The 288,358-nt window shown below is 42.7% G+C and overlaps 2 protein-coding genes across 34 annotated transcripts; both read right to left on the bottom strand.

Moving 5' to 3' along the window:
* Positions 1–87,587: 87,587 nt before the first annotated feature.
* On the bottom strand, positions 87,588–113,553 carry Bbs10 (Bardet-Biedl syndrome 10). Of its 23 annotated transcripts, none has more exons than XM_052753342.1 (7): positions 113,277–113,553; positions 106,812–112,917; positions 90,180–98,473; positions 89,973–90,082; positions 89,480–89,617; positions 89,147–89,212; positions 87,588–89,050 (listed from the first exon to the last, which is right to left on the bottom strand). In XM_052753342.1, exons 1-2 carry the CDS (start codon positions 113,459–113,461, stop codon positions 110,973–110,975), a joined length of 2,130 nt encoding a protein of 709 aa, XP_052609302.1. In that variant the 5' UTR covers positions 113,462–113,553; the 3' UTR covers positions 87,588–89,050; positions 89,147–89,212; positions 89,480–89,617; positions 89,973–90,082; positions 90,180–98,473; positions 106,812–110,972. The 23 variants fall into 23 exon arrangements, with proteins under 23 accessions (XP_052609302.1, XP_052609304.1, XP_052609295.1 ...); XM_052753344.1 differs by having other exon boundaries at positions 87,588–88,409; XM_052753335.1 differs by having other exon boundaries at positions 87,588–89,617; positions 90,180–90,258; positions 90,460–90,545; positions 91,014–98,473.
* A 1,379-nt stretch (positions 113,554–114,932) lies between these two features.
* Osbpl8 (oxysterol binding protein like 8) lies at positions 114,933–266,541 on the bottom strand. 11 transcript variants are annotated; one of them, XM_052753322.1, is made up of 25 exons: positions 265,769–266,143; positions 242,446–242,612; positions 225,634–225,739; positions 204,146–204,182; positions 196,143–196,280; positions 176,097–176,167; positions 167,820–167,897; positions 165,408–165,509; positions 162,856–163,059; positions 160,991–161,075; positions 159,332–159,503; positions 157,469–157,706; positions 156,602–156,786; positions 152,561–152,642; positions 150,555–150,653; positions 149,806–149,902; positions 136,479–136,577; positions 132,703–132,800; positions 130,966–131,055; positions 128,897–129,033; positions 127,104–127,289; positions 126,327–126,429; positions 122,654–122,759; positions 120,882–120,984; positions 114,933–119,003 (listed from the first exon to the last, which is right to left on the bottom strand). In XM_052753322.1, the coding sequence occupies exons 3-25, from the start codon at positions 225,673–225,675 to the stop codon at positions 118,871–118,873; spliced, it is 2,685 nt and encodes an 894-aa protein (XP_052609282.1). In that variant the 5' UTR covers positions 225,676–225,739; positions 242,446–242,612; positions 265,769–266,143; the 3' UTR covers positions 114,933–118,870. The 11 variants fall into 11 exon arrangements, with proteins under 11 accessions (XP_052609282.1, XP_052609284.1, XP_052609277.1 ...); XM_052753324.1 differs by lacking the exon at positions 242,446–242,612 and adding an exon at positions 239,836–239,940; XM_052753317.1 differs by lacking the exons at positions 242,446–242,612; positions 265,769–266,143 and adding an exon at positions 266,519–266,541.
* Between the last annotated feature and the right edge of the window lie 21,817 nt (positions 266,542–288,358).

Below are 288,358 nucleotides of genomic sequence, written 5' to 3'. Positions count from 1 at the left end.
ACAATCACAATTCTTCATTAATTAATCAATGGAGCTAGCTACTCACCTATTAGATATGTGTTGGTATCTTCTATGTGCATGGCCCTGTTAAGCAGTGACTAAACCAGAAAGTCTGTGCCGGTACACAGCTTAATGATGCATGCAAAGAAAGCCACGAAACATAACAATTCACTGGTTGTTATGGTGTACACTCGGAATCCCAGCACTTGGGAGGTAGAGACAGGAGGATCTGGAGTTTGAGGCTAGATTTGACTTCATAGCGTGTCTGAGGCAGCCTGTGCTACAGGCCGCACCTCAAATTAAATAAATATTACACAAATCTATTATTTAATTACAGTGGTGATAAATACCTAACACAAAATATTACGTGGCATAATAAGGTATTGTGAATGGAAAAGCATTTCCAAAATCAATAGGACTTTCTAGTTTGTAAAAGTTAAAAATTCACCAAAAAGATCTTCAATGTTTTAACCCCCAGAAAAGGACTTTCTAGTTTGTAAAAGTTAAAAATTCACCAAAAAGACAATGTTTTAACCCCCGGAATAGTCCTTATGATCCCCCCCCCCCCCCCCCCAGACAGGGTTTCTCTGTGTCACTTTGTTCCTGGAACTCACTCTCTAGCCCAGGCTGGCTTCAAACTCACAGAGATTCGTCTGCCTCTGCCTCCAAAGTGCTGGGATTAAAGGTGTGCGCCACCACCCGCCCAGCTCCTTATGATATTTTTAGTGACATAGACTCTCCCTGTTTAATGAAAACACGGACTCCTCTGCTTTCTAGATGTGCACTGGACCCTTCCCATGCAGCAGCCGGTTGGTGTTCGGTATTTGCTTGCTACTGCGCATGCCCCTCCCTCCTACCCAGTGGCTAACAATGTGGTTCTAGAAGAGGATGGGGTTGCAGAGACCTGTGGGACTGTTCCAAGAGTTTAGAGTCATGGCTGACAGCTCCCAAATGGTGGTCAGTTCCCTTAACTGAGTGAAGATCTTGGGCAAGTAGAGTCACAATTCAAAAATCAAGTCTGTAGGCTTTAACTAGGGGTATGGAGCCACATTTAAGCTGAGACCTGAGGCAGAGGGTTTTTTGTTTTGGTTTTGGTTTTTTTTGCATTTTTTCTTTATTAAGTAATTTTCTACTCACTCCACATGCTATCCACAGACCCCCTCTCCTCCCTCCTCCCACCCCCCCAGCCCTCTTTCACAAGCCACCCCACATCCCCACATCCCCCAAATCGAGGTCTCCCATGGGGAGTCAGCAGAGCCCAGCACATTGAGCCTCGGCAGGTCCAAGTCCCTTCCCACTGCACCAAGGCTGTGCAAGGTGTCACACCCCAGGCATCGGATTCCAGAAGCCTGCCCATAGACCAGGGACAGATCCCGATCCCCCTGCCTGGGTGTCCCCCAAACAGTGAGGCATAGGTTTTGACAAACTGGAAGATATGAGCTTTCCAAGAGTGGGAAGGCCTATTAGATACACATTAGTATACACACACACACACACACACACACACACACACACACACACTCACACACACACACACCCCCTTAAAGCTCTGTGGGTGGTAAACTCTTGGGCTCGAAGCTTCATAAGCTGAGGCAGGAAATCATGAACTTGTGGCCAGCCTGATCTACGTAGCTGGTTTCAGGCCAGCTTGGGCTGCTCAGTCAATCAATTAATCAATCAATCAACCCTTAGATACGGAAGTGCTTACTACAGTTTCCCACTCCTTCTTTTGGGGAGAATGGGGCATAGAACATTTATTCTTTTATACTTGAATGTTTTAGCCCTACTTAGAAAAGAGACAGCAACAGATTTACTTTAGTGATTCACTGAACCCTAAACTCCAACTGGCCATGCTGCGTTTTTTTTGATTAAATATTTATGATATCCGTGTGAGTGTGCGTGTGTGTGTGTGTGTATGTGTGTGTGTAAGAGAGAGAGAGAAGACAGAGACAGAGACAGAGACACAGACACAGAGAGATAGAGTGTGTGGGTATGATGTACACATGTCTACGATGTATGTGCATGTATGTGTGCGCGTGTATACCATGTGTAGAGTTCAGAGGACAACCGCTATTGTGCTGAAGGAGATTTTCTCTTGTTTCTGGCAGGATTACAGGTACTTAGTTAACAGAGTTCCGGGGGATGGAACCCCGGGCTTCACCTATGCTGCTGGGCAAACACTGCCACCTCCACATCCCCAGCCCAGAAAACAATGCTTTAAAGTTAAGTGTATACACACACACACACACAGAGTGACAGCAAGAACAGGCTCTCAAGGCACTTAAGCATGGCTCTCTTCCTGATAATCCCCGAGCCTGTAGCCACCCACTGTCCTTTCCTTAATAAGCCTCGGCTTCACTTGACTCTGACTCCTTTGGAACTCTTTCTGTAGCTGAAGCCAAGATCCTGGCTGTGTCTTGTGAATAGAGGTCTCTGGACTCCTCAGGCAGCTGGCAGCAAGGGCTATGTCCCTCTGGCAGTGACTTTTCTCCTTTGAAGGGGCTTCTCTCCCCGGTCACTTTATTCTTGGCTGTAGTGGGGTCTGTTTAGCACATTGTAAGCTGCAGCCATGGACTTTACCGATTTGCTGCTTGTAACACCACCCTCCCTCTGTTGAGACAATTTAATGTCTCCAGCTAGTATTGCTGTGTCCTGGCGGGAGGATGGGGGTTGGCAAAAGACACACGCTGGTCACCCCCTTCCTCCCTCCCTCCCCCTTCTCTCTCTTGAGGCACAGGCTTGTTCTGCAGCCCAAGCTGGCTTCCCTCTTGCCTCAGCCTCCCGGAGTGCGGGGATTATACACGTGTGCCACCATGCCTGGGGGAAGAGCTATTTCTAAATCTGGGACAAGAGTCCCCTGGCAGAATGAGAAGGAAGAAAGCCAACACACAGTCAAATGCCCTAAAATCTTTCCACCGGAGGCAATCCTCGCCTATGGATTTCCCCCTCCACATAACTGTCAAGAACCTCTGCTTGAGAAGTCCTTGACTTTGCTGTTTTAAGTATTTCTTAGTTCCTTACTAGAAGTACTTGAAAAGCTCCTACTTTACTGAAGTAGAAAGAGGAAGAATGTTATATTTTTGGAATTCAGCAGGACCGTTATCTGAGATAGAGACAGATGGGAACCTAGGGGAGGTTACGGGATAGGGCAGTGGGACCGTGGCCCTGACCACTCCACACCGAGTGCTCAGTGTAGGCTCCGATGGCCTACTTCAGACCAGCAGCTGCTGAGAGTCTGGCTAGAAACTGCTTAGTAATACGCCTGGATTTTCTGTTTTCTCAGATCGCAGTCTTTAAAACAAAACATGTATTTAGTGCGTGCGTGTGTGTGTGCTCACATGTCACAGTGTGCATTCGGTAGTCAGAAGACAACTAACTTATGGCCGGGCGGTGGTGGCACATGCCTTTAATCCCAGCACTCAGGAGGCAGAGGCAGGCGGATCTCTGTGAGTTCGAGGCCAGCCTGGGCTACAGAGTGAGTTCCAGGAAAGGCGCAAAGCTACACAGAGAAACCCTGTCTCGAAAAACCAAAAAACAAACAAGCAAACAAACAAACAAAAAGACAACTTATGGAATCAGCTCTCTCCATCTATCTCGGGTTCCAGGTATTGAACTCAAGTTGTCAGGCTTGGCAGCAAGCCCCTTTTCCACTGAGCCATCTTGCCAGCCCATTTCTGGGCTTTTCTAAATAAAGCAAAGAGAACAGGGACATTTAGAAGGAATAACTGGATTTAAAAAAAAAACAAAACTTAATTACATTCTTCTGCACCTTGGAGGAGCTGCATTCTTCTTCTCCCTAGGAAACCAATTCTTTTTTTTTCTTTTTTCTTTTTCCTTTTGAGAAATGTGTGAGGAAATTGAACAATAGCTTAACAATTGAACATAAGCTTTAAACATTTACAGAGAAAGGGACTTTTCTCTCTCTTTTTCAATAACACGCTTGTCCCCCATAAACTCCCACAGCAGCCAATTTGAGGGGAGAGGAGAAAACGTATTCTTTTATAATCAATGCTTAAAGTATTTGGGTTGAAGTACTTGGTGGCAACTAACGATTCTCCTTTAAAAGTTGACTCCCCAGGGGAGCTGGGTTTCTCTTCCTTCTCTCCCCACCTGGGGTCTAAGCATGGGAAGGCTGTGTCTCAGTGGGACTGGGAAGGTGTGGGTCCTGTGTCCCTCATGACAGCTGTCCACTCTGTCCTTCGGTGTGGCAGTTTGGTACCCACTGTGGTGCGTGAGGATGCTGTGTCTGCTCATCTACGCATCCTGCAGGCGGCAGCTGGAAAGTCTATAACTATATCCTCTCGGCTGGATGAGCATGGCCTCCCTGAGCCTGTGACCTGGCTCAGGCTCACCTCCTTTGCCGGTTGTGACACATCCTGGAGGGAAACTTGGTCACTAATTCCACGTGTTCTCTATCTTACCTTGAGCTCCCCTGTGACAGGGTTTCTTTGCCCCCCCACCATACAGTGACGTCATGCAGGAAAGTTTCACCCCGAATTTCTTCCCCTTTCAGCGCTCCCTGGGGACATTTTGGGACTGTGAAACCCATCACGTGATTTACAGTCGCCAGGAGGGTAAGAGGTACTTTCTGGTTTTCTTTGGGTTATGTTGAGTTGATTGTTCTGGGGAATCGTTAACACAGGGGAAACTTCTAAAGGAAAGGTAGCAGGTTCTTCTTGTCAGGAAAATGTATTTCTACGAAGGAAACCTCTACCTGTAAATGTCTCTTTCTCTGTTCTACTCAGTTCTAGACCACTGCAATAAAGTAAGTGTGCTGGTTTCCAAGTGCCTGGTAAAGTTATGTTTGTAATATGGAAAGAGTATAATGTGTAAAGTAATACATAGCCCTCAATCAAAAATATTTTATCACTTAAAAAATGCTAAGGATCAGGCTGGTGGGATGGCTCAGTGGGTAGAGGCATTTGCCACCAAGCCAAAGACACTTGAGTTTACCCCCTAGGACAGAAGAGGACCAACACCCACAAGTTGTCCTCTGACCTCTATGCCTTCACATGTGCTTGCAAACACACAAAATAAATAAAGGAATGTAGTTTTAAAAGATTAAAGAAAAGAATCTACAAAGACAATTGCTAAGGATCGTTCGGGCCTCTGGTGTCTTTGGGTTGTTTGTTGGTGGTTGAGGGCTTTGCCTTGATGTTGAGGGCCGATGACTGCGTCACGTGACAGGTGGCAAAGGTTGGAACTCCCGCAACCATTTCTTTGAGTAAGATAGCAAAGTAGTTTACCTGGTTGGCTGGATCTTGGATGACAGGTTCCTCCGTGGAACACTACATGGTTGGTGGCATTTTACTCACACCAGGAATTCCAAGGTTAGAGTCAGCTCTATTAAACCCTCCTTCTACTTTTTTTTTTCCTGGAGACAGGGTTTCTCTGTGTAGCTTTGGAGCCTTTCCTGGAACTCCCTCTGTAGACCAGGCTGGCCTCGAACTCATAGAGATCCACCTGCCTCTGCCTCCCGAGTGCTGGGATTAAAGGTGTGTGCCACCACCGCCCAGCACTCTGCTTCTATTTTATTTACCATGTTTATAGAATGCTCTGGATCACTGTTATCATTCCAACAGTGCTCACAACCTTTCAACCAAGAGCAGCCATCCTAAGAAACTATTTCCTTATCCCCCTGTAAGAGACAACGCCTCGTTCACTGATGTTTTACCGCGAGACTGCGCAGTTTGACCACATCTTCAGGCTGGACATCTCCGCCTGGTTCTTCCGATAGCTTGTCTTTTCTCATCTTCAGATACTTCTTCTGCTGGAGTCTCAAACCCCTGAAAGTCATGAATGATGGCCGAAGTCGACTTCTTCCAAACTCCTGTCGATGCTGACATCCTACGTCCCCCCCACGAATTATGGATGTTTTTATGGACATCTAGACTGGTAAGTCCTTCTCTGAAGATTTCCTATTGAGTTTCCCCAGATTCACCAGAAGAATCCCTTCCACGGCTGCAACCCTCTACAGAATATAGTCCTTAAATAGTAGGGCTGAAACGCTGGAATCACTCCTCCATCTGTGGACCGCAGGATGGATGTTGTATTTCCAGACAAAGAAACATTAATCTCACCATGCAGCTCTGCTAAATGACCAGGAAGATTACCAATGAGTAATATATCTATCTATCTATAGATAGATAGATAGATAGATAGATAGATATATTTTAATCATTCTTTCCAATTGATTTGTAGATCTCAAAAAAAATGGGTTTGAAATACCCAGTAAGCCAGGCTGTATCCAGACAGGCTGTCACCACACCCGGTCACTCTGTTCAGAAAGCACAGGCAGAGCAAGGATAACAACATTCTTAAGGGTTCCAGAACTTTCGGTATAGCCACTAGTGATCATTGGCTTCAACTTCAGGTGACCAGCAGCACTGCCCTGAGCAAGGGTCAGCCCTGGCGTTTTGCCTTCTCTCCGGTCACCACAGTGTCAGTTATATAAGGCTGTTTTTCTGGACAGGGCCGACCATTCGAGCTGACTGGCTCTTCTGAAGTCTGTGCTGCAGCCCTTATGACACCACCTCCTGCCTGACCTTTCACCTCCAGGTTTCTGCTTTCTTACTTGTTCACTTTCAGTTTCCTCCCACAGCTTTTCCTTGAGCAGCTCGGCTGTGACCAAAGACATCGAGCTTCCAGCCCTGTTCAGTTTGCCTTTCACACTGAGCATGGCCGTTTCTAGCTTCGGATGTACAATGAGAAATGCGTGATTCCGCCTTCGACCTGAAACTTAGAACGCACGCACTGTAGGGTGGTTCACCGGCCTGATTTCAGAACGGCGCGTCTCGGAGAACAGAGAGACCTGAGGAGGGGAAGAGAGAGGTGGATGGGTCGACGGTGGAAGAGTCAGAGCACACACGGTACTCAAGGTTACGTTGTTACATCCTGCTATGGCTTGGATGTGTCCCCTCTGAAATTCAAGTGGCCAGTGAGATGGTAGCAAGTGAGGCCTTAAAAAGGCCCTTAGGTCTTGAGGGTTCCTCCCTTTATGAATGAGGCTGAGCCCTTTAAAGGATCCTTCTCATAGCACCCAGTTCTTCCGCCCTACTTTGGTCACACAAGCATACAGAATTCCTCCCCTCCTAAGAATGTGTAGTCGGGCACCATCCTGGCAGCAGAAATGGAGCCTGCACCAGACACCGCTTGATCTTAAACATCCTTGCCTCTAAACCTCTGAGAAAAGAAATTCTCCATGCAGTATCTAGTCCAGTATTTTGTAATGGTACAGACAGACTCAAACCACGGTCTGATCACACCTCCATGAGAGAATCCCACCCCCCAAGAGATCGTCAGAAGACCTCCCTATTAAGTCCCACTAACACAGAACCGTGAGACAGTGGCCATGTTAGCCACTAAATGTTAGTTATGCACTATTAACAACCAGAAATGGGATAAGGGCGGAGTTATTCTGCTTGGGAAAAGGAAGGAGAGCCTAGAAGGGAGAAAGGACTGATTTTTTAAAACAGTTTTTAAATTTTTTATTTATTTTTTATTTTATGTGCATTGGTGTTTTGCCTGCATGTATGTCTGTATGAGGGTGTCAGATCTTGGCATTACAGACAGTTGTGAGCTGCCATGTGGGTGCTGGGGATTGAACCCAGGGCCTCTGGAAGAACAGTCAGTGCTCTTAACCGCTGAGCCATCTCTCCAGTCCCCAGAAAGGACTAATTTTTGCATGCCTCTATTAAAGAAAAAATAACAGATGGAGGGCTGGAGAAATGGCTCAGCAGTTGAGAGAATTGACTGCTCTTCCAGAGGTCCTGAGTTCAATTCCCAGCCACCATATGGTGGCTCACAACCATCTGTAATGAGATCTCCTGCCCTCTTCTGGCCTGTAGGCATGCATGCAGACAGAACACTGTGTACATAATAAATAAATGAATCTTAAAAAAAAAAAAGAAAGAAAGAAAATAACAGACAGAAATCAGCTCATATTTCATTAGCCAAAGCAAATTGCATCGTCATATTTAACTTCCATGATGGGCCCATGTGATGTCTACCACCTCATCTCTAGCAGAGAGGCTGGGGTACGGGGCAGGTTTATAATGATTTGATGTGTCTGACCATTACCTAGAGCTGGGCACACGGCAGCCTGGGACACAAGTGGGATTCTGCATTAGCAACAGAGTCAAAAGCAGATACTGGGTTTGTCCCAAGTGAGCGTACAGAAGGGGGTGGCAGAGAGATTGCGTGGACTCGTGACCTTTCAATTTTGTTTGGAATGAGTGTGCATGAGGAAAAGAAAGAGAAAGAAAGTCAAGAAGAGGAAGAGGAGGGGTGGAGACGGAGAGGCACAGCTGTGGGCTTGGCAGCAGAGTAAGGGAACGGAAGGGCTCTCGAGTCTGACTTTGAGCCCTTCCAGACCTGCTCAGAGGGAAGCAGAGTTAGGGCTCAGTGAATGTTTGCACAGAGACGTCAGAGGGACAGAAGGGAAGGAATGTTTAAAGAGGTGTGAAAAGCACCGCTTTCTGGGTGGTCTGGTTAAAAGCGGGATGACAATGTTCTTGTCAAATTGTGCTTGGGGGGGGGGGGATTCTTCAAGCATGGACTAGGACATTCTGATCCAGCCTTCACACCTTGCACACAGCCAAGTAGTTGTTTCTTTGTTCCCCTCTGCTTTCTTCTGAACCTCTCAGCTCCGTTCACGAGTCCTTCCTTTTTAGTTAAGGTTAAATCCCAAACAACAGCCTCCCTTGTCGCTGCTACTGCGGTGGAAGGTGACATCCTAGAAAAAAATGCTTAATGGCTTTCAGGAGCCTTCTTCGGGGCTGGGGATGCAGTGCTGTTGAGAAAGCACCCACTCGGCCCGTGTGAAGCCTGGGACTCAGACCCCAGCACCGCATGAGCCAGTCCTCATGGAGGTGCATACACATAATCCTAGCCCTTGGGAGATGGAGTCAGAGTCAGGAAGATCAAGAGTTTGAAGTTATCTTCAGTATACATTGAGTTTGAGGCTAGCCTGGGCTACATAAAACCATGGCTCAAAAGTCAGAGAAAGAGAGAGAGGGAGAGAGAGAGATTAATCTATTAATTAATCCATTTGTCCTTTCGGGAAATGTATTTATCATCCTTATTTTACTTGCAAGGAAATCACTAAGGCTTACTAAGGCTGATTTACCCAAGGTTGCACACCACCTCTGAACCACAGCTGTTTACTATGACAGTCACACCACGATTGCCTGAATTTTATTCCCCACTCCATTTACCTGACAGAGATTCACTAGCCCATGCTGGTCTTGAACTGCTGATCCTCTTGGCGCCAGCCTCCCTAGTGCTGAGGTTTTAGGGGTGAACTACCAGGCCTAGAAAACTGGTTCTCAACCTGTGGGTCATGACCCCTTCACAGGGGCCGCCTAAGACCATCAGAAAACACAGATTTTTACATCATGATTCATAACAGTAGCAAAATTACAGTTACGAAGTAGCAACAAAATGATTTAATGGTTGGGGGTCACCACAACATGAGGAACTGTATTAAAGGGTCACAGCATTAGGACAGTTGAGAACCATTGGGCCTAGAAGATACTCTTGACTTCCAAGGATTGAGCTGATGCCTGGCTCTTAGTTAAACATGGAATTTAGAAATGTTCTAGGTAGCTTGGTCAGCATTTGTTGTCTGGTTCAGGAACAGCTGCTATTTATTGCTTCAGATGTAACTGCCTTTGCTACCCTCCCTCCAAAATGTCATTTTTGAATTCTCTCCACTTTCGCTCCTGTGAAAATGGTCTCCACTGTACTCCCAACTAACAGTTACAAGTTTTCACATATATGCATATTTCCTTGACATAAAAAATTAATCTCTCTCTCTCCCTCTCCCCTGCCTCTCGCCTCCATTCTAGCCTGAGAAGTCATGCCCATCGGTGGCCCAGTCAACTACGATTCCATTTGCTCAGCTTTGTGATATCCACCAGGTACATTTTCTCCCTTCCGTTGAAGCCTCGAGTTCACCTCATTTTCCCCCTTCCCTGCGGTCCCTTCCATTCCAACACCTCCAGGTAAGTCAGATGGTTCACCAAGACTCCCTGGCCTTGAGTAAACCTCGAGGGGACTGACCTTCCCTTCTCTCTAATTGTCAGGTCCCCATTCCTACGCCTTGGCTCTTTGGGACATAGCAGTCAGCTGCTATTTTTCCTTTAGCCCTCTTTATGGATGACTCAGAGCTTCTCTCCCAGTCTCACCTATACCTACACTCATGAACTCATCATCCAGGAATCTGGAGATAATGAGAAGGACCTTGGTCATGGGTCTACCTTGTGTGACCCTCTGAGCTAAGTGCTTCCTGTAGAAGAGTATATTTATTCTTCCCAAGAAACCCGCACTGCAGGAACCTGTAGGAAGAAGGTGTAGAGTTGGGGGTAATGCTGGAGTACATCCTTCATGCTTTGGGAAATCTCAAGCCTGTGCCACGTTCCTTACCTTCTATTTCACTTTACCGTCCCGATCCCACAAGTTATCCGGGTGATCTCATCTCTACCCTTGGAGAGGAGAGGGCTGGCCTGAAGGGAGCTAGGAAGTTCATGACACAGATCATCTCTTCTTCAGCCACATGGGCCTGCTTGCTATTCTACTCCGAGACCTTTGTCCCGGTTGCTTCCTTGATTTGAGGACTCTTCTTCCATATCCTCACAACACCTTCCTCAACAGCCCACACACTTGCTTAAATGTCCCCCTCTCCTCAGGTAGAAGTGTACCGCGCTCACCTTTCATCCCTGTCCCTTCCCTGCCTTATTTTTCTCTATGCTAGCTGACATGCCACCCATTTTATTTAGTAGGATGGATGCTCATTTTCTTGTTCTTTTGCTGAACGGGAGACTGAACCCAAGGCTTCCTTCATACTAAGCGATTGCTCTACCCCTGAGCTACATTGGGAACGCACATTTGGATCCGGCAGAGCTATTAGACTGGTTTGCTGGGGAGTATACAGTCTCCATGAAAAAAAGCCCCTATTCACTACAAATACTCAGATAATTTGTGCCCATATCTCCCCCCTTGTACCTTGAATCCATTAATTCAGGGTCAACTAGGGAAAGAGAAGGCAAACCCAATCTATGCTGACAGCAGAGATGTTTGCTATAATCAATGAGGTGACCTCCTGTGTGTGATGTTCTGCTACACACTACACAGAAAAAAAAAATAATAAACCAGAATTCGTATCCTCAGTTCCATCCCTCTACCCCAACTGGCTGTTCACCAAGAGAGCCAGTATTGGTGCAGAGGAACGAATGGGGTGTACACTCTGCATGCCACACCGACCCAAATCCTGGGTGGTTAGGAACTACTGTTTCAGGACAGTCAGAGAGAAAAACCACGATCGTTTCATTAGTAGACAGGGTGACATTTGCAAAAGTCATCCAGAGAGAACTTTTCCATCCCAAATGCAATAGGCATCTTGTTTTTTTAAAGATGGGTTCTCCAGCCTAGAGTGGCCTCAGACTCCCCAGGTAGCTGAGGATGACACTGAACCCTTGACCTTCCCACCTCCACCAGGTGTTACAGGTGGACACCACTACACTTGGTTTACTGGATATTAGGAAACAGATCTAAGGCTTCATGTAAAAACTCTGCCAGCTGAGCCACATCACCACCACTTAATTTTTTTTAATTTATTTAATTTTATTTTATGTGCATTGGTGTGAAGGTGTCAGATCCCCTAGAACTAGAGATATAGACAGTGGTGAGCTGCTGTGTTGGTGCTGGGAATGAACCCACATTCTCTGGAAGAGCAGCCAGTGCTCTTAACCACTGAGCCATCTCTCCAGCTCCTGAATTTTTTTTTAGTCTTGGAAAAAAAAAAACAAGTCTTAAAAAAAAAAAAAAAAAAGAGGCATATTGCAGGGTTTTTCTATTAATCCCATCTCTGTTTCAGCATTGTGTCCCCCTTTGTTACTGCCCTCCCCCCCCTTTCATGGATGCCCATTTGCTGACTGTCCTGCTTTCCAGCCTGGTTATCTTGTCACGCAGTGGAGGGACAGACAGGAACCATGGTGTTGGCTCCTCTTTCAGAAGGTCACACATTTGTTCTTAACTTTATGACAATGTGACTTCTGAAGAACTTTAAGTAGTAAGTTATTAAGCCTTTATTTGAATTCAAAAAATAAAATGAAGAAGTCATAGGTTTCAGATGCTTTGTTTCCCACTTGAGGAGGTAATGCAGATAAAGGTCTTGGAATGGTAAGTATTCAATAAATTATTATTTATTTGAACATATAGACTACCTATTAAGCAGTACGTAAATATCTAATGTGACTGGGGAACTGGAGAAGAAGTTACCACAATACAGTGAGACTCAGGGCAAGTTTCAAGTTCACAATAGCTACAATAATTTCCAGGGGCTCTCTCATAGCACTTCTCTCTAAATAGAGCAGAATCAGAAATGAAGTCCAGCCTGGGCTACCTTAGACCTTGTCTCAAAAGATGTTCAGAAACTTTCATCTCTTTGAAAAGCTTTTCTAAAAGCTGTGCCTTGTGGTACAAGCCTGCAATCCCAGCTACTCAGGAGCCTGAGGCAGGAGAATTGTGGAATTCAGGACCAGCCTGAGCAATTGACAAGACCCTGTCTCCAAAAACTAGCCTCCTGATGCACCAGAGGAAAGTCACCGAATGATGACACAGTAAGAAGTGACTCAAAAACACAGAACAGAAGCAGTTTTTGCCTCGTCACTGTGGCTTTGGGTTGAAACGCATTAGATTGAAACTTACAGCCTACTGCCCTGGCTTGAAGAAAACCACGAACACAGCCTGTGAAGGTACAGGCCTCAGATAGTGTGCTAGATTTTCTTCATGTCAAGGGTACAAGAAGACTGGCTTTCCAGGCTGGTCAATAATACAAATTCTGATAAAACTAGAAATTACTAGATTTACACAACAGAAAACATCTGCAAGAACTTAGTGATTTCTGATTCATTATGGGAGTTTTGAGAACCGCCTGGGAGGAGAGAAGGGATTTTACAAGGGCCATATGTACTTGAAACAAACCACAATAGAGGCAAAGGAACAAGAAGGCAAAGCTGCCCATGCCTAAAACCTTGCTACGAGGAAGGTTCCAGAAAGAGTTTTTGCTTCGAATGCCCCTAACATTTTGATCTCTTGAATCTAGACCCTCTGAGAAAAGGAATAGGTTCATCTAGAAGAAATGTATGTCTAGATGCCGCTTCTAGATTCTGCACACATTTAGCCCAAAGCTGATGAATTTGTGGCCCATGCATTCTTTTCCCTTGAGCCAGAGTGATAACACTCCAAACGCGAGTCTTTCGTATGTATGATGCAAGGAAGACTTCAGAAAAGGGTGTCTTCAAGTGAAAACACATTTGGGCTGTAAACTACTCCCTCAACTTTTTACAAGAGAAATGCAGACAAGCTGTAAAAAGACAAGTTAAATTCCAGCACATTCCTGGGGCAACAGAAAGCATTGTCTGGACAAGCATTCATCAGGCAATGGTGACGATGTTTCTGCTCATTTTGCACCTAGAAAGACATTTTTGTCACATTTTCATGTGACAAAAGAGTCATTGAAGGTGACTACATTTGTACCTTTGTTCCAGAGGAAGGATAAGTAGAAATTGAGCATAAGGCATACATTATTGTTCGAGAGCACAAAACGTCTCAGAACCTCATGATAAAGCCAGTAAAGACTCCTGCACCTCAAACTGGTTGATTGTGATCCTGTGCATACACGGTCACTTGTGCCCAAAACATGTGTGATCACTTTGACCCTGTATCAGAGCGATGGAGCCCTTACTAGTTTTTGGATAAGCTTGGCTCAGAAGCAAGAGTGCCAGACATCCACAGTTACTGGAATCTTTCACTGAGTTGGTGGTCTTTTGGGTTCTTTTCTTCTGAACTGGAAGAGTGAAATCCACACACCACAGAGGGTGAGTTTTAGAAATAAGCCTTTTCTAACAAGGAACTTGGAAAGAAAGAAGGCGGGCTCCTTTGCAGCTAGAGTGGTCCCAGGAGACAGACACAACTGAGCATCACGACCTTGGAGTCAATCAGGCTTTAATGGATGGAGGAAGGGGCTGTCCAGTCCCGTTCCCAGGTGTCAAGGTGTCTCACAATTTCAGTCACGTCCTTCAGTGAAGTTTCCAGGAAACTGTTACTCCTTCGGGAGGAAGGAGCTCAGGAAAAACCAGACCCCCTTTCTGGAATTCCCCAGCCCCTGGCCACGGTGGAACCAGAGACGTTTAGTTTAAACACTTCTGGCAGCTCTGGCCTCCAGGGAGTAAGTCTGCTGAACAGACCCACGGACATTTCTAACTTTTGGTCAAGAATGAAACTGGGTCAAAAGGTAAGTATGAAGTCCCACCCTTGGTCAAGAAGCTAGTCTCAATGGTTAGCTGCCGGAACAGGGAAAATCAGTGTTCTTCAATGGAGTAACAATGGATATATCAACCACACTCCGGAGCAGACCCCATGCTTAGGAGTGGTTGGCCAAACCTACTCCATGTTTTTTTAAGAGAGAGAAAGAACATGAAGTTGGATGGGTTGGGAGGTAGAGAAGACTCTAGAAGGAGTTGGGGGAAGGAATTAGAATATGATCAAAATATATTGTATGAAATCCTCAAAGAATAAATAAAAATAGAGGGAAAATATAGTCATTCCCGTCCCCAATATAGTTCACGACCCCTTCTGCTCTGAGTTTTTTATTTCTCAGGCCTTACCTGCTCTTTAGAAGCTGTTTCCAACCCAGAACTCTGACCCCCACACTGAACCGGGCCAGGACCCCTGTATATGTCGTGGAAGCCCCACTTCTCCATGAGGAAAGCTCATCACATCATGTCACTGTTTCTCATTCAGCTTGCTTCCAAGCAGAACAAGGTTTTATAATCCTGTTCACTCCTGTGCCCTGGAGACTTACCCAAGCTTCGTACAGAAAAGCCCCCTCAGTAAATATGTACTATTTGAAAAAAAAAAAAGAGTAAATTAAGATTTATTGGCTCATGAGATGAGGATATGTCCATAATCCCAGCACTAGGGAGGCAAAGAAAGACAAGGAAATTGGTGGTTATCCCCCACCCTCAGCCCCCCCAAAACAACCTCATCAGTTTCAGTGCGCCCATATGTTCTCAGTCTGGTTTACGAGTGGTAACTTTTACATGTAAGAATGTTATCATCCTGTTGCTAGTGGGTGGTGCTGACTGGGTGGTGGTGTCTACATTCACAAAACAGATGCAGCAGAATCTGCCCTCTGCATTTCCCCTCACAACAGAGCTCAATGCTGTGTGGTAAAATGGAGTCAACCCAGGACAAGATCTAGCCTGGAAGCCTCTGTTACATACAACAGAGGAGGCCAGCTACCTGATCCACACCGTCATTTACTTTTTCCTTAAACGTAATTATTCATGACATTAGTAGCTTCAAACAAAAACATCTGTACCGGGAACAATGCTGTATGTCTACAATTGCAGCATTCAGAAGCCGTGGCAGGAGGGACCATCAGTTTGGGGCTAGCCTGGGCTGCTCAGCAAGACCCTGGGTCAAACAACAAAACCCATAATAACCAATGCTGAAGCTCACAATCCACCGTCTCACAACTGAGTTGGGCTCAGCTGGGCGGTTCTCTGAGGTTTTCTTGGGCTCACTCCTAAGTACAGTTAGCGCCCATCTTGCCTCAAGTGCGAGTTGACTTGTGTAGAAGCCATTCACCCGGGGGATGTTGTGACTGCTTCACATTGTCACATGACCCTGAACATTACCTGTCACATTACCCTGTTACCTATCTGCTCTGGTCCCCTCTACTAAATCTTCCTTGTTTCTCTCGCTCACTCCCAAGAAGCCCACATTTACCTTCAGCCACAGCTCTACCTTTCCATTGATTTTTACCTTGAATTTCTTTTTATAAAGGTATCTGTATTACTTTTTCCCCCCCATTCTTTCTAGGACATACTATTCAAACTTTCAGCCCTCATAACTCTCCCGAACTGTCCAGGTCAAGACCACCAGTTTCCAGTCATCTTCCCTAACCTCTGGACATGTGGCACCGGTCACTATCCATTTTGTTTGTTTGTTTTTGTTTTTTGAGACAGGGTTTCTCTGTGTAGTTTTGGTGCCTGTCCTGGATCTCGCTCTGTAGACCAGGCTGGCCTCAAGCTCACAGAGATCCACCTGCCTCTGCCTCCTGAGTGCTGGGATTAAAGGCATGCGCCACCACCACCCGGCTTACTATCCCTTTAAAGCACCCCCTTTACTTGGCTTCCTGGCTTCCCCTGGTCCTACTAGACTCTCCCTCTAGGTCTTTAGGGGTACCTTCTCTCTTAAGGTCAAAGTCTCCCCAGAATTGACCTGTCTTTTCTCTCCTCTCCCTCCCTGGCTCTCTTCCCTTTGTATCGACTTTCTTGGCAATGTCACCAGGCAATTGATTTCAATTATCATTAATATCCTAATAATTAATGGGTTTATACCTAGCCTGGACCTCTACCCAAATCCAGACCCACTTCTTTTGCAGCCTACTAGATATTTCGCTTGGCTATTTATCTGTTTAATGCAACAAATTGTTGCAAAAATCATGGCTTCTGACAAGTTTATTCTACTGTAGCTGTGGAGCTCAGACGTCCAAAGGATTGTCGTTGGGATGACTGGCCTGAGAGGTATGAGCAGGACTGTGCTCCTTCCCTGAAGTTCAAGAGGAAACGCCGTGTTTTTCCTCATCCGGCTTGTGGAGGCAGCCTGCATTCATCCCGACATGGTCCCTTCCACCTTAAAGCCAGCACTGGCTGGCTGAGTCTTGTGTCACTGACACTGGCTCCTCTGTATCCTTCTCCTCCTCCTAAAAGCTTATGAATGACCACACAGGAAAAGATCTGGATTGTAAGCTAAGCTCATTAGCCGCCTTGTTTCCACTTTGCCGTGTGACAAAAATGGCCGTATAGGTTCCCAGGACTGGGCCGTGGGAGAGCCCCTTGGAGGAGCCGCTCACCTATCAGGTGTCATCGCATGTCAAACAAACATTATTAGAGATGAATTCCCAAGCTAACTGGGCCCTCTCACTCCTCCCCAGGTCTTCCCTAATCTCTGGGACGCTGACTTCACCCTGCTTAGTCCATGGAGATTGGAATCATCCACACTCTCATCTTCCTATCTCACGGCTAACTGACCGGAAAGTCCCGTGGTCCTGTCTCCGGGACAGAATCAGGCTCTGGTGAACCTCATCACTCCCACATGCTGCTGTCACGGTTCTGGCTTCCCTGACCTGTGCCTCTTGGCTGTGTACTTTGGTTGGCATGGTCGTTTGCCAGGCATTTGCTTGGGTTGTGAGGCTTTCCCTGTCAATCACCCTTCAGCTCAGATTAACATAAAAGCACCCCCCCCCGAACCACCCACCTTCCCCTCTTGCTTCACTTTCTAACATTATGTAATTTACATATTGATTGTTTATTTACTTTTTTTGTCTCTACGAAAACAGAATATGCTATCCCAAAATATTCCTCTTTGGCATATGGATTTTTTTTTTTTTGAGAAACTGCAGACACAGGACTCTGAAAATGGAGCAGAATTTTTCATTTCCTAAGAGAGATTGACATCTAGGAAGGAAACTTCTGTTTATGAAGTTATCTCTGTAGAAGGAAGGGGAAAAAAAATGCCTGTCTGTCACAAGAGAGCCTTGTCAATGGGGAAATCATACCAACAGAAACCACAGCTGGGTTATTTATAAAGAGAAAGGGTAGGGGTTGCTCACAGTTTTGGAGGCTGGCAAGTCTGTATGAACACACTAGCCTCTGGTCTTCTAGCATCATAACATGGCAGAGGGGATCTGTTGAGTGGTATCCCTCCAGCTTGAAGACATTCCATCCTGGAGAGAGGAAAGAGGTTCACAGCATTCAGAAAGTTTACAAAACTTGGAAGACTGTGGAAATTCACCAAAATTACGAGACCTACAGAGCTCTCTCCCCAAGATTACATAAGCAGTGAGCAATGGCTAGAAAGAGGATACTCTTGGGCAGAGTTGCCGGCAAGATGCGGGGAACCCCAGCGACACAGCTTCTGTGGCGTCCTCACCCGTGCTGGTGGGGTAGAGGGCGTTTTTCAACTACACAACTGCTCGAGTCCCTCATGCTCCTGTAAGTGACTCCTCCTTACCCATATTCCTGTAAGCAACCTCCATAAGCCCACGGGTTCACTCAGCGCTTGCGTGTGTGTGTGTGTGTGTGTGTGTGTGTGTGTGTGTGTGCATGTGGTGTGTTGTCAATGACCCGTTTAGGGTGAAAGGATATTTATTCATGTCTCCCTAGGAAAAGTCCCACAACGATGTCACAGAATGGGACGCCAAGAAGGCTAACTCTAGTCTCTCTTCCTCTTTTTAGAAAGTCGCCAATGTCGCCACAGGGGCTCCGTCCTCAGAACCTGTCTGTGCAGGCTCCTTAACTAGCACTTCACTCTTACCTCCTCCACCAACACTGCCACAGTTCCCGTCATGCTCGTGTTACTGATAAAGAACGTGGGGTCAAGTGCTGTTATGAGCCAAGTTGTGGCCCCTCAAAATTCGTGGGCTGAAACCTTCAGCAGCAGCAGCTCTAAATGTGACTATGGCTGGTGGCGGTGGCGCATGCCTTTGATCCCAGCACTAGGGAGGCAGAGCCAGGCGGATCTCTGTGAGTTCGAGGCCAGCCTGGGCTACAGAGTGAGATCCAGGACAGGCTCCAAAGCTACATAGAGAAAGCCTGTCTCAAAAAACAAAAACAAAAACAAAACAAAACAAAACAAAAAAAAGTGATTATGTTTGAAGAAAGGATCTTTAACCCCTGCCGAGACAAAACACTGGATGTGTGTTTACTATGAGTATCTCTGACCATATTGCTGGTTCTTCTTGTAAGGTCGGTGAGAAGAAAGAGAAGAAAGGAAACAAGAGAATGAACCACACAACCGCAGAAGCTTTATTTGGTGTGCTGACTAGTTTTGTGTCAACCTGACACAAACCGGAGTGATCAGAGAGGATGGAGCCTCAACTGAGAAAATGCCTCCAATGTAGGCAATCATGTAGAGCGTTTTAAAAAGCAGTGATCAATGGAGGAGGGCCCAGTCACTGTGGGCAGTGCCATCCCTGGGCTGGTGGTCCAGGGTTCTATAAGAGAGCAGGCTGAGCAAGCCATGAGGAGCAAGCCAGTAAGCAGCACTCCTCCATGGCCTCTGCATCAGCTCCTGCCTCCAGGTTCCTGTCCTGTTTGAGTTCCTGTCTTGACTTCATTTGGTGATGAACAGTGATGTGGAAGTATAAGCCAAATAAACCCTTTTCTCCCCAACTTGCTTTTCAGTCACAGTGTTTTGTCACAGCTATAGAAATCCCAACTAAGACACCTCCCCAAGTTGCTTTTGGTCACAGTGTTTCACACAGCAATAGCAACCCCAACGAAGACATTTCGGAAAGACACGTGGAAGGGCTTACCTCTAGTGTAAGGCCAGAGCTCAGAGTTCTTTTGCAGGCTATGGCAGTAATAGGGGAAGAGAGGAGAGGGGGATGGGAGCTGAATTTTTTTTCTATTTTGACCCATGGTAGGCTGTTGCTAGGGGTAGCCAGGGAAATGAAATGAGTGATGTTAAGAAAGTCAGATGATCTCATGGCCAGCCATAACTGGGAACTGAAAGGTGGGGAGGGTAGCAATCTACAAAACACAGTAAGGACCTACATCCGGGAACTGTCATTGCCTAACCAAAATGGAGGGGCTTTACAAAATGGAGGGACCGTGGCTAACACTTCTTTTTTGTTACCCTATCACCAGATGTCACCTCCTTGAGGTAGGAATAAATTGTTAGGAACCTCATAATAAAAAAATAGTATACGAGATTTAAAACTAAAAAGCTAAAATAGAATGCATTGAGGCTATACAGGTCTAGCAATGAAAACATGCAAATGCTTGCTGCTTTTGTATTTGGATTAGGACCGTGCATTGGTTACCACTGGGCTCCGGGTATACACTGAAGTCCAGTACAACAGAATTGGTCTCCTTCATTACGCTTATTTTCCTTTTGTATGCACTGATTTCTTTTTCTTTTCTTTCCATGTTGCTGAGGACTGAACCCTGGGTCGCAGGCAAGCACTCTACCACTGAGTAATGTCCTTAGCCCCCGGATGCGCAGATCTTATCCGGGACACAGAGCCCAGCGGACTCTTGTCTAGTCAGAACTAACACAAAGGGCAGGAGAGATTAACTAAATCCTCACGGCTGCCCTGTTTCCACACGGCTTTGTCATTAGTCCTGGGATTTGAGTGCTGACTGCTGAGTCCAGAAATGCCCTATTCTTTACCAGTTCAAATACTGGCCAACCACACTGACCCTATTTCCAAGTGTCAAGTTCCAATGTCAAGCTGTACCAACATCCTGCCTGAGCAGAGAAAAACTGAGTGGTAGCACTGGTCTTATGCTGTCAACTCCTTCAAAGCGGAGGGCAAAGCGAAGCCCACAAATTCCAGGAATTTTCACCAGTGAGGACAAAGGAAAATGGGAATTGTTACCTGGGAGCTCAGGGTCAGGGGGAGCAAACTTGGGACTTACATGTTAGGAAACATCAGTATCGCCTCACAGGATAGGTGACACACCCCACTCTGTGGCTGTGCGCTCACCCTCGATTCCTCTCTACGGCATGGAAAGCATCCAGGAAGTCAGGTTCGTAATGAACGGGGACAAAGGGGGCTGCTGGCCGCTGATTAAAAATCCAGTTCCTTCAGAAGTAATTCTATCACATGTGACTCTGGAGCACACACTTTCTCCCCCATTTCTGACGGTTACTTGTGCCGAGTTACACAGATAATTCACAAGAACATGGATATCTAGCCGGGGTGTGTGTGTGTGTGTGTGTGTGTGTGTGTGTGTGTGTGTGTGTGTGTGTGTGTGTGTGTGTGAATGAGACTGGACGAGTGTTTATTGAGACAAGAGACAAGTCTCATTAGGTAGCCCAAGCTAGCCTTAAACTTAAGTACTTGGAATACAGGTTAAGTCCCACCTCGCCTGGCTTGTTTATTTATTTACCTACTGTTTTTTTTTTTCTTTTTTTAGACAAGGTCTCACTATGTAGTTCTGGCTAGCCTGGAACTTGTCACATAGACCAGGCTGGCCTTGAACTCAGAGATCCACCTGCCTCTGCCTCCCAAGTGCCAGGCCATTAAATTCATTTCTTAACTCCTCTTCCTCCTGCTGCTGTACAGACAAGGTTTTATTGTACAGTCCAGGCTGGCCTCAAGTTCACAATCCCCCTGCCTCAGCCTCCTTTCTCCTGGGATTATAAGTGTGGATCACCACACACAGCTCTTAAGCATTTGGGGGAAGATGACCATATGAACTAACCAGTTCTGAGTTTATAAAAATTATACCCAGGCTACTAACGTTTACCAAACTTCCTTAGCCTTCCACATTTCCTCATTGAGATATTCCAGAGGAATAAGTAGTTAGAGAGACTGGATGAATATTTTTGACTTGTCTATTCACTCTGGTTTGGGCCAAGGGACATTAACTGATGAACTGTTTGGGCCAGGGGACATTAACTGATGAACCACAGCAACCGGCCACACTGTCCCATTTCTTGTTGGGTTTGGTCAATGGATAGGCTGATGGAGAGAGAGGCTAAACAGTGTGTTTTCCTGATACCCTGTCCTATTTACATGAAATGTGTTTGTTCCCCTGGTGAAGGTCCAGCTCCTAGGGAACGCTAGATTTCAAGTCTCTCAGTCGTGAGCATCACTTCCTTCCACAGACCCTTTAGACACAGGGCGAGGTAGAGGTCCCTTATAGTGCTTGTCTCAGAGTACTGCTTTTTTTTTTTTTTTTTTTTAAACCGGTTTCCACAAAACTCAAGTACAGTTTTGCAAGTAGTGCCTCTTCTGTTACCCAGTTAGAATGTACAGTTTCCTTTTACGATGCTTGCTATACACAAGTTCAGGAGCAGAGGTAAAATAACAGTGTCGCATAGTCAGGCATGGTGGTGTACGCCTCTAATCCCAGTACTCAGGAGGTAGAGGCAAGTGAATCTCTAAGTTGGAGGCCAGCCTGGCCTACTAAGCAGGTTCCAAGATAGCCAGGGCTACAGAAATCCTCTCTCAAAAATAACAAAACAACAAACAACCCTCTACACACACACACACCGAAAACAAACAGACAAACAAAAAACACCCCCAAACCAAAAAAGAATAACATGGTCTCAGAGGCAACTCACTCATATTTGGTCTCAAATAGATTTCACACCCCTCTGTACCTGGAGAGTTCTCTGTGTTGTTTATGCTCACACTAACACAGACCTCCATCACATCTTGCTCTGTTCTCGTTCGGAATGGCAAAGTGTTTCTTTGAAGACTCCACTGTGAGGGGCCCAGGCTCAGGTCAGGGCGTCTCTGAAGACTATAGGGCACTCTGTTGAGCAACACCCCTTCTGTTTATCCTCTCAGAATCTGCTATCTTGTGATTGTTTCAATTTAAAAGAAACAGGAAGAGAGGAAACCAATTGGCAGGCCAGTGGCAGAGCAGGAGGGCAGGTACCCTTAATCCTTGGGGACCGAAACCTTGGCTCTGCAGAGAACAGGAGGCCTCTTTGCCCGCCCAGGCCAGTCTTCTAATTAGAGATGGGGTCAGCCCCTGAGCGCGCTGCTCAGCAGGTTGAGAATGGATTCCTATCAGCGAACTCAGCAGTTCCTCTCCGACAATAATAATACAGACTCCAGAGAGACTGCACAGAGCAAGGGGTCCCAGCCAGAGAGGGGCGCATCGGGAGAGCAGTCACAAACTGTGGCATACAGCTCAAATCACACCAAATGCAGCTACGTGTTGCCATCATCCAGTAAACGATTTGAACGATAAGAGATGATCATAAGGAAGGCTGGCAGAGAAAGCAGTGTTTCAGGATGGCTGCTGGAGGCAGGAGAAGCAGAGAGACCGGAAGGAGGGGAGGAGGGAGGGGCTGGAGACACAGATCCATGGGAGTGGGAGGTAAGAGAGGCAGTTGGCTCCCACTCATCCCGGTGAAAGGCTGGGGAGGAAGTGAGGCCCATGTGGATCCTTAGCCCTGATTAGTAACGTGAGATGCCATTCATGAATAATGTGGGCACTGGAAGGGAACAGGAGCGAAGCGGAAGAAAAGAAGCCAAAGGGGGAAGAATTCTGCAGGAAACGTCAGGTGCTGTGACCTGGCCTGGGCATCTTCATCACTTGGTTCATTTCCTTGAACATGTTTCCACATATTAGATCAGCCAACTAGTTTGTTGGTTTGTGGGCCTGTTCGCACCATACGGGGAATCAGTCAGAGCAATGGTTAACATACACACTGCCATTGAGTATTAAAAGTAGCCCAAGTGATACTTTATTTGCTGTTGTAATTCTCTGCTTCCTCCCTCTTTATCTGCACACACACACACACACACACACACACACACACACACACACCCGACTCCTGCCAAACACGATTTTTAGGGCGCTGCCTTGGAAACCACCTGAGGTCAAGAACTGTTTTCTTCCTCTAACCTGTCATGAACACATGCTTTGTCACATTCAACAAATATGCAGTTCTAGAAAAATGGGAAGAAAGGAAAGATTCAGGCCAAGCTCTCTGTTCTTAGATTTGACACAAAACAATGTTGGCATGGTGCTTTAAGGCCTTTTGCAGCTCATGCTCCAATTTTTATTTCCACGTATACCGGTAATAAGTAGGTGTTTGGCACAATCTCCTCCCCTCCCCTCCCCTCTCCTCTCTGTTCTCCTCACCTCTCCTCTCCTGCTTCTCTTCTCCTTTCCTCCCCTCCCCTCCTCTCCTCTCCTGAAGATTGGACCCTAGGCCTCAGCAGGCCTGCTGGGGAAGCATTCCCCCATTGAGCACTATAAAGCAGTATCTGTTGGACTCTGAGTAGCATTGCTCAGGTGCATGAAGAGTCTACCAAATGGTGTATTGCATGTGTGTGGACATATATGTGTTATTTTATCCTCTCTGGCCACTCACTTATAGCTTTAAAATAAACCTAATCATTTTGTATTAATAATCTTTCAGGGAACAAGATTTTGTTTGGAAAGGCGTTTGATTTTTTTTTCTTGTATATTCATGTGGAGAGGTTTCCAGTGGACAAATGCATGCAAATCAAAATACGTTTGAGATCCCCACCCCCATGAAGTCCTAACAGTATTAATCTCTCATACTTAATGTGCACCTAAGGAGTCCCAGCCCGGGAGGGGCACCATCGGAAGGGCAATCATAAACCGTGGCGTACAGCTAAATTCACACCAAATGCATCTACATCCAGTGAACATTCCGAGTCATGGGAGATTATAGAAAGGAAGGCTTGCAGAGAAGCAGCATTTCAGGATGGCTGCTGGAGGCAGGAGAAGCAGCAAGACATGAAAGAGAAGAGCACCCTTGATGGGTTTTCTATCAAGAACATCCTATTTGTTCTTGAATGAAATCTTGCAAGACACACACAGCCCCGTGCTTACATTCTAGCTTGCTGTCAAATCAAAGACTGAGTGATCAATAGGTGAGCAAGCTTTCACAAATACTTGTGTTCACTGCTCTGTGAGGACACTGAGCATCAACGCTGGCCAAGAGACAGGCAAAGGAATCATTTCTTAACACTGTGAGGATCTATAAATGTGTAAAAGTTCAGTGTTTTTAAAATTAAAACCCCATAAAGGCAACCTCTTTAAAGTTGTATTTACTTCCAACTTTTCCTTATTTGAGATTCTCCTTCTTGCTGTAAATTTGAGGAGGAAGGTAAAGTCATAGCGGATGCTTACAGGAGAAAGGGTAGATGTGTGCCATTTCGGAGCGGCTTAGGAAAATGCTGTGAACCAAAGCTCGGACGCTGTTGGCATTTACTCGCTCTCCATCTCCCTAAAACTCGGAGGAAATCGCATTCTGGTTGGTGGAATGCCTCAGAGTTTTAACATTTCCATTTTACACAGGGAAATCGGATTTGACCTTCAAAATACTTAAGAGAAAGGCTTTCTGAATTTCACTACTTCACAACATGAAAAACCCCGACTGTGGGCATTTTTAAGGCAATGGGGAAAATTTGTTAGATCGATTTATTCTGCCACACGATCTTTTGGGGGTGAAATGTTAGCAGGGTTTTAGTAGGATGCCCTTGCTTTTAGGAAATGTGGGGTGTGATGCTTGTCAGGGGAGTCCCACGGGGTCTGCAACACACATTTAAGTAGCTCAGCCCTAAAAAGATTCACATTGACAGAAAAGTCATTGTGGAAAATGTTGACAATTGGCAGAGCTAAAAGGGGTTCCTCTAAGCACACACAGGGGCGTAGGACAAATGTGCATGTGGAGGTTCATAAGCCATAGACCTGATATTTTAAATTACAAGACAAGCGTAATGATAGTTGGATATCCTTACATTCTTTTTTTTTTTTTTATTTATTCACCAATATATCTCTGCACCAATCTAGACGCTGGATTTAAGTTTACAATTTACAAATCCCTGCAGGTTTTGCACTAAACACGGCAAGGCAGGGACAGCCAGTGTCTTGTCATCTGACCGGAACTCAGCTCCCCTCCCCTTACCAACCCCTGTACCCATCGCCAATCCGTGAGAGCACCCTCACCCACACCACAGACCTCCTCTCCCATTCTCTCATCTCATCCTTGGCCACACCAGGATCTGGGTGGTCTGCCCTCAGGAACAGACTCCAGAATAGGAAAGGAGCGGTAACTTCATAATTAAGATACCCAGAGCATGAACTCAAAACAAAGGATTCAGAACGGGAGACGGGGACCAGCAAGATGGATCAGTAGATGAGGGCGCTTGTCACCAAGCCTGATGACCTCAGTTTGAGTCAGAAAGGACAGACGGATTCCTGCGAGCTGTCCTCTGACCTTTATCCATGTGTTGTCACATGTACATGCCCACACATACATATCACACTCACACACATATAAATAAATAAATATATAGATATACACATACATAAGTAAATAATAGATTAAAAAAAATTTTTTTTTGAAATGTGGAAGATCCATCCTAAGATGGGCATACGCCTTGATGCTCATAATTCTTCTCATTCTTTTGTGGGAGCCAAGACAGGGGAGGGATTGGAGAAAGAGGGGTCAATGGTGGAGTGGGGAGGAGTGATATGAACAGTATATACATGCAAAGGAACCTTCTAATGGAACCCATTATTCTGTAGGCTAACAAAAAAGATTTTTTTTTAAGACTAGAGGAAAGCAACCAGACCTTCTTAAAGCATGATTTAGGCAAAGAGATAAAGATTTCCATTGTACCACTCAGTCTTTCAAAAAGCAAAATGTATTTTTAAAAATGACTAAGTTGGGCTTGGTGTCGCATGCTTGGAGCCCCAGTACTCAAGAGAGCAAGGTTAAAGGATTGCCATACTCTCGAGTCCAGCCTGGACCACATAACAAGAGCATCACAAAGAAACAAAACAAAGTGGGTAGGTGTGCTTGCTGACAAGCACAAGGACCTGAGTTCCAATCCCCAACAACGACATAAAAATCCGGGAATGGCCAAACAAGCCTACCACCCCAGTGTTGTGAGGGCCAGAAACAGGAGGTTGCTGGAGCTTGCTGGCTGGTGCCGGAGCTCCAGGTTCAGTGAGAGACCCTGCTTCAAAGGAATAAAATGGAGAGTGATAGAGCCGGACAGGCAGCATCCTCTTCTGGCCTCCACAAGCGTACACAGGCACACATACCCATCACACATACCTGCCCATACACCGCAAACAGACACCTTCCCACATACACACAAATAGAGAATAAACATGAAGCCAGATATCTTAAATTACATAAAAATTCACACTGCATCTGTGCCATTTCTACGCATGCCAGCAGTCACTGCTCGTCACGTGATTAAAAGCTCTTTGCAAACATTGCTTTTTAATATTTATAACCCCTAATCCAATCATTGTTCCAGCACACTATTTTTAATTTCTGTCAGGATATTGATTTTAATTTTGTTTTTTTGTATGTTTGTTTGTTTTTCAAGACAGGGTTTCTCTGTGTAGTTTTGGTGCCTGTCCTGGATCTCGCTCTATAGACCAGGCTGGCTTCGAACTCACAGAGATCCACCTGGTTCTGCCTCCCGAGTGCTGGGATTAAAGGAGTGCGCCACCACTGCCCGGCTCTTTTTTTTTTTTTTTTAAATGAAGTTTGTCCATTCACTTGGGAAAGGGTATTATTTGCTTAATACCCATTCCAAGCACACGGTAGGACGCTGGCTTCTTTCCTCTCCCTCAATAACCCCCTCCCCCCCACCCACCCCTGTACCTTCGGCAGTATCAGTGGTAGGTAGACATACTCCCACCGCAGCTGATGCCAGGCTACTAAAGGGACAGTGAGCATGGACTTGGGATTGGAGGCTAACCCTTGGCTTCCTGAGTTGCCTGCAGCTGGCCCCAGCACACAAGTGCGTTTCCCTTGCTAAAACTTCCCAATCTGCGCACTGCTGAAGCTAGAACTTCGCCCGTTATCTGCGCATAAGTGAGACTGAAGGCATCTCCTTGCTAACATAGGTGGCCAGTGAACAGGGCGGGTCTGAAGCCAGCAGGCTCCCGAGCTGACCTCTCGCTGGAGCAGGAATGACAGTTCTGGCAGCAAGGACATTCTGCAGCCAGCAGCACGATCTGCAGCTTCTTTCTTTGGCATCTGTGGAGGCTGCGCAGTAGAGGCTGCGCAGTGGCTTTCCTTACTTGAGTCAAGGGCTTCCTGAGAGCTCAACCTTGGAAACCGAGAGCCTTCTCAGGCTCCCAATCCTACTCCAGCACCAAATTCTTCCATTTGGGTGGATTTCGTTGTCTGCAGCTGAATACCATTCACCACAATCCTGGTTTCTTACCGTATCCCAAGGTCTCAAATGATAACCGGGTTAAAACGGCCCGGAAAACTTTTTATAGAAGAAAGTTTATGGTTTCTTTCTAACAGCATGTATTTTTTCAAGTAACACATCGAATGAACGTAAGATTTTTTTTTTTTTTGCCTCCTGCTTAAATTTTGTTGTAACAGGATATAGCCTATACATTAAAATTTGAAATTTAAAAAGAATAATACAGGGCCAGTGAGATTGCTCTATGGGTAAAGACATTTCTGGCAAGTCTAATGACCTGAGTTTGATTCCCAAGACCCACAAAGTAGAAGAGAACTCACTGCCACAGGTCGTACTCTGACTCCCCCACACACATCATGGTGCCCATGCACAAACATACACACGAGTTGTTTGTTTTTTAAGTTAAAAAATAAAAATGTGACAAATAAAGTACTATGAAATATACATGGTAATAAAGGTAAAGTTTTATGTAGAAAAAGTCTTTAGAGATAATAGTCCAACGTATTGCAAAAACGTAATCTTTACTTCTTTTATAATCACTGTGGTTTGTGTAAGTCTAAATCTTTATAGATAGAGCTGGGAATCTCAACTGTATTCACACTCTCCAGATGAGCATCTAAAAATTAGAGAGTCACTAACAACAGTATATTCAGAAAGTTTATCTGCCATATTCTTTAATGTATATCCCAAGCAAGTTGACCCAGCATCTTCAAGCAGGCTGGGGACTGCTTGGGTACTTGAATACAATAGAGCATGAAGGAATACTTGTTCTATATTCAAGTGGCTTTAAATTCTACAGTCATTTTTGTTAGGTTATAATTAGCATAAAAATGATAAGTTTTACTATGATGTTTTGATGCATATATAGAAAATTGTTTCTGAACATCCAGTGGAATCCTGAGTCTGTGGGATAATGCTCTTGAACACTGTAAAGACTTGTCACTAGAATTGATTTAATAGAATGCTGATTGGCCAGTAGCCAGGCAGGAAGTATAGGTGGGGCGAGCAGCCTAGGAGAATTCTGGGAAGAGGAAGGGTGGACAGAGTCAGGAGCCACCAGCCAGACGCAGAGGAAGCAAGATGAGAATACTGTACTGAGAAAAGGTACCAAGCCACGTGGCTAAACATAGATACGAATTATGGATTAATTTAAGTGAAAAAGCTAGTTAGTAATAAGCCTGAGCTACTGGCCAAGCATTTATAAGTAATATCAAGACTCCAAGTCAATTACTTGGGAAGCAGCTGCTGGGTATTTGGGAACAGGCAGGTCGGAGAGAAGGTTTTGCCTACACCAGCTAAATGCCATCTCTCAGTTTGTCATATGCAAAAATACAACAATAGTCCCTGAACAACTGTCACAGAACTGGGCAATGCCTTTGTCTTCTGACACACCAGGACCTGCAAATCTCCTATCAATGTAAAATAGAAACTCTGTTTTAAGAATGCAAGACAAATAGGTTATGCTGGGCAAATAAGGAAATGGAGTTGACTCTGAGCCAGGGACACAGATTCAAGTAACCCTGAATGATGTGCTGTATCATAAAAAGGGTTACAGGAGTCTTCAAAGGTTTTATTTATTTATTTATTTATTTATTGATATTTTATGTATATGAGTGTTTTGCCTGCTTGTCTGTATGTGTACAACATGCAGTCTGGTGCTCTCAGAAGTCAGAGGAGGGCACTGAATCCCCCTGGTCCTGGAGTTACAGATGTTTGTCAGCCACCTTGTGGGTGGTACCAATAAACAGAAAAAATTAAAGACAGAAATATGAACTACATTTTTAAAAAATCAGAATAAAGTGGAAGGATTAAATCTAGTAGATCTTTTATGCAAACTATGACTAGCCTGGATTTATCTCTTAAAATTGGAAACTGGGTAAAACCCACCCAAATGCTATTTACAAGAATTCTTTGAAAAACGGTTCCACAAAGGAAATAGGATTACACTTGGAATTCACATTATTTAAAAAGCCACATTTGTTCATGGTTTTAGTTCCCTTCCTTCCCAAAACTCCTTGACACCAGAGGAAGCAGTTCTAAAATTCAGACTGGCAGCTGCTGATGTTACTGAGAGTTACCTCTGATGCAGTTTTCTGATAAAAATACAAACGAGTATGCCTTAAAGTAAGTTGTGGCTGCCAAGGTCCAAGTAGAGATATGGGAACTGTGCTCAGAACCTGAATAAAGAACCTAATGCAGGACACTGGCTACAGAGCTGTCGGAGGGATGGAAGACAAGAGGAGTCCAGAGATGGAAATGGGGTTTCAGGAATCCGTCTCCGATCCTGTGCTTGAGGCTACAGGGAAGCTGGACTCTCACTTTAGAAGCTTGGAGAAGCGGCCATGGCTGTTGAGCTTGGACTGACTCTGAGGAAGCAGAGCTGACTGCTGGTGCGGGGAGTCAGCAGCACTGAATGATGGTTCTAGGGGTGCCATTAGGAAGCTGGGGTTCGTAACTGTCCTGCTGGGAAGGGAGGCTGTTACCAGGTGAAGCTGGCGGAAGCAGACATGTGACAGGAGGAAGCAGGCATCTCTCCCTCGTCTTAGTGGCGAATTCCAGGGTTAGGGCTCCGAACTGACATCCCCAAACAGGGCACTACAGGATACTACAACAGAAAAGAGGCTGATTTCCAGAATCTGTAAGGGACTCCAGAAACTCAATAGCCAAAATCAACATGATTCACAAGCAGGATATAGAAGCCACACGTTTTTGTCAAAAGAAGACGGATATGCCAGGCCGGGAGGTGCATGCCTACAGTCTCAGCACTCCAGAGGCTGATGCAGGAGGATTCAGTTTGACCAGCACAGACTAAACATCGAGACACTTTCTCAAAAACTGTAAAACACAAAACAAAACAAAAACCCAGAAAGACAAGTAAGTGGCTAACAGGTATTCAGGTATTCAGCATCCTAAATCAACAGGGAAACGTAAATCAGAACTAAAATGGGGTGTCACCCCAGCAAGATGGCTGTTTTAAAAAAAGCCAGAGGGTAAATTCCAGGGACAGGATTGGGAGCACACAAGTATAATCCCAGCATTTGGAAGGCTGAGGCAGGAGAATTGCAGTAAACTGGAGACCAGCCAGGGCTACACATGGAGACACCATCCCAGAGAAGAAACAAACAAACAAACAAAAAACCAAAATAAACAGGTTGGTGGCAAGATGGCTCACAGGGCAAGGGCTCTTGCCACGAAGCCTGATGATCGAAGTTCACTTCACATGGTGGAAGGTGAGAAATAATCCCTGTGCAGTGACCTCTGACCCCCACGTATACTCTGTGGCTCTTGCTGGTAGAAAAGTAATTCATAAGAGGAGAGAGATGGCTCAGTGGTTAAGAGCACTGACTGATGTTCCAGAGGAACCAGGTTCAATTCCCAGGTTGTCCGGAGTCCGATCACACCAGGATAAAAAAAAATAAATAAAAAGGAGAAGGTAGAAATATAATTCAGTATACCTATTATGGAAACCGTATGGAGGGTCCTCAAAAACTTAAAAGCAGATCTACCATATGGTCCAGCAATTCCACTATTGGGTATCTATATTTTAAAGATGTCAAGTGCAGTGCTAATTCATGATAGCCAAGATATGGAATAAAACTAAATGGACAGAGAAAAATGTGTCCATACATATCATAGCATATCATGGAATACGCTATTAGAAACATGAAATTGGGGCTGGAGAGATGGCTCAGAGGTTAAGAGCACTGGCTGCTCTTCCAGAGGACCCGGGTTCAATTCCCAGCACCCACATGGCAGCTCACAACTGTCTGTAACTCCAGTTCCAGGGGACCTGGCATCCTCACACAGACATACAGGAAGGCAAAACACCAATGCACATAAAATAAAAAATTCTTAAAAAAAGAAACATGAAATTCTGTCATTCGTGACAAATTGGATGGACCTGGAGGTCATTACATTAAATGACCTACGCCAGACCCAGAAAGACAAGCATCGGATATTGTCACTCACATGTACTTGCAGGGGCTGTGGAGGGCAGAGGAGAGGCATGAGGAAACGCTGCTCAAGGGCTACTGAGTGACAGCTGAAAGTCACAAACCATAGTGCTTCTTACAGAGCGGACAATAAAACTGGTATTTAGATATGCCAGAAGAAAGGAGTTTGAGTATTTTCACTGTAAACGGCAACGCATGAGGAGGACAGACATACTTCACTTGATTTAAGCATTAGAAACACACGCTCATGAAAACATCCTGTGCACCCTGTTGATACTGGTAATGTCTATGTGTTTTAATATCAGTTAAATAGAGATTAAAAAAGATGACCCTGGATCCCAAACAGAGAGTATCCCAGAGCAGCAGATGCTTTCTGGAAAGTTCCGTCTCTGCAGACCGGACCGACATGCCACCATGAAGCCTGCTTTGGATATCCACAGAGAACACTGCAGGGAGATTAGGATGGACACCAGTGCCCTCTTATGCGCTTACCATCTCAGACAGGGATTTAACTCATTGTCCCAAGCGCCCGCTGGGAGCTGAATGCTGCGCTCGGTCATGATACGGTTATCCGACTTCCCCCAGTGCAGAGGTTACCAGTCCACTCTGGTTCCTGAAGTTACAGGGAAGAATCAGTGTAGCCTCAAACGCCAGGACGACCATCACAGGAAAAGGCACAAAAGAAAACAGCTTGGCACAGGCTAACCCCCTGTTTGAGAATGAAAGTTATCGAGGTGGTAAGCCCAGGGCATTGTGGGTCATGATCAGGATTTACAATTTATATGCTACCAGACAAATTGGAGAGAATCCTTGGGATTTAAAGTTCCCTTAAACATTGTTAGTTGTAGGGATTACAAACTGACTTTGGACCAAATGTACTGCACAGGTAGGTATGTGTGGCCTGGAGCGATTGTTTGGTTTTTTTGTTTGTTTGTTTGCTTTTTGCTTTTTGTAGTTTTAAATGTGATTTGGTCAGGTGTGATGGTGCATTCATCCCAATACTTAGGGAGGACAGAAACAGGTGTATCTCTGTGAGTTCTAGGCCATCCTGGAGTTCACATAGCTAGTTCCAGAGCAGCCAAGGCTGCATAATAAGCCCCTGTGGTGGTTTCAATGGGAATGTTTCCCATAGGTTCATGTATGTGAACCCTGGGTTCCCCCAGTGGATGGTGTTCGTTTGGGGAGATTTAGTAGGTGTGACCTTGCTGGAGAAAGGTCACTTTGAGGTTTAAAGACGAGAGTATCATTTTCAGTTTCTTCCTTGTGCCTTTGGTTCAAGATAGGCGCTCTCAGCTTCCAGCTCCAGTTCCCACACTTCCCTGCCATGACAGGCACTTATCCTCTGGAACCCCAAGTCCAAATAAACATTTCCTCCTAGGAGGTGCCTTGGTCCTGGCTTTGTTGGTCATTTCCTCACAGCAATAGAGAAGTTACTAAGATAAACTTTACTGGGGGTTGGGGAGCAGGTTTGATGTGATTTGGTAGCATATTTAAGAATCAAAACGTTTTATATCAAAATGAGGATTCCTAACTTTTCTTAGAAAATAGACTTCTCAACACAGGTCCCACGCTATTCCTTCATGAAATCCATCTACTGGTTCTGAATAACAGTTGTGCTCCCCAGAAGGAATCTGCACGGCCCTAGTATCTGATCCGAAGGAAACTCCATCTCCCCAAATTCCAAAAGGCAGAAGGGACAAATGGCTATCTGTGTGGTGTCCATTAGCATGCTGGCCTCCAGGCTCCCTCAGGATCACAAGTACCTGCTACACATTTCAAAACCCATGCTAGCATCCTAGCTCTTCTTAGACTTTGGTTGTGAGCCTTGCCTTTAACGGCCCAGCCATCTCTCCAGCTCCATCCTAGCTCTTCTAACCTCCTTCCCTACCCTAACTTCCCCAGCTCACCACCATCCCTCCCCCAAGCTACTCATTCTCCTTACAACCCTGCTATTTCAGTTATGTGCTCTCTCACTCTCTTCCCCTCCCCCTCCCTCTCTGCTCTCCAGCACACACACACACACCCCTACTCTGCTCCTGCCTCTCTCTCATGGCCAGGTCCAGTCTGCTAGTCATATTCTGTTGTTTTTCTCTCTCTGCTCTGGACTCTTCCAGACACCTCTGACTGCTCTCTCTCTCTCTCTCTCTCTCTCTCTCTCTCTCTCTCTCTCATCAAAACCTTTCCCTTTAACCATACTATGGAGCAGTCATGTTATCAGTTCATACAACTAGGACTCACTTTGTGTCTAAAGAAAAGGCTGAACACCAGCCACTTTATCATGACTGTTTTATTTAGAGTTAAGTGAGGTGTGAGGGATTCTTATCCATTATCTCTCCTCTCTCTTGAATTATATTTTATTTTATTTTACCTGTGCTATGTGGGGATCTGCCTGTAACATCAGATCTGGCCGACAACCCTCCTATCTTGTGTGTGTACACATGGACATGGGGTTGCTCAAGCTGGCCCTGATCTCATCATCCTCAGCCTCTTAAAATGCTGGGATTATAGACCTGTGCCACCATGTTCTGCTTAGGCAGCCATAGGGGAACATCACAGTGAACAATCACATGCACACACCTTTAATCCTAGCACTCAGGAGGCAGAGGCTGGTGGATCTCTGTGAGTTCAAGGCCAGTCTGGTTTACAAAGCAAGTTCCAGGACAGCAGGACTACACAGAGGGATCCTATCTAGGAAAAAAAAGTCTTTATTAGGCAGTCATAGGGGACATCACTATGTATATAGTCCATCACTAATCAAAAACATTATTTTTAAAACATGATTATTAACGTACAACCTGAGATCCCTTGTAAAGCACATTTGATTCATGATGTCATGAAATCAATGTACTAGTGAGCTTGAGATCCTCATTAAAACAAGAATAAGGAGACAAAGAATAATTGCCTCTGGGCAGCTTTCAAGAAGTGAATTGGGTTTTTGACACACTTATTATATTCTGTGTCCATAGTCTCCCCATCCCACAATCCTCAATGTCCACTGTATTCCTGTAGCCTAATGAAAGTGCACATTGTTGTGGGGTACCCACCAGAGAAGACTGCTCAGGCGTGGGTTTAAGCCAATAGAAAGTCTTTATTAGCCAGCTGGCGACTACACTGGGTGTTTGGGATCCCAGTGCAGCCCTAGCCTTTCTCAGGGTGAGCTTTTAAGCACAAAGACCGTGTTCTGGGTTGACATTCCTCAGTTACAAGAACAGTTAGCCAGAAGCAGAGCTACAGAAGCCAAAAGGCAAGGTTAATGCATTGAGAGCCTTTCCCAAAACTATGGACTTGGATGGATTAGGTCTTTGTTTTCATGTTGGCTGATGGTACTGTCTACATGCTGAATTTTGTGGCCTGAATGGCACTTTCACCATGGAGTCAGTTTACTAAGGTCTGGCACCTTGTTACACATTGGCCAGCTCTGGACACTAGGAATTTTATCATTTTGAACTTAAGTGCACTCTCCCACAGTCGACTACAGAATACTAACAAATACTGCACTAAAATCTGTCGATGCCGTAACCCAGGGCCAGGCACAGAGTGTGTGCTAGATGATGAACATGGATTCCTTCCTGGATTCTTTTTTTTGTTCTTTTCCCGCATCACACTTTTTTTTTTTTTTTAAGCAAACATTTGAGTGACTTCTATATGGAAGGCTTGCAAACAAGAAATAAAAAGATGAATACTACACAGACTCCAAAGCCTAAAAACTGAGACATTTATAGCTGAGACTGACTAGGATGGCTTCTGTCACATCATTGGGCCAGAAAAGTGTATCAGACTCACAAAGTAAAGTGGGTCAGCCGACTTGTTAAAACAAACAAAACAACAAGAAAACCCCCTTATTTAGTCACAATTGTGGGGCGCGAGGAGAGCAGGCACATGGTTTGGAGATTGTCTAGGATCTAAAGGTGGTAGATCCTAAGGAGCTGGATGCTGATTCAGTGAGGGTCTGTGGGGGATTTGCCTTCGTATTAGGGGCAAAGACCTCAATTGTCTTTAGCCCAGATGAATTATGGCGTTGAGAGCCTGGGGGCATGGTTCAGTTGGGAAAGCGCTTGCTGAATGTGCACAAAGCCCTGGGTTTGAATCTCAGCAGCACATAGACAGGGTGCGGTGGTACATGCCTGTAATCCCAGCACTTGGTGGTGATGCTGGAGGATCGAGAGTTCAAGGCCAGCCTTGGTTACTTGAGACCCAGGAAAAACAACAGGAGCAAAAAAAAAAAAAAAAAAAAAGCCATGAATCCAATTTTGAATTTTCTTTTTCTGGAATGTAATTTCATCCTAAATTTTATTGAGAGAGGGGAGCGAGAGAGAGAAAGAGAGAGAAGAGAGAGAGAGAGAGAGAGAGAGAGAGAGAGAGAGAGAGAGAGAGAGAAGGAGGGGGTCGAGTTTTAGCACAGGCACACCTGTGGCACGTGAGGGTTGGTTGGTTCTTGTCTTCCACCATATTTGGTCCTCCTGTTCTTGCCATGTCCCATCATAAGAGTCCTGGGGTTACAGTTCACACCACCTCGTCCTGGTTTATATGGAGGTTAAGGAGAATGGAACTTAGGCCATCAGACTTCCACAGCAAGGGCTTTTATCTGCTGAAGCATCTTCCTGGCACTCATTCTGAAATCGTTTGTTTTAGTTTGTTCCTTTGCTTTTTTGAGACAGAGTCTGGCTTTGTAGTCCAGACTGGCTTTAAACTTGTCATTCTCCTGCCTCGGCATCCCATGTGCTGGGATTATAGGCATGAGCTGTGCTTGTCAGTTCGTGGATAACCTGGCAGACAGTGTTAAGGGTGGAGTGGCACAGGGAGCAGAGACTGGGCAGATTTTCCCCTGGCACTAGAACCCGAGGACTCACTCAAAGGTTTGCTCTACCCTCACTGGACCCACCTTCGCTGAGCAGACAAGGAGGGCCAACTTCAGACTGTGAGCTCTGCAGCTAGACGATGCTGCAGGTCGGATAACTCACCTCAGGAGGGCGTCCCCACAAGTGCTTGGGCTAAGAAGAGGAGGTTCGGTGTTTACACAGCTCTCTGCTCCACTTTAAAGAAGGAAAGGAGGGAGGTCCCTGTCTCTCTTTGCCTGCTGGTCCATGTCAAAAACCCCAGTCAAGATGCAAGAAAACTCCCAACTCAGTCGCTCTGCAGAGCAATGCCAGGCAAATGAACCTCTTGGAGCTGCAGGAGATGCCAAACCAGGCCAGGTACCACAGCCACAAACCATGCCCAAGGCTGTTCCCACAGTGTCTGCCTGCACAGCCACAGCCCTGCCTGTGCTGGGCTGCCATGCTTGGCGCATGGTTGGAGCCAGACACAGAGGCAGGGTGGATCCGAACCCAAGTCATCACTCTGGGTTCCACATTTCTACCATGGATAGCTGAACCTCATAGAATTTAATATTCAAAGTCACAGACGAGCCTAGTCCGGGTTAATTCATTCAGTCTATCTGTGCAGGAAAACTACCCAAGCTTTTTATAGGAAGTCAAAAGTTTGTCCAGCCCAGACCCTTTCTGCAATATTTATAATCTCAAGTGTTGAGATTAAATTATGAATAAGACTTATACCCACAGAGTAAAATCAATCCTTACCTTAACCATCCTGAAATAAAAATATAGACTATGACAGGAAACGTAAGTCAGTTGTTCACTGTGTCCTCTTCAAATCCCGCCCGACCCCTTCCCCAAATCTTATGTCCAGTTTAGTGCTATACCTGATGGAGAGAATTTTTAATCACTGTTTTCTTCTATCTGTCCCTTTTCAGATGGGATGTAAGTTAACAGAATAGTACACATTCCCGTACTATTTAATATGAAAGGGAACAGAAGTAGGCTGGTCCTTGCCCTGGCTGGCAGACCTGCACACCCTTGTTACAGAAATGGAAGCAACAGCATTTGTAAATGCGCCGGCTAAGATAGTTTTGAGGCATTATTATTTTGTCTTTTTTTTTTTTTTCCAGAGCTGAGGACCGAACCCAGGGCCTTGCGCTTGCTAGGCAAGCGCTCTACCACTGAGCTAAATCCCCAACCCCGAGGCATTATTATTTTAACCTGAAAGCTTTATTATGTCTGTGTGTCTCCACAATCAATAGAGTCTTCATTTTGTATTTCTTATGTCTTATGTAACAGACTACGGATGGATTCCCATATTAGGAAGCATGATCTTGCCTTGAAAATAACTGGAGATTTATAAAAGTCCGCCTGCAAACAGAGAAGTGGTTGAATAAGTAATAAGGCATGCACATCAGAACAGATAAGGCTGTAAGGAAGAGTAAGGGAAGGGCATTCACTTGGGAAGATGTACGTGATAAATTATTAAACATAGAAAATAATCTTGCCCTTGTTTAGAGTATCTGAGACGTTAGATACGGGTGTATATACTAGCTATATACATGGAAGATTACCTACACATGGCAAACACAACCAGTAACTCAACAGAAAGCCAATACACAAAAGGTTGATTGAGAGGACACCGGGACTGGGCAGGAATGGAAGAGACGGCCGAGTTTTAAAGCGTAATGCCTCTGTGGTATTTGATTTAGTAAGCGTTGCGATTATAAAATAGCAATAATTGCCGGGCGGTGGTGGCGCACGCCTTTAATCCCAGCACTCGGGAGGCAGAGCCAGGCGGATCTCTGTGAGTTCGAGGCCAGCCTGGTCCCCAAAGCGAGTTCCAGGAAAGGCGCAAAGCTACACAGAGAAACCCTGTCTCGAAAAACCAAAAAAAAAAAAAAAAAAAAAAAAAAAATAGCAATAATTACAAAACGTTAGAGTGAAAAGAGAAAGTGACACAAGTTTTGCTTCAGACCTGTCTTTCGAGATGATGTGTGAGAACAGCACCCTCCAAACACCCTTCTCTTTTCTCCCTCAACACCGCTGAGCCCCAAGTTCCAAGCTAATTCCTCACCCTTGTGGTAGACGACGAACTTGTTCACGCCGCCGTGTGAATAATCGGTGTCGGCCCCGCTGTTGCTCTTCCCAGGGATGTGAGAGCACTTTGGAGGGTTATGGACTGGAAGTTAGCTGTAACTGCCCCTGCTACCTTCCTAATTAAACATGACCGCCCCCACCCGCCATGGGAACCTTTCCCAGTAGAGCTGGAAAGAAGGTTCTCTGGTGGCCATCACTCCCAGACTGTCTTAGTGCCCACTACAAGTACTAACAGGCTGGGTCAGGGAAGAGCACACCACCCACCACCCACTCCCGCTCCTCACACCCTCACATCGGTCCTTTCACTCTCCGTTAAGAACTGGATGAGGGGCTGCTGGAAAGGTGGCTGGAAAGAGACTGTACTGCTTGCTATTGCAGGGGCCAGGAGTTCAGAGGCCAGCCAGCTCACATCTGCCAACAACTTCAGCTCCAAGGAATCGGATGCCCACTTCTGGCCTCCTCAGGCACCTGCACTCTCATATACATGCCCACACACACAAGGCACACATACTTAAAAATAAAATTAAAGCAGAAACTTTTTTTTCCCATTTTCTCCCTACCTGCTACACATAAATTTCCTGGATCTGCCTAGAAAGCTATGACTAGTTACAAATCTTTCTCCATGTTGACTGGCTACCAGGATTGATTCTGCAGAGATAGAAGGGTTTGGACCGGTGTGTTCTGTTAATAAACCCAAGGTTGTTTATTAATGCCTGCGATATACCTTGGCCAACAGCTTGTCACATCAGTTCCCTCGGAGCCTCTGAACTCCTGGTCCCCTGCTTCTGGCACTAACAATAGTCACTAACCTGTGGCCCACATTCCCAACACCAACACCTTCCTAGAAATGTCTTTGTAGTTCACTACCATCATATCAGAGATCTAATTGGGGGAATTTCCATTGTGGTCCAAATATGAAAAGATTCCACCTGCATTTTGAAGAGAGATACAAAAAAATGTTTCCATCTTCCCCAAACATTCCAGGGTGTTCCACATATATGAACTCAATCTATAGGCTCCCTAAGGAAGAGTCCTTGGATAAAGAGCAAAATCAGTTCCCAGGGAAAGTCATTGGCACCCGCCCCAGAAGATTAACTCTGCAGTAACAAACGGCACATTTCAATGACTTTATTTTATTTTTCCTTTTCCTTTTTATCTGTTTCGTTCTGCCTAACAAGAACTCACTCTGTAGCCTGGACTGGCCTTGAAGTCATGGGTTCAAACCCAAGCCTCCAGAGTGCTGAACAAACATAAGCCACCACACCCCCACAGATGTTTACATGTGCTTATCTGCTCCTTGTCCCGAAGGCCACTAACTTCCCAGCCCCAACACTCCTGCCCTCCCAATAGACAGGGACGGCTACGTTAGAATTTACAAGTGACTTGTCTTCTGCCTGTCACATGCCAGCGTGTAAGTACCAGTTGTTCACCTCACTTGCCATCATACAGCAAAGACCCTGCAGGAAATGCCTCCTTTCTCGGCCCCTCTTTTATTCCCTCTAAGTCTCAAAATTCTGGAGGTTTTGGTCTTCAGTAGAAGAAGATGCTTCCAAGAGAGAAATGAAGGCCTAAGAGAAGGATGTGGTTTGCTGGCAATGTCCCTGAAGCTGAAATGTTTTTAAATCATATTTATGTCCTTCATCTAAACAGCAGCTAGAGTTCTCTAAGGCCACTCTGTACAGAAGATGTATAGTATAATCCATATCTAATTTAAATAATAATTACTATAATTATTATAGCGGTCTGCCTGCTTCTACCTCCCGAGTGCTGAGATTAAAGACATGGGCCACCACGCCCTGCCCTTAGCAATGTTTTAGTACATATTAAAACAAGTAAAAAGGAGCTGAGCACGATGATGTATTCCAACAATCCCATAATTTAGGAAGCTGCGGCAGGAGGATTGTGAAGATGGCCACCCTGGACACAGTAAGACTCCCTACTTCAAAACCCCTGGAAAATAACAACAACAAAAATACAGTAGAAAGCTAGTGGAACTAATTTTGAATTGTATTGTGTTGTGCTGTCCCTTCTCATTGCCCCAGTTTGAAATTCCACGTTCTCTTCACAAATGAGTAGGAAAGACATCAGCAGTAATGTTATAATAGCGCAGCCATCCATTGAAGCTGGAGCAGAGCCTGACACAGTGGGGTACAGGAAGTGACCACCCAGGGCCTCAGGCAGTCCTCAGCTGTTCCACTCACAGCCAACTCAGAGGATCTGTGTGGTGGTTTGAAAAGAAATGGCCCCCATAAACTCCGGTGTTTGAATGCTTTGCCCATAGGGAGGGGCACTATTAGGAGGTGTGCTCTTGTTGGAGTGGGTGTGGCATTGTTGGAGGAAGTGTGTCACTGTGGAGGCGGGCTTTGAGGTCTCCTATGCTCAAGCTAAGCTCAAGCTAAGCCAAGTGGGGAAGCCTCCTTCTGCTGCCTGTGGATCAAGACATAGAAATCTCAGATCCTTCTCCAGCACAGTGTCTGCTTGCATGCCGCCATGCTTCTCATCATGACGATAACGGACTAAACCTCTGAAACTGTAACCCAGCCCCAATTAGATGTTTTCTGTGTCATGGTGTCACTTCACAGTAATAGAAAACCTAACTAAGACATTCTGTGACATAGAATGGAAGGCAGTTGTAACTGTGTGTCACCTCGACTGTAACTGTATCCATCTGTATAATAAGCAATAAGAGAGAAGCCCAGAATCCTAAGGAAATGATAGATGAAAATTCTTAATCCTCACCCTGAGAAATGCTGCTCTCAAGGTAATCATCCTTAGCCATCAAGGGAAAACAAATAAGAACTCCACTGAAACTAGACGTGGTGGGACAAGCCTGTGATCCAAGCCTCGGAGGCCGAGGCAGGAAGGTCTCAAGTTCAAGGCCAGCTGGAGATGCGGCTCAGTAGTAGAATGCTTGCCTGACATACATGAGGTGCTGGACTCATCCCCAGGACCATAAGAAACAAAACAATAGGAATAAGAGCTGCATTGGGAGTCCACCTTGCAGTCAGAACGGTTATCGCCAAGTAAGCAAACAACACAAACACTGATGAGGACGTGTGCAAAGAGGAACTCGGATTTACTAGTGGTTACCGTCAAGTAAACAAAGGGCCCCAAATGCTGGAAAAGAGGAACCCTAATTTACTGCTGGGGTGGGGCGGGGGTGGACGCGGACATATAAACCCAATGTGGCCAGTATGGAAATCAGTGTGGAGGTGCCTCTACCACTCCTGGGAATACACCTAGACTAGAGGAATCTGTTGCACGTCCATGTTTACAGCTGTGTTATTCATTGCAGCCAAGATACAGAACCAACCCTATGTTTATCAACAGATGCAAAGGTAAAGATCATGTGACATCTATGTAGAGTATTTATATATTATATACATATGCATTTTAAATAGAGTTTTATTCAGCCACGAGAAGAATGAATTGTGTTGTTTGCAGGAAAACGGATGGAATCAAGTACAGTAAAATAAGCCAAACTCAGAAAGACAAACAGCACATCTTCTCTCCTGTGGGGAATTTAGATTCAAGTGTAAACCTGCGTGAATGCATGGAAGACGTGAAAATAGAAGGTAGCTATGGGTTGGGAAGGACCGATCTAAAGGATGGAAGAGTGGGGAACCAGAGATGGTATTGGGGACATAAAGTCAAAATATTGCACGTTTTCTCTCACATGCAAAGTCTAGGTCTACACATACACATACACACACACACACACACACACACACACACACACACACACACACACATATATATATAAATGTGTGTGTGTGTGTGTGTATGTATGTATGTATGTATATGTGACAAAAATAGACAGGAGAAGAAGGGAGCCAGTTGGGTGGGAGGCGGTATGAGAAAGTGAGGTGGGGCTGAAAATGAACAGTGTTGGAATGACACACGTGTGTGAAAGATTTACAATGAAATCCATTATCTTGTAGGCTGTCTAAGGAAATCAGTGAGGAAGAAAATACACCCTAAGAGGAGGGACCTTGTGAGGGAGAGCTCACAGCAGGTAATGTTTACGCAGATCAGATGTCTTAGCAGCAGAGCAGAGCACACTTCCCATCTCCCTGCTGGCCTGAGCGGAGGCCACATTGTCCCAACCACAAGATCACACAACTCGGGTTTATGTAACTCCTTTAGATTCAGAAAAATAATAAAAGGGCACGGGAGAGGGTTGGGTGGCTAGGCACAGGGGATGGATGGGGAGATGGTGTAGACTAAAGCCATAACGAACTGGGTGTAAAGATCTTGTTGGCTACAGTCGGTGACTATGAGGTGTGTATCGTCCCAGCCACAGTGCAGGAGGGTGCTATCTGGTCACTGCAGGATAGTTGGGTTCTGTGAGCTGCTTGTACAAGAACAAGGAAACTACAGTGTAGAAAGAGGAACGGTCAACATTGGGTTGCTTCAGGTCAAACTGGAACAAAAGGCATTTCCTTACGCTGGCCCAGACGGACTGAATCTCTTGCGATTGACTGTGAGGCATCTTCTGTTTATGAGAACACTGGTTGTGAGGATTAATCTTGACTGTCAGTTGGGCAGGATCTGGAATCATTGAGGAGATAGACTTCTGGGTATGGAGTGAGGGATCATCTAAATTAGGTTAAAATAGGAAGTTCCACCCTAAATGTTGGTGGTACTATACCACGAGATCTCAGGCAGCATAAAAGGGGGCCAAATGCCAGCAATCATCTCTCTCCTGAGTGCTGATACTGTTATGCCCAGATTGGGACCCCAAAGACAAACCACCACAGACCTTAGGTTCAGAATGCAATTAGCATGGTTTATTTCTGTTTACAAGCCGCGGACAGGGAAGCTCGATCCAAAGCACTCACTTGTAGTCGTGAGGCCAGGAGGAACTTGCTTTTTCTTTGTGTGGCTGGCTTTTTAAAGGCAAAATCCACAAGCCCTTCAGGGGGGTTGGGGGAGTTTTGCTCGGGTGCAACTCGGATTGGTTTATCTTTATCTCTGTTCTCTTTTAATTGGGTGAGGGTATGTAACCTTTGAATTTACTGGTTGGTGGTTACAATTTATTACTTTGGGGGCAGTCCAGCACAAGTCCCAGGCTTTGTCCTTGAGCCACCATGGGGGCTGGCTGTTCAAGCACGTACTGCACATAACTCTAAGTTGGTGAGGGGCCCCAGAAAGTAAACATCTGGCTAAACTTTGAGCAGTCTTTTGCTCATGGCCCTCCCAGAAACTGCTTGCTCAAGTCTCAGGAAACTGAAACTGAGGCCTGATCTCTGAGAGAAGACTGAGCAGCCTGTTATGGCATCTGCTTGGTCCTTTCAATACAATGTGACCAGCAGCCAGCTCAGGCTCAGTCACTTCCCACCACAATAGACTGTGCCTGCAGGCTGTTAGATAAAGTCAACCCTTCCTTCATTAAGCTGCTGGTCTAGTTTGGTTTCTGTTGCTGTGATAAAATGCCAGCCGAAGGCAGCTCGGGGAGGGAAGGGCTGGCTTATTTGGCTTACACTGCTGTGTCGTGGTCCATCATGGCAGGGAGTGGACAGGGGCTCAGGCGGGGACGGGAGCAGGAATCATGAATGAACACTGCTTACTGGTTTGCCTTCTGCTGTTGCTCAGCTTGCTTCCGTTTACAACCCCAAACCACCAAGCCAGGGATGGCTCCGCTTCCTTTCCTCACTCCGCCCCTGCCTCTCTCACATCTGTGAAGACGAGAGGAGAAAGTAGCCATCTATAAGCCTGGTTGAATCTTCTCTAGAAACAGGGTCAGTTGACACCCTCATCTGGCGCTTCCTAGACTGTGAGGACAAATGCTTGTTACTTCAGCCAGCTGGTCTGTGGCATTTGGTGATGGCATCCTGGGCCAACAAACTCACAAGCCAAATATATCACCATTTCTGCAGGGAAATAATGTTCAAACTAAGTGTGCTAAAGACAGCAAATACTATTTTTTTTTTTTTTTTGGTTTTTTTCGAGACAGGGTTTCTCTGTGTAGCTTTGGAGCCTATCCTGGAACTCACTCTGTAGCTTAGGCTGGCCTTGAACTCACAGAGATCCGCTTGCCTCTGCCTCCCAGTGCTGGGATTAAAGGAGTGTGCCACCACCGCCCAGCTACTATTCTTATTTATAATAGATCACAAAACAAAGTAGTTAAATAAATATAGATTGAAAAAATACCCTTGTAAGTTTGACTCTAATTATGTACTAAGATTGATCTTTCTACTCAACTGTTCTGCATGCAAATCCATTTAATAAATTTCCTCCTAGAGTAGGATTTGTCTGTTGCGTTAGTTATCAATTACAGATGGATAGCCTGGTATACACCGGGAACTACATTTGAGATATTTAGGTCCCTGACAAACCGTCCCTTTGAAGATCTCAAAGCTAGTCATGGAGAATCCACCTACCATGTTAAATCTCTTACTAGACGGATGTTCTTCTTTTCATATGCTCACATGACGAGATCGGGTGACCAGAAATGATCTCTGTTTCTTAGAGAGAACTGCATCACAGACTGTAATCTAATTCCAGGCGTGCTTGGAACATTACATTCACAGTTTATGCCTCAGTGGGGCAGTATACAAAGGTCTACATGCCAGGAAGTATTTATAACGTCAGGCTTTGCCACTGACGTTATAAATACTTCCACGGCTAATATCTACCTAAGAGAGCACCTAACAAATTTATCAAAATGTTAGTTGCTTCCCCGTTAGCAGGAATGCTGTTATTACAGGTTTCAGATCCATGATGATCTTAAATTCAGTGGGTAGCTGTGATAAGTTAAATTTTATATGGTGATATGTTAGAGCATGGCTACCCGCTTGGCCAAACACTACTCTCCCTGATGTTGTGAAGGTGTCTTGTAAATGTGATTGACACTCTATAAGCAGTTGACTCTAAGTAAAGGAGATTAGCTTGTCAAAGTACTATGGAGTGATCATGCATATATATATCAAAACATCCTTCTAATTCTGTTTTTATGAGAAAAATCCAACCTAACACATTAACTTTCCAAATGCTCACATTGCTCTCATGATTTAGACCTTGTTATATTTTATAAGTTGCTTCTGACCAATGATTGGTGCACACTTCCTTATTGTGACTGCATTTAATTAACGTGTGGCTAGGATCTTGCATTATTCGACCTTAACAGTGTTTTCCCATTTCCACTAGTTCTTGATTCTCATTTTACAGAGCATCTCCTGTGACTCGCCACTCGGTTTTGAAGTTTCTCATCCTGTTTTGACTTCTGATGGTCTACTTTTCGTTACAACAGATGTCACGGTCCGTGACCCGTGGTCTGTAATAACTCCACTCAATGCATTATTGATTGTAACAGATACTCCCTCTCCCTCTAACTTCACTGTTACCTACAGGTTCAGCACTAACACATTTTAAAATGCATTTAACTCCAAATTTCAAAAGAGCACACACACACACACACACACACACACACACACACACACACACACACAGTGGGTACAACAGCAACAGACAAGAACGCTGAGTCACAAATGAGGTTTGTCCTCATTGTAACCAGAAGGCTTCTCCGGTCAGCACTTTGGGGATTCTGTAATTGCAGGGAATGGATGGTGGACCTGTACCTGCCTCCTGACGAAATGTCACATGTTTCGAAATGTGCTTGTCCTTGTTTGAATAAGTATCAAGACAGAGTGTTCTCTGCAGAGAGAGCTCTTCCTGCCGCCCACTTTGGTTGCATGTGGGACATTAATAAAGTGACAGTGATGTCACCCTCCTGGCTTGACTTCCGTGGCTGAGGCTCCAGATGCACTCGGCAGAGCTGGCTGATGAGCTTGCCCAGGCCCTCCCAGCTCTCAGGTCTCTCAGCATTTTAAGTCCTGAACAACCTTCATACTCAGATGGAATCCTATATATACTAATGCCACACTCCACGAGAGCTTTCTTCTCCCACTGAGGGCCTCTGCCCTCCAGATTCCGGCCCCTACTTAGCTTAATTACCTTTCTCATCAGTGTGACCAAAGACCCAACAGAAATACATGAAGTAGGGCTGGAGAGATGGCTCAGTGGTTAAGAGCACTAGCTGTTCTTCCAGAGGTCCTGAGTTCAATTCCCAGCAACCACATGGTGGCTCACAACAATCTCTAATGAGATCTGGCGCCCTCTTCTGGCATGCAGACAGAACACTCTGTACATACCCCAAGGATACATTTTGAGTGACCTATTCCTCTGTCCAGGACCCACCTTCTAGAGTTGTCAGAACCTCCTAAAACAGTTCAACTAGCTGGGAGCAAACATTCAGCTTATGAACCTGGGGAGACATTAACCCTGGTGAATATGCTTTCTTAGTCTACTGAATCTATTTCATCTGTCAGGACTACAAGGACATGGACAGGCTGATAGACAAGAGACTCTGAATACCCAAGTTCTGTTCTAAAACAAAACATGTATGGAAAACCATGGGGGCGGGGGTGAGGAAGCATGTTCTCTTTAGATGGGTTCTGATACACCCGAGAGTGGGCCACATAGACTTGAGTGTATGTTGCCCAGACGAGGCTTAGCTCCTAGGTCTTCATCCCTAGCTCTGGCCCTGTGAAGGAAAGGCATTGAGAAGCCTATAGCCTAGCCGTACTCTTCCCTGTTCGGGGTGAAATGAGGAGATGCAGGAGGAAGAGGAAGACGCTGAGACTGTCCGCCTGGCCAACAGCATCTCTTGAGTTTTGTCCTACTTGTTATTCAGCCCTAGTATGCAATAGGTTTCACGTCCATCTCATCTAATCTGGCTTCTGGGGGATGAAGAGTACCCAAAGAGTCAGGTTCAGTGGAACACCTCCCCTCGGACACACTGTTAATCATGCACAAAGAGTGGACTCCCCAGAAACCTGCCTGAGCGCGTCCCCCTGCTTTTGACAGAGAGGCAAACAATGCAATGTGGGAGGGTGGAACTCTGAGCCGCTCCTGGCTGCCCCAGTGGGTGCTTTATGGAGTGAGACTGAGTACACGAAAACAGCCCATCTTCTTTCCAATCAGGAGCATCCCCCAGCACAGAATACAAAGTACACAGTACAAAGAATACTGCTCAAGGCACCGGGGACACAGCTTCCTGGTGGAACTCTTGCCTGGCGTGTGCCAAGCCCCGGATTCGTTCCCCAGCATTGTAAGAACCATGACCACAGGCACCACCAACAGAAACAGTTACTCCAGCCCCTTGTTTATCTACCACCTCAGAGGAGGTCAATCTCTTCAGCCTGGGAAGCGAATTAAGGCCACTGACAATATAGGTACCAGCAGACCTGAACAGGCCCTCTGCGGTAGAGGTCACCCCAAGAACAAAGCCCGACCCACAAAGTACTTTCTCGCATCCTATTTTCTCATTTATAATCTTGGCCTGATGCACTCGCCTGTTTGTGTCCCTTCCAGAAGTGTCTAGACCTTAGATCTCATTAAGCTGCGTGTGAGAACACCCGCGCTGAGGGCGTTCCATCAGGCCCTGTCATCCTTGACAAGCTGTATCCTTTAAAGGACCTGGATTCGTCTTCCGTCATTTCACGCGTGCCTGGATCTGCCTGGGGGGGAAAGTTTGTTTTGATATCTGGCAAGATCTGGGCTTACTCTCAAGTCTCACTGGAAACTCACTGTTAACATAAAAATTCATTTGTTAATTAATTGGAATTCTATCTCCGATGAGCTAATGGCACTCTCTTATTAATTATCATATGCTAAGTGGTCTGAAACAGCACCCCCCAGTGTGGTTAATACAAAAGCCACTTTGGGTACTAATGTAAGTAAAGGCTTAATACTTTTCGTGGATTACAAGTTCATGTGAGGAACACTTTTTTCATCTCTATCTAGAAGCCAAGAAATCACTAGAACTTGCCCAAGCCTAATTCGATTATTTCTAATTTGATTAATTAACCATTAACTCTATTTGGCTGATAAGGAAACAGATTTGATTATTTCTAATATGATTAATTAATTAATCATTAATTCTATTTTGCTGATAAGGAAACTGAGGCACAAAGAGGTACAATAAAATGCTCAATATTATATAACCAGTAAAGCTAGAATTTGAACTACAGAGAACTTGCTGATAGACACTGTATTTATAAATACTGTACCCAACTGCACCTCCCCATCGGCCCATCTTAGCAAGGCCATGAGGCCTTCTGTGACCAAGCCGCACACCCCTCAGAGGGATCATTCTTAGACAGGGTTATTCCACACCTACCAGACAAGCCTCCCTGCAGATCCTTGAAGATTTTCAACACACCCTCACTTTAGGGCACCTGAACCCCATGCTTCCCATACCCACAAGGCTGTGTCTCTGGATAGCCCCACAGTTCCCCCCCACACCCCCCCCGCAACACTTCTGTTAGAATCTAATCAAATATCACCTTTATAAAGCAGCCTCTTGATTTCTCTGTGCATGAAGGGCCCCACCTCCTCATCTTCAATCTTTTCATCTGGATTACGTCTCTTTGTGGCACACACATGAGCACACATACATGCACACACACAGAATAAATTGATGTAAAAAAAATGAAAAACAACAACAAACAAACAAAACAAGCTAGTATCCAGGCCCTGAGCTACATGCTTCCTGTGGTTTATCTCATTTTATTGCTACAATGTTCTTTAAGAGAAAGTGTACACAGTGTTTACATGTGTGAGCCTTGGGTTACCTCGCCTAGATCTCACCGGGATGGACTCCTCCGTCCTCTCCGCTGTCTGTAAAGCGATCATGCTGCTTCGTATTCATAGGTAACTGAGCAGCTGTGAGGGTTATATGGGTTTATGCAGGTGCAGTGCTTACACAGAGTTTGGAGTGTAGCAGACATTCAAAGTACTAGCTACAATCATGCTTAACTTCCAGAAAACCAAGGTGGAACGCTGTTAAACTCCTTGTCGAAGGTCTCAGACTGAGGCCTAGGGCTGGGGTTCAAGGCCTGGTACTGTTTAGCACCATATTTCAGCTAAGCAGTATCTTCTGCTCATCTAGCTCTGTGCAGAGAGCCTTCAGGGAAGTAAGGAGAGTCCAGAACGACCCCAGGATCTGGACCAGTGTTCTTTTTAGACATAGTACACAAAGGGTTGAATATTGATTACAGAATCACTGGGAAGCATCACTAGGGAATTGTTATGGGCTTGTAAGTAAAACCAGGCTTGATAATGGTGACTGTGAGAGGCACTGATTTTATATTCTGTCTTGAAAAAAAAAAAATAGTTCCATTGTTCCTATGATGGGTTGATAAAACTGAAAGGGAAAGTAATTGTTCTAGAAGTAACTTTAAGAGTGGGCCTTCTGTCTTGATGCTGTGCAAATATTTCTTAGGACACACAGAACATTAGCCAGGAAAAAATAAATAAATTGAACTTTAGGAAATTAGGGTTTTTGTTTTGTTTTTTGTTGCTATTGTTTTTCATCAAGACACATCAAAATAATGAGAATGAAAGCCACAGAGTGGGGGAAAGGTATTTACAATACTTATAACCAACAAGGGATTTATATTCAAGTTATATACACAGACAGACAGACAGACAGACAGACACACACACACACACACACACACACACACATTCACCAATGACAAAAATACCAGGTGACTCCATAGAAAAGTCAGCAAGAGGGGCCTCCCTCCTTGACTCCATTCCCTGGGGACTCCTCCAAACCTCGGCACACCCAGCTTTCCTCCTTTCGGGGGACCCTCTCAGCCCTCCATTCTAGCCTGTTTCCATTCCTCTGGCACTCTACCCAGGAACCCAGCAGCTAGGCAGGCTGGAATCAGGCCGTCTTCACTGTCCTTCCTGTTCTCCAATACAAATCCCCCAGTCTCATCCCCAGCCCTAGCAGACCCCGGTAAAGTACTTCTTTACTCCCTTTCTGTTTCCGTGCTGGGGAACTCCACTGAACATCAAAGCAGATCCAGCTTTCTTCCTCCCTGCGGCCCTCTGAGCACCCGGTTCTAGTCTACTCCCTTTCCTCCGAGTCAGCCACCAGTACCTGGAGGGACTCATCTGGAAACTCAGCGGCCAGGCTGCCCAGGAATCTGCAGGCTGTCTGCACATTCCTTCCTCTGCTCCATTGCAAATGCCCCAGTCTCGACCCCAGCCCTGTAGCAGACCACATGCAGGGGGCCTCTCTTCCCTCTTTACCTCCGTTCCCTGGAGACTCTACCAAACGTTGTAGTAGACCCAGCTTTCCTCCTTCCTGGAGATGTTTCCCTTTCTAGCCCACTCCCATTTCTTCATGTCACCCCCTGTGGTGGTCTGAATGAGAATTCCCCGCCCCCCCACCCCCACCCCCGGTAGCTTCACAGATTTGAATTCTTGGTCACTAGGGAGTGGTACTATTTGAAAGGATTAGGAGATGTGGCCTTGTGGGAGGAAGTGTGTCACTGGGGGTGGGCTTTGAGGTTTCAAGAGCCCAAGCCAGGCCCACTGTCACTCTCTCTTCCTACTACCTGTGATCCAGATGTAGAACTCTCAGCTACCTCTCCAGCACCATGTCTGGCTGTGTACCGCCAGGCTCTCCACCATGACGATGATGGACTAAACATTTGAAACTGTAAGCCAGCCCCAATTAAATGTTTTCCTTTATAAGAGTTGCTGTGATCATGGTGTCTCTTCATAACAATAGAACACTAAGACAGCCACAATACCTAGAAACATGTTCTACCCGGGACCCCCAGTCGCCACACCTGGCAGGAACTCAGAAGTACTACCTACTAGGCCACCCACGGCCATCACACACTCTCAATATCCAACAACAGAAAACAAGGAGCAGAATATCCATCCAACAAAGACAAAACCAGACATTAATCTAGATCTAGAATCACAATCGTCCCAAGTGTAGAAACATAATCATTAACACTGAAGATAATAAGTCTCCACCAGAACCCAGCAACCCTACTACAGTAGCCCTGAGAAATACAATATAGTTGAAACACAAGACAGGGACTTCAGAGATAGCTATTACATCTATGTTCAGGGACCTTAAAGAGAATATGAATAAATCCATTAATCAAGTCAATGAAACCACAAACTAGGATGAAATGAAGAAAACTGTTCAAGGCAGGAAAGTAGAAACAGACCCACTCACTACAGAAAACCCAAACTGCAATAAAATTAGAGATGAAAAATTTAGGAAGTCAAACATACCACTACAGAGGTACTTGCTCATCCACACTCTATTCACAATCTCCAGAAAATTGAAACAAGCTACATGTCTAACAATGGTGAATAAATTAAAAAATGTGGTACATTTATACAGTGGAATATCACTCAGCTATTAAAAAAATAAAACCATAAAATTCACAGGCAAATGGATGAAGCTAGGAAAAAAAAATCATCCTAAGTGAGGTAACACAGACATAAAATTATAAATATGGTATGAATTCTCTGATATGTGGAATGTTAGCTTTTAAGTCTTTGATAAGCAGGCTATACTCCATATAATGACGGAGGTTAGGTATAGAGTAAGGGACTAGGGCAGAGGGAAGGATCTCCTGAGGATGGGGAAATAGAATACAGAATTATAGATGGTTGGGGGCAGGGAGACTGGAATGGGAGAGTTAATCAGAGAGAGGGGAAGAAGGAATATAGGAAAGAGCAGCAAAAACTAGAGGCCATCTGAGGGTTCATATGGAAGCCCACTACAGTATTTCTTCTTCTTCTTCTTCTTCTTTTTTTTTTTTTTTTTTTTTGGTTTTTCGAGACAGGGTTTCTCTGTGTAGCTTTGCGCCTTTCCTGGAACTCCCTCTGTAGTCCAGGCTGGCCTTGAACTCATAGAGATCCGCCTGGCTCTGCCTCCCGAGTACTGGGATTAAAGGCGTGCACCACCACCGCCCAGCAGGAACTTCTTAAACTATATACACAGATGAAAGAAATCTAAGAAGAATCACCAAGTACTAAGGGAGACAAAGCCCCATGAGACACCTCTCACCACCAAGTAAAATCTCAAGTGCCAGGAATGGCTTATTTCTAATTGCTTTGTGGGCCAAGGGAATCCCACGGAAACCCCCAAACAACTCAAGCTATTGCCAATGCTATTGGTTGCTCCCCTCAAACTCTGGTAAGGGCCTATTGCTGAAGACAACACCCATATAACTCATTGAACAAGGAGGGGTCGAGCTAGTGCCTACCTAGAGCCTTCCTCCCTACTGACCAGTGTTCATGGTACTAGAAGGTCCTCTTCATGCCACTAGAGGAGAGAGGTGAACCCAACCCAGCCACATACCCTTCGATCTACAGTGGTGACCTGACTACATGATATGCTGGGGTAATAGTAGCACAAAGCTCCCCGGAGTAACCAACCACTGATTGGATTTAAGGAGCTGGAACCCATGTCTGACATTGCTTGGGTGGCCAAGAACCTGAGACTTGATAGGCCATGGACCTAGTGGAAAACCAAACACTACTGTTCTGTATCTATAAAATGACTCCTAATAATATTCTGCTATACTCGTAGGTCTCCATCAGTCATCATTGGAGAAGCTTCCTCCTGCATTAGATGGGAACAAACACAGAGATTCTCAATCGGACAACGAACAGAAAATGAGAGACCCTGGAACACCCAGCCCCAAATGGATGTCTTTATCAAACCCTCCCCTCAGGGCTGACATAGCTGTGGACGAGGAGGCAGGAGGATTATAAGAGCCAGTGGGGATGAAAGCTATGAAGGAAGCTAACTGACTGACACACATATGAACTCACACAGACTGTGGCAGCATGTGCAGGGCCTACACAGGCCCAAGCCACATAGGCCCAGCGCTGAGACAGGGAAGTAGACGTGAGCGCCTATCCCTAACCAAGATGCCATCCCCAACTGACGACCCCTTGCAAAGGAAAAATTAGTTTCTCCAAGGGCGTCTCACTGGGTACACAAACCACACTTAAGGTCAGGCCCCATGCCCAGCAGGAGACAGCCAACACAAAATGAACTCAATGGTATTGTTGGAAGGTTTTTGTCTGATAATGTTTTGTCTGAACATTTTTTTTAAACCTAACAGGTCTTTTGTTTGTATAGTATGTTTTCTAATGGTGTGTTTTTATGGGATTTCTGTGTGTGCGAGTATGTGTTTCTCTGCGTCGGTATATGTTTCTTGTGCTTTTTCTTTGGCTTTTTTTTTCTGTTTGTTTTGTCTGATTCCATTTTGTTGTTGTTGTTGTTTCCTGTTTTCTAATGAGAGAGAGAGGAAGAAAAAAGTATGGATTTAGGTGAGTAGAGAGGTGAGAAGGATCTGGAAAGAATTAGGGGAGAGGGAAGAGTGATCACAATATATTGTACAAAAAAAATCGATTTTCAATAAAATTAAAGTCATTAAAACAAGAAAAGTCAGCAAAAGGCATTAACATGAATTTCACAAGAGGTCCCTAAAATGGCCAATGAAATTTGCATATGTTTTTAAGTCCAGAAAGCGTGACGAGTTCTCAATTAATATTCAAGATAAGAAAACCCAGAAAAGTCAAACAGTATTCCAGCAGGATGAAGTGTGTATAAGGCCGAAATCTATCCAAGAGTTATCCTGCTGAAATACCGGACATGGTCAAGCTCCAGTTCACAAATGTGGAGCTAAAGTTTAAAGCATATGGCACTAACACAGCTTGAGTTTACATAAAAGGAACAAGAAGACTTGGGCGGAGGTGACAGTGAACTGTCCAAAGGCTGCCTCTCTTTAACTAGCAGCTTGGTCGGTGGCGCTCTTGACAGTAGATGGGACTGAGATCAATAGGGAGAAGTCTCAGCGAGTCTCCCAAAGTGACTCCTTAGTGATGGGTAAGGCACGTCAGTAAAAAGCTCAAGGTTGTACTGTGAGCACTCAACGAAATTGATCAAAAGGAACCGCCTCTGTGGGTCATTGTCGCTCCATCCCCTTGTGGGGCAGCCCCACTCCCGCTGGGGGGCTTATCCGCTGTGGTCTATTCCAACTTCCAGCCAGGCCTTTTCATTTCAGGCTACCGAAATAGTGGCTTCTCTCCAGCCTGATTTGTTCCATGTTTTCTTCAGGGGGTCGAGGCTGAGTCCAGACCGCTACAACTCATTCAGGGTTTCCTTTGTACATTTTCAAGGAACTCACTCCCAGAGGTCTTCGACCTGCAGAGGCTCCTGCACGGTTTCTGCTCATTTGTGTGAGACACAAAGAAGTTTCCTTAAGCAGCTTCAGCCTTCACAGAAAGGAGGAAAACAATGACTACCAGGTGGCTGACTTCCAGAGCTGCCCTTTATCTCTTCAGCGGAGGGTACCCGGGGTCAGCCTCCTTTCTGCCAGTCATTCTAGTCCAAGGCACAATAGCATCACTGTTGACCTGGTGTCATTCCGTGAAGAGGTTTTTAAAAAGCCAAACCACAGCGTCTCTGCTATAAGAGCACTTTCCCGAGAAAATAATCTCCAAGTGATTTTGCTGTTTTAGACAGGGTCTCACTATGGAGGACAGTGGTTCTCACCCTTCCTAACGCTGTGACCCCTTAATAAAGTTCCTCATGGCGTGGTGACCCCCAACTATAAAATCATTTTCGCTGCTACTTCACAACTGTCAGTTGGCTACTGTTATGAATTGGAATGTAAACAGCTGTGGTTTTTTGATGGTCTTCCAATCTGGTGCTAAAAGCTTGATGGATTCTTAGGGGGTCGCTGGTGTACACTCCACAGTGGAAGACCAAACACCCAGTTCCGGTGTTGGTGAAGGAGGAGAGTAGCAGTAGCAGCAGCAGAGTAGATGTGCTCACCAGCTGGTAGCTAAGCAGGGCAGGCAATAGCAGTGTGGTTTTCCCTGGGGCCTTTATATTTAGGTTTCCTTGGGACAAGGTGCTGTCTGTCCACTCTGGGGTTGGGTTTTCCCCACATCAGTTAATCCTTCCAGGAAACCCCCAAGTTGTCAAGGTGCAAATCCGATCAAGTTTTTCCTTCTTAAAGTCTCTTCAGTATATAGGAAAGCAAATAAAAATTCCTTAGCTTGGGATATAATTTCTTTCATGGTCTGGCCTCCCCTTTTATAAAACCTCACTCTATGTTGGAACCATACTATTAGCCGTTTCAAAATCCTCAGTGCTCTGTGTATTCTCCCCACTCTCCCTATGACAGTCAGCTCTGTATGACTTTTAAAAATAACTTACAAAGAAAAAGGGGTTGCTGCTTCGATCATAGTCACCCCCATGCCTTTTTCTAGTCCCCTTCATTGTTCCAGACATCTCTCATGTCATATATGATATCTGTGTACAGTCTATGATCTCATAAACGAGGAAAACACGTGCTGCCTGTCTCTTTGTCTCTAAAGCCACTATAAATCACAATGCGTTAGTCAGAGTTCTAAGTCGCCGGAGGTTTCAGTCTGTGACAAGTAGGCTTTATTGTTCCGGGCACCATCATAGCTGGTGTGTCTGGGTAATAAAACCACTCCTCTCACAGTCTAGGAAGCAGGAGGGAGGGTTCTGGGGAGCAGACAGACATAGACTAGGGTCCTACTCTTCCCTTCAAGGCTGCATCAGTAATCTGAAAGCCTCATGCTAGACCCCGCCTCCTAAAGGCTTTACCACCTCCCATTGGTCACCTGTGGAGCAAGAGTCTTTTTTTTCTTTTTTGGATTTTCAAGGCAGGGTTTCTCTGTGTAGCTTTGCGCCTTTCCTGGAACTCACTCTGTAGCCCAGGCTGGCCTCGAACTCACAGAGATCCGCCTGGCTCTGCCTCCCGAGTGCTGGGATTAAAGGCGTGTGCCACCACCGCCCGGCGAAGAGTCTTAACCATCCATACCATCCTTGGTGACCTTGGCAGTGGTCACTGCCATTCCCTTAGCACTGCTTGACTTTGTGTGAATGTGCCATTCCCTTAGCACTGCACGTCCATCAAGCAAGGCTCACTTAGTTCCCCACGTCCATACCCACATCCACTCCACTCTCCCAGGAAGAAGAAAAGGAAGAACCACCAATGCAGCATGAAAGCAACGACGATAATAGTTAAGGTCTGAGGAGGTGGGGTACCTAGAAGGCCTCAGGACCTTCTATTCTGAAAGCACTAGGAAGCCATCCTCCATGAATTATGCTCCCCCAACTCTTACAAATTATATAGTCGCTTCCCGATGCTCAGCTGAGCTGTCTGTCTCTATGGCAACGTTCTGGATCCGAGTCACAGAAGGTAAGGCAGCTTCTGCTTTTGTGCTTTGGACATTCCTGAGTTACCTACAGGATGCTCAGCTACCCTGTGGAAGAGGTCATGGGAAGGGAGAGACAGAGCGAGAGAACCCACAGACCACACGGTAATGGGAAGAGATCAAGTCATCAGAAGCATCTATCTGTCCTTGGCATAGGGCCAGGCATGAGAAGGAACCAGCTTGGTTGTTTCCACCCCATCCCTAGCTGCCTGAGAGTTCCATGAGAATTCCACCCGAGGGACGGGAGAGGTCACTCAGTGCTGAGTAGTGCGTACTGCTCTCACCGAGACCCTGATTTGGCTCCCAGCACCCACATCAGATAGATCACAACTGCAATTCCAGATCCAGGAAGACCTGACACCTCGGGCCTCTGAGGGCACCTGCACTTTCGTGTGCATACCCAGACACGGACACATAATTAAGAAATAAAAAGAGAGGGAGAATCTACCTGAGCCCAGGGAACCCAAGGAATCATGGGAAATGATGTTTGTGCCAAGCTACTCAGTGAATTAATTGCTAAGTAAACCAAGCCCCCCTAGGCAAGAGTGATCCTTAGCATCAGGCTTCTGGGAGAGTGTGTCAGGGAGAGGATGTGCAGCAACTTTTAATGAGATTCATATTTGGTGGAATGAAGCAGGACTCTGCCCGGACAGGTGGCCCGAGGGAGACACCACACATCCAGCAAAGCGTTACACCCACACTTGTTGACCCAGGCAAACCTTCTTATTCCCATCATCCAATCAGTAAAAACGAACAACTTCAGTGTGACCTCTACCCAGGGAGCTGGGACAGGCAGGAAGGGAAGGCAGCCATCCAGCTGGCAAGGAGAGGGAAGACAGGAAGCCGATATCTGATTAGATGCTGCGGCAGAAATGGCTGGGGCTGATTACCCGCTAGCCCTGTGAACTTCTGGTCAAGGGCACAGCTTTCATCCCGGCTCATTTGGCCATAGTCCACAGCCACAGACCAAACCTTTAGCCCCAGCCAGCTGTCCAAATTGGATGTCCTCTGCTAGCCTTGAAAACGCTAGAACAAGACACAGTGTTCAACGCACAGCTTCCCCCCCCCCCCCCCCAGGAAAACGCTCTATAGGATGAGCCATCTGTATCAGGGGCAGCATCCGCATCCGGACAATAGGATTCTGACATTCGTCTCCTCATCTCCTCTCTCTCTTTTACACCATCCTAAATTTGGTCCTCTACTTCAATTCCCTATTTTTTTTAATGGGAACAGTTGCTTCTTCCTCATCCTTCAGGGTTAAAGCTTTGACAAAATTTCATCCTTTTTTTATGATTCCTTTACCCATCTATATACCTAAGCTAAGTCTTGATCTTATTTGGGGTGTGTGTGTGTGTGTGTGTGCGCGCGCGCGCGCGTGCATGCATGCATGCATGCATGAGCCTCGTGAGTGTTAGGAGTATAACTGTGTACCACCAGATGTGGCTTGATCTCCCCGTTTACATTGCTATTAATTTTTTAGTTAGCATCCAAAATTTTGTTTTCATCCTGAGGACTTCACACATGCGTATCATGGCACCTTGCCCGTATTCCCCATAGACTTCACTGCTGGACTACTTCTTGGTGTGTCCCCTAATTCCCATTTCCATAGCTCTGGCTTGGCTATGCGTAACTCTTACACGGAGTTCCCATGCTTCTTAATAGCTATCGCAGCTTCCAGGTTTTTTTGTGTTTTGTTTTTGTTTTTTTTTGCTTCCCTCCAGTCTAAGCTTTCAGACTCCCTGCAAGAGCAATTTTTGAAAAGAAAAAAAAAAAGTCCTGATCATGTTATTTTCCAGCTCACAATCTGCCCGTATTTCTCTAACACCTGCAAGATGCTTGCAATCTCAAGAATGCTCAGGCCATTGAAGCATGAGACCTGGCTGAACATAAGAAAACTGGAAGTTTCATGGCTTCTCTGGCAAGCAGAGAACATAAATCCTGCAAATGGTATTTAATACTGTCTTAACTACATCACAAAATTCCACAAGACTAGAGTCAGTCTTCAGCCTAAAGGCTTTAAGATTTCCATGATCGAGTCACAACCCAGAGCTTTCAATGGCACTGTGTAGTATGCATGATGTGTGATGGCATTGGTACCGCCACTCTTCCACCCCTGGTTGTAGTGGGTGCCTGTTGTATCTATGACCTTAAGGTACCAGCCCCTAGGGTGTGGCCTTGGGGCTAGCGTAAGACCTGAGGGGCATGTAGGCCTCGTTCTCTTCTCTCCCTCATGGGCTTTCTGGTGTGGATTGACTCAGACAGCAGAAGCAGCGTGGGACCGGCCATTGGTCTTCCAGGACTCTGTGACAATTTTGCCTTATCCAGTTTAGTGAGTGTTCTCCCAAATTTATATCCTAATAAACTCCCTAATACTCCTTAAGCAGACTCCCTTGGATTTCTTAATATACTTGGTCAAAGAAATGCCATCATGACTCACAGTGCTCTTTCCCCTCAGTACATCCTCAGGATCCTCCTCATCACAGCTTCTCAGAGAGCAACGACAGACTGTAATTTTAACACACTTATTAACACCAGTTTGCCCCCCTGTGCCAGTTTGTTGTCTGGGGGAAGACCAGCGCTGTGCGGGCTTGCCGTGCTGACCAAAGTACTTGGGCATTGTGAGTAAACACCCAGGTCATGGCTTTCCTCTGGCACTCAATCAGCCACTTCACAAGCTGCTGGGGTAGACTAGGCTCAGTCATGACAGGTGAGCAGCTCCATCTCCAGGGTCATGGTAAGGGGCTGATTCAGATCCTGGTAGGTTGTCCAGAGATGGCCTGAAAGAAAACCTCATCTCAGCTAACGCATATTTCATGGAAAATCCCTATGGTGATTTGAATGAGAACCATCTCCCCTAGGTCAGGTATTTTAACGCTTGGTCCCTGGTGGTTTAGATAGGTTTGGTTTAGATAGTGCTGTTTAGATAGGTTTAGGTTGTACGGCCTTACTGGAGGACGCAGATCATTGGGGGAGAGCTTTGAAATTTTATAGCCTTGCTCTACCCCCAGGTCTCTCTCTCTCTCTCTCTCTCTCTCTCTCTCTCTCTCTCTCTCTCTCTCTCTCTCTCTCTCTCTCTGCCTCACGTTTTTATTTATATAAACTCTCAGCTTCCTACTCCAGCCACCATACCTGACTGCTGCCATGCCTCCCCGCCATGATGGACCCTTATCCCTCTGGACCTGTAAGCCAAAACAGACTCTTCCTTCCATAAGTCACTTTTGGTCATGGTGTCTTACACAGGGTGTTTATAGTGGCAGAAAGTAACTAATACAGTTCCCTATCCCCACATGCCAGTGTGGAAAGTGCAGGGTCAAATGCTGACTTCTGGTCCACCCCTGCCCCTCCATGCTGATGGGTTAGGTTAACTCACTGGCGGCCTAGCTAGTCCCCAGCATCCTGGAACTTGTGGGCCATTTGCCAATATCTATTAATGGGCTCAGCAGTCTGAGGAGCGTGTGGGAGATGCAGCTGTGGTATATGGCATCGCGGCCATAACAGACACAGCGAGCGGAAGATTTCTCCTTGAGGACCCTTTCCACTCTGAAGACTTCAATGACTTGGCATGAGCTTCACTCTCCCTCACTGAATCAGAGCCAAAGATACAGCTTTCGTTCTTGTTTGGCAAGACTTCTGTTCTTTTTTTTTTTTTTTTTTTAATCTTATAGGAGAAAGTAAGACAGATCTTAAAAGTATCTCACGCACTAACTCAGAACCTCCAGGGAAAGATCCACTTATTTTATGAGGTATTCAGTGGAGTCAGTTCATTCTCATTTTTGATCCCTTTAAGAGGTCTTCAGCCTGGAGCCTTCAACAGTGGACATCACACCCGTTTGATAGGGATATGATATCCTAACAGAGGCTTGACTATAGCAACATTGAATATGACAAAGGAGGGGTGTTTCATATGTCATTCTAAATGCTACTCTGATTTTTTTTTTATCCAGGTTAACTTGCTGCTTGCAAAACTGTAGAATGATGATGGGTTACTAGGGCAACCATAGCTACGGATGAAACAGGTATGAGGGTTACAGCATGGCACTCCACATTGATGTGCTAGAGCTGGGAGCATAGACCTCACAGATACCCACAGTCTTCAACCACTGAGCATCATTTGTCTGTTAATAAGTCCTAGAAGTTTGGGCCAGTGAGAAGGAGTAAAGGCTCTTGATGCATGAGTCTTATGATTCAAGTGTGATCCCTGGAATCCCATGGTAGGGGTGAATTAGCTCCTGAAAGTTGTCCTCTGACCTCATATGTGCCCACTTCACCATCAAAAATAATGATAATAAATAAATTAAAAGGAATCCCTTTTACTTTATGTATTTGTTTTTATTCAGGAGTAAACTCTGCTGAGGACTGAATATTTATGTCCCTTTCATATCTATGTGCTAAAATCAGTGTGGTATGATGATATTTGGAGGAGGGATCTCTGGCACATAGCTAAGTCATGAGGTTAAAGCCCTTATGAATGAAGGGAATCACACCCTTATAAGAAGTGAAGTGATATCATTTGAAAGAAATGTAGTCTCCATCAGGGAAGACAACAGTGCAAGGGTAGCCACCTATCAATCAGAAGATCCATCAGATACTAAGTCTGCCAGCATTTGATCTTGAAGCATAGAACTGTGAAAGAGAAATATCATTTCTGAGACATCTAGTCTATCATGATTTGTTATATCAGGCAAATGAAAACAAACTCCCAAAGAATTAGCTACATGTTAAGACAGGAAGGAGATAAGACCCATGAAAAGGACCATTTACAAAGGCTCTTTTTAGGGAGAGCAGTTACTGCCATCTGCACAAAAGGCCAAGGGAACAGTTCACTCACAGAAGTACCTCCAGCAAAAAATGAATGTGTTTGCGTCTGCTTCCATCTCTACTAAAGACAAAGATACCAATGTGAGTGTGGGCAACGGGGGTGGCTTTGTGAAAAAGGCAGAACATGGTGGGAAAGAACCCCCAGAACCTATAATCCAACTCTGTATGTTCATCATCAAGAATTCTTATCTGTGACTGTAGCGTTGCCCTCCTTGTGCCTGCCTACTCAAGGTCTGCTTGCAACCTTAACTTCCCCACCCTGACTCTATGCAGATATCCAAGTACAGGATGCTTCTAAGCCTCAAGGATTACCAAGCACATGGGGCTGTCATTTATGAAAACTCATGAAGGACTTTTAAAATAATTTCAGCTTTTAGTGACCATCTTTTTTCCTGTTTGACTGAAACGAACACTTTCAGTGAAGACTAGTCCATGTCTGTTCCCACCATGACACCATCATAAGTCCTTGTTTCATTAGCCACAGGGTAACTCTATTAATGTACAACACCATGGTGATGAGTCATGTCTGAAGCAACCTCCCCTCCAAGCTGAGGAGCTGTAGACTAAGGATGAAGACAACAGTTGGGTAAGAGAGCCGGAGATGTGTGGTGGTATTTAACACAAGGTCTACAAATGATGTTCTGGAGAAATGGTTCTCAACCTGTGAGTCGTGACTCCTAAACACCATCGGAAAACCTAGATATTTACATTATGATTCACGACAGTAGCAAAATCACAGTTATGAAGTAGCAACAGAAATCATTTTAAGATTGGGGGGTCACCACACCATGAGGAACTGCATTAAAGGGTCACAGCATTAGGAAGGTTGAGAACCACTGCTCTATATAGTATAGTGGAAAGCTGACAAAATGATATCTCTCCTGATCACTGTACCGATTTCAGCCTCTGTCATTAAGATATCATGAAATGAGGAGGATCTGGGAGGCATTGGGGGGGAAAGGAAAGAATATGATCAAAATATTTTGTATAAAAAAATCACAAAAAATCAGATCTTATTAAGAAATAAATACAAATAAATACCCAGTAAAAGCTTTTTTAAAAAAAAATCACAAAATGCCATAAAGAAATAATTAGGAAAAAAGTCCTGAAAGTAGTAACCTGTGTTATCACGGGGTGGGGGGTAGCAGGCTGTTCTGTCAAGGCATTAGTAGTCAAGCTCTATACCATCATGAGGTTTCTTGCAAGGCATTAGTAGTCGATTGTTTGATACCTCTAATTTTTTTAAAGTCACCTTTTATGATCCTCAATATTCAGTTTACTTCTCAGCAGACACTTCTTTCCTGCTGTATGTAAAGTTATAATAAATCTCCTATGATCTGTCTTCGTCTTCTCCCCACTGTAAATGGCAGGCCAGGCGACGGGCCCTGTGATGCTCTGAGTTACTTTGAATGTGGGGCTGTAAATAAATCATAAATGGCCCACATGGTTCATGAATTATTCATTTTGCTTGTGCTTTCTCTATAACACGGCACATCAAAAGCAGATCCACACTACCGTTAGCTTAGGGGGAGGTGATCAGATCACTCCGACAACTGGTTATTCAGGCCCGGAGAAGAATTTTTTAAAAAATCCATGTCCACATAAGTAAGTAGCAGTCTTTCCTACCCCTACCAGGGACACAGAGAACAGTAGGAGCTAAAGGAAACAATCATAGGTCATGGGGGAGGGCTGTTCCAATAGAACTAGAGAGCATTGCTTTCTGGTCATGTGAATTCTCTGTCTTTAGCCTCGCAGACCAATACCCGGCTGTCTACTAGGGTTTATCCTCTTTCATAAAGAAAGGCAAGGCTGGACTCCACTCACTAGAAACCTCGAATCTCCAAAGTTTCAGAACTTGGTTCTTTGGAGCAGATTCACCATTTTCCCCCAAGGAAATAGGTAAGTGATTCTATCCCCAGGTTAGCCACAGACTACCAACTCACAGAGGATCCTAAATTGGGGCCAAATGACAACCTGGAAAGTGGCCGAAGCGTGACACATATTTCCCAGGAACGCTCAGGCCGGCTTCAGAGTGGAGCAGGATGAGCTGCTGTGTGTTTCTGACTTCCTCACTTATGCCCCAGCTTCTTGCCAGCTGGTCCAGGGGTTGGAAGGGTGGGAAACAAGATGTTTGCCCATCCAGAGCTGGGATGTGTGCCCATGTGGGGAGGCGGTCATCTATTCCAGAGGCCTGTGAATTCAGACCCATGTTTTGGGTCTGCTTTCTGTGTGCCTGTTTTGTAGCAAGGTAGTGTATTCCATCCCTGAAAGCAGTGGTTCTCAACCTTCCTAATACTATGACCCTTTAATCCACAGTTCCCCATGTTGTCGTGACCCCCAAACCATAAAGTTATTACATTGCTACGTCATAACTATAATTTTGCTACTGTTATGAATGGTAATGTAAAGATCTGATACATGGGATATCTGATATGTGACCCCCAAAGGGGTCATGACCCACAGGTTGAGAATGACTGCTTTAGGTCTCAGATATCTACACTGGAATAAAAATTGAGAATCAGCACTGTGCTATGTACAAAGAAGGCTCAGGTGAGAATTCTCAGCACACCCTCACACCATTTCCCCCTCCTGGCAAGCCCCTGAGACATTTAGAACAAGTGTGCCTGTTATCAGAGCTCCAGTGATTTTTACATCCAAGTTCATCTCCTCACTGGTGCCCTGGAAATAGTACCTGTACTGGCTGGGTTTGTGTGTCAACTTGACACAAGCTAGAGTCACCAGGGAGGAAGGCGCCTCAGTTGAGGAAATGCTTCCAGGAGATCCAGCTGTAAGGCATTTTCTCAATTAGTGATCAATGGGGGAGGGCCCAGCCCGTGGTGGATGGTGCCATCCCTGGGCTGCTGGTCCTGCATTCAATAACAAAGCAGGCTGAGCAAGCCATGAGGAACAAGCCAATAAGCAGCTCTCCTCCATGGCCTCTGCATCAGCTCCTGGCTCCCAGGTTCCTGTCCTGACTGCTTCAATGATGAATAGCAATGTGGAAGTGTAAGCCGAATAAACCCTTTACACACACACACATACACACACACACACACACACACACGCGCTCCCTGGTCTCTTTTGCAAATCATGCTGAGAACACACACCTGCCTCCTGGACACTTACCTCAGGAGGCTCCAAGGTCCGGTGTGTCTTTTTTGAACCTGCTTCCCTCCGGTGACCGGCCAGCTGGGAGTGACATCTGCAAAGGTGAAGCAGGAGAGGATTTGCTGAGGGAAAGGACCATGTCCAACAGAGAAAATCACAGAACTTCTCCAGTTGGGGCCCAAAGGAGCTCTTGAGTTTTATAGTGAACACATCTGAGTTAGAGAATGCAAAAGCCCCATTTATCTGGAGCTTCTCTTTCCAGTTTCAGCTTCCCATGGTCGACTATAATCCAAAACTATTAAGTGGAAAACTCTAGAAATAAAAATGTGCGGGTTTAAAATCGCATATATTCTGAGTAGCACTCGTGAAATCTCACATTGCCCTGCTCTGTCCACCCAGACACAGATCATTTCTTTGTCCAGCAAATCCAAGTGACATACGCTACGTCCCCACTGGTCACTTGGTAGCCATCTTGCTTGTCATGGCATCATCTGGCAAAAGTCTCACGATGCCTGTGTTTGAGAGACCCTGATTTTATATGGCAATGACCTCAAAGTTTAATCATCCTGACACTGGCAATTTAGACACAAGAGGCTGGAAAGTGCTTCCTTTAAGCAAAATAAAGGAAAAATATTAATAAAGGGGAAAAAAACCCTCAATCTGATACTGCTAAACTCTACAGTAAAAATAAATCTATCTTGGACACTGTGGGAAAGGAAAAAGAAATTTGTGCTAGTTTGTGCACACCTCAAACTGTAACAGCGACAGTCACAGAATGTGAAAACAGTTACCGTGGAAGGGAAGTGGAATTTGTGTGCGTGTTGTGTTAGCCAGCGGCACAATGCCTGGCATTCCTTAAGACAGGAAAGACGGCTGGGCGGTGGTGGCATACGCCTTTAATCCCAGCACTGGGAGGCAGAGGCAGGCGGATCTCTGTGAGTTCGAGGCCAGCCTGGTCTACCGAGTGAGTTCCAGGACAGGCACCAAAACTACACAGAGAAACCCTGTCTTGAAAAACAAAAACAAAACAAAACAAAACAAAAACAAACAAACAAAAAAGACAGGAAAGACTTACTTTGTTCTTGGTTTCAAAAGTTTCAGTCCTTCATGGTGAAGACGGTACCATGGAGCTGCTCACCACTGGGCAGACAGGAAGTGCAGCAGTGCCGTAACAGGAAGTAGAGCAGTGCAGTAACAGGAAGTGCTGAGACAGTAACAGGAAGCAGCCGGTGAGGCAGGATAAACTGCAGGTAAGGAGACATCAAGAATTCTAGCATGTGTAATAGTATTTGCTGGGATGTTGCAGACATGGAGACAATATTCCTTTTATATACAGATGTCCAAATAAGAATGTCAACATAGCAGCCGGGCGGTGGTGGCGCACGCCTTTAATCCCAGCACTCGGGAGGCAGAGCCAGGCGGATCTCTGTGAGTTCGAGGCCAGCCTGGGCTACAATGTGAGTTCCAGGAAAGGCGCAAAGCTACACAGAGAAACCCTGTCTCGAAAAAACAGAAAAAAAAAAAAAAAGAATGTCAGCATAGCAATGGATCATGCTCAGTGCCTAAGTATGATGGCCTTTCTCCTTTCCCACTCATAAATCTCTAATTTCCCAGGAATCCTCTTTACAGTAAAGGTCGTGTCTTAACCACCTTGTGTAACCTGTGACCCAAGGTTTTTTCTTCTCAGATTATAATCCGGAGGGTCCTCACTAGCCACTTTATAATCTCATTTATCGAACGAGAGGAAAGAGCTCTTAGCAACCCTTTGAGATATAACTCGACAGCCACTAAAATCATTTCTCTGCCTGTCACTGAGCTGCTTAAGCACAGCGGCTCTTTGAGAAGCCCGCCCTTTCTTTGAGAGCTTCTCTTGTTATTGACCCCTGAACTTAAGTCTATGCTCAAATCTTCCTTTTAACAAACCCAACTCTGCTTCATGCTGGCTTCTCCAGAAATTCTTCTCTGCAGCGTAATCAAGGATTTGCTTTACCTGAGTGGAGGGTCCTAAAGCACAGGGGGCCTCCCCAGGTTGCTGGTGACACTTCTGGGCTGAGTTCCGCTATACCACCAACACCAGGACAAAATATTCCCCCAGGATGTGGACCCGGGGGCTTTTGTCCTCCAGTCAGTTTTTCCTTCCTTGATGTTTACAGTTTTACCACCTCCCATTAGCCTGTTCAAACTTTAAATCTGTCAATGGATCGAACCGTTCATCAGGTCAGAGCCTCAACCGAGTCCTTTCTAGAAACATCCTCACAGGAACACCCAGAGTGAACTGAGAACCTTCTAGGTGTTTTCAATCCAATCAAGATTAACCTGGGGTGTGTGTGTGTGTGTGTGTGTGTGTGTGTGTGTGTGTAGCAACATAGGGCTTGGAGTTCTCCACAGTTGGGATTCTCAGCATGCATTACTTGTGAATAAGGAGAATTGAATCTGGCCAGAGAGTGACTGATTTGGAGATAGACTTGAGAGACAGATGGCAAAATTTTCCTGAAAATGGAAATTTAAGTTCTCTGGTTGACTGAGCAAAACTGTGGTCTCAATGAGTAGGAAGTGGAATTACCCAATGTGTGCATTACACACGTCACAGACAATAGTGAAGAGGTCTTCAAGAGGACAGGAACGTGTCCTCCGGGGATCCACAAACATTCCTCATGAGAAAAGTGGGCCAGCTCCTGGTCTTTTTCCCTGAGAGAAGATATTCTGCAGCCAAGAGAGATGTTGAAACGGCACGGGCCAAATAACATTTCCTCCAAGTTCCATCCCCCCTCTTCCCCTCTACCCTTTGCTCCAAACGTGCAGGAATCAGTGGAATCCTGGGGGATGGAAAAGGAGGGGCAGGCTGCAACCCCCCACCCCCCAACCCCCGCCCCGTTTCCTGAATGCAGGTTCTGAACAGGAGACACTCTTAATTAAGAGCCTGAAGGCTTGATGTTTCATCTGTCTGGATTTCCCAATAACTATAACTCGAATTGTTTGACTAGCCAGGGGTGGCGAGTGAGGCAGAGGATCTGCCCAAGACAATTCAAAAGTCGGGGGAAATGAGAAGCGGCAGAGGTCTGATGCCATAGAGGGAGAAAACCAAGGAATCCTCCCGAGTGCCGCCGTTTTTAAGCCGGTTACCCTGGTACTGTACACACTGCACAGGATGGGGACGTGTGTAAGGCCACGGCTGTCATGGGCTAACTTAGAAACTAAGTGGGTCTCAGAATAAGGGCACCCGTGTGCTGTGCACTAGATCTCTAGATTTCTCCATCCTACAAAATTCCCGTTGCTCTCTCCCTGGCTCCTGCCTCGCCATCCACCCAAGCGTGCTCTACTCCATTTCTATGTATTTATTTACTTTATATTTCTTTAGATTCCACAGGTAACTGGTAGATGTTACCAGTGAAGGTTTCTCCTCAGTTCTTCTCAAAATAACTAAGTCAGCCAAGAGACACAGGTGAAGCCGAAATTAATTTAACCAAGCAAAGGGATATAGTACATTCCAGAGAAAGCAAAGGGGTGGGCTGAATGGAAGGAGAAGGTAGGGTAGATGCTCTCCGAGTTCTGTATGTTGGTTTTGTTTTTAGTTTATGGATATTTATGAAGCACATGGAATATTCATGGGAGTAAGGTGGCCCTTCCTCCCCCGCTGCCCAAAATCATGATGGATCAAATCTCCCTCTCGGATCAAACACCAAAAGAGGGGGGCAAAATTACATTGGAAATGACATTATAATGAACCCAGGGTCTCGTGGGGGTACAGACCCTTCGTTAGTGCAAACGTGGTAACTGAGAAAGCCTCTGGGGCCTGCGTTTCATTCATAGCAGGAGGATCCTAAACACAGCGGCAGGAATGTTTAACCACAGGACCATTCTTGGCATCAGGGGGCGGTGCCCACAGCCCAGCTGCGGTTCCCTTGGTTACCTGTTATGTAACCACTTACCTAACAGGCCGAGATGGTGCAGTGTCTCCCTTGGCTCAATGCCTTCCACTCTGAACCAAAGCAGCACAATCATTTTCTTCCTAATGACTGAATAGTATTCAGTTGTGTATACACGGAACAATTTCTCGGTCCGCTTGCCTGTCACTGACACACAGATGCTGTGAATAACACCGCGTGTGGGTCAGTTTAGGAGGTGTGATTTCATTTCTTTCAGTCACATGCCCAGAACAGGAATGCTGGACCCATGGCTGCTTTACGTCTAGCTTTGTGGGAACCATCCACACTATTTTTCAGAGTAGATACAGTAATTTCCTAATTTCAAAGTGTACAGATACATGGAGGTTCCTTTCTTTTTAATGGAGACAGTCTGTCTCGCCATGAAGGCCAGGCTTCCTTTAACTCGAACCCTCTCACCTCAGCCTCCTAAGTGTTCCAGGTGTCTTCACACCTGACCAGAGGCTCCCTTCCTCCTTGTCCTCACCAAAACTTACTGAACCATCTAGGTTAAGGCTGTGACGAAACACTATGACCCAAAGCAAATTGGGGTGTGGTGGGGAGGGGTCGATTTGGCTTACAATTCCATATCACTGTTCATTGTTGAAGGAAGTCAGGACAGGAACTCATACAGGGCAGGAACCTGGAGGCAGGAGCTGATGCAGAAGCCATGGAGGGGTGCTGTTTACTGGCTTGCTCCTCACGGCTCACTCAGCTTATAGAACCCAGCAGCACCAGCCCAGGGACGGTACCACTCTCAATGGACTGGGCCCTCCCCCATCAATCACTAATTAAGAAAATGCCCTACAGGATTGCCTACAGCCCGATCTTATGGAGGCCTTTTCTTAATTGAGGCTCCCTCCCCTTAGATGACTTCAGCTTATGTCAAGTTGACATAAAAACTAGCCAGCACACGTACCACATTGGCGTGCTTGCTGCCAGCGACAGATCCTGTGGTTCTGATGTGCATTTGCAGGATCATGACTGATGTTCTCACTAAGGGAAGTTCTAACCTTTATTCATGCCTTCTATCTTCTGAAAATTTAAACTTTAACCAATCATCAGTTAAGATGCAAAACTCATCTCCTATAACCCCCTGGTGTTACTAACTGGTACTGATAATGTTTAAAGCAGTTTGGACATATTTAATGTAGACAATATGCTATAGATATTAGGGTCTTTGATTAAGGAAAACATTATGTGGATACTATTAAAACAATCATCCTTGTTGGGTCCACTGAGAAGCTGGTCAATAAGGTCTCTGCTAGCACACTGGGCTCATAAGCAGTTTCTCTTATGTTGCTCGCTCTAAAGTTTAGTGTAGTGAAGAAGATAAAACTAAGACGGGCCGGGCGGTGGTGGCGCACGCCTTTAATCCCAGCACTCGGGAGGCAGAGCCAGGCGGATCTCTGTGAGTTCGAGGCCAGCCTGGGCTACCAAGTGAGTTCCAGGAAAGGCACAAAGCTACACAGAGAAACCCTGTCTCGAAAAACCAAAAAAAAAAAAAAAAAAAAAAAAAAAAAAAACTAAGACGGGACGCAGTTAGAGACCCATTAAGCCCTAGACTGAATCCTCAACACTGTGTGAAATCAGGAGAGGCTTCTGTGGGCAGGTGCAATCAAACTCTATAGAAGTTTAGAGGCGCTTTAGCCACCCGAAGGGAGAGTGTGGGCCTTCAAGGGCTGAGTGAGAAAGAACATCACAGGATGGGAAGAAAGGACACAAATGAGCCAGCAAATGCTCTCATCGCCCCAGTTACTTTTCCTTAAAGAAAGAAAAGCTACCTACATCTGTGCCTTTAATTATGGACCTAGAGGATAAAACCCAAACTGTCATGTGATTTAAGATGTTTTTTCTTCTCCAGCTTCATGTCTAGTCATCTCCACCTCCAAACTCCATTATCAGAGCTACCAAGGGAAGGAAATATCTCAGATGGTACCCCATCCACCAAGTTTCTTGAGACCAAACCCTAAAACTCATCTTGGTTCCACACCTCCATTTTCCTGGCTTGTCACCCAAAGAGACCCAGACACCAAGTCTAGAATTTCCACATTCTCTTTATAAATGCAAATCAGATTATTGTCACTCCTCTGCTTAAATTATAAATAGATAGATGATACATGCATACATACAAACATGATAGATGATAGATGATATATATATAATTGATTGATAGATGATAGATACCTGATAGATAAATAGATAGATAGATAGATAGATAGATAGATAGATAGTTGATACATAGATGATATATGTCCTCCCTTTTCTCTCTGTGAAAAATTTCTATCCTTTTCTTTGAATGGATTTTCTTTAGGAAGTATACCATGTTATCACTTTGGAGAGGTTTTCTTTCTCTCTCTCTCTCTCTCTCTCTCTCTCTCTCTCTCTCTCTCTCACACACACACACACACACACACACACACACACACACACACACAGAGGCAGAGACAGAAACACACACAGAGAATGATTTGCCCCTATTCTGTTTCACTAATAAGCAACCTGTAGAGTTATACACAGGACTTTTTAAAACATTTATTTATTTATTTAGGTGGGGTGTGTGTGTGTGTGTGTGTGTGTGTGTGTGTGTGTGTGTGTACACGAACATGGAGATCAGAGGGCAACTTCAGGGAGTAGGCTGTTTCCCCCCACCAAGCAGCTCCCAAGAATTGAACTCAGGTTGCCAAGCTTGCGGACAGACATGTTGACCTGCTAAGCCATCTCACTAGCAGTATATGGAGTTCTCCTGATGAACATATTACATTGTGTGCCAATTACTTGTTACTCTCCCCAACCAGACTTTGAACTCCACAGTGACAGGGTCCATGTCACACTTATCTCTAACGCCCACAATGTAGCACACTTGCTCAACTATATTGGGTGCTCAGTGTTTGTGAAACTAGTGAATGAGTTAGAGAATAGATGAATTAAAATGTGGAGGTGGGAATTCTCCACTATGCCAACCTATTGCACCATGCTGTTGCGAGCTGTGCACGTATGGCAGAAGCAGAACATTGGTGCTCGGGTCAGAATACAGTGGAGAGTTCAGAGATGAACTTTGTCCCGTCGCTCTCCAAAGTTGGTTATGAAACCCATTTGGAATTCTCTTCTGTTGGAATTCCAAGAACTTGCCTACATACACATTGCTCAACCCCGGTGGCCCCAAACAACATGCATTTCTGTGTTACAGACTTAGAAGCAAACTGTAAATTACTTCTCAGGGGTAGGATAGGTTTGTTTTCAAAAGTTTCTCTCTCAGGTATATCAGAGTCCACTGTCTTAAATAATACATCTTGGTATCTGATACCATGAACTCATATACTCATTGATCCAGCACTCAGAGGATTATAGCTGTTTTTGTGTGTATGTGTAGTGCTAGGAATCAAACTCATAGCTTCACATACATACTAGGTGTATTAGTAAGTGTTATTTAAAAGAACAGAACTGATAGAATGTGTGTGTGTATATATATATATATATATATATATATATATAATGGTATGGGAAATATTTGATTGGCTTATAGATTGTGGTCTGGATAATCCAACAATGCCTGTCTCCTGACAGAAAGGCTAAGAACCCGTTGTTGTTTACTAACAAGACTGATGTCTGAGAAGTCCCAGTCTGGTTCTGGAGTCCTGGAGGATTTCTAAAGAGTCTTCAGTCTACATCGCAGTCCCTAAGAAGTAGGTTCTATTACCAGTGAAAGAATGCCTCAGCAGCAACGGTTAGATGAACTTGCCAGTGAGAATGAGGGTGAGCAGGTAAAAGGCAAAAGCTTCATTCTTCCATGTCCTTTTAAGTTACTGCCACTGGAAAATGTGGCCCAGGTTTGGGGTGGGTCTCCCCACCTCAAATGATCAAATCAAGAGACTCCTTCTTAAGGCATTTGTCCAGCTACATGAATTTTAGTTGATTATAGATATAGTCGGGTTGACAACCAAGATCAGCCATTATGCCAGCCAAGTGCTGTTCCCCTGGAGCATTCTTGAGATGGACATCCAAAATGGATACTGGCCTGGTATACAGGCAGAGGTTAAATTTTGCCATAACTTCACAGAGATTGTTGATTTTGTTTTGTTTTGTTTAAAGGCACTTCATCTCCCTGAGTACAACTCTAGGTGCCCTGAGACTTCCTGAGGTACCTCTTGACCTCAAATAAGCCAACAACTAAAGGTTAGGTCCCAGCTTAGGAGACCCGCTGAACCTAGTCATAGCTTATCTGTATTATCTGTCAAGTCCCTGTCATACCAAGTGTCAGGGTTTTGAGTGATGCTCTTGAAACTGAGGTGTTTGAGGGGGAAAGGCTCTGACAGTAGCGTATAGAGGTTTGGAGCAGATAGACCCTAGAGCCAAGGAATTCAGCAAGCCTGGTGCCCTTAGGGAGGTCATGCTGTAAGTTAGCTTTCTACCCTATACCAAAACATCATAAGCGTATAAAGAGACATACCAATACAGACATAAGTGTATAAAGAGAAAAAAATGGCTTGGTGCTCAGTCTTGGGAATTCTACTCTACAACTGAGTTTAGATCCATAGGGAAGAAGCAAATCATGGCAAAAGCATGCATTTCTGGGAAGAAAAAGGCAGGAGTGAGGTCCAGGTCAGGGAACAACCTCAGTCACCTGAAGATCTTCCACGTGGACCTAACTATTAGGTAGATCCTAAGATTTCACCACCTCTCAAAAGTGCCTCCTGATACATGAGATTTGGAAAATACTTAAGATCTAAGCTATGGAACCAGACTAAGGAGTCAGAGGAGTGAGAGCTGATCTGAGTGGCCTGTCGGCACAAGAGGAGCAAGGGCTCTTTCAGTGGCTGCATGTTGAGGGCCATATCTCTGGGGAACAATGACAAGTCAGAACTCAATCCTGTTTCCAAGCTAATAACGTCAGAACAGGACCACCAGTCACTTCTGCCTAGTTTAGGTTATTACTGTATCTGGAAGATTAAGATTAGGAAACATGGCAAATTCCTAGTTCAGTCCAGTGTGCCTTTCTAGGGCTAATGAGGCATCTGAGCAATGATCATTCTATCTCAGAGTTAAGGATGCAGAAGTAAAGGGCTCTGTTACAGGATATTTGATCACACTGTGAACCCTGACATTTCACTATTTAAATAAAATCAACCATAGGTCAAGAGGAGGAGCAAGTAGCCAGTTGACTGGAAGTAAACATAGAGCATGAGGGTAAGTCTAGAGGTGGGGGAGGGAGGGAGGGAGAGAAGGGGGGAGGCGCAGGAAGTAGAAGGGAGGGACATCCGGTTGGAGGATTTTTTCTTCAGACAGCATAGGAGAGAGCCCTCTTTCAGGGACCACAGCAGAGGAGGAAGGTCAGTTGGCTGCTTCCTCTGCCTCTCTGAGCTAGCAGGTTTTCACCCCAGCATCTGGTTCCTGGATCTTTATTGCTAAAATAAAAAGATAAGGGGTGTAGTTAAAACAGCATTTGCCTCCTTACTTGGAGGCTGTGGTGGGACACAAAGGCTCTCCTGGCCGTGGCCTCAGCAGCAAGGTGGTGGCAGCTGCAGAAGTTGCAGTCAGCAGCTGAGGCAGAGATAGGATCAGATGCAATTGCTGCGCCTCAGATTAAGAGCAAGTGGGTGGTCACCAGTCAAACCAGAAGAGCATGTCATCAATACAAGTGAAGATGGAAAACCGACGCAAACTCTCCAATCCTGAGAGACAAGAAGTGAGGTTACCATGGGAATGAAGAAGAAAACTGGGGTAACATGCCCTAGGAACTGTTGAATCTCCACGTACCAGGACTCACCACAAAGAGGCGCAGAAACACCAGAAGCCCACGCTGTCGCCAAGTGGTTATATGATCCATCAATGAAACCTCAGAGAGAATGTGCACAGAGTGGCTTCATGTTTATGTCTTCCTTCTTGATCATCTTTAGAAATCCAATACTGAGAACTGGAGGGGGAGGGGGAGAACAGTCTTGCTTTTGTTTTGGATGACATTTAAATATTGGGCTGGGAGCAACAGCTCGGCCGGACAGACAGCAACAACAAGGCTGAATTCTGCTCCCGCGCCAGATGTAGATCCCAGACTCCTCTGGAATAAGAGAGGAGATGGAAAATTTTGGCCCATTAAGCAGACATTCTGTCATGCCAGGTGTCAACAGCAGGACATATCCACAGGGTCAGAATCCCACTTCCTCTCAGAGGAACCACGAAAAGTGTGAATTAATTATCGGAGACCTTGAGCTACCCTCTTACAGTCCCGGAAACTTTTAGGTCCCGTGTTTTCCAACTCTTGTCTCCATGACTCTTTCATGATTCTTAAATATACAAGAAGATGATCTTCCTGGTAGCATGGCTTTTACGTTTCATCAGTGTCTCCGCTTCCAGTGACCTTGTCTCTCACCCCCATACAAGTGTAAGTTTTCCTAGGAATACTCGTGGACTCCTGGTACCATTGGTGGGAAGAGGGAGGAAGAACTTAGGGGAGGAGGGATAGAATACAGGTGATAGGAAGAGGAAAAAAGAATAACAGGGAGGTTTAGGTAAGGACATAGGAGCAGAGGACAGTACAGGGACAGGGATGGCACTAAAGGTGTTTGGAAAGCCATACCGAAACCTACTAATTGATATATGTGTATATATATACACATATATTATATATATAATAGTTACATAAAATAGTTTATACTACATAGTCACATAAGAGTTCTGTGTGTGTGTGTGTGTGTGTGTGTGTGCATGAACTTAACTGGAGTTACCCTACACAGGGGGTAATGCTCCTCCCAGAAGCCATTGGTTGCCAACTTCAAAGCCCAGTGCCATGTGTAAGACACCTCCTTGTGATTTGCTGGTTAGGGATATTGCAGAGACCCCACCCCCACCCCGATACAGGATATTGTTGTTGCTCTTGGTTGCCCACCAGAGCCTCAGGATAAGACCCTGCTACTGAAAATGCCCCATACTTTGGTCACAGGACTTGGAGAGGTCAAGTTGGCACTAAACAGGATGCTTTCTTCCCACTGGCTAGTGTTCATAGTCCTGCAAGGTGCTAAGTAGGCTTCTGGGTGACGAAGTCATCAACAATCTTACCCACCTGTGACCCCCGTGTTCACAGTAATGGCTGCAGTAGCAAGATGTGCCCATGATGTAGCATGAATGTTATTGGGGCAACCAAACTCTGTCTAATTGGATTTAAGACCCAGTGTACAAGAGGAAACTCATGCCTGATACTATAAATCCCATGGTTGGGGAGCTAATGGTCCCTAAGGGCGAACCTCATACTGCTTTTCTGCTAAATGGACACAATGTCAAACTTTCTAAACTTGTTTCCCTATGAATCTCTCAGACCTCATCAGAGGAGTTTCTTTGTGCATCGGATGGCAGTTAATTAAAAAACAACTCACAACTGATCAATGTGCAGAGGATAAGTGTCAGGAGAGGACTCAGTGGGGAGCATTTCAGTCAAGGGGTAGGGGGAGATTGTGAGAGGCAAAGGTTGTGAATAACTAGAAGGAAACTGAAGACTCAGACATCACAGGACTGTGGCTCTCATGACCACAGCACTGTGAGTGCCTGTGTGAGACCTGTGTAAGATCAGGCCAACCAACACCCTATCATGGAAGGAGGAGGGACTCACAAGTTCCTGTCCCTAACTGAGGAGATACTGACACTGAAGGTTTCTATAGGAGAGTCGGTTTTCTTTAAGGGTATGCCTGGTAGGCCAATCTGGGCTCTAGTGGGTAACTATGTGGTCAACACGAGTTTAGTTCAGTGAGTTGTCACAAAGGAAAGAAAGAGGACACAAGATTGGGTGAGGTTGGGGAGGTGGCAGTGGACCTGGGAGAAACTGGGGTGAAAGACTGGGAGGTAAATTTGATGGAATGATGTGTGTTAAACATAAACCATCACATTGCTCTTCTGCCCCAAACTCTACAGGGATATGTCATCTCCACGAAAATCAAATCCAACTACTTGGCCATGGTTGGCATGGACACATTTCTCGTCCTTTCTGACACCACTGTCTTCTATGTCCCAGGCCTCTGACTCTTGTAACTGGCAGGACAGGGTTGGCCATTGCTGTTCCTGCACCTCAGATATTCTTCCTCAAAATTCCCTGTCAGTTTTTGCTCAAATCTCATTTCTTAGAAAATGTTTTCTCTCTTCTCAGTAGACAAAATGGCAGCCTTACCCAAGGGAGGAAGGCCAGGTGTCCTGCAGAAGGAGAGCAGAGTAGCACCAAAGCCATTCTTATGTAGGAACACTGTGTAGCTGGGCCTATCAGTGTCTAGGTAGAAGCTGTATTTCCTGGTCATGCTTCTGGCAAAGCGTGTCCAAGTGATTGTAGCATGTATAGAGAGTGATTTAGGGAGCAAGCATGATTTTGGAGGCGGTTGGAAGGAAATTTCTCTGTGTCTACTATGCCATTTTTGGTTTTGAGTTATTTGAATATAACTGACCCAGAAACAAAATAAAACTTGCAAGCACAGACCTACCCCGCACAGGGAGAAAGCTCTTGAAATAGTAACAAGGACCTTGATGTAAGAAATACAAACTGCGTGTGAGAGAAAAGCCCTGAGAGGCACAGTGGCAAGTCAGCAGGATGCTACAGGACAAAAGGATGCAGCCAAAAAAGAGAATGCTCGATTCGTTCTACCTGGCTTGACATTTTTCACCGTTTGTGGACGTGAGGGAACATCCTTGCCTGGCAGGCTACAAAGAGAAGAGCGTGAGGAGGTGGGGCAGCCAGCTCTGTTCATTTCCTTGGGGAATTTCCACAGCCCTGTGCCTGGCTCCTCCTCAGCCGACTCACCAACAGATTTCTGTCAGCATACTGGATGACTGTCTCAGGAGCTCACTGAACCAAGCTTGTGGGTGTGGTCAAGTTATTATAAGAACTGTCCCAGGAACTAGACTGTGGCAGACCTACATGAGTACCTTTTCCTTTATGGGTAAAGCAATATGGCAAGTCAAGTCATATGCTTCGTCAGGAAGCAGGAGATCAGGCCAGAAGGAATCAACACACTGTACTTCTTTCCAGGCTGATCATGCCCCAGTTCCCCAAGAACAGACTGGGCCTCCTCTCTAATCGCACCCATGTCCTAGGAGATCCTAGTTAACTGCAGAGTTTAGACATCATGAGATGCTCACAATTCAAAATTTCATCATTTTATCCCAGACTTCTTTTCTGGATTTACAACACCTATATCTATATGTATCAAATGCACAGAGGATTCTCCTGAAATAGCACTAAGGACCTTGATCTAAAGACATCTAATCTATGCATAGAAGAATGGACAGCAGCCCTCTGGGAAATAAAGCCTTTCTCCCTCAAACTGTTTTTGCCTAGGTGTCATAGCAAGAAAAAGTAACTAGGACACCCACAAAAAGCTGGAAAAGTACAGTGAACATGAAATACTGCCAATTAGCATTAACCGAGTTTATTCATGTATATACACACAAACATAAACACACAGATTGGTAAGCCATTTCAAAGCACGCTGTAGACATTTTCCCCCAAACTGCAGTGTATATGTCTCATAAGCAAGGATCTTACCCTATATCACTAGGTGGTTCTTAGGAAATGCAAATCAAATTATGTAATTCCTTTGCTAAAAATTCTCCAAAGGTTTCCCTCCACGGGGAGTTAAGGAAGAGAGGGATTTGGGTAAGAACAGGTGTTAGGCTTGTGGGAGTGCAGGGAAAGAACAAGGTGTTGAAGAGTGGTGGGAGCAGGGCACAGCAGGGAGCGAATGCAGGGAGACAGGCATGCACTGCACATCTATCCCCAGCAAAGCATGCTGTGTCCACTAACAGGAAATCAGCAGCCGGCAGGACAGGAGAAAGGTCATGAGGAAACTTTGGGGAATGATGGATTTTTGTGTATCTTGATTATGATGGTTACGAAACTGAATGTGCCTGTTTAAACTTAGCACCATAAAATGCGGGAGCTGTGCTTTGTTACTATGTGAAAATTAAATCTCAATAAACTGGACGTTTAAAAATATTCTTTTTGTGTTAGCCAGCTTGTCTTGGTTTCGTTTCTGTTTTCATGATAAAATACCCTGACAAAAAGTAATGTAATGGGAGGAAGGGTTTGTTGGGCTTACAACTCTACGTGACAACCTATCATTTTGGGGAAGCCAAGCAGGAACTCAGCAGCACATCACATCACATTCACACCCTAGATCAGAGGGAAATGAAAGCACTCCCACTCCCTGCTTGCTGCTCATCCAGTTTTCTACTGTCCCACATAATCCAGCGCCTCCTGCCTAGGGAATAGTGCCGCCCACAATAGGCTGTTCTGCCTACATGCATGAACAGTCAAGACCCATCCCCTACAGACAACCCCACAGACCAACCTGATGATAAAAGTACTCTGTGGAGACTCTTCCCAGGTGATTCTGAGTTGAGGCAAGTTAACATTTAAAACTATCAAGGCAGCTTTCTGTTACTGTAACAAAACGCCTGAGACAACCTGCTGTGGGATGTTCTGTATGGCAAATGTGTTGCTGATTGGTCAATAAATAAATCACTGATTGGCCAGTGGCCAGGCAGGAAGTATAGGCGGGACAAGGAGGAGAATAAAGCTGGGAAGTGGAAGGCTGAGTCAGAGAGACACTGCCAGCCGCCACGATGACAAACAGCATGTGAAGATGCCGGTAAGCCACGAGCCATGTGGCAAGGTATAGATTAATAGAAATGGATTAATTTAAGCTGTAAGAACAGTTAGCAAGAAGCCTGCCACGGCCATACAGTTTGTAACCAATATAAGTCTCTGTGTTTACTTGGTTGGGTCTGAGCGGATGTGGGACTGGCAGGTGAGAGAGATTTGTCCTGACTGTGGGCCAGGCAGGAAAACTCTAGCAACAACAACCGACTTTAAAAGTGGAGAAGTTCACTCTGGCCCACAGTGGTGGAGGTTTCTGTCTGAAGTCGGTAGCTGGGGAGAAAACAAAAGAGAAGGAAGGAGCTAGAGTTGGTCCCAGTCTCCCCTTGAGGACATAACAACTGCCACCTAGACCCCATGTAACAGCTCCACAACCTCCCTATAGTGTCAAGTTGGAGACTAATTCTGATCCAAACATTAGCATTTTTCATATAGAAATTTTAGTGTCAGTGCATTGTAACTGAATTTTTCTATAATGTGTTTTTCAATTCAAACAGTATCGATTCCTAACGTATCAAAAAGACTGCAGCAATGAAGTTTAATGCATATAGTGATTTATCTACGGTTAGGCTCTAAGTTAGTGTGAGGGGTGTGTATATGTGTGTGTGCTTGTATATGTGTTTGTGTGTAGGTGTGTGTATGTATGTTTGTGTGTGTGTGTGTGTGTGTGTGTGTGTGTGTGTGTGTGTGTGTGTGTGTATGTTGGTGTGAAATCAACATCTATCAAAGCAAACTAAATACAATAGTTTTGGCATCAAAAGTAACAAGCTCTTACAACTATGTAAAAATCACAAAGAAGCAATATTTTAGAGGTAATAAATTTAGAGGAATTTAATGTGAAAGCTGTGTTTGTGTCCTACTTTATTCTGAGAAGATGTTATAATGGGATAAGAGGTCTAGGATCAAAAATCAGATCTAGGAGACTGCTGCTTTGTTTCAGACTTCTTACCCATGTGAAGTTGCCTGACTCGGAAACTGATACAGTTGTGGAGATACCATCCTCGGTGAAGAGCTGATACCTTGAGCTTTTATTTCAAGAATAATGTGGCTAGTGGCTGCACCAGACTTAATTTTTTTTAAGATTTATTTATGTATTATGTATACAGTGTTCTGTCTGCATGTATGCCTGCAGGCCAGAAGAGGACGCCAGATCTCATTACAGATGGCTGTGAGCCACCATGTGGTTGGTTGCTGGGAATTGAACTCAGGACATCTGGAAAAGCAGCCACTGCTCTTAACCATCTCTCCAGCCCCCAGATTTAATTTTCAACAGCTGAGCTCTTCAGAATTTCAAGATATGATGCTGTTTATGAAAATACAAATATGGAGGGAGGCCAGTGAGGTGCCTTTGTGAGTAAAGACATCTGCAACCAAACCGGAGGACCTGAGTTCAATCCCCAAGCCCCTCATGCTGGAAGAAGAGAACTGATTCCCCTAAGTTGCCCCTTTGACCTCCACAGGTGTGCTGTGGCACATGCGTACATGCAGGTGCACACACACACACAATTAATAAATGAAATGTAAAGATGTGAAAAGATAAAATTGAGAGCATTCCATTGTGCAAACGTACACAGTCCATCTGTTGGTTACAAAGCAATGAGGAGGAACAGCCTTCAACAGCAGCTCCGCACAAAACCAATGGTTCTGACAAACAGAAAGACCAGATGCAGAGGAGCATTCACCTAACAGATGTGTAAAACCTGGGGAAACTACTTAATGTTACAATGTGTCTGCTGCAGAGGGGCTAGGTGGTGTTGGTTTTTTGTTTTGTTTTGTTTTTTTGTTTGGCTCTTTTTCAGGGGCCTGCCACCCAGCTCCCAAATAAATCACACTCAGAATCTTATTATTACTTATGAATGCCCAGCTTAGCTTAGTTTCTAGCCAGCTGTCCTTAAATTAGCCTGTCTATCTTTTGCCTCTGGGCTTTTCCCGTCTCTAACTTCTGTAAATCTTACTCTGTGGCTTGCTGGTTGTGTAGCTGGGTGGCTGGCCCGATGTCCTCCCCCTCTCTGACTCTTAACTCTTCCTTCCTCCCCCAGAGTTCTCCCTCTATATATTCTCTCTGCCTGCCAGCCCCGGGATTTAAGCTACATGTCTGTGAACAGGCGATCGTGGTTCTCAGAATCAGAGCAGAGTGCCTAAGAGCAGAGGTGGGTTCCAGCCAAGACTGCTTATATGGAGTGAGGTGGGCACCTAGTGATACGCACGACTGTAATTGTGTGGCACGGTGATTAAGAGTAAGTGGTGAGGGGCAGGTGCAAACGAGTGTAATCACTACACTATTTCACAGCTAGTTTTTATTTCCCCTCGCAATAATGCCAACTCACTATTATCTATGATCATAGGCACTGTTAATAATTTCCTGATGTCACATCCTGTTTAAGCACCATATCCCATGAACATACTCAGATGCAGGCACACACCACACACCACACACACACACACACACACACACACACACACACACACACACACACACATATACAATGTAACATACACACTCACATGGGCATCCATATGGGTGACAGCTTGTAATGCCTACAAACCACAACAATCACCAACACAGCGAGCTATTCCTAAAGGCGCAACAGCGGCACTCACATCCTTGGAGTAACCAACCACCACCTCATTGGACTTAAGGCCTGCTCAATGGGGGGAAGTCACGCGTGGCCCCGTGAACTTAGCCAACACCATGGCTGGGGTGGTCATGGACCCCGAGAAGAGAATGCTACCGCAGCTTCCCTACACCAGTGTGATTTCTAAGTACATTATGGATCCTCGCCCCTGCACCCACAGCGTGGCTCTCAGCCTTCATCAAAGATGCTTCTTGTTGTGGCAGATGGAGACCACTAGAGAAAGCCACAGCTGGTCAAGATGCAGAGAGCTACTGACGGTGAGGTGCCTGGCCTGAATTAATACATTCACAATACAGCTCCTACAGTTAAGGCTCAGGGAGCAGGACAGAACAGGGGCAGGAAGACTGTCGGAACCCAAGGCCAGGACATAAGCATGAGATGCTTTCTTCTGAAAGAGAGGGGAGGGCAAGAAAGAGGGAGAGGGACACCAAGTTGTTGGGGTAGAGAGAACGGGGTGGGCCAGGGAAGAGCTGTGAGGATGAGTTGGGGGGATTTGATCAAGACTGTATGAATGGAGGCATCCAGGCAGTGGGACCGGGTCCTGTGCTCATTGCATGAGTTGGCTGTTTGAAACCTGGGGCTTATGCAGGATCGCTTGGCTCGGCCTGGGAAGAGGGGACTGGACCTGCCTGGACTGAGTCTACCAGGTTGATCTCAGTCCTCAGGGGAGGCTTTGCCCTGGAGGAGGTGGGAATGGGGGGTGGACTGGGGGGAAGAGGAGGGGGCCGGAGGGGGGAGAACAAGGGAATCCGTGGCTGATATGTAGAACTGAATTGTATTGCAAAATAAAAATAAAAATAAAATAAAAAATAAAAAAAAAGACTGTATGAAATTCTCAAATTTTAATTCTCAAAAATTAATGATATTGTATACACATACGTGTGTGTGTGTGTGTGTGAGAGAGAGAGAGAGAGAGAGAGAGAGAGAGAGAGAGAGAGAGAGAGAGAGAGAGAGAGAGGAGAGAGAGAGGGAGTTTTCTGAGCTCCTTCTTATCCCCAAATTTCTTTGTGGTGAGGGCTGCTTCCTTTCCGGTGGACAGGGTGGCTAGGAGGAAAAGGCCCTACTAAGGGCCAATCCCGGGCTCATTTCTCATGGGGGAAGAAAGGAGGGAGGAGGCCGTGAGGAACAGGATCAGGATCCGCATCACCTCCCCAATCCACACTCTGATCAGAACAAGAAGCCCCCACAGATGTCTCTACTGGAAAAAGGCAAAACGAAGATGCTAGGATTAGAAAAAGCACACATTCCTTGGTTCCCTAAGGGTATCCATCCCTCCAGGGAGTACGAAACTCAAAATGGTTCAACACTTGCTAAGGAGCCAGGCCAGGCGCTAAAGGGATGGCTCACTAATTAAAGGTAAACTGCTCTTGTAGAGGACCTGAGTTCAAATTCAGTCTCCAGCACCCACATCAGTCATTGTCATCGAGTGTTGACAATCTACAACCCCATCTCCAAGGGAATCTGATGTCTCTGGTTTCCACAGGAACCGCCCCCCCCCCCCCCCCCCCCCCCCCGCCACACACACACACGGGGAGGGTGCCCCTGGAGCTGCCACAAAACTTTCAATAGAGGAGAATATGTTTTTGCTGCCTCCAAAGCATGTCTAGAAAGTGGCAGCATCACGGCATCTGAAGTGTGTGGAGCAGGCACAAGCTCGATACCACAGCAGCTTCTGATCAAAACCTGTAAGCCATTTTAACTTGAAGTGTTTTCATTAAAATGTATTTTACAACCCGGTCCCCCAAACCCCCAAAGCAAAGCATCTTGGAAAAAACTAAGTATTGAAAAAAGTTCACACAGTCTGAAGCTAGATGGATAGTTGTTTTGCTCTTTCAAAAATGCAGAGTTATTCATGCAGCCACGGCGGAGTCTTTTGCTGGCATAAATGTGGAACTGCTGTAACAAAGAGGCTCCGGGAGGCAGGGATAAATAATGGCAGTCAACGTCACCCTCACGAAAGTCTGGAGTGTAGAGTCCAGGGGGTTGGAATGACTCTGCTCGGTCATGCAGGGATCCAAGTTCCTTCCCTCATTCCTGGACTTTGCATTCCCCAAGGCACTGTTGTTAACTGTGGTCAAAGCTCAGCTACAGACAAGTCCATATTCCCATTCACAGGCAAGACTGAATGCAAACCTTATTTTCTCTGATGCCAGCAAACAGAAGTTGCATATATCCCTTTTTGGGGAGAATGAGCAAATTCTGATCATGCTTAAATTGCATTCGTTAGACCCAGTCCTTTCCGTTTGAAACATGGATATGGTGACATCTCTTTCCTGTGTCCTGTGAGTAAATAGCTCTTTGGGCTGCAGCAGTTCAAGGATGCTCAATTATTGAATGCCTACTGCTTTGAAGACAAAAATGGCTCACGCAAGCTCGAGAAAAATAAGGTTGATAAGGTTCCCGAGGGCGTGTGCTTGTGGGAGGCAGGTTTACAGGAAACTTTACAAAAACCCAGCCGAGGAGGGGGCACATTTGTTTTCTTGTCCTCCTTGTGGGGTAGCAGACTATATTTCCAAAGACGGCTGCCTCTACATATCCACTCCACACACTGTTCTTACAATGTGACATCAACACTCTTCCCATTGAGCAGTGAGGCCTGAGTTCTCTTCTTGCACCTTGGCTCACCCTCTGACTGCATAGATGAGGTCCAGGTGAGCTCAGCCAACCCCGGAGCCCTGGGAGGAACATGGGGGGCGGGGGCTATTTATCATGCAGCACTAGAAAACGAGAAAATGATCTTGATTTCAAATTGTCTCCACATCCCTTTGTCCCTGTTCTTTATTTCAGATTCTTACCATAGCTTGCTTCTTATTACAGGTCCCTTCAAATTTCTTGCAGGATTTAATTTAGTTACATTAAAAAAAAAATCCGGATGGGAACATGGGCAATCAGGTTGGTTGGTGGAGGAGGGAGTGGCAGAGGATGAGAGTACTGATAGACTACTGGGAAGGGGTGGCATTTCAGGGTCAGGTAAAAACCTAGTTCCAGGGAATCCCCAGGAATCTACAAGGAAGACCCCACCTTCAACTCCTAGCGATAGCAGATACACAGCCTCAACTGGCCATCTCCTGTGACCAGACTGGTGCCCAGTCCAATTGTCACGAGAGAGGCATCATCCAGCAACTGACAGACAGATGCAGACCTTCAGCCAGACAGTAGGTAGAGTTTGGGAATCCTGTAGAGGAGGGAGGAGGAGGAGGAGGAGGAGGAGGAGGAGGAGGAGAAAGGATTGTAGGAGCCAGAGGGGTCAAGGACACTACAAGAAAACTCACAGAATCAACTAGCCTGGGCTCATAGGGGCTCAGAGACTGAATGTGGACAACCAGGGAGCCTGCATGAGACTGACCTAGAAACTCTGCAAAGATGTTAGGTGTGGAGCTTGGTCCTTTTGTGGGACTCCTAACAGTGGGAGCAGGGGCTGTCTCCAACTCTTTTTCTGGCTTTTGGAACCCTACTCCTCACACTGGGTCGCCTTGTCCAGCCTAAATACATGGGGAGGTGCTTAGTCTTACTGCAACTTGATATGCCATATTTTGTTGATACTCATAGGAGACCTGCCCTTTCCTAAATAGAAACAGAGGAGGGGATTAGGGATGGGAACAAAAAGGGAAAGGAGGGAGGGACTGGGAGGAGAGAAGGGAGGGGAAACTGTAGCCAGAATGTAAAATTAAAAAAAAATATTTTCTTTTTTTAAAAAAAGGATTTAAGCCAAATATGTAAACACCCTAGTTTTTTTGGGTTTTGGGTTTTTGTTTTTTTGTTTGTTTGTTTTTTCGAGACAGGGTTTCTCTGTGTAGCTTTGTGCCTTTCCTGGATCTCGCTCTGTAGCCCAAGCTGGCCTCAAACTCACAAAGATCCACCTGGCTCTGCCTCCCAAGTGCTAGGATTAAAGGCGTGAGCCATCACCGCCCGGCTAACGTAAAAATTACTCATCGGTTTCAGCAATCAATGAGGAATATATTTTCATTTTGTATAGAGCAGTTCTACATTTCTTTCCCTTTTCCTTCCTCCCTCCCTCCCCATGCCTGATTTCTGAGATGGTCTCATGTAGCCCAGGCTAGCCTTGACTCCTGACCCTTTAGCCTCTAACCTTCCAGGGCTAGAGTTACAGGCACATGCACAGTGAGTGCTCTGTTCTACGTTTTCTGTCCTCCACAAATAGATCTGTTGCAGATTATTTTAAGATGTGTTACATTTGTTTAAGCTGTGGAACATTTGTTTAATGATGCAAAGATGTGTTGCATTCCTTTATGTTGCATTTGTTTAACTCTGTCAAGCTGTGTTACTGTGCCTGTCTAAAATACCTGATTGGTCTAATAAAGAGCTGAACATCCAATAGCAAGGCAGGAGAAAGGACAGGCAGGGCTGGCAGGCAGAAAGAATAAATAGGAGAAAAAGAGAGGAGTGAGAAAAGGGGCCAGCCACCCAGTCAGCCACAGAGTAAGAATGATAGTAAGATATACAGGAGTAAGAAAAGGAAAAAGCACAGAGGCAAAAGGTAGATGGGATAATTTAAGGAAAGCTGGCTAGAAACAAGCCAAGCTAAGGCTGGGCATTTATAAGTAAGAATTAAGCCTCCCTGTGTATGATTTATTTGGTAGCTGGGTGGTGGACCCCTAAAAGAGCTAAAGGACCCAAAGAGTAAAATAACAACCAACAACTTGGTCTTTTGCCTCTGTACATTTCTAAGAAAATTATGGCACCATGTGACTAATTCATTCAATAAATATGCCATGAACACACTTTATGCAGACTGGAACACCAGGTAGCAACCTTTCAAAGATAAACTTTCAGTTTACAGAAGTCTAACTACTGACCTTTAACTCAGATTAAAAGATAACCAATACAAACCAATGGCACATCTGCAAGTCTTTCAGCGCTTTCAAAGACTGAAGAATATTTGAGGCAACAAAAGACAAAATGAAGCAAATAACCTGACAGGCAATTTCAGTTTAAATACAACTGAACAGAAAATTTGTGTAGCAGTTTAATGTAGGTTCATTACATTAAGGTAGGTAGAGGTCATTCAAGGAGAAGTCACTCCTTTTGGAGAAATGGCCGCTGGTAGGCTGTGCATGCTCCAGTAGGTGGACTCACAAACATGGGCACATGGGCACCACTAAGTGGACTCCGAGGATTAGTAATAACAAAAACAGAATGCATGAAGTTGAGAAGATGGCACTGGGGACCTCTAAAGGGAGTTGAAGGGATGAACCGGTCAATGGATGTAATCAAAATATATTGTCTAAATGTATAAGCTCTTCAAGAATAAAAAATATTTTAAAAGGTACTCGTTAAGATAATGTGGTGGTTTCAGTAAGAATATCCCCCATAGGCTCATAGGCTCATATACTTGAATGCTTAGTTATCAAGGAGTGGCATTATTGAGAGGATTATAAGGAGTAGGCAGCAGGGCCTTGCAGGAGGAAATGCGTCACTGGGGGTTTTCAAAAGTCCATGCCAAGTCCAAAGTCTTTTCTCTCTCTGCCTATGTATGGGTTAGCATGTAGTTTCAACTACTGTTCCAGAGTCTGCCGGCATGCCACCATGCTTTGTGCCACGATGATGATGGGCTAAACCTCTGACACTGAAAACAAGCCCCTGATTAAATGCTTTCTCTTGTGATGGCTTCCCTGATCATGGTGTCTCTTTACAGCACTAGAACAATGGCTAGACAGTTAGGCTGTGGTTCAAGTCACATAGTTCACGTCAGGAATCAGCTGTAGGCCAAATTTAACATACATACTATTTGATGCATTTTTTTATTTTCCCAAAATATTATTATTAATTATTTGAAAATTTCATACAATATACCTTGATCACACTTGCTTCATATTCCTCCCTGGTCCACCCACACCCTTGTGCCATTCTCCCCCAGAACAGAAAAAATACACTACAAGTCAAATATGTGTTGCCCATATACTCATTGGAGCATGGTCAAACTTGCAGTGGCCAGCCACTTAAAAAAGGAGTCCTTCCCCAAACCTGCACCTGAAGCCATGAAATGTGAAGAGCTACAGTTAAGCATCTTTATTACAATTTTCAAGGACACTCTTCAGAAAGGTCCTGTCTAGAGTGTTTCTTTTGGAGATGGTGGCACAGAAGCCTTCGATGTCTGTCATTTCCAGTTAAGATTCTGCAGTCATGGATACTACTACAAAAGAAGCTTCTTTGACAAGAATATCAGTGGCAGTACAGATCACGGACTTCCACATGGTTTCCAGCAGCAGAATGGATCATAGACTTCCACATGCTTTCCAGCAGCAGCATAGATCAAGGTCCTCAAGATTTCTGGTGACAGCTTGGATAACTGACATCCATCTGGTCTCTAACTTCAACACAGATCACCAACATAACGTGTTTGCAGGTGGCATCACTGATCACTAACACCAGGATGCCTTCTTGTGGCAGTACTGACCACAGATGACAACACAGTCTCCATCAGAATCTGAGTCATGGATATCCAACTGGTCTTCACCATGCAGCCCAGACCATGAACATCAGCATGGTTTTTTGGTGGCAGCACAGAACACAGATGTCAACATTGTCTCCAGCACCAGGATGGCTTAACGACATCAAAATGATTTCTGTTGGCAGCTTTGATCATGCATATCGACCTAGTCCCAGCAGCAGCACAGATCACAGACATCAACATGATGGCTGGCAGCAGCACAGACTACAGTCATCATTGTCATCATTATGGATTCAGGTGGCCACGTGGACCATGGACATCCACAAGGTCTAAGATTCCAATACAGACTATGACCATAAACATGGTTACAAACGGCAGCATGGATGAGTGACATCAACGTAATTTCAGATGTTAAGTCAGATAATGAACATCAACATCGTTAACACAGGCAACAGGGATCAGTGACATCAACATGGTTGGTAGACTGTGGCAGATCATGTACATCAACTTAGTTTCCGGTGGCAGACTGATCACAGAAATCAACATCGTACGCATTGTCAGCACAGGACTCTTATGTGAACTGGGTCTCAGGTGGTAGCATGCACCACTGATTTCAGCATTGTCTCAGATGATTACAGACTACAGACAGCAGTATGGCTACAAGTGGTAGCAAGGTTCAGTAACATCCAACACACAGATCAGTGACATCAACAAAGTTTCAGATGGTAGTTCGAATCATGGATACCAGCAAGGTTAAGAGAGACAGTGAGAATCAGTCACATCAACATGGTTGCCTATGTCAGTACAAATCAGGGATATCAACTTAGTTTCAGGTGGCAGATAGATCATGGAAATCAATATTGTACACATGGGTGACACAGGAAACTTACTTGAACTGGGTCTCAGGTAGTAGTATGGATGAATGACTTCAACATTGTTTCTGATAGCACTGTACACTGCAGACATCAACATGGTTACAGGTGGTAGCAAAGTTCAGTAACCTCAACATAGTTGACAGCTACAACATAGATCAGTAACATCAACAAAGTTTTGGACGGTAGGTTGGATGATGAACATCAACATGGTTAGAAGATGAGGCAAGGAACAGTGACATCAACATGATTTCCTGCAGCGGCATGCATCAAGAGTATTAAATTAGTTGTGGGTGGCATGTGGGATCAAGGAAATCAACATTATTCATGTTGGCAGCACAGAATACTTACCTCGATGTGGTCTCAGGTGGAAGGACAGAACATGGACATCAAAATCATATCTAGGGGCAACAAGGACCACAGGCATCACCATGGCTTCAGGAAACAGCAGGGATTGAGTGGTAGGGCAGATCATGGGCAGCAACATAGCTAACAGGCAGCAAGGTTCAAAGACATCAAAATGTTTGCCAGTGGCAGTACAAATCAGTGATATCAACATAGCTTTGGGGGGTAGGGCAGATCAAATCCCAGACAACAACATGGTTAACAGAGGCAGCACAGATCAGGGACAGCAGCATGGTCACTGGTATCGGTATGGAACAAGGACAACCACATGGTCTCTAGTGGCAGCAAAGACAAAGAGTATCAATGTAACTTACAGAATGAGGAGGAGCATGGAAATGACATGGTGTCCAGCACAAAGAGAGACTAGATGTATCAACATGGTCACCAGTGACAGCGTAGCCTCTGGTGGCACATTTTACAGGGACATCAACATGCTTACCAGAAATGGAAGGATCCATGACATCACCAAAGTTTTGAATGGAGGGTTGGATCATGGATATCACCATAGTTAAAACATGCAGCAAGGATCAGTGACATCAATATGGTGGCCTGCAGAAGCATGGGTGATGAAGTACAACTTAGTTTTGGATAGTAGGTTAGATCAAGGAGAAGAACATACTGTACATCGGCAACAAAAAACATTTACCTCAGCATGGATTCAGGAGTCAGAACATCGACATCAACATCATATCCAGGGATACCAAGGACCACAGGCATCAACACAGCTTCCAGAAGCAGTAGGGACAGCATGGGAGGTCAGATCATGATAATCATCATGATAATCAACATGATAAACCAAGGAGCAAGGATCAGTGATATCAACATGGTTCAGGGACAGAATGAATTACAGATATCAACTTAGGTTCAGACCGTAGGTCAACTCATGGAAATCAGTACTCTTCATGTTGGCAACACAGAAAACTTACCTCAGTATGGTCTCAGGTGGCAGGACAGACCATCAACATCAGCATCTTATCCAGGAGCAAAACGTACCACAAGGCATCAACATGGCCTTCAAACCAACAGGAATAGCATGGTAAGGCTCATGATAGACATCAACATGGTAAAGGAGGCAGCAGGCAGCAGTGATATCAACGAGGTTACAGGTGGCAGCATGCACTATAGATACCAACATAGTTTCAGATGGTAGCTGAGATCACGGAAATTAACATTCTTCACAATGGCAACACAGAACTGTTGCATCAACATGGTCTCAGGGACAGAAGAGATGATGGACATCAATGTCATATCCACGGGTAAGAAAGACCACAAGGACCAACAAGGCTTCCAGAAATAGTAGGAATGGCATAGTCGGTCCGTCCCATAATGGACATCAATTTGATTAACAGAGGCACTTGGAATCAAAGACATCAACATGGTTTCAGGAGGCATCATGAATTATGGATTTCATCTTACTTTTGGATGGTGGGTTAAATCTTGGAAATTAACAATTTGCATATTGGCAACACAGAACACTTACTTTAATGTGGTCACAAGGGGCAGGAGAGATCTTGGAAATCAACAATGTATGCAGTGATAGGAAGGACCACAGGCATCAACATTGCTTCCAGAAATAGTAGAAATAGCATGGTAGGTCCTATGTTGGACATCAGTTTGGTTAACAGAGGCATGTGGGATCAATGACATCAATGTGGTTGCGGGTAGCAGCATGAATCATGGATATCAACTTATTTTCAGATTGTAGATTAAATTTTGAAAATTGACATTTTTCTCATTGGCAATAAAATGGCAGGAAAGATGGGCATAAACTTCCTATTGAGGAGTAAGAAGGACCACAGGCATTGACACGGATCCCAGAAATAGTAGGAACACCATGGACTATCCAATCATGGATATCAAAATGCTTAACAGAGGCCACAGGGAACAATGGCATCAATTTGTCTGCAGGCAGCAGCATGAACTATGGGTATTAACTTAGTTTCAGATGGTAGTTTAATTCTTGCAAATTTACATTGTTCACATTGTTAACACAGAACATTTACCTTAATGTAGTCATAAATGTCCAGACAGGTCATCCATATCAAGATGTTACACAGTGGTAACAAGTGGTATGATGGGCACCAACATGGTTTCCAGAATCAATAGGAATAGCATGGAAGTCCTGATCATAGACATCAACATGGTTAACAGAGGCAGCAGGAATCAATAGAATGACAATGGATGCAGGTGACACCAGGAATTATGGATATAAAATTAGTTTTTAAGATTGATGAAATCTTGGAAATTAACATTTCAATGGTTAAATCTTGGAACTTAACATTCTTCATGTTGGCAGCACAGAATACATAATTTAACAAGGTCAAAGACAAGAGGAGAGATCATAGGAATCAAAATGGTATCTACTGGTACAAAAACAATGGGCATCATCGTGGATTCCAAATGTGATAGGAATATCATTATAATTCCAATCATAAACATCAATGTGTCTAACAGAGGCAGGAGGGATCAATGACTTCAACATGTTTGGAGGTGGCACCATGCATTCTGGATATCAACTTAGTTTCGGTTGGATGTTGAGTTCTTGGAAATTTATGTTCTTCACATTGACAGCACAGAACACTTAATTAACATTGTCAAAGTTGGCAAGAGATATCAAGGAAATCTTTATGGAATATAGGGGCCAGAAGGACCACAGTCATCGACATGGCTTCCAGAAATACTAGAAATAACATGGGAGGTCTGATCCTGGACATCAAAATGGTTACCAGAGGAAGCAGGGATCAATGACATCAACATGTTTGGAGGTGACAGCATGCATTCTGGATATCAACTTAGTTTTGGTTTGTATTTCTGTTCTTGGAAATTTACATTCCTCATGTTGGCAACACAGAACACTCACATTAATATGGTCATAAGGGGCCAGAGAGGCCAAGGCAATCAAAATAATATCCCGTGGAAACAAGGACTACATACATCAACATGGCTTTAGAACCAATAGGAATGCATGAGAGCTCCATTCATAGACATTAACAGGGTTAACAGAGGCAGCAGGGATCAATGGCATCAGCATGGGTGCAGGTGGCAGCATGAATTATGAATATCTGCTAAGTTACCAAAGGTTCGTTAAATCTTGGGAATTACCATTCTACACACTGGCAACAAGGAACACTTACCTTGACTTGGTAGCAGGAGAGATCATGGAAATCAACCTGGTGTCCAGTGGTAAGAAGATCATGAGTATCAACATTGCTTCTAGAAGTAGTAGGAATAGCATTATAATCTGATCATGAACATTCATATGGTGAACAAAGGCAGCAGGGATCAATGATATCAACTTATTTGGAGGTAGCAGCATGCGTTTAGGATATTAACTTAGTTTCTGTTGGTATTTCAATTCTTGGAAATTTACATTGTTCACATTGGCAACACAGAAAACTTACTATGGTCATACGAGGCAAAAGAGTTCATGGAAATCATGATGTTATCCCATGGTGACAAGGACCGCATATATCAACATGGATTACAGAACCATTAGGAATGCATGGGAGGTGCAGTCATAGACATCAACAGGGTTAACAGAGGCAGCAGGGATCAATGGCATCAGCATGGTAGCAGGTGGCAGCATGAACTATGGATATCAACTTAGTTACCAACGATTGGTTACATCTTGGAAATTGACATTCTACATATTCGGAACAAGAAACATGGTCACCGGTAGCAGGAGAGATCACAGAAATCCACCTGGTGTCCAGTGGTAAGATCATGAGCATCAACATTGCTTCCAGTAGTAGTAGGAATAGCTTTGTAGTTCCGATCACGGGACATCCATATGGTTAACTGAGGCAGCAGGGCAAATTCACCTGGTTTCAGGTAGCAGCATGTAGAATGGATAGCCACATAGATTCTAATGGTAGTTTAGATCAAGGAAATTAACATTCTTCATGTTGGAAAGACAGAACTCTTGTACCAACATGTTCTCAGGTAGCAGGACAGATGATGGACTTCAACATCAGATCCATGGGTAAGAACAACCCTGGCATCAACATGGCTTCCAAAAATAGTAGGAATAGCATGGTAAGTCCACTCATGGACATTCACATGATTAACAGAGGCAGCAGAGATCAATGACAGCAACTTGTTTGGAGGTGGCAGCAAGTATTCCGGATATCAACTGAGTTTCAGCTGATATTTCAATTCTTGGAATTCTTCACATTGGCAACACAGAACACTTACCTTAATATGATCATAAGGGGCCAGAGAGGTCATGGCCATCAAGATATTTCTCATGGTAACAAAGACCACATGCATCAACATGGCTTACAGAACCAATAGGAATGCATTGGAGGTGCATTCATAGACATCAACAGGGTTAACAGAGGCACAAGGATCAATGGCATTAGCATGGTAGCAGGTAGCAGCATGAATTATGGATATCTGCTTAGTTACCAATGCTTGTTAAATCTTGAAAACTACCATTCTACACATTGCCAAGAACACTTACCTTACCTTAACATGGTCACTCATAGCAGGAGAGATCATGGAAATCAACCTGGTATCCAGTGGTAAGAAGATCATGAGCATCAACACTGCTTCCAGAAGCAGTAGGAATAGCTTTGTAGTTCCAATCATGGACATCCACATGATTAACAGAGTCAGCAGGGATCAATGACATCAACTTGTGTGGAGGTAGCAGCATGTATTCAGGATATCACACTAGTTTCAGTTGGTATTTCAATTCTTGGAAATTACATTCTTCACATTGGCAACAGAGAACACTTACCTTAATACGGTCATAGGGGTGGAGAATTCATGACAATCAAGGTGTTATCCCATCGCAAAAAGGACCACATACATCAAAATGGCTTGCAGAAGCAATAAGAATGCATGGGAGGTCCCTTCATTAATATCAACAGGGTTTGCATAGGCAGCACTAATCAATGACATCAGCATGGGGGCAGGTGGCAGCATGAATTATGCATATCAACTTAGTTACCAACAGCTGGTTATTCTTGGAAATTACCATTCTACACATTGGTAACAAGGAACCTTAAGGTGGTGACTAGTAGCAGGAGTGATCATAAAAATCAACCTGGTTGAAGATCATGAGTATCGCAATGCTTCCAGAAGTAGTAGGAATAACATTCTAGTTCTGACCATAGACATCCATATGGTTAACAGAGGCAGCAGGGATCGATTAAATCCTCATGGTTGCAGGTGCCAGTATGTAGAATGGACAGTAACATAGTTTAGATGGTAGCTGAGATCAGGGAAATTAACATTCTTCACGTTGGCAACACAGAACTCTTGCATCAACATGGTCTCAGGTAATAGGACAGATGATGGACATCAACATCAGATCCATGGGCAAGAATGAATCCTGGAATTAACATGGCTTCCAGAAATAATAGGAATAGCATGATAGGTCTGCTCATGGTCATCCAAATGTTTAGCAGACACAGCAAGGATAGAAGACATCAACTTGTTTGAGATGGCAGCATGCATTCCATTATCAACTTAGTTTCAGCTGATATTTCAATTCTTGGAAACTTAAACTCTTCACATTGAAAACAAACAATACTTACCTTAAGATGGTCCTAAGGAAAAGGAGAGGTCATGGCCATCAAGATGTTATCCCGTGGAAACAAGGAGCACATGCATCAACATGGCTTTAGAACCAATAAGAATGCATGGGAGGTCCATTGATAGACATCAGCAGGGTTAACAGAGGCAGCAGGGATCAATGGCAGCAGCATGGTAGGAAGTGGCAGCATGAATTATGGATATCAGTTTGGTTACCACTGCTTGTTAAATCTTGGAAATTAACATTCTATACATTGGCAACAAGGAACACTTACCTTAACATGGTCACTCATAGCAGGAAAGATCATGGAAATCCACCTGGTATTCAGTAGTTTAGAAAATCGTGAGTATCACATTGCTTCCTGAAATAGTAGGAATAGCACTCTAGTTCCAGTCATGGACATCCATATGGTTTACAGAGGCAGGAGGGATCAATTAAACCACATGGTTTCAGGTGATAGCATGTAGAATGGATAGCAACATAGTTTAAGATGCTAGGAGCTGTCAGCAGGGAAATCAACACTCTTCACATTGGCAAGATAGAACTCTTGAATCAACATGGTCTCAGATAGCAGGACAGATGATAAAAATCAACATCAGACCCATGGGCAAAAAAGAACCCTGGCATGAACATGGCTTCCAGAAATAGTAGGAATAGCATCGTAGGATAGCTCCTGGACATCCAAGTGTTTCACAGCAGGGATCAATGACATCAATTTGTTCAGAGGTGACAGCATGCATTCCGGATATCATACTAGTTTCAGTTGGTAGATCTATTCTTAGAAATTTACATTCTTGACATTTGTAACATAGAACACTTACCCAAATATGGTCATATGGGGACAGAGAGTTTTTAGCAATCAGGATACTATCCAGTGGTAAAATGGACCATATGCATCAACATGGATTACTGAACCAATAGGAATGCATGGGAGGTCCATTCATAGACATCAATAGGGTTAAAAGAGGCAGCAGGGATCAATGGCATCAGTGTGGGTACAGGTGGCAGCATGAATTATGGATATCTGCTTAGTTATCAACATGTGGTTAAATCTTGGGAATTACCACTCTACACATTGCCAAAAGGGAACACTTACCTTAACATGATCACACATAACAGGAGAGATCATGGAAATCAACCTGGTGTCCATGGTAAGAAGAACATGAGCATCAACATTGCTTCCAGAAGTAGTAGCTTTGTAGTTCTGATCATGGACATCCATATGGTTAACAGACAGCAAGGATCAATTAAATCCACATGGTTTCAGGCAGCATCATGTAGAATGGATAGTAACATGGTTTCTGCTGGTAGTTATGATCATAAAATTAACATTCTTCATGTTGGCAACACAGAACTCTTGCATCTACGTGGTCTCAGCTGACAGGGTGAATGACAGACTTCAACATCAGATCCATGAGCAACAAAGAACCCTCATCAACATGACTTCCAAAATAGTAGAAATAGCATGGTAGGTCCACTCATGGACATCCATATGTTTAACAAAGGCAGCAGGGATCAATGGCATCAACTTGTCAGGAGGGGGCAGGATGCATTCTGGATTTCAACTTAGTTTCAGTTGGTATTTCAGTTCTTAGAAATTTACATTCTTTACGATGGCAACACAGAACACTTACCTTACTATGGTCATAAAGGGCAGGAGAGGTCATGGCCATCAAGATGTTATCCCCTGGTAACAAGGACCACTTGCATCAACATGGTTTACAGAACCAATAGGAATGCACAGGAGGTCCATTCATAGACATCAACAGGGTTAACAGAGGCAGCAGCATGGTTGCAGGTGGCAGCATGAATTATGTATATCAGCTTACTTACCAATGCTTGGTTAAATCTTGGGAATTAACATTCTACACATTGGCAATAAGGAACACTTACCTTGACTTGGTCACAGATAGCAGAAGAGATCATAGAATCAACCTGCTATCCAGTGATAAGAAGATCATGAGCATCAACATTGCTTCCAGAAGTCGTAGGAATAGCGTTATAATCTGATCATGGACATCCATATGGTGAACAGAGGCAGCAGGGATCAATTAAATCCACGTGGTTGCAGGTGGCAGCATGTAGAATGGACAGCAGCATAGCTTCATACAGTAGTTGAGATCAGGGAAATTAACATTCATTATGTTGGCAACACAGAACTCTTGCATCAACATGGTCTCAGGTGGCAGGACAGATGATGGACTTCAACATCAGATCAATGGGCAAGAAAAACCCTGGCTCAACATGGCTTCCAGAAATAATAGGATAGCATGTAGGTCTGCTCATGTACATCCACATGTTTAACAGACAAAGCAGGGATCAATGACATCAACTTGGTTGAGGTGGCAGTATGCTTTCTGGATAACAACATAGTTTCACTTGGTATTTCATTTCTTGGAAATTTACATTCTTCATGATGGCAATAGAGAACCATTATCTTAATATGAATATAAGGGCTGGAGAGGTTATTGCAATAAACACATTATCCTATGGTAATGAGGACCAGTTGATCAACATGGCTTCCTGAAGTATTAGGAACAGTAAGGTATGTCCATTCATAGACATCACACAAGGTAAACAGAGGTAGCAGAGCTGAATGATATCAACATGGTTGCAGATGGCAACATATAGTTTGGATATCAACTTACTTTTGGATGGTGGGTTAAATATCAGAAAGTAATATTCTTCACATTCAACACAAAAACTTCCTTTATATGGTCACAATGGCAAGAGGAGATCATGGAAATTTAAGTCAGTGGTAACTTGGTCCAAGGTCATCATCATGGCTTCCAGAAGCAATAGCAATAGCATTATGTGTCCATTTGTGGACAACAACATGGTTAGCATAGGCAGCAATGGTTACTGAAATCAACATGGTTGCAGGTGGCAGTATGAAATAAGGATATATACATAGTTTAGATTATAGGTGAAATCACAGAAATGAGCATTCTTCATGTTGCCGATGCACAACACTTACCTTACCATAGTCACAGGTAGCAGGAGAGATCCAGAAAATTAACATGGTATTCAGTTTTAAGGAGGACCACAGGCATCAGCATGGATTCTAGAAGCAACAGGAAGAGCATGGTATGTCTTCTGATCATGGACATCATCATGTTATACATAGGCAGCAGGGATCAATGACATCATCTCGGTTGTAGTAGACAGCATGAAATACGGATATCCACTTAGTTTGTGATGGTAGGTTAAATCATGAAAATTAACACTCTTCAGGTTGGCATCAATGAACACTTCCATCAACATGGTCTCACATGGCAGCAAAGATCTTGGTTATCAACATCATTTCCAGGAGCAACAAGGACCACAGGCATCCACATGGCTTCCAGAATCAGTAAGGATAGCATGGTAGGTTGGATCATGAACATCAGCATGGTTAACTGAGGAAGCAAAAATTTGGGACATCTACATGGTTGCCATTGACAGAATGGATCCTAGATATCAACTTAATTTCAGATGACAGTTCGGATAAAATAAATCAACATTCTTCATATTGGCAACAAAGAACTCCTGCATCAGTTTGGTCTCAGCTGGCAGAACAGAGCTTAGACCTCAACATCATATCCAGGGGCAACAAGGACCACAGGCATCAACATGGATTCCAGAAACATTAGGGACAGCATGGCAGGTTGGATCACGGACATCAGCATTGTTAACAGAGGCAACAGGGACCAGTGACATCAACATAGTTTTGTGTGACATCTTGAATCCTAGATAGCAACATCATTATAGAAGTAGCAAGGATCAGTCAGATCAACATAGTTACTGGTAGAAGCGTGGACCAGGAAAATCAACCTCCTCTGCATTGGTAGCAAGGACCAAGGGTATCAACATGGCTTAGAGAATCAGTATGTACCCTGGACATTACATGGTCTCTGGTGGCAACAGGAACTGTGGGCATCAACATGCAGCAGCAGCAAAGATCAGTGACATCAACATAGTTTGGATGGTAGTTAGGATAATGGACATCAACATGGTCTTTGGGAGGGGCCCTGATCAAGGACATAAACATGGTGTCTAGCAGCAGCATAGACCATGGACATCTCTGTGTTTTTTGGTGGAAGCTTGGATCATGGACATCACCCTGGTGCCCAGTGGCACCATGGAACAGGATAACAACAAGGTTGCTGGTGGCAGCTGGCATCATGGACATTCTTTAGCGATGTTATTGTTAACATCATCAGTGCTTTTCAAAAGGATAAATATAACAGAGCAAAATGTGATATGAACATACAATGTCATATTTTATGATTTTATATACAATATCAATTTTGTTATTTGAAAATTTTTTCTGACATCAAAAATCTAGATTTTTAAATAATCTCTTCCAAGTAAAAGTGCTATACACAGCTTCCCATGAGCTTACAGTCAATGTTCATATCTGTATGTTTTTCTTGTTCTATGTCTCTTACTCTTCCTAGAAATTAAAATGTAATAAAATACAAAATGTGTAAATTTAATGTTTTGCTTCTCTAAAGTTTTCTAACCTTAGAAAAATTAACTAGCTGGATATAAATGCTAAATTTTCTTCTATACAGGTAATCTATTTAATATTTGTATTTTCCAAATATTTGTGTTTCCCTTGTATTATCTTAGCTGTTCCCTTATATATGACCCTTCTTCATGCTTTATATTTATTTGTTTCACTTCCTCTCCTTTCCTTTTGTTGCTTCATATGGTCTTGTATTTTATGTTCATTCTGGTAGTCTTCCAGTTTTTCTCTTTTTATCATTTGTCAAATGATATACTACTTCAAACATCTTCCCCTTTACTTCAAACACTTAACTTTATGTTGAGAAAATGCTAGTAGAGAGGTAGTAGGTGAGAGCTCTTGTTTTAGAGAAAGGGCAAAGAATTCAGAGAGTGCTAACAATGATTAACAGTGAGGGTCTACCAAATGTCCCTTAATTATAATGTATCCCCTTGAGAATGAGAAGATGTTTATCTCTATGGGTAAATTTCAGTACAAATTTGAGGAATATTCAGGTAACTCTGGCAAGCACAACAAGCATCTTACTTATGCAATGTTTTCAAACTTCATGTCTCATTCAAAAATTACAATACAATGAGAAAAGTAAATTAAGGGTTTATGTTGAATAACTGAAATATTCCAGAAGCCAAATAACCTGGTGTTCTTGCCTTACTAATATATGCAAGAAATTACTTGTATGAAAGTTCACTGCTTTCATTATAGTTCACAATTTTTAACATTGTTATTTTATTACATTTCAGGTACTGTGATAAATATTTAATGACACAAAATTTTAATTCTCAACTAGTTTAAACAAGGTAACTATTGGAAAGATGTGAATCTTGAGTTATTCAATGTTAGGGAAATTTTCTCAAATGTTTATTGTGATTCCTTTATACGACTATTTCTATGGTCTTTGGGCAACCACAGAAACTGGGTATCCATATATGCGTTTTAAAACAATAGAAATACTGTCCCTACTACAGAGAATTGTTCTGAAAATTAACTAAAATGTAAACACAAGGCATGCTTTATAATACCTAGTATGATGGTCAGTATTAATTAATCAACACTTAGGAGGCAAGCCACTAAGCACACCTCTGAGGAATTGTATAAATTAAGATTTATCTGAGATCGTCTTTGAGGGAATAACTTGATTATGTTATTTGATACAGGACAAACCAACTTAATTTTGCTGAGAACCAAGAAACCAGTGAGATGAAAGGGACCACGGCACGGTTAGTGGTGAGATAGAAGTAAGAGGGCTGTACCAGGTTACAGTGATCTGAAGGAGGCCATGGAATAGACAGACAGCGAGGGAGAGAAATACAAACGGAGGGTAAAGTAACAGTAAGGATGTCTGAAAGAGTCGTAAGAAATCATGTGTTAAATGACTACATAAATACCTCTAATATACTTAAGTTGGTAAGTGAATGAATGCACATGGTTTAAGTAAAATGTTCTAATTTTAATTTACATATTAAAGCCAATGTATACAATTATGCCTTTTAATTGTACCTTATGTAACAAATTCTAATCATGTCCATTTTGCTTATGATAGGATTACAATTTTTATCACAACTGAATATTGACCAAACATGTATGCTGTGGTTTGTGCAGGAGTTGTTTAATACTATATCCATTTAGCTAAAAAATAATAGTACTATGTTCTCCCCTGGGGCCTATGACACCCCAAGATATGGGTTCATGGGTCTTGAATCCAATCAGAAGCCTAACTTCCGATGACTAAAGTTACCTAGTTTCTTAATTCTTAACTGATGGGTGAGTTTAAGTTTAAAAAAAAGCCAAAAATCGGAGAATAAGAAGTGCAAATTGTATTATCTGTAATGGTAGGTAATTTTTTTGTTGATTGAGATTTTCATACATGCATATAATGTGTTTTGAACAAGTCCAATCCTCATTTTCTCCCTTCTAATTACTTCTCTATCCCTCTACCACTGTCACCCCTATATTTTATGTGTTCCTTTTGTTAAATCCATGAAATCCACTGTATTAGCTACTTTCCTGTTGCTATGATAAAAACCATGGTCAAGGCATTTTATACAAGGAATAGTTTATTTAGGCATATGCTTTTAAATGAAAGAGAGTCCTTCAAGGTAGGCGGTATGGCAGCAAGTGTCAGGAACGGTAGAAGTAGGAAGCTGAGAGCTCACATCTTTTACTATAAGCACCAAGAAGGGGACCATTTTGGAAGTAGAGCAGTTACATATTCTCAAAGCCTGCCTCCAGTAACATTCTTCTTCCAGGATGGCCATAACCTACTACACCTTCCCAAACACCAACACAAAAGGGGGATCGAGTATTCAAATGCCCGAGCTTATAGGAGACATTTCTCATTTAAACCAGCATATTCAGTTACTGCTGCCATTATGTGCATGGCCACATGCCTAAAGGAAAGAATTTCCATCTCCAAATAGCCACCAGAAACTTGTTAAATTTCGATACCTAGCAGTGGGATTTCCTGATTATCTCTCCCCTCCGAGCTGGGATTTTGTCTGACTTGATCTTGTGCTGGTCTTGTGCATGGAGTTAGAATGACTACCTTTTCACATGTTCAACTGCCTTGTTGTGTCTGGAGAAGAGCTTCTCTGTAATTATCCACTACCTTTGGTTCTTGTAATGTCCCCACTGTCTCCTCTCTGATGATCTCTGAACCTTGGGAGGATGAGTGTCGTTGTGATTTAAGGAAGAAATACCCCCCATAATCTCTGGCATTTGAGATTAGTCCCAAACTGGTAGTTTTGCTTGGGGAGGATTAGGAAGAAGTAGTTTATTAGAGATGGAAATTCAGAGCTAGTATCTTCACACATCTTCTAGTTCATTCTCTTGGCTTCCTGCTGCTCCAGAGGTGAGCCCTCAGTATCCTGGTCTAGCTTCCATCTTTCCTGCCTCCACTTTTCCTGTCCCTCCACTGTGATCAACTCTTAACCTTCTGGACTCATAAACCCAAAGAAACTTTTTCTTCTGTAAGTTTCCTTGCTAATAGTGTTTTATCACAGCAAAAGAAAAGTAACTAAGAAGGGTGCAAGATGGATGTCTGTTGTGGAATATTTTAAGATGTGTTCCATTTGTTCATGCTGTGGAATATTTGTTTAACGATGCAAAGATGTGTTGCATTCTTTTATGTTGCATTTGTTGAACTCTGTGAAGCTGTGTTACTTTGCCTGCCTAAAACATCTGATCGGTCTAATAAAGAGCTGAACAGCCAATAGCAAGGCAGGAGAAAGGACAGGCAGGGCTGTCAGGCAGGGAATAAATAGGAGAAATGTGGGAATGGAAAATGAAGGAGTGAGAAAAGAAGGAGGTAGGCACACAGCGAGAAACTGAGTAAGAAGGAAAGAAAAGGTATGCAGAAATTGCGATAAGTAAAAGGCCAGAGACAGCCGGGCAGTGGTGGCGCACGCCTTTAATCCCAGCACTCGGGAGGCAGAGCCAGGAGGATCTCTGTGAGTTTGAGGCCAGCCTGGGCTACCAAGCGAGTCCCAGGAAAGGCGCAAAGCTACACAGAGAAACCCTGTCTCGAAAAACCAAAAAAAAAAAAAAAAAAAAAAAAAAAAAGGCCAGAGACAAAAGGCAGCTGGGATAAATTAAGAAGCTGGCAAGAAACAAGCCAAGATAAGGCCGGGCATTCATAAGAAAGAATAAGTCTCTGTGGGATTTATTTGAGAGCTGGGTAGTGGGCCCAAAAAGAGTGAAGAGCAAAAATAGCAAATATATATATTTGGCATATCAGTGTTAGGCTCTTGAATTTCCATAGGGCCTGATAAAGCTTTAAAAAAGGATATGGCTCCTTTAAGAAGTTCTGCTAGAAGAGGCGAGTGACTCTTCTCCACCCAGAGAGTCCTGTCTCTGGGACCCAGGTCCGGGGGCATAATCCATGGCCCGCCACCCCACCCAGTGCTGCCCCAGCTGCAGGCCAGCAGGGAAGACTCCTGCAGAAGGCTTCCCCACCAACACCCGCCCCCCCCCCCCGTGGGACCCTGCAATCTACAAGATCCACTCCTTACCCCAAAGCCACCCATCCTCCTGCAACTTCAGTGGCTCCCTGAGACACAGAATCTGCCAGCTCTGACTGGACCAAGAGGTGAGTGACTCTTCTACCACACAGACCGTCCTGCCTTTATGACCTAGGCCCTGAGGCACAATCTGTGCTCCCCACTCCCACCCATTGCTGCCCCAGTTGCAAGCCAGCAGAAAAGACTCCTGCAGGCAGGCAGCCCCACCAACACCCCCACTGGTCCCTGCAATCGACAAGACCCACTCCCTACCACAAACCCACCCAACCCCCTACAACCTCAGCTACTCCCTGAGACACAGAATCCCACCAGCTCCAATTAGACCAAGAGCTCTGACTGGACGAAGAGTGGTCCCCTCAGACACAGACACAGCAAGTACAGATTGGATCAAGAGCAGCTCCCTCAGACACCTCTTGCACCTAATGGAGAAGAGATAGATAGACACCAGTGAATAAATACATACAACAACATAAAGAGCAATATGGTACCACCAGAACCTAAAAGTTCTACAACAGAAAGACCTGAACATCACAACATAGAAGAAGCAGAAGAAAGCAACCTTAAAAATAATTTTATGAAGATTGATAGAGGCCTTTGAAGAGGAAACGAAAAATTCCCTTAAAGAAATTGAGGAAAAGACAGATTAAAAAAAAATCGCAAGAAATCAATAAATCCACTAAAGCAAGCCAAGAAAACCAAGAAAAAGCAATTAAACAGGTGAAGGAAACAGTTCAAGTCCTGAAAATTGAAATAGAAAAATGAAGACACAAACCAAGGGAATGCTCAAAATAGAAAATCTGAGTAACTAGAAAATCTGAGTAACTGAAAAGGAACTACAGACACAAGTATAATCAACAGAATACAAGAGATGGAAGAGAGAATCTCTGGTGTGGAGGATACAATAGAGGAAACTGATTTGTCAGTCAAAGAAAACACTAAAGCCAAAAATGTCATAACACAAAACATCCAGGAAATCTGGGACACCACGAAAAGGCCAAACCAAAGAATAATAGAAACAGAAGAAGGAGAATACGAACTCAAAGGCACAGAAAATATATTCAAGAAAATCATACAAGAAAACTTTAGCAACTAAAAGAAGGAAATGCCTATGAAGATACAAGAAGCTTACCAAACACAAAATAGACTAGAACCACCCCCAAAAAAGTCCCCTTGCCATATAATGATGAAATCACTAAACATACAGAATAAAGAAAGAATATTAAGAGCAGCAAAGGAAAAAGGCCAAGTGACTTATAAAGGCAGACCCATCAGAATAACACCTAAATTCTCAATGGAGATTCTGAAAGCCAGCTTATGGAATTCAATTCCAAATTGTATTTCATAGTTTTAATTCCAATGTCTTTGGTTACTAATGAGCATTTTGTAATTTTACATTTATTGGTATCACTCACATTTGCCAGTTCTTTGATACCTTTGAAATACTTATTTTTATTGCATTTCTGTTCAATTATTCATATGTTTTTTTGCTGATACCTAGTGAAAGCCAAAAGGAGGCATTTAGGAGGGTACATTAAGTGAGGGAGTATGGGAAATTCTAGGAAAAATTAGAGTGTCAGACTTTGGTGATTGGAAAGACTTAGGTAGGTAGGAACATGGAAATAACTAAATTGGGGGTATGGAGAGATCTCAAAGAAAGGGTGGATAAAACCTATATCAAAGCCTATGATCCCATAATCCAATCAAAATATAATTGGAGGGAAAGTAAAATTCATGGGATATGAAACTAAAAAGACATACAAGGGAGTTAAAAGATTAATGAGGGCCAAGGAAATGAGGGAGAAGAGCGAATATTGTGATGGATTTAAAAAACTATGGATGCACTAAAAATATTTTATGGGAACTCACATCTTAGGTGATTTCCAAATACAACTTAAAACAAAGAGTTCAAACATAATTATCTTGCATGAATCAACAATTTCACTCCCACAAAACACGGGTTATTAAATGAAAACCACAATGTAAGAAATAAGACACCTCACCTTGAAGGACTGGTCAAGGAGGCCTCAACACCAGGCCTTTAACCCCAGCACTTGGGAAGCAGAGCCAGGCGGATCTCTGTTGAGTTTGGGGCCAGCCTGGTCTACAAAGTGAGTTCCAGGACAGGCTCCAAAGCTACACAGAGAAACCCCATCTCAAACACCCCCCTCCCAACAAAACAAAACAAATAACAAATATTTTTCCCACTGTCCTTGGTTACCCACCACAACTTGATGATAAACTCCTAATGATAAAGGTGCCACACACTTTAGTTAAAGACACAGAGAAATCCATTTCAAAATTACTGGAAAACTACCTTCCTGCTGGCTAGTAGTGCACTTTCATAGTGCCAGAATGGGATTGGGGATCAAAGGCTCCCATGTACTTACCCAGTGCTGGGGACTGCATGCTCTAACACTGACTTGCCAGACAACCTTTGCCCACTGTTGCTATGGTTGCATCACTATTATGATGTAACCACCTGCTTTCCTAGTGCCTTGGACCTGCCCAACATAAGGGGATTTCATGCTTGGTACTGGAACCATAGTCAAAGGCTCGTGGCTGGGGAGTTTATAGGTCATAGGACAGAACCTGCTATTGGAATTTTTCTCAGAAGTGATGCTATAAAATCGCCTTCTAAATATTTCTGTTTATACCCACAGATTGCTCTCTACCTTGGTAAAAACAAAACAAAACAAACAAAAAACAACCTTTTTGAAGTGGGCAACAATCATTACACAGACCAACCATTTGCCAATGGGCAGAGAATTGAGTGACAGCAAAAGCAAAATCCCCAATGGACAATGATGCCACTTCCCACACCCTCCAAGTCTCAGGGAACACCACACAAAGAGGAAGTAACAAGAATGTAAGAGACAGAAAATGAGGAGTGTCCTAACATGCTCTCTTCTGGACAGGCTATGGGTATTGGGCTTATGAACCCACGGTAACTGTGATTACTTAGATACCCATATAAGAACAAGCCATCCAGAAGTTTGGCATTGATAGGGGAGTGTGTTCTCATGCTTTGCCTCTTATGAAGAGCACTCAGCAGTTGGTAGCAGTTGGAGGAAGATGTTCTGTTAAGATTTTCAAGGCTCTAGTGGCTATCCTCACATGGAAGCTCAGATGAGCAGTACTCGTACAACTTAGTTTTGGATAGTAGGTTAGATCAAGGAGAACATACTGTACATCGGCAACAAAAACACTTACCTCAGCATGAATTCAGGAGTCAGAACATCGACATCAACATCATATCCAGGGGTACCAAGGACCACAGGCATCAACACGGCTTCCAGAAGCAGTAGGGACAGCATGGGAGGTCAGATCATGATAATCATCATGATAATCAACATGATAAACCAAGGAGCAAGGATCAGTGATATCAACATGGTTCAGGGACAGAATGAATTACAGATATCAACTTAGGTTCAGACCGTAGGTCAACTCATGGAAATCAGTACTCTTCATGTTGGCAACACAGAAAACTTACCTCAGTATGGTCTCAGGTGGCAGGACAGACCATCAACATCAGCATCTTATCCAGGAACAAAACGTACCACAAGGCATCAACATGGCCTTCAAACCAACAGGAATAGCATGGTAAGGCTCATGATAGACATCAACATGGTAAAGGAGGCAGCAGGCAGCAGTGATATCAACGAGGTTACAGGTGGCAGCATGCACTATAGATACCAACATAGTTTCAGATGGTAGCTGAGATCACGGAAATTAACATTCTTCACAATGGCAACACAGAACTGTTGCATCAACATGGTCTCAGGGACAGAAGAGATGATGGACATCAATGTCATATCCACGGGTAAGAAAGACCACAAGGACCAACAAGGCTTCCAGAAATAGTAGGAATGGCATAGTCGGTCCGTCCCATAATGGACATCAATTTGATTAACAGAGGCACTTGGAATCAAAGACATCAACATGGTTTCAGGAGGCATCATGAATTATGGATTTCATCTTACTTTTGGATGGTGGGTTAAATCTTGGAAATTAACAATTTGCATATTGGCAACACAGAACACTTACTTTAATGTGGTCACAAGGGGCAGGAGAGATCTTGGAAATCAACAATGTATGCAGTGATAGGAAGGACCACAGGCATCAACATTGCTTCCAGAAATAGTAGAAATAGCATGGTAGGTCCTATGTTGGACATCAGTTTGGTTAACAGAGGCATGTGGGATCAATGACATCAATGTGGTTGCGGGTGGCAGCATGAATCATGGATATCAACTTATTTTCAGATTGTAGATTAAATTTTGAAAATTGACATTTTTCTCATTGGCAATAAAATGGCAGGAAAGATGGGCATAAACTTCCTATTGAGGAGTAAGAAGGACCACAGGCATTGACACGGATTCCAGAAATAGTAGGAACACCATGGACTATCCAATCATGGATATCAAAATGCTTAACAGAGGCCGCAGGGAACAATGGCATCAACTTGTCTGCAGGCAGCAGCATGAACTATGGATATTAACTTAGTTTCAGATGGTAGTTTAATTCTTACAAATCTACATTGTTCACACTGGTAACACAGAACATTTACCTTAATGTAGTCATAAATGTCCAGACAGGTCATCCATAACAAGATGTTTTCCAGTAGTAACAAGTGGCATGATGGGCATCAACATGGCTTCCAGAACCAATAGGAATAGCATGGAAGTTCTGATCATAGACATCAACATGGTTAACAGAGGCAGCAGGGATCAATGACATTAACTTGTTTGAGATGGCAGCATACATTCCGGGTGTCAACTTAGTTTTAGCTGATATTTCAATTCCGGGAAACTTACATTCTTCACATTGGAAACAAACAATATTTACCTTAACATGGTCCTAAGGAGATGGAGAGGTCATGGCCATCAAGATGTTATCCCATGGAAACAAGTACCACATGCATCAACATGGCTTTAGAACCAATAGGAATGCATTAGAGGTCCACTGATAGACATCTACAGGGTTAACAGAGGCAGCACCATGGTTGCAGGTGGTAGCATGAATTATGTATATCAGCTTCCTTACCAATGCTTGGTTAAATCTTGGGAATTAACATTCTACACACTGGCAACAAGCAACACTTACATTAACATTTGCCCAGGTAGCAGGAGAGATCATGTAATAAACCTGGTACCCAGTGGTAAGAAGATCATGAGCATCAACACTGTTTCCAGAAATAGTAGGAAGAGCGTTATAATCTGATCATGGACATCCATACGGTTTACAGAGGCAGCAGGGATCAATTAAATTCACATGGTTTCAGGTGGCAGCATGTAGAATGGACAGCAACATGGTTTTCAATGATAGTTTAGATCAGGGAAAGGAACATTTTTCATGTTGGCAACACAGAACTCTCGCATCAAGTTTGTCACAGATAGCAGGACAGATGATAGACATCAACATCAGATCCATGGGCAAGAAAGAACCCCGGCATCAACATGGCTTCCAGCAGTAATAGTAATAGCATGATAGGTCTGCTCATGGTCATTCAAATGTTTAACAGACACAACAGGATCAAAGACATCAACTTGTTTGAGATGGCAGCATTCTGGATGTCAACTTAGTTTCAGTTGATATTTCAATTCTTGGAAATTTACATTCTTCACATTGGAAACCAACAATACATACCTTAACATGGTCCTAAGGAGACAAAGAGGTCATGGCCATCAAGATGTTATCCCGTGGAAACAAGGACCACATGCATCAACATGGTGTACATAACCAGTTATTTTGAGGGAGTCTCACTGAATCTAGAGCTTGTCAATTGGCTGGACTGGCTGGCAGGCAAGATCCAGGGATCTGCCTGTCTACTCCCGGCAATCCCCCAGTTGTGGGGTTATAGAGGCATGCTGCCAATCCTGGCTGTTAGGTAGGTATTGGGGATTCAGAGGCTGGTTCCTCAATTCTGTGCAGCAGGACAGTTTCCCAGTCATCTTCCCAGCCTACTAACTTACAAACACATTACTAGTCAGAAACATTTCAAATACAAAGGTGTTTTTGTTCTACTTTTTCTAAATTCAATTACAAGCCAATGTTTATCTATCTATTAATCTCTGAAGGCACTGCTTGACAGCACAGCAGAGTCAGCATCTAACTGAGTATTTGCATAGTAAGGATTTACTGAATGAATGAACGAGAAATATGTATTTAGGGGAACCGATGTGATAACAGTTACTTAACAAGCACATTTAAACACTTGGCATAAAGAAAACATTGTTTGGGGTGTTACAGAGAATCACTAAAAGAAGAAGACACTGTTCTTATTCATGACTTGACACACAGTGTGCTGTTTGCACTCAGAAGCTCTTAAAGTGACATGCAAACACTTGTCAATGTACAATACACAATGGTCAGTTTGTTGCTATAGAATTTCGGCCGTGCACCCAAACTAAGAAATACTAGCAACTGCATTAAATCCTTCCAGGGCTTTCAGAGCCAGGAGAAAATGAAAAGCATAATTTCCCATCTTTTCTGGCATTAACTTCTAATTATAAAAGGTGAATTTGCAGCGCAAAGTCATTTTTGAACAGGTATTCAAAGGTGCAGATGTTGAAACTTTACCCTTTTTGTGTGCATGCAAGTGCCACAGTGTACACACGGAGCCCTGAGGACAGCTTTGTGGAATTGGTTCTCCCCTTTAAATTCAGGGTGGCAGGCTTGGGTGGCAAATGCTGTCCAGCTGAACCATCGCCCCAGCCCCCAACCAGCTGTTTTCAATAGAAATAAACAAACCAAATGACACACAAATTAATTTATATGCTTTTACAGAGAAAATTTGACTTTATTTACTGCTTTACAAATTTTTCTCATAGAAAAACTATTTTAAATAAAACATAACAATTTCATATTCATGTTTATAAACAACAGGGGATAGCATCGGAAGGCCTCTTTCAGGTTGGGAGATCACATGACTATGAAATACAGAACGTTCAAGGAAATGGAGTGGAAAAAATTACAGAAAAGGGAAATATAGCGACATGCTCCCTTAGACACAGACAACACAGACCTGAGCCTGGTAATATAACGCAGGAAAGAGACGTATTTAGCCAAGTCTTTGTTCCCTAGAGCTGATATTTGTGTCTGAATGGTCTGGGACTCAATGCACTTAAGGTAAATACTGGATTGCCTTCAAAGTTAGCAAGAAGCTCGTTTTGATTTTTAGCTTGAGTTGAATAAAGCTTTTTCCTAACATGTAGTGTGTGCATCTGACATGTGTGTGTAGGACACAGGACAAGCCTCAGGACTCCATCCTCTCCTTCCAGCCAGTAACCTCTGGGCATTGACCACAGGTCCTCTGGATTGCCTTCTCCCTGGCCCCGGACTCAGAGTTTGAGCAACGAAAAACCGACAGTGTTAAAGTTCATCTTCTGAATCTTGGTCACCAATCTTCTGAGGTTGTCTCTTAACATTGATTATTAAATCAATGGTTAGTATTTTCGTCAAACACTGAAGAACTGAAGTTAGTAACTGGTACTTACCAGCTACTGGCTCCAAGCCTGACTGACCACTTACCATGGGTTGATTGGTTTGCAGTGCATGCAGAGATCGCATATACAGGTGTGGAAAGCTGTCCTTTCCTTTCTTAGACTTGTAAAGGATTTTCGGGATGCCTAAAAGTGCATTAGCTATTAACACACTGACCAGGGCTTCATCTGACTGCCGGCATTGTTTGGCATAGTTGAGAAGATAGTAATGCAGCAAGATCTCAAAATTACCACCCACTGGCAGAACACAGCCTGCTGGGATAGTTGATGAACAATAACCCTGGGAGGTACAAGTGTCAAGTGACTTGTATATCACTGGCAACGTGTACCCTTTTCCAGGATTATTTGTGACCTGTACATTTTCAGAAGAAGTTTCGGTTCTAGTGTCTTCTGCTGTAGGATTTCCAGTGGAATTATTCTCAGTTAACAGTTCAGAATCATCAAGTACCCCGTTATTTTCTGGAGACAAGCACTTCAGTACTTCATCTCTTTGAGATGTATCTACTGGCGTCTCCTTGTGTGCCGACCACGGCATATGTGTTTTTAATTCTGTATCCGAAGCCACCAAATTTGAATATACTTTTAAATATGTCTGAGTGTTTTCCAATTTATTCTGGCTTTTTACTCTTGTGTCCTGATACTTACCATTACTTTCTCTGCTACTGCTATAAGTAAGAGGACTTGGGTCACTCTGGTCTTGGGTTTGTATAATGTAATTTAGATCAAGGTCAGAAAACAACTGCCGAAGCATCTTAAATGCTCCATGAAAAGCACTCTCGTGTTGTTGAACAAGACCCAAAACCGGACCACAAAAGATCATACAGTGAGGTATAAACTCACATGTGCTAACCAAGCCAAGATGAACATACCTTTTGGATCTAAGGATAAGGGGCTTACAAAATTTCACCAAAGTAGTATCAAAAATTTCACACTGTGAGGTGACCTGTGATAGAGCACATGGAAGGAGACCAGTGATCCTCTGGACAAGAGAAACCTCTTCAGATGACAAGCACTCCACCACCGATATGCTATTTAATCTTGCACAGTAAATAACCAGGTCTGGTTGCTTCACACTGGACAGGAGCAGTTTTATATTCTGACTATGCAAATGTCTCATTACTGCTTTTGTCCTTTCCATGATCCAACACTGAGATGCCTGAAACTGCACTTCTGAATTTAGAATAAACTCTGATCCAGATGATGAGAACAGAGGCTGGAGGATTTCCGTTACCAACACCATCCTCATATCACCATCTGCTGGGCAATACACAGAAAAGTCCCGGTGCAGCACGAGGCCATCCACAATTCTAGAATCTGAAACAGGAAGGTCTGTCACACCAACATTCAACTCGACAAAACAGTTGTCCACCAACTCAAATACTTCAGTCCCCCTTTTACAAGCCATACACTTGAAAACGTAGTCACACATCAACTGTGAAATAAATCTGCGATTGTTTCTTCCCACTCTTCCACAAAAGTATGCCTCCAGGAGTGACTCTAAAGAGTGTCTGCACAGTGTTCTTCCTTTAGCAGAGGAAGAAAAGACAGACAAATAGTGCCTGCTTAAGTACTGGTCCACAATACAATCTAGTATTTGTGTCTGAAACGTCAATAGAGCCTGAGAAACAGATTTCCACTGACAACAGTTTCTCCAGTGCCTTTCATGGGTCTGAATATTTGCAGAAGTGAGTGAATCTTTTTCTTTTCCTCTGGTTGCATGAAGTCCTCTGAGTAAATGGCAAAGAAAAATAATAAATGTTTTAGCACCATCTCCTGTTTTTTTAAGGTGACTGGAAACACACGCCACTATCATCCTGTATAGGAAGGGGGGAAAAAAAAGTAACTCAGATTTTCTACATTGGCGCCATGTTAAACTCATGCTTTCATTGCTACAGACATAAAGACTATCGTCTTTTTGACACACAGACTTATCTTTACTTTTTACTTTTCTAAACTACTTTGTTCTATTCTGAGATCCCGGGGGTGGAAAAAGAGAACTGTTCTAGGTAGTTGACGAGGTTTGGGACCCAGGACTAGTCGTTTGGGCGGCGCTCTAACCTGATGTCTACACTGGTCTTAACAAGATGTTTTTACTCCAGGTCCACGGCCTCAGGACCGGATGGGAGGTGGAGGGAGCCTGCGGGCCTGGCGGACGGCAGGTGGCGCGAGGTACCTGGCTAAGGGATGCTCTAAGTGCAGCGCCTCCAGGAGGCGGCCTCCATCCCGGCTGAGCAGCACCTCGCCGGTGGCCTTCGTACACAACACTTGCCCGCCCTCGGGCCCCACGCAGCGGCTGGCGATGGTTTCCAGCGCCTCAGCCACCCGCAGCGCCGCGGTCACGGACCCCAGGGACGCCATGGACCCGGGAGCCTGGCAACCGCTTCTGCCACACCGAGGGCAGGAGGCCAGGACCGCCGGAGGACGGAAACGGAAGAGGCGGGGAAGGGGCCGGAAGTGCAGCAGGACGGCTGGCGTGGATTGGCCATTGCCTCGCGCGGCGGGCGAGCCCCGGGGCTCTGCAGTGGGGTGGAGCCCGCGGGGCGGGGGCGGAGACTGCAGGCGTCCCTGGCCACGCCCCCTAGGTCTGGCAAGGGAAAGGCTGGGACCAAGGGACTTGCATGCTTTCCAGTCCTACTCCTGCAGGGCCCAGCTCAATTGCTCTCCTTAACTTCATGCAAATGGTTTTAGGATGCAGGACGGACGCGGAGAGCGTGGCCACCGCCATTTTAGGCTGACTTTCCTGCGTTCTGGTATCTGAGAGACCCAACTAGTTTGACCACTCCAGCAGAAATGGATGTTTGCCCTTTATTCACATCGATGATTAATAATACGATCCAACACACATTAACCTCGCGTATTGGATACAACCCCCAAACAGAAATGTTCCCTATTAAAACACAGGCTTCAGGGAAAGCATGGGCTCTGAATTCATAGCTGAGGTGGTCCTTCCAGTCAATCATCCATGACATTCAGCAAATAACTTACGTGGTCCTTGCTTTCCTCATTAAAAAAAAAAAAAAATGGAGATCATACACTGAAAAAAAAAGTTCCGAGGTATATACACTAGAAAGTACTTTGTACAGTTTCTAACACGGAGCAAGTAGAGTCAAGTATTTGTCATTTACTCACAACATTCTTATGGCGGATCATAACTCTTGGGCTGTTATATCCGTAAGAATGCAGATCAAACACGTCAGTATTAGCAAAAAAGTGATCTTGTAGATACACACTGATGTTTAACACTGAGGATTTTTCCTAATCCATATTCCCATGCAAGACAGACCATTGTAGGTTCTCCTGTTATTTCTAGAAGTAGCAAATGGATTCTGAGGGGTAAGCTAGGATGGGGAGAAAGGAGGAGGAAATCAGGAGTAAAACTGTCCTGGAGCTTATTTGAGGTTTACTCAGTATGGACTCCTCACTAACAGGTAACTAGAGGGTACAACATTTAAATGTTCAATGGTACTGCTTTTTTTCCAGGTTGTATTCATCACTTGTCATTATCGTAATATAGACTTAAGTAGTGGGTTATTTCAAACATTTAAATACACAGTGCACAGTGCACTGTGTAGACATGATTCAAAACGTTTTTAGCTTTTCAGAAAGATTGTGCTTTCACTCTTACTGTTTAGTTCTTGAGGTCATCTAGAAACTCTGAGCCTCATTTTTAATGTATGAAATATGTATAATTTCCACTTATCTAGAAAAACATACATTAGGGATTAGGTTAAATCCCTGTCAAGCCTGTCCCTTTTGCATACACACCCCCAAACAAAGCAAAATGAGAGAAGATTAATTTAGTTACTACATTATATCAGGAGTCATTGGATCAGATTGCTTTTAAAAAAAGTTTATTTAGAATACCTACTTGTAGAAGTTAACATAATTTTACAGATCATTAGAAAAATTCTTTTCTCTCTGCAAACATGACAGGTTAGGAATAATAGATTAGAAATGTATACATTACAAAACCGCCTGTGACTATCTATACATTTACTGTGCACCTTAAGAGAATTTAACTGAAACTGCGGGTAACAACACACTCATAGCCTATCATAGAAAACTGACCAGTGGTAGTGCTTGACTTTATAAACAGCCATTAACTGATGTATTTAAAATTAAATGTGTATTTAACATGCCAAAAGGTGAATATAAACCCAACTGAAGGTCTGTGGCTCATCATTCAAATGTTTCATGGCAATTTTTTTCAAATAAAGAATTTCAATATTATGGTAGTAAAATAACTTTCATGATAAATGAAGAGGCTAATTTTTCTAAATACTTCATAAAGTATAAACACATTCATTTTTGTCAAGGTTTTCCTGTGGCTCTCACTAAGTATGTTAATCTTATTAATAGACCCTGGTCCTGTACAATTTTAACAGTCCATCTTCAATTAAAAATTGTAACAAAATAGTATTGTAATTGTAACAAAAAGTGGATATACTAAACCCACAAAGTACGTAATAAAATGAAACCAACTTATGCAGCGGTGGCAGGTTTACATTTTAAAGAATCTCTTTATACAGGTAGTCAAATAACAAAGAGGTTGAAATGTAAACTCATTGAATTATGGGAGGTTCCCCCCTATAGGTCAAATTGGAAAGTTTGATATAAACATGAATATTTTATTTATATTTAACATAATTCAAAGTAACCTGTAGGCTCATGTATGGCTCATCTTATGCCATCATCCCTGTACATAAGACAAAAACGCAAAACAAAACTATTTACTGCTGACTAGAAATGCTAAACACCGGAAAAAGATGGAATTTTATACATTTGTTTTTTAAAATTTTGATGAAGATATTCTTCAAAAAGTTAAAACTGCCTTCCACAAAGTTCTGTGAATATGGCACGCATTGACACCCAAAACAGTGTGAATTCCATCAAAAAGGCACTGTTTACAATACTCAGAATTAAGTTTACATCGATGATGTCTGAGTAAGAATATATTTGAAATCGGTAACTAGACAAACCCTTATAAAAGTACAGCATGACTGTTTACATCATCTTCTGCTATAGAAAAGGAAATAAAGTGACACAGAGAAATGACCTTTTGTGACAAATAAGCCCACGAATACTTGGAACACACTATAGTTCTGTAACACAAAATAATAAAAGTATCTCCTTAAAGGCACAAAAGCATGAAATAGGAAATGAGGACTGTATCTTACGAGGCCAACTGCTCAATGGAATGCAGCTGTCAACTGAGCTGTGACAGAGATGACCACTGTACCTTTCTAAGTCCTACACACACCAAAACAAGCATCAATAAGAACTACGGGTTAAACGTCTCCTGCTGCAGCACACTAACATCTCATATGCCTATGACTGTATTTCCTAACCAGCAACATCTCTCTAAACGGGGGACAACTAAAGACATTTAACAACTGAAAGATGAAAATGTCAATAATTATTACTACTCATCTAAATTTTCATGTGAGAAAACAAGGTTTTAGATAAATGAAGAAAACTGGTCACAGCGTCACAAACTGCGTGGAGTTTTCAGACAGTTTGCAAGAGTGACTCACACACATTATGAAACCATTTCTGAAGAAAGATAACCCTCAGATCAGAATGTTCAAAAGTCAGGTCACACAGTCTGGCTAGACTCAAGGTCAACTCTACACTGTTCAAAGGACTTCTAGAAGAATCCACCAGTTCCTGAGTTTTGTATTCAGTTCACAGAAAGAAACTCCTACAACTAAAAGCGTCAGAGAAACATCTGATTGAACATTAGCTTTCAGTGTGTAAGAAACAGTCACCCTGTTCATTAGCTTCTGACTCCTTGGGCAAGGACCCATTAACATCAGCTCTGAAGTGAAATTAAAAAACAAAATAACTACCTTTCCAGTCTCAGATACCAATACAAATAAAGCACTGTTCAGACCACATGTGACAACACAAAGGAGTAAGACAGAGCCCTAAGGAAGGTCACCAACAATTGAATATTTCAGGGTTTAATGATGAAACAACTTTTAGTGATCAACCAATTAAGTTATATATAATATAAATTAATACTAATTTAAAATCATATAAAGATCAAGTTGTACAATATTTACAAAATATCACATCAATGAATAGGCAGTTGAGCAAAATATTGGTAGTAGAATATGAAATACAAAAAATATATTGACAAATATGAAATATAACCCCAAACTCCATAATAATGAAATACTGGAGACAGGTACACCTTGCTTACGCTGTTTAAAAGTTTAAAATATTTTCCTATGAAGTACAGCCCTATTTTGCAAACACCGACCGTGTGGGAAATGGCTTTTTGTGGGACCCGAAGGTACTGGAGATAGTTACAAGCAGCTGCAGCAATGAAGCTGTCATCTCTTGGCTTTGCAGTCCTCACACAGAGCTGACTGCCGCTCCATCTCAGCTGACTGACTTGCACCTCAGCCTCTCCCTAGCTGAGGGCAGGTGGAGCCAGACCAACAGCTCTTTCTGAATTTTTTACTGTATAAACTTTCTGTAACCTGTAGTTTGGAGGAATCTAAATTTTATGACATGTTCCAAAACTTAATTAACCTTTTAAAGAAGTGTTTTTTGACAATAATAAAAAGTCAAAATATTAAACTGAAGAAATAGGCAAAAACCTTTAGTAACAAAACCTGCCTGAGCCTGGACAAAAGGACTTGTACAGAACTGTGGCTGGAAACAGGACGATGGAAAGAGATGATAAACTTCCTAACTTCATATTCTCAAATGCTCAACTTATTGCACATTTAAGCAAGTTGATTTTAATGTTCTTAAAATAAAGGCCACTGCAGTCTTTTCTTACTGCCTTTTTTTTTTTTTTGCTTCTAAAGTAAAATATTAGAATTTTTCTCTATTTACTCACTGAGCACTCCAGTGTCAAAATGAATGTTAAAATGTTTTCCATAAAGAAACACCAAATGATCAGGATTTCACATACCCTATAAACACTAACATCTGGACGACATCTGGACGATGTCCTAGACTAGCTGACTTAACAAAACCAGGAAAGGATGGCAAACAAACTTGACCATTTGTCAGCAAGTGCTTAAGGTGGGACTGTAACACACAGATCCATGTAGCTAGAGACCAGTCTTTAATATTGATATATATATAACTACGGATATACCTACATCTGTAACATTAAGTTCTAGGGGTTAGAAAATCTTCCGTGTAAACTATTAAAAACTTTCTACTTGTTCCTCACAATATATTAATTCTGACCACTCACACTTTTTTCTTGGTGTTTCTAAGACAACTGAGCTAGATACCTTGGAGATCGTTTTAACAGTATGTATTGACTTAGTCATAATATATCTATTATCTATCATTTCTCCACTGTAATTCCTTAATAAAGGTTGTATGCCAGTCTTCTGAAGAAAATAGTTGACTATACATATATTTATAAGATTGATGGCATTTCTGTTATGAACAATGGTATCAGAATATTTCCTAACATACGGCAGAACACAGAAACTACTGTCAGGTAAGAGTTCTTGTGTACACATGTGGATTTATTATACTCACATGTAGGCACAGTCTCACACAAGTGTTCTGGCACTTAACACATAGCCAATTTTAACAACCAAACAGAACAGCTCTTGTTTCTGCTTAAGGATAGAGACGTGAAAAGTAGCAGACACTTCTACATTTATCTCCTAGTTTTGTTTGTTGGATTTAGAAAGATTGTGATGCTTTAATAAAGAGCAAACCAATTTGAACACTGGTCCCAAGCCAAATCTGATCTTTCCAGTTCAGTGATTCAACTGTTGAGAACTTCTACTTAAACATGAAGTTTATTATGACTTGAAGCAAAATCAGAAGGAAAATGACGAAGTAGTCTTTCTGTTGCAGAAAATAATCTGTAGCCGGTGTACTCGAAAGTAAATGATTTCGAAGAGCCATAATGTTTCTACAAAATAAACAATAAACTTGATAATTATTTTTCAGAAATGTTAGTACAAAACATCATTATTATAATTATTATATTGTCACAAAGTGTCTAATTATATTACCTCAAGTAACTAGTTCAATCAATTACTACTCTAACCAAGATCTGAGATGCCAAAATTCAGGCTAATGTGCTTTTAAGTACACTGTATTTACTTTGTGGCATATTAAAGAGAATCATCACAGTTTAATAATACAAAAATATATTATCATCTCTGTTACCACAGTAGTTTTAAGAAAGGTATTTGCTCTTTAGTTGACTAAGTTTCTTTTATCTTTAATTGAGAGACAGGAGTGGAGTAAAAATTCCAAAAGGAAAAAATGCAACAGAATTCCTAACAACCTCAAATTGAAGAATACTCAATAGCCTTCTTATGCTACAAAAAAAATGTGAATTTAGTCAAGAAATATAGTCTCTTCATGACATCTTAAATGTTTTTGGCTAAAAGCGACTCATGAGTCAATCACCGTTACTTTTTTTTTTGGAATTGTGCTATGAAAAACAGGCGGCAAACACAACCAAGGAGGTTTACACATATACTGAAATTATATAATGTGGACACCAATTTAAGGCCTGATTAAGGTCTGATGATACCCAAGAGGTCATGCTGTCTGCTCTGAAGGAGCTCACAGTCCAGAGGCGCCAACAGCACACCTAAGAGCAACTCTGCAGGATGCTCCAAAGGAGGCTGGAGGGAATGTCAGGCCAGCTCCTGCAGAGGGCAGGCAGGGTAAACGGCCACACGGCTGCAAGAAGGTGACATGTGAAAGCAACCTAAGGGATATGCAGAAATGTTCTTTTCTGTCTCTCTTTTTGAGACAGTGTGTCTCCCTCCCATCAATCCCCTGCAATACTCTACCTAGAGCAGGCTAGAGATTTGCCTGTCTCTACCTCCTGAGTGCTGTGACTGAGGGTGTGCACCTTCACCCCTGGCCTGTCTCTGCCCCCTGAGTGCTGTGACTAAGGGTGTGCACCTTCACCCCTGGCCTGTCTCTGCCCCCTGAGTGCTGTGACTAAGGGTGTGCACCTTCACCCCTGGTCTGTCTCTGCCCCCTGAGTGCTGTGACTGAGGGTGTGCACATCAGGGGTGCTGGCCAGAGCTTTTCTTGATGAATAAAGGAAAGAAGGGCAATCTGAGAAGCCAACTGCAGTATGGGCAATGGTCCAAACATGAGCATGCACACACGGCATGGTAGACATGAGAAGCTTCATACGACAGAAGCACGGGACAGGACAGGTCCAGGGAACAGCAAAGAGGCTGAAGATAAAACTGCAGCTCCAAGAACAGAGAAAGACTGTTCGTATTTAATTACCCTGAACTTACATCCAGCACTGAGTGATGCATGCATAAAAAGCAGGAAGGCTTAATAGTAAACATTTTTAAAGCTCATGTAGCTAGTCTCAGTAATGAAACAGGAAAGGAAACACCTTTCCTCTAGGACCCTCTGTTAAGTGTTAATAACTGTTAGGTGCTAGATCATCAAGTGGTGTGTGTGTGTGTGTGTGAGAGAGAGTCCTGGTCTCAGAGCAGTGACTATTTACCCACTGCTAAGCAAGTATTTCAGTTATGTTAAGAAGTGATACATTACAATTACATCTTAGCCATACACAAAGGGGACCGCGGGAACAAGCAAGTCTGTCAGCTTTCTCAGAAACAACCCTACCTCCTAGTAGTTCAGTGTGGGAGGAATTTGTAAGCTTCAGACTTCAGGCACCAGAGGCCAGGGCTCTGTTTTTAAACCTTAGCCGGGTCATAGAATGGAAAGTTTGCATGATTTCCCTTAACAGTGTCTTTACCCCTCTGGACACAAACAACTGGTCTCTGTCAGAATATATTACCTTTTAATCTCTTCCTGGGTTTGTTTTATAGATTCAATGGAACTCTGAATGTCTCCCAGGTCTATCCCCTTCTTTCTTCGTGTACTCGGTTTTACAGATTGAGCTAAAAGACATTTAGAATGAAGTTATAGTCACAATCTATAGTTGAATTTATTGACTTGTATAATAAAAATTTTTCTACACATTGGTTTGAATGGCCTACAGATTAACAAAATAAATATTCTGCACTTTTAAAGTCTCAAAAATATCAAACCAAAACTGGAACACTGCATAGAGTAGTTACAAATTACTTGTGGAATCAGTTTTTTTTTTTAAGATTTATTTATTGTATTATTATTGTGTATACAGTGTTCCGTCTGCATGTATGTCTTCAAACCAGCAGAGGGCACCAGATCTCATTAGAGATTGTTGTGAGCCACCATGTGGTTGCTGGGAATTGAACTCAGGACCTCTGGAAGAGTACCCAGTGCTCTTAACCTCTGAAGCACCTCTCCAGCCCGAATCAGTTTTTTTTTTTTAATTCATTAAAACAAGCAAAAAGAATTCATTTAAAATCTGTATTAATTTTGGGAAAATAAAAGTCTCTTCTCCCCCTAGCCGCTGGCACAGATCTGAAGAACTCAGCTCTGCGAGCACCTTTAACTCGTGCTACTGTTAACTTCATTCCCTTTCCAACTGTGCTCACATTTCTCTCTCCAGGTTTCTCTTCTTCAACTAAGGTTAATAGGATTGCCCCAAGTCCACACAACTGTTAGGCATCAAGTGGTCAATAAACAGCAGCAGACACATTACAGGAAATACAGGGTATTGAAAAGAAAGCCAATGAAAGAACTAAAAATATCTCTACATCAGGTACCACTCCACATACCTATCCTACGAGCTCTGTGACCTTGTGCAGGCTAATGAGTTCCAAGGTTCAGAGTTCCTGTTGGGTCTCCTCTGTTGTAAAATAACAGTAACACTGTAGCATTCTCTTTCTGCTATCACCCACATCCCTGTACTGCCAGCTTAGTTCAGGATGCTATCCCAGGTATGTCCCAGGCCTGGGGTAGCAAGTCACTGGACAGTCTAGTAACTCATCAGGGATCGTCCAAGAACCTTCCCCAACCCACACTGAGCCCCTTTCTTTTAAGTCCGTCATCACTTATCATCTATGTCCTTATATTTACTATTTATTACTCTAGTGTTGCCTCTGTAGGTAAATTAGGCTCCCTAGTTTAGTATAAACTCATAGACTGAGTTTAAGGAGATTTTTAAAAATTACTTTTTCAGTTTCCTACAGTGTCTAAGATGTTACCTTAATCCCTTCTTAATTGTATCTCAATATAGTTTGAGACAGTTCACACAGTATCTGACTTGGTCAAGACACTATTTAATCTAGTAGTTCATGAGTTTACATATTTATATTCTCACTTGTCTGCATCTTCCAAACACTACTAGTTAATTTAGGAATGAGAAACTCTTTTGAAACACGAACTGACTCAAAACTTCAAATCTGCTTCTTGAATTTAATCAACAGGTTTTCACGGAAAAGCCAAAGGGTTGCTACTGTGGCGTTTTTTTCTCTGCATCCCACCCTTCTTCATTCCCATGCCTTTATCTCAGGGTCAGCTCATCTAGGGTCCGAAACAGCATCACACCCACCTCCTGTCTCCATACAAACGCTCACATTCTTGAGTTAATCTGAAAACCACTTACACATACCTAACAGCACAGTAAAAGATTTCTTTAAAATGTGTTCACAGTCAACGGTCTGTGATAAATATCTTTACCTTCACTTCCAGATGAGTCCTGGAGGTCGGGCTCTGGGGAAGAATAGCCTTTCGTCACTTTCTTCTGTTGCCTTGTTGGTTTATGCTTCATTTTTGGAACACTAACCTGAAATAAATCTTATTGCTATTAGGTGAGTTTGCATTATATCCTGTAACTAAACCACCTGTACAACTGTCAAAACCACTGATGGATGTGATGTTTGGGAATCAAAGCACAATCTGACAAAATTTAACAAGTAAGACACACTGCACTTAGCATTCCACTGTCTTAGTGGATTTCAACTGGACACAAAGACTAAAAAGAAGAAATGTATGAAGTAATTTCCTTCCCATTCCTGACTGGTATACAGACTTCATACATACAGAAGTATGAAGACTCACTGTGATCTGTAGTCTATTTAGAAGGAAGTGCACGTCTCATGTGTCTCCACCTTATCAGTGGGACATGATCTAAAAACATTTTACACCCCAATCTCAGGAGAGGCAGAGGCAGGTAAGTTTCTGCGTTTGAGAACAGCATGGTCTACACAGTGAAATCCAGGCTAACCAGGACTACATAGTGAGACCCTGTCTGAAAAAATAAATCCAAACCAAGTTTGCAATTTAAAATTGTGATAGCACGTATATATGATAGAGTTCTGCCATTTTAAAACTACTACATACAACCTGCTAGCAGTAATCATCTCAATGTTGACTATAGCCATCTTCAAGATTCTGTAACTGTCCACCCTCTTCTTCCTCAGGTCACTGGGAGCCTGTAATCTACTTTCTGACTCTGGGAATTTGCCTGCTTGGAAACTGTAGAACATTTGTCCTTCAGAGTTTGTCCGTGTGGAAGCATGGAGTGGAGTATTTCATAACATGTTTATTTTATTAACATCCCCTTCTATGGACAGACTGCTTTGTTTACGCACCTATCCGCCAAAGGATCCTGCCCTGCTGCTCTCCCCCGGCCACTGTGAATATCCTGCAATGAATACTGTCACATCATATTTCCACTTCTGATTTTCACCTCTTTTGGAACAGAAGAGCTGGGTCACGTGGTCATTTTGTGTTCGATACTCTCTTAGGACCGTCTAAACTGTGATTCCCCCTGGCTGCAGTTTTACATCCCATCAACAACGCACTGGGCTCTGGTTTCCCCGATCTTCACCAACACTTTATTTCCTATTTTAATTTTTTATCACAAATTAAGTGGGAAGAGACAAACTAATTGTGATTTTGAGTTGCAGTTCATATACTAATATTAACATTTTTATGTGGTTTTGGCCATTTGTGTATCTTCTTTGGAGAAATGTTTAATCTAGTCATTTGCCTTTTTTTTTTTTTTAAACCAGGATGTCTTTCATTAAGTCAGGGATTCTTTAAATATTTTGGATATTTAAACGTTGTTAGATAAATGATTAGCAAATAGTTTCTTTCATTCTGTAACTTGTCTTTTTGCCTTCTTCATGGCATCATCTGATGTTTAAAAATGTTTAAGTAAGATTTACTTATTTGTTTGTTTACTTGTGTGTGGGTGCTTTCCTGAAACTATATATGGACCACACGTGTGCCTGGTGCTGGTAGAGGCCACATGGGGGCATGAGAGCCCCTGAAGTGGGAGTTATGGACAATTGAGAGTTGGTCCTCTACAAGAGCAGCAAGTGTTTTTAACTGCTGGGCCAGCTCTCGATCGCCCATAGTTTAACTTTCTGGTTGCTATTGCTATTAGTGCTTTTAGTGTCTTATTAAGAATCTATTTCCAAAGACAAGGTCATGATGACTTACACTGTTTTCTAAGAATTTTACAGTCTTACCTCTCATTTTATACATAGATCCATTCTAAGTTACTTTCTGTACAGTAGAAGTCAGGTGGCTATGGCTCGGTACCATTTGTTCAAGAGACTAATATTTTTCCAAGGAGTGGGAGAAATAATTGTCTACAATAATTTTCAAACTTTTTTTGAAAACTTATTTTATGTGTATGAGTGTTTACTTGAGGGTGTCTCCACACATACATGCAATACCTGAGGCAGCCAGAACAGAGTGCAGAGCCCTGGAACTAGAATTGTAGATGGTTGGAGCAGCCATGTGGGTGCTTGGAATGGAACCCAGGTCTTCCGGGAAAATACTAAATGTTCTTCACTACTGAGCCATTTGTCCAGCCCCTCACACATAACTTTTATGGGCTTAAACTGGACTCATTTTATGCCACTGGCCTATATACGAAGCCTGTCTTTATATCAAAATGACTGCTTTGATTACGGTGGCTTTGGGATAAACTTTGATGTGGAAAATATGTCTTACAACTTTGCTGTAAAACAAACAAACAAACAAAGAGATTGTTTTATCTATGCAGGGACCCTCACAATTCCATATGTATTTGGGGATCAGCTCTTCCACTTCTACAGATGGTTTTGGGGTAGCACTATTTTGGGGCACCAACATGAACTCTTCTAGCCTAAGAAAACAGGCAATCTTTTCACTTATTCCTGTCTTACTGAAGTTCTTTAGCAATGCTTTACAGTGTTCACTGCACAAGCCTTCCACATCTTAGTTTCATTTACTGTCGGGATTTTACTCTTCTGAATGCTACTATAAACTGAACTGCTTTCTTAATTTCCTTTTGCAATTCCTCACTATATAGACACACAAATGTTATATGTGTGTCCATTTTATACCCTGCAATGCTGCCAGAGTCATTCATCAGTGTTGTCTGGCATCTGGAGCCTTTAATTAAGCATGTTTCATCCATTTCTGTCCCTGATCTTGTAGACTCCATAATTCACACAACCCACCAGAGGGTGCTCCTGCGGGTCTCTCAGGGTCTGTTTACTTTTCTTCCATTTGTTCCCTCTCTTTCTCATACTGGATAATTTGAATAGTTTTATCTCTTACGTAACTGATTCTCTCTTGTACCTACTTAAATCTGTTGTTAGACTCTCTAGCACAGTCTTCCCATTTCTGTACTTTTCAGCTCTCATATTTTGTATAATTTCTTGTTGCTGACACTCTCAGAAATGACTGCCTCCACATTTGCCCTCTAGGTACTCCGAGAGGTGGGGGGATGTGCACGTGCCTGTGTGTGTGCCCTCGAATGTGCATGCATGTGAGCGCGTGTGAGGTCTGCTGTTCCTTCTGGCATCAGGGACTTACACTGGAACACAGACCTCACAAGACTGCAGCTGTGCCGAGGAAGAGGCGAGGCAAGGACTTCTACAATACCATAATGATGTCTTCCTGCTGCTTGGAAGCCCCTTCTGGTCAGTCCTTCACTTCCTTAATTGCTGCAAATGTTTCAATATTTGGAGAGTTCTGGTAGATTCTGCTTTTTTTTTTTTTTTTGGTGTTTGGGGTGTCAAGAGCTTGAAGTTACCTGTGATGTCACTTTACTAACCTAAATTTTTAAATTTCAGATGTAACTGTCATGATACTAAAGATTTAGCAGATTTGATTCAGGTGGTGGTGGTGCACGCCTTTAATCCCAGCACTTAGGAGGCAGAGGCAGGTGGATCTCTGTGAGTTTGAGGCCAGGTTGGTCTACAGAGTGAGTTCTAGGACAGGCTCCAAAGCTACACAGAGAAACCCTGTCTCGAAAAACAAAAACAAAAACGAAACAAAACAAAACAAAAAAGGAAAAAAGAAAGACGAAAAAGACAAAGGAAATTCATAGCCCATCAGACCTACCTACTTTTGTGTTACATACCATTGGAGTGCGATGTTTCACTTTGGTCTGGATAACACCATCCTTTTCAAATTGTATCATATCATTAAGTGGGTCCCATGGTCGGGTACTAAATAGAAAAAAGATATTGAAATAGCTACAGAACTTAATTTCATTAAGTAATTATAAAGGCTCTTCTAATCTTAAGATTTGTCTATATCTAGTCTTGTGATTCTTAGCTTATTTGGAAAACTAACTACTATGACAGAATGTAAAGTAGTTTAAAATTCCACACTATGAAGCCAGGCATAATGGTGCACGCCTTTAATCTCAGCACTGGGCAGAGGTGGGTGGAACTCTAAGTTCGAGGCCAGCCTGGTCTCTATATAGCAAGTTCCAGGACAGCTAGAGCTACATAGTGAGACCCTGTCTCAAATAAATAAATAAAAGAATAAATAAAAATAAAAATTTACACTATGGGCTGAAGAGGTAGCTTAGTGGTTAAGAGCACCTACTGCTCTTGCAGAGAACCAGAGTTCGGGTCCCAACACCCACACAGTGGATCACAACCATCCATTTCTCCAGTTCCAGGGCCTGATACCCTTTTCTGACTTTCATGGGTTCCTACACGCACATGGTATTCATAAACTCAAAAAAGCTGGCATACACACACACACATAAACTTTAAAAGTCTGTAAAATAAAAGTTCACCCTAATTCCTATGTTGATAATAAATATACTCGAAATATAAAGGCAATAAATTATGCTAATATATTTTTTGAAATAAACGTTTACATTACTTACTCTGAAAACTTATAGTGCCATTCTCCTGTGAGTGGATCAAGTTCAAATAACTTACAAGCCCACTCTTCATTTTTTGTTTTCCGATCTCTGGCAGCTTGTCTTTGAGCTTCTTCCAAAACATACTTTTCTTGAGTAGCTTCTGTTTGGTCTTTGGCATTTATGGCTCTTGTTACCCGCTGCCAGAGTCTAATAGACATGTAAAAATAATATTTCAGAAAATCATATCTCTACAGATTTTAGTCTCTGTTGGGAGCAAACACTGCTCACGTGGATGTCTACCTTTGACCACGCTTATGCTCATATGCTTAGAAATGAGTCAAGAAACCAAGCCCAATGCCTCGAACCGGCAACCATCACTAAGTGAGGGCTAATTTCTTCTTGGCAAGAGAAATCAATCCTATGGATTCTTAAACAGTGAAAACTGCTGACTGAGGCTGACAGGACTGTAGTGAAGAAGTCCTCAAAGTACTCTACATTTTTAAATGGCTCTTTAGATGATTCTGACGCACACTACTTAGGAGTCACAGGCCAGAGAGCTTGGCTGCATGAATTATCAGAGAACTTTGAAATTCAGTCTCTAGGAATAGGAACAGACTCTAAATGCTTCCTAGATTTCAATACACTAATACTGCTAAGAACCACTGATGTACCAAAAAACAGCATAAGAAAAATTATTTCCCCTTTAAAATTTAGCTTTTTCACCAGCTAAATGAGAGTACAACATCTGTATCTCATCCATCTGAGAGGGCAACATGTCAGAACTGAAACAGGCCTTGAAATTTGTTATACATAGGTTAATTTTCTATGTCTTCCACTTAGCTGATGAAAAAGTTTCCTTTTCTAAGTCTTATTACCTCGTCCTTAAAATATGTAGAGCTGGACTGGGTAGAGGACGCCTATGGTCCCAGTACTGGGAAGTAGGGGCAAGAGGATCAGTAATAATAGTTTAAGGTCAATCTCAGCTATACAGCAAATTCAAGGCCACTTTTCTCTGCATGAAATTCCATTTTAAAAAAACAAAAAGTGTTCAATTATATACATACATCAAAAATGGCTGCATATCCCTTTGGACAGGGAGCATCGTATGGTTACATCTGAAACAGGACTTGAAAAATTGATGCATACATATTTTCCAATGCTGACAACCTGTATTTTATGTAGAAAATAGTCATGTAGACTTGATTCACAGAAGCAGGACCACAGAGTAAGGACTCCCAGGTATCAAGTGGGTAGTAAGCAATGTTTATACAGGACTCTTTGACACAAAGAGATACAAACAGCAAGTTTATCCAAAAGTGTTAGGAGTTCTAGAAAGAGTTTCATGACTTAAAAACAGAAGCAATGGCATTAACCATGGCACTGCCTACTAATTTAAGTCCTTGGAAACCAGGGCATCAAGTCGCACTATTCTTGTCTCAGAGGACAGAACAAGAGTAGCTGTTTTCTCTCCATGTCACTTTCCACAGTGTACACCAGACCAGAAAGCAGATGCCAGGGAGAAACTGAGAACATGAATTGTTCTATAACTTTATGCAAACAGAAATCTAGAGCACTGGAGTAGAAGAGAGAAAAACAGGACATTTTAGTTTTGAGCTGCAGAGAAACAAGATGATTCGTGAAGTCTTTATGTCACCTACACCAATGCTACAGAATGCTCTCAATCTCACAAATGACAAACTCTCTCGCTGAATTAACTCAACAGCAGATAGAGAATAGTGTGACTACACTATTATGCAATTTGAAATACTCCTTAATGTTCATAAGGTTAGCTAAAAAAAAGAAGGCAGACTTACTTCTCTGATTCAAAATCATCCTGTTCTTCAAATTTTACCGTGTGCCTTATTAATCGCCACTGCTTAATGTCAGGTGTTGGATTCCAGAAAATCTCTGAGTTATCAGTCTTTTTGTCATTAATGAAAACTTCACTATCCTATATCGAAAGGAATTAAACATCAATATAGTTATTTCTATTTAGAAGAGGACTACAAAGTACAGCAATACACTAATAAATTCTTTCTGCTGTTAAATTTGAAAAATATTTTAAAACAAATGTAACTAGTGCGCTTCTCAAAGTCCCAAATTCTTTCCATTTGTATGAAAACAGTAGTTTAAATATGTCATTCCAATCAATTGAAAAACCAGCTGACTACATAGAAAGCTCCTGAGGTTTTAGAAGTTTCATTTAACAAATTTCAAACATGACGGGCAAAGTCTCAAGCTTCCTGTCTGAACTGTCACAGAAGATCATGGTGTGATGCTGTGGACAAGGCAGAAAAATCAAATCATTGAAAAACTTTGGAGACTTAGCATTAAAAATTGAACTCAATCTTAGACATTTGATGTTTTTAGAACATCTGTTTTTCCAGGTATGGTGGCACATGCCTTTTATCCCAGCACCCAGGAGGCAGAGGCAGATAGATCTCTGTGAGTTTGAGGCCAGCCAGGGCTGCAACATAAGAGACCCTGTCTCAAAATAAAATAAAATGACAAAGATGGCTTTTTCATTGTTCCAAATAATATTCAGATAGGAAGTCAACATCTTTCAGGGACCAGGGAGAGGACTCTATGGGTAAAGCAATTGCAACCATACTGATGACCTATTCCTGAGACCCACACAGTGAAAGGAGAGAACACACACATACACACACACACACACACACACACACACACACACACACACACACACACACACACCACACACTCTCTCTCTCACACACACATACACAACACTCTCTCACACATACACACTCACACACAATATTCTCACTCACCCCCCCCCCCAAACAACACACTCACACAAATTTAAAAAACATTTTGCGGAAGCTATGTAGCCACTGGCTGAGTCTCTAAACCTGGCTTCCTTTTCTTCCTGTATTTGATTACTGTATGCAGAACAGCATATACTCAGTGTTTATAGTGAAAATGCATAAGAAATATACCATGATCCGTCTCAGTCACGTAAGCTCCTTGTAAGAACGTACACAGATGTGAACCCAGGTTGGCAGAGATGAGGTCAAAGCCATTGCTGTTATACACCACTGCACCTTCCCACCTTCCTCCAACAGAAACCCGACTCTAACTGGACCAGCAGAGCTCTGCGCAGCCGGAGGCCTAGGGCTCACTGCCAACTACCCAGATACTCTGGCTGTTAGCTTCCTTCCTTTTCAAATGGGCACATCTTACGTATGTGTCAGCACGACAGTACAGCTAGCGAAGGTACCTGCTACCAGCTCTGATGGCCTGCACCTGACTCCTGGAACCCTCACGGTAGAACGGGAGCACTGGCTCCAGTAAGCTGTCCTCTGTCTTCCACATGTGTGTCATGGCACATGCACACACACACAGATTAAAAAAACATATAAGATAAAAAACAGGTATCTATGTACCGATTTCATCAAGTCCAACTAAGTAGTAAATGATAAATATGAGCTATACTCTTAATAATGTAACAGCAAGTACCATACGATTGTGACTTCTACTCATTTAAAAGTCTTAGAAACATAAAACGTTTATAAAACAAAGTGTCATTGGCAGCAGAGCAATACCAAAATATCTGCTTTTTAAAAAACATATTTATTTATTTATTATGTGTACAGTGTTCTGTCTGCATGTCTGCCTGCATGCCAGAAGAGGGCACCACATCTCATTACGGATGGTTGTGAGCCACCATGTGGTTGCTGGGAATTGAACTCAGGACCTCTGGAAGAGCAGCCAGTGCTCTTAACCGCTGACCCATCTCTCTAGCCCCCAAAATATCTGTTTTTAAGATGGAGTCTATTTAGTGATACTTTTACAATAAAATTGTCCATTTTCTCCATCAGATAAAATTATTTTTGTAATACTAATATATAAAAGTACTTACCCAATGGCCTTCCAAAGTAGCTAGGACTTCTTTTCCCAATTTAAGTTTCCCTGATATTTGGTTAACATAATCACTACTTCCTAGAAATGGCTTTAAAACAGAAAATATTGAGCATTTTAGCTTATATTTGCATATATTATAGATAACCAAACATCAAAGAAAAAAGAATTAAATAGTTACCATATTCTTGAAAGTAAAAACAGTGAAATCCTGACTCAAATTTAAATTAGAGACTTTTTAAAAAATTAATTTGAATTCTGACTATGAAAAATATAGCTAAAACAGACTATGAAATCTAAATAATTCAGAAAGATGACCCAGGTATAAAGACCTATGACCTGTGCAATCTGAGTGCTGTTCTTCAGGACTGAGCCCCATCAATGTGGCGACACACCAAGAAAAAGAACTCAGAAAACAGAGGGGATTTAAAAATTTGAAAACAATCCTTCAAAAACTAAAATCACAAGGAACACACTTTGTGTCCCTACACTGTCATACTAATGTCTTTCCTTAGAGACACAGTTTTGATGCTTTGGTACTTAATGACATGAGTAACTGTTTAAGACCACTTTTATCAAGCAAAGGGCACGGCATCAGATAATACTTAAGAACGCCTTTTCACTAGAAAAGAGATTCTGGTCAGTGGGATATCAACAAGGAAGTAATTAGCAACACCTATCATTTATAGTCCCTATTTTTATCTGAACACAACGCACTAAATGATAACTGACTGGTGACGAGGCTTCAGATTTCCCTTTTGTTGAAGCAGACAGAATTTTCCAAAGATGGCTTCTCTTGAAACCTACTCACTTCCTCTCCAGCCCCCATGCTCTTCTTCAAGGAGACCTTGGCCAGCCTCCCACCGAGAAGTGCGTCACCATCCCTCCTCCCAAGCCTGAGTGGGGGTGTGTAGCTCTTCAATGAAGACATAGGATGTGCTGTAATTTGGCTTCTAGGCTAGTGTTGATGGGAGACAACTGAATCCTCAGCGTGCTGCCGAGATGGTGCTGCTAAAGAAGACCTCCAGCTGCCTTAGAGCTGCCATGCCATCGAGAAGCCAAGTCACATGGAAAGGCCACATCAACAGGTCCTCACAGGAGCAACAGTCCTGGCCTTTCAGGCAGCAGACTCATAAGTGGGCAAGTCTTTAGTGGATTCTGGTCTCAACTAAATCACTCATATTTTTCAGGAGAAAAATTGTCCAACCTTTTTCAAGAGAAAAACCATCTCCAATATTTCCATACATTTTTTTGCATTAACATCTGATGAGGAGTTATTCTTAAGCATGTGAGTTAAAATAATTTTTATACAGAAATAATTTTTTATACATAAATAGTAACTAATTACTTACTAATTAAAATAGTAACTAATTATGAAATTGTCTTACTGTATGCAACCAGAGTCTCTCAATTCATATCTACCTTCTGGGGCTTTCTAAAGCACTGTTTTAATTCACAGAGATACTTCAATCATTTCTTAAGTCTTATTTCCTCTATAGCACCAAGTTTTAGCATTAACATTTTAAAAAAGGAATGGTGGCTTTCATGCTAATTTGTGTCTTCTAAGGCTGTCTCAGGCTGCACCAAGACACCGAGAATGTCTCTGGACCCGTTTCTCTTTGACCTGGCAAAAGCCATGTTTTTATATTTAGTTCTTACTCCACAACTAATCTGTATTTTTTCTTCAGTATTTACAACACAGCTTCCCCTTAGTTAGGTGACACCATCATTTACCAACCTTTAGCTTAAATTCAAGTACTGCACTGTATCCAGTCTTCTGACAGGTGATGTTGACAGTTCCCCCAAGCTCCAGCGTCATTGTGCCATAGAGAATACCTAAATTTGAAAAGAGAAACTTGACGAAAGCTGAGGACAGGGGGCCGGTGACAGAAATAAGCAGCGCTCTGCAATTTGATATACCAGGAGAAATCTGTGATCTGAGGCCTCCTGCCTTATCAACAAAACACGTGTAATATAGACAAAGTGTTATAGGACCCACAAGAGCATATTCACATCATGCATGTTGGCAAGTTTACACTCTATTTAAAGTGCAGAGGCGGGCCAATGAGATGAGTCAGCACGCAAAAGCATTTCCTGCCATACCTTAGGATTTGAGCTGGACTCTTGGGATCTACCTGGTGGAAGGGAAGATCCTACCCCCACAGGTTACACTCTGACCCACATAAACACAGTAAGTAAATGTAATAAACACTCTAACTACACAGGTAATCCTCAAACCGATGCCCACTGTGCTCTGTGGCAATTCATGGACATGCTTGGGAGTAAGCAGATGCTGAGAGAGAACTAGGCCCACCGTGTTGCTTCAATGCCTGTACTGGGGGGAAAACCAAACCACCAACTGTCCTGGGGTCGGTCCTCAGCTCCGGGGACGGGGGTGGGGGGAGAACAGACCTTCTTTGGCAGGATATTTTGTTCATGTGTTTTGTACCTGTGTGCTTTTTTGTTGATGCTTTTGCTGTTGGAAGCTGACCCAGGGCACACTGAAGTGCTGTGGCACAGTGTTCTAAAGCTATGCTGGACCTTCCACGGGAACCCATGCTAACGCTTCATTCAGCTGAGGGACAGTGTTTGCCGAGAGTTGAACGGCAGTAAGTCAGTAACACACAACGACTATTCAATGTCTTTCCATGTGAGCACACACAATACAAGGTTATGTGCCCATTAGTTGGTGGGAACACTGTAGTAAGAGACTCAAAATAATGTAGCCTCATTATCTTCCCTTGAAAGTACGGTTTTGTATGAGCCAACTCAGCATCTGTTGTCACTTTATACAACATAATTACTACAAATAACACGGCCCAACTCCAGGTAAGCAAACAAACAAACAAAAAACAACCTCAAAAACAGGTTCTGTGTTCAAAACACATTCTAAGTTAAAGAGACTTGAACAGGTTTGTTCAAGTGCATGTTTTATTGAATTAGACAACCGAGTTGGCCTTTAATAGATAAACACACAATGTTAACTTCTGCGAGGAAACAGACTATGAAGTGTTTCTCATAATTATTTGGCTATGGAACTCCTACTTTATAAAATAATTCATAGAACTTAGCAATATAGAAAACACATAGGAACTCTTACTTTAAAAAATTCCCTATTCTTTAATCTCATTTTTTTCAACACTCTGGGAAATACACTACTGTGGAAAAAAAATTCCTCATTGCTAGTTGGGCACGGATGTAATAAATGACATAAAATTTAAAAATGCTGCCCATCACCACCTGCACCACTCTGGGGAGCAGGCCCTATACCTCCCCAGGCAGCAGAGCAGAGCTGTCCCTAATGGTAGCACTGTGAGTGAGCCGACCTGAAGACAAAAGAGTGGGAGAGCTAGCCCCACGGCCTGTCATGGGGTGGTGTGGGCAAGGGAGAGACACTCCCCCACCCCTCACACCTCACACCTACTGCAGGCAGAAAAAGCTGGTCCCTAGAGCACAAGAGTGGGAGAGCTGGCCCTGCCCCTCACCATCTGCAGCACACGGGAGAGTGGGCATGGCACGTCACCTGGGCAGCACACCAGAGCTGACCCTGTTGGCAGGGGCGCAGGAGAGCTGCCCCCGTCCTCTCCCTCATATGCCCTGGGATGGCAAGGTGTGACAGGAGGTAGAGCTGACCTCACGGGCATGAAAACAGAAGAGCGGGCCTGTAGTGGGTAGCCGGTCCAGCTTTGACCTGGAAGTACAACCCCCACTGAGGCTCCAGTAACCGTCATGCCTACAAGGCAGGGCTGAGAGAGGACCCTGAAGACCCAAGATCTGGATGTGCCAGTTCTCTTGGTTCCTGGATCCTGGATGCTGGAGGTAGACCAAGCAGAGTTCTCCAGAGAACACTGCTGGACTGCACCTCACCTTTCCCAGACCCTGTAAACTATCCCTTTACTTGTAAGTTACCCCACAAAATAAACCTCCCTTTTAACTACGTGGAGTGGCCTTAATACTATAATACTTAACACTGGCCTGCCCCTCACCAAGTGAAGCAATCCGGAGAGCGGGCCCTGCACCTAGTCCCGGCAAAACAGAACTGGCCTTGGTGGTGTGCGTGCAGGTGAGCTGGACCTGAGGGGGTGAGCAGGAGAACTGCCCCACTCCTTGCTGGCTGCTATATTGGGTGAGCTAGCCAGGGCAGTGCTGGTGGTGATGATGAGGGAAAGCCAGCGGGCTAACCAGTCCAGCTACCACCCAGGCCCAGAGCCAGGGTTATGAGATAGCCCACCCCAACCCCCACCTCGTCTATGAGCTGCTGAAGCATGTGAAGGTGTTGGTCCTGCAGATCCAAAGCCATAGGATCTCCATGACACAGCAACAACAGGATGTCCCAGAGGATTCCCAGTGAGGGCCCAGGATCAAGGGTGCGACAGATCCAGAGGCCTCAAAGCAGACCACTGACTCATAGCAACAACACAAGTAAAGACGGATGGACTAAGGGTGAACTGTGTGACTCACTGGGCCACACTGCAGCTTCTAGAACGAGAGTCTTTATTTGGTTTTGGTGTTGTTTTTTTGTTTTTACTTTTAAATTTTGTTTGGGGGGTGTTGCAAGGGCAGAGGATGGAAGCAAGGGGACAGGGAAGTGAGTGGGGTCAGGATGTATGACGTGAAATCCACAAAGAATCAATAAAAACATTAAAAACTGATTCTTATTCACTTAAAATTGTAGATATTGCACTTTATTCCTGTTTTAAGAACTACATACAAAGCTCAGAGCACTATCTAGCTTTTTGCCAAATATAAGCTAGGTGTTCCAATACATATCAGTGATCTCAACACTAGGGAGACTGAGGCAGGAGGATCTTGAGTTCAAGGGCAGCCTGAGCTATACTGCAAGGTTATAGATCAACGAAACCAAAACCTAAATGGAGAGACTGTCAAATGAGAGTGAAGGAAAACACTGAAAGGACTTGATGCACTGAAAAATAGCAGATGGAGCTGGAGAGATGGCTCAGCGGTGAAGAGCACTGACTGCTCTTCTAGAGGACCTGGGTTCAATTCCCAGCAACCACATGGCAGCTCACACTTGTCTGTAACTCCAATTTCAGGGCTTCTGACACAGGCATACACACAGTCAAAACACCAATGAACATAAAATAAAAATAAATTATTAAAAAAGAGAAAAAGAGCAGATTAAACATTATAGAGGGTATAATGCAAGAGTATGTAAAATTATCTTTTAAGGATTCTGAAATAAGTAGTTTCATTTAATTTCAAAACTTTCACACAAGATAAACGCAAGGAAATTCCATTATTATAACTAAATTTCTTACAAGGTATATATCACAAAAATAGGTGTGACTATTATGTGTGAATTAATTCACCATAGAAATAGTCAGCAAACAGCAATACTCTGAAGTAACTATGGGCCAACCAAGGTTTTCAAAAAATTTGTCTGACTATCTCAAACAAAACAAATTCTATTCACATACATTTACTTACAAACCAAAACAAAACAAAACAAACCCAAAAACCCAGAAAGAGCTGCTGTAAGTGGAAAAGACTCACCTTTACAATGAGCATAGGGCATTGTCATCACATAATCTTCACCTCGATTCAAGAAGGTTAACCGGGCTTCTCCCTCTAATATTGCGGAGAGTGAGTTTCCTAAAAAAAAAAAAAAAAAAAAAAGTATTATTAAATTTCACAAAACCAATACGACCAATTCAAAACAAAGTATATTTGGGAAATTCACATTTCTCCAGGAGAAATATTTAAAATACTTCAGTCGTAATTCATGTGTGATAACACGTATTCATCACCTCATAACTAAAACATTACTTCATTCATATTCCCAATCTTATGAGTCTTTTCAAAAGGCATACATAGGTATTTGTTTAGGAAAGTCAAATGAAAAATATCCCAACATGTCTGATAGCCAAGAAAATACTGCTTTGTTGGAGCCCACTAGGTTTCCTAGTGGCTGTACCCAGCAGGACTGCATGAGAGGTTGATTGGACCATGGGCCTGGGTACCAGGTGACTGTATCTAGCAAGGGGGAGGTCTTTTGCTCCACCCCTTGGCATTGCTATAAATAGACCTTTGGAATAAAGTTCGGGGCCGGTGGATAAGGATCCAGGCCCTCCAAAGTCTATCCTGTGTTTTCTGTTTGTCTCTCCTTTATTTATAACTAAGTCCCTTATCTCTCATTCCTCAAGAGTCCCTGGGGTAAATAAATGTGGGGGCTGGTCCCCCACACTGCTTCATTATTCAATCTAGTTTGACTCTTATGAATCAAGATATTAATTCTAGGTCACATATAGGTAAGTCTCAAGTTTTAAATATTTATAATTGATTCAATAATCCTAGTAGTGATTTAAAAATCTGCACAATCCAGGTGATAAAATGCCAGTGACTTCTTTTAGCTTGTCTCTATGTTTTTCTTTCCTTAACATCTGCATTTTTAATGGAGTATAATTAACATACACCGAACAGCCTATTTCCAGCATTAAGTGTGATAGTTATGTGGTACCACATAGAGGACTCCTAATTACACCACAGAACTGGCTTGGTAGCGCATACCTATATCAACATTGGGGAAGTGGGCACAGGAGGGCTGGGGCTTCTGCACCAGCCTGAACTGCACAGAAAGACCATCTCAAATGACTGAGGGGTGGGAATGTAGTTCAGTAACGCAGCACCTGTCTGCCACGCACAAGGCCGGGGTTTGATCCTCTGTTCACTTGTCTGTCTATCTCCCTGCTTATCTACCTCCCTACCTACCTAAACCGTCATCCTAAAAGGCCCCCATTATCCCTAGGGAAACACTGACATTTCCTATCATTGTATTTTTACCAATTCTAGCAAGCATTATAAAATACGCCATTTATATGTGGCTTATTTTCACCTAGCACATATTTTTCAGATTTGCCTATGCTATTGCACAAGCATACTTTTTTTTATTGACAATCAGTATTCTATAGCTATAAGAGGTCTATAGGAGTTGATGTTAAGTTCTGTTTATCAGTGAATCATTATGAGTTAGTATGAACCATTAGAAATAATGTCGTGATATTTATATAAAAGTCTGCAAACATTTATGCACAACCATGACTTTCCCCTGCCTCTACATCAATATGTATAGATTCCAACATGAGAGATACCACGAAATATATGCCTAACAGGCTACTTCATAAATTATACATCATCTCCTCAGATGTCTTTACTCAAAGAAAAACTAAGAATTTTCTTTTTGTGAACTCTGGATTCTTTCACATTATAAAGAGCTAGCCCTGGTGCACATAAGTCATATTAACACATAAGAAAAAAGAAAGCAGAGTGCAGAAGCTGCACCTGAACATAAACCACACATCTGGTGCTCAGTAAAAATGTCTACAGTCTATAGGAATGAACAGACACCCACTAAAGTCACCTACGCTGTAGCTGGGGTGGGGGAGGGACTGAAGCCAGAGGGAGAAGGGGTGTTATCAATATAAAATATGTGGAGCTTCTGAAGAAAAAAACATCCAACCCAAATCAAAAGAAAAGTAAGTAGGGGAGCATCTCTAAAAACCTAAAGGCGGAGCTAGAGAGATGGCTCAGTGGTTAAGAGCACTGACTGCTCTTCCAGAGGACCTGGGTTCAATTCCCAGCACCCACATGGCAGCTCACAACTGTCTGTAACGCCAAGATCTGACACCCTCACACAGATATGCAGGCAAACACCAATACACATAAAATAAAAATAAATAACTTAAAAAAAACAACAACATTAAATTAGGGCTGGAGAGATGGCTCAGAGGTTGAGAGCACTGACTGCTCTTCCAGAGGACCCGGGTTCGATTCCCAACACCTACATGGCAGCTCACAACTGTCTGACACCCTCTAAGATCTGACACCCTCTAAGATCTGACACCCTCACACAGACACACACACGGGCAGAGCACCAATGCACATAGAATAAAAATAAAAAACAACAAAACAAACCAACAAAAACCGTAAAGGCATGTGCCATGCTCCTGATGGAAAGCGGTTACACTTTACATTTCCTGTCACAGACTAGTTTCTGACTCTGCCCTCTCATGGAATTAAAATTTAGACTTCTGTGTACATATTTTATCTTTTCTATTTTACCTTCATGTTTGTTTTCTCTCCAGTTTAAAATTCTTTAGTTGAATTTAATTCTCTGAGTTTTTAAATATCTTTAAAATTGGAAAGCCAAATAACAGCATTTAAAGATAAATTCTACCACTATACAGTTTTGACTGTTTTCTTTCAATTGTCAAAGGCATTGTTTCCTACTAACAGCACATTTTTCTACATTCCTTTCCTGTACTCACAAACATTTTCAATAGTATGTTATTTGGCCCGAGGTTAAAGACCATTATTGAATGACCCAGGGCCAAACTGGATTCTTTCGATACTCAAAGACTCAAAGAGAAAGATCATTTCCTTCAGGTACACTGCGACAACACTAAACAACTGATGAGGGTGAAGACAAAAGAGACCAGCATGCACGAGAGAGATGGAGGCCCTACTGCGTCGTCCGCAAGTGATGCTCTCCATGTGTGCGATGAGGTCAGATAAAGAGAGAGATGGAGGCCCTACTGCGTCGTCCGCAAGTGAGGCTCTCCATGTGTGCGATGAGGTCAGATAGAGAGAGATGGAGGCCCTACTGCATCATCCGCAAGTGAGGCTCTCCATGTGTGCGATGAGGTCAGATAGAGAGAGATGGAGGCCCTACTGCGTCGTCTGTAAGTGATGCTCTCCATGTGTGCGATGAGGTCAGATAGAGAGAGATGGAGGCCCTACTGCGTCGTCCGTAAGTGAGGCTTTCCATGTATGTGATGAGGTCAGATAAAGAGGAGATGGAGGCCCTACTGCGTCGTCTGTAAGTGAGGCTCTCCATGTGTGCGATGAGGTCAGATAAAATGTGCAAGGATTAAACAGCAATCAGGAGTAAAGTTGATGCCTAAATGACATCAATTCCTTGCCGAAATGACAAATAAGAACTCACCAGAAAACACCGCGTTGGAAAGCACACTTTAGAACAAGGGAAATGACAAATAAGAACTCACCAGAAAACGCCGCGTTTGGAAAGCACACTTTAGAGCAAGGGAAATGACAAATAAGAACCCACCAGAAAACACCGCGTTTGGAAAGCACACTTTAGAACAAGGGAAATGACAAATAAGAACCCACCAGAAAACACCGCGTTTGGAAAGCACACTTTAGAACAAGGGAAATGACAAATAAGAACTCACCAGAAAACACCGCGTTTGGAAAGCACACTTTAGAGCAAGGGAAATGACAAATAAGAACCCACCAGAAAACACCGCGTTTGGAAAGCACACTTTAGAACAAGGGAAATGACAAATAAGAACCCACCAGAAAACACCGCGTTTGGAAAGCACACTTTAGAACAAGGGAAATGACAAATAAGAACCCACCAGAAAACACCGCGTTTGGAAAGCACACTTTAGAGCAAGGGAAATGACAAATAAGAACCCACCAGAAAACACCGCGTTTGGAAAGCACACTTTAGAACAAGGGAAATGACAAATAAGAACCCACCAGAAAACACCGCGTTTGGAAAGCACACTTTAGAACAAGGGAAATGACAAATAAGAACCCACCAGAAAACACCGCGTTTGGAAAGCACACTTTAGAACAAGGGAAATGACAAATAAGAACCCACCAGAAAACACCGCGTTTGGAAAGCACACTTTAGAACAAGGGAAATGACAAATAAGAACTCACCAGAAAACGCCGCGTTGGAAAGCACACTTTAGAACAAGGGAAATGACAAATAAGAACCCACCAGAAAACACCGCGTTGGAAAGCACACTTTAGAACAAGGGAAATGACAAATAAGAACTCACCAGAAAACACCGCGTTGGAAAGCACACTTTAGAACAAGGGAAATGACAAATAAGAACCCACCAGAAAACACCGCGTTTGGAAAGCACACTTTAGAACAAGGGAAATGACAAATAAGAACCCACCAGAAAACACCGCGTTTGGAAAGCACACTTTAGAACAAGGGAAATGACAAATAAGAACTCACCAGAAAACGCCGCGTTGGAAAGCACACTTTAGAACAAGGGAAATGACAAATAAGAACCCACCAGAAAACACCGCGTTGGAAAGCACACTTTAGAACAAGGGAAATGACAAATAAGAACTCACCAGAAAACACCGCGTTGGAAAGCACACTTTAGAACAAGGGAAATGACAAATAAGAACCCACCAGAAAACACCGCGTTGGAAAGCACACTTTAGAACAAGGGAAATGACAAATAAGAACTCACCAGAAAACACCGCGTTGGAAAGCACACTTTAGAACAAGGGAAATGACAAATAAGAACCCACCAGAAAACACCGCGTTTGGAAAGCACACTTTAGAACAAGGGAAATGACAAATAAGAACTCACCAGAAAACACCGCGTTGGAAAGCACACTTTAGAACAAGGGAAATGACAAATAAGAACCCACCAGAAAACACCGCGTTGGAAAGCACACTTTAGAACAAGGGAAATGACAAATAAGAACCCACCAGAAAACACCGCGTTTGGAAAGCACACTTTAGAACAAGGGAAATGACAAATAAGAACCCACCAGAAAACACCGCGTTTGGAAAGCACACTTTAGAACAAGGGAAATGACAAATAAGAACCCACCAGAAAACACCGCGTTTGGAAAGCACACTTTAGAACAAGGGAAATGACAAATAAGAACTCACCAGAAAACACCGCGTTGGAAAGCACACTTTAGAACAAGGGAAATGACAAATAAGAACTCACCAGAAAACACCGCGTTGGAAAGCACACTTTAGAACAAGGGAAATGACAAATAAGAACCCACCAGAAAACACCGCGTTGGAAAGCACACTTTAGAACAAGGGAAATGACAAATAAGAACTCACCAGAAAACACCGCGTTGGAAAGCACACTTTAGAACAAGGGAAATGACAAATAAGAACCCACCAGAAAACACCGCGTTTGGAAAGCACACTTTAGAACAAGGGAAATGACAAATAAGAACTCACCAGAAAACACCGCGTTGGAAAGCACACTTTAGAACAAGGGAAATGACAAATAAGAACTCACCAGAAAACGCCGCGTTGGAAAGCACACTTTAGAGCAAGGGAAATGACAAATAAGAACTCACCAGAAAACACCGCGTTTGGAAAGCACACTTTAGAACAAGGGAAATGACAAATAAGAACTCACCAGAAAACGCCGCGTTTGGAAAGCACACTTTAGAACAAGGGAAATGACAAATAAGAACTCACCAGAAAACGCCGCGTTTGGAAAGCACACTTTAGAACAAGGGAAATGACAAATAAGAACTCACCAGAAAACGCCGCGTTTGGAAAGCACACTTTAGAACAAGGGAAATGACAAATAAGAACTCACCAGAAAACGCCGCGTTGGAAAGCACACTTTAGAACAAGGGAAATGACAAATAAGAACCCACCAGAAAACACCGCGTTGGAAAGCACACTTTAGAACAAGGGAAATGACAAATAAGAACTCACCAGAAAACACCGCGTTGGAAAGCACACTTTAGAACAAGGGAAATGACAAATAAGAACCCACCAGAAAACACCGCGTTGGAAAGCACACTTTAGAACAAGGGAAATGACAAATAAGAACTCACCAGAAAACACCGCGTTGGAAAGCACACTTTAGAACAAGGGAAATGACAAATAAGAACCCACCAGAAAACACCGCGTTTGGAAAGCACACTTTAGAACAAGGGAAATGACAAATAAGAACTCACCAGAAAACACCGCGTTGGAAAGCACACTTTAGAACAAGGGAAATGACAAATAAGAACCCACCAGAAAACACCGCGTTGGAAAGCACACTTTAGAACAAGGGAAATGACAAATAAGAACCCACCAGAAAACACCGCGTTTGGAAAGCACACTTTAGAACAAGGGAAATGACAAATAAGAACCCACCAGAAAACACCGCGTTTGGAAAGCACACTTTAGAACAAGGGAAATGACAAATAAGAACCCACCAGAAAACACCGCGTTTGGAAAGCACACTTTAGAACAAGGGAAATGACAAATAAGAACTCACCAGAAAACACCGCGTTGGAAAGCACACTTTAGAACAAGGGAAATGACAAATAAGAACTCACCAGAAAACACCGCGTTGGAAAGCACACTTTAGAACAAGGGAAATGACAAATAAGAACTCACCAGAAAACACCGCGTTGGAAAGCACACTTTAGAACAAGGGAAATGACAAATAAGAACCCACCAGAAAACACCGCGTTTGGAAAGCACACTTTAGAACAAGGGAAATGACAAATAAGAACTCACCAGAAAACACCGCGTTGGAAAGCACACTTTAGAACAAGGGAAATGACAAATAAGAACTCACCAGAAAACGCCGCGTTTGGAAAGCACACTTTAGAACAAGGGAAATGACAAATAAGAACTCACCAGAAAACACCGCGTTGGAAAGCACACTTCAGAACAAGGGAAATGACAAATAAGAACTCACCAGAAAACACCGCGTTGGAAAGCACACTTCAGAACAAGGGAAATGACAAATAAGAACTCACCAGAAAACACCGCGTTGGAAAGCACACTTTAGAACAAGGGAAATGACAAATAAGAACTCACCAGAAAACGCCGCGTTTGGAAAGCACACTTTAGAACAAGGGAAATGACAAATAAGAACTCACCAGAAAACGCCGCGTTGGAAAGCACACTTTAGAGCAAGGGAAATGACAAATAAGAACTCACCAGAAAACACCGCGTTTGGAAAGCACACTTTAGAACAAGGGAAATGACAAATAAGAACTCACCAGAAAACGCCGCGTTGGAAAGCACACTTTAGAACAAGGGAAATGACAAATAAGAACTCACCAGAAAACACCGCGTTGGAAAGCACACTTTAGAACAAGGGAAATGACAAATAAGAACTCACCAGAAAACGCCGCGTTGGAAAGCACACTTTAGAACAAGGGAAATGACAAATAAGAACTCACCAGAAAACGCCGCGTTTGGAAAGCACACTTTAGAACAAGGGAAATGACAAATAAGAACTCACCAGAAAACGCCGCGTTTGGAAAGCACACTTTAGAACAAGGGAAATGACAAATAAGAACTCACCAGAAAACGCCGCGTTGGAAAGCACACTTTAGAGCAAGGGAAATGACAAATAAGAACTCACCAGAAAACACCGCGTTTGGAAAGCACACTTTAGAACAAGGGAAATGACAAATAAGAACTCACCAGAAAACGCCGCGTTGGAAAGCACACTTTAGAACAAGGGAAATGACAAATAAGAACTCACCAGAAAACACCGCGTTGGAAAGCACACTTTAGAACAAGGGAAATGACAAATAAGAACCCACCAGAAAACACCGCGTTTGGAAAGCACACTTTAGAACAAGGGAAATGACAAATAAGAACTCACCAGAAAACACCGCGTTGGAAAGCACACTTTAGAACAAGGGAAATGACAAATAAGAACTCACCAGAAAACGCCGCGTTTGGAAAGCACACTTTAGAACAAGGGAAATGACAAATAAGAACTCACCAGAAAACACCGCGTTGGAAAGCACACTTCAGAACAAGGGAAATGACAAATAAGAACTCACCAGAAAACACCGCGTTGGAAAGCACACTTCAGAACAAGGGAAATGACAAATAAGAACTCACCAGAAAACACCGCGTTGGAAAGCACACTTTAGAACAAGGGAAATGACAAATAAGAACTCACCAGAAAACGCCGCGTTTGGAAAGCACACTTTAGAACAAGGGAAATGACAAATAAGAACTCACCAGAAAACGCCGCGTTGGAAAGCACACTTTAGAGCAAGGGAAATGACAAATAAGAACTCACCAGAAAACACCGCGTTTGGAAAGCACACTTTAGAACAAGGGAAATGACAAATAAGAACTCACCAGAAAACGCCGCGTTGGAAAGCACACTTTAGAACAAGGGAAATGACAAATAAGAACTCACCAGAAAACACCGCGTTGGAAAGCACACTTTAGAACAAGGGAAATGACAAATAAGAACTCACCAGAAAACGCCGCGTTGGAAAGCACACTTTAGAACAAGGGAAATGACAAATAAGAACTCACCAGAAAACGCCGCGTTTGGAAAGCACACTTTAGAACAAGGGAAATGACAAATAAGAACTCACCAGAAAACGCCGCGTTTGGAAAGCACACTTTAGAACAAGGGAAATGACAAATAAGAACTCACCAGAAAACGCCGCGTTGGAAAGCACACTTTAGAGCAAGGGAAATGACAAATAAGAACTCACCAGAAAACACCGCGTTTGGAAAGCACACTTTAGAGCAAGGGAAATGACAAATAAGAACTCACCAGAAAACGCCGCGTTGGAAAGCACACTTTAGAACAAGGGAAATGACAAATAAGAACTCACCAGAAAACACCGCGTTGGAAAGCACACTTTAGAACAAGGGAAATGACAAATAAGAACTCACCAGAAAACGCCGCGTTGGAAAGCACACTTTAGAACAAGGGAAATGACAAATAAGAACCCACCAGAAAACGCCGCGTTGGAAAGCACACTTTAGAACAAGGGAAATGACAAATAAGAACCCACCAGAAAACACCGCGTTGGAAAGCACACTTTAGAACAAGGGAAATGACAAATAAGAACTCACCAGAAAACGCCGCGTTGGAAAGCACACTTTAGAACAAGGGAAATGACAAATAAGAACTCACCAGAAAACGCCGCGTTGGAAAGCACACTTTAGAACAAGGGAAATGACAAATAAGAACTCACCAGAAAACACCGCGTTGGAAAGCACACTTTAGAACAAGGGAAATGACAAATAAGAACCCACCAGAAAACGCCGCGTTGGAAAGCACACTTTAGAACAAGGGAAATGACAAATAAGAACTCACCAGAAAACACCGCGTTGGAAAGCACACTTTAGAACAAGGGAAATGACAAATAAGAACTCACCAGAAAACGCCGCGTTGGAAAGCACACTTTAGAACAAGGGAAATGACAAATAAGAACTCACCAGAAAACGCCGCGTTGGAAAGCACACTTTAGAACAAGGGAAATGACAAATAAGAACCCACCAGAAAACACCGCGTTGGAAAGCACACTTTAGAACAAGGGAAATGACAAATAAGAACCCACCAGAAAACGCCGCGTTGGAAAGCACACTTTAGAACAAGGGAAATGACAAATAAGAACCCACCAGAAAACGCCGCGTTGGAAAGCACACTTTAGAACAAGGGAAATGACAAATAAGAACCCACCAGAAAACGCCGCGTTGGAAAGCACACTTTAGAACAAGGGAAATGACAAATAAGAACTCACCAGAAAACACCGCGTTGGAAAGCACACTTTAGAACAAGGGAAATGACAAATAAGAACTCACCAGAAAACACCGCGTTTGGAAAGCACACTTTAGAACAAGGGAAATGACAAATAAGAACTCACCAGAAAACGCCGCGTTTGGAAAGCACACTTTAGAACAAGGGAAATGACAAATAAGAACTCACCAGAAAACACCGCGTTTGGAAAGCACACTTTAGAACAAGGGAAATGACAAATAAGAACTCACCAGAAAACACCGCGTTTGGAAAGCACACTTTAGAACAAGGGAAATGACAAATAAGAACTCACCAGAAAACACCGCGTTTGGAAAGCACACTTCAGAACAAGGGAAATGACAAATAAGAACTCACCAGAAAACACCGCGTTTGGAAAGCACACTTTAGAACAAGGGAAATGACAAATAAGAACTCACCAGAAAACACCGCGTTTGGAAAGCACACTTTAGAACAAGGGAAATGACAAATAAGAACTCACCAGAAAACACCGCGTTTGGAAAGCACACTTTAGAACAAGGGAAATGACAAATAAGAACTCACCAGAAAACACCGCGTTTGGAAAGCACACTTTAGAACAAGGGAAATGACAAATAAGAACTCACCAGAAAACACCGCGTTTGGAAAGCACACTTTAGAACAAGGGAAATGACAAATAAGAACTCACCAGAAAACACCGCGTTGGAAAGCACACTTTAGAACAAGGGAAATGACAAATAAGAACTCACCAGAAAACACCGCGTTTGGAAAGCACACTTCAGAACAAGGGAAATGACAAATAAGAACTCACCAGAAAACACCGCGTTTGGAAAGCACACTTTAGAACAAGGGAAATGACAAATAAGAACTCACCAGAAAACACCGCGTTTGGAAAGCACACTTTAGAACAAGGGAAATGACAAATAAGAACCCACCAGAAAGCACCGCGTTTGGAAAGCACACTTTAGAACAAGGGAAATGACAAATAAGAACTCACCAGAAAACACCGCGTTTGGAAAGCACACTTTAGAACAAGGGAAATGACAAATAAGAACTCACCAGAAAACACCGCGTTGGAAAGCACACTTTAGAACAAGGGAAATGACAAATAAGAACCCACCAGAAAGCACCGCGTTTGGAAAGCACACTTTAGAGCAAGGGAAATGACAAATAAGAACCCACCAGAAAACACCGCGTTTGGAAAGCACACTTTAGAACAAGGGAAATGACAAATAAGAACTCACCAGAAAGCACCGCGTTTGGAAAGCACGCTTTAGAACAAGGGAAATGACAAATAAGAACTCACCAGAAAGCACCGCGTTTGGAAAGCACACTTTAGAACAAGGGAAATGACAAATAAGAACTCACCAGAAAACACCGCGTTGGAAAGCACACTTTAGAACAAGGGAAATGACAAATAAGAACTCACCAGAAAGCACCGCGTTTGGAAAGCACACTTTAGAACAAGGGAAATGACAAATAAGAACTCACCAGAAAACACCGCGTTTGGAAAGCACACTTTAGAACAAGGGAAATGACAAATAAGAACTCACCAGAAAACACCGCGTTGGAAAGCACACTTTAGAACAAGGGAAATGACAAATAAGAACTCACCAGAAAGCACCGCGTTGGAAAGCACACTTTAGAACAAGGGAAATGACAAATAAGAACTCACCAGAAAACACCGCGTTTGGAAAGCACACTTTAGAACAAGGGAAATGACAAATAAGAACCCACCAGAAAACACCGCATTGGAAAGCACACTTTAGAACAAGGGAAATGACAAATAAGAACTCACCAGAAAACACCGCGTTGGAAAGCACACTTTAGAACAAGGGAAATGACAAATAAGAACTCACCAGAAAACACCGCGTTGGAAAGCACACTTCAGAACAAGGGAAATGACAAATAAGAACTCACCAGAAAACACCGCGTTGGAAAGCACACTTCAGAACAAGGGAAATGACAAATAAGAACTCACCAGAAAACACCGCGTTTGGAAAGCACACTTTAGAACAAGGGAAATGACAAATAAGAACCCACCAGAAAACACCGCGTTGGAAAGCACACTTTAGAACAAGGGAAATGACAAATAAGAACTCACCAGAAAACACCGCGTTGGAAAGCACACTTTAGAACAAGGGAAATGACAAATAAGAACTCACCAGAAAACACCGCGTTTGGAAAGCACACTTTAGAACAAGGGAAATGACAAATAAGAACTCACCAGAAAACACCGCGTTTGGAAAGCACACTTTAGAACAAGGGAAATGACAAATAAGAACTCACCAGAAAACACCGCGTTGGAAAGCACACTTTAGAACAAGGGAAATGACAAATAAGAACTCACCAGAAAACACCGCGTTGGAAAGCACACTTTAGAACAAGGGAAATGACAAATAAGAACTCACCAGAAAACACCGCGTTGGAAAGCACACTTTAGAACAAGGGAAATGACAAATAAGAACTCACCAGAAAACACCGCGTTGGAAAGCACACTTTAGAACAAGGGAAATGACAAATAAGAACTCACCAGAAAACACCGCGTTTGGAAAGCACACTTTAGAACAAGGGAAATGACAAATAAGAACTCACCAGAAAACACCGCGTTGGAAAGCACACTTTAGAACAAGGGAAATGACAAATAAGAACCCACCAGAAAACACCGCGTTGGAAAGCACACTTTAGAACAAGGGAAATGACAAATAAGAACTCACCAGAAAACACCGCGTTTGGAAAGCACACTTTAGAACAAGGGAAATGACAAATAAGAACCCACCAGAAAACACCGCGTTGGAAAGCACACTTTAGAACAAGGGAAATGACAAATAAGAACTCACCAGAAAACACCGCGTTTGGAAAGCACACTTTAGAACAAGGGAAATGACAAATAAGAACTCACCAGAAAACACCGCGTTGGAAAGCACACTTTAGAACAAGGGAAATGACAAATAAGAACTCACCAGAAAACACCGCGTTGGAAAGCACACTTCAGAACAAGGGAAATGACAAATAAGAACCCACCAGAAAACACCGCGTTTGGAAAGCACACTTTAGAACAAGGGAAATGACAAATAAGAACCCACCAGAAAACACCGCGTTGGAAAGCACACTTTAGAACAAGGGAAATGACAAATAAGAACTCACCAGAAAACACCGCGTTGGAAAGCACACTTTAGAACAAGGGAAATGACAAATAAGAACTCACCAGAAAACACCGCGTTGGAAAGCACACTTTAGAACAAGGGAAATGACAAATAAGAACTCACCAGAAAACACCGCGTTTGGAAAGCACACTTTAGAACAAGGGAAATGACAAATAAGAACCCACCAGAAAACACCGCGTTGGAAAGCACACTTTAGAACAAGGGAAATGACAAATAAGAACTCACCAGAAAACACCGCGTTGGAAAGCACACTTTAGAACAAGGGAAATGACAAATAAGAACTCACCAGAAAACACCGCGTTGGAAAGCACACTTTAGAACAAGGGAAATGACAAATAAGAACCCACCAGAAAACACCGCGTTGGAAAGCACACTTTAGAACAAGGGAAAACTCACCATAGAACTTGGACTTGGCCAGGACGCTACCACTGAGGCAGAATCCATCCTTCCGGTTACTGACATAAAAGGCGGATACCGGTGGGTGGTGGGACACCTATTGAACACAGGAAAGATCATGACATTGAACAGAATAAGCCTACTGTTATGCTAGCATCAACAGTTCGACTCTAAGAATGAGTAAGAAGGAGCAGCTGGTAAGCAACAATGAATGTTGATGACTGCAGTCCAGATTTCTGTCTCCAAGGAAATCTATCTCCTGGCATTCACACTCCAAGGCAGAGTGTGAATCAACAAGTTTGTGTGGGAATGATAATACAGCATTTCTAACTTGAGATTATAATATACCTTCCATGGGGGAGGCTTTTAGGACACCCTCTCCCTCTCCCCACCCCAACCCCTCTCTCGCTTGCATGCACACACAAGCACCCAAAGTTCTGAGTAACAAGTTTTTGTGCTGTAAAAACTGGACAGAGGGGCCACATGCTGAGAAACTGAATTCCCTTCACAACAGCCATGGGGGTGATCATGGAGAGCAATCGCCCACACAAGCCAAAAGTAAGGGTAAGTATAAACTGGCTGACATCTTGACTGCAGCCACACAGGACAGCCAGACCTGATGGGTTGTGAGCGCAATGGTCATCAGCGTGTTATGGAGTAGCATTCAGTACTAGAATATCAATGCTTAGCAGATCTTCCCTAACAAGAAGCTGAACAACAGTGATGTACCAAGTTAGCATTTCTCATACCTGTTCAGCAATATAGAACGTTTTGCTGTTTGTTCTGGGATGAATCCATAAACAACGGAAAGTCTCACCAAGTATAGGATTATATGGTTTCTTCAGTCCCTGGTTAAACAAAAAAACAAACAACAAAAAAAACTACAAGTTAAAAATTACAAATACAGCCGGGTGGTGGTGGCGCACACCTTTAATCCCAGCACTCGGTAGGCAGAACCAGGCGGATCTCTGTGAGTTCTAGGCCAGCCTGGTCTACAGAGCGAGATCCAGGAAAAGGCACCAAAGCTGCACAGAGAAACCCTGTCTCGGGGGAAAAAAATTTTTATCAAGATATGATCTAAATAGAAATTTTGCACAATAAGAAAGCATCTCTTAGAGATGCAGGACATTCCTGTAAGATGTTACCTCCAGAGAGCAATGGCTGCTTTAAAAAACCCTGACAACCAACTGGTTCAACGTCTCTATCCATATTCACCTGCCGGAGGCTGAGCCTCGTCTATATTTTGGTCACTGCAAATGGTGCGTCAATGGACATGCAAGTGTCTTTTGAATATAAAGACGCCATCTCTTCTTGGTATTTACCCAGTATTGGAAATGTCAGGTAATACAGGATTTGTACATCAGCAGCTCCAGCTCTTTTGAGATAGGCCTAAAATTTAAGTGGTTTGTCCAGGTTCACACATACAGTTCACAACATTCTTAGAAATAAAAACTCATTTTCTAATTTCTGTTTTAAAGTTTCTTCCAGGAAGTGCTCTTGTGTAACAGCGCTCACTTCCTGCTTGACCAGCACACCGCAATCACACTAACTCTCTTACTGGAGGAGGGTGACATCCCTTTTAATACCACACTTCTCCATGGACTCAGTGACTGGCCTTTAATACCACACTTCTCCATGGACTCAGTGACTGGCCTTTTAATACCACTTCTACGTGGACTCAGTGACTGGCCTTTAATACCACACTTCTCCATGGACTCAGTGACTGGCCTTTTAATACCACACTTCTCCATGGACTCAGTGACTGGCCTTTTAATACCACACTTCTCCATGGACTCAGTGACTGGCCTTTAATACCACACTTCTCCATGGACTCAGTGACTGGCCTTTTAATACCACTTCTACGTGGACTCAGTGACTGGCCTTTAATACCACACTTCTCCATGGACTCAGTGACTGGCCTTTTAATACCACACTTCTCCATGGACTCAGTGACTGGCCTTTTAATACCACACTTCTCCATGGACTCAGTGACTGGCCTTTAATACCACACTTCTCCATGGACTCAGTGACTGGCCTTTAATACCACACTTCTCCATGGACTCAGTGACTGGCCTTTTAATACCACTTCTACGTGGACTCAGTGACTGGCCTTTAATACCACACTTCTCCATGGACTCAGTGACTGGCCTTTAATACCACACTTCTCCGTGGACTCAGTGACTGGCCTTTAATACCACACTTCTCCGTGGACTCAGTGACGGCCCATCACTAGGGCAGTGGTGGATTCTGACTGGTGGTAGCTGCCCTCCCTCCACTGGCTGCTTCCTCTTTCCAGATTCAAGCATTTTATTCTAGTCTCATCATGTTTTCCCACCACTGTCCCTTCAAACCCGTTTCTCACTCCCACTTTCTGACTGTACTCTTTGGGATGGGGCAGATGAACTAGAACACAGAAGACTGCTTTGACTACAGCTCCCACATAAACGCTGTTTGTCGTAGGTGCTACTTAGGTTAACACTTACCAGTCTAGTCTAATGATTAAGAGAACAAATGATCACGAACACGAACTGCTCAGACACTCTGGAGAGTTCCGGTGGGTTTTCTGAGTGCCCGGGCAGTGAGTGCCACAGTGGGTGAAGGCATGTGTCTCCAAGTCTGACTGATGACTTGCTGGGTTCTAGACTCACATAATCTAAGACAGAACTGCCCTCCTCCACATGTGTACCATGCACAGCACCCAAATACCCACACAAACATACAACATAAGGAAAAAGAAGCAAAAAGTAAACATTACCTTTGGCTTTTTATAGAATCCTGACAAATACCATTTCACAACTTTCTTCAAACGGAAATACGGATTTTCTTCAAGAGCAGCCCTAAAAAAAATGGTAAATATAATCCTTTAATGCAATCACAAATTCTTTCACACTTACTGTGACATATACTTGGAAACCTAATTCATATTTAAATAAACAGTAAAATAGTCACGTAAATTGACTTCTAGAATACTTTTCCTTGCTGCTGGAGAGATGGCTCAGAGGTTAAAGCTGCTTACTCTTTTGGTAGGACCAGAGGTATTCCAGCCCCCATGTCCAAGGGCTCACAACTAACTGCAACTCCAATCCCTCCTCTGGCCTCTGTGAGTTATTGCATTCAGGTGCATATACCCATGCCCCCAACAAATAGACACACAATTTTTAAAAAACTAATAACCCTCTAAAGAATCATTTTTCTCTTTTAATCTGGTTGCCTTATCCCATTTTTCTGATTCTTTCATGTACTACCTGGACACTGCTGAAAATGTTTTTGGAAGTTTCAAACCAAAGCGTCCGAAATGGAGTTCTGTAGAACTCAGGATTAACAAGGAGCTCTGTGAATAACTTTGATTAAAAAGGAAACATTCTCTGCTTTTCGAGTTGGCTGGAGATGTAATCTCTCAGCTTCCTGCTCAGGCTACCTGCTGCCATACCTCCCCAAGATTATGGATTCCCTTAAGAACCGTAAGCCAAAACACGAACAACCCTCGAAAATCAAACATAGACTTTCGAGATTCGTGCATTGCGTGGTGCCTTGAAGCCCAGTCAACAGCTTGATTAGAGGTCCTCAGTCTCACTCCAGTGAAGGAGCATCAGTCACTGTTCACCTGGTCACATCTAACCTGAACAGTGGTGTTAGAAATGAACAGTACTCGGAAGAGAACAGAAGGCTGACGGAGCCTTTCAGATCAAGGAGTACGTGGGTTTGTGCGCCTGCTGCGAGGCTCATGTTTCATATTCCAAGTATGAAAGAAGAGTTAGGACCACTTCAATCCACAGTGCTTTCCCAGTCACCGTCCTTCACCCTCCTGTATGTGTCACAACTTCCATCAACAGGGTTTTGCCAATCATAGTCCTTCAGTCTTCCAGTATATGTTGTATTACCGGCCGATTTTCCACCTCAACAAACTACCAGTGTAACAGCTAGTCTCTACTGAAGAAATCTGGAGGAGCCATGACTCAGCTTCCCTCTCCCCTGACCATTTGACTATTACTGCAACTGCTACAAAGCAGTGATTGTGAACGTTCAAAGTGACTTTTATTGGCAAGTTGTTTTCATGTTTGTTTGTGAAGTAGCTAGTTATTAGACCCTTATTTGAACGTTCAAAGTGACTTTTATTGGCAAGTTGTTTTCATGTTTGTTTGTGAAGTAGCTAGTTATTAGACCCTTATTTATAAAAAGGCATTCTCTTTCACAAGCGCATCAGACTGGAATCTTGATTTTTGAAGATAAGGTGCAAGGTGACAGGCTAGTCCTAAGTTTACTGTCAACCAGAAAAGTTGAGTTTTTCTTTAATAACAAACCAATGATTGTTCTCTTCCTATCTGTAAATGTCTTGTTCTGAAGTCTTATTTAAAACCTTATATGACTGATGTACATACTGCATCAACTAATGTTTGATTTCGTCACAGTGTACCTCCTTCACTCTTGCAGAAACAATTCTGTGGTGATTTAAATGAGAAATGTCCCCCCTAGACTCAGGCATTTGAACACTTGGTCCCTTCTTGTGGGGACTGCTTGGGAAAGTTTAGGAGGTGTGGCTTTGCTGGAGGAAGTATGTCACTGGACACAGGCTTTGAAGAGTATATGGCCTTGTCCTACTTCTAACCTGATCTCTGTTTTGTGCCTGTACCTGAGATGTACTGTTTCCTACTCCTTCCACAATGCCTGCTCCCTGCTGGCATGCCAGCCCCACTCCCATGTCATGAGAGTCTCTATTATAAACCCTTCTCTCAGTAACCTGCCTTGGTATTTTGTCATAGCAGCAGAAAATTAACTAATACAGGCTTTTTGGGTTTTTTTTGGTTTTTCGAGACAAGGTTTCTCTGTATAGTTTTGGTGCCTTTGCTGGATCTCACTCTGTAGCCCAGACTGGCCTCAAATTCAGAGATCTGCCTGGCTCTGCCTCCCAAGTACTGAGATTAAAGGCATGCACCACCACCGCCTGGCCTCAGGCTTGTTTTTAAAACACTTTGAGGAGAGACCTCAGTAGTTAAAATGCAGAGTATTCTTGCAAAGGACCTCAGTTTGGTTCCCAACACCGAAGTCAAAAGGTTCACAACCACCTGTAACTACAGCTCTAGAGGACCCACTGCCATCTTCTGACCGCCACAGGTGCCTACACTAATGTGCACTCACATGTGCCCGCATGCACACACAAACATAATTTTAAAATTAATAAAAAATAAAAATAATTATTTTTTCAAAGTTTTCTTCAAGCATAAATGAGCAAATATAAACAAACAGTCCCGCTTTTAAAAACAATGTCGTAAATTATATTTCTTTTGTACCTTGGTAGCTTTTTTATCATTTTATGAATTCCTTCCTTTTATATGCAGATGTACCAAATATTTTTTAGCCAGGGAACTATGGCTGGCCCGTGAACTACTCTGAATGTTTGAGTCCGTTAGTCCTGTTGCAGCAATCTCGAGGACGTCAGTTGGAGGATGTGGAGACACATCTGGGAGAGCGGTGCACATGAGCAAAACGCAAAGGACGAAGAGACCAGCCACGGCACTGCCACAGCTGCCACGGCTGCCACGGCTGCCACAGCTCACAGGCGCATCAAACCGCTCCAAAGTGTTCACTGCCTCAGAATGCTCTGGAGACACGTGTGCTGCCAGAACACTGTGCCCACTCTTATGATTAATTCATTTATTCACTACTTTCTTTAAGGTACAACCTTCCCACTGGTGAAAACGGCATCTCGTAGAAATTCACCGTAAGAGCTGTAAGTACCTGCTTTCCATACTGAGAATGACTTTCCAAGACAGACGAAGAAAAGAACCAGAGAAGCGAGCAGAACAAGTGGGAAAGCTCTCCATCAATGGGCTAGATGAACGAAACTATGGTGCTACAGCCTGTATCTGCTTCTTCTTATTTTGCATAGGGTTCCAATTAAAGAATTGTTTCTATTTCATTTTTCCCACCTCTTTTTCTATAGGTTATTGGGTATCTTCACTCTGTTTCTAAGAGAGAGCTTGCTAGCTAGCCCTTTTTATTAGATGGAGGGGGATGAATCAGTCTTGCTATATAGCCCTGACTCAAGATCATAGCAATTCTCTTGCCTCAGCCTCTTGAGTGCTAGGATCACAAATGTGCCCCACAATGCTGGCATTAAGAGCTCTTTAAACTCTTAGGAGAATTAATACTTTTGTCTACTACATAATTTGCAAAGTTTTCCTGTAACATATCAATCATCTCTTGATTCAGCTTATGATGCTATCAATGTTTACTAATGTAATTAACAACTACAATTGAAAACAGATATGGACAACAGATATTGGTACAGATTCTTTTTTTTTTTTTTTTTTTTGGTTTTTCGAGACAGGGTTTCTCTGTGTAGCTTTGCGCCTTTCCTGGGACTCACTTGGTAGCCCAGGCTGGCCTCGAACTCACAGAGATCCGCCTGGCTCTGCCTCCCGAGTGCTGGGATTAAAGGCGTGCGCCACCACCGCCCGGCCAGATTCTTAAGTCCAAATCACTGGGCCAAAACTTAGCAGCACAGAAAACAGTACTACAAGACTTCACAGATGTGGCAACAGGTGAACTATGGAATGGTGAGCAGAAAATTGCTATTCCCCAGAGGATGACCGCAGGTATCATTCCTCCTCAGCTGTTACCTACCTTGTTTGTTGAGGCAGAGTCTCTCACTGGCCTTGCTGAGCCCCAGGAAGCCACATTTTCCCACCTCCCTACTGCTGAGATTACAAGTGCATGCCACCATAGCTTTTTGTTACATTATTGAGACATTCTAAAACCATTCAGGGATCTTCTATTTCTAGAAGACTCTACTTACTCAGACAGGAAATCTGCATGATAGTAGTAATCTGAAAGTTTATCCAGGAAAGAACGGGGCTCCAAAATAAATGTAGGAAGAACCACCCTGGACAGGTCCATGCCAGGACGGACTTGTTTGAGCAGAGTCCAGATAAGGCTTTTGTTCTCTTCAGACACAGTTTCCGTTTGAGAAGCCTCACCTGCCTTTAACAATTATAACACAGCACCCTGAAACATTTTATCTTAGACAGACACATAGACAAGACACTGAAAGATAAAAACAGGACTCTCCAAGACTATCCCAAGCATTATGTAAATGTGCAAATAATCATTTAGGTAATAAAGTCTAGGCTGTAAAAGTACCAGGAGAGCTCCGAGAAGTACCAAAATAACAGCATATGCAAAAGAACCAAATTCTATTATTATTTTGTTCAAAAAAATTTACTTTTCTATTGAGATAAGGTATCCCACGCTGCCTGAAAACTTGCAAACTTCCTGCTTCATTCTCCCAAGTGCTGGGATTACAGGCATGTGCCACCATACCTAGTTTTGTTGTTTATGGTTTTACTTGCTTTGGTAATAACTGGAAACTTTTAAATTTATGCTACTTGCAATTTACTTTATACCTGGCAATGATATCAAGTAATATCCTATTTCAAAAACACACTTGAAAATGTAACTTGAAGTTTAGCAGACCACACTGGCATTTGGGTATGTTTTTGGTTGCTTATAAATATAAATAAATTTCACAATACAACTTTGAAGAAACATGTGGCATATAAATATTCTTTGGGGAAAACAATAAGCCAGACAAATAATATCTACAATTCCATGTGGAGCTTTCTAGAGTTAGTAAGTAGAGAATCTGTCACTAGACAGTGCTCACCTCTCCAAGTTCCTCATGGCTCTGCTCCATGTAGGTGGTCTCCTTCAAAGGCTCAATGGGCTCAGGTTCAATGTAGGAATCATCTTGCCTTTCTGATGTATCTGTATCACTTTCTTCACTTTTCCCCATCACCTCATTGTCAGATTCATCATGCTCTTGATCATTTTCTTTGTCAGATTTATCAGAATACAGATCTTGGTCCTTAAAGTGCTGTCTTTCAATTTCACTATCGTTCAACCTTAGAGGAATAAGAACAAAGGAGGCTAAGACTACAAATCCATAAATTAGAATAACATGTGGCATTTACTGTAAATGTACTATGTGCTGTGCACAGTTCTAAGCGCTTTACTTGGTTTAGCTAGCGTCATCTTTGGGATTATCCTGTCTGGCAATATTGTTGTTCTTTCACAGATGAGTGAGAAAAGGCACAAAGAAATTAAAAGCAGCCTGCAATAGAAGAGGACGAGCTGAGCGCTTGCCTCTCTAACTCTCGGGACTGAAATGTTCTCACAACAGAATGTAGACTACTTGCTCGGTCCACCCACCTACTGTTTTAACAGATGCTGTTACCAGAAGCAGGATCACCACCACATCTGGTTTGAAGAAAAACACTAAGCCAAGACCATCATGTTCTCAGCTTAGTGAATTATGACTTTCCACTATAAAGAGCTCCAAAGTCACCCCAAAATAACCTCTTAGAATAAGAAGGAAAACCTGCTTTGAGATCTATTTCACATTTATCTGATAGGCTTAATTGTGAGCAGAAAATGACAGGGAACAATGGGAATGACAATTTCTGCTTAAGGAAATAAGCCAACAACCCCAAAGTGAAGCTTCAAATGATGAAAAGAGGGAATGTTGTTATACAAGCAATAAAAAGATGCCAGCACCTGAAAAATATCTGTGCATTGCATCTCAGTTTTGCCAGAGATATTATGATAGTATTCGCTACAATGATGCTTCGGGAGACAAAAACCACAAACCAGATACAGTTTCCACTCAAAATGTGTCCACAGGGCCTGGAGAGACAGTGCAGTGGGTAAGAGAACTGGTTCCTTGTAGAGGACCCAGGTTCAATTCCCAACACCCACATCATCTGTGAACTCCTGTCCCCGGGGACCTGACACCCTCTTCTGGCCTCTGAAGGCACAGCAGGAATGAGATGCCCAGACATAAATGCAGGCAAAACACTCACACACATAAAAATGCTTCATCTAAGGCAGGCAAATCCAGTTCCATTACAAACCATGCTAAGAGAAGAACAACGGAGGAGGAGAGGTATCTCATTGTGTTAAGACTGAGAGCTTCACAAGGGACACAGTAGTCAACCTGATCTTGAAATGGGATTATGACAGAAGGAGACACAAGAAGGAGAAACCATTCTTTTTTTTTTTTTTTTTTTTTTTTGGTTTTTCGAGACAGGGTTTCTCTGTGTAGCTTTGCGCCTTTCCTGGAACTCACTTGGTAGTCCAGGCTGGCCTCGAACTCACAGAGATCCGCCTGGCTCTGCCTCCCGAGTGCTGGGATTAAAGGCGTGCGCCACCATCACCCGGCAGGAGAAACCATTCTTAATGCAAGGTATACTATGCACAAAGACAAAGTAGACAGACAGTTCACTTGTGCCTGGAAAAAAAAGAATAACGCAAACTGGCTAGAATAAAGAAAATCAATCTCTATGCCTGATTTATAGCAAATAAATTAACTTTAAAGCCCTATAATAATCATATAATATAATAAGCCTTCTAATAGTAAGACAGGCAAATCTCAACACTCTACACATTACCAAGGTAGTAGAAATGACAACTGATTTAATGAATGGTCCGTCTCCGAAAGCATTATCAATTAGCAGCAATAGCCACTTACTGGAAGTTGTCGCCACTGTGGAGATTGTTAGCACGCAATAAACCGTACAGAGTCACGTGGGAGTTATCTGATGAGATGCTCAGGTCATGCTCCTTTCCTTCCCTGATCATTGTACGTTTAAGAAGACTAGAACATTTCAAAGCCAACTCCAAGGCATCCATCCAGCACCTTCCTACAAGAACATGGGTTTACAGCAAGACAATAAATGAAACGAGCGTTCATTTAATTTAACCCTCTGACCTTGAAACATACTGTTTCTTTGAGAAACAAGCACTAGAAAAAGTTAATTTAAATATAAAAGCTTGTCAGGATTTTAATGCAATCTTTTTTAATAAATGCTTTTTAAACAAGCATTTTAAAATTACAATAAATAGGAGAGAGAATGTATTATGCAAGCATATCCAATCTAAAACTTTAGAATATTAACATGCAATTTTAAAGTATCAAACAAGGGACATAGAACACACTGAATAGAGTATGTTTCTACTATAAACTAACTGAAACAATGCTTCATTGTTGACAAGAGCCCTATCCCCAGGCTTAGCATCCACTTTATGTCCATGTAGGAAAAGATGTTAGCATGCATTAGTCCATCACGGGCTTCGCTGTGGTCTTCTCATGTGTGCTCTAATGGATGGAGACCATATTCTCCTCACCCCTCTTAACAACTCCTCCACTCCCTTTCCTTCCTAACAGTTGCTTCTACTCTTACTCTCTCTCTGCTGTTTTGTTTACATATAGAGAAAACATGCAACACCCGTCTTTCTGAGCCTTGGTTGTTTTGCTTAACACAAAAAAATCTAAGCCAAGAAAATACCTATACAATGCTATCATTATCTGCCATGACTGTCAATATTAATAGCTTTCTTTTATAATTTAAAATTGTATCAGTGGAATCATGAAATATATTAATATATTTAAGCACTGTTAAAATCCATACATACTTGTTGCAAGATCTGGCAGAAAATTAAACCATATAAAACATTTTCATATTGAAATCTCATGTCTATATTTTAATATAAACAGTAATTCTCTTGTATAATAAGAGTCAGTATTGGAAGGTTGTAAGATTCCCTACATCAAGCTAATCTAAACTATAAAGTGTGACATTAAAGAAAAATCTATTATTACTTATTTTATGTTGCATATGTATATGTGTGTCTGTGTGTGTGTGTGTGTGTGTGTGTGTGTGTGTGTGTGTTGTGTTTTGCTCTATTATTTGCCAAATGAATTATGTATCTGGCTACGAACGAGGGTTGTTGATAAAGTTATTTGTATTTTGCTGTCTTACATAAAATCAAATCGAATCAGTATTATGTGTTCCACAATTGTTAATGTATGACAGCTTACAGGTTGAATATCTTACTTCAAATGATAATGTTTAAAGAATTACTACAAAAAAAAATACTATTAAGTCCCAAAAGAATTGCTGTGTCAGTGGAGAATGAGAGAAAAGCTGAGCTGCAGACTGTGTCCAGTGACATGTGTCTTTCCTATCAGAATTCTTCGTATGCAAAGCTAGGAATGTATTTAGCATTCTACATGGTTTATTTTTTGCTTCAAGTGTTCTACAAAAATGTGATTTCCTCCAAGGTTAACACAAAGTAATACGAAAAATAATCCCTGAAAATTAGAGCCAGTCCATCAAAAAGTATTTACCATCTGACTCTGAAGTCGCTCGGATAATCAAGTAACTGCTAGGTAAGGGTTGAGTTATGGATCCAACAGCTTCGCCCTTTGGACCCTTAATAAGAAAAGAGACAGTACAGGGTAAGTATTGTGATAGAGCAACAATAAGTTAGCATTATTATTTGTATCAGATGTGGGTTATATCAGGCGCAATTATAATCTAAAAGCAAACCAACTTTAATTACGTCTGTCTTAAGAATGCCAATTTTAGTAGTCAACTACTCTTTCCCAACAAATATGCCTTCTTAATAGAAAGTTGAACAAATGATAACATTTATCACTTAATTATTACCTGTAAATAGTGCTCATATACTAAAAACCTAATATTAAACACACTGACACAATTACAAAGAGTATCTATTTTACAATCTGAGAAATACTATATTTATAGAAGTATGAAAAAAGTCACTGGAAATATAATTCACTAGATAAAGGAAAATGAATTTTGACTGGATCTATGGGAAAATAAATATACACTTTATAATCAATTACTATCTGTTTTAAAGACTAATCTCAAAAACTTTTACTTTTTCTGAACCAAGAAAGAAAAGAGAATTGCTTCATTTACTGTGGTTATTTTAAAAAAATTTTTTTAAACGAAAACAAACACACACTAGAACCTAGAGTCAGACTACTTAAATTTTAATCTCGTCTCTACTAGGAAAACTACTACAGCAAACACTTTAGGATTCAATTTTCTCTGTATCAGGAACAATCTATCTCCTTCTAAGTAAGAGGATGAAATAACAGACTCCCTGCAAAATACATCATCTATGGGTTAAGTTCTTTGCCTTGTAGACAGTCCACATATGTTGTTCATATGTGTTCACCACATATAGTAAGAACATATATGTTCACCACATATAGTAAGAAAACCTAAAATTTACCATACTGATACAATTTTAATGTTAACAAGAATTGTCATCCTATAGGTATCCCTAGGTGATAAATATTTTACTTCTTCTATAAGTCTAAATTAGGTAGTTGGACATTTAATTATAACTGACTAGTAAAAAAAAAAAATGAATTCCAAAACAGAAATAATTCCGTAATCCTAACTTTATTCTTCAATGAATCTAGACTACTGGGACAAAAAGGTCAAATCGTTTCCTAGGGACATCAACATTGCCTAGTATACAGTTAGTCCTTTATTCAAGGTGAACTAATTAATTACCCTAGAGACAAAAGCAATGATCTCTCTGTGAAAACTTAAGATCTGGTCATCTGGTTAATGTAAACTACATTGTTCATGGTTTGTAGAATTTCTTGATGATTAATCAGAGAAAACATTTCTGTTTCCTGCTTATTGCTGATGTTATAGCACTCAGGGACCAAACTGATACTTTCAATTATAAAAATTAGTTCCCTGTCTTTAAAGACAGCCGCATCTTCTAAGAGCAAATAGGACAGCTTCTGCTCCCAAGCATCCCATCACACATCCCCATCACTACAGGGAAGGCCACAAAAATGTGTCAGCTTCTGTTTTAGGCAGCCATTCTGAGGAAGAATGAAGAGTCAGCCAACATTACACAAAGTTACAAACAAGAAGTAGATAGGATCCACAACTAAGGACAAATATAAATTTAATCTTCAATGACAAAAGAGAAAATAAGATGTAATATGTTGGGGAAATGTTCTCAGGAAAATTGTTTTAGGTCTTAAAAGCAAGCGAAAGGCTCTTTGATACCCAACTGAGTACAGCTAGAGACAGAAGGATAAATAAAGCTATGGAAGACAGAAACAATTGTATGTGTCCTGTCCAAGGACACGAGGCATTTGGTTGACTTACCTTACCTCTGTCACTTTTACCTTTACCTCACCAAGTGCTCACATACCTTCACTGCCCAAATAGACTGCTCCAAAGGATGGAAAAGCTTGAAGCAAAAGCCATCCTTTTTTGATGGTCGTTCAATGATCTCACAGGCATTCAGAAGGACTGTGCCAACCCACTGACCATTTTTTTGTGTTTTATAGATCAGAAGCACCCCAGGTTTCAACACACACCACAACTTGGTCCAGCTCTTCAGGGTACCACGAATCTACAGAAAAACATATTTATTTTGAAGATTGATATCTGTTTCTCTTTCTAGATGACAGAATAATAAGCTGAATAATGTTTTAATCTAACTTTATAGTGCACATAAATTGACACTGAATAGGTCTTTAGTTAAAAGGCTACTTCATGGCATGCAGTGCAGACAAACATGGAGTCAACATGGCCCCTGATTCTAAGAAGAAGTTCAAACTGTCATAGAAGGGCAGGCCAAAGTTTCAAAATTATACAATAAGTAGAATCTGAATCTCCTTCATCACCTCAGGGGTCATTAAAATAAACTTCCATAGTACTGAAATTATTCTTTTTGTAGCAGTTGTTACAAACGATTTATGGGAATAAATGATTATTCTGCCTTTTCTAATTTTCCTTTCTGAACACTTTTGGCACATCAAGACCTTCCCTCAAATCTTTGGGAAACAACAGGAAGAAGAAGGAACCTCTACACAACCAGAGAGTCACCTAGTCCTCACACTGACCTCCTTAGGTAACTGCTCCAGCTGGTACCTAAGGTGTGCTATATAAACATCTAGGAAGAAGCCTTTAAATGTAAGCACGCTACTTATTTTTATGAAATGTTTCAAGAAGCAAAATGGACAGAACCACAGTAATCCCAAGATACAAGAAGTTAGGGAGGCTCTGGAGCCAGGAATAAAAAAAGAAAAATATTTAAGAAAAGGGGTGTGTGTGTGTGTGTGTGTGTGTGTGTGTGTGTGTGTGTGCGCGCGCGCGCGCATGCATGCATGCATGTGTTTATCTCTCTATATAAAAGAGACAGTAAGCAAAGAGAATCAAAGGAAAGATAGTTACTCTGACATAACACTCTTGATCTTGGATATGACAACAGAAAAGAGGGTCAACCATCAGAAATGAAGGGAAGGTTTAAAAGGCCAGCCACAGAGTTAGGTGTGATAGTGTACACCTATATAATCCCAGCATGGAGATGCTGAGGCCAGAGGACTGCCATGTGTTCATGGCCAGTTGGGGCTACTACATAGATGTGGTGATATTTTATTTGTGCTAAAATGTGGTGATATTTTATTTGTGCTTTAATAAATAAAGCTTACCTGAAGATCAGAGGAAAAAGCCAGCCACAACACAAAAATCATGCAATGTTAACACACGCCCTTAAGCCTATCAACTGGCAGGCAGGGATCTGTCTGGATCTCTGTGAGTTCAAAGCCACACTAGGGAACAGAGCCAAGCATTGTGACACATGCCTTTAATCCCAGTACCAACCATAGAGTTCTGGAGGCCTGTACAGACAGGAAATGACAGAACTGGCCAGGAAGAGGTAGTGATGTAGCTAGACAGAGAGCAAATCAGATGGCAGAACAGCAAGGCATATAAGCCTGGGTAGACAGGAAGTCACTCTCTTTGGAAGCTGTGGAGCTGGTGAGGTGAGGTCAGCTCGTGGGTTGTCCTATTCCTCTGAGCTCTCTAAGGCTTTCACCCCTAGGTATTACTCCCTGTTTTTTATTTAATAAGACTATTTAGAAATTTGTCTACACATATCAATACTGTGTTTCAAAATAACGGGGCGCGGGGGGGGGGGGGGGCAGCGTGAGGCATGACCCTTCCACCCTAAGAATGTCTGGGGACTTGGAGAGGATGAGTTTGGCTCTGGAAAAGAAAACAAGTGGGATCCAGAGCTAATATGCTCTGAAGAAGAGATAAGGTAAGTCGGGATTTATTTTCAGCACAAAACTGAAGAAAACCCTTGTTGTATCTGAACTGTGTGCAATCATGATTAGGACTCTCACTGTAGCAGAAGAACTTTTTAAAATGTTTCTAGGAATCATTTGGTAGCAGTTTTGCCAACTCAAGGAAAAAGAAAGCCTTTAGGGCTGTGGTAAATGTCAGACACCAGGGCTTCCTGGGAGAAAGTCTTACACATTCACTTTCAAAGGTAGGAGTAAAGATTCCTGCAGCTATCCCTCAGGTAAGATTGGGAAAGAGGACAGAGATTGGAGTGAGAAAAACGAAATACAACAGCAGTGTGTACTGGACAGTGCTTCCCGGGGCAACTTCTCTATCAACTTGTCCTCATTTTGTCCTAATAATACAAATTCCAATCTGCAATAATACCTAATGGTAAGTGGAATAACACAGTTTTATAATGCGTGATATTAGACAACATAGTACCACACTAATCAAAATGTCTTTTTAACAGATTTGCTGTCCATATGTGATGCTCCTAGAGTTCCTTTGTGAAGACTGGCATACAGAACACAAAAACACTTTCCCTCCCACTGAGAATCTATCTTATTTTGTCTTCAACTTTCTCATCCCGGTGAGTAAGCACTCAGCGAGAGTTCAAACCCAAGGCCTGACCTTCAGCCAGTCGGCCATGACAATGACAGAGGGGTCTGTGATGGTGCTGAGCAGCTCCTTCGTGGCTCTCTTCTTCTCCTCACGGTAATTCTTCTTTTGTACCTAAGTTATCGGAAACAGAAACAGAACACTCAGGAGAAGAAACCGCTTCTTAGAACTCCGGGATTTCAGATAAACAAATGGACAGGAGCTGTTGACAAGACAGGTGGGGGTTCGGCTTCCATGACCACTAGTCAATCCTCCACACCATTTGAAATCACTTTTATTCTTCAGATACAATCTGAAGAAATACACAGCTTCTAGGTTTTGAAACGCATAAAAATCTCCCACTTGATTTTTTGTTTTGTTTTTGTTTTTTGAGACAAGGTTTCTCTGTGTAGACCAGGATATCCTAGAACTCAGAGATCCACCTGCCTCTGCCTCCCAAGTGCTGGAATTAAAGGTGTGTGCCACCACCGCCAGCGCTAGGTTTCTGTTTGTTTGTTTGAAGAATTTCTATGTCTACCATATTCTTTTAACTGTGCAACAGGATTTCCAGCATAAATAAAATATTGAGAGTGTTAACATGGAGTGCATTGGTGAACTGTTATTATTCTAAATTCATATCTATAATATCACTTCATTTAATGACCACAATAAGCTTTTCAAGTAGAATTATTATTAGTCTCAAGGCATTCAAGAACATTGAGGCAGAGAAAGTAATGGCCCAGAACCACAGAGCTATCAATGTGTGAAGCAAGATCCAAACAAAGGCAGACTGGCTTCCAAGGCCGTGATCGACATCGCCAGGCTAGTTTTTCCTACCCCATCTCTTACTGGTAGAAATCTTCTTAGCTTCTTCTTAGCTTTTGTTTATTATGCTGCAACTGCTCCCAAATGGAAGATGTGCCCTTTTGTTTTACTAAAATCTAAGACTGAAATAATTAAGAAAAACAATTAAGAGATCAATTTGTTCAAAATATTAACCATTTTACTTTCATAGGTAAATTACTTCTATGAAATAACCCAAGAAAGCAGAAGTGAACTGATAGCTTTATTACTGTCTTGTTATTTGAATGGGGAAAGTGTCTATATTTTTTCTTAAATGGTAAGATTAAAAACCTATCAAAATTAAATTTGAGATTACATACATATAATAAAGTTTAACTGTTATGTATCTCTAATGCCTTAGACTTGTGGCCCTTTTTTTTTTCAGATTTTATTTACTTTTGTGTATGGATGTTTTTCCACCCCACATGTATATCTGTGTATCATATGCATACAGTGCCCATAAAGGCCCCAGATAAGGCCATCAGATTTACAGAGCGTTGCTAGCCGTCATGTGGGTACTGGGTACTGAACTCGGGTCCTCTGGAAGAACAGCCAGTGCTATCAACCACTGAGCAATCTCTCTGTCCCCCTGTGGTCCTTTAAAATATCCATGTCTAAATGAATAGATTTACTATGAGACTGAAAATACAGATGCACACAGGACCATCCATAGAACACAGACAGATGAGATGGATCAGCAGGGACCAGAACCAGTAGAGAGCAGTGTCCTGTAGGCTCCAAGTTCTATGGCCATTCAGGAAGGTAGCCCCAACACTCTACATCTCTTAAGAGAAGTTAGAAATCTGGACTTTTATTGCCTCAAAATTTAAAACATGATTCAAGTCAAATAAATACATATTCCTATGGGCCTGGTAATTAGCAAACTAATTTAAATGGATGCCAGAATCATCCACTGGGTGTTTCAAGTTAGGTGCTCACTCTACTGTTAAAGCTGTGAAGAGACACTGACCCCCGAGCCTGTGCTTTGGCTAGCTGTGGCCTGAAACGGCGTGTTCTGGGACAGTTGTCAAAAACTATCACCTGCTGACCTCACACGACCATAAAGACATGAACGCTGTGCATGTGTGCTTGCCTTTCCAGCCCCTGGAGTTCTTCCTTCCCCTTTAGGAGCACACACAGAGATACTTCGTATTAGCCCATTTCAAAGGCACATGTAAAGCACAATGTGACAGGATCAGGGAGTTCCACCAACATGACTGTCCAAAAGTAAAGGGGACAAGAAAAAGCCCACAAGGCCTCAACCCCACAGGAACAGCTACAGACAGCTGAGAAAAGCTGAGAGCAGGACAGGTGGCCTTCCCCAAGGAAGAGCACCCCAATTGGCTATCCAGTGCCAAATGGTCAGCCTTGAAAACAAAGCTACGAGTCACATTATATACATGGACGGAGTAGCTTATATTGAGGAATATGTATACAGATATGCGCAATAACAATTAACAGAAGAAGAGGCCATGAATTTAGGAGAGCAGGGAAGGGCATATGGGAAGTTTGGGAGGGAAGAAAGGGAAGAGAGAAATATTGAAATTATAATCTTTAAAAAAAAAAAAAAGAAAGTTTAAAAAAGTAACTGCAGAAACTAACCTTAAGAGACTCTTTCTTAGTGAGCTTACTCGAAGTTGAACTGTCCTTTTCTGAGCCATTATAAAGTTTAGATTCAGACTGAGATGAAAATGAAATAAAGAAAAGATAATTAAAACTTAAGTTTATCTTACATACCACATAAACTTAATGTTGCTTACACACTTCCCATTTGCTGCTATGAATTAAGCAAATAAAGATTTTCAATACAAGGCTTTCCCTACCTGGTATCTGTGTTATCATACACATACAAACACACATGCATACACACACATACACACATGATCAAAAATTAATCTGCAATGTGAAGTTAATATTTCTAAATTTACATTGTATTTCTCAGAACATTTTTAAGAAAATATACAATTGTTCAGTTATTCTTAGTATAAAAATTGCCAAAGCAGTGTTAAAATGACCGTTGAAAAATCTAAAAAAAAAAGGAAACCATGTAAGTTCCATCCAATTGACACACACACTACCCACTACCTCATCTCCTCTGATCTTCAAAAACTAAGACTAAGCCACTTTAATTGTCCAGTGTTTCAACATCAATACTCCCAGGATCTATCTCCTCCCACCTTTCCCGTGGACTTAAATTATGATTAATGACAAAAGTTGTAGGTTTATAGTTAATAGTTATTTAATCTTCATAAAACCTTAAAAATTGAACAGCACATTTTTTATATTCATTTTACATGATCAAAAAGAGAGGCTCAGAGAGGTTGATTAGTCACAATCATTAACACAAGAGCAACCAAAACCCAGACCTCCTGAGCCAGTGCCCATAATCTTTCACTGGGGTGCAAGAGCATACATTTGAAAGGCATTTCTATAAATCTTTGAACAGCAATATCAACCTACTTCTTCAAAGTCCTCTAATTTTTCACTGTTACCATTGTCAGACACAGGGAAACACACCAGCAATCTTAGTAATACTCCTCGGATCAAGGATTTCATGGGACTCGATCCAAATGGTGGCTTTCAAATGTTAAACGACCAGACCTGCATAGCATCACTAGCCCTAACCAAAGATAAAAATGCTTAGATACAAACTCCTTCCTCCCATATGGTGACAGCACCACGTTATTCACTGGCGATAGCAGTGTACCAGCTGAAGAAAAGGAATGAGTTAAACATTTTTTTGATAAACCAACCGAATGAAAATGCCATGAAAGCCTTGTTTCTTGTCTGTGGTTGGTATGAAGTACTTTCCATAAAGGGGAATGAATGAGGTTATGATGATGGAGTAACTGCAGATACTTTTCAGTGCAGAAGACAGACATCAGCCGGGTCAAACGTTTACACTGCTGACCTAACTCAGCTTGAAATACCCTACTGTTAGCTCTCATGGTGACGACATACACTGTGATACCAAAACCATTTAGGAAGAGTGCACGTTAGATACACTATCTAATGAAGAACACTCAGATTGTTGGCCTGAATGTGGATGAAGTTGATGGCTGTTTACTACTCACAAAGTACTGTGTACGCACCACTCCACTTCATGATTAAAGCAATCCTCAGATAGTACCCTAGATAGCACCCCCTTTACTAATAAGGAGACTGTACCTACAGACTAAGTATCTTTCCCCAAATCATACAGACACCAAATAGATAAGCAGGACTTTGTATCTCGGTCTAGCTATCTAATTCTGAGCCTCAGAATTAGTAATAGAGTAATCTCACTGTATTGGTTTATTGCTTTTCAAAGCTCCTCATATAGTATAGCAACCAGAATCAAATGGAAAACTTCTCTTTATAAACAAGAGAAAATGCTTCCCCAACAACTCCAAGTGACAAGATCTGGTTTGGTTATTACAAGATTGCACTGTCATATGAATAAGCAGGCTAGAAGCATGTCATGTGACACAGGCAATCAGGACACAGAAACCTTCACCCGACTCTGACATACTGTACAGTCTAGCTGTGGAAAACAGTGAGTCCAACATCACCACCTCAGCTTTCTGAACCAGCACCTTCTCTTTCTTAACCTTCGGTGGTGGGGTTGAACCTCTGGCCTCTTGCATGCTGCTAACACTGCTCTGCTGCAGGCACTACACCTACAACTCCCCTTTTCCTTTTCGAAATTTTGAGAAAGGGTTTTACTAAACTGCTCGAGCTGGCCTTGAACTTTCAATCCTCCTGCCTCAGCAGTCTCCTAAGTAGCTGGAATTCCAGGCATGTCCCACCAGGCCTAAGTCTGATTAACATACCTTTAACAAACCAAAAAACATGAACCATCTTTATTTCTTCGTTGAAGACATTCACTATAGTAGGCTTCTCTTCCTTCAAAAACATGAGTGGTTACCAGCTTAATAATGACCACAGGTTTTTAATACATAGAATTTCTTTTTTTTGTTTGTTTGTTTTGTTTTTTGTTTTTCGAGACAGGGTTTCTCTGTGTAGCTTTGCGCCTTTCCTGGAACTCACTTGGTAGCCCAGGCTGGCCTCGAACTCACAGAGATCCACCTGGCTCTGCCTCCCGAGTGCTGGGATTAAAGGCGTGCGCCACCACCGCCCGGCAGAATTTCTTTTTATTTAACTGTTTATTTATTCTGCATCTTTCACATCATGCCTCCCTAACCCACCCGTCTCCCTCCCCACCAGAATAAAACAAAATAAAACTGAAAAGGAAAAAAGGGGAGAAAGGGAAAATCTCATCATGGAAGCTGCGGTGTGACACAGTGAGTCACGCAGTAAACCCCTTTATCTGTACATTTTTCCATGCAGGCGTTCATCACAAAGAACTGGTCTGGTTCAAGGTCCCTGGTCTCTGCTACACCATTGATGACGCTGGACCCTCACTGGGACTCTACCTGGACATCTTTTGCTGCCCTGTGTCATGGAGATCCTGCAGCCCTAGGTCCAAAGGACTGATCCCACTCGTGTGCTCCAGCAGATGACAGATGGGGTGAGCACTGGGGGAGGGCCAACACACAGCCCTGGTTCTGGGCCTGGGGGCAGGGTTGGTCAGCCTGCCACCTCTCCTGTCTTCACCACCAGAGTGAGTGTTCCAACACTGCCCTGGCTAGCTGGTCCCTTGCTGAGATGAGCAAGGGGCGGGGCCAGTTCTGCTTTCAGTTCCCCCAGGCCTACACCTTCAGGGCCAGCTCCTCTGTGCTGTCCAGGAGAGGTATAGGGGCCACTTTCCTGAGCGCCTTGGCTGATGAGGGGCAGGGACAGCTCTCTCACTCTTATGACCTCAGGGTCAGCTCTCCCACCTGCCTCAGGTGCCAATGGGTAGGAGTGGGGGATGCGGGGTTGAGCATTTCCCCCTCCCCTATACCACCTCAAGACAGGTGAATAATGGGGACAGCTCTCTCATGCTCATAACGTCAGGGTTGGCTCACTCATACCTCCGCCTACAGAGTCAGCTCTACTGTGCTGCCCAAGTGAAGTACAGGGCCTGCTCTCCAGAGTGTTGCAGCTGGTGGGTGACAGAGACAGCTCCCCCACTCTTACTGACCTCAGGGCCAACTCTCCCACCTGCCTGAGGCGTTGGTGTGTGTGTGTGTGTGTGTGTGTGTGTGTGTGTGTGTGTGTGTGTGTGTGTAGGGGACATCTCTCCCCTGCCCACAGATTTTCTTCAATCTGTTAAATGGCTTTTAAAATACTAGCATCCTCCCCCCAACACACACACACACACACACACTTAACTATTATGGCCTTACAGGCTATGTGACTTTAAGAAGTTATTGATCTCTCAGGTCTTAATGTCCTCATTAGTAAAATACCCTTGTTTACTGCTAACTCACAAGGCTGCTTTGGGGATTAAATAAGGTAACACACATAAAGTGTTTAACATAATACTTGGTATACACACTCTGATTCAGGTTTCTAACTGTAGTCAAAACCCACCTTTCAGAGTAAGGCATTAATGTAGAAAATGTCTTTTCATTTCCTTTAGAAACTACAAAACACTACATTTATAAGGAATAATAGTAAGTTACTGTGATTACAAAGACACTTTGGGTTGAAAAGGAATTTTAAACATTCAGGTAAGCATATCTTTTTCAAACAAATAGTAATAACTTATGAACTTATAGGCAGGTCCATAGATGTTGGAGGATCAAGTTAAGGGATCTATGTTACAAAAACCTCTTATCCTAGCAACAAGGTTCCATTTATCTTACTACACAAATTACTCTTGTCCATTCCTGTCATGGACAAGAGATATTTAAAAATGCTGTTTGGGAGCCGGGCGGTGGTGGCGCACGCCTTTAATCCCAGCACTCGGGAGGCAGAGCCAGGCGGATCTCTGTGAGTTCGAGGCCAGCCTGGGCTACCAAGTGAGTTCCAGGAGAGGCGCAAAGCTACACAGAGAAACCCTGTCTCGAAAAACCAAAAAAAAAAAAAAAAAAAAAAAAAAAAAAAAAAAAAAAATGCTGTTTGGGGAATGGAGAGACATCTTGGCCTTTAAGAGCACTGGCTGGTCTTCAAGAGAACCAGAGTCCAATTCCCAACACCCACATGGTGGCTCACAGCTGTCTGTAACTCCAGTTCCAGGGGATCCAATGCCTCCTATGGTTTCTCTGGGCACCACACATGTGGTGCACAGATATATATTCAGGCAAAACACCTACACACATAAAAATAAAATAATGTTTAAATTTTAAATGTATTCCCCTGAATAACTTAAAGAAGAATAAAAATGAGTAGGTATACATTAACATATTTAGGAACAAGCTAGTTCCTACAGATCTCTTGAAAAACAGCAGAATGAGTATAATGTTACCAATCTCAAAGGTTCCCATGTTAAGAGCTGTTCACTCTAGGTTCTGCTTGTTTCTCCAGGACAGGGTCACAGAGAGCCGAGAGTGCTCATCCATTCACTACATTTGAGTCTTCTGACACGGCAGCCACTAGCCATATGGAGTTTCTGAGCAGCTGAGATGGCCTAGTATAATGGAGACGTCGACTTCCTACTTCATTTAGAGATCAACACCCTCAATACTCTTCTATACAAAGCACAGGTGTAACAAGGCACATGTCGTCTGTCTTGGTCATTAGTGGCCATCAGCGTCTGCAAAGTTGGGCTCCCCAGTCCCTGCCCTAGCTCTGCACCTACACAGATGGAACTAGAAGGCTGTGGCACATCGGTCTTGGTATTTATGCTTTAGAGCTTCTGAGCAGGAATATTCCTACACCGTATATTCGACGATTCTGGTACGACTGTGTAGAAACAAACTTTAAAAAATAAGTCTACTGTATTTCTAGCTACAGTGCTTAGGGTACATTTTTCTTTGATTTTTAAAAATTACAAGTTATAAGCCAGGCGGTGGTGGTACATGCCTTTAATTCCAGCACTTGGGAGGCAGAGGCGGGAAGAGCTCTGTGAGTTCAAGGCCGGCCTGGTCTACAGCACGAGTTCCAGGACAGCCAGGGCTACACAGAGAAACCCTGGCCCAGCAGAGCCCAGCACACAGTGCTCCAAACCCAGCATCGTAGCATTCTGCTTATTTTAAGATGAAGGAAACTACAGGACAAGTGCAGAGGAAGAAGGCCCTTCTCCGCTGTATCTTCTCTTTCTTCCTGGGAACAGGCCATAAAAGAAACTCAACTTTTCCCTGCAGCAAATGCCCTCCTATACTTACAGGAGGATCCAATGACACAGAGACACCAAGAAGAAGCTCAGCACACACGCCTGGGGGCTGCCCTTCACTACCCTCTCTGCTGGGGGGGTTTGTATCTCAGCACACACGCCTGAGGGCTGCCCTTCACTACCCTCTCTGCTGGGGGGGTTGTATCTCAGCACACACGCCTGAGGGCTGCCCTTCACTACCCTCTCTGCTGGGGGGGGTTTGTATCTCAGCACACACGCCTGAGGGCTGCCCTTCACTACCCTCTCTGCTGGGGGGGGTTGTATCTCAGCACACACGCCTGAGGGCTGCCCTTCACTACCCTCTCTGCTGGGGGGGTTTGTATCTCAGCACACACGCCTGAGGGCTGCCCTTCACTACCCTCTCTGCTGGGGGGGGTTGTATCTCAGCACACACGCCTGAGGGCTGCCCTTCACTACCCTCTCTGCTGGGGGGGGTTGTATCTCAGCACACACGCCTGAGGGCTGCCCTTCACTACCCTCTCTGCTGGGGGGGTTTGTATCTCAGCACACACGCCTGAGGGCTGCCCTTCACTACCCTCTCTGCTGGGGGGGTTTGTATCTCAGCACACACGCCTGAGGGCTGCCCTTCACTACCCTCTCTGCTGGGGGGGGGGGGGTTGTATCTCAGCACACACGCCTGAGGGCTGCCCTTCACTACCCTCTCTGCTGGGGGGGTTTGTATCTCAGCACACACGCCTGAGGGCTGCCCTTCACTATCCTCTCTGCTGGGGGGGTTGTATCTCAGCACACACGCCTGAGGGCTGCCCTTCACTACCCTCTCTGCTGGGGGGGTTTGTATCTCAGCACACACGCCTGAGGGCTGCCCTTCACTACCCTCTCTGCTGGGGGGGGGGGGGGTTGTCAACTGGACACAAACTGGAGTGGCCCGGAAAGAAGGGCTCTCAGCTGGAGAATTACCGCCATCAGATTGTTTGTGGGCATTTTCTTGATTACCGACTGATGGAGGAGGGCCAAGCCCACTGTGGGCGGTGCTAGCCCTGGGCTGGTGGTCCAGGGGTACATAAGAAAGCAGACTAAGCAAGCCAGTAAGCAGCATTTCTTCAGTTTCTTCTTCAGTTCTCGCCTCCAGGTTCCTGACTGAGAGCCAGCCCTGACTTCCCTCAGTGACGGACTGTGACATGGACGTGTACGCCAAATAAACCCTTTCCTCCGGAGAGCTGGCTTGGTCGGTATTTTATCACAGCAATTAAAAGCAAACTAGAACATTCTCTTTGTTTCTTTGTTTATTCTTAATGGAGCTGGGAACCGAACCTAGAGCACTGCATTCTAGACGAGGAGCGTGCAACTAGTTCAGACACTTTTGCCATCCTTTTTGCTCAATCACACCTGTACTCTCCATCAAACCAAAACATAAAAATAGACAGGTTTCCTATTTGTTTTTGGGGGGAGGGTTGTCATCATTTCTGAAGGCTCCAACATTACATGGCAGTCAAATGTTAAATAAATATGCATATTTTTATCTTGTTAATACGCCTGTTATCTGGGACTCAGCTACAAACCTTGCAACGAGTAAGAAAGGAAATGTTACATAATAACTACAGTGCACTGGAGCTGGGAGATGCGCATTTGACAAAACACTTGCTTGGAAAGCCTGAGGTCCTGACTTAGATCCCCAGAACCCACAGAAAACAGTGGCAGGGTGGGGACAGGTAATGGCCGTGTGTGCTTGTAATTCTAATGCTAAAAAGTGGGGAGGCAGATTCTCTGGGGCTCGCTGTAGATAGTCTCACCTACTTGGTGAATGAATTCCAGGCCAACAAAAGACCGACCCTGTGTATTCAAAACAAGATGGATAGTGCCTAGGGAAAAACAGTCATGGTTTTTCCTCTGGCCTCCGTATGCCCATTATGTACACATATACCTGCACACATGTGCCCAATAATAAAATGTTAACTATGAATAGTATGTACAAAGCATGCATCCAAACACACTCCGTAATCCTCTCAACTATTCCTAAGACCAGGAGAAGAGCACCCAGGGCAGGATGAGCAAAGGCTACTGCTGTAAACAGCACAGAGTAAGTTCACTGGGCTAAGGAGAGAGTCTTCCAACCACTGAAGTTGATTCCAAACTCTCTATGAAAGCTCTTGTTGCTGCTACTAAATCTTACCAGAAAACAAATCAAAAGTCAAATCCCTTGACAAATTTTGAAAACGCACTCAACTTTATCAATCTGTAGAGGGCCACCACATCATTATAGTGGTGTTTTTAAAAATACTGATTTAGAATAGCAATGCCCTATTTTAATTATAGGATAGCACTACACAGATCTTTGTTCATTACCTGGTAAATGTATGTATTTTGACTGTCATATAAATACATTTAAAATACTTAAAGGTGTTTTGTTAGAATTATGAAGCCTGAGACATCTCTTAATGGCACTCTCACATTCCAGTTTGAGAAGTTCTGCTGTAGCCCACACACCAAAGCCAGTGTCACTCTGAGGGGAGCAACAGTGACCAACCAGTACTTTCCAAGTACTCAGCAGCACCTCAGTCAGTCCGAGTGTAGACCTTTATACTTCCCACATATACTACACGGCTTAAACACACCGACACAAAAATTCTTCTCAACACTCACAGGACTTCAGTCCAGGACCATTCTTTTAAATGCAGGGAACACATCCTGCCACATATTGGGAACAACAGTTTGCCTACCTTGCTCTTTGACATTGACAGTGAAGAGTCATCTTTATTTTGAGAAATATCTTCTTTTCCTCTTTCAAAACCTTTTGGGGAAATGTCAATATTCAATTATTACAACTTTTGAATATACCATCGTTAAACATAAGAGCAAACATGAGCCATTCAATTTAGATACACTTGACATTCATCTGTGCTTACAGAGCTCGGACTACTATGGCTTATCATCATCTCACCGCATTTCTTTAAAGTTAAGGTGGAGCCAAGCTAGATTCTGAGGAGTTTTAAAGGGGGTAGGAGCCTGGAGAGATGGCTCAAGGGTTATAAGCACTTGCAAGTCTTCCAAAGGTCCTAAGTTCAGTTCCTAGCACCAACATCAGGCAATTCACAACTGCTTGTAAGTCCAGCTCCCAGGGATCTCTCACTCCCTTCTGGCCTCTGCACCCACAAACACATGGTACTCATCCATTCAATCAATCACATGTACATTAAAAAATGAACAAAGTTGGGAAGTGGAGGGAGGAAGAAGGGTGTGTATCTGGGAAGAGTTGGGGGGAGTCTGGAGGGTGAATATGATCATATAATAGAACTATGTTGTGTGCACTGTGAAATTCTCAAAGAAGAAAAATAAGTTGTTAGGGTTTTTTTTTAAAAAATTAATGCAGAGAGAAGCAATCAAGAGTTCCCCGAGTCCACCAGTGTCAAGCTGAATGCTGGTTTTGTGCTCCTGGACCACCTTGCACGAAACCGTCCTCTCAGAGCTTTTATCCTAGCGAGCTCCTTTCTTATTCTTCCTCCCAGTTTCTTTCTGCTGAGACAGGCCCTCATGCAGCTAAGGCTGGCTTTGAACTTGCTATGGAGCCAAGGAAGGCCTGAACTTCTGACTCCCCTTGGGTTTACACAGGCTAGTACCACTTCACCCAGTGTACACAGTAATGGGGATCTAAATCAACGCCATGTACATGCTAGAAATGCTCTCTACTATTCAAGATACATCCCCAGAAGGCTAGTGAGCTGACCTAACTTTTCTCTCTTACTGTCAAACTGGGATGACATTACAGAAGGTGATAAAGACAGGTGGGAAAATAACTCCTCAGTAAAGGAGAAATCAGAGAGGGAGAAGGCACAGGAGAGGACACGGGAAGGAGGGAGGGAAAGAAAAAATAACAAAGGAAAGGGAGGAAAGGAGGGGAAGGAAGAGGTGAGGGAACTCAATCAATCAACCAACCAACCAACCAACCAACCATCCAGTCCTGGTGTGGGGAGGTGTGCCTGCAGTACCAGCTATTCGGGAGGATGAGGCAGGAAGAATAGCTGAATCTGGAAGCTTGAGACTAGCTAGGGTAATACAGTGAGACATCATCTCAAAAAGTGAAATAAATACCTAATAATGTGTTTAATATAAGAATTAGAGCCGGGCGGTGGTGGCGCACGCCTTTAATCCCAGCACTCGGGAGGCAGAGCCAGGCGGATCTCTGTGAGTTCAAGGCCAGCCTGGGCTACCAAGGGAGTCCCAGGAAAGGCGCAAAGCTACACAGAGAAACCCTGTCTCGAAAAAACAAAAAAACAAAAAAAAAAAAAAAAAAAAGAATTAGATGAGCATGTATATAAAGTTGGCACAGAAATTTGCATGTAGTTTACATTGCATTAATGTTGACCCTTATCATTTCTAAATAGTCTAAAAGCAGGAATCTGAAATTCATGAACAGGGCTGAGGAGACTGTGGTTAGGAGCACGTGTTCTTGCAGAAAGCCACATAGTGGCTCCCAACCATCTGTAATTTGAGTTCCAGGAAATCCAACTCCCTCTTCTGATCTCTGGGGAAATAAGGCACACACAAAGTACACATATATACAGAAAGGCAAAAGGTAGACATAAAAATAAATAAATCTAAAAATAATAAAAATTTTAAACACATGAACACAGAGGGACAAACATGCCTGTATCCCATATTCAAATATAGCCTTATTCAAAGAGCAATTCAGTTATTACTCAAGAGTCCCATTAGCGAATTGACAATACTGGAATGTGGGAGGCAGGTGTAGACGATACAAAACTTAATGAAGTTCCTTTTACTTCTAAGGGCAGGTAACATTAGCTATTCCCTATACTTTGCTCTGCCTATACCTCACCAAGATGGATCAACAACAGAACCAATGCCTGAAGCATTTCAAAATAATTTTTAACACATCAATGATAATAATATAATTTATTCTGCTTGGGATTTATAATTAAAAATGTATTTGATTCAGATATTTTAACTAAATTAAATCTGTAGTATGAGAAAATATTTCTCTAGAAAAAGTAAAGATTACTCAGCTCTAATATAGGGAAGGGGAAATCTTCATGAATGCAACATGGATTTTCATATGAAAACTCACAGGAATTTGGAACTTAAATATAAAGTACACAAAAAGTTACAAAACTTGAATTAAACTTGAAAATTTTTAAATGTATTCAAAGCAACAAATATAGCAATAAAAAATTCTCAATACTAATGACTAATAACTTCAAAGAACCTCTAAATATACACAGGAAAGAACACATTCTCTAAAAGTACAATTTTGTAAACAGAAAAACAATTCTTATTTTCTTTCACATGAATAGAATTCCCTTTCTCCAGCGCTGTTTTCGTGTCCCTCCATTAATAGGAACCTATTTACTATGTTACGAAAAGTGTCCAGCTAATTGCCTATTTAAAAACAGAACAGCAATCAAACAAGGCTGTGAAGTAAACGTTGTACCTGTGTACTCGTGTGTACATGTGAATGCCTGTGTACTCGTGTGTACGTGTGAATGCCTGTGTGCTCGTGTGTACATGTGTTCAGAGGCTGATGGCATCGTCTTTCTCATCACAACTCTCTCTCTCTCAACCTGGAGCTTGCCCATCTGGCTAGGGCCAGAAAACCCCGGGGAGCCTCCTGTTTCCACCTCCCGGATTCCAGGCCGGTCCTGCTGTACCTAGTTTTCACAAGGGTGCTGGGATCTGAACTCAGGTCCTCAGGTTTTCACAAGAGTAAATTACCAACTAAGCCATTCCCCCAGTCCTAAAGCAAACTTTAAAAAAAAAAAGGCAATGGCATACAACATTTCAAATGTTGGAAAATGACATTCATGAACCTAGATCACATATTACAAATCAAAGAATTCCATTTTAAAAGTCTCATACTTTGAACTTGCTAATCATATAATTAGCTTTATATCATATCATGAGTAACTGCAAATTATAATTTTAAGTATAAATGAGTGAAGTTAAGTATACAAAATCTGACCAATTCCTTGAATTTCAACTAAATTTCTAAAATATACAAATACTCTTTCTAAAATATACAAATCCAACGAATTCCTTGAATTTCAACTAAAGTTAAAAAAAAAGATGACCAATATAAAACACACAAAATGTATTAAAAACCTCCTCTAAAAGTCCTAAAATTAAAAAATTTCCAAATCACACACTGGATTTCCAAGAGAAATTCCAAGGCAATAATGTAAAATATTATTGCTAGTGTTTACGCTAGGTCTTCCCATGAGACGGGATAGATCTGAACTCCTAAAAAGGTATAAAATATCTATCTTTAAAAAAAAAATCTGCCATAAAAGTGTATTTATCATGACCTTTTCTTTAAAACTTAGGCCATGAAAATATATTTATTAGGACCTTTGGGACTTTGTCAAAAGTATTAAGTAGTGGCCAGGGATGGTGGTGCACACCTTTAATTTCAGCCCTCGGGGAAACAGAATCTGTGGGACTCCGTGAGCTTGAAGTCAACTATCATTTATTTGTCAGAAAAAGCTGGTGCCTAGAGAGGAGCCAAGTCCTAAGCCTAAGCGTGTAATACTGTGCGATCTGCTCATGAGGAAGGCAGTAGAAGAGTAAGAGAGGACAGTTCCGGCACCGGCACCATCATTCATGAGCTGCAGACCTTGGAGAAGGAAGCAATTTAACCCAGTGGTTCCCCTTTGCTCTAGGGGAGAACACCATAAGACCTAAAGAAAGTCCCATAGACACTCTCTAAAAACAAAACAGACTGATGCCTTTCCAAAATGTTCTCATCATCAAAACTAATACAAAAGAATTTCCTAATTACAGTTCCCCCAAACAAATGCATCACACATAACTTGGCATTTCAAACACCTAGCATATCCTTTTGTTCTAGTATTTTCATATTTGGCGCGGTCACAGGCTCGCAAGCATTCTACTGAACAGAACTCTTCCATCATGCAGTCAGAAAGCCATGTCAAGTTTTGTTTAGCTTCCATGACTTTAGTTTCTCATCTAAATAAATTTTACATTAGAAAATTTCTTATTAGTACATAGTGTTTTCTTCTAATAAAATAGAATGCTAGCTCTAAGTAAATCAACTTTCTAAAGAATAAGAATGCTAGCATCATTGACCAGGTTCACTCCAGGAACAAACTTGGCTTGTCAATCATTAATTAGATATAACATAAAAGCAAATTTTATGTTGCTTCGGTCTTTTAAAAATTGGGTATCCTACAAATGTAGGTTTAACAGCCATCTATTAAGTAAATAAAGAATTATCACAAACAATTACTATGCTGAATATCCAAGAACTAAAAAATTGTATGGAAACAAAAGCTGCTAAGAGAGCCGGAAAGATGGATGAGCAGGTAGTGGGCAGCAGTGTTTGCCATCACACTGAGCATGACAACCTGTGGACAATCTCTGAGACCGCAGGGTGGAGTCAATCAAATCCTGCACGGTTTCCTCGGACCTCCACACCAGCCCACAGCATGCTCCCATTACCAACCACACGGAAAAAAATGAACAATTGTTCTTTTTAAAATGTTACTAGATACGTGTGGGTACTTTGCCTGCATGTATTTATGTGTACCATGTGCAAGCCTGGTACTCATGGAGGCCAGAAGAGGGTGTGGGAACCCCTGAAACTGGAGTTACAGGCATTTTCAGCTGCCATGTGGTGCCGGGTATTGAATCTGTGTCCTCTGCAAGAGCAGCCAGTGCTCTTAACCACTGAGCCATCTTTCCAGCCCCAAATAATTGTAATTTTTTTAAATAGAAGAAGTAAAAAAGTACTTTTAAAGCTTGCAGTGAAGTTTATAGCCTTTTTTTTTTTTTTTGTTTTTGAGCTGAGGATCAAACCCAGGGCCTTGCGCTTTCTAGGCAAGCACTCCACCACTGAGCTAAATCCCCGACCCCAGTTTATAGCCTTTGATAGGTGGATTCTTTGCTAAAGGTGTCCCACAACTCGTAGGTGGTCTTCTAGAAACAAGTACAATGACTACAGCCATAAAAAAGAACTGAGGTTTAGAGACATAATCAGACCCGAACTAAGCAAAAACACGCGGCGCCCAGTGTTATTGTGAGGACCCAGCAGGGGTGGAGCTCGGGATACAGGCCACTATCAGGGCTAAGACAAGACATTTCGTTAGTTAGAATGGTGTGGGGAGAGAAAGATAGAGATGGAAGCAGAAACGGATCAACTTTCCTATGAAAATTAAAATGAAAAAAAATTGACATGTAAAACAAAGTTGAAAGATCAATAATGTAGAACTAATTTCTACTCCAATGCTATTAGATGAAAGCAAATGCATTTAGGATAGTTTTTCAGTACAATAAAGTATCTCAGAAGACATCAGATATATATTTCTTTTTACCTTTAACTTAAATACACAACAAAAAGCCCTTTCTCTAGAGTACCTGATTCTACTGAATTTATCATGTAGGAAGCATCCTGCATGACTTTCTATACTGGAAGAATTGAGAGACACAGCAAATCATGTATTACTTACTCATCTATTAAAACAAAACTATCAAAAATTATTTTAAATACATTCTTTGACAAGATAAACTCACAATTATGCCTTTAGTCACCTAATTAAGTATATGTCAAATTTTCAAACAGGGCAGTTTTCTATTGTTGAAATACTAAGGTCACTGATTATTCATTAATACTAAGCAGATGTGTGGTATGAAGGTCAACAAATGACATATACTGTTATACCTAGCAATGACTTAAAAAATACAGTCAAGAGGATAATATAAAAAAGAACCGAGTCTCACTGTACAAGCAAAAGCAATACTTAACAGCATCTAAAAGCTTCAGGATACTGCATTTTAAAACCACGTCTGAATAAAAACACACCAAAACTGACACTCACTACTTAAGGACATAAAAAAAAAAAAAGCGTGATCATAGCCACACTGTGTTAAGAAGACAATATGGATTAAATACTGTTCAAAGCTATACCTAGGTACAGCTTAAAACTATGGATTTTTTGAAAACATTGTTTAAAAAGAATGTGAAATTAGTGAATTTATAATTATTTAAATTATATATCTCAAAATAATGCATAAACTTATCATCATGATTATTCACAAAGAGCCAAAAATAAAGGTTGGGGATAAAACAGAAACTCTATTCAAATTCAACAAATGTAAATGTCAGAAAAATACATACAAATTCTAGTCAATATTTATTTACCATGAATATTAAAAAATTTTAATGTAAGGGGAAAGGCTGTAATTTTAATTTTCATAATCTGAAAACATAAAAATTACATTAAAATGTATAACCAAATATTTACCTCAATAAATCATTTTCAAATAAAAGCTCAAGTTGTCTATATCTTATTGACCAATCATTTAATTGCCTAGATGATAACTGTAAAGTATCTAATTTTATTTAATATTACTGTGTATGTAACATAATTTTCTTAGAAAAAATTATCTTCGCATAAATAAGCCTAGAAACAAATTTATATTTAGATGGAGAACTTCACTCTAGTCAAGAATAAAAGCCGTAAGACTAGCATATCTGCTAAACATCAATTATAATTACTACCTACAGAAACAGCTGTTGGTGCTAAGGAGCTGGGTTTCATCAGCTACAACCTCTGTCAATACCATTTCTTTAAAGAAATACATATGAATTGTATGTCAAATTCAGACATGCTCTAATTTATTTCTACAATTCAATCAAAATGCACACAATGAAAAACGAAGGTTCTTATTTCTCTGACTCGTTAGCTCTCAAGTTTTAGATGGAGACTATTGAGAGAGACCACGGGAAAGCGTAGTCATAGAGAGGCAGTTATGGAAAGCTAAGCTTTCAGAACAGAATTGTTTACATGAAGCACAGCATTCTGATTTTAAGATTCCCTGGCTTATTTTCAGTAAGAATATACAAGAAATGAAGGCAAGAACGCAAGCTTAGACAAACAAACCTTGCAAGGAAGGAGAAAGTTCATTGTATCCTCCAAATGAAGCATTCCGGACAAGCTTTCGGCCATCAATTCGTGGAGGAAATAAAACCGACGAAACCCCAGCACATGAAGAAAATCTACGCTGCTGTGAACTCCCTTCTTTCATGGCTAGAAGGTCTGTTTAATATATATGCTCACCCAGAAGGCTAATTAGCCCAATATGGCAAAGGCAGCTTTTCTCTCACGTCCAAATGTAGCAAACCCCACCAGCCACACAAACAAAGGACACACACATTTAACAGCAAAGGAGGACTAGAGACCGTCAAATCAGCAATAAACAGATAGGGAGACTGACAGGAGAGGCATTGAGCCAAGCTCCTCATTCCTTTTTCACAAATGAATTGATTAAAGGGCTACTCCACTAATGTTTTACGCTTGTATCAGAAGAATGATGCCCTACACTGAACTGCTGCCTTAGAAAAACAAAGCAAGATCAATACTTAGCCATTTTGGATGAAGTAATAGGGTCTCTTCTCAAAACGACGAGCCTTTTACCACATCTATTATGTTTCTGTAGTATCTGGCCATGCTTCCCTCCTCTTCCGACTCTTTTCTTTCCAGCTTTTGGTTACTTCAAAAATAGATCTCAACATTATACTTTTTATCTTTCCTGAAGCTTCTAGATTTATATCTAATCCGCTGCTTGTCTTGGCCATGATTAAGAATTCATAAGGAAAGATATTCTTTCAAGTACAAGTCTGATGGATCACAACTGCTACAGCAGAGAATTAACACATGAATTTTACTTCTAGGAGGAACACAGGAGTCATTAAGACAAGGTTAATGAGAACCAATCAACACAGCAGATTAAAATGACCCCGTAACAACGCCGTGCGCTCTAACACCCTCCCTTGAAGCATTAGCTGCTACAGTCCCTCTCCATTGTGCTGGAATGGTTCAAAATACATAATCTACCAACAACCTTTGCCCACTTAAAAACAAACAATTTCCTATTTCAAAAGAAATAAACTATACCATCTCCTTATGCCTGTTAAAATTCCCAAAATTCTTCTCATTTTATTAAATTCTTTTTGCCTTACTCTACCTTACTTCATTACAATTAAACTTGATGGTTTATTCTTACAAGGACTTTGCTCTAAGATTCAGTTTTTTCTTTACCATGTACACACTTCAAGACTGGCTCTTGGTTCATATAAAACATCTTTCCATATAATCTGAGAGTGTTTCTCCTTATTAGAAAAGGCATTTAAAATCTTAATTTCTGATAGTCATGGTGGTACATGCCTTTAAGTCCAGCACTCAGGGGGCAGAAGCAGGTGGTCTACATAGTGAGTTCCAGGCCACCCAAGGCTACATAGAGACAAAGATACAAAACACAACTGGATTTCCTGTGTAATGATATGTTTCTTTTCCTTAGCAATGGCATTTCAAAATTACGGTGACAGGAAGTTTACAGCTAATCCCACCAAAGCTGCCAGTGTGCTGTCTCTGTTTTTGTATTGTTTTACTCTTCCCATATCATAAAATGTAAACTACTATTACTTGTAGACAATAAGAGAATTATAATTAATTCATGTAGCTGGCGCTTGCCTTTCAAGGAATAAAGAAGATATTATCACAAAAGGCATTATCCTCTAACAGTTAGATAGGGTTTAAATTTAATGGGGTCTCCATTTCCTTAAATATAAAATGCTAAGCATCTATATTATAGGATTATTATGTAAAGTCTATGAAGGCTCCAGGTTGAAAATATTAGAATGTGTTCTCTCCTACAATTCAAGGAATGATAGAGGAAAGGAGTTTTTCTAAAGAATATAAACAAGTATGGGAATACATCTGCAACACAAACCTGACAACTGAACCTGAGATTCACAAGCAGCCATGGTCTTGCAGAGGCACAAAAGCCAAGCCACATGCCAGTATTTATATCAAATAGTCCTTTTGTACACAATTCACAGCAGCAAATCACAGTGGAGCACGTGGCAAATGGGTTACTGATGAATAGTTTTTAAATATTCATTAATAATACTAGAAAAGGCCAGACATACAAGCCAATGTCTTCAATAGCTCAAGGAGAATGATGCCTCATTTAGAAATCCCAACCCTGCCAAACTCCTTATTACGTATTAGAATACACTAAGATATTTTTAGACACTATAGAACTCAAAATCGAACTTTTCACGCATGTTTTTATTTTCTTTGTTCTCCATGCGTGCTTTTTAAAGAATCCTCTAGTGCACCTCTTCTCAGTTCAGGTTCTACAGTAGAATCCAGCGTACTGCACAAGGGTATCCATTGTTCGGGAGGAGTTCACGATCTCCCAGGTCTCTGCAACATCTCCAACCACATACTGTTTCTTTTTTGTGTGGAGAGAACTGAGAAAACACTCATGTAAATAAATTCCTCTAGGGCTTACTTCTGTCCCAGGATACCAGGCTGGAAAGACAGTACCAGCATATATACTGTGCATAAAGTGACAATAAATCACCACTGTGTGGCATACAAGAGATCATCAAATGTAAAAGAGCTGCTTTCACCAAAAAGTCCCTCCAGGGCATCACCTTTCTCAAAGAGAACTGCTTGGGTCAGCTTTGCCCAAGTTCTTCTCTGACCGTAAGCTTGTGCTAGTCTATACTAGAATTTTGTCTCTTTCCCTAAACCCGCATTTGAATTAGGGAATACTTCTAGTACACCGAAGTGTCCTACTTTTCATCTATTCTTGATAGGATATTGTGAGCTACACAGTACAAAATACTTCTACCATATTCCCGCTACTGTCCGGAACCAAACTGCAAGCAATCCTGAACACCCGACTTCTCCAGGTCTCACTAGTAACGATTCTGCCCAATCTTCGCCACAGAGCCTTATGGCGACTGAAAAGGAAAGGAGGGGTTTGGGCTCGGGGTTTCAGAGCTTCAGTCCACGTGTGTTTTGGCTTGTCCTGTGGCTAAGGTCTGTAGTGAGACAGAACATCATGGTGGTCGGAGCATGTGGGGAAACCTGCTCACTTCACAGAAGTCAGGAAGCCAAGGGAGACAAGAGGACAGGCCTGCAGACAAGCTATACCTTCTACTAGTCTATTCAGAACCAAGGATTTATCAAGGATTTAATCCACTGATGAAGTTCGAGCCCTCAGGATTCCATTTCCTCTTAATATCACCAATACCTGGGGACCAAGCCTGAAACACATGAGCCTCTGAGTTCACTTATGTCCAACCATAACAAGACTCTTATGGAAACTCTCAAAGACTTCAAAGCCAAGCTATAACCCAGAGAGGCCTAGTCTTCTCTGGTAATACTGCCCCTTTGCACCAGTCAATTTGTTAAATAGGCAGAAGATATTTGGACTGAGGCTGTCTCTGTACCTTGAGTTCCTATAGAACAAACTACAAAACAACTTGCTTACAAGTGAATGCAAACTTAACTTGGTCTAATTTTACAACAGAAAGCCGGATCTCAGCCAAGACCATAAAGCCACTGAGCTCCAGCCAGTCACAGGAAACTAACTGATCAAGCCATGCTCAGGTAAGGCAAAAAGCTGCCCTGTACTCCACTCTGAGTTCTGTCTATCAACACTGCCCACACTGCAGAGCCGAACTCTTTGAATCTCTTTCTGGTACCAAATGCTGCCTGATACATGAATTATCCTTGCTCAAATAAACTATTCAATTTATCTAAAGTTTTTCTTTGAATACTACTTAGTGCCTCTAAATTTTTTTTCCCCCTGAAACAGGTTTTACTATGTAGCCCTGGCTGTCCTGAAACTCACTCTGTACACCAGGCTGGCCTTGAACTCACAGAGATCCACCTGCCTCTGTCTCCCGAGTACAGGGCTAAAAGGCGCACATCACCACCGCCTGGCCCAAATTTCTTAGATATGCACACATGACAGTATCATTACTATAAATACAAGGCAAGAAAAAAACCATAGGTGAGAACTGAGGCCATCTGGTACGCAGGTGTGACAGCGAATGGGGATCAGGGCTACAGCTGAGGACTTCTAAGTACTAGCAGTGATCCCTTCTCAACTTGCCGTCCTACGTAAACAAGTACTGATTTTATTATTCTGTAAATGCCGAGTATATTTTATACACTTACATGGAATAGTTCATAGTTCATAAACATATTAATTTCCTTCTAACAAAGCTGTTAAATTGTTACCAAATGCACAGAAAACAAATAGGAGCCACTATGGTGACAGAATTTAAATCTGTGTGTGTGTGTGTGTGTGTGTGTGTGTGTGTGTGTGTGTGTACGCATACATACACACGAGCTAAGTAGGGGAGGCACAACTGCCCGTGGCACACCTGTTGAAGTCAGAGGACAACGTGCAAGAGCTGGTTCTTTCCTTGCACACCGTTCGGGGACCCTGGGACAATCTCACAACTCAGACTGTCAGGCTTGGTCGAAGAAACGTTGACTCACTGAGCCATTTCATTGGCACATTATGACAATAATTTTATTAGACATTTGTATTTATTATACAGAAAACCTGGCTCTATATCCCTCAAAGAAGAGTAAAAATGACAGCAGCCAATTGAACTGAAGCCCTGTAATTACTTGAGAAAGTGTGTGTGTGTGTGTGTGTGTGTGTGTGTGTGTGTGTCTATATATAAAATATATAAAGGAGAGTATACTTAGATTTTCCTAACAAAGAAGATTAAGTCCCTATAGTAAGAACTAGTATCTGATAATCCTTCAAGTATATTAAGTTAAAAATACACTTACAACATTTTTTCAAGAAAAATATCCCTTATTATTCTTATATTCCTCTTTTTACTTTGATAAAGAAACCATTTTAAAGGCCTGGCAATGATAAGCCAGACCATCTCCACCCCTAGTTTTGAGCAAAGATGCTTAAAACAAAGCTGAATTAGTCATTTTTAATTTCCAGTAAATGCTTTCAAGTTATTTTTGTTTCCCTTGTAAAAGTAATGTTAAACATAGATACTGTAACATTTCACAAGAGGAGTTTAAAATTCTTATATTCTTATTTGCAAAATATGATGTTGACTTTCATTATGCTATGAAGCAACTTCCTAAACGCAAGGAATTACAAACCAGAAAATAACCTCATCTTCAGAAGCATCGGCAACTTCAGAATCGAATGCACTAAGGACTCAAAAACTCGGAAGGTGGCCCAGCCTGTAATTTACACCCTTTCTAACTAAACACTTAGGGCTGGAAGCCAGTGCAAACCTTGGGATGGGGGAGGGTGTTAAAGATGGGGGAAGGAGAAATGCAGAGTTCTCTTTAGACAACACAATTTTCCTGAGATGTACTACTATTCAAGAACATATCTATGTGTTTATGGTCCAATATAGGTTCAGATGTTCAAATGTCTTACCAAGAAAGAAGGAATTGCTTCGATTCATGGAAGAAAGTGACTTCTAGGTGTCTTTATCTGTGAACCACCTTAATGAAGGTTCTCTTGTGTTTGTCATCTAAGATTATACCAGCAACACCTTACACGGTCACCTGGGGAATATGACACAGCCCTTTACCGTAGAAAGCTGCTTCAAAGAAACCTGCTTTCACCCTCGTGTTTTTTTATTAGCTGTCGGTGTAGACTCCTGTCATTTTTAATGCTGCTGGAACCAAGAGGGAACTGACTTTAGGTTGAAGAGAATTTACTAGGAGATGACGGAAATGCAATACTCAGACAGTCTAAGTTGACTTTAATGAAACCAGGATAATCACTGAACAAAGGCTTTTGCTATGAAATAATTCAAAACTTTAACATTTAAGGATTAGTTCAAGCCAGATATAATGGTACATGCCTGTAATTCCAGCACTCTCAGGAAGGTGAGGCAGGAGGATTATAAATTTCAAGCCAGGCTGAGAGGTATGGGGAGCCTGTGTTTCAAAAAGAACCAAAAATTAGTATAAAATGGGCTGAAGTTTCAGCAAAGAACAAAGGCTGTTCTAACACAAAATAATGTCTCTACAAGGTAGCTTAGAAATAAAAAGGTAGAAAATAGCTTTTTACAACAAAGAAGGTTAGCTACCAATCACAGCACTTCGTGAAGCTTGGTAACCAATCCTAACTGTGACCCCGAGGGAACGAGCACCTCTCAGGAGATGAGCTACACCTCAGTGCCATCCTCCTTGGGCACTCCTGTCTTCAGAAACAGACAGAGGGAGAGAACATAATGAGTGAACATGTCTGCCTTTCCCGACACACACGCAAGTCAGAATGAAACAAACCCTACCCTTCTAGACTGGAACAGAACTTACTGAAGAGATGGTTCCGTGGTTGAGAGCACCGGCTGCTCTTCCAGAAGACCTGCGTCCAATGCCTAGCAATGCATAGCAATATGCAATTTTTGGAAGAAACTAAGTCACTGCTATAATAGAACAGAGAGCAAAGATTATCCTGACAAATGTGTGTTGGGGGAAGAGAATCACTCTCTCCAGTTATTCCAAAGAAAAACAGGAAAATCCCAAAATCAGGAGAAGAAACTGTATGTCCTTCAGAAAGCAATTATGTTTTAATCAATTATGACCTCTCCTTTAACTTGATATGAATCGATTGACAGAGGAAAGAGACACAGCTAGAAAAACGGAACAATGAAACTAAATGAATTTACTGAATAGTATTTACTAAGCATGTCACTGAAGACATTTAACTCCCTTTACAAACCTCCTTGTTGAATCTGAAGCTAAACTCTACTATCATAACCACACAGAGGAGCAAGTTATAAAATCTCAAGTACTGATATTGGATTTTGAAAATGAAGACAACAGTATCATTTCAAAAGGTCTTATAGAGGAGTAAATATTGAAGCTGCATCTTCAAGTGGACACACTTAAGAGCCTGGACTACCAGATAAAGAAGTTACAACTTAAGCTCTCAGTGGGCTCAGTTACTGCTTTCCATTTGCTGGTTCAAATGATGCTGCATGAGACAGACACTTGGAGATCTTTATAAACATGTGTTACTACGCTTCACTCCGGAGATTCTGGGTGGAGTAGACTCTGTGGCTGAGCAAAGCTCCTAGGTGATCCCAGACAGCGCCCAGTACATGCCACAGCTCTAAGGAACAGGGAGCCGTTGTCTTTTCACTAGTGGGCGTGGCACAAATGCAGGCAAGTCATCTAAGCAATTTTCAATTACAGGACTGAAGAATTCAGAAGTGCTATCCTGAGTTATAATTCTCTATTTTTACTCATGTTATTTTCCTGGAGATCTGCTTTACACACCCATGCACTCTTTGGCCATATGCACACATCTGTAGAGGCCTCTATTTCACCAGGACCTCACTTAACACTAACAACTTTTTGTTTCGTTGTTCTCTAACGAAAGATGGACCTGGTATACTAGAAGGCCAGGGCTTAAGAGAAGAACAGCAGCAAGCCACACAGTTATAAAACATGAAGACCCGACCTTAGACAGTGACATTAGAATGACAGAGAGAGATGAAGCCAGGCATGGTGGCACATGTCCGGCGCTCAGGAAGCCAAGGCAGGAGCATCAAGAGTACACAGTGAGTGTGAAGCTGGCCTGAATTAGAGGAGACCCTGTCTCAGAAAATACATGAAGGGGGTAAGGGGGGAGGGAAGGAGAGAGAGAAAGAATATATCCTGATACTCTCAAACTTGTAAAATATAAAGCTTGGGGAAAATTACAAATCTGGCCTCATTAAATAAGAACATCTGCTTTGTCAAGGAGACCATTATCACACTGACAAGGCATGCCAAGATAGGAAGAAAAGATAGTACAGAGCCATCAAAAGATGGCACAAATATATTTAATAGCTCTTAAAACTCAATAATAATGCAAGAAGCCAAGCTTTTAAATGGGCCAAATAAGAATTGATCCTTCATAAAAGGTTCACAGTAGGCATGAGAAAGAATGCTCAACACGAGCCAGTAAGGAAATACAAAGCCAAACAAAAAAACAAAAGCCCCACGTGATTCCACTACACAGCCAGGAGAAGAACCGAAACGAGAAAGACGGGGCACATGGGACAGTCCTGCTCACAGGTTGCTGGCGGGAATGCGGAGGTGACCAACTACTTTCAGAGAAGTGTGTGGTCTGTAACCCCAGCTCTCAGAAGGCAGAGGGTCAGTGCTGCGCTAAATGGTGAGACCTGGTCCCAACCTTCCTACCACCCTGAAAAAAAGTTTGGCAACTTTAAACCTTGCAAAAATGTGATGGGTTAAGATCTGTATCTTTGTTTTAACTATTCAAACAACATGGATATATAGTAATACTTAATGTCTTCATTATATTAATAAAAAAACTTAGAAGTCCAAACCAAAAGTTATCACCACTAGAAGCAGACATTAGCCAGTAACTAGACTCTTAGGTACTACCCAAAAGAAATGGAACAACTATCTCTCCACAAAGCATTGTGCACATACTTGGACTGTTACCAAAAGACAACCACAATTATTAAAGTTTGGAAAAGTTAAGTCTTAAAACATACCAACTAAATTGATCAAAACTTAAGCTATCAAGTGCCAGTAAAATCCAGACTAAAGTTCTTTCCCAGATTAAAGCTGTTTTCTACACTGTGTACAGTTGGTCAAGGAAAATCATTCTTCCCAACTGATCAAGTTCCTCATTTGTAAAAGGGGAAATGATTTATACACCATGCTCCTATAAGAATTCTATGAGCTAACACCTGTAAAAGCACTGGAAGACATGTGTCTTAAGCATTAATCACTGTACTTTTATAACTAATTCTTCCCACTCAGAAGCAATTACTGGATTGAATATCTGACATATTGTGGGCTCTCAGGGTTTTCTAGATGTGTTTATCTGCTAGAGCAGATCATCTCATCACAGACTTAACATCTTTGTTTTTATGGGGTTGTTGGTTTCAGACAGGGACCCTCAACTGAGAAAGTGCTTCCATAAGATCCAGCTGTAAGGCATTTTCTTAATTAGTGATTGATGGGGGTTGGGGGGGGGGGAACCAGGCCATTGTGGGTGGGGCCATCCCTGGGCTAGTGGTCCTGGGCTCTTTAAGAAAGTAAGGTGAGCAAGCCATGAGGAGCAAGCCAGTAAGCAGCTCCCATCCATGGCCTCTGTATCGCTCCTGCCTCCAGGTTCCTGCCCTGTTGGAGTTCCGGCCCTCACTACTTTTGATGATGAACTGTTATACAGAACTGTGAGCAAAATAAACCTTTTTTCCCCAAGCTGTTTTTGGTCATGGTGTTTCATCACCTCAATAGTAACCCTAACTAAGAAAACCATCTTCTGGTAAAAAGATTTACAAGTAGTTAAGAGCATTCACTACGATTTCAGAGGGCCTAAGTTCAGTTACCAGTACCCACACCAGGCAGCTCCAGCTCCAGGGAATCCAGACAACACCCCCCTCTTGACCTCTGCAGGTACTCCACTCACATGCACATACCCACATACAGTCACACACACAAATAAATCAGTCTTGAAAAGTCATAAAAAGATGTATGTAGATACTGTTAGGTAAAAGGTTGATGGAGAACAGGATGTTTGCAGGGTGCCAAACATAGCATTTCTGTTTGACTCAGTCAAAGAGGAAAAGCTGCAACTTCCAATAAAGTGCCACTCGATCCTACAACTCAATCCCATGTCCCCACTAGTAGGACAATAAGAAATTAAGTGAATCCTCATGTGTGGTGGGACATGTTGCAATCCACCGCCTCTATAAAAAACTACTTTTCAAAAATAGTCCCAATTAATGTGATTAAATCTTGATGTTTCTCCAATTTTACAGGAAATACAAAGGTGAAGGAACTAAACAATGCATGGAGGAATCCAAGTGCCAACACTGTTAGGACACGGAGCCAGTTTACGGGAAGGTCAAAGGCACACGGGACAAGAACAAACAGATCCTTCTTCGGGACTGAAGATGTAAGAGCATAACAACCAAATTATTTGACTTCAACAAGCCTACCAAATAAAGACCTGGGGCTGGGATGCAGCTCAGCGGTAGAGGTCTTCCCTAGCATGCCGAAGATTCTGGGTTCAATCCTCAATACGACATAAACTGGGCAGGTGGTACCCACATGGCATCCTGGCACTCATGAGGTGAAAGCAGAAGGATCATGAACTCAAGGTCTTCATCTCAGATTACACAGTTTGAAGCCAGCCTGAGTTACTCGGGACTCTGGCCCCAAACCAAGATGGGCTGAACAAGCCTAGTCTCAAAAGATAATTCATAAAGTTATATTAAAAGCTGACAAGAGGGGGCTGGGATTGAGCTCAGTGGTAGAGCACTTGCCTAGCAAGCGCGAGGCCCTGGGTTCGGTCCTCAGCTCTGAGATGAGAAGAGAGGAAAAACAAACAAACAAGTGTGCCACAGCTAGTGTAATTATGATAGACAGGGTCTAAAGGTAGTTTTAAAAACTACAAGATAACTAAACCATAGTCCCTTTTCCCCTTATCCATGGATATTACATGCCAAGACTTCAGTGGATTCCGACAACCATAAATAGTACTGTCTTCTTTTTTAAAGATTTATTTATTTATTATGTTCTGCCTGCATGTATGTATGTATGTATGTATGTATGTATGTATTACGTTATGTCCGCCAGAAGAGGGCACCAGGTCTTATTATAGATGGTTGTGAGCCACTATGTGGTTGCTGGGAACTGAATCCAGGACCTCTGGAAGAGCAGCAGCCAGTGCTCTTAATTTCTGAACCATCTCTCCAGCCCCACTAGTACTAAGTCTTATACAGACACACCTAATAATGTGTAGTTTGTAAGTGGGTACCATAAAAGATTAACAATAAACAAGACAATAACTACACCAATATACTGAAGTAGAACTTATAGCAATACCCCTCCCATGCTATGGCGGGGATGTTGCATCAAGCAGAATACCCTGAACAAAGGGATGAGTCACATTCCTGGGAGGACAGAGCAGGGTCTTGGACAACAGTTCATCACAATACTCAGAACTGAGTGCAACTTAAAACTGGAATTGCCCATTTAACAATTTCAAACCATTATTCAGAGCAGATAACTGAAACCACCCAAAATAAAAAATAGATCAATAAATTCAAGTTCTTAAGTCTTAAAAGCAAAAGCTCTTCCACGGCAGCTAAGGAGTGCCACGGGGAACCTGAGAATACACAATAAAACCTGGCGCAAAGCTACACAGAGAAACCCTGTCTCGAAAAACCAAAAAAAAAAAAAAAAAAAAAAAAAAAAAAAAAAAAAAAAACTAATTGACTACCAGAACCTTCCATAAACTAGAAAGTGCAATCCGTGGGCTTGTGGGAGTCTCTAACACCCTTTTATAGGGTCTGCAAGGCCAAAGCCAGTTTCATAATACTACAATATTAGTCACCAAATTCTTGCTGCCATATACTCATGGAAAAAGAATGTGTTTTGTTGACAAACTTCTTCAAAGAAGCACTGAAACTATTAATCTTGAACCTTTTATACAAATAGGTATAAATGTTCTGTATGATAAAATGAGAAATGTATAAAGCACTACCATGTAGTATATTTTTTAATACAAATTTCAAAGCAGATCAGTTTTAATTTAGTAAAGTGCAGAAAGTTCACAAATGCATTTTCCAATTCCATTTTGCAGCCAACATTTAAGAGAACTATTCATCAGGTTTTGCTGGACAACACAGAAGAATGCCTGATTTGATATGTGTATATGGTTGTATGTCCATATTTTATTCATATACTTTAAATTATCATATCATAACACACTGACTATATAGAAGCAAAAATAAAAACACAGAGGTCTTTTTATTAAGGTAAACATTAAAAGTCTTACAAAAATACTAAAGAGTAAGGAAATGGGCATCGTTTTTAATAAAAAAAAATATTATTCATGATCCAGCAATTCCAAATACTCAAATGAAGGACATCAGTATTCAAGTAATATTTGCAATCAATATTTACTGAAGTCACAGTAGCCATGATATAGAATCAACCTACGTGCTCATGAATGGATAAATAAAATGTGAAACGTGTGTGATGTTCAGCCACAGAAAACTCTTATCACTCATAGCAACACAACGAGAACTGAAGATACTGTATTAGACGAAGTGAGCAGGCACAAACTCAAGCACCCAGAGGCCGGGAGCTAAAGAATCAGGGCCGTGGGAGCTAAGAGAACTGGTCTTATGGAAGTGGGTGTAAAATGGTAGTTATAAACTACTGGAAATGGAGAGAGATGGGGCGTGGGGTAGAGAAAGAACGGCTGCACTCACCAGCTGCAAGCGTGTCAAATCACTTCCCTGTTTCTGCAGACAGGTTATCACTGTGCAGCCTGGCCTGGCCTTGAACTCACACTGCTCTTACCTCTGCACCCTGACTGTTATGATCATGAGTGTGTACTCCTATACAGCAACAGGGGTGACTTTAAATGTTCTGTGACACAGGGCAGTGACTGTAGATGACCATAATTAATCATGTATCTCAAAACAGCCAGTAGTGCGGATTTTGAAAATTTCAAACACAAAAGTACATGAAGTGATGTTAAACAAAAATTCATTAATATTAAAATGTATTATTTTAATTCAATTAATAATAATTTTCTAATTCCATAGGGTTAATTTATATTACAGTAAACATCAGCAAATGTAATTCACATAAACAGAACCTCTTCAAAATTTTAAGTATTTTTCTCTGGATGTAAGGAGGCCATAAGACCAAAAAGTGAAAGAATACCTGGTTTACAAGAATGAAACAACAAAATACACTGGTAAATCTAAGAGCAGTCAAGTAACTAGAAAGGAAGGTGTATTCTAAGGCCATTGCAAATGATACAAGCAAAATAAACAACAACAACAACAACCACCCATCTGCATAAATCCAGGTAGCAATGTGCTGTGGTACAACCGTGTCAGCCTTCCGCAAACAAACAAGAACTCCAAGCCTGCGGCCTCTTACCCTGACTGTGAAGACTGGCAGGACTGAGGGACGGCTGGTGCGGCTCTTTAGTTGGTGTTGGATAAGCTTCTTTCCCTTGGCGCTGACTCATCTTTCCTGGGGTCAAAAGCTGAGATTCGTCACTATTCGCTACAACAGCTCAAGGAAAGAAAAGAAAAGTAATTACCAGTAAAGTCATGGGTTTTATGACATAATTAATAACTGGGACTAAAACTGAAATTCTCTTATGATTATAGTAATCTTACTACTTTTTTTTTCTTTTATTTTTTTTTGGTTTTTCGAGACAGGGTTTCTCTGTGTAGCTTTGCGCCTTTCCTGGAACTCACTCGGTAGTCCAGGCTGGCCTCGAACTCACAGAGATCCGCCTGGCTCTGCCTCCCGAGTGCTGGGATTAAAGGCGTGCGCCACCACCGCCCGGCGTAATCTTACTACTTTAATAAGTTTGCGTAATCATTCTGTTTTTATGTTCATTACCATAAATCCAAGAGGGACAGACAGCTAAGTCTCAGTTTACACATTACAGACACTGTACATATCCACCTGGTAGGGCCCCTATGGTTTACTGTGTATCTTTCACAGGGTAACGTAACTCCTCATTATCTGCCAATGCAACAGGGAAAAGACAAGTCATTTCAGAGAAGAGTCACAAATGGAAAGATATATAGCTGTATGAATGATCAGAAAGTACAAATCAGCAGAGGAGAAAACCAAACTGTGCATTCAACTGAATTTCTACTCTGGTTTCTAATTTTTGATGGCAAGATTTCAGTTTCAGAGACTTGGATAGAGACTGCCTTCCCCAAGACTAAACAGGAAATAACAGGCGAGATTCACTCTCGCACTAGGTCCCAAAATCTGTCTTCAAAAGGCTGCTGGGTAGGGAGCAGCACCTGTTGCTGTTGGAGGGGACCCTGGTTTAGTGCCCAGCTCCCACAAGGTAGTTCATAGCCATCCATAACTTCAGGTTTAGGGGATCCAATGCTCTCTCTAGACCTCTGAGGTCACCAAGGCATACATATGGCACACACACATACCTACAGGCAAAACACTGACACAAAAATGTCTTTAAAAAACATGTTTAAAAAACAAAACAACGGGGCTGGAGAGGTGGCTCAGAGGTTAAGAGCACTGACTGCTCCTCCAGAGGTCCTGAGTTCAATTCCCAGCAACCACATGGTGGTTCACAACCATCTATAATGAGATCTGGCGCCCTCTTCTGACCTGCGATCATACATGCTGTGTACATAATAAATAAATAAATCTTTTTTTAAAAAAAAAACAAAGCCGGGCGGTGGTGGCGCACGCCTTTAATCCCAGCACTCGGGAGGCAGAGCCAGGGGGATCTCTGTGAGTTCGAGGCCAGCCTGGGCTACCAAGTGAGTCCCAGGAAAGGCGCAAAGCTACACAGAGAAACCCTGTCTCAAAAAACCAAAAAAAAAAAAAAAAAAAAAAAAAAAAAAAAAAAAAAAAAAAAAAAAAAAAAAAAAAAACAACAAACAAAAACACCGCCATCCCAACTATCAGTTCGTAGAGAACTGTGCACTGCTTCTCGCCCTCCTGGTCACGCTACCAATACAAAGGAATAACACAAAAGGATGAAAAGAAATTTAAAATGAAAACAATGAGGGAATGGAGCAAATCAAATCCACAGTCCCTATTACTTCCACATTTTTTCATGTTTCTGTGCTCACGAGATAGTTTAGTTTCATCTTAAAAATTTGGTCTTCACTTAAATTAACTAGAACCTCTCATTAATATTTTCACCACTGTATCTTTTAAAAATCAAATAGTTTCACATATTTCCTATTGTGCTAAAGTTTTCAAAATTCTATTTTGGCTCCTTATATTTCAAAGCCAAAATACTAAGTACTCATTTATTATCCAAGTAAAGGTATGAAAAACATTTACCATAAAGTTAAAACAAATAAAAACCTATGGACAGGTAGCCCCTAGATTTATATCTCCACTTATAATATCTCCCGTATCCAACTGCCAGGCTGTGGAAAGAGAAACTGAAAATGAAAAGAGAATGGAAAAAGAAAATGAAAACAATACCCATTGCTAAAGTCAACAGGCATCATGGACGGACCTGGAGCACAGCCTTGGCTCTGCTTCTGGTACCCGTCTCTCCTCTGTCTCACTGCTCTTCTGTCCCCACTTTCCCAGGGCAAATGCAGAGATGTTCCATGGAATACTTAGACTCTCCTTCAGACGTATCTGGAATGCTATGACCTCTCCCCACTTCCACAATTCCTACCCTGGGCTGACCATGTTGCCCTTCGCTGTGTGGAGTTCATTTTTCACCCAAAGGTATAAAGAGTCATTATAATTTGAGTTACTAAACCAGATGCACATCAAATGGAAGTATTCTTAATAGCTTTCTATTTTATACAGTGCCTGGTGCCACAAGCATGTAATCCCAGCTACTGGGAAGACTGAGTCTCTCTGCTGGCCCAGGCTACAGAGTGCTGAAGTGCATTGTTTCAGCTCGTCACTATAGCTTGGATGGAGTGGTGGTGCTATCTTAGTGCAGGGCCCTGGGTTTAATCTCTAGTAAAAAGAAGAAAGTGGGGGGGGGGGGGGGGAGGGAAGCAAAGGGGGAAGAGGAGGAGGAGGGAGGGAGAAAGAGAGAACTCAGAAGAGCAAGCTTACTTTCCTTTCTTCATAAACGCATTGCCTCAAGAGCCAAAGGGTCTGGCATCTTTTTATCTTTTCAGTTTCCACTTGGCTCCTGCGATAAGGGCTACCTTAGTATTCCTCAAAAACGTCACCTTGCAGTTTTCTGAGCCGTTCTATTTCTTTTTTAAGATTTATGTTTTACTGTGTGTTGTATCGATGTGAGTGTATGCCACCCGTGTGTTGGTGCCTATGGAGGCCAGAAAAGGATGTCAGATCCCTCTATCATAGTAGTTCTCAGCCTTCCTAATGCTGTGACCCTTTAATACAGTTCTTCATGGTGTGCTGACCCCCCCTCCCAAGCATAACTTTATTTCATTGCTACTTCATAACTGTAATTTTGCTACTATTATGAATCATAATATAAATATCTGATATGCAGGCTATCTGATATACAACCCCCAGAGAAGTAACGACCCCCAGGTTGAGAACTGCGGCTCTAGAGCTGGAGTTACAGGGGGTTGTAAGCCAGTCATTGGTGGTGCTGAGAACAGAACTCAGCCTCGGGAAGAAAAGCTCTCTTAAGGCCCCTGGGGCCTCTTTCTTGTTCCTTCTATCTGGAATACTCTGGGCCCAGACTTTTACTTCCTGTTTCCTCTTGCTCACTGTCTGTACTCAAATACTATCTGTTGGGAAAGGTCTTTCGGTGTCTTCTTGGTGCTTTCTCCTCAACAGGTCTTGGTTTAACAGAGCTCAGTTCATCAATCTCTCCATTAGTGTCCACCCATCTCAAGCTATTGTCTGTCACATTACTTCCACAGTAGCTCGTATCACCATCAGGACTATGTAACTACTGCCTCTTCTCCACTAGAACTTCAATTTCAGGAGTGCAAGGCTTTTGTCTGCCTCATTTCCCCATAAATGCTTAATCCTGATCTGCTTCCTGACATACTAAAGATATTGCTTCCTGTTAATAAAATTTCACTTAAAAAAGTCAATCAAACTAGCTTTCTATTTTTATAAAGTTTCATTATCACAAAGTATATATTCTGGCTCCTCCAGCTATCTGATTCATTTGATTGATTAAAAAATAGATAACAGATTTATAATTAATAGCTGGAATGCACAAACTCGAACTCATTGAAATACCATTCCAGAAAAACAGTAACAGATCCTTTCAGATGTGTAGTCCAGATACTAACAGGAAAAAGACAAGGCACTAGGACAACTGATTAGGTGAACCAGACACACAGATTCCATCCTTCCTCATAACACACTCGAGCAATAGTCCCATGAAAATTAAAGAAACCAATGAAAAAACAAACTTGAAAACTTTCAAAATGTAAGAGAGTATTTTTATAGATTTGGGGTAGGCAATGATCCCTATATAAATATGTAATAGCACTAATAAAAAAGGAATTGATAAATACTATCACTCCAACATCAAAATTATGAATCCAGTCATCAGATAATCCCATAAAGAAGCTGAAGAAACACTGAACAGGATAAATTATTCACAGCCACACAGTTAACAGAGGTTGTATCTAAAGTGCTTTAAATCTACAGCTCCTATATATCAATTAGAAAAGACCAACAGCATCATAGAAAAACAGAAGGAAGAACTGAACAGTATTTCACAGAAAATGTACATGTCCAAAAAGTTCATGAAAAATATTCTTTCTGCTTAATAATCAGGGAGGTAGAAATCAGTTTCATAGCATGATATTTTATAGTAATCAGAATTGAAAAAGTTAATAAATTGGTAATATCAAATAAGGAAGCTGGGATCATTAAGATCTCGGGCGCTGGAGGAGTATAAATTGATACTAGCACTTTGGAGACCAACTTGGGACTAGCACACACTTGATGAATGCAACATGATCTGTTCTTATACCTAGAAAAACTCTTATGTGTTCTAAGAGACAAGAATAAGCAGTTTCAAACAACACTGTCCAGAGAACAAATAAACTAAGGCCCTCGAACAGCTTAAATTCTCACCAATTAAAAACCAAATGGAGTGGGGTAAGGAGCGCTGGAGAAGCAGCTCAGTCGATAAAGCACTAACCGCTGCTCTTCGATGACCTGGCCTAGACTCCCCTGCACACACGACAACTCACGACCATCTGCGACTCCAGTTCTGGGGGTACACCAGCCCCCATCTGACCTCTGCGGGCACCAGGTGCGCAGACACACATACAGGCAAAGCACACATAAAAGAAAGCAGCACTAATAACCCTAAAACTACAAAACGTGGTATGCTCTAGCCAAGTGTGTGATGTACATCGTTACTCCCCGTACCAGGAGGGCACAGGCAGGAAGATCGCTGTTCTTTAAGAGCACTATTCCCCACAGCAGCTTCGAGCTACAAGGCCAGCCAGTGCTACAGAGTAAGACTCTGTCTCATAAAAATAAAACAACGAACGGGTTAATAAATTGTGTCACAAGCATAAGCTAAAACAGTATATGGTACCTATTTCTGGATCAAACAGCCCAGATGAATCACAGAAATACATCAACTACAAAGAGCAAGTTCTCAATATATTGCACACACTATGATACAGTCCTTTAAAAAACAGGGTTGGCAGGGCACTTGCCTAGCATGACAGAGGTGCCCTGGATCCAATCTCGCCTATTATAAAAGAAACAAGTAAGAAATCAAAACCCAGCAAAACTTAGGGATACAGGGACCAGAGAGATGACTCAATGGGGTAAAGGCACTTGGACCCAACCCACGTTCAGGACTCACACAGTGGAACAAGAGAACCGACTCCCACAGTTGTCCTCTGACCACACATACACACACACACACACACACACACACACACACACACACACACACACATGATAAATGCTAGATTAAAAACCTTAGAGATACATATATAATTTAAAATCTTTAAACCTGAAAAAGCAATCCTTTTTAAGCAAAAATTAAAACTAAGAAAGATAAATAAATAATAAATAGTCATCACGTGTGAGGAAGGCCACAAGGTAGAGAAAGGGAATAGATTAAAGCATGCTTTAGCATTTCATCAGTAATGCACAGATATGTGTCTTAAATAGTAGCTCTACTACATAGGAAACAGCTCAGCTCACCTCTTCCCAATCCAGTGCTCATGTGATTTTTTTGGAGACAGGATCTCATCACAGAACCCAAACTGGACAGAACTCACATACTCCTGCCTGTCTGCCTCCCTGATGCTGGAATTACAGACCTGTGTCGTCATGCCCAGCTCTCAAGTAATAATCTCTTTCTTCAGAGTGCCTGACAGCAAGACAGAAAGCCTATCTTCCTATTTGTTTCGTCTCAACCCATTCACAAACATGAACCATTTCCAGATGAAGGAAGCTCTTCGTAACACAGCTCATTCAATGTCCTGCAGCAGGTGCACAACAGTGGACTCTCTGAACGGAAGCTTAAGAAGCACCAGGACTTTGTTTTTGTGTGTATCCACTGACACAACTGATCAATATTTGCTGAGCAACTGAAAAGCTACTTGGCAGTTTCTGACAAGTGATTCACCTGATAATGGTGACGTTACAGTGCCCTCTGCTGGTTCCACTTATAGTGCAAGTAGCCTACTTCGCATCTCCGATTACTTAACAGAAATCACACTGGAATAATTAATACTGTGTTTACTGTACCATGTGTGAATCTATCACCTTCCTTAGTTCCTGAAGTCAACTCAAACATTTCAAGAATTTTGAAAATTCTGGTGTTTTCCCGTAGGGTACATGGAAACCAAGATAAGAATCCTAAGTAACCTGCATGTCAACCTGACTCCCCTTAACGTTTATGAGGTCTTTCTTTTCTAAAATTATGGTAGTGATAGGATGCAGTAATATCTGTAGAGGGTTTTTAAGATTTAAAAATATTCTTGGCAAAATAAAAAAAATGGGTAAAAAAAGATTTATGCTCTACTTTTAAATTTTCTATTATCTGATAATATTGCTGTGTAATATGCAACATAGTTTAGATAGTTAAGGACTGTTGCAATTTTTAAAAATTAGTGTATTACTTTAAATTATCATTTTATAAAGGAAATTAAATATGCTTTCTAACCAGTATTTGAGAAAAAACTACCATAGACTAAAAATTATATATAGATTCCACTTTTTATTAAAATATCTTAATTCTGGAAAAGAATGGGTTTCATTATGACATAATGTATGTAATCATATTCAAGCCACCAATTACCCTGTCTGTAGAATACCAACAACAAAAAGAACCTCATTAGGAAGAACTCTTGAATTACCTTGCACAGTCCCTTTCTTTGAACCCCAAAGCACAGGGATGGCTTGCAACAGTGAGGTGACTTTTGGACAGAAATACTAAAACTTGTAAATCAGTTTCCTATGTTGCTACTCAACAAAAATCAGAACCTCTATCCAATTTACGATCGAATGAAGCTTTAATGATTTTGACAGACCAGCTTTCAACCAACCACATTTGGCTCTCACTATGTTTTAGTGGCAGTAACAGTGGTACATAGTGGATGAGCAGCCAACGTAGCTTCCCGGATGTGTAAGCTTTAGCTTCAGTCTCTTCGTTGGTGAAATTAGCATTTTATTAACTGATCTAGGAGGCTCTTTGCAGTTCAGAGCTGCTATGATTTTTAATGGAACAGCTGCTTCTGTCCCGTTTAGACTAAAACAATCCTGCAGTGTCAAGTTTTATCTGTTGCACTTACTCAAAAGCTACCACGATGTGCAACCCTATTCAGAAAATGAAAACAAAACCAGAAAAATGTGTTACAGTAGACTGAATACAATTTTATTTTAAAGGATAATCTTCTAGATCTCTAAGATAAAACATATTTTCAAAAAACAAACAAAAATTCACAAATTATATTACAATTCTACAAACTAAACACTATTTCTCAGTTTGACGAGGCAGTGAGTTCCTTATATGATCTCTTTATGCCTGTGATGATTGTACAAGAGTCTTAGAAGAAGGAGGCCCTAAATAATGAATCATTCTCTAGATCAGTGGTTCTCAACCTTCCTAATACTGTGATTCTTCAATACAGTTCCTCATGTTGTGGTGACCCCCCCCAACCATAAAATTATTTTTGTTGCTGCTTCATAACTGTAGTTTTGTTACTGCTATGAATCAGAATGTAAACATCTGTGTTTTCTGATGGCCTTAGGTAACCCCTGTGAAAGGTCATTTGACCCCAGAGGGGTCACAACCCATAGGTTGAGAACCACAGCTCTAGATGCCTGTGATGTCAGTACAGATTCTGTCCATGTGGACAAGAGCAACAGACGAACAGCGGGCATTGAGCAGCATCCCTACAATCAAAATTGAAATGTTATTTGTCATTTATAAGTAACACCAAAATATTAGCATGTCCTCACAACATGACATGCCAACGTTAGCTACTTACTTGATGGCCCAAGGACATCTTTGCTATCACCAAGAAGCTTTGAATGCAGAAGGATTGAGCGGCAAACACACACAATCCAAACCAGGAAGAAGCAGACACCGGACGGAAGCAGCGGTGAGACAAAAGGACAAGAGGAACAGCGTTAGTCTGTGAGCAGGAAGCGCATGCACATTAGTGTCAATCGTCGTCGTCGTAATTTAAGACATTTCCTTCTCTACACCCAAAGACTCTTGGCTTAGGCAATACCAAATACTTGTTTTAACTTGGGGAAGTGAAGAGAAAACGGAATCACCAAAGTGTGTTGCTTTGCAATGACTCCAGTTAAAAGTTCCTTTGATTCCAGCCGGGCGGTGGTGGCGCACGCCTTTAATCCCAGCACTCGGGAGGCAGAGGCAGGCGGATCTTTGTGAGTTCGAGGCCAGCCTGGTCTCCAAAGCGAGTTCCAGGAAAGGCGCAAAGCTACACAGAGAAACCCTGTCTCGAAAAAAAAAAAAAAAAAAGTTCCTTTGATTCCAAACAAGGTAGGAATTAGCGGTAAAGCTTGTTCAGAAAACTAAGAGCACTGAGCATTCATCCTTTTAAATTTAAAGCTTTAAAACTACTTACCATCCATACTCTACTAAACTTTAGCTATAATGCCATCAGAGCACTCTCTACAGAGATTAGTCTTATACAAAAAAGCAGAATCTTTACTTGGTGCTTATTATATGGCAAGTATGATGCAAACAGTTTCTACAAAGACAACAACAAAAGACATCATTTTTAACCAAACAGCAAAAATAAAAAGGAAAGAGAAACAGTTATTGTCAGATAAATTCCTCAAGGATAAGTTTTGAGTCAGACATAATTTTCCTAGGACTTGCAGAATCTAGAGCTACTCGTCCTTCAAGAAGTCAGAGGACATTCCATACCTCCCAACCCCAACACAACCTCACTAAGTAACCTAGGCTGGCCTCAATCCCACAGTCCTCCTCCAACCTCCCATGTTCTACCGTACCAAGCCCCAGATTCAGTTCTTTAATGAAGAAGTTAAAATGAACATCAACAGAGAAAGGCTGCAGACCTCTATCTGGAAACGCTTTTTTTTTTTTTTTTTTTTGGTTTTTCGAGACAGGGTTTCTCTGTGTAGCTTTGCGCCTTTCCTGTATCTCGATCTGTAGAACAGGCTGGCCTCGAACTCACAGAGATCCGCCTGCCTCTGCCTCCCGAGTGCTGGGATTAAAGGCGTGCGCCACCACCGCCTGGCTGGAAACGCTTTTAACCTACAGTATCACCGCCTCCCTCAGTGGGCACACAGCTCTCAGCTACCCTGCACTTCACACACCAAACTGAAAACTTCCCACTGATTACATTGTTTCTGGGCACAGTGACTGAACAAGGTGAGCTGTTTGCTTCAGGCTTCGGTCATCTCCTTGGAGAAATTCTCCTACCTGTCACTTTCCTAAAGTGATAGCTATTGAGCAATTCTGGATATCATGTTCCAGTGTCTATTTTTCTTCAGATGCCAATCCATGCTTATTCTTCTATGAACCGATTTCAGTTTCACAGAATACAGCTCTGCTGACAATGAACTCATTGTGCTCAGGTCCTTATTAAAACAGCAAGCTTGAGGGAGGAGATTAAAAGGGGTGAAGGATTAAAGTATTTGTGAATCAGGGATGGAGACCTGGCTCAGCTGTAGAGAGCACCTGAGTCCACAACCACCTATAACTCCAGCTCCAGAGAATTCACCTCTGGACTCTGCAGACACCTGCATTCACACATGCACAGACCCACAAAAAAGGCACACACACAAACACGTAATTTACATAAAAAATAAATCTTAAAAATTAAAAAAGCAAAAATATGTGTGAAGATGATCTAAAATGGCAGCCAGTGGTCCTTATTCCCCGGTGGACAATCCCTTTTCTCCCAGACTGTGCAGAACTGCTGCATTTCCTCTTGTTAGCTTTGCTTTGGGGGCAGGAGGCATAGGCTTGGTTTTAACACAGTGCCCAGGCTGTTCTGAAACCCTTCATCTTTCTGCCTCAGCTCCTAGACGGTAAGCAGGTACCACCATGCTTCGCTCTCTCCTCATAAAGAGAAAATGGCAAAAGGTTGGTGGCCTCTTGAGATCAGGTCTTGGTTCCAGTACTCTCTCATGGTCAGTCTCTAAGATGGCCCTCCTCTCGGTAGCCTTGCAGAGAGGCCTACCAGGCAAACGCTGAGGTGAGGCACAAAATGAAGATGAAAAGGATCTCTCCTCTCCAGCCAATCAAGTTTTCAGTGGAGTTAACAGTAGAATTCTCCCCCTAATCCTAACTGCAACTAACTGCTCTTGGATTCCTGAGTCATAAAGTTTGAAAGAAATGCTCTGTTTAATATGACTTAATTCTGGGATCACTTATGAGACAATAAATCTATAAATAACACTGGAAAACTGTAAAAAGCCAGGAAGCTGACAGAGACAAGTACAGCCAACTTTAAAAATGCTTCAAATGTATCATCCATGTTTAAAAATCTTCCTGCAATGAGAAATTTAGAGAAAATCTGTATTTATTTGTTTTAAAATGACCCCCTCCAAAAAATTCTAAAACAAACGAAAGGAAATACAGCAGTGTGCATACTCTGGGAGAGAATGGGGTTGTTCACCAGGGAATAAGACCAACCAGTGGGTGTCATTTTGGATTATCACAAATATTTTTCTCTTTCTAATTTCTTAGATTTTTTTTTACTATTATTTATTTTCCCCTAGATTTACCAGTAACTTCACAAAGGAAAACTGTAGTTTTAATCACACAAAAGCACACAAGAGCAAGAACATGTGTGCACATGTACACATAACAAAAAAATTTAGTTTTACAAACCTATGTACTTGAAGGTTTTAGAATCCATCTTCTATTTGGAGTAAAAGGTTAATAAGCTTATTCATTGTACAGTTTTCTTTTATATTCACCAATTCTGTTGGTTAACAGGCCTGTGCTGACTTTTGTGCAGTTTCTATTCCTTACCTGTTCACTCTCAAAAACTAATTTCTAACATAGACAACAACCGTAGGTATTGTTCCAAAAACTGTATTATAATATCAACATTATACCTTTTAGCATGTCTGTGCCATTTGTATCTTATCCCACTGGATTAATCCTAACTTGTTCAGTTTGACAGTGACTGATGACCTGAAATACATACTATCAATACATCCAATAAATGTTTACTGAGAAACAACTATAGACATTTATCATTTTAAGCACCAAAGGATATTAGCAGTAAACAGACAAAAATCCTGTCCTGGGCTGGGGTTTGTACCTCAGTGGTAGCGTGTGCCTACCTCTGGCCCTGGGTTTGACCCATACGCCACGAAAATCAGAATTCTGTCAAAGTAGTATTTCAGTTTTAGAGGAGAAACCATATAAGACCATAATAAACACTACATGGTTTAAAAGTAAAAGGAGAAGATATGCACAGAGCAGGGGCACACTGAGCCTCAGGGGAAAGGAGCTCCAGACCAGACAGGTAGCCTAAGATCACCCTACCACAGTACTCAACAAAGAAAATAAGGAAAACTGCCAGAAAGGATTCTACAGGGAACAAAAAGTAAATACAGAGGACTGGGATGTGAGCCAGTGCAAAGGCCTGGCAACAGTGTGAATGCAGAAGCTAGGCTGCATCAGGAAAGTAGAGTAATGACACTGAAGTCAATGAGGTAAAGAGATGCCAGATTATGGAAGTCTTTGCATGGCCTTAGTCAGACTTTGGTTGTGTTTTGAATAGGATTAGGGGAGCAATAAATGGTTTTGAGAAAGGGACTGACTTGGTCTGATTCTATTTTAGCAGGACTGTTCCAACTTGTTATTTTGAAAATACTGTAAGAACGGGAGTATAAATGGAGTTTACTGAAACAATCTGGGGTAACACAGCAGCAGCAGTGCAGGTGATGAAAGGTTATTCAGTTCTACAGCATGAGGATTTCCAAGCAGACCAAGTGCACACAAGAAAGGAGCCAAGATCATCTCAAGTGGTCTGAACTGAGCACCTGCACGATGGAAATGCCACCAGCTGACCAGCTGTGTTATACAGAGAACACCAAGGAGCTCGGGAAGGCTACATGTGAGACGTCTGTTAAGATATCCAAGTGGATGCCAAGAAGGCAGCTGTATATATGAAGTCAGTACAGAGAAAGGTTCAAGCTGGTAGAAGAAGCACAAATGGTGGTATGTGTGTGAGTTAGGTTTATGACCTGAATGCCTTGGTCACTGATGACTGACAAATGTCACAGGATAAAGGAACAGGCACCAGAAAACCAACGAATACTGGACAATACATCTACAACTCCAGTGACCGCACTCCCAACCAAAGCTGAAACACTATGAGAACAAAGCATGTCTTCCAAACATTGCCCAGGGTGTGGACAGGAGGCATTCCATGGGATGTCAGTAAACCGTCCTCCCAAGTCACCTGAGAATGATGCTGACAGAAGGGGGAACAAGCGAGCATCTTCCTGTCAAGTAACTTTCTTCCCCGAGGGGACATTAACGTGTTGGCTTTATGTCTGGGGGATACAGTACCACGTTGTGTGATACAGAAAGACTGTGCAATAACTAATGTGGACTAACTCCACACAAGTATCTGGTACCTTTTTATAAGCTAGGCACTCTATGGCTTTAGCTAAAGTACTAAAATACTACGCACATCTCAGAGAATCCAGAAACTTCTTAGAGTGAAAAACCATTAAGACAGGACGAAACATTTTCTTTTTAATCAATAAATAACCAAACTCATTTCAGTAATTTGTTACAGAAATAAATCTTCTAATATGACTGAAAATAGTTTTTAAAAAACTAATATGACTGAAAATTTTTATTTGGGAATTTGTGTGCTACAAAGCACTTTCATTAAAATCACTTAATATTTACAAGAATTATTTAAATTAGTCTGACTCTCATAAAAAGAGTGCTATATGGAAATCACGATCTAATTGTACTGTATATCTAAATATATGTCACCGAATCTCTGCGTATTCCACCTTTAAGAAACATAAAGGACAAAGTAGAAGGCTATCACCGTGCCCTTCAACCTAAGTCTCAGTCAAAGCAAGACAGCAGTCACCCCGAGGTACAGAAACGATTCCCTGGGACGGGCTGTGGTTTTGATCCACAGCTTTAAGCGGTCCTTTCTTCCTGGTACATGCACTAGCTTGACTTCAGCCATTTGGTGGCGGAAGGGGAAGCACAGAGAGCGCACCAGCAGGGACACAGCTGGCGGCACCTCTCCCCTGTACAGTTCGCTCATCAGTCACTGCTGCTGCGGCAGCTCCCAGAGCCCACACTGGCAGGGATTACACAAGGCGTCTAGGCCTTCTTTTCAGTGTTATCTTTGGCTCCGAGAATAAGGAACTTCAGAGAAGGATATATGTTGCAGCTGGGAGCTCCTTGTTCTTAGAACAGGGGTCCTCACTCTCTACTTAGCTTGAATTTCTCATATTCCTCTAATCTGCAAAACTGTGCCCATTTTATACTTGAGTTTTACATGAAAGATTTTAAACGTTTTTTCCCCCCAGAAACTTGAGCTTATCACTGATGGCTCGAGAATATACTGTGGTCCACTAGGTTCTTTCCATTTTTACTCCACTTAATGTGAGACAAACACATACCAACTTAGGAAAGATACACTAAAACATTAACAGTGGTCATATTTGGGCGGTAGAGCTTTACTTGTTACGGTTTTACATATTATTTAATTATGGTACACTGCGATGCATTACTGTTACAGTAAAAAAATAAGAAGTGGAAACAAAATTTTAAATTGACTCTCCCAGCCTCACTTGCTGTGTTGTATAGAGACAATGTACAAAGTGTAGTGGGAAACACCCACTTCCAACTTGAAATCCTAGGAAAACAAATGTTAGCATCTTAAACACAGGATCAAACATTACTCACTGTCTCTTGAACTTCAGTAACTTCTGAGTATGGCATGATCTAAAAAAACAAACAAATGTTCTCAGGAGCACTGTAATCTCCAATACCTGAGGTCTGAAATGAAAGAGTACCCAGAGTTTACAAAGGACTTAAGTGAGGAAACAGTATTCCCTAAAGTAACATTTAAAGGAAGGTAAGGGGGTTCATGAGTACTTTCACACTAGGAATTAAACCCTTCACTTTTTTCTTTTAAATTCTGTGGCTTCGGGAAATTGCAATCTGTCAAGCTATGGAGTTCTCCAGAACACTCCAGAAGGAATTTCACTTTGGTTTCCTGCTGGTACTAGTGTGACCCTGCCTTACTGCACTGTGTCCTCTCAGTGGGTGAGCAGCCCCCGATGAGGCCTCCGGCCTGCTAGTCTCTCCTGCAGACGAGGCTGACCTTCCAACACTTCTGCCCATGCACTCGGACATTGTCGGGAATGCACTTCTAGTTCCCAAAGTCTGTTAGAAAGGAAGGCTTTTAGGCTATTTTAGAAAGCACTTTTTCTGTCAAAAATAACCCTGATTACTCTCTCTCTCTCTCAGAAACCAGTCTCTCTACCCACTTACCCCTTATTTGACCTGCTCAGACAGCTCACCCCAACCAGCTCTAACGCAGTCACTAGGTTCTGATTCTTCTCCTCTACACTGTTCTATTTCACATCGGTCTTCTCTTTAATTTCCCACTAATATCCCTGCCATTTCTCAGCCTTTTCCTCCCCCTTTCAGAAGCTGCACCCACAATGACTGTTACCCCACTCATCCATTTACCTTGCTAGACACTGAAATTCAGAAAGGAATGAAAATATCTTCCTACTGCCAAGACTAACCGTGTGTGTTGTATTCACTTGACACTGAGACGCGTTGTAATTGGACTACTCAGTTTTAATCATTCTTCAAGCCAGCCCATGAACTCCTGTTTCTTTCAGGATGTTTCTTTCTCCTCTGTGAATGCATTAGTCATTCAACTTTCTCACTCTCTGGAGCTACTGTGAAGCTTCCTAACAATTTGTTTAAGTGTATTGTCTGGTGTCCTTTCAAAGTACGACAACACAAAGAACTGATCTGACAGTATTCAACCTAAGATAATTTCCTAAACGATCATGCTGACTGTGTTATTCCCCTAGTCAAAAACATTTGATACACTGTTCTTTACAAAATAAGCCTCAAACTCTGGTATTTAAAATCTACAATTCAGCTAAATGATTTACCCCACAGAAATGTTCTGATCTCCTATAATAAAGCCTTGAAACTCCACTTACTCCACTTTCAGGCAGTTTTGGCTGCTAGAACTTACTGTACAATGATTTGTAACCTGTGTCCCCCACCCCCCACCCCCATCACAACTTTTCTCTTTGTTTAGCTAAGTTTGAAAAATCCTCTCATCTTGGTGGCTCAATTTACATAACTAATTCTGTTGCCAAAATCCAATCTGGAGGTATCCTTCCCAGTCTCTGGCTTCTTCGGAGAATTTTCCTTATTGCTTAGTGTATAAACATGACACTCCATCTGTATTGCTACTGCATCCTTCTGTTATCATCAGACAGGACTGTGACAGAGCCCGGTGCCATCTATTCCTTCAAACACTGGCCCTGCACCTGGCAGTTAAACCCAACCACCAGGCTACTCGACAGATGCCACTGTCACTTCTCTATGCTTAGAAAACACCCTGGTAACCAGGCTTGGTTGTGCAGACCTGTAACTCCAGCTACTTAGCAAGCTGAGGCAGGAGGATTACAAATTCAAGGCCTGCCTAAGCTACAGAATGAGTACAAGGACAGCCTGGGGAACTTAAGCACATTCAGATCTTATCCCAAAATAAAATGTACGAGAATGGACAGAGCACTTTCCTAGCATGCATAAGGCCCCATGTTCATTCTCCACCAGAGAAGGAGGGCTAAGGGAACATGGGTAAATTCCCAAGATTCTGCTCGAGAGCTGTTCCATCAGAAGACATTCTTTACAGTCCACTCCTTAGTCTACGGTCTATCACTCTCTCCTTCCCATCATGCTTTAGTTTTCATCACACTGACACAGGACATAGTTTATCTTACACCATTCAGATATCCCACTGGAGGAGAATTGGGTCTGTTTTGCTCACTGCTGTGTCCCTTAAAGCAACAAGAAAACCTAGCACATTATAGACACTCAACAAACAACGAATGAGTAAGTGCGTAAGTGAAAGGAAAAGCCTTAATAATTACTATAGACTCGATAAACAGTGACATTTCTAAAATATTATTGTTGGGGAGTTTGGGGGCTGCTCTTCCACAAAGTTGGGGGGGGGGGCTAGAGGACAACTCTGTAGTCAGTTCTCTCCTTCCACCTTTACCTGGGTTCTAAGGTCAAACTCAGGTCATCAGGCTCATGTAGCAAGACCTTTCTCTAGTGAGCCACCTTACTACGCCCATGAGAGAAATTCCTCATGTGTAGTTTTCTGCATTCCTGTCTACTGAAGGGCTAGTTCAGTTTCTCTAAGACAAAAGTAAGTCTTGTCCATCTTTTTTTTAGTTCCACAAATGTTAATATAGTTCATGCCTAATGTCTTAGGGTTACTGTTGCTATGATGAAACACTATGACCAAAGCACCTTGCTCTCTGAGAGGAAAGGGTTTACTTGGCTTATGTTTCCTTATCACTGGCCGTCCCTGAAGCAGTCAGGAAAGGAACTCAGACAAGGCAGGAACCTGGGAGCTAGGAGCTGATGCAGAGGCCATGGAAGAGTGCTGCTAACTGGCTTGTTTCCTATGGTTTGCTCAGCCTGCTTTCTTATAGAACCCAGGACCAGCAGCCCAGAGATGGCACCACCCACCGTGGACTGGGCCCTCGCCCCATCAACCACTGATCAAGAAAATGCCCTACAGGCTTGCCTGCAACCAGATCTTACGGAGGTGTTTTCTCAGTTGAGATTTCCTCTTCTCAGATGACTACAGCTTGTGCCAAGCTGATATAAAACTAGTCAGCACATCTACTATGACACACAAAGAACAAAGAATTAACGTAGAGTATAAGTATGAACTCTGAGTTTCTCTTTTTATGTCTTAAGACAGACTAGCCACAAACTAGTAGCAGAGGGTGATAAGTAGCAGAAGGTGACCTTGAACTTTTCTAATCTTCCTGCTTCCACCTCTAGAGTTTATAAAGTCTGAATTATAAGCTAAACTTTATAACAATGTAAAAGTTATAGCCTTGAAGAGTTATCTTGAATTTAGCTTTTCTTATTTGCTCAAAAGATCAAGTCGATTCCTAAAATTTTGTTACCACTAATATTTCAACACAGAAACTGGCCCAATCCTAACTAAGAACATCCTTAGTTTTCATCCACGACATAGTCAAATTTTCTCCCATTATTACTCTTTAGAATCTATACAGATTTATCAAGCTATATCCACTTTTAGTAATAGAGCGTAAATGGCAATTCTTCTGGTGCTGGTAGCTTCTTGTCATAACTAAACTCATCTCCTTCATCAAAGTCCTTACACAGAGAGCAGCTCAAAACTGATCAACATGATTTTCATCTGTAGCGTGTGCCATTCAAATGGTGGGGTAATAGGTAGAAAACTGTGGTTATAAAACAAGGAAAATGTGTTTGCTGTCCATGGAATGACTAAACCTGCAAACCTAGCCTTTGACCTCATGAAACATTTTCTTCTAAATCTGACTTAATCAACCAGTTACCTGAAAAGGTTATGGAAACAATACAATCAAAATCGTATTATCATGCCACAATCACACCAGGTGAGATATGAGAACCGGTTATATCAGAAATGCAGGTAATATTTCAGAGTTGATCTTACAACATAAGCTTAATCTTACAATGGGTTTAAATTATTTTAATTTTCAGTCTGAAAGAACTTACCTAACCTAGATTTTTAGCTGGCAAATCATTTGCCTTGTTTACAGGAATATATGGATTTTATGTTTGAGTGAGTCAAGACCAAGATGTAAAAGAAGACATAATAACAAAAATCTTCTCAGCTTCTTGAAGTCTGTTTCTAAAAATTGCTGCATAAACGAGTGTACTTATCCATAAACTTGTATACCTTGCTGAATATTATCAGCCACAGTAAGACTGCTAATGCTATGGAAATGGTGGTCTCTGTACTCCTAACTGTACCACAGATAAGAAAGTAGTTGCTTATTCTTCAGGTCTCAGAAACAATGTAGTGCCCAAGGATCAACATGAACCTTGGACACAGAGTCACAATTAGCTACCAGAGCAACACCCTGGAAATGATCATGTACCACATCATTTTCAAAGTGTGCATTATAATAATACAAAATATTTTAAAAGAATGCTTCAAAGAGCAAGTGTAATATAAAGTTTCTGACATAGTATCTGTCTTTGCACGCAATGACAAGAAAAACAGAACTGAGTAGCTGTACTCAAATCTCAAGATTATCCTCTTACCTGGCTAAGAGACCTTACTCAAATGGCCCTCTGAAGAAGAGCCTCATTTCTTCATTTCCACAGAGAATACCTACACCTCCTGGTAACATGGAGATTACCAAGGAAAGTGTAGGAGACAAGCAGCTCAGGACAGAGCACATAGTTAAGAATGCAAGAAATAATTTTCTTCCCATACAAGTAGAGTAGTACAACAGTCTAAAATTCCGAAAAACAGGGGTGCCGAACACTAGCAAATGTTACGGCAGCTCCTAGAGAAAGCATGAGGAGGTGCTTAACGAATTTCTCACTTACTCCTGTATTCTCCTGAGCTTTGCAAGTAGGACAGCTCTTGACTACAGAGACCAATAGAGCAAATGCGAGAAAAGCCTTGAAGTAAAATGAAGTGTGAGGTTCCACTAGGCCCAACTCTCTCAAACAGAAACAGTGGCCAAGTTATTTACTACTACACTAGGAAATCACAAAAGTCCTTTCTAAAAAGAGTGCTCAGTAAGTACCAAATCCACACCAGAGACTAAAGTGAACTTTTGTATGGACTGCCGTAACTAACCGTATCCTAGCCTCTCTAGACAAACATCACTAACCAGAACGCAACCGAAAGGGTTGTGACTAAGAGAGAACTAAGAATGAACAGTACCTTGAGTAACAGAGACAAGCGATGGAAGACAAGGATGAAGGAACCACTGTGGAATTAAGAGCCAGGTGTGATGACGCCAGCAACTGGGTCGTGACACAGAAGCCCAGGAGTTCAAGGCCGTCTTATACCTAGTGAGTTTAAGACCAGTCTGAGCTACATAAGACCCCATCTCAAAATAAACAAACAAAGAGAAACATCTGTCTCTAAAACCCATCACACCCCATTGGTCCTACTACACCTTACAAACGTGCTTCACTTCCCTGACTATGCCGTGTTGTATGGTCTTTTCTTACAGCGCTCCTCTGCCTACAATGGCACTCTGACCTTCACGAAGCCAGAAAAGGGCCTGTGTTCCTTTCAATACTCAAGTCAAGCATTATCTTCAAAGACATTTTCCTCACAACATTTTCTCTCCTCCTTTAAAATAATTGACTCTTCTGGTCCCCTCTGCATCATACACTATCATCTACCCATACATTATCACACCGACTATGAATTGTTACATGTATTAAAACCGTAAAACTCAGAAACAGAAAATACAAGCCTGGAGTCCACTTTCTATTTGCTCTCCAACTTTGGAAAAGGTACATACTTTCCCTAATATTAGTTTCTGCATTTGTAAACAAAGGACACTGCCACAGACGCTTCAGGTCCTATAGATACATATCTCTAACTCCTTTCACGTATCTTCCGTATGGCTATTGCTACCCTACCGGCTTTAACTGCTGCTAGATAACTTATTCTCCAATCTGACCAAGAGCCTCTCTTCCTATTGTCAATCTTAGGGGCAACTGCAATCACCTAGACAACCTGGAGGAACTGATGCCTGCATCTCACATGAACAAGGACGTAGCCATGCACTGCAATTTCATAAAGCACACTAGACAACTCCAGTGATGAGTTTCTGGTTCGTGTGAACAGGGTCTCTCTGCAGCTCTGCTGTCCTGGAACTCTCTGTGTAGAGCAGGCTGAACTCGACTGCCTGCCTCTGCCTCCCAAGTACTGGAATAAACGGTGCACATCACAGTGCCCTGCATCGGGTTTAGTGGTTACTCATAACTGTCAGCATATTTTCTGAAAATTCCTCTACAGCAACAACTGGCATTGCCCATGAGCTCTAAAACCAATTCTCAGTGGTGTAGGCGTGAATGCAGCAAGACACTGTGCTCAAGGCATGTGCTCAGTGAAGTTCAGTTATCCAACGTCGTATGCAAATGTCTAACAAGAAGTAGCTTTTCTGCATACCTGGACGCTGTGTATCTCGCCACCCATCACACACACAAATAAAACCACCCTCCCAAGCTTGTTTCTGCCTCACGGCGCTCTTTTCAACATACAGAGTTTGATACAATTTTGAAGCAGTTATCTAAGCAAATGAAAACCTATTGAATCCAGATGAAAATACTTTGACTGTTCCTGAGAGATAAAAAGGTGTGATCTGCTTGGGCTTCCAATTCAATTTTATCTTCATGTGAGATTTCTATTCCTGTTTCACTTAAAAACAATACGCAAGTCGACCAAACAATGGTGCTGAGACATTTCCCACGTGTGGATCGCCACCCTCTGCTCATCGATTCACCACCCTCTGCCTTCTCTTCTCCCTCCTCACTACAGCTCTCACTGCAAACATATCCTAGAGTCACCAGGAGAGGAACGCACGGCTGTCCTCCTCACTACTGCACACTAGAGTCACCAGGAGAGGAACGCACTGCTGTCCCCCTCACTACTGCACACCAGAGTCACCAGGAGAGGAACGCACGGCTGTCCCCCTCACTACTGCACACTAGAGTCACCAGGAGAGGAACGCACATCACAAAGTCTCTGATCCTGCAGACTTCTCTCCAGAGTTGTATGGACTCCTTCGTTTCACTAATAAAACTGAGATGAATGTGCAGTTTAACTGACTTAGAGACCTGGGACCCCTCAGCTTTGGTCACATCCTCTTACAGGAAGCTCCTTTCCATAAGCCTTAGAGCTTCTGGAAAACAGTTCTTAGTGGAGATTAGGGAAAACCTTCAATCCAGCCATTTAAAACTTCGGTAACTGTATTATTTATAAACACAGGAAGAAATAAGCCTTTAAAACCAACTCTCCTCAAGTCTAGTTCAGCAAAACAAAAAGCTTTCTATTTCTGCTTTCCGGCTAAGAATGATACTGTCTATACTGAGTAAAGAACACCTAAATACCTATCATGTCTATTTAGATTTCTAAACTGTGAGAAGACACACGAGCAGGAGAATAAGCCCCTCCCCCATTTTTAGAATTGTTTTTAAATTCCAAGCCACTGTTTGGAATCTTTGAGTCACTTTTAGTCACGCTACACATAAAGAAAGTAACGTCACTAGAAAGAAAACGACTGTTTGCATAGAGGAAGTAAGCCTATCACCAACACACATCCCAAGAAATGGAGGGCGAGGCAACTGTGGAGCAGGACGTAATTTTGGAAGTCTATAGAAAAGGGATAATCCTAGTAAAAGAGAAAACTCTACAAGGACTCTCCAGCTCTTACCTCTAAATATATACACATAAAGCACAGGTTCAGCTGTGAGGACCGAAAAGCGAACCACAGAAAGACGGATTACAGACAGGTGTAGCGGCACAAACTTGTAATCTCAGCACCTGGAAGGTTGAGGAAGACCATGAGTCCAAGGTCTTCCTCAGCTACATGGTAAGTTAAGGTCAGCAATGGCTCCATAGTGAGCTCAAGAGCAGCCTGAAAGGTAGTAGATTTTACTTCTGAGCTCTTCTAAAACTCCTTAGGCCATTCTAGTCATAAGAAAACAGAGACCAGCCAGGTGTGGTAGCACACGCCTTTAATCCCAGCACTCAGAAGACAGAGGCAGGTGGATCTCTGTGAGTTCGAGGCCAGCCTCATCTACAGATTGAGTTCTAAGACAGCCAGGGCTGTTATACAGAGAAACCCTGTCTCAAACAAACAAACAAACAGAGAGGGGGCAGAGGAAGGAAGGAAGGAAGGAAGGAAGGAAGGAAGGGAGGGAGGGAGGGAGGGAGGGAGGGAAGGAGGGAGGGAGGGAAGGAGGGAGGGAGGGAGGGAGGAAGGGAGGCAGGAAGGAAGGAAAAGAGAGACCAACTCCAAGTGAGAAACGACTTGCAAAAGTACCTGGTTGAACCCTTCAAAGCTGGAAGGTGAACCGGGTGTTTCACACCCGTCATCTCAGCACTGGGGAGGCTGATGGACTGCTGATGGTATGTTGGTCTGGGTTACATTCCAAGCCAGCATTGTATGAGATTCTCTCAACAAGAAGCAACAAAGTAAAGGTTTATTAAAGCCAAGTCAAGTATAACAACCTGCCACAGCCTAGACAAGCCCAAGGAAACATGACAACTATGCACTGTGGCAGCCCAGGTGGGACCCAGGAACAGAACATGAACATTAGGCAAAACTAAGCAAATCGGAATCAAGAACAAACTTCAGTTAATAATAATTGACTGGGTCAGAAAGACGGCTCACTGAATTCAACCTGGCGACCTAAATTCAATCTCCAGGATGCATACATACGGTGGAAGGAAAAAATGAACTTCCACAAGTTACTCTCTGATCTCCCTAAGTGCACCACAGCATTTGTGCACATACAATTAATTAAATATTTATTATTGATAATCAGGGTAGAGTGCTTGCCTAGCATGCCTGAGGTTCTGTATTTGACCCCAAGACCTCCATTATGGAACATGCCATTTCTTAGGAGATGGGGGCAGGAGTCAGAGCAGACATTCAAGAGCATCCTCAGCTATACAGCAAGTTCAATGCCAGTCGCTATATTTAAAAAGAAATCAGAACTAGGAAGATGGCACAGAGAATGAAGTGCTTGCCTGAAAAACATTAAGATCCCCAGTACCCACATTAAAAAACAGGTAACATGACGGCAGGACCTGTAATCTCAGCTCTTCCAGGCAGAGCCAAGAGGGCCTTGAGAAAAGCTCACTTGGCCACTCAGACTAGCAAATCAGTGAGCTCCAATGAGCTCTTGGTGAGAGATCCCATCTTAAATAATGTGAATAAAGAAAAACATCACACTCTGGCCTACACACACACACACAAACCTGTGTGTGCACTGCCATAGACACATGCCAACAAGAACACATGCATATCCTCCACACACAAACGTACAACTTTTTATATGCATATATGCATACATACATGCCCGTGTGTATAAAATCAGTATGGGTTCGTTATGTCAAATGTACCATACTAAATAAAGATGATAGAAGGGGGAAATGGATACAAAAATTATAGAAACTATCTTTGTAATTTTTCTGCAATTCTAAAAGAAACTTCCAATGTCAAAACATTGGAGCTGGAAAAAAATTAAGAGAACTTGTTCTTGCAGAGGATCCAGGTTCCATTCTCAGCACCCACATGCTCACAACCATTCATAATTCCAGTTCCAGGCGGCCCAATGCTCTCCTCTGATCTCTTTGGCACCAGTGCATAGACATACATGTGAGGAAAAACCCACTCACATAAAACAAAACAAATAAAAAAATTTTAGCAAGGTCAAAATATCCTGTGGAAAAAATTAAACAATTGAAATCACAAGATTTCACAAGCATACCTTCAAATAAACAAATAATACCAAATCAGTGTACAGGCACAAGAACGTAAGAAAGAAGGAGAAAGTGTTAAATACCATGGTATTGTTACAAGCATAATTTTGATCTCACATTCTGTGAAAGCCTTTTTGGAACTGAAGAGTCCCGGGAACATACATAAGGTTTCCAAGCAGGACTGGGGATGTAGTTTAGTAATAAAGCATTTGCCCATCATACTCAAAGCCTTGTGTTCTAACAGCACCAATGGGGAAAAGAAACCTCCAAGCAAAAATGCAAATCAAAACACACAAGTTTTAGCTAGGAAATCTGCTGATATACTGTGCAGAGGACTGGCTATTTTTCTCACTTTCTTGTTAACTAACTCTTCCTCTTCCTGGCTTCCCCAAATTTACTGAACAGTCTCACTGTGAACCTGGAATATTTTATTTTATTTTTATGTAGGTAGACCTATCATATATCAACATGAAATTGTGTAATTCTGAGAAATCAGCTTTCAGTTGCATTTTGCTTTCTTAAGGTTTATTTTCTTTTGTGTGTTGGGGAACACACCTATGTGTGTGGGAGCACACACCACAGTAAGTAGGTGGCGGTCAGGGGATAAATGGACAGAGTCAGTTCTCTCCTTCTATCAAGTGGGTTCCGAAGATCAAAGTCAGACTGTCAGGCCTGGTGGCCAGTGTCCTGACCCAGGGAGCCATCTCACCTGCCACATACCTGGCAAATTTTATCACCACATTATTCAAGTCCCAAGTAAAATCAACCTCTAACAACTACAAAAATATGTAACAAAAAGATGGAATCTTTAGTACCTATTCAATGGGGTAAAGTAAACAGTATTTTCCCACTTGGGAACTCAATGACAAATAATTGTTATTAACATAATTTTCACAAGTTTTAAAAAAGATACACAAAATATAAGGCCTTTCAAATTATTCTACACTTTTAAAAAATATTTCCCTTTAGTAGCCTCAGTGTGCTGGTTAGTCTTACATCAACTTGACACATAAACTAGAATTATCTGAAAAGGAGGGAACCTTGAAAAAAAAACTCCGTAAGATCCGGCTGTAAGACATTTTCTTAATTAGTGATTGATGGAAGAAGACTGAGCCCATTGTGGGTGGGGCCACCCTGGGGCTCATGGTCCAGGGTCCAGTTCGAAAACAGGCTTAGCCAGGAGCACTGTGCACGCCTGTAATCCCAGCACTCGAGGAGACAGGCAGGCAGATCTCTGTGAGTTCAACTTGGCCTACAGCGTCAGATCCAGGACAGCCAGACTGTTACTCAGAGAAACCCTGTCTCGGAGAGGCGAGGGGAGGGGAGGAAAGAGGGGAAGGGAGGGAGGGAGAGAGGGAGGGAAGGAAAGGAAAAAGAAAGCAGGATAAGCAAGCCATGATGAGCAAGCCAATAAGCAGTACTCCTCCATGGCCTCTGCATCACCTCCTGCCTCCAGGATCCTGCCCTGTTTGAGTTCCTGTCCCGACTTCCTTCAGTGATGAACTGTGATACAGAAGTATAAGCCAAATAAACTCTTTCCTCCCCTAACTAAGACACCCAGCAAAGTTTTTAAACAGCAGAAGGGCTAACAGTCTAGAAGACAAACACATTACAAAATGTGACTGGTTAGTCCGCTTGCTTAAAACTCATTATAATTGTCATTTTCTCAAACCCTCATTTCCTAAGTCAGCTGAGTTAACAGACACGACTCCCATTACCACGAGAAGAGAGAAAGTTCACACTGTAGTCTCCTGGCGGTAAGACACAAAACCATCTATAAAGTGCTCGTGGTAAGGAAACTGAAATCTAAATCTAAGCAATCCTCTACCAATTCTAACTTCAAGAAACAGGGACTGGGGAACACATTTAAAAACATGATCATGTTTTTCTTTTTTAATGGGTCAATGGGTGAAGGGCTTGCTATGCAGGCATGAGAACCAGAGTTCAGTCCCTCAGCCCCGTGTGAAAGCTAAGCACAGCAGCACACATCTGTAACTACAGTGCTTGGGTAGTGCAGACGGGGGGATCCAGTGAGGGGCCCTGTCGCAGAAAATAAGGGGAGAGCAATGGATAAAGATACCTGACATCAGCTCGGGTCTCCATATGTTTCAGATTCCTCATTCTCCAAATTCAAGGGTTATCATTATCCGCATATCCAGTCCAAAAATCCTTGCTGTGGTACCTGATCTGTACGTCTGGTCTTTATCTGCTGTGGCAATCATTTTCCACATAAACCCTACTGATTCCAACCTAATATATTCCACTTTTACCTTCAACTTTAAACAACTTATTCCCTAGTGATCCTCGCCTCCTATTTCATCCTGAAACGTTCTCCTGGCTCATTTTCAATCCAAAGAGCCCCCCTTCCTTCTGTTTTCACAATTAATATTCTCTTCAAGCTTTTCCAGACTGGAGAGACGGCTCATTGGTTAAGAGAAGTAGGTGCTCTTCCAGAGGACCTGGGCTAGATTCCCAACACCCACCTGGTGGCTCTCAACCATTTGTAACTCCAGTTCCAGGGGTCTGGTACACTCTGCTGGCCTCCACGACACCAGGTATGCGTGTGGTGCACAGCCATACGTGCAGGCAAACATCCATACACACAAAATAAAAATTTAAAAAATAAAGATTTTTCCAACTATCCAATGTATGCAAATAGACTTCACAGACTTCTCTTATTGATCTTTTTGGAGAGAAGTTTTTTTAAGTAAAAGCCATACTTTAAAAAAAATAGTTGCTTTTATTTAATGGATTTTTTTTAAGTACTCTCTCTTTTTTTTTTTTAAGATTTAATTACTTATTATGTATACGGTGTTCTGTTTGCATGTATGCCTGCAGGCCAGAAGAGGGCACCAGATCTCATTACAGATGGTTGTGAGCCACCATATGGGTGCTGGGAATTGAACTCAGGACCTCTGGAAAAACAGCGTTCTTAACCTCTGAGCTGTCTCTCCAGCCCCCTTAATGGATGTTTATAATGTGTGCAGCATTAGTCTTGGTTTCAATTAATACTCAAAATCACTCTGGAAGGGAGACATTACAGTCATCTTGACGTATCTCACAGGGAAACTGTAACCCTGGAGTTTGTATTCATTACCCACATCACACTAAGTGGCAGAGCTCTTTTCTTTGTCTTATTTCCTCATGACACAGGTCTCACTAGGTAAAGCTGCCCTCAAATCCATGATCCTTCTGCTTTAGCTCACTGAGCAATGAGACTGCAGAAGGACCCAACACTGTCAGATCTGCTCAGATTTCTAGCTGCAAGTCTTCAGAACCAAGTTCTCAGCCACCTCTTCTGTGAGTCAACAGTAACTAGCTCAAGGCACGAAGTCCAATGGGGCTATTTTATAAATAGTTAACTCAAAAGTGAACCATAACACTAGTTTGAAATTCACATTTCTGTAGTTCATATTGAAATCGTCAGTATTGAGTCTCTCTACAGTAAACTATAATATATCACAGAAGAAACACTGAAAGAAACAAAACAGTTTTCCCTACTTCTTCATATCTTTGCTCCAACTTCTCAGGGAACAGAATTCAGAATTAAAAAAATAAATCACTGCAGTTTCATCTGATTCTGGCACAGAATTTAATACTATGTAGTTCATATTTAGTTTCCTTTCTGTTGCTGTGATAAAAGACTGAACAAACAACTTGAGGGGGGAAAGGATTTATTTGGCCTAAACTTTCAGGTCACTGTCCTGTCCATTCTTTTTTTTTTTTTGCCCCAAGACAGGGTTTCTCTGCGTAGCTTTGTGCCTGTCCTGGAACTCACTCTTTAGCCCAGGTTGGTCTCGAACTCACAGAGATCCGCTTAGCTCTGCCTCCCGAGTGCTGGGATTAAAGGCGTTCGCCACCACCACCCACCCACTGTCCATTCTTTTTTTTTTTTTTTTTTTTTTTTTTTTGGTTTTTCGAGACAGGGTTTCTCTGTGTAGCTTTGCGCCTTTCCTGGAACTCACTTGGTAGCCCAGGCTGGCCTCGAACTCACAGAGATCCGCCTGGCTCTGCCTCCCGAGTGCTGGGATTAAAGGCGTGCGCCACCACCGCCCGGCCCCACTGTCCATTCTTAAGGAAAGAACTCAAGGCAGGAACTCATTCACAGCCAAGGAGTGCAGCACAAACCATGGAGGAATGCTGCATGCTGGCTCGCTTAAGCTCATTCTTTCTTAGACAGCTCAGGACTACCTGCTCAGGGAATGGTGCTACTCACAGTGGGCCTGGGCCCACTATATTCCAAGCCTATTATTGACAATTCTTATCATCACTAAGGCATCAAGGACATTTCAGCCATAAGAACAGTGAAACAGCTTTTCTAAAGATGATTATGGTCAAGTAATAATACAAGGTTTAGTTTTAACTTTTTCTGAAATCACAGTAAAAATAAAATAACCATCAGCTGCCCATTTCTAGCCAGGTACCATGCCCTGTATAAACTACATTATTTCCAAGCTCATTTTATTCCCTATTAACAAGTGATCACTTTTAAGTTTAACCTTTTTTTAATGTTTAAGGAACCAAAACAAATCTGAACGAGAAATTCAAAAAAGGTTTGAATCAAGTTAATCCAACTCAATAAAACTGCATGTTGCTATTAATTATTACACTGTCCCTACACTGGGGCCTGAACAAAGGACATCCACTCAATTAAAATTTACAATCACCTTGATGAAACAGTAACTCATCTCCGTAGTAAAATCAAAAACAGGAAGCTGGCCACTGCCTTGCTCCCACAGGGATTTTCTTGAAGGAAACTTGTAGGGATGATGATTTAGCTTAGTGGAAGAATGCCGGTTCCATCATCACCACCACCAAGAACCGCATTCACAAATAAACGAACCCCCCGACTACATTTCATAGAGGAGACCTTTACTTTGGGTAAGAGCAACACTGCTAACAAAAATTCTATAAATCAATATTTAATAGAATCACTCAAATATAAGAGCTAAAATGATTGTTCTGGAGTAAAGCCCTTATTTATTTATTTTTTTATTTATTTATTTTTTTTTTTGGTTTTTCGAGACAGGGTTTCTCTGTGTAGCTTTGCGCCTCTCCTGGAACTCACTTGGTAGCCCAGGCTGGCCTCGAACTCACAGAGATCCGCCTGGCTCTGCCTCCCGAGTGCTGGGATTAAAGGCGTGCACCACCACCGCCCGGCAAGCCTTTATTTTATAACGACATATCATCCACTTATTCTATACCAGGGGTGAATTTTTTTAATTATTGGATAGTATATACTTTCCCTGCTATCCACATTTACTTTAATTTCAGAATCTAATTCAGGAAGCATTGTTGATTAAACTTTCAATTTTCCACACACTATACAGTGCAGTTGCTTTTAATTCTTTATTACTTTAAATGTTTCATTCACTCTCCTTGCTCAGAGCTGCACACGATTTGAGATTTAGAGGTATTTAATTTCCTTAACAATTAATATTCTCTTGATTTTACTAAGATCCAAAAAGGGTTTGAGAAAGCAAATACAAACTATTACATCAGTATGTCTGAGACAATATGACTGGGAAGGAACAGAGAAGTAAAAAGGATCTGAAACAGAAATATCAGAAATTTGACATGACTCTGCTCCAACAAGCTGTAAACAATCTGTAATTCTCATAACAATGTGGGAGTTAGAGTATTATTTTTAAAATATTTCAAGTAATTTGCTTTTGCAAGGCATGTGACACTTGCTTTTAATCCCAGAACTTGGGAGGCAGCAGAGGCAGATCTCTATTAATTCAAGGCCTGCCTGGTCTACATTGTGAGTACCTGGCCTGCTAGGACTACATAGTGAAACTGTCTCAAAAATAATCCCAACCACCCAACCAAATAAACAAGCCTTCGCTTTCAATGAGTTGTCAAGAATGAAGTATGGCTCACATCACGCACTCCACAGCTGTAGGTGACGCGTCCTTACCGTACTGTTTTAAACTACTCACCGAAGCTCTGTCAGGGTCTCCGTCTGCTAAGCCTGCCTCCATAGTGGAAGGTCGATTTATGCTTCTCCCTCCATTAATGCTTAGCCATTCTAGAAGTCTGGAAACCCTAGAAGAAGAAAAGTGTATGTATTAGGACTGGCTAACAATTAAGGCAAGTAGAAAATAAACATTAATTATAGTAGAAGGCAAAAACATTTTATACTAAGGTTACTGGAAAATTAAACAAAAAAAACCCAGATTTTGACAAAGTTTTTTCGTTTGTTTTTGTTTGAAGAATTAATCTTGGTTATTAATTAGATGGCTCAGTGGTTAAAAACACTTGCTGCTCTTGCAGGGCACCTGAGTTCAATTCCCAGCATCCACTTGGCAGCCAACAGCCATCTATTACTCCAGTTCCAGGGGGCCCAACACCCCCTTCTGGCCTCCATGGTCACTGCACACATGTAGTGACAGACATACATGTAAGCAAAACACCCATAAACATAAAATAACAAAATAATAATCATACATGTTTTTTAAAAGAATAAAAGTTCGAAGAAAAATGAAACAGAAAATTTATCTCAGGTGAAAAGAAATACCTAGAGGTAAGCTTTAAAAAAAAATGCAACTGAGCCAGGCAGTGGTGGCGCACACCTTTAATCCCAGTGCTGAGGAGGCAGAGCCAGGCGGATCTCTGAGCTCGAGGCCAGCCTGGGCTATGGAGTGAGTCCCAGGAAAGGCGCAAAGCTACACAGAGAAACCCTGTCTCGAAAAACAAAAAAAAAAAAAACAAAAAAACAAAAAGCAACTGCCCAACATCTGGGCAACAGCAGAGGCCAGAAGAGTGATGAGGCTCCATCAAACTCTACCTCAAGAAAACAAAACCAAGGATGTCTCCTGGTTTTTCACATGCTGTATTTTAACACAGTTTTGTTTATGCCAATATAATCAAGAAGAACTATTTTATTCACTAATCATATATTGACTAGGAATAAAAGACATAGGCATCCCTTCAAAATAATACTTTATATACAAATATAAAACAAAATATTATATATAAGCCCCCAACTGGATCAGGCCCTCTGGATAAGTGAGACAGTTGATTAGCTGGAACTGTTTGGGAGGCCCCCAGGCAGTGGGACCGGGACCTGTCCTCAGTGCATGAGCTGGCTGTTTGGAACCTGGGGCTTATGCGGGGACATTTTGCTCAGCCTGGGAGGAGGGGACTGGACCTGCCTGAACTGAATCTACCAGGTTGAACTCAATCCCCAGGGGAAGTCTTTGCCCTGTAGGAGACGGGAATGGGGGGAGGACAAGGGATTCCGTGGCTGATATGTAAAATTAAATTAAATTATAAAATAAAATAACATAAAAATAAATATTATATATAAATATAAAACAGGTAGGCTAATTAAAATACAAAAAGTGGTGAATGGGCAGCCTGAAGTTGAAGCTGGTGGTCTTGGGAATACAGTTGGTAAAACAAGATATGTACAGACGTGCAAATAAACAGGATGTGGAAATAGCAGATGGAAACCAAGAAGCACAGAGGTACAACATCTGCCTAATAACGACTCTATCGTTATCCAGGTGTGGTACATGGGTACCTCTAGTCTTAGTACTCAGGAGACTGAGACAGGAGGATCACTAAGAGTTAAGAGGCCACCCTGGGATACATTAACAAGAAAAACAAAACAGAAAACCCAACTCCAACAGTTAATAAACAATACAAGGAAGAAGTAATTAACAAAAGAAGCAGAAGAAACTTCCTGCACTGGAAAAATATAGGTCTTCATAATGAGAAGACCTCTTTGAAAGCAAACAGAATTATTCAATGTCTCAGCCAATCTGTGCCACCTTCATAACTAAATCCTGCACATTTCAAATGCCACCATGTAGACAGAAGAGGAATTTAAAAAAAGCATTGGGTGACTTTTCTTCATTTAACTTACTGGAGTAGGTGTAATTATCCTTTTCCTTTTCTCAATGACATTTCAAACATCTAGAGAACAGCATAAAATAAATATTGCTGACACTGACCTTTTTTTTTTTTAATCATGGACTCCAAATGAAAGTAATACCTCCCCTGTAAATGTCTTGCCATCCAACAAAGCAGGGTAGAAAGATAAAGCTATGTTGAAGTGAGTTACAGAGCCTGAGAAGTTCCAAAATCCATCCTTCTTTAACCCTGCCTAAAAGTCAGTGTGTATTCTTCCCAATGTAATTTTCACTTAGAGCAGGGAGAAGACTTGCTCATAAAGCCCTTGACATATAGCATGAGGACCTGAATTGTATCCCCAAACCCACGGTAAAAGGCATGCTTGGTGGCACATGCATGTAATTCTATTACTGGGAAGAGAGAGACAGCGGGATCCCTAAGGCTTACTGGCTAGCCAATTGGGCCAAACCAGTGAGCTCCAGGTTCAGTGGGAGACACTGTCTCAAAAACAAGGTAGAGAGTAATAGAGGAAGCTACCCAGTGTCAACCTCTGGCCTACACACACAAATGCACACATGTGCATACACACAGAGAAAGACAATACACACACAAGCTCACAAAAACTTCATGTAACTGAACCTTATATATGTAAACTTTTAATTCAGGGGTATGGGCATGTGATTAAACCACAGCACATAATCTAGAAATGATCTTTATAGTTCTAAAGGGTTATAAAGGAAAAATAGGAGTAGTGAACAGGAGGACAAAAATAAGTAACACAAGACACTATGTAGACCAGAAAGCCTGAAGTCCTAACCAGCCTTGACAATGATGACAACTGGGTCTCACGTGAATGTTTCATCCAAGGGTGACTCAACAGTGGGAGACTCTAATGACCGAATGGACAGCGGCCCGTTCTGTGATGTCATCCAAGGGTGACTCAACAGTGGGAGACTCTAATGACCGAATGGACAGCGGCCCGTTCTGTGATGTCATCCAAGGGTGACCTCAACAGTGGGAGACTCTAATGACCGAATGGACAGCGGCCCGTTCTGTGATGTCAGGGAGTCTTTCCCCCAGGCATTCCTGTTTGCCCAATAGATTCATGAACAAAGTGGTCATGGTGGCAAGGATGGAATTGGGATCAGGAATATGGCTTTCTATTCCCCAATTAGGCAGGCAGCAATGCCTTCCTGGAGCATTGCTCACCAAAAGCTTACACATACAGATTCTGAAAAAGACTTCTACTATACGGTACTGCTTCTCCATTAGTTAGGATACATACTTCTCAAGGTGCTGTTTCCAAAGGGATGAATGCTACATTTGGGAGACACAATAATGATCTCACTTGGCTAGAGACGGAAATTACACCCTAGCCATCTTGGAGTATCAGTGCCTCTGAAACAACTGATTTCAGTTACTACAGAGACATCACACTGGTGGTCCACAATGAAGGTAAGAAAGGCTACATCCAAAGTATAGGAAAACCCTTATTAATCTCTTTGTATTACTATTTCTCATGATTAATGTTAATGGAAAACTACAGTAGTACAATCCAAACACTGTAACTAGACAAGATGCTTGCAGAGAGTAAACCGTATAAAATGGATATACTAGAAGATACAAATATATGTGTGCTGTGACTATAAAGTTACAGAGAACTGTACTTTATTTTGAGCATGTCCATGTGCAAGTCAAATAAGTTTGATTTCTTCCCTCTCACTGGCTTATAATGTAAGATATACTGACCTCACATTATATTTAAAGCCATTGTTGTTGTTATTATTATTATTATTATCATTATTATTACAAATGTACACATACGATGGGAGGGATGCACAGGCTATGATGTATATGTGGAGGTCAGAGGTCAGCATATGAATGGGTCCTTTCCTTCCGATGTGGATTGCAGGGATCAATGCAGACTGCAGGGCTTGCGTGCATGCAGGCCCTTCTACCCACTGAGCCCTCACTGACCCTCAGCTTCACCTGTGTAAAGACCCGTTGTCTCCACATGCAGCTACAGTCTCAAGTACTAAGGTTGGAAGTGCATTGTGAATTAGTGTGAGTGTGGTTTACAGAAGCATATACGGTGCCAGGCTGACTTTACAGGACCACTTGGTTGCACTATGGTAACCAGATATTCCGTCATGTACAAGTCTAGATGATGCTGAGAAGGTAGCTTTCAGATGTGACTAACATTTAACCCCTCAAAGTGAAAGTGAAATAGGTTAATTTCCATAATGTGAGTGGAACTCAGCCAATTAGTTGAAGGCTGGAAAAAAAACAACAAAGACTGATATTCTCTAAAAAGAAGTAACTCTGCTTCCTGATCCCCTTTCATTCAAGACTCCAGTACCAACTCCCTAGGTTTCCAGTCTGCCTTGCATATTTCATAAATATAACTCCTCACCAATGCAATGAGCCAGTTCCTCAAAATGGGCAGAATAAGGGGCTTCATTTAATCAGCTAAGCCTTGGGGAGAACTATGATCCTCTAAAGAAGGAAGGTGGCCTTGTCAATTTTAGAGGACTGTTCATTTTTATTGGTGTGTCTTTGTTGTTGCTGCTATTTCTTCAGTTTTCAACAATCTCTTGGAGTGTCGTGGCTAGAACACCCTATGTAGCACTGGATGACCCTGAACTCTGATCCTTCTGTCTCCACTTCCCACACGTTAGGATTACAAGCATGCACTCTCCAAAGCCTTCTGTATGCTAGGTAGCTACTAGTTATTCTACTAACTAAGCTATAACCCAAGTCCACAGATTTTATTTCTAAGCCCCAATAATTACATTAGCCAATTCCTCAAAATCAAACATTTGATATCCCTTCCTACTCCCTTTTACACACACATACAAAATTGATTATGTTTTTCTGTAGAACCCCAAGTCCAAAAATATGTAGGCATGTGTGATAGCTTAAACGAGATGTACCCCATATTCTCCGGCATCTGCATACGTAGTCCCCAGTTGGTGACAATGTCTGGGTAGGGTGTGGCCTTGCTAAGGAAATGTGTTTTGAGGTTTCAAATGCCATGCACTGTTTCCAGTGTGCATGTGGTTCAGGGTGTGAGCTCTGAGCTCTTTCTGCTGCCCTGCCTGGTGTTTACTGCCATACCTCCCTACCGTGAAGATGGACTCTTATCCTTCTGGAACTATCAGCCAAAAACAAACCCTCCTTTCCATAGGTTGCTTTGGTTTTTGATGTGTTATCACAGCAACAGAAAAGTAACTCATAGAGCGTATGTCACCTGCACAGGCACAGGTACATTTCATCATCTATTCTCAGTGCCTTGGTGCTTTCTTCTGCATCAGACACTGAAGGCATGGGAACTCCACTTTGCAAACATCTTTGCCTTTGAGATTCTGAATGATTTACATTAAGACAATGCAATGCTATGCATATTGTCTGGAAGGTCCAAAAGAGATAGAAACCAATCCACCCTTCTTCTGAGCTCAGTGAACATGGATTTGGATAGGCATGAGGTTTTGAAGTGATCACCAAATGATTCCATGTCAGCTACCACTTGGCATGGCCAGACAACTACAATTATCACCAGTGGCAAAATTCAAAAGCAGAAAGTGTCTTCTGTTTTCACATCTCTAGTTTTCTAAATAAACTTACCAGTATCTAATTCCTCAGACTAATTTTCCTTGGACTTTAATTATCTTCAGTAATTTGCTTTCTCAAAAGCTATCTAACCCGATAATTTTTAAATAGCATTTAGTACAAAAGAGAAAAGTCAGGCAGGGAAGAAGGCAGGAGTTGGGCAGGGAGAATCATGGACAGGAGGGAAGGCCTCAGAGATGATCCAGAGTCAAGACCCCAGGAACATGAGGGAACGAGCCCCACAGCTGTCCAGGCAGGAAAGCAAGCGAGTGCAAAGCCCCTGGAGCAGGACCCTGGCATGTTTGCAGAACAGCAGGGGATTCCTGCTGCAAGTGGGTAAGGAGAATGGGGAGCGAAGAGAAGAGAAGGGAAGCTAGTTCCCAACCACAGTGAGTCCGTCCGGCACCACAGACAACACAACTTTACCCTGACTGAGACGGAAGAAGACAGCTGCTGAAAGTAAGTACAAAAAAGGACTTGACTTCTGCAGGTGGTCGGTCGCTCTAGCTGCTAGCTCTGAATACAGTAACAAGTGAGTACTGACTGTGCGATACAAGAGACAGCGGTGGCCTGCACCAGAAAAGCAGCAGACATGGCAGACACTGCCAAATTTTTATATACCTCGGATATACAGTGAAACTTTTATTGACGAGCCTCATATATGAGGTATAAACTACAGAGGAGGTTGGAGAAACTGGCAAGGATTTTGCTTTAAGCAACTAACAACAAAAAAATGGAGTTGCCACTAACAGGTACTCAGTATATCATAGGAAGACTTGGGAACAGCATAAGTGGATATGAACTCATCTCCAGATGGACACTCATGGGATACCCTTAGACCTCTGAATGGAGACATCACAGAAGCCACTGAGGAGCTGGACAGATGGCTTAGCTGTTAAGAGCAGTTGTGGCTCTTGCAAAGGACCTGGGTTCAATTTCCAGCACCCACATAGTGGCTGACAACCATCTGAAACCCCAGTTCTAGAGGTTTCAGCACCCTCCTCTGACCTCAGGCAGCAGGCATGCACATGGTACACATACATACATTAAGGAAAAACATTCATACAATAAAATAAATCCTCAAAATTAAAAAAAAAAAAAAAGGCAAAGGAGGAAGCTGAACATGCAGACCTGACTCTGAGGCGCGTCAATCTAGCAATCGAAAGTGACAGTCTGCACATGTAGCAGAATTCAAATTAGATGAGATCGTGTTGAGAACTGGGCCATGTGATACTTACGCTTGAAAGGATCAATGTTTATTTTTTAATCTCATTTTTAGTTTTCAATGTGAAGAATTTTCTGTTGTTATTCTTTGCAAAGGCAAACTCTCTCTATAAAAAAGGACAGATCCACACAAACTAAATCTTAACATGGAACAATGGGCGCAGGAGAAGGAAAGGAAGCCTGAGGTTAACAGTCTGTGCCGTAAACCCATGGCCTCTGAGAACGGAGTTAAGAAACACTGCTAACAGCAAAACCCTGGAGGGAGAAGGTGGTGGGGGTTCTAACGGTTATCATGCATTTCAACTTGATGGATTAAGAAGCATCTAGGTAACATACCGCTGTGAGGGTGGAGGCAGGTGTTTCCAGGGAGGTGAGACTGGAGGGTGTGGGGAGACCGACCCTGACTATGAGCGTCAGCATCCATGGAGTAGGAGCCCAGACAGAGCCCGAGGAGGAGGTATAAGCTAAGCAGCAGCTTGCCTCTTTTCCTGCATCCTAAGTGTGAGTGCAGCATAGCCAGGTGCCTCAAGTTCCTGGGCCGTCCATGCCTTCCCTGCCGTAGAGAAGTCTATCCTCCAAACAGGAGCCAAAATACACACACTTCCTCCTCCCTCACGTGGGCTGTTTTGTTACAGCACCTAGAGAAGTAACTAATGCAGAGGCTTAAAGGATTTGTGCATCCATCTCACAATCTCTTAGAGGTGAAAAGTTAAAGACATTTCTATAACCGCAACTTAGAAAATGGAAGTGCGGATTGTTTTAACTAAACGGAGGTTGAAAGCAAGCTCAATGGTAGTTAAGTTCACAAAGCAGGCTTGAGGAAAAGAGAGAAAGTCCCCTCTGTCACTCAGCAGCTTTTCAGAGCTGCGGTGCTTCAACACCAAAACAAGAGCGTCAGGACTTTAAGAGTTCTGTATCAGAGCACTCAGGTCTCACTTCTCAAAACTGCTAAGTGAAGCTAAGGCTGTATGTTAATTACTAGCTGAATTCAAAGTTTAAAAAAGGCCATGTTCCTTCTTTTGTTATCAGTACTCTAAAAAGACTGCTCGGAAAACTGGCCCCTCAGTCTCTATACTTAGTCTAACAAAGTTCTTACAAAACATAAGTATAACAAAATTTCTTCTGTATTTTGGGCTTAAATTACCATTTTGGTCACAGAGAAGCAAGTACCAAGCAAGGCTAATGCCATTTGCAGCCATCCTACAGGATACCCCAGAGGTTTTTTTGTTTCGTTTTGATAAACACATATATAAGAAAAACAACAGCTCTTTCATTTTGATAACTAAATCCACTGTACTTTTAAATAACATATTTTTATCTCTCAAGATAATTTCACTCTGTCAATTTGACTTAAAGAAACAATTTAAGGTTACCCGCCAAGCACTGTGGTTTGGCGCGTCTGCACGACTCTTCAGAACCGCAGTGAGGGTTTGGAGCACAGGCCCGTGAGTTGGAGAGGACTGCAGGCCCTCTGAGGCTGAAGCAAGCCAGAGAAGCAGCCCTGGGTCAAGGAGCAGGAAAGGGCTGCGAGTTTACAAGTGGTTTGGATCTACACAGAGACTCTCAAAAAAGGAACCTGACACACTTGCATCTACTCTCCATAGTCTTTAGCTAAGAAGAGGTAACCCTCTGAATTTAACGACCCTGCAGAAGACATCACATTCGATGATGAAATACTTGTCCTCCCAATGTAATGTGGATAGTGTCAACAGCCTTTCCATTCAACTTCACAGTAGTTAGGGGTCCTAACTAGTGTAACAAAGACAATTTTAAATTCTAAGAAGTGAAAGAAAAGAAATTATATTTGCAGATAATGTGAATGCACACAAAAGAATACAAAAATTGGTAGAATTCTGTATAATGACTAATCTTGATCATCAACCTGATTGGATTAAGAGCTGCCTAGGAGCTTAAGTAAACACAACACTAGCTGTGTCTATGAGAACATTTCTAAAGATGAACATGCCCATAATGGCTCTGACAAAAATCAATGCTTTAATCCTTTGACGGATCAAATTCTTGAAATCAGACTACTCAGAAATGATAGCACTGTAGGGGGTGGGGCCGAATCCAGGAGGAAGCAGGTCGGCATGTCTTTGAAGGGCTTCTTCTGGCCTAGGCCACCTCCTGCTCCTCTGCCCTGCTGGCTGGCTGCCAGGAACTGAACACTCATGTCCTCAGGCTCTCTCCATCACGCAGCTGAGGCTCAAAGCAATCGAGCGAACTGGCTGTGGACTGACGCCTCTGAAGCTATCAACTCAACAAATCTTTCTTTTCAGTTGTCTTCGGACGTGTTTATCACTGAGATCAGGTTTAACGCAGTGCAGTTAGCAAGATTACAATACATAAGGAAAATCATTCCTACAAATAGGAACTGTCAGAAAATGATTCCATTTGTAAATGAATATATTTCACATACTTAGAAAATAAACCCAATATAAATATGAAAGGCTTCTATAATGCATAAAAAGTTGCAAAATGTCACAAAAGAAATAAAGAAAATCTAAACAAAGAAAAATATACTATGTTCCTGGCCTAGAAAGCCTTGATATTTTTAAATTGTTAATTCTCAGGCTGGAGAGATGGCTTGGCAGTTCAAAGCACATACTGCTTTTTCAGAAGATACAAGCTCACTTCAAAGCATCCATATGGGGTAGGGGTTCACAACACCCTGTTTCTCCAGCTCTAGGGAGATCTGATCTCACTGGCCGCCATGGGCACCTACACTTCACAAGCATATACCCATAAACAGACACACAGAGAAACATACACATAATTAAAAAGTAAATTCAATGCATTTAATTAATTAATGTCATTACTTCTCAAATTAATTTACATACTCAAAACTGTAACCAATCACCCAACAGATTTTTTCTCCCTTTTCTGTAACTAAACATATTGATTTTATAAATAGTATGTAAAATCAAATGGGAAAGGAGGACCAGAGTTCACTCTGAACAGAAATTTGTTATTGTTCTTGGTATTGTTTTAAGGAAGTAAATAAAAAACAGGAGGAACTTCCGGTCATGGTGGTGCATGCCTTTAATCTCAGCTCAGAGGAAACAGAGAGAGGCGTCCTCTGTGAGTCCCAGGCCAGCCAGAGCTACACAGTGAGAGCCTGTCTTGAAAACAAAAACCAGAAACAACTCAATCATCCTAAAGCAAAACTAATTTCAAAAGGTACCAGGAGTAGGATGCATCTCAGTGGCAGGGCACTTGCCTGTCATTTGTGAGACTCTGGATTCAATCCCTAACACTTAAATGAGTGGAGAAGAATTTTCGAGTCCTTTTATAGGACTCAAATTCTAAAGGTCTAACAAAATCACTTCTGCAACAGAGTGGCCCACCAAACCTAATACCACCATACCAGTGAGTTTTATATCAACTTGACAGAAGCCAGAGGCGGCAGAGAGAGAGGAGGGAGATTCGATTGAGAAAATGCTTCAATATGATCACACTATAGGCAAGTCTGTAGGATATTTTCTTAACTAGTCATTGATAGTGGAGAGCGCAACCATTGTGGGTAGTGCTGCTGGTCCTGGGTTCTATAAGAAAGCAGGCTGAGCAAGCCAGGGGAAACCAGCCAGTAAGCAGCATCCCTCCATGGCCTCTGCATCAGCTCCTGCCTCCAGGTTCCTGCCGGGTTTGAGCTCCTGTCCTGACTTCCTTTCATGATAAACAGTGATTGGGAAGCATAAGTCAAATAAACCTTTTCCTCTCCAGTTTGCTTTGGTCATGGTGTTTCATCACAGCAACAGAAACCCTAACTAGGGAAATAACATAGGAGAGCTTAGTAGCATTCTTATATTAGCTGCTGTTGTAAATGCAACTTGTGGATGTTGAAGGACCACTTGTGAAGTATGACCACTTAAGATTTATTTTTATTTTTTAATTCTCTCTTTCTCTCTCTTTCTGTGTGTGTGTGTGTGTGTGTGTGTGTGTGTGTGTGTGTGTGTGTGTGTGTACACTTTGAGAGAGAGAGACAGAGGGAGAGAGTATGTGTGTATACTTTGAGAAAAGGGCATTGGATCCCCTGGAGCTGGAATCACACAAGGCTGTGAGTCACCCAGAGTGAGTGCTGGGAAGGAAATAACCCCGGTCCTCTGGAAGGGCAGCAAGTGCTCTTAACTGATAAGCCCCAAGTGCCCTCACATTAAACCATGGCCGAGTCGTTAAACAGGGGATATCTGGGACCTTCTCAGACTTCTGCTTGCTTGACTCCTCTCACTGCCAAGTTCATCTACCCCACTGCTGCTCATTTATCTACGTTCCAAACTGTTAGAACCGACCTCCTTCAGATTTTTCCACATACCCTTTATTCGTCATCTGAACAGTTTCCGACTTCTCTCATGAATAGTTTGCAATATTGTACTTGGTTCTGGAATTCCATGTACCCCTGGGACTATACCAGACTGATACGTTGAAAATATTTCGTGTCTTTCTCATTTTTAAGGGCTACACTTTACTTTCTCATCATATGTATATGTTTGCATCTTTGTAGGGTACATGTGCTCGAGTCTCTGTGTGGGTGTGTGCCCATGGAAATCCAGAGGGGCAAATGCCTCTGGAGCAGGAGTCACAGCACTTGTGAGCCTTCTGACACTGGAGCTGGCAACTGAACCCACACCCTCTGCAAGAAGAACACGCACCTCTTAACTGCTCAGTTACCTTTCCAGTCCCCAAAGACTACAACTGAAATAGTTCAATAAATTAAAAATAGGATCAGTTTGCAGGAAACAAGAGTAGGGGATGCTCCTGAATATAAATTGTACTAAATGCCATATTAAAATGTGTTTTTATTTTATGTGTGAGTGTTTGCTCAAATGTATACCACGTGTGTACCTCGTGCCTGTGGAAGCCAGGAAAGAACATTGGATCCCCTCAAACAGGCAGTTAGGCACCATGTGGGTGCTTGGAACTGAAACCAAGTCCTCTGCAAGATCAACAAACGCTCTAAACCACTGAGCCGTCTCTCCAGCTCCAGCACTGAATGCTTTCCAAGACAAGATTTTTTTAAACCATTAAATTAACAGAGACACAGACTTTCATTATTTGTCTCAAAGCCTAGTGGAATTGAGTTCACAGTACTAAGTCAGCCCTTTAACACTCTATTCCCCAGCTGTAATAAAATGTTTTGTGTTTTCTCCTTATTTCTCTGGTGTGCACTTCACAGCTCTAATGAGGCCTCCCTCCCTGTATCTCATCTCCTTCCTGTCGCTCTAAACACCCGTGGCTTCAGCCTCCATCACAGGCTGACTAGTCCCAGTCCTGTCTCTATTCTGAAGGGCTCATCCCACATCCACCATGCAGCTTCTCCAGAACAGAGAGAGCCCTCCATGTCCACATCTGTGCTCGCTCCCCATAGCCTCCTCTCTGCAATCCTTCCCCTTCCACGACCACTCTTTACAAGGACACTGGTCTTCGGTGGTTCCAATTTTATACTGTATCATTTTTCAGAAATATAAGGCCTATCGTGTCCTTCCTTTCTAGCTTAGTTAAAGGGCTTTGCCACCTGTCATCCCATTAGATCTCCTCATGGTCTCCTCTGGCCCTTGATGTTATGAGCCACTTCCAAGGCTCAGCTCCTATGCCTCAATGGACGCTGTGAGAACCTGGCCACTCTTCATTTTCCTAATGCTTGCCTGTTGTCCAAACTGCTCAAGAATCCCCTCTTCTGGGAAAAAGATGATTTCCTCAGCCTGAGACAGATACTTTTCAATGGGCTGGGGAACTTACCTTTATCACAAATCACAACAACCAGATGTGATGGCCCATGCCTGTAATCTCAGCACTCAGGAGGTGGAGGCAGGAGGAGTGCTGTGAGTTCAAAACCAACCTGGGAAATATATACAATTCAGCATGGGTTACAGAGCTAAACTCTGCTTCAAAAATTTTTTTCTTTACACTTCTGTTTCTTCTTTTATATTTTTAGCATATAGATCTCATTTAATGTTTTAGTAATAACCCTGTAATTTCCATAAATGGGAAAAACTCACTAAATAATACAGGGGAAAATGTAATTAAATCACTTACTCAATTAAAAGTAGCAACGGGTGCTGGAAAGATGGTTCAATGGTTAAGTGCACTTGCTGCTCTTGCAGAAGACCTAGGTTCAGTTCCCAGCACCCACATGATGACTTACCTTCAGTTCCAGGGGACCCAACGATCTCTTCTGGCCTCCAAGGACAACAGTTAGGCACGTGGTGCATATATATGTATGCAGGCAGCATTCACACACATAAGATAAAAATAAATCTCTTGTTAAGAGTATTCACAAAAGACAGGGAAATGTCACTGGCATATAAAGTGGGCCAGTCTTTAAGAGCACTTAACAAATGTCATTTTACTGTGAGGGCGAATCTCTAAGGACTGGAGCGTCTGGGCTAGGTTACACCGTTAGAACCTACAGCAGTACTTCTCTCACACACAAGAGACCTCAGGAAAGCCATCTCGGAGGAAGAGTTTGAGAGCACAGTCCATCGTGGGAGGGCAGGCAGCAGGAAGATGAGGTTACAAAGCATCACAGTCAGGAAGGAGAGAAAGAGGACGTGCCTGCTCAGCCAGGGCACCAACCCATGAAACGATACTGCCCAGTCTGGGTGGGGCCTTCCACCCCAGTTAATCTGATCTATAATCTCCCTCACAGGTATGTCCATCTTTGTCTCTAATGTGATTCTGGAGTCTATTGGTCAGCAGCCAATTTAAACCATCACAGAGGTAGATTTTGGTTTTGATCTGCCCAATCCAATTCCTTTGGTAGCAAGAGCTAAGTGTTATCTTCCTTTGAGGAAAGCAGCCCTTTTCCTGATGTATGCAATCATGAAATGTCATCTTCTCCCAGCCATAAAAAAAAAAAAAAAAAAAAGGAAAGGAAAACACACCTCGAGGCAGGCAGGCCTCAGTCTCCTCCACCGTCCTGGAAAACTATCTGCCCCTGCCCCACGAACAAGGCGTGGACACAGTAACTGATGACTAACCCTCCCAAGGCCCTGACCACAGCCTACCCCCCATCAGCAACTGTAAAAGGCAGTGCAGATGAGACGCCAACCTCACAAATGAAGAGGGGAGGGCTCACAGAAGACCTTGTCTAAAAAACAGAAGAAGCTCGGGTGTTCGGAACCCAAACTACTGACCTCCGGGCTACTCATCACCTACACATTTTTTAAATTCCAAGTTGTATCAAATACCAAGCTTAGAAATGTCTTTAACAGGAGAAATGTAAATTCAGCAGGAAGAAAATGTACCCCAATTTTTTTCTCTAGCCTAGCAAGTATTAATTATTCTGAACAAATTAAAGTGGACATCCAAGATCCATCAGCATTTCCATTATGTGAAAAATTAAGAACAGGAACATAAAATAAAGAGATTATCAAGTCCTTATCTTCTCCTTAACAACTTAATTGGAGGGACCAAAACTATGTATGAAAAATCCAGAAAAAAAGTCATCACACCCATAATCCCAGTGCTTAGGAAATTGAGGCACAGGAATGTCATTGAGCTTGAGGTTAGGCTCCTCTGTGTAATTTCCCGGCCAGTCTCAGCCACTCGGTGAGATCCTGTCTCAGGAGAAAAAACAAGAAACAAAACAACTGCAAGGGCTGGAGAGATGGCTCAGTGGTTCAGAGCACTGGCTGCTCTTCTAGGGACCTGGGTTTGATTCCCAGCACCGACATGGTGGCTCACAACCATCCGTAACTCCAGTTCCAGGGATCTGATGCCCTCTGCTGGCCTCTATGGACATCACAGTGGTGCACAGACATACTTGCAGGCAAAACAGCCATACATATAAAGTAACATTAATAATAATAATAATAATAATAATAATAATAATAATAATAATGTGTTGGCTTTCCTGTTCCTTTGGTGGCTTAGGAAAAGAAGGAAGAACAAAGTATTTGGGTGATCTTTGAAAACCATGTTGGGTGTTCATGCTGGTAGTCACAGTGGCTCTGGCCTGCAAGTCCAGCATTTCAGCACGAGAGGCCGAGTTCCAAGCTAGCCTGGGCTACATAGCTAGACCCTGTCTCGACTCTCCAGCTAAGCCCTTCACAAAATCTTCACTGCTATGGATCTGTCCCCTTCTTTGATCCCTACTCAATCTGTAGCTAACATGTCCCCACTAAATACCCACCGCCAGCGAAGCAGCCGTCACCGCTGGTCCTCTACTGCTCACACCAAAGACTGGTGCAGAGAAAACCAGGACGCTTCCAGGAAAATGCACAAGACAGTGAGGAGAAGCAACACATGGTGCTAAAGTAACTGAAAAGTTACAAACTCATTTCTTGGCAAATTCAGGTCTTCTTATGGGAGGATAGAACTTAAGGTCTGACCTATGATAGAAAGGTTTCTACTACCGTGCTATAACAAGTCCCAGATTCCATGTTTAAATACCACATTTCTGATACACAACTCTATTTACCGCAGTCCCAAACTATCCATCTTCCTACAAATTAGTAAACTAGTCAGGTGTGGTGGCATATGCCTTAATCTAGCACGTGGGAGGCAGAGAGGGTGGATCCCTCCAAGTTTAAGGCCAGCCTGGTCTACATAGCAAGTTCCAGGACAGTCAGGGCCACAGAGTGTGACTATCAAAAAACAGAAACAAAACAAAAAGCAACCACAACAACAACCACAGTCTAGCAAGCCATACCTCTGTAAGCTTTGGTTAGTTGCTCAGACTGAGGAAGCACAGCTAAAGAACAGCAGCTGCTGGCTAATCTCCACTGACCAGTCCAAGTCCTTTGCCTCTTCCTTACTACAAGGAGTACTTAACATCCTAGAAAACAGCAAGCCTAAGTCTCTGTTGGAGGAACTGCTAAAAACAACAACTTCCCCCAGACCAAAAATATAAACCATGCTGGGAGGTGGTGGCGCACGCCTTTAATCCCAGCACTCGGGAGGCAGAGCCAGGCGGATCTCTGTGAGTTCGAGGCCAGCCTGGGCTACAGGGTGAGATTCAGGACAGGCGCAAAGCTACACAGAGAAACCCTGTCTGGAAAAACCAATACATATAAACCATGAGGAGGGAGTCCCTGAATTTCATGTGCCAGACATCATAAAAATGATACTCTTATTCAAAAGCATAGTTTTCGGGATGGAGATGGAGCTGGTAGAGTGTTTGCCAAGCATGCATAAAGCCCCTGGGCTTAATCCCCATTACCATAGAAATCCAGGTATGACAGTACACACCTGTAATTGAACACTTAGGAGGCAGAGGCAGGGAGACCAGGAGTCCAAAATCCGTCCTCAGTTATGTAAGGGTTTGGTGCACCCTACTCTACATGAAACATGTCTCAAAAAAAAAGTATAAAGTAATTCTTAATGGAGAGGGACTGGAGAGATGCAGTTAGGAGCATTGGCTATTCTTTCAGAGGACCTCAGTCCTGTTCCCAGTAACCACATGGTGGCTCACAACTATCCGTAACTCCTGTTCCAAAGGCCACAACACCCTCTTGTGGCCTCCCCACTTAGAGCACTACAAACATGTGGTGCAAACATACATGGAGACAAAACACCCATACACATAAAATCTCAAGAAATAATTGAAGCCAATAGAAGAACTGAGTTTAAAAGAAAAACATGATGAGAAGCACTAATTTGAAAGCAGATGAAAGACTCTAGAGCCAGACTGCTATCTATAATCCAGCACTCAGAAGGCTGAAGCAGGACTGCCCTGGGTGCAAAGCCATCAAGGACTACATCATAAGACGTGGTCTCCAAAAACAAAACAAAACAAACAACAAAAAATTTTATTGGTTTACAAAAAAATATTAAGATATATAAGGAATTCAAGCAAGATGCTCAGTTCCACTAGCCACCAAAGAAATGCACAGAAAGAAAGGCACAATGACACACTCCTGAAGGGTGACAAGGACAGCTAAAATATTCTTAAATGACAGTGCAAGAACTGAGGATGAGCAAGAACCAAATAAAACACTCCTACACTGTAGGCCCAAGAGAGATGGACAAGTAGCCAGCCAAAGACCTGTAACACGGATTTCCTTCTATAACAGCTTCATTTATAATAGCCAGAAACACAAACTAAGCCAAATGCCTATTACCTGGTGAGAAGATAAATGAAGTGCGGCACAGTCACATTTCAGTGAAACAGTCCCCAGCCGTAACAAGGAACAGTCTCAAACTTCTGCTGAACAAATGAAGCCAGACTAGAGTATATCCTCCAACTCTAACGGTATGAATTGAGAACAGAACCCAGGGCAGCTGTTACCTGGGGAAGAGTGGGAAAGAAGAGAATCAAGGAAGGAGGCATGGGAGATTTTAAAGGGCTATTGGAAGAACTGTCTAAATTGTGGTGTTGGTGTCACGGGTGTATACAACCACAAAACACAAACTGTCGTTTAAAATGGGTACGTTTTTAAATTTCATGCACACCATATCTGAACAAAGTAGTCTGGGGTTTTCAGTGGTATTTTAACATATGAGAATTATTACAGAAAGAGAGAAAAGCAAGATTATACTATCACAAACAATGCTGCCGGGCATCCTGCACACACGTTTAATTCCAGCACTCCAAAGGCAGAGACAGGGCGATCACGGTGACTTTGAGGCCAGCTTGCAGCCTGTGTTACTAGTGACTTCAGGCAACCTGGGCAACATAATGAGGTCCTGTCTACACCCACACTCACACTCACACTTTACACTGAGGGGAAATGCTCAAATTTTAGCACAGCTGAACCTAAGAAGATGCCTGAAGGAAAGCCTGTAGTAAGGAGAAAGAGCATGTGCTCTGTTGTCCTCTGGGAAGTGGAAGCAAGGCACAGAAGGGCTGTGGAAATCAGACGGGGCAGTTGATCTGCCTGACGGCCAGCAAGTCACGGCTACGCAGCGCACGGACTTGAATCCTGTGTCTGTACTCGGGTGAGGCCGAGACTACAGTAAGAGTTACATGGAGGAGGTGATGAGCGGCTTCCCGGAGGAAAGGATCTGGGATGGTAGTTTTGAAGGGAGAAGGAAATGGACTGAAGGGAGGGGGTGCACCACAGGCGGGGGGGCTGGTGCTGTGCAGAAGCGCGGAGGCGGAAAGGAGCCATCAGTGGCGGCGGCGTGGAGAGACGGCAAAATGAGTGTGCCTATGGCACCAAGTCCATGTATGGGAGGAAGAAGTCAGTGTCTTCATCTGATGCAAATACCCATGTAAATTTCACAGGAAGATCCAGAATTGTAACTTCTTCTTCTAGGGGATGCTACATTATGTAGGAGAGCAGGATATTCAACTGGGAGAGAGCTCTTCCTGTTTAAAAAAACAATGTGAATGTCCATATTCACCAGTTTCACGCTCTTGGATGTCAGCCATAGCCTTCTCTAGAGCAAAAATAATGATCAACTGTAATTATAGATACACAGCATATGGACCTGCTGTGCATCCATTACCATGTGCTTCAGAATTTTTGAAAGCCCTTACATTTTTCATAATCTCCATTCAGTTCATTTGGAAATCAACATGAAAAAACTCTCCCCAGAAAACTGTTCAGGCATGGTGGCACGTGCCTGAAATCCCAGCAATGAGGCAGAAGGATCAGGAGTTTAAGGCCACAAACTCCTTTTCTTACATAGAAAACTCAAGAAAAGTCTAAGCTACAGGATACCCTGTTTACACATAAATAAGAATTAAAAACTAAATAAAGCAATGATCTCACCACATCAAAGCTGTATTTCAGAAACCCAAGGGATTTTATGGTTTTGGAGCAGAGTTTTTTGTTTTTGTTTTGGAGTTTTTTTGTTTGGGGTCTGTGTGTGTGTGTGTGTGTGTGTGTAGATTTGAGACAGTATTGCTACATATCCCACACTGACTTTAAACTCATCATGTAGCCCAAGCTGACCTGGATTTCTCAGAGATTCACCTGCCTCAATGACCCAAGAGCTGGAATTATAGTGTGAGTAAAATAATGCAAAAAAACTTTAATTTTGAAGTACTTTTGTATTAATATATTTTAATGATTACTTCTCAGTCATGGACATGTTCAAATGTAGAACTGACGAAAGAATACAGAATTGTTCTTCTTACAATACTCATGAACTAGCAGATTTTCATTAGGATTCCATACATATAATAGTAATTCTTTTCTAAAAGTGTCCTTTTTAAAGTCTTAGTTCTTCAAAAGGACAGCTACAATACCTCGTTAAAAATCTGAACCATTTCATTCTCCGCATAAGAGAACTGTGTGCTGAGAAAATGAGACACACAACGAGCATTAACTTTAAAGATCAATAACGCTGACCTTTCCACAGAGCAGGGGCAGCAGAGCTGCCACAGGAAGCAAAGCTGCGAGGTAGGCTCCGTGCTGGCCTCCTGTCACCTTGAACAAGCTACGGTCACCGGAGAGGGCAAAGGTGCAAGGTAGGTTCCGTGCTGGCTTCCTGTCACCTTGAACAAGCGACCGTCACCAGAGACAAGGTAAAGGTGCAAGGTAGGCTCCGTGCTGGCTTCCTGTCACCTTGAACAAGCGACCGTCACCAGAGACGAGGTAAAGGAGGAAGGTAGGCTCCGTGCTGGCCTCCTGTCACCTCGAACAAGCTACGGTCACCGGAGAGGAGGAAGCCTCCATTAGAAACGCCTCCAGAAGATGGGAACGAACACATGAAAAGGGCATTTTCTTAATTCGTGGTTGGTGGGGTTCTACCTCCACCACCAAAACAAACACCAGAGAGAAGAAAGAACGGAACAGAGCACGTGAGGGGGCACGGAGCACACGCACAAGAAAGATGAAAGCTAGCCAGGCTGGGCCAGGGAGAAGACTCAGTGGATGAAGGCATTTGTTGTCAGCCCCGGCCAGGCCCCACATGATAGGAGAAAACCACTCCTGCAAGGTATCCTCTGACCTTAGCATGTGCACTAATGTGCACACGCATACACATGAGAAAAAGAAATGTACAAGAAAAACTGAAAACAGAGACAAAATCGTAAGAGCATTCAAAGATGAAAAACTGAAGGGAAGTAAAATCAATAATTTACAATAAAAAGGCAAGAAACCCAAACCAACCTTTTGTTTGTTTTGGTGTTTGAGATAGTCTTATGTAGTCCAGGCTGACTTCAAAATCCCCACACGGCCAAGCATGACCTTACATCCTGACCCTCCTGTCGCCATAATGCTCCCAAGTGCTAAGATTATAGGTATGTGCCCCGGCCCGCAGCCCCAAAGTTATGTTTACTAACCATAATCAATAATCAATAACAATAAACTAGCAATGGTAATTCAAAAACGACACCTTCACCCAGCAATTCTTAAAGCTAAGACTGCTTTCCCAGGCAAGCTTGCAAAACAATGTTAAGGCAGAAAAAAAAGACTGGAAAGCACACTCCTGGCTTTCTTTCCATCAGTGGTTCCTATGCCTGGACTTGTACCCTACTTTCCCAAGGCACTCACTGTGAGAAGATGACATAATTCTCAAGAAAAAAAAAGTTGAGCAGATCGGAGATCGAACTAGTCTGACCTTCCAAGAGCAGTCAGTGATACAATCATATTCCCAACACCTCCCCAAAAGCATGACTTCAATTTTCAATCAAAAATATATTCAAGGTTAGTATAGTAGTGCATGGCTATAATCCCAGCATCTGGGAGGTAGAAGCAGGGGGATTAGGAGTTCAAGGAGTTCAAGGCCAGCCTAGACTATCCAAAATAACGCGACCCCCCTAGTGTCTCTCTCTCTCTCTCTCTCTCTCTCTCTCTCTCTCTCTCTCACACACACACACACACACACACACACACACACACACACACACACACACACGCACACACACACGCACACACACACACACCACCATAGGTTTTAATGAAGCTACTTTTTTCCATTTTAGGTCATTGTTACATTAAAAGTAGCAGATCCACCTACTGGGTACACTAGAAAAGAAGTCGTCTTTTTGAATCCTGTTCATCTCGTTTCTGACATCCACTCTGCCCCCTTCTCCTCTGCACCATCATTTTTAACTTGCCAAGAGTTTATCCCTGTAAGTGTTCACAGCTGGATTGAGATAATCACTTTCTATATATAATGCAAAGCCTGCTCTTTAAAGCCCTAGCGTTCCTCAATAGCATTTTAGAGCAATTAGGAAACTTCAAATCAACCCTTCAACACCATTTATTTTACAGATGAAGAAACCAAGCACAGAGTGACTATGGCATCTGCCTAAACCATAGGGCAGGAGGCCAGGCCTTAGTCTCTTCAGTATTGAGCTAATGTTTTATGACAAAAATCAGTACGAGGACTTACTAAGAATTAAAAGTGATTGGTGGAAAACTGAAAACTAGCATTATAACACAGCTCTGGCTCTGGTCTAAAACATCCCACATACAAACATGTATATGCATTTGCTGTGTTCTCAGAGAGAGAGCGCAGGAGGCAAGACCAACTGGGACTCTTCCGACTCTTTCAGACAATGAAGAGTCTGTGGTCAAAGAACCAGAGTCTCCAAAGCTACTGGATGTTCCCCTGAGTGGTGCTAGGATAGAACCGAATCTTTTCCCTTGAAGGAAACCTGCTGGTCGTGCTGCTGCATACCGTTAATCCCAGCACTCAGGAGGCAGAGGAAGAGGCAGAGGCCAGCAGATCCTGTACCGGTTTTCAAAGAGATACTGTTTTAAAAAGAGAGGGAGGGGGAGGGGAGGGAGAGGGGAGGGGGAGAGGGAGAGTGGGGGGTAAAACTAAAATTTTGGGGTAAAGTCAGAAGATAGTTTAAGTTCATATTCTCTTCAGCCCTCCCTCCCTCCCTCCCTCCTCTTTACCAAACACACAAGCTCACCCTCTCACCACTTCAGGGTATTACTTTATAACCATCATTGACCCTGAAATGACCTTAACTGGTCTGCACATTAAATGTGGTCTTCCCAGCTGCGTGTAGTAACATTAGGGGGCTGAGGCAGGAAAATTGTTTTAGTTCAAGGCTAGCCTGAGATACAGAGTGAGACAGTCTCAAAAACAAAATAAAATAATTTTTAAAAGTGGCTTTCCCTTTCAACTATCACAACCTCAGTAAGGTGTGGTCCGTGCCTGCAATCCACATCTACACATGCAGGAGTCCAGCACTCGGGAGGCAGAGGCAGGCAGATCCCTGTGAGTTCGAGGCCAGCCTGGTCTACAAATCGAGTTCCAGGGCAGCAGGTATACACAGAGAAACCTGTCTCCAAAAACAAAACAAAACAAAAAAAAAAAAAAAAAGAGAGAGAGAGAGAGAGAGAGAATAACCTTTATTAGAATTATTCTAACAAGTTAGATTAATGAAAGAAAGGTTTGAATTATAAAATAGATTTAAATATATTTTGTAATCTAAACATTATTTTTTTAAATAGACACCAATTATTCATGTTTTGTTGTTGTTGTTTGTTTCGTTTTTTTTTTTAAAGATTTATTTATTACCTATACAGTATTCTGCCTGCATGTATCCCTGCAGGCCAGAAGAGGGCGCCAGATCTCATTACAGATGGTTGTGAGCCACCATGTGGTTGCTGGGAATTGAACTCAGGACCTCTGGAAGAACAGCCAGTGCTCTCAACCGCTGTGCCATCTCTCCAGGCTGGCTTTACTCATGTTTAAGAGTATTTTGGGCAGGCCACACATCCCTACCTGAATCTCCTCTGTGCGTTTAAATATTATTATGGTATGCCATACCTTGAAGGCTGGTGAAGACAATGATGAACGAGCTCACTTCTAGGAGTCAATTATGGGTTTTAGAATTAGTAGGCACAACAGTAAGAGATTATCACACACTTACTCTCTTAGACCAGCAGTTCTCAACCTGTGGGTCAAGACCCCTTTGGGGGTCGAAGGACCCTTTCACAGGGGTTACCTAAGACCATCAGAAAACACAGATATTTACATTATGATTCATAACGGTAGCAAAATTACAGTTCTGAAGTAGCAATGAAATACTTTTATGGGGGGGGGGTCCCCACCACCTGAGGAACTGTATTAAAGGGTCACAGCGTTAGGAAGGTTGAGAACCGCCGTCTGAGTCTATTTTCTGATTCCATAACAAAATTCTGGAACTGAGTAATTAAAAGAAAGTTCCTGGCAAGTCCACAATCAGGTACCCACGTGTGGTGAAAGCAGAAAGCTACATCAGCACATGGTGGAAAGGGCAGGTGGGGATGGATGCCCAGGGAAAGTGGCAAGGGCAGCCTGATTCTGTAACCAACCACTCAGGAGAATTAATCTGATTCCATAGGAACGATATTCATTAACTCAAATACTCTCTTAAAGGTTCCATCATCTGTCTTACATTCATGATCACATTTCACCATGCATTTTGGAGGCAACAAACTACACTCAAAGCACAGCAGTTGTCGATAGACTCTTACAGTGGGGTGTCTTCAAAGTACTTACCTTTCACAGTTTAAAGAGTTAGAGATGCCTTAAGTAAGAAAATTACGTTTTCTTCCAATTCCCTTCTAACGTATGGAAAAGTAGTACCCATCCTTCTAACTTTTCTACTATTCACACAAAGCTCATTTCTCACAAAATCTAATGCTCACTTTGCCTCTCCATTCTCTAGAGACGTTCTTGATCCTCTAAACTGGAGTTCACCCTGTAGCCCAGAGGCTGGCCTGGAATCGTCAAAATGCTGGCCTCAGCCTTCAGGGGCTAGGACTACAAGAGTGTGAGAGCCTTGGCTCTTCATCGTTACTCTCTTTTAAACTATTGCTTCATGCAGGTATTTTCTCTCCTTATCACCAGCCTACACTTATATTCAAAAACCATACATCAAAAGGCCTCCAGCAACGATTCAAAATCATTCTTTAAAAGATTTTTAAGCCGGGCCGTGGTGGCGCACGCCTTTAATCCCAGCACTTGGGAGGCAGAGGCAGGCAGATCTTTGTGAGTTCGAGGCCAGCCTGGTCTAGAGAGCGAGATCCAGGAAAGGCGCAAAGCTGCACAGAGAAACCCTGTCTCGAAAAACCTAAAAAAAAAAAAAAAAAGATTTTTAAGTGTGTGTGTGTGTGTGTGTGTGTGTGTGTGTGTGTGTGCGCGCGCGCGCGCGCAGGTGCCGAAAGGCCAGAAAGGGGTATTGGATCACCTGGAGCTGAAGTTGCTGGCAGTTGGAAGCTCCTGACGTGGGTGCTAGAAATTATACTCAGTTCCTCTAGAAGAACACAGACCACTTTTAACTGCTGGCCCCAGGTTCAAAATCTTTTAAGATGAATCAGAAACACCCTCAAGTTTCTGACTCTGTGCTGGGGATCAAGCCCAAGGCCTTGCCCATGTTAACTGAAGCAAGTGCTTTCCCATTTCACCACACTCTCAGCCCACCCCACCCCTCTTGTTTTTTTTATTTTCTTCCTTTAAACTCTGTCTATTTATTATCTCTAGTGGAAGGGAGCACAAATGTGGAAGGTCCAAGGACAGCCTGCAAGAGTTGGTTCTCTCCGTCCGCCCTCCGAGAGCAGGGGTTTCACAGGACCTTAAGATATGCTAAAGGAGCCATCTACGTTGGCTCCCCTCACACAGGTCTATCAAGAAACCTGGAGGACCCTGATATAAATGGTAACCTTAGAAAGGGCCTTTGGTGCCGGGCGGTGGTGGCGCACGCCTTTAATCCCAGCACTCGGGAGGCAGAGCCAGGCGGATCTCTGTGAGTTCGAGGCCAGCCTGGACTACAGAGTGAGTTCCAGGAAAGGCGCAAAGCTACACAGAGAAACCCTATCTCGGGGGGGGGGGGGGGGGGGGGGCCTTTGGAAGGCACTGGAGCATTCTGGCACTGAGAAAATGAGAGTTCTAAACAGAGGGAGATTCAAAAAGGAATGCTAGTGTATGGATTTTACCTATTTCAGTTTGTCTGACCAAGGTGACCTAGCCCCAGCTAGAGATGAAGAGCCACGCTGATCAGATGAGGGGAGCGGTACTTGACTGGCCATAAAGACACCCAGATGGCTAACCAGACCCACAGTGCACACTGTGGGGACAAGCAGGACCTCTTGGGGTTTATGAGGGAGAGAGGAACCCCACCCAGGCTTCAGATGTGATATAGATTCTTCCTAAAGGCAGGGAGCAGGTGGCAGTGGCCCCTCCTCTACTTGGTGACCACTGGAGGGACCCCAGCCAGGTCTACTGTTGGATGGTTGTCATGTCTGTGGGAATGCTGGTGTGGCTGAACCCCCAGCTCCTGGAGTGGTGAGGGGCTTTGGGCAGCCTGGAGGACAGCAACAGGCAAACCGTACCAGCGAGCTGTGACTGACTTTATGGCAGGATGCAGGGCAGGTAGCAATCCAGGTAGTTCATGGCCGGGGGGAAGACTTCCCCTCACAGCACTGCTCCTCATGCACCTCCAGCATCAGTGTGCCAGCATCTTCCACGTGTGCATCTCTGGCCGTTCACACTGGAGCATGAAGCGCAGGGCACGTTGTGCTCCTCCAGGCACAGCAAGCTACAGGACACACTGGGTCCCTGGACAGATGCTCTTCCAGAAACAGCCAAGGGTCTGCCAGCATGGACTGCCATAAAGGGTACGCTAGCAACACAGCAGCTCCATACTGAGGCAGTTTACAGGTAGAACAAGACTATGGGCTTGTGAACCCTTAACACAGAAATCACAACTCTTAAGTTGGGTGTGGTAATACAGATTTGTAATGCCAGCACTTAGGAGTCAGGGACAAGAGTATCAAGAGTTCAAGGTGGCCAGGGATGGGGTACAAGTAGCACGAATATTAACAGGTCTTATTAATAAAATCAAACCTGAAGCCAGGTACTGGGGTGAACACTGGAAGATCAGAGAAGAACAAGCCACAGCCACCTCACCTTGCCAATTCCTCAGCTGATCCTGTTTCCTCAGACTGGAAGCCTCTCAGCTGAACTGTGCTGCTCCAAAGCCTAAAAGCTTAACCAGCTCTAGTTTCTGGTTTTCACACCTTATATACCTTTCTGCTTCCTGCCATCACTTCCTGGGATTAAAGGCATCAGTCACCATGCCTGGCTGTTTCCAGTGTGGCTTTGAACTCACAGAGATCTGGACAGATCTCTGCCTCTTGAATGCTAGGATTAAAGGCGTGTGTGCCACCATTTTCTGGCCTATATGTCTATATAGCGGCTGTTCTGTTCTCTGACCCCAGATAAGTTTATTAGGGTGCACAATATATTGGGGGACACACTATATCACCTTTAAATGCTGCACTTTGGAGGCAGAGGCAGCAGATTGATCTCTGTGACTTCTAGGGCAAGCTGGTCGACATACCAAGTTCTAGATGAGCCAAGGCTACACCCTGACACCAAAAAGAGAGATAAAGTCACAGTTACCCTTGGCTGCACGCACAGTTTGAGACCAGCCTGGCCTATTGGGCAACATGCTATCCTGCCCTGGAGCTCAGGAGTGAGGAGGCAGGAGGCAGACAGAACTCTAACTCTTAGATGCTCTCATGCCTCAGATGATCCAATTCCCTCCGTAGTATTCTCTTTTTCACACATTTTCCCCTAGGTACAGTGAATTCTTTCAGTTCCTAGCAAAGGCTGAGTTCCCTTGCTTTTTCTGAGTCATTAAACAAGATGCCCTGACAGAAATATTCCTTTTTCCTTCAGCTCATGTCAACTTCTTTCGATGCCCTCACCTGCTAGGTCAGCAAATCCTTATAGCATCCTGTACTCCCTCCTATTAGGGATTCCCACAAAGTGAGTTTCAGTTGGAGAATTAGTAGTTTACCCCGGCGTCCCTTCCCTCCTGCACACACACAAGCTCAAGGAGGCCCAAGCACATATCCACCTAGCTCCTACTCAGCTGTCGGCTCCTGGAAGGTGATTTGCACTCAAACTGATTTGTGCTCTTGTAATGGTGACTTATTTTGAACCACAAAAGGAAACTTATTACTGAAAAAGTAATAGAAAGCCAGGCATGGTGGGTGTATGCTTATAATCCCAGCCATCAGGAGGCTGAGGAAGGAGGACTGCAGTATGTCAGTGCCTGCCTCTGCCAGAGGACTCCATCCTGAGTTACAGAAACAATCCTTGTCTCAAAAACTAACAAAATAAATTTATAAAACAAAGCTAGAAAAACACTAGAGATATTTTTCTTATCTTTTAATTCTTAGAACTGAGGATACACCATTAAACTCAACCATCTGGAAGCTTTAAAGGGAAAACAAACACCTTCACAAGATAGATTAATATCACAAATTCCTCCACATTCCTATCTGTTTATTATTATTAGCTGAACTTAGTACACTGATATCCAAATGCTATGCAGTTAGGGATAATGTAATCTATAAACCTAAAGGGGGTTGTTGTCTAGTTTTTGAAACAGGGTTTCAGGTAGCTGAAGATAACCTCCAACGTGCTATGCCGCCACAGATGACTCTGGACTTCTCATCTTCTCCCCCCTCCCCCCCACCTCCAGAGTGCAGGCAGGCATATGCACCAGGCCTGCTTTATACAGTGCCGAGGACTGAATGCTAGCCAAGCACCCCACCAGCTCCATCCCCAACCTCCATTATCTAAAGTTCTTAAGAGAAAATGAAATTTAGATGTAAGACACTCAGATGGGATAGCTGCTCGGATTCGTACTAAGCCACAGACAATCACAAATTATGTAACACTAGTTATATTTAACCAATAATTATCATGCAAACTTCTGCAAACTGTTCTACAAAATCTGACAATCTTTAAAATGGAAAGGATTCATTCACCAACTTATTTCTCTAAAGCACGGTGCCAGATCAGCACAGCATCAACCTAAATAGGAAACAGAACTAACAGAAATAATCTCAGGGCACATTTTAACTAACGCGGCAGAATTTACATCCCTACAGAGGTTACCTCAAGCAAGGCATGGGAACACAGGCCTAGAATCTGTAATCTCAGCCCCTCGGAACTGGAGACAGGAGAACCAGGCGGTCAAGGTTTGAGAACAGTCTGGAGTACACGGGACCCTGCTCACAAAATAAGACAAGACAAAACAAAAAGTCACCTCCATTCAAAGGAGCTACATTTAGTTGTTTTGTTTTCTGAGACAGGGTTTTATGTAACCAGGCTGGCCTCAAACTCCTGACACCCCTCTCTCTGCCTCCAGAATAGGCAGGAACCACCATGCCCAGCCAGACTATTCCTCTTTAGAGACTATTCAAGCTGCCAGTGCACAAAGCAATTTTAAAACGACTCTTCTCATCACCTTATAAGAGACACCAGAATACGTGTTCTTCCTCTAGTCCTGCTTGTGTTTAACTAAAACTGACAATTCTCATTTTATTTCCTAAGTGCAGATGGTTTGGTTCTGAATGAGTTCTTCTTTTTTCCAAACATTGACCTTATTCTCAAAAGATGCAATTTAGTCGGGCGGTGTGGCGCACACCTTTAATCCCAGCACTCGGGAGGCAGAGCCAGGCGGATCTCTGTGAGTTCGAGGCCAGCCTGGTCTCCAAACTGAGTTCCAGGAAAGGCGCAAAGCTACACAGAGAAACCCTGTCTTGAAAAACCAAAAAAAAAAAAAAAAAAAAGATCTAATTTACCACACAGAATATATGTAAAAATGAGGTCAAAAGCACTACGAGAAAGTATAAAGAGCTGGGCATGGTGGCATAAGTCTGCAATCCCATTCTTGGGAATCAATGGTCAGGTTTGGTTACTGGCAAGTTCGAGGCCAGCCTGGGCTCCATGAGGTCCTGTGTCACTAATCACCTCCTGTATATAAGCTCTGGTTTATCTATTTAAAAGTTGGTCACATTTGTACTTTGGGCACAAGTCAGAGACAGGTCTAACAGGTGACTTCTAGTTTTCCTGCTGTAACACAAGACAACCTCATTACAAACTACAGATTATGAAATGGAACAAATTGTAGGAATAAAATTTGATGGTCTAATGTACAAACGTGGTTCAGAAAAGTAGTGTGGCACACTAAAAAAAAAAAAAAATGTGGTCACAGCACAAAACAGGTCAAGGTTCAACTTCTCACTTGGCCCCTTAGCAGCTCATGACCAAATGTTGCACTTAAACATGGTCTATAGAAATTGAATTCCATTTGTAAAATGGCAGTAACATTGATTCCAGAATTGTTTTAAAGATTACGTAGTTTAGCACATTTCCTGATATGGATTCTAACCTCTAACATCTTCCTCAAAAGACCCCCCAAGGCCATCTGTCCCCAGTGCTCTTCCTTACAAAGACCCAGAGCAGCCAAGTGGTTGTCAAGGGCACACATTTACTTAGAACGGTGACACCCTTCTGGCAGGACTCTTATTTTCACAGTGTGTCTGTTTTCTGAATCAGTGTTGAAATGCTAGGTTCCTCTGGCCTATCACAGAGGTTTCCAAGAGTAACTCAAGTCTTCTTAAGGACTGTGCTCACAATTATGTGCTATAAACCACAAATTAATCATTTTTTTCTATATAGTAAATGTTTAAATGTTTTAAAAGATACATATTTTAAGTGAAAGTCAAAATTCACCTGGCTCTACATATTTTTTTTATTTTCTTCAAAGTTTTTTTTCTAAGAAAAATATTAACCTTGTTTTGACTTGAACTAGAAAAAATAAATGTGTTTCTCATTCATTAAGTATGGCAAACAGTTATAATAAACTTAATTAGTTACCCAGTTTCCCACAAGTAAAAATTCATACCCATACTTAAGTTGAAAATCTATTAATAATCAAATCTTGAAATGCAAGATCTAATCTTAATTCAAAATAGTCTTTGTAATTTTATCACTAATATTCTACTCCAAAAACAACTTCTTCAGACTTGATAAAGATTTAGAATGGCTTTCTGACTTGGCCATAAAAGAAAAATATGTAGTTGAATACCTACCTAACCCTGGCCTAGATGTTCCTTGGTTTTAATTCTAGGTATAAATTACTACAACCAAAGTACTCATTATCTTTAATTTATAATGCAAGTAAACAAAATACTTAATTACACTTGTATATGATGACTCAAAAAAGATCTATGAAAATCAACACAACGTTTACTATTTAAATTAAGAATAACTACCAAAAACCAGCAATACTGGAGATGACAGTTATACTCACAGTCCATTCCTAAAAGAAATTCTGATCAACCTAATGGGTAGAAAAACTTGTGATGAGAAACTTATGTCATTTTATTACTACTGTGTGCGTGATGCTGGGGAGGGAGGGAGGTGCACACGTGTCGCAGGGCATGTGTCAGAGGGCAACTTTCAGGGGTCATTTCTCTCCTTTCACTGTTTGTGTTGGAGAGATCAGAGCCGGGGCAGACTTGCACATCAGGCACTTTTAGCCACTGGGCAGTTCATCTGCCCTAAGTAAAGTATTTTGGCAAGAATGTATCTTCTGTATTCAATTAAAATCACAAAACTATACTTTCAGTTGAGAAGTCTGAAGAAACCACTATCAGCAGTTACAAAGTCCTCCAAAGTAAGCAATAAGCCACAGCTTACAAGTTACCACACTGAAAGAGGCATCACAAGCAAGCTCTCAGATCTCTAGGTTCTAAGCACTGTTCCCTCGGAACTGACGGCTCCTTTTCTGTGGCTTGTGTTTGGGTTGTGGTGGTCCTGGGGATGAAACCCAGCACTTCACACCTGTGGCAACCACGCTACTTGTTGTGCTTATAGTTTTTATTTTTGCTTTCTTTAATTCCTGTGTCTTTTCTCCAGAAAGAAAATGAAAATCAGGCAGGAATTTTGACACCAAGTAAAAGGGTCTGGCACTCAAAGGCCTACAGCCCTATCAGCTAGCTACCTCCCTTTCAACCTAAAACAAAGCTGCCAGAGGACAGACTGACTGCCCTGATCCCAAAGGCTCCATCCAGAACTCCTACTCAAAAGAAAAGCCTAACACAGGTAACAGTTCAAACACGGTAGAAGGTAAGGATGCCCAGACCCTGCAAACTCTACGTCAACCAACCATCACCAGGCATCCAAGGGAAAACTAAGCCTGAAAAAGAAGGATTACAAAACCACAAACTGACCACAGGGGATAACGCTGGTACAACCTAAGTGGGAAAGAAAGTCTGTTGATTAACCTCAGGAAAAGGCTATGAGTGGGGGCCAAAGGAAGCCCCGAAACACAGACAAGAATCACAAGTATGAAAGGAGAAGACAGACAAGCAGGATCATTCTAAGAACCCAACAAGCAAGCAGGAAAACAGCAGCACCAAGGACACAGCAGACAGGCTTTTCATCAAGCTGGGAAAGGCCTGGGATTCAGACTGCAACGGCAACTATGCAGAAGAAATTCATGTTCCACCTTTTTGAGGGTGGAGTAGTTTGAAAACACAAGTCTATAGCCAGGCTCTGTGATTCACAGGCAAGAGGCAGGGAAGGGAGTTGCATATAGGATGTATCACCACCAAAACAAACCCCCTTTGATGAAACTCATTTGCCCAGGTAAAAGATCCTGGCGTCTTGGAGTGTTTTAGCTAGACACTCGCCGACAATGTCTCAGTAGGGTACCTACTGGTATCTGTGAAAAGGAAAGGCCCTGTGAATGTGGCCATGACCAGAGCAACAGCTAGATTCTAACATTATATTCTTACAAAAAGTCCACAGCCATCCTCAGCTGTAAAGTGAATTCAAGGAAAGTGTGGACTACACAGGCCCCTGTCTCAGAAACAACAAAAGTGAGCTGAAGACATGGCTCAAAAGCAAAGAACACGTGCTGAGCAAACATGAGGACCCCAGTTTGGATCCCCAGCATCTAAAAAGCCAGGGAGTGTGGCCTGGGCTGAAGGGCCTGAAACCCGAAGACTGAGACAGGAAGACCACTGGGGCTTGATAGAAAAACAGAAGGAAAAGTTCTTTAAATAACGAGGGCGATTCTTTGTAGCTTAAAATGTCTTTTTCCTTCAGGTTCACTCTGTCTTTAAGGCACTGATTCTCTACTGAAAGTGAACTCACTTCCCCCAGGGGACATTTAGCAATGAATTGAAACATTTTCCAGTTGTTACAATTAAGAGAAGTAATCCTGGAATCTAGTGGGTGCAGGCATGGGGCTACCCACTCTCTAATGCACAGGACCCACAACCAAAAACTTAGCCAGCTAAAATACTGTATGCCAAGATGAGAAATTATTCTTTAAGAAACTCTTCTAGCTTTTAGTTTCTCTTCCTACATCTTGTGATAAAGTCTGCATACAAGACAAAGCGTTCATGGGCATGGAGACAGTCAGGATTCATCTAAATACAGACTCAAGGACTGCCCTCTGGATCTTCATAGGCCTCTCAGGTCTGGCCACTGGCTCTCATAGAGTCCATGGCATATGCTATGTGTATGATGTAACAGCATCATTTCAGCACCACCCACCTCAGCCACCGATCTTACAGATATTCTTAGGACCTCAAACATGTCATCTATTCGATGGCTTACAGCTGTTACAGCATTAGCTACCTAACCCCAAATTTTCAGTAGCTTCCCACAATCAAAATTACAGTCTATTGTTGTGTGTTCCTGTTTAGTGCACAACTCTCTTCCATCCGGAACCAGTTTGTTTACTTTGCAGGTGTTGGGGGGCGGGGGTTATAGGTGTGTGTACAATAACACATGGACAACTTGTGTGTGGAGGCCAAGGACAACCTCGAGTGTTAATTCTTCATGCACTGTTCACCTAGTTTTTCTGAGACAGTCTATCTGAGCCCCGAGGCTTACTGATTATTAGGCTAGGCTAGCTGGCCAGTGAGCCCCAGGCATTCACCTGTAATTGAACTCAGGTTCTCAAGCTCTCAAGGTCCTCAAGCATAAGCTAGCTGCCTAAGCAGGCGGCCCTTGCGAGCACTTCACCTGCTAATTTGGGGACTCTAAAGCCTTTGAGCCTATGTCTATTACCCATAACACCACCAGTCTCCAGACCTGGCTTTTCAACTGAAGAGAAAGTTTAAAAAAAAAAAAGCACCCACTTCTGTCACTTCAATGCGGCAGTGACAGTCACTTCAATCCAGCAGTGACAGCACACAATTTCTACCACATTCACTAGACAACAAGGAGGAAGACTATGGTAAGCAAGAATCAGCATCTGCCCTTCCTACCTCTCTCCAGCTCTCCTCCCTCCTAAGAGCAGCCTCAAGACAAGCTTTGCTAATTTGTTTCCTTCACTTTCTAGTAAAAAATTCCATCTCTTCCCTACTAAGTAAGAACCATGAGAAACTAACTCCCAGGGTGTGTCCACAGTCTTCACATGGCTTCCTTTTCAACCTATCAATTCAGCCTAAATATGCATTTTCTTCCCCTGTGGCCAGCCCTGGTCGGTGTAGAGATGGTGAGTAGTTCCGAACCCAGCCTGGCACCAGGCCAATGCTGTTCTGCTCTTCTGTATTTCCAAAATAATGATGAGAAGAGAAGGCACTACTAGCAATATTTGTAAAGCATCCACGTGGTACCATTATAAAGCCACGCTATGCTGCACAATGCTGTTTTTCTTTACATCTCAACCACCCATCTTAAATGGTAGGACGGCCACAAGACACAAAATGACACACTTAGCACACCTGGTTTCTGGAGTCCTTACCCTAGTCTCACTTGAACAATGGACCCAAGCCCTCTAGTCACCAGCTTCCAGCTCATCACTGCTGCTCCAAAATGCTGCTGAGACCAAGCTCCTCTCCCCAGAGGGGCCGCACTCCCATTGGAGACTCGTAACTTACACGGGGCTGCGTTTCTCTGCAAGACACTAGGGAATGTTATAAACTGCTGCTCATATAAAGCATCTGGCAACCAAAAACCCAGTGCCTTTAGTGGCAGTCATTAGAAGTAAATGCAGTGAGCACTTAGATGCAGGACAGATTCCACTGTCAGGTTAAACTTCAAGTTCAAACCCTTCTGGTGGGCTCCACCACCCACACCTCAACCTCTGAGCGTCTTTTAAAGAATAACTTGGTTTGGGAGGGTGGTGGTCCTTGTGAGGATTAGACATGATATGTGTCAAGAAGGTTTAGGAGTTCATAGATAGGAGTCAATACACATTAGCTACTATTATCACAAGCAACTAACTATTCCTCAAAGACACCCGCAGGAGCTATAATTCCCTTTCAGCCTATCAATTTTTTTAAAGATTTATTTATTTATTATGTATACAGTATTTTGCCTGAATTATGTCTGCACACCAGAAGAGGGCACAATATTACAGATGGTTGTGAGCCACCATGTGAGTGCTGGGAACTGAACTCGGGACCTCTGGAAGAGCAGCCAGTGCCCTTAACCTCTGAGCCATCTCTCCAGGCCCCGCCCATCAATTTTTAACAACCCTAAAATAAGAAAGTTTCTTTTTTTTTGAAAAGAGTCAAGATCTAAAACCATAACCCCTTCCTCAGGCTCTTGTTAAAAGAGAAGATTTGTGGTAAACAACTTTTTTACCATTTAGAAACTCAAAGTCTATCTATCAAAGTATATCCATTATATATATGTATATATACATGCATATATATGTGTGTGTGTGTTCCCAAACAGTGATACAATATATATATTAAAGATATAAATTATATTATAATATCTTATATATATGTATACACACACACACACACACACACAAGAGGGTTCAAGGGTTCAAGTGAGTATAGGATAAGGACTTTTAGAAACTAAGTGTGCTAAGTGTATAGTATATATATGCATATACATTTACATATATCAGAGTGCTCCACAGACCATGAAAAATATGAAGAATTCACAAAGTATAATGAAGTTTTGAGATTCATAAAGAACAATAAGTACTGGAGCAAAAAGCTTAGCTAAGAAATGCTGCAAAGTCTGCTCGGGAGAGAGTTGAACGCTGAAGGGCTTGCAAACAAGGACCGAGTTCAGTCTCTAGACCTTGGGCAAAAGCTGGACAGTGGCCAACCTTTACAGTCCCGGGGCTGGGGAAGAAGAATTCAGGACATACGTGAAGCTCGCTGGCGGCTAACCAGTCTAGCCTCCTCAGCAAGCACAACACTGGCATGCATGCATGAGTATATACAAACATGCTCATTTACACAAGCACACACCAAGAGAAATGTGTTGTAAAAGCCTATTAACTCAAAAACTACTGAATTCTAGAGTAAAACAGAAAGTAAACATCTTCATGGTTTACATTGATATATCACTAAAAATAGAGAATTTTTTTAGTAAATGTTATTGTAACTTGAAAACTTCTTGTCTTTTGTTTTTCAAAACAATGGACAGAAAAATGTAGTGATAAAGATAATTTCTTTTAAAACAAAGTCTAGGGGCTGGAGGGATGGCTCAGCAGTTAATAGCACTAGCTGCTCTTCCAGAGGACCCAAGTTTGGTTCACGGTACCCATATCAAGTGACTCACCACAGCCTACAAACTCCTATAAACTCCAGGTCCAGGGGATGGACGCCCTCTTCTGGTCTCCATGGGCACCTGCACTCATGTGCACATACCCACACACGGACACACTTATACACATAATTAAACAACATACATACTTTTTAATTTTACAGGAAAAAAAGCCTAAAGGGCCAGATTTCTGCCACTCATGTCCCTTAGTTAAAACTTTACAGTTCTGGCCGGGCAGTGGTGGCGCACGCCTTTAATCCCAGCACTCGGGAGGCAGAGCCAGGCGGATCTCTGTGAGTTCGAGGCCAGCCTGGACTACGAAGTGAGTTCCAGGAAAGGCGCAAAGCTACACAGAGAAACCCTGTCTCGAAAAACCAAAAAAAAAAAAAAAAAAAAAAAAAAAAACTTTACAGTTCTGAAGAATCTAGCATTCCTTGTGATCTGTGACAAGAGACAGTAATACAATTAAGATTCACTCCAATGAGAAAACATTAAGTGTCACTCAAAGACGACTACCTGTGGGGCATAGTGGCGAACCTGTAATGGCAGCACCGGACTGAGGGTCAGGAATTCAATGTCAAACTGGACCACAAAGAATCTGAGGGGGGCAGACACAGACCAAGACAGCACAATCTATCTCAAAAGATGTTACCATTGGTCAACGAGGGAAATCAAGTACACAGAAGAACTCAGGATAACCAGCCTAGTAAGTTTACTAACAGTCCAGTGATAGAGCACTTACCTAGTATACGCAAGGCCCTAAATTTAAATTAATGATACATGAACTAAACTAGTATTTAAAGATCTAGAGGCAAAGAGAAGATTTTATATAATTTTATAATTGCTGAATTTCTCCACACGCTAAATATTGAGGTAGGCAGTTGAAAACACATAATTGCATTCTCCCAACCATCATGTAAGGCAGTGGTTCTCAAGCCATGGGTTATGACCCCTTTGGGTTCAAATGGTCCTTTCATGGGTGTAGCATATCAAATATCCTGCATATCAGATATTTACAGTTCATAACAGTAGCAAAATTACAGTTATGAAGCAGTAATGTAAATAATTTTACAGTTGGGGGTCACCACAACATAAAGAACTGTATTAAAAGATCATAGCATTAGGGAGGTTGAGAACCACTGATATAAAGTAAGAATATTATCCCACTTTACAAATGAAAAAGCCAGTAATTTGCTCAAGGGGACATTACTTGTTTAAGATATAATCAAACCTCCCTGTAAAATTTTCTGATATTCAGTCCAGTTTCCTTGGTCTAACTGTAATACTGACATTCCTGAAAACTCAAGTATTCTGTATGTTCACTCTTACAAAATGTGCTGACTTTTTTAATTATCATTATTCTTAGGAGAAATAACCACTGGGATGGGAGAAGTTTTCCCTAATGTAATAGGAAAAATAAAACAAAACAAAAACATCGTGTTTATTGTGACATTATTTAAAGTGGGTTTGTGGGTTTTGTTGTTGTTGTTTTGTTCTGTTCTCTGACTAATCTGCATCCATTTCCAACATTCTTTTTTACCTTCTTTTTTTTTGGGGGGGGGCTGCTTTTTGAGACAGGGTTTCTCTGTATAGCCCTAACTGTCCTGGAACTCAGTCTGCAGACAAGGCTGGCCTCGATCTCATAGATCTGCCTGCCTCTGCCTCCAAATGCTAGGATTAATAAAGCACATGCCACCACCATCCGGTTCTCTCTACTTTTAACTAAGTTGCTAAGGCCAGTCTCTCTTGCTTTGCATTTATGTACTAATTTATAGGGATGGATAGTGCTGGTGTGACAGAGGACAACGTAAGGAGTTGGTAGTCTCCTCCCAGCAGAGACCAAACTCAGAACTCAGGTTATCGGACTTGGCAGCCAATGCTTTTACGAGCTAAGCCATCATGCCTGCATGTTCAGGCTGATCTTGAACTCATTCTGCAAATCAAGTGGGCTCTGACCTTGTCTCAGACTCCCAAGTAGCTGAGATTACAGGCCTGCAGCACCAGGTCCGGCTTTGGCTCATTCTGTCTCACCCTCTTAAGATACTAGGTTACCTTCAGATACACAACCCACCCAAAGCATAACATAAAACTCCTCTTCTCCAAGAAGTTCCCAGATTAAATGACTCCCTTCATGTCTCACCACTTGTATCTACTCTGAATGACACTATCACACACTCCATTTGTCCTCCAGGCAAGTATCTGGAATTACATTTTTATTCACACAATAACTGATGAACTGAGTGGACTGTTGCTATTTTGGAGCGTTTTCACTGCTGGTGAACAGCAAAACGGATTATTGCTATTTTGGAGAGTTTGCATCACCTAGAATGATAACAAAGGTGATTTTATAAAAGGAGAAGGCCTGGGAGTATGGAATTCCAGGCTAAGGACTTCTTCCCTACAAGCTGCCTGACTCACAACATGTTTGGGGAAGGAAAATCCCTATTATTATGTCTTCTAGATTCCATCTTTGATTTCATACTTTTATAAGGGTCTGTAATACAGACTAAGGTAGAAAGGATAAATCTACAATCTCTAATCTGGTTCTTATATACTACTAACATGAGATCTACACACACTAGTCCATATATCTACCTGTGGGTCCACCCACAAGAAAACTACCTCAACCACAACTGCTCGAATTAAGTACTCCTGGTGATCTCCTTGCATTCAGTCACCTACATTAAAAGTTTCTCAGCGGTTTGTGGGGTTTTTGTTTAGTAGGTTTGGGTTCCCTTTTTCGATGACAGGATCTCAAGGCTAGCTGCAAACCGAAGGTAACCCTCCTTCCTCTATCTCCCAAGTGCAGGATCACCAGCAAAAGCCACACCCAGCATCTCAGTAGCTCTAAGCTGTATTTATGCCCCATTTGTAGATCATATTTATAAGAATAGGGTATGATCTTATCCTCTACTTTTGATTGCCTGGTATTCCAAGATTATTGTTATTCATGTTTTCAACTCTGGATATAAAACAAATATCATAATATAACACTTCAAGTTTTGCTATAAGGGCAAATATTTTAAAAAATAATATTACAACATCTATAAATTCTGTGTGTAAGTTATCGATTGCTGATGGACCAGTAATTACCCAAACCACGTTGAAACATACTAAGACCACTCAACATTTAGCTAACATCTTACAATTTGTCCCTTAAAAACAAAGATTTTTGTGTAATGGCACATTTTATAAATTCACAATTGTATCAATTTTTTTAAAAGGCAAATGGAAAGAGAACTTCATCTCACAGAATTGCAGAGCTATCTCCAAAGTAGATTTTTAACTCTCAATTCAAAACCAAATTCAGAATTTTTTAAAAGTTTTCTAAATATATCTAAATTTTATATTTTACTTTAAAAAAACTTTAAAAAATTAGATATTTTACCAAATATCTAAATCCTATGAATGTGTTAAGAAACATTCACTTGCTTCAAAAATGTAACAAAAGCAAGGCACAGTGGAACACACACACAGTCAGAAGGCTGAGGCAGGAGGATTTTGCCAAGTTCCAAGGCCAGCCTTGGCTACATAATGAATGCCATGGCCAGCTAGGCAACACAGCAAAACCCTATCTCAGAAAACGAAAGCAAACAAACAAAAAATAAAACTGAAATGGAAAAACATCTGCACAGATGAGACATTCAGTAATGACCACAACTCAATGAAAGAAGTAAACCATGCCCAGTTTTAATTAAACAAGCATTTTTAGGCACCTGTGTTGATCTCTGTGGCTCAAACTGTTCACATGGAATTTGACCGCAACAACTTAATCTCCATAATTAAAGACCTTTAGGTAGGTCTTAGGTTTCATCTATTCCCTTTACTAACACTTTGAACAAGCAGATTGTATTCGTTCTACATACTTGCTACCAAAAGAAAGAGTTACAGATTTGAAGTTGGTGGCACTTTTAATAGAGTGCATTTTAAATTGCATGGCCTTTTCCTTCCATCTCCAACCTGTTTTGTAAAATTAGCATCTTAAGAATCTTACTGCAAAACAGGTTCTAGCAAGCGGAGCAACTGATAGCAGTCTCTCTGCATGATCAAATTCAGTGGAAACCCTAAGGGAGGAGGAAACGTAACAAGCAATTTACCTGTTCCTCGCTTGCTCTCTTCAAGAGGCAGAAACTGTTTTAAAAGGTTATCTTAAAAGACCTTAAGTTGCACTAATTTGGGGCTGTTTACAGTGCAATTACTTTAAACAAAACAAAACAAAAAAGCCCTGCCATATCCAAGATATTCTAACACTACTAAATGTTACTTAAGTCTTCCAGCAGCAAAAAAGGCAAGAACTTCATTAAGTTATTTAAAGCAGATATGCTCTTATCATCAGCCAGATAAGTTTTCCCATATGTTTAGAGTGTAACCTAAGTTCGTATTTCTGACGGCATTTAGTTAAAACGAAATTAGGTTATGTTTCACAACGCAGATGTCGCTCATAAAGAAGTGTTAGATGACTTTCGTGAATGGAAAATCTGCATCTACTGTTGCTTCGCATCAGCTGCTCTTGAGTGGGTTGCTCAATGAACCAAAAGCATGCTCCCTATCAAACTCCCTGGAACCTGACTGCACTTTCCACAGCGGTAGCAGCAAACAAAACGGAAAAAAAAAAAAAAGTGCAACGAAGACCCCCCCCCGCCCCGCCTTTTCTCCGGTGTGTGGCAAGAAGGCCACCGGAGGTGAGGTTTAGGGAACACCGCGACACTCTCTGCAAAAGGCGGGTGCGGTCTGCAGAGCGCGGCACAGCCTCTTCAGGGGCTGTCACAGGAAAACCCCAAAGCCTTGCCTTTAAACCGCCCCGAGCGACAAAGCGCCAGGTCTTTCCTCCTCCGCGGCGCGGGGGGCTTCCGGCGAGCCCCGCCATCGCCCTGTCAAACTTCGGGAGGGGCTGACGCTCGGGACCCAGGACGCCGAGCCGCCCCCGGCCCCCCATCCCAGGTCCCCGCCGGGCTTTGGACCGCCGCAGACGCACCTACCGTGGGCCCCAAAACGCGCCACCCCCCGCCGCCAGCCTCGCCGATCTCCCTTCCACCGGGGACAAAGGAGCGGGAGAGGAACTCGCGGCGCGGGGTGCCCGGGGAGTGTCCACAGCCCGAGCTCCGGATCGCGGGACTGAGGGAGTCCAGTCATGTCACCCCACCACCCCCAACACACAAAGACACGACTCCGCTGGCCCCCCAACTCCCGGGGACAAGCGCCACTCACCGATGCGGAGCCCCTGGGGAGGCGGCTCGCCCGGAGCAGGCTTCGGTGGGATCCCAGGGACGCCCGAGTCCCGGGTCCTCGGGTCCGGTGGGACCCCCCCTCCCCGCAACTTCTCTCGGTCGCGGTCGCCGGCAGCAACCACTGCGAGGCAGCCCCGGCGGAGGGCGCAGGCTAGCTGCGGCGGGGGGCTGGCTCGGGCCGGAGCGGCGCGGGAACTCGGGCCCCCTCGGCCCCGCGGGCCAGGGCGGGCCAGGACGAGCGGGCCCTCCCCCTCTTTTTCCTCCCCGACCGCTGCCGTTCCCGGCGGCGGCCAAGTCGGACGCCGCTGCCGCTGCCGCTGCCGCCGCTCGGGCTGCCGCTGCTGGCCGCCGCTGCCGCTACCACCGCCGCCCAGCTGGGAGCGCGTCGCAGCCGAATGCTGTCATCCGCCCCTGACGCCGCCTCTCTGGGCGCCGCGAGCCGCCACCAGCCGGCCCGTGCCAGGCCCCGCCCCCTCGCGCCCCAGCCCCGCCCCGCCCCGCCCCGCCCCCCAGCCCCGGCGCCCGGCCACGCCCCCTTCCCGTCACGTGACACCGCCAGGGGCGGAGGCGGCGGCCCTGGGCTTTTTTTTTTTTTTTTTTTTTTTTTTTTTTTGCAGACCCGGGCGCTGTCGAGCCTTAGCCGTGCTGGCATGCTGTCGCGGTCACCTCGCCTCCGCGCGCTCCGCTAGGTCCCCTGAGGTGAGAGGCTTTGCGGGAAGGCCTGGCTCACCTGAGGAGGTCGCCTCCCGACCTCCCCCACGCCGCCGGCTCGGTCCAGATCCAGCCCAGCCAGCCTCGAGGAGGGGGCTCGAAAAGCATTTGGGAACTGCTGCTTCCTCTTTGCAATTGAACGTTCACTGTTGCAAAGGTTCACTCGTTTGCTGTGTTCCCCCTGAAAAGGTTTGCAACGTGGATTTCAGTCACGCTGGGATGAAAATAGCCTAGCAGGCTTTTATTTTATTTTTTTTTTTTTTGTTCCTAGTCATGTTCAGGATCCTCGTGCCAGCTCTTACAGTCATTAAGTTTTACAGTGAGGCCGGTGGGCAGTTTAAACAGATACGTGGCAATTTGGCACTACTTCTCAATTGGAAAATAAAGCCTAATTTATTTTTTTAAGTACCTCAACTCTTACACGAAGATACTTTGGCTTTTTTAACCATGACCCCACCCCGGGAACCCCTCTCCATCCTGTGAATGAGAGCACGCGGTAGACAGAGCTCATCACTGGAGGAAAGCAAGTTACAATACAGAAGAACAGAAAGAGGACACTAAGCCCCGCTAACAAAGCAGTTTTCTGAGATAAAAATTCAATCCTTTGCTTTCCCTTCTACTTTAGAACTGTTTTGTTGTTTCAAGTTTACCCAACTCCCATTACATTGTCTGGACAGGAAATCGGATGACAGCCACATCATCTTCAAATGATACTTCAAAATAAATAGGCCACAGAGTTTGGCCTGTTATTGATAGCTTTCATTAGCAGCTCTAAAAAAAAAAATTACAGACTTGACTGGCCATTATGTTGCCCAAGGAAAGAGCAACTGCCTGCCCAGTTAAATGATGCCAGGCTACTGATCTTTCAGACAGTCTTGAATCAGATATGTTTCAACATTTGAAAAACAATGAGACGCTTGCCATGAAGTGCTGTCCCAATGAGGGAAAGATTCTGCCGTGTCCTGTTCACAAACCTGAGCGATTGTACTTCACATAAACCTAAGTTATGTGAAGATAGTAACTTTGCAATTTGTTACCAGATCAAATTTGTCACCTATCTGAATGGGTTTTTTTTGTTGTTGTTGGTGGTGGTCAGACCAACTGAAAAGCCAATTTCATTTTTTTTAATAAATTAGGTTTCAATAGAATATAATTTAAAAGATAAGAAGGCAAAACATCCAAACCAAGCAAAAATTAGTTTGTGGGAGGCTAGAGAGATGAGCTCAGCAGTTAAGAGCACATGTTCTTGCGGAACCGGTTTCTCTTCCCAGCACTCACATGGTGGCCCACAGCCATCAGTTCCAGGGAATCCCACCTCTTCTGACCACATCAGGCACCAGGCATGTACATGCAAGCAAAACACTCATACACATAAATCTTTTTTTTTAATTACTTCCTAAGTAGCTCGGTGTGGTAGCCCATGTCTGTAGTCTGCACTTGGAAGGCAGAGGCAGATATCCATGAGTTCAAGGGCAGACTGTTCTACATAGCAGTTCCAGGACTACACAGACACATAGAGAGACCCTGTATTTAAAAAATAAATAAATCAGGGTAAAAGTGTGCCCCCTGCTGTTATTTAAATTGCCTTTCTTACTGTGAGCTGCAGTCAAGTCTATTTAAACAATGCTCCTAAAATATTAGATAACAAGGAAAATACACGAGCTCAGCTGTTTCCTTTGTGCGCTGATTTTACTCTGGTAATTGAGCCTCAAGATTACGACAAAAGAGGCAAATTGCTTTGCATAATTTTTCCTGCCTCAGCCCCAATTTCTCCAATTGGCCTTTGGAAATCTGGCCATTTGCTGCAGTGGAACACAGGGTCTGAGAAACACGGAGATCTACATTATAAACATAGCTAATTAGATATGAGCCAAGATAAATTACTCTCTGCATTTCCAGTTCTGAAAAAAAGTGGGTTGGACTACATACTCATTATTAAGGACTGACAACTTTTTTTTTCTCTCAGTAGATAATGCAAGAGCAAGAACCGCTCTTAACCATTGAGCCATTTTTCCAGACCCCTACATTTGTTTCAGGTGGTCTTGGCTGGTCAAACCTGATGTGTCTTAATCTGGAACAAATCCATAGCCTCTGGCTTTCTGTGGAAACAAAAGCAGAGTCTCCTTTCCAAAGTAACATATCCTTATATTCAAATTTTGAAGTCAAGATACCTTTAAAATATACATTTTGGCGTAACTCAACAGCTTTTACAATGAAATGTTTTTCTGCAGTTAAAAGTCCCAAAGACAAGACAATGCAGATTCTCTGTGTAATATCCATTTTTACGTGGCTTATTTTTTATACTACCTTTACTGTCTCTTTAAAGACTTTATTTTTTAAAACTATGTATTTGTTTCTATAACTCTATATATCATCTTTTTTGTCTCTTTCAAGCCTACGTATCTTTTACACACATTGTAAACTATTACATCTGAATCTGTCTTATTGTAAATCTATTGCCTTAAACTGCAGCAGCTGTGGCTGCTGGATCCACCCACCTCAGCTTCCCAACATGGCTACGTTTACCGCCAGCTCTGGGAGCTATCGGGGGTCTATGCTTTTAGCCAAGCAGCGTGTAGCCCAGAAACCTCCCCTTTTGCTCTGCACCAGCAAAGGCTAAATCCACCATGCAGCTCAAAGTGCCACTTGCAAAGGCCTCATTCCCGCCACAGGCAGGTCGAGCACGCACGCTAGGAACCCACCAGTAACTCAAACCAGCAGCTGCCGCTCATTTGAGAGAGACAATTAGGAACTGTTTTTAGCTCCGTTTTAGAATCTTTTCTCAGGTTTTAGGTGGAAACTCTTGCCACCACGTTGGACGCCATTTGTTGCTAGAGTTTTCCTGCCTGGCCCACAGTCAGGGCAAATCTCTCTCACCTGCCAGTCCCACAGCCGTCAGACCCGACCAAGTAAACACAGAGACTTGTATTGGTTTCAAACTGTATGGCCATGGCAGGCTTCTTGCTAACTGTTCTTTCAGCTTAAATTAATCCATTTTTATAAATCTATACCTTGCCACATGGCTCGTGGCTTACCGGCATCTTCACATGCTGTTTGTCATCGTGGCGGCTGGCAGTGTCTCTCTGACTCAGCCTTCCACTTCCCAGCTTTATTCTCCTCCTTGTCCTGCCTACACTTCCTGCCTAGCCAATGGCCAATCAGTGTTTTATTTATTGACTAATTAGCAACACATTTGCCATACAGAACATCCCACAGCATATATGTGTAAATAAAATTTTTGAAAATAAGATAAAATTGGGAGGAGAGTGAGGGGAAGATTCCTGACAGAACATTATGAGACAAGGAACCCCCAGGGATGTTGGGGTTCGTTTCTGTTGGCTGTCTACTGCTGGGCATACAACCTACACTCAAAAGTAGTTTGTTTCCCCCGGTGAAATCCCTTGGAGGAAACTAACTTTACATTTCCAAGTGGTTATCAACTGGAGACAGCTTCAGGGTTAGGTATAGGGACATGTGTCCACTTCTTTCAGACCGCATCTCGTGCAGACCTGTGCATGCTGCCTCCGTCTCTGTGAGTTCAAGTGTAAGATGGCCATGTTGATTTTAAAAGGCTTTGTTTTCTTGGTGTCCTTCATCCCCTCTGGCTCTAACAAGCTTTCCACCTCCTCTTCTGAGGGGTTCCTTGAGCCCTGAGGGGAGAGATCTGACACCCATTTAGGCTTAAGGGTTCTGAGGTTTCTCACTCTCTACACAATGTCTGGCTGAGGGTCTATGTATCTGTTCCCATCTGCTGTAGAAAGAAGCTTCTCCTATGACAGCAGAACAAGGCACTGTTCTAGGAGTATAGCAGAATGCCACTAGGAGTCATTTTTTTTTGCTATGTTGTTGTTGTTTTAGGACAGTAGTATTTGATTTTACCCTAGGTCTCTGGGCTATCTAGACTCAGGTTCTTGGTCACGCTAGCAGTATTAGGTATGGGTTCCATCTCATAGAGTGGGGCCTTAAGTCAAATCAGATACTGGTTGGTTACTCCCACAAACCTGTGCCACCATTGACCTAGCATATCCTGCAGGCAGAAAACCATTGTAGATCAACAGGATTGTGGCTGGGTTGGTGTTGACGTTTCTCTTTTGGTGGTGTGCGGAGTACCTTCCTATACCCAAGATGCTAGAATGTGAGGGTGAAGGGTCTATGAAGGCATCAGCTCAACCTCTCCATGTTCAGTGATTTGAGTAGGTGTTGTCTTCAGCAATAGGACTTTACCATCAATTAAAGGTTATAGGAGCAACCTATAGTCTTGGCAACAACCAGGGTTATTTGGGGATTCTCATGGGACCCCTTTGGCCAACAACTCAATTACATGTAACCCAATCCCAGTACCAGAAGTTTCATTTGGTGACAAGAGATGTCCAGCAGGGACTTGGTCTCCCCCATTATTTGGTGATTTCATTTAGATTGCCTACGTAAATGTATATATACATTTGTGAAGCTTCTACTGTATTGAGTTTCCACACTACCCCTCAATTGGCCCTTAATTTTAGCCATCTCTCCTTGGATTACCTCATTCCATCACACTCTTTCTTCTCCTCTCCACTGGATCCTCCTGTTCCAGTCTCCACCCATCTCCAATCCATCCATAACTATTCCATTTCCCTTTCCTTGGGAGATCTGTCTCCCCCAGTCCCTTGCCTTATACCTAATCTTTATGTTCTATGGATTGTAGCTTGATTATCATTGACTTAACAGCTAATATACACATATAAGCAAATATATGCCATATTTCTCTTTCTGGGTCTGGATTACCTCACTCAGGATGATTTTTTTTTTCTAGTTCCATCTGTTTACCTGCGAATTTCATGATTTCACTTCTTTAACAGCTGAGTAATACTCAACTGTATAAATACATCACATTTTCTTTGTCCATTCTTCTGTTGAGGAACATCTAGATTGTTACCAATTTCTGGCTATTCTGAATAGAGCAGCAATGGACATGGTTGAGCAAGTATCTCTGTGGTAGGATGATGCATCCATTAGGTATGTGCCCAAGAGTGGTATAGCTGGTCTTGAGATAGATGGATTCCCATCTTCCTGAGGAACTGCCAAGCTGATTTCCACAGTGTCTATACAAGTTTGCACTCCCACCAGCAATGGAAAATGTTCCCCTTGATCCACATCCTTACCAGCATGAGCTGTCACTTGTTTTATTGATCTCAGCCAGGGTAAGCTTAAATCTCTCAAAGTCGTTTTGATTTGCATTTCCCTGATGACTAAGGATGTTGAATATTTAAAGTGTTTCTCAGCCATTTAAGTTTACTCTTTTGAGAATTCTCTGTTTAGATCTACACTCCACTTTTTAACTGGGTTTGCTTGATTCTAGTTGTTTTGTTGTTGTTGTTTGTTTGTTTGTTTGTTTGTTTTTGGTTTTTCAAGACAGGGTTTCTCTGTATAGCTTTGGAGCCTGTCCTGGAACTTGCTCCGTAGACCAGACTGGCCTCGAACCCATAGAGACCCACCTGCCTCTGCCTCCTGAGTGCTAGGATTAAAGGCATGCACCCTGCGGGATATCTAGTTTTTTTTAGTTCTTTATATATTTTAGATATTAGCCTTCTCTCAGATGTGTAGGTGGTAAAAATCTTCCCATTTTATAGGCTGATGCTGTGTCCAAATGATGGCGTCCTTTGCCATGCAGAAGCTTCTCAGTTTCATGAGGTCCCGTTGTTAATTGTTGACCTTAGTGCCTGTGCTGATGGTGTTCCGTTTAGAAAGTCTCCTCCTGTGCCAATGCATCCAAGGCTGTTGCCCACTTTCTCATCTATCAAGTTCAGTGTTCTGGTTTTACACTGTGGTCTTTGATCCATTCAGAGTTGAATTCAGTGCAGGGTGATAAGTATGGCTCTATTTGAATTCTTCTACATGCAGACATCCAGTCTGACCAGCCCCATTTGTTGAAGAGGCTTTCTTTTTCCCAGTGTATTTCTGGCTCCTTTATCAAAAATCAGTTGTCCATGGGTGTGTGGATTTATGTCTGGGTCTTCAGTTCCATTCCATTGATATACGTTATCTGTTTTTGTACCAATACCATGCTGTTTTTTATTACTATGGCTCTGTAGTACAACTTGAATTTGGAGGTGGTGATATTTACTTCTCTTATTCAAGATTGTTTTAGCTATTGTTTTTTCTATTTCCATCTGAAGCTGAAGACTGCCCTTTCAAGATCTGTGAAGAATTGTTTTTGGAATGCTTACAGCGATTGCATTTAATCTGTAGATTGCTTTGGATAGGAAGGCCAGTTTCACTATATACGTCCTACTGATGAAAGAGCATGGAAAATCTTTCCATCTTCTGATATCTTAGTCAGTTTCCTTTTTCAGAGGCTTAACGTTTTTCTCATACAAGTTTTTCACTTCCTTGGTTAGAGTTACCCCAAGATATTTTTATTATCTGAGGCTATTGTGAAAGGTGATATTTCCCTGGTTTCTTTCTCAGTCCGTTTGTCATTTGTATATAGGAGGACTGCTGGTTTGTGTTCATTAGTTTTATATAAAGCTACTTTGCTGAAAATGTTTATCAGCTTTAGGTGTTTCCCAGTGGAATTTTTAGGGTCACTTATGTGTACTATCACATCAACTGCAAATAACGAACTTCGACTTCTTCTTTTCCAATTTGTATCCCCTTGATCTCCTTTGTTGTCTTATTGTTTATGGAACTTCAAGTACTATACTGAATATGTATGGAGAAAGTGGACAACCTTGTCTTGTTCCTAGTTTTAGAGGAATTGCTTAAATGGGTTTCTCTCCATTTAAGTTGATGTTAGCTAAGGGCTTACTGTAAATTGTTTTTATTATGCTAAGGTATGTTCCTTGTATCCTTAATGATTCTAGGACTTTTATCATGAAGGGGTGTTGGATTTTGTCAAAGGCCTTTTCTGAATCTATTGAGATGATCATATAGATTCTGTCTTCCAGTTTGTTTATTTGGTGGATGACATTTATTCATTTACTTATGGTGAACCAATCCTGCATCTCTGGGTGAAGCCTAGCTGATCGTGGTGGATGATCTTTTTGATGAGTTCTTGGATTAAGTCTGCATGTATTTTATTGAGAATTTTTGCACCTATGTTTATAAGGGAAAATTGGTCTGTAATTCTTTTTCTTTGTTCGATATTTATTCATTTGGTATCAGGGTAACTGTGGCCTCATAAAAATGAATTGGGCAATGTTCCTTCCATTTCTATTTTGTGGAATAATTTGAGAAGTATTAACATTAATCCTTCTTTGAAAGTCTGGTAGAATTCTGCAATAAAACCATCTGGCCCTGAGTTTTTTGTGGTTGGGAGACATTGAATGACTGCTTCTATTTCACTAGATGTTATAAGTTTGTTATCTGACCTTGATTTAACTTTGGTAAGTGGTATCTATCAAGAAAATTATCCGTTCTGTTTCAATTTTTCCAGTTCGATCAAATACAGTTTTGTAAAGTAGGTCCGTATGATTCTCCGGACTTCCTTAGTTTCTGTTGTTATGTACCTCTTTCCCTTTCTAACTTTGTTAATTTGGACCGTCCTTCTCTGCCTTTCATTCATTTGAAAGACTTGACAATTTCACTCGTTTTTCTCAAAGAACCAACTCTTCGTTTCATTGATTCTTTGTATGTATTTTGTTTCTATTTTATAGATTTCAGTCCTGAGTTTGATTATTTCTTGCCATCTACTCCTTTCTATTCAGATTTCCTCTTTTTGTTCTAGAGCTTTCAGGTGTGTTCTTACATTATGAGGATGAGAACTCTCCTATTCTTTTTAAATCTAGGCACTTAGTGTTATATGTTGCCTCCTACAACCATTTTCATTGTTTCTTATATGTTTGGGTATGTTGAACACTCATTTTCACTCAATTCTAGAAAGTTTTTAATTTCTTTCCTAATTTCTGTCTTGACCCACTTTTCATTCGGTAGAGAGTTGTTCAGTTTCCATGCGTCTGTAAGCTTTCTGTTGTTTCGATTGTTGATATCCAGAGAGGATGCAGCATGTTATTTCACTTTTCTTAGACCTGTTGAGACTTGCTGTGTGTCCAAGTACATTGTCAGTTTTGGAGAAAAGTTTCATGAGGTGTTGAGAAGAAAGTATATTTGTTTGTGTTTAGGTGAAATGTTCTGTAAATATCTCTCAGGTGCATATGTTTTCTAATGTTAGAGTCGGCATTTCTCTGTTCAGTGTTTGTCTGGACAACCTCTCTGTTGGTGAGAGTGCAGTACTGACGTGAGGTACTGATAGTGGGTAGTGACCCACTACCAGTGTGGGAGGGTCAATGTGGGACTTCAGCTGTAGTAGTTTTATCAACTTGTGCCCTTGGGTTTGGCACATAGATGTTAAAATTGCAATGCCTTCTTGGCGCATAGATGTTAAAATTGCAATGCCTTCTTGGCGCATAGATGTTAAAATTGCAATGCCTTCTTGGCGCATAGATGTTAAAATTGCAGTGCCTTCTTGGCGCATAGATGTTAAAATTGCAATGCCTTCTTGGCGAGAATGTGGTGTCCTTCCCTGCGTCTTCTGATTAATTTTTGTTTGAAGTCTTATTTTGTCAGACATTGAAAGACACTGGGGGCTGACGGGAATGGGATGGGGGTTGTGGGCCTCCACAGGAGGGAGGAGAGAAAGGTATTTCAGGGGACTACGAGTGAGGAGAGGCCACCACAGGTAGTCTGCTAAGGAGCTGGGAAGGGGGGGGGGTGTTGAATATGGAGGAGAGGAGGGAGAGTGGAGATCTGAAGCTCGCCTTTGAGATGCAGCAACTGACATGAAAAAAAAAGAGTAAAAGAACAGGACTGGTTGTTGCAAACCACAGAGATTTTAAGACTGCCTTTTATATAACATAATCTCATACAATGTCTAAAGTGAGCCCATCAGTTAGTGACTTAAAGGCTAAATGTACTATAGAATGACATCTAGGCATCTATTTAATAAGAATCAGCAAACTACTCAGACAGATGGCAAACATCTAAAACATATGTTTAAAAAATGGTCTCTCCAGGTATGGGATCATATACTTATAATGCTAGCACTTAGGAGGTGGACTCAAGAGGGTCAGGAGCTCAAGACCAGCCTCATCCACATAACCAGTTCAAGGCTGGTGTGGGCTACCCGAGATCTTGTTTCAAGAAAATGGAAACAAACAGAAGGAACAGGATAGTGGTGTGCACCCATGGGTAGGGGTGAGCTTCTCCAGAAAGAGACAACAGTAGCTCAAAGCCAGACATGGTGGTGGCCACCTGTAATCCCAGCACTTGAAAGGCTGATGCAGGAGGATTGGACCCTCATGATCAGCCTGTGCTACAGTGAGTTCTAGGATAGCTTGAACTGTATAATGCAACCCTGCCTTAGGAAACCAAACCAAACCCAATGTTTAATTTAATGACCTTTCAATTTACAGTGTTCAAAAGATTTAAAAGACAGAATATTTAGGTGTATTTTTTTTTTTTTTTTTTTTTTTTGGCTTTTTGAGACTGGGTTTCTCTGTGTAATTTTGGTGCCTGTCCTGGATCTCGCTCTGTAGACCAGGCTGGCCTCGAACTCACAGAGATCTGCCTGGCTCTGCCTCCTGAGTGCTGGAATTAAAGGCGTGAGCCACCACCGTCCGGCAGTGTGTATTTATTTTATTTAAACAGCTCTTTAGTAACATTTTAAGAGATGCTATGAGGTTCACTATACAGGTTTAAAAGCTGTAAAATAAAAACACAGGTCCAAAAAGTTCAAAGGAATAATCACTATTCATGGGTCCCATGGAAGCAAAGACAATTTCTGACTATAAACAAGGTTCATAATCTTGTTTGTGAGATTTTTCTCAGAAAAGCGATTATAGTCCTTTGTAAGCAGTTTGGAGATTCTTGGCAAGCTACTCAAACAGATGGCTGGATAAGCAGTTCTTTTCCCTTCCTGTGACCCCTCGGTGTCCCCTGTGCTTTGATCTGACCCAAAAATGAGCCTTGCTTTCCACGTGTCCTCATGGGAGAGGCACACAAGAACCGAAGAAGAACCAAGGATGATTCGTTAACTGTCAAGGTAAGTTAAAAAAGTGTCTTCGCTAATGCTCTCCTCTAGAGTTTACAAATAAGAAAATCAGTGAATAACCTTAAACCTTGGCACCCAGTGGACAAGTGGAAAGCAAGGACATATCTGAGAATTTAGAGCCACAGTCCAGTCCTCACACGAGCACCTGGGTAATCCCAAGGACCCTTAAGCTGATAATTATTGATTTTGACTGATTGCTTCCTCAGACACCTGCAAAGCAAACAGCAGTCCTCTCTGGAGGAACCTATCCTCATCTGAAGCCTTAAAAAAGATACTGCCGCCGGGCGGTGGTGGCACACGCCTTTAATCCCAGCACTCGGGAGGCAGAGCCAGGCGGATCTCTGTGAGTTCGAGGCCAGCCTGGACTACCAAGTGAGTTCCAGGAAAGGCGCAAAGCTACACAGAGAAACCCTGTCTCGAAAAACCAAAAAAAAAAAAAAAAAGATACTGCCAAGGAAACCCTGAGAGAAAAATGACCTGCTCACATTTTAAAAGTAGTAAGTACAAGAGAAGTAGGTTGCCCTGGCTGGCTAGCTTCATGTCAACTTGACACAAGCTGGAATCACCGGAGAGGAGGAAGATGCCATTGAGAAAATGCCTTAATAAGATCACACTATAGGTAGGTCTGTAGGGGATTTTCTTAATTAGTCATTGACGGGGGAGGGCCCAGCCCATGGTAGGTAGGGCCATCCCTGGGCTGGTGGTTCTGGGTTCTATAAGAAAGCAGGCTGTGTAAGCCAGGGGGAGCAAGCCAGTAAGCAGCACCCTTCTGTGGACTCTGCATCAGCTCCTGCATCCAGGTTCCTGCCCTGTTCAGGTTCCTGTCCTGACTTCCTTCAGTGATGAACAGTGATGTGGAAGTATAAGCCAAATAAACCCTTTCCTCCCCAACTTGCTTTTGGTCATAGTGTTTTATCACAACAATAGAAACCCTAACTAAAAAAGGTGCCATTAATGAGAAGTCATTGTAATATAAGACAGTAACATTTACAAGGAACTAAGACATTGCATTTATGGAAGACAAGCTGTAAATACCAGTAGTAAAGTATGAATGAAAGACAAGCATGAAGGCTAGGGGTGGTGATACCTATCTTTAATCTAAGCACTTGGGAGGCAGAGACAGGTGGATCTCTGTGAGTTTGAGACCAGCTTGATTTACAGAGTGAGTTCCAGGCCAGCCAAGGCTAAATCGTGAGACCCTGTCTCAAAAAAATAATGGCATTATGTGAAAAAAACAATAAACTATAATAATGAGTGAGGATATTTAGGAAAGAAAGATTTTTTTTTTCCTGTGTAAACTGTATATACATGTCTTAGGGTTTCTATGGCTATGAAAAGACACCATGACCATGGCAACTCTTATAAGGAAAATATTTAATTGGAGTAGCTCACTCACACTTTCAGAGCTTCAATCCATTATCATCATGGGGGAAGGAGGGAACATGGTGGCATGCAGGCAGATGTGGTGCTGGAGGAGTAGCTAAGAGTCCTACATCTTGCAGGAAACAGGAAGTCAACTGAGACACTGGGCAGTATCCTCAAAGCCCACCCCCACAGTGACACACTTCCTCCAACAAGGCCATACCCACTCCAACAAAGCCACACCTCCTAATCATGCCACCCCCTATGAGATTATGGGGGCCAATTACATTCAAACTACCACAATGCACATCTGTGTGCACGTGCGTGGTACGTGTGCACGTAGAGGTCAGAGAACAGTCTCAGGTTTTACTCCTCAAGAGCCACGCACCTTGCTTTTTGAGAGAGGGTCTCCCAATGGCCTGAGGCTCAACAATTTGTCTAAACTGGCTGGCCAGCAAGCCTCAGGGATCTGTTTGTCTCTGCTTCCCCAGCACTGGGATTACAATTGAGCATATTTTTTTATGTGGGTCCTGGGGATTGAATTCAAGTCCTGGCTGTCTTTGAAAACTGCTAAGTAGAAATTTTTTTTAAAGATTTATTTATTTATTATGTATACAGCATGGATGACTGCAGGCCAGAAGAGGGCACCAGATCTCGTTACAGATGGTTGTGAGCCACCATGTGGTTGCTGGGAATTGAACTCAGGACCTCTGGAAGAGCAGCCGGTGTTCTTAACCTCTGAGCCATCTCTCCAGCCCACTAAGTAGACTTTAAGGGACTAAAATATAAGTAATATCTTAAAAATCAATGAAGAGGTGTAATCTATTTGACACAGCTGAAATACAAGATGGAGGATGGAAGATAGAAATAAAGAAGTATCCTAATGCAACAGGAAAGGTGAAATTTGAGAAAAAAAAAAAAAAAAGATTTGCAGTGGCGGCACATGACTGTGAAACCAGCACTCCAGAGGTACAGGCAGGAGAATCAAGAGTTCAAAGCCATTCTTAGCTACACAGTAAATAAAAGGCCAGCTTGAGCTACCTGAGAACTTACAATAAAACCAAAAAGACGTGAGGAGAGAGCGATGTCTCAGCAATTCAGAGTTTGTATTGCCCTTGCAGAGAACCTGAGTTCAGTTCCCATCACTCACACTGGGTGAATCACAATCCGCTGTAGCTTCAGCTCCAGGGAATCCATCACCTCTGGCTTCTGAGGGAACCTGCGCGCGCGCACACACACACATCATACATTTGTTGTACACCCAGAGATGGAGAATGGAAGAAAGGAGGCTTTTTTTTTTATTTTTAAAAACAAAAACAAAAAGACTTCTTTGTAACTAGGTATATGAAATACGTATGAAAGAGAAATCTAAGTGACAATTGAAGACATTGTGAGATTTAAAATAAATCTAACTGTGATTTTGGAAGAAAAGCAGAAAGACAATAAGCAGGAGCAATTTTTGACAAGATAATGGTTGAGAACTTTTCAGAACTGATGATAGACTCCAACGCACAGACTTCAGAAGCTCTCCAAACCCTAGGCAATTTGAAGAACAATAACTTCGCACTTCGATACGCCACAGTGAAGCAGCAGAATACCAAAACCACAGGGACAGCCGTCCCAGTGGCAAAGAAAAGAAGATGTTTTATCAGCAGCAATAGAAACCAGAAGACCATGGGATATGTTCAGTTGGCTAAAAGAAAATGACTAGCCTGCTATCCCAGTATTCAGCGACAGAGGCACAGAAGCAGGAGGATTTGCAAGGTAGGGGCCAGCCTGGGCTACATAATGAGTTTGGGACCTGTAAATGAGACCTTCTCCCAAAACAAAACAAAACAAACCTGTCAGCCTTAATTCTAAGTCACCTTGAAAAGCCCTTTCAAGAATGAAGCTAGCTGGGTGTGATGGCAGAGGTCTATAATCCCAGTGACTTGGGAGATCAAAGCAGGAGGGTTATAAATTCAGGGTCAGCCTGGGCAACTCCGTGAGAGCCTGCCTCCAAAAACTACAGAGCTGTGGATGGAGCTCAGTAGTAGAGTACCTAACTCAAAGCAGCAAGCCCTAGCTTCCACCTCTACCACTGAAAACAAAACAAAAACCCTAGTATCGCAAAAATAAAAAAATAGAAAAAGCAAAGGCAGAATTCACGGCAAAGTTGCAAATATGGGCACTAAAGGAAAATCTAAAGAAATTACATTTTTTTTAGTTAGAAAAAAAAAAAATCCAAAGTGAAAGGCCTGAGAATTGAGAACTAAAGAGAGTTGGAAGTGGTAAGCATTTTTAAAAGTCAGGGTTGGAGAGATGGCTCGGTGATTAAAAGCACCAGTTGCACTTCCAGAGGACCCCGGTCCCATTCTCAGCACCCCTGTGGTGATTTACAGCTGTGTAAGACGAGTCCCAGGAGATTTAGCACCCTCTTCTGACCTCCAAGGACACGAGACACGCATGGTACCCATAACTTCATGCAGGCAAAACATTCATACATATAAATAAAAATAAGTCTTACAAAAGTCTTTAAAAAAATTATTTTGAGACGGTCTCATTGTGTAGTCCGAGCTGGCCTAGAACTCTCTATTTAGACAAGACTGGCTTTGAACTCACAATGATCCATCTACCTCTGTGTGTGCCTCCACATCCCCCTCAGTTGTTTATTATTATTATTATTATTATTATTATTATTATTATTATTATTATTAGAGACAGAGTTTTAGGTATTCAGGCTGACTTTGAACTCACAATGCAGTTGAGAAAGACCCTGAACTTCTGATCTTCCACTCTCCTAAATGCTGCTATGACAGATACTTCTTTGATGCTGAGGATCGAACCCAAAGCTTCATACTTAATAAGCAAGCAGTGTATCAGTAAATCTGAATCCCATCCCAATATCTGCAAAACTCTAAAAAGCATTCACTATACAAAAACCACAATGTTTTTAAAAACTGGTTTAGCAATAATTTCAAAACAATAAAATAACGTTAAGGAAATGCCTACTATCAGAAATAGATCTAACCAGATTCTCATTCCCCATCGATTCTTAAATAGACCTCATCCAAGTACTTTACGTTTGTACTATTTTTTCTATCCGGCCTATGCCTTAAAAAGTGAAAATGCTACACACAGCCACTTGCTTTCTCTTTTCTCTCATCCATGCGGGCAAAATTATATTAATATTCTCTAGGTGTTCTCTTTTGACACAACTGTGCTACTCTTACATTTGAAGCATTTTTCTTTATAATGACATCCTTATTTCAAATTTGCACAGTGTACCAGTGAAGAAGATTTATTATGCAGTCAGTAATTAGTCTATATTTAGGAGCTGATGATATAAAGCCACAGAAATCAGAATTATATGATTCTCACATAAGCATTAATGATTCCTACCACAGACGTCTAAAAAGGAAAATTCATCATAACAAATTACATAATTATGCATTCACAGCTTAAGAACAATTAAGTCTTATTGAAAAGCTCCGCCCACTCTTTCCGCCCACATTGCCTCTTCAGAATTAGGTATGCTAAGTTTTAACAGCTTGCCTCAAAATAGCCTGAATTTTAGGTTCAAAATATAAGGATTGACTCCTGAGTTTTAAATCAACTCATAAAACATCCTAAACTCAAATTCTAAAAAGAATAAGAAACCAAGTATGGTTGCTCATGCCTCTAGCCCCAGCTTTCTGGAAGCAGGTGCAAGAGGGTCATCTAAAGTTCAAGGCCAGCCTAGTCCACATAAGCAGTTCCAGGCCAGCCAAGGCTACACAGTCAGACTCCATCTCAAATGAATTAAACAAACACAAACAATAAGAATCCATTTTTTTGAGATTATTACATAGATCACAAAGACATTCCCTGTTGTAAATGTGTTTTTTCTTTCAGTTCTAAAATGGCAGATAAAAAGCAGCTTATCACAAATGTGACTACATATTGAAATATCTCAAAAAGCTAAGTAAACATAGGAATATCATAACTCACATTTCCAAAGCTGTAATTGACTCTAGTGCAAAGAAAGTGTACTTTGTGGGTTGGTTTGGTTTTTTTTTTTTTTTTTTTGAGGGTCTTACTATGAAGCCCTGACTGGTCTGCAACTCACTTTGTAGACTAGGCCTCAAACTTACAAATACAGATCCCCCTGCCTCCACCTCTCAAGTGCTAGATCAAAGGTGTGTACTACCACACCAGGTACCTTTCATTTTTTTTTTAGATTTTCTTTTTATTTTATGTGTACAGATGTTTTGCCCGTATGTATACCTGTGCACCACATGTGTGCAGTGTCTGTGGAAGCTAGAAGAAAGAATGGCGGCCTCTGGAACTAGAATTTCAGAGGGTTGTGTTCCATCATGTGGGTGCTGGGACTCGAACCCAGGTCCTCTGGAAGAGCAGCCCAGTGTTCTTAACCACTGAGCCATTTCTCCAGCCCCACCTTGCATTTTTTTCTAAATCAAAACTCTACTTCTTTCTTTCTTTCTTTCATTTTTCATTTTTCATTTTTCCAGAGCTGAGGACTGAACCCAGGGCCTTGCGCTTGCTAGGCAAGCGCTCTACCACTGAGCTAAATCCCCAACCCCTAAAACTCTACTTCTTTTGTCTATATAACTCTATACTTTTTCAAACTTTGCCTACTTCTTAATACATTATTGATAAAACCAGATCTATAATTTCTCTATATGCCCAAATGCCTTTTATTTACTTCTTTTTGTTTTGCTTGGTTTAGTTTGGGTTTTTGAGGCAAGGGTCTCAAGTAGCCCAGAAAGGCCTCATATTTAATATGGAATCAAGCATGACCTTGAACTTCTGATTCTTATGCCTACATTTCTCTGACAGCTAAGACTATCAACACATATCACCAAATACAGTTGATTTATTCAGGACTGATGATCATGCTCAAGACTTTGTGCATACTCAACAAGCATGCTACTAACTGAGCGGTCTCTCTAGCCCCTCTATCCTTCAGTATAAATAAAATGCACATATTATTTACATTCTAGTTTGTGACTCAATATATTAATAATATTATAAATTAAATTAATTTATAATATTATTTATATTTATATTATATAATTATCAATAAATATTATTTATTAATATAAATTAATAAATAATTGTTTCAGTTAGTTTATCCAATCAGTATTTATTAATTCCTGAGAAGTCTCGATTATATAGCCACATTGCATATACTTCTTCCAACTTACTAAGTTGTAGTTTTTACTGAGTCCTAACTTCACCCTAGTCGCATACAATTATCCAGCATTGTATGTTCCTCTACCTTTGTTCTGAAATAAATGCAAAGCCAGCAAGACGCCTTCACTCTGTAAGACACAAGAGTTTAGAGTGTCAAAGCTCATGGATGCTGTTCTCTGAGAGCGAAGGTGCCAGGCAGGCTTGCAAAATTACCAGGGAGCAGTGATAATTACCATTATCGCCTCTTGCAGTGACGAGCATACATGCCTTCTACCAGATCTTCAAGATATCTCTTTACTCTCCCAAACCCAGGTGAAATCGGGGAGGGGGGGGGCAGGACTGGACTTGGAGGAGTGGGTTCTTTTCTTCCAACCTGTGGGTCCCAGGGATCGAATCAGCTTGTGAGGCTTAGAGGCAAGCGCCTTGACCCACTGCACCATCTCTAACTGGCCTGAGAAAGACGACTTCAGGTTCCCACAGAATCCCTCTACTGTAGGCTCTCCAGATTCATCCTTCTGCTCTGGACTCTCTGGATGGTCTCCCCTCTCTGTTTCCAGTGGCTCTCGAGAGAAGTCTTACTTTTGCCTGTTATTCTCACGTGCAGAGCTTTAATTAGACTCCCAACCCCAGGCCTGCGAACTACTTGCTGGAAATAGACTGTGGTTAATAACAACCCTCCTGAAAACTTGATCCTTTTGTTCTCTTCTGGCTTTTGTTTTGTTTTGTTCTGTTTTAATGTGGATATGTGTGTCTCTGCTCGAGCTCATGGGGGCCGCCACGCACATGTAGACGCCTTCAGAGGTCGGAGAGTTGACTATCTGCTGGAAAGAACTCGAGGGACAGGTAGTTGTGGGTCGCCTGGTGTTGATGCGATGCGGGGAACTGAACCTCTTTCAAGAGCAGGAATAACGTTCTTCACAGATGAGCCATCTCTCCAGCCCCTGGTTTTTTTGCCTTGTTTCGTTTTTGAGACTTGTCTCGTGTAGCTCAGGATGGTTTCAAACTCACAGTGTGCCTGAAGATGACCATGAATTCCTGATATTCTTGCCTGTACTTTCCAAGTGCTGATATGACAGGTGTGGGCCACCATCCGCAGCTCAAAACTACCTTTGAAGGTCAACTGCTTTCTAGAGATCACAACTCCATGGATACTTAGTGATCTCACAATGTTACAAATTTCACTTTGCACTTAGCCAAATCTTTGGCTAGTTATTTTCATCTAAATTTACATTATTTACATGTAAACAGCTGCCTTTACTTTCTTAAATTGCTAAAGTATGCCATTTGAATACATCTAAACTGAGGGAAAAGAAAGTTCTATAGCAAGATGACCTTTATTAATTAAAAATATGACAGGTGCACATACATCTGTATCGCCAGCGCTTGAGATTAAAAACAGAAAGATCACTGTACATGTAAGTCCATCCTGGTCTACATAGCAAATTCTGGGCCAGCTTGTGCTACATATGAGACTCTATTGGGCGGCAGGGAGAAAAAGAAAAAGACAGAAACACTATAAGGCTGAAGACATATCCCAGTTGGTAGAGTATTTGCATAACATGCAAGTGTGTGACCCCCAGCACCTAAACCAGGAGGGTGGTACATACTTGTTTTTTTTTGTTTGTTTGTTTTGTTTTTTGTTTTTCGAGACAGGGTTTCCCTGTGAAGCTTTGCGCCTTTCCTGGAACTCACTTGGTAGCCCAGGCTGGCCTCGAACTCACAGAGATCCGCCTGCCTCTGCCTCCCGAGTGCTGGGATTAAAGGCATGCACCACCACCGCCCGGCCTGGTACATACTTGTAATCCCAGCACTTGAGAGGCAGAGGCAGGGGGGGAAAAAAGCACTATTAACTGTGACTAAAATAGATTCATCAGACCTGTCAACTAAATGCAGTGGATGGACTTTTAATTAGATTCTGATTCAAACCAACTGCTTTTCAGTCATGAATGGTAGCTCAAACCTAGAAGGTTATCACTTAGAAGACTGAGGCAGGAGGATTACCTGGAGTTTGAGGCCAGCCCGAGCTACACAGCGAGTGGTAAGCCAGCTTGGACTACAGATTAGAATGTTATTTCAGGAGGAAAATAAAACAAACAGAAACAATTAGGAAAAAGACCTTGAGGGCCAACTATGATGACGCTCTCCTGTAATTTCAGCACTCGGGAAGTGGAGGTGGCGTGATCAAGAGTTCAAGGTCATCCTCGGCCACTCAGTGAGTTTGAGAGCAGCCTGGGCTACACAAGACACTGTTTCGAAATAACAACAAAAAGCAGGGCAAATGGAAATAATCAGGGAAGTCTGAATGTGCTTAGGAATGAGATGATATCAAGAAACTACATGTGGTGATGATACATGGCTGCATGCTTGTTTGTTGAGAGAGGGTCTCAGGTAGCCCAAGGTGGCCTCAAGCTTACTAAGTGGCAGATGATGACCTTGATCTCCTGATCCTCCTGCCTCCATCTCCCAAGAGCTGGATTTGCAAGAATGTGCCACCATATCTGCTCTAAACAGTGCTGGGGACAAAACCCAGGGCCTCGTGAATGTTAGCCGACTAAGATACATCTCCAACCTAGATATACATGATGTGTGTGTGTGTGTGTGTGTGTGTGTGTGTGTGTGTGTGTGTGTGCACATGTGTGTGTTGTTTCTTGGATCCCTTACTTGGGGGAGAGGATATGTCAATTTTTTTTTCTGTACATGGAGGTCAGTCACATTGGTATACACCATAATTAATGCATATTATTTTCTTTTATCCTTAACCAAATAGAAAACTATAAAAAGCATTGCCTCCTTATCATACCTTTAAAAAAAATAAAGAGTGCAACCATTGCAAAAGAACTATGGTAAGTGAACACACTAACATGTTCAAAGTTATATAAAGCAATCTACAAATACAGATTACTCTAGCGACGTGAAGAAACAGATGTACAGACTCTTCTGTTCACGTGACTTGGCTACAAATAGAATTTGAACAGATTCCAAATGCACAGCTGTCAAATTCATAAAAAGTAGCAAAAAAAAAATCAAGTGCAAGCTTAGACTTTTTGAACAGTTACTGCTGTTTGAAGGAGGAAAAAAAAGTATTCGGTTAATGTTTTATTTTTCCAGTGCTAATATTTGACAAGAACTGTACTTTGATTGCACTTTGGTTTTATGCATGGATGTCCCTGTCAGGTTAAGTGACAGAGTGCTAACTCAGAAGCTGTTGGGAGTTAGTATGCTCCGAAGAAAATCTCTTTAAAAAACCTTTCAATATCATGACATTCATTAATGTAATTATTTTTTTTAGATAATGTTTCACTATATAGCTCATGCTGGCCTCATGCTCCCCAGATTCCTTCCTCAGCCTCCCAGACGAGGGCTGTGATGATAGGTATGTGCCACCACACTCGGGTAATACAGGATTGATTGACTGGCTTGCTGTGTTGTAAAGGAGTTGAACTCCCAGACAAAAGCTAAACAGATCTTAGTTCTAATCCTGCCCCTGCCACTTGCTAGTTACGTCACCTCACTTGTCCTTTCTCAAGTGTAAAAATCAAAGATCACCCCCTCCCCATGGGCGGCGGTGGCACACGCCTTTAATCCCAGCACTCGGGAGGCAGAGCCAGGTAGATCTCTGTGAGTTCGAGGCCAGCCTGGTCTACAGAGCAAATTCTAGGATAGCCAGAGATACACAGAGAAAAACTGTCTCAAAAAGCAAGGTTTATTTATTTACTTTATGTACATTGGTGTTTTGCCTGCATGTCTGTGTGAGGGTGCCAGACCTTGGAGTTACAGACAGTTGTGAGCTCCCATGTGGGTGCTGGGAATTGAACCCGGGTCCTCTAGATGGGCAGTCAGTGCTCTTAACCCCTGAGCCATACTTCATATTGCTTAAGATACCTTGATGGTAAGACAGACAAACTAAAACTGAGGTAGAAGCTTCCTCCCTGCTGATTAGCTTCCATAGTATCAATAGGTGCTGTATGTACAAGCTTCTGGGGAGAACTATCATCAATATCTTACTCAGCTATAGACTCTGTGTATCACACTACTGACCAGCCACAGAAAATGTGCCCATTGATACAAGACGGGCATGATGGTTTGGGGAGTAACCAATCACTTTTTCATTAGATCTGAAGTCTGCTCTGCAGAAGAGGATTGATGACTGCTACTGTAATCCTGGTCAAAAGCCCCCGTGACTGAGAGATCATAAGCCCTTCCTATCAGGGAAAGTATTGCTATTGGGATATAATGTGCCGTTCATAATGTCTCATGTGTGTGTGTGTGTGTGTGTGTGTGTGTGTGTGTGTGTGTGAGAGAGAGAGAGAGAGAGAGAGAGAGAGAGAGAGAGAGAGAGAGAGAGAGAGAGATGGAGGGAAGGAGGGAGGAAGAGAGAGAGAGAAAGAGAGAGAAACTAGTACTGCTATCAGCTTTGGTCAGAGAAGTTTCTTTCTGTAGTGGGCAGGGGTTACCAAAAAGAATGTAAGTAGTCAGAGCTGAGAATAAGTGACGAGGGAATGCTCATCCATACAGAGAACATCTATATTACCCTCTCTAAGATCTAAGAAACACTGAAGAAGAGGGTGTGGAAAGAATTTAAGAGCCTTAGGTGGAGTGCTGTGGAACTCTTGAACTCTTAGCCGATGCAATTGCCTGCCCAAGACTGGTACAAGACAGGGCCTATTAACAGTCCGCCGAGGAAGGGGGAGGGCCCTCCTAGACAGTTAACGGCTGCAGGAGAGAAAGATGTGTTCCTCACTGATGTAGCCAGTAAGTTGCCCGTGCTCCTGGAAATAACCCCCCACCCGTGCTTACCTAAGGAATTCTAATTAAACCCTTTTACTCACCATAAAATAAAAAGACAAAAAAAGGGGCCCAGCTGGAAAGAGGAAAGGGATCAGTGAGTGGGAGGGGCCGAGAGAGGGTATGTGTTGGTAACTATAATCAAAAATGTATATATGTATAAAATGTCATAATGAAACCAATTACTGTGTATAATTATATGCTGACTTAAAACAAAGCAAACAAACAAAAAACCCTACTGTGTAGTGTAAGAGAAAGACTCTTAAGCTGTGTATGGTGGCACACACCTGTTGTCCCAGATCTCAAGAAGTAGAGGAAGGAGGAATAGATGAAAAATCCTCCACAAAATCCCACAACCTGAATTCAGCAGCACATGAAAAGCATCTGACATAACAACAAAGTTGAGTTTGAATTTCAACATGTGACAATCAGTGACTGTGGCGATCCACATTAGCGGAACACAGGGCCAAAACCTCACAGTCATCCCAATAAGTGTGTAAAACCTGCCCG

The sequence above is a fragment of the Peromyscus californicus genome, unplaced genomic scaffold (genome assembly GCF_007827085.1).
Source record: "Peromyscus californicus insignis strain IS unplaced genomic scaffold, ASM782708v3 Scaffold_24__1_contigs__length_46423439, whole genome shotgun sequence".
NCBI lineage: Eukaryota > Metazoa > Chordata > Mammalia > Rodentia > Cricetidae > Peromyscus > Peromyscus californicus.
The sequence above is the reverse complement of the archived record's forward strand: the minus strand, read 5'-3'. Positions and strand labels throughout refer to the sequence as shown.

Excerpts from the sequence above, each read along its gene's own strand:
- Bbs10 (XM_052753329.1), bottom strand. The coding sequence starts at position 113,461 with ATGGCGTCCCTGGGGTCCGTGACCGCGGCGCTGCGGGTGGCTGAGGCG. Across the intron at positions 112,918-113,276 it reads TTAGAGCATCCCTTAGCCAG|GATGATAGTGGCGTGTGTTT; the intron begins GTACCTCGCGCC and ends CTTCCTATACAG.
- Osbpl8 (XM_052753317.1), bottom strand. The coding sequence starts at position 225,675 with ATGGAGGCAGGCTTAGCAGACGGAGACCCTGACAGAGCTTCG. Across the intron at positions 204,183-225,633 it reads GAGACCCTGACAGAGCTTCG|CTTCTTGGTGATAGCAAAGA; the intron begins GTGAGTAGTTTA and ends CTGCATTCAAAG. Across the intron at positions 163,060-165,407 it reads TCATGGCCGACTGGCTGAAG|ATTCGTGGTACCCTGAAGAG; the intron begins GTCAGGCCTTGG and ends GTTTTTCTGTAG.